Below are 246902 nucleotides of genomic sequence, written 5' to 3'. Positions count from 1 at the left end.
CTTCTGCAAGAACAGTACAGTCTTTCTCTCAGACCCTAAACTTCTAATATTACTCTTTAGATATGAAAAGCAGTGACTGAAAGATCATTTAAAGCCCCCATTCCAATGGGCCTTAGTTCTAAATGTTCCAAGACGTAGAAGAATTTTGTTTGCATGGGTCTTAATAGCTGATTTTTTTACCCTTACCTTGTACTAAAGTGCACACCTGAAGTTCCAGCTCAAACACAACAGCAAAAAATATGTGAAATATTAAAAGCATAAACATTTAAGGTCGCTTGCATCACAAGTCCCTTACACCTTCACCTAATCACTTTAGAGTACTTCTGCCCCTTCCTACTAGACTGATTTGGGGGTCACAAATTCAAACAAATAAACAAACTTACATCTGTATTGTTTTTGAAACAATGAAGGAATCAGACTCCAGTCCCAACAGCAGTAAAACATCTTCATTTTCCACTCCAACAGTTAAAAAGCAAAAGTCATTAATAGAGGAAATCTCTACATGTTTATCTCTCTTCCCAGAATTCCCTATTTCCACCCGAACTATCTGCTTGGGGGTTAAAATAAAAAAACCAAACCAAACCAAACAAAAAAAAAAAAAACAAAAAAAAAAAAAAAAAAAAAACCAACCCCACAAAAAACCCAAAACAAAACAAAAAACCCAAAAAAACCCCTATAAATTGCCATTAAATTGCCATGATGTGTGGGGCTGTTACTGTGTAGTTACTCTTTGGCTATTTTTTACAGCAACACTGAGTTTTTAGAGTTTTTAAATTTCTTCCAGTTGCTCCATCCAAAGCACTTTTCCTGCTCCTGCTACAAAACAATAGCTTTCAGCTCCCTTACTATGATATCTATTCATTTCCCTACCTGACTTTGGGAAAACATGTAGGTGAGGGCATTGTTGTGGGTTAATGAAAGCATTCTGTAATCTTCTGTCCATCAGCTGTTCAGCCTGAAACATTTCCACGTTGCTTGTGATTCAAGGCAGAAAAGTGAGGGTTAAATCTAATTTATCTCTGTTCACTTCTAATTCTTTACCACACCATTCTTCACTATGAGATCCAATGGTGGCTTTTCATCTGCTTTCTATTTGTTGCAGTTTTGAATAGTTTTGTTTTGATGTCAAAATTATATGGCTTGAAAACACTATTCATTCTGTCAAAATAGTTAGCATAAGGTTACGATGGGGGATTACAAATTCCAATAAGATGTGCTCAATATTAAGAGAAAAGCACTTGTTCTGAATCTGGAGTTTTCTTTCTCCATGGAGATTATATTGCTATGTAGATTTTCCATTTTTCTAATGTTTAGGTTATTAGGACATTGTGGCCTGCAGTGAAAACTCAGATTGCAATTGAATTTCAGGATTTAACTTTTCATTTGCAATTATTCAAACAGAGGATTTGTTCCTTAAGAAGTTCATGAATGAGTGCCTTCGTGCCCTATAGACATGACTTGGTTTTAATAGAAATGCAACAGAAAACTGAAATAATGGGATGCAGAATCATTTCTGGCTAGAACCTTTCTGCCAATTGACATTTGGTAAGTGTCAGAAGAAAAGTTTTTCTCTCTGACTTTAAGGGATACATATGTATGAAAAGCTGAGACCTACACAGCACCTCTTGAAAATGCAGCCTCTTGCATTTATATGTGATGTAACATCTCTTGTCCAGCTTTTAACCTGGTTTTTATAGGATAAGACAAGTATGTTCTTTGCACAAAAGGGTGTGTGTTCTGGATCTCCCTTCCTCCACTGCAGTCATGCAAGCCTGTGTAGCAGCCCACACACTCAACATGGACACTTTAAACACCTCAGAGCTGGTTATGAAGGGGCAGGAGCAACGACAGGAGGAGGGAAGGGATGCATGCCATGGGAAAAGAGATGGAAGGGAAGAAGCTGTGGAAGGTATAGAGGCTACATCTGAACTGGGAGCCAGAAGGGCTCTGGCTGCATTTATGCCCTTCCTACACATCAACTCCACACAATGCAAGGTGTGGGATGCACCAGTCTTCTCTGGCTGTGGCTTCCACAAATCGTCCTCCAAGTGCTCCCGAGTCACAAGGAATGGGATACACAAAACACAGCACAATGAGCCCCTAGAGCAAGAGAAGGAACTGGACACAATGTGCAATGCAGAATGCACACCACTCTTAGCAAGAGATATCTGATGTGTGTTGTGGGAATGGTGGCAGGAGCTAGAACATCCCATCTGCTACCTGAACAGCTCAGTGGAACTCTTCCAAAATTTTTATGCTGCTCTTTTTCTTTTAATTAACTATGCTTCTGGCTTGTTGCAAAGGTTAATGACTGACACATAGGAATGAGGTGTTAGTGGAGCTGTCTGCTTGACTTTATTAAATAAAGATTATTTATCCTATGTGTACAGAGTATCTGCAGGGTTGTGTGGGGTTTTGGTCCTGAGTCAGGGTGTTTTGCAGTCTCCTTAGATAACAATTTGTCATAGCCATTACTGTCACTTTCCCACAGTGCATATCCAGAACATGGAGGAGTTATCTTTTGCTGATGCTCTCACAGGACCTCTGAAGTTGAGGGCTGAACTTTTATCTGCAATCTTATATTACGTGCATAATGAATCATATAAGACCACTGGAAAACCTCTGCACATACTTTTTATCTTCTTTTCCAGGATACACCCCACAGTTTTGGGGCATATTTTATTTTACTCTCCAATAGCAACTACAGCTTTCAAAGAGTAAATTTGCTCTTTAATTTCAGATTGTATGAAAAACTAGAGAGGGGAAAAATGTTATTCACTTTGGAAAAAGAATGCTAACAAAAAAATCTCTGAAAAGCTTTTTGTCTTCCTCAGATGTGTGCTGCCTTCTGTGATTAAGAGGAGTTCAGCCAGGGCTGGTTTATGTACTACTGCACTAAGACTGGGCTCTGATCTCTGACTTACAAATAACTGGCTCTGGAAAAGTTGTGTAATTGCAGGAAGGGTAAGAAGTTTTGAGGGATTATCAGGAATGTCTGAAATGCGGAGAGATTGGTTCTGTGAAAAAAAAAAAGTCTTTATACAAGTAGGTAATATACCATTTTCTACCCATAACTGTGTCTGAAATGCTTGACTGTCAAGGAGGGTAGAGATTCTGAAATCAGTAGCAGTGAACTAATTTGCAAAAAAATTAGCCTGAAGCTAAATTTGTAATTATTACCTATCAAATTAGAATGGTTCTTCTGATGAAGAAGCTGGATAACTTAGGAAGGTTGTTTAAAGCAACACAAGAAAAACCATCAAAAAAAGGAAATTGGAATAAAAGATAGAATAAGAAACTCTCTTTGATTAGACCACATTGTCAATAACCTACCTGTTGTTTCTGATTTCCAAGAGTGGTGTTTGGCAATAACAACACATTTGTTACTCAGGAAATGCAGTTCTTCCTATGCTAATTAATATGGTGTAAAAAAATTCATTATTCTGTTAACACATGTGCCCTTTGTAATTTACAGTCAAATTTATGTTGGATGCTTATATTGGCTTTATTGGAAGTGGTATTTCTTGAGGTTCAAGTGATCCAGTCTCAAGAGCCCTAGACAGTTCCCACCATGGAGATGGGTTGTCTCTTTAACTTTGTTTCCAGGGCTGTCAGAGTAAAAATTTCACAGTTCCTCATTTTCTGGTTTAGATTTGAATTAAGGTTATTACATTCACATCAAATGGAAATTATAACTGCTAATCACATTATGTTCAGTGTTGTTTACCCAAGATTACAGCTGTCAAAATAGATATGGCAATATTAGATTTTGAAGAAGCTGTCTCTAACAGTTGTAGTATGCATTAGTAAATGATAAACAGCTCAGGTTTTTACTCCCTTGTTGGGGAAGCCTCTCCTGGCACAATTGCAAAATCTCATTAGAAGTCAGCACTGAGCTGTGATTTTCAGATTATGTGCATGGTGCTCACTGTATTTCATATCCTAATATAATATTTGCCTTCCTGTTTTAGTAATGCCACCTCACTCTTTCTGGGTTTAACCAAGCTGGAAAACTCCTGCAGTTAATTGAGGTCAATTATTGCTGAAAAGAAAAAAAAAAGGCTTAGATTCTAGTGAGCATCTGTCCAACATGTGGAGCTGCTTCTGGAACTGCACTCCTGAATCCTTTCATTCTGGACTCTTCCAGCACTATCTCTTTAGAAAGAAGCCAGTGCCTGATCTAATGGGACTAAAAGCCTAAGTATCCTACTGGTACTGGCAAGAGTAAAGTAAATCCTTTAGAGTAAAGTATTTTGCAGTGTGAGCAAACAAAATCAATCTTCACTGTATAAACTATGTCCTTTGTCTTCTGAACTGCACAGTCAGTGTTCAAATGAGAGTGTACAATTTATGTTCTTAATCAATATGTACCTCAGTTCTTGGAAACAGGTTTGAGATGAAAGAGCTCACTGCAGCTAACAGCTACAGAATGGTTGTTACCAGTGTGGCATCATTCTATCGTAGCCTTTTCAAAGGCTGCATAAGGAAGGCTAAGGAGGAGGGAGGCAAAAAAAAAAAAAAAAAAACAAAAAAACAAACCCAAAAAACAAAATAAACAGAAAAGCTGCAGACAACTCCATAAAATCCACTTGGCAAAAATGTCAAAGAAACCAGTGGAAGGTGAGCTGTGGGTCAACATTCATCTGCTGCAGAACTCAGCACAAAGCAGCACTGATTGTGCTTCCCATGCTGAGGGGCTGCCAGGAGAGATAATGATCCTGCCAGTTAGGGAGAAACTCCTGTCCTTCATCCTGGAGATTGGAGAGCTCTTTGTTTGTTTATTTTTTATATATGAGCGGAGATTTTTTTTTTTTTTGAGAATTTTATTCAAGTTTTAGGGACACGGTTTGGATTTTGAGAAAGACATTGGTTTTATTTAAAATTAGTGGGAAATTAGAAATTAAAGAAACCTTTAAATTTAGGGAATAGTATCATCAATAAATATTTTTAGAGGTTTCTTTCATTCCCAAAACTTGCAAAATATTTTCAGGATTTTTTTTTAATTTGAGTTGCAGTACCAGCTGCATTACTGATGTGCTCTCTTCAATGACAAACCCATGGCTGTGTGCATCATCAGCACTGGCATTTGGGATTCTGCAAGCTGTGCCCACACTGCTTAATCTTTCATAATCTCATACTGGGCATCTGCAGACAATTTACCACTGATAAATAATGGTCAGTAAGCAGAGGGTATTCTGCAAAGAAGCCAAAAGATAAAGCTCAGTATTTGTAACTGGTGGAAGGACGAGTGAAGATGGTAGATGATTTCAGACTCAGCTTTGGTAAAAGGTGGAAAGTTGTAACCAGAGCAGTGAGTGATACAAAGGTTTCAACACTGAGAAATGCTCGTCCCTGTGCTAGGAAGACAGTGCAAAGAGCTTTCTATGTCCCTCTAGAAACATATCTTCAAAAGACTGGCAAACTGTGTGCTGGGCTTCTTTCCTCCAAGAGGTCAGTTCCTCTAGACACTGTGATCTCATGCCAGCCCTCACCCTGCCTTGTAGCCAGACCTGGAGAGAAAAGCACTCCTGAAAACAAGAAATTTCTGATAACCTCGTGGCCACCGTGGTGCTGTCACATAGTGTGGGCCTGAGGGTCTTCCCCTAGCAGGACACAAGTGCCACAGATAAATCTTGGCAACTTGTATTTAGGGCACACCTCCTCTTCCAGCCAAGGCAAATGTTGGTTCAGTGCTCCTAGCCTCTAATCTGACTTCCAAGAAACATGTCACTGTGTCCTTTTCTTCTGTCAATGATTTGTTTGCAAACAGAACAAGCCTGGGCACTGGCCAGGTCTCAGCATACAGGACTTTTCTAATGAGGGAATTATTCTGCAACAACCCCCTATCCTGGGTTTTGAACAGAGAGGGGTGGTTTCTGGGCATTTTTTGTTTTCCCACAGAGCACCTTTTAATTACCATATATAAACCCTGTTGTTGTACCTCTTGGGTTAAATACACATGATAATCACCTGCTGTCCAGCACCTTGAAGTGTGAAGTTCGCTCTGGCTTCCAACATCCAGAGTTCAAAGCCAGAGAGGGTATCACTGCGACTTCTGAAGGACTCACAGCCAGACGTGGTGACAGTGGCACCCTCTGTGTCATTCCTCTGCTTGAAGCAAGCTGTGTTGCAGCTTACTTGGAAAAGATGTGGAGTTGTTTGTCCTCGACAGTGCGACTCAAGCCTGTCAGAAAAGTTCTTGTGTAAATTCATCTAACATTGAGTGTCCTCTGTTCATCGTGTCTTTTTGTTTAGAATGTAATTTTTAGAGGCAGTTGTCCATCAGCTGAGCATCTGCTAACGAGCAGCACAGGTCAGACCTTTATTTTTTCCTGAGGTTGAGTGCACTGAGTAAGGGATCTCTAATTGATGGCTGCTGGTTGAAATACCTCCCTCCAGACTCTCCCTATTCCTTGTGGATAAAACCTGGGTGCAGTTTTATCTGGAGCTCTCCTTTATTACCAGCTCTCACATGAGGAAATCTCTACTCAGCTGAAGGGACCTAAAGAGCTTCCTTTTCTGCATGGTCACAGAGGGGCTGATGCCCACATTTTAGACTTGGCTACCCAGTGGGCAGCAGAGCTGTAGCAGAAAGATCACAGGTCTGCAGATGATGAGCACATGCAGCTTATCTCTCAAACTGTGCATGTCAAAGCAGTTGTTATTAGGGGAGAAAAGTCATGCTTTGCTCTTATCTGTCAGTCTCCCAAGAAAGCTATCTGATAACAAGCTAAACTGAGAAGAGTCTGCACTCTGCTGTTGTTAAGATTCCTCTTTCAGAGATCACCAGTAGAAAATAAAGAAGAAATGACACTAAAAAGGCAAAAGAGATTTCACAAGCAAACGCTCTTCCTGGAGCCTGCAAATTAATCAGTAAAAGGATGATTTTGTTCCAGGCATTGATAAGTTGTCATTATAATTCTAGGAGCATTTCAACAGCCTTCCACCAGTTGTACCTCTGAAAGTCTTGTGACTTTGCTCGTTGGAAAAACTGCACCACGTGTGTGGCTGCTGTGCTTTTGCAAGATAACGAGGCATCAAAAGATGCCAGGCACGGTGCCAGATAACAGAGCCATTAGAGCAGGACGACAGCAGCACCTCTGCCTGAACAACGCCTCTGCTTGCCCTAAAAGCATCAAATGGTCACAGCAAGTGCTGAGCGATCTGCCTCGTGTGAGGGATGCCTCTGCTGAAAGCGTGATCTCGAGCGGGGATGTGTGACCCCCAGGGCTAGAGGGAGACATTAACCTACTCTTGTGGTGAATTAGAAAATGTCTAATAGGGGTGAAAAAGAGGTGTTCAGATTGTTAACAGTGTGACTGTAAACAGAAGGCTATAAGAGGGCATTTTCTACTACTTCAGTGCTATGTTAGACTTGCAGTTCCCACTTTGCTAATTTTTAGAATAAATGCAGATACCTCAGCCTGCAGGCAGATACCTCAGCCTGCTCCCACCTGAGTAGTACCTTCTGGCTTCTGCAGCCAGCTATCTTCATTCTCAAAATTGTTTCAATTCCTTATTGTCTTCTTTTTCAGTTCCAAGTGAATATTTGAGTGAATTTATATGCCATTGTTCAATATTAGAAACAATTAGTTGCATCTATTAACTCAGAGGAGGATAATGTCATTTCCCCTATTTGTGGAAGCTGCAAAGAGTATTCCAAGGTCAGCTTATCTTGGGACACTTTGAAGACCAGGTAAATCTAAACTTTGGTGACATGGAAGAACTGGGGATGCAAATAATGGTTTGCCTGCAAAAGGGACAGATGAGAGATGAAGCCTATAACCTGCTTCAGGCAGCACTGGTTAAAACTCTCAAATCAGCCCCTCAGTGAGATAATGAAGCTCACATCACAGAAATGAGATTTCCTTTTCAGAGAAAGAAACTCGAAAATATCCTAAAGATCTACTCATCTTTTCTTTCCTCCTGCTTTGCAGTACTTTGCTTCAGTCCTACTCCATGTTACACAGCTGCACAGAACTATGGTACATCTATAAAAAACGAATTTATTAAGTCTGTGGTTTCATCTTACTTATCTCAGGAAAGTGTGTGTATAGCTGTCCCTGTACACAGTGATATATTCATAGAGTACAAGAATAAAGTTACACTTGAGAGACAAAATTGATTTCAAGTTCAGTGGCTGGTGCTGGCACCTGGCCTCCTGCCTGGGAGAGTTTGCTGCTGTGCTTGCAGGGTGTTAGTGTAGGTGATATTACCGACATGGAATTGGGCTACTCGGATTATCTCGGTGTGAAAATTTTAAATTGGTATAACTGAGAAACATAATGCGGTAGATGATGGCTTTTGCATTTATTTTAAAGCTTTAATTTTAGGTTTATGAGCTCTTCACAGAGCTGAGTGGTTTTTTAAGATCAATTTTCTGGGTCTGCAGTTTTAAACTCTGCTTTAAATTCTGCTTCTGAGCAAAAGGAATTGCATGGTCCCTGCTTAGCCCAAGTAGATCAGACCTGTTGGGTCACCTAATGGGTGGATGGATGTTGCCCTGAGTGCAGATGATAGGATCTGGTGTCCCACTGAAGGCATCACCACTTCTATGTAAAGAGAGAATATGCCATGGCCACAGCCATTCCCAAACTCCATGAGATGTGCTTTATAAGACACATAAGCCTTTGTGCACCTCTTAGGGTGGTGGGGAGGAAAAATGTCCTCGTCCAGACCTGCTGGCCACCCTTGGGGAGCGTGGAGAGGGGGTTCCTCTCTGCCCCCTGGGAAGCCTTGCAGTCGTGGGCATTCTCCTCCCAGCCTCAGCATCAGGTGGGTTCATCTTGCTTCCTCAGCCAGCCAAGAGTGTGCTACTCCCACGTCCTGGAGGCATGAGGGGCTACGAAGACCTTGTTTCATGCCACGGCATTCCCTGACAGCATAAAAAAATGGTTGGATGTTGCAATTGCTCATTCACCAGGCATGTGTCTGCCTGTCTCCTGATTATGCAGGCAAACAATGCAGATCAAAGAAGTCAAAATTGCAGCTCAACCAGAGCTCTGATGTTAATGACACTGGGATGCAAACTGAAAGTAAGGTTGATTTCACTGAAAAGCCTGATCGTTACCTCGCATTAGGAGCCAGTGTGCTCCAGAGGGGAGCACAGGGATGTCAGTGGGGAGCTGGCCACCCAAACAACTGCAGTAGGACCATTTTTAAGGTGAGTATCCCAGCTTTGAAATATGAGGGAGCTGAAGACTCAAGCTGATTGCATGTGCTAATGCTGGTGTATGTGTTAAGCTTTCCTGCTCAGGTTTTGGGCCAGGCATGAGGTGGCTTCTTGGGAAGATTGTGCCCTCCTTGGGGTGCCTCAGAAGCAGGCAGGCCAGCTCACACCCCTGGGCAATGCATCTCACAAGGGTTACCCACGCTGGTTCAGAGAGCTCCAGCTGCACCAGTAACAATATCACAATAACTTACTAAATTAAACCTCTATTGAAAAGTCAAGGCAAAACCTCCTCTCCTTCACTTCCACAACATCCCATTGAATGGAGAATATCAGACTGGTGCTAAAGAGGGACTAGGAATAAAAAGGGTAAACATTAATCACTGGGTGTTCTTTCAAAGGATAACAATGCATCTCAACCAGCCCAAAAGCTGAGTTTGTGTGTATGGATGTGTTTCAAGATAAAACTACATTAAAAATAAGTGTAGAAGAATGTAAACACTACACAAATTTTAAATAAGAGCCAGATCTCAGGATGAGAAACCACAACAGTGGTTCTGGAGGTACCCAGAATCCAACCCAAGCTTGTTTTCATGCAGCTGCCTTTTATATGAAAAAGGATGAAATGGCAACTGTATGTTTTGGTGTTGAGCAAATCCTGCAAAGTACTTATAGTATTTAATTTGTCATTTTCTGCAAGCAGAGGACATCACCTAAAAAGAAAAGAACCTTGGCAGAGGCAGGGATACAGCATGGCAATAGCTTTAGCTGTTCCCAAGTTATGTCAGGATTGAATTCAGTTTCAATTCAGGTGTGGGAGGACCAAGTAGACTGTGCACAGGAGCTTGGGGCCAGCCTTTTGCGTTGGAAGATGCAGATGCTGGGCTTGAAGCACAACTGTGTAACCAGAGACAGGATGAAGGAGCAGCTCCATGAATCGCTGGTGCCGGGGAGAGGGGGAGATTAACTGTCTTGCTCATGTGTGTAAAGGAAGAGGTGATTTCTAGTTGTGAAATTCCCATGAAAATCATATTGCTGTATTTCTGAGCAGTGTTTCATAACATTGTGTGCGCATAGGGAAGCCAATGTACAAAGGCTGGATACGCATTCACCATCACAGCTTGACTGTTTTTATAATATCACTTAAATGCCAGTACTTGCTGTGCTTTCTAAATGTTGATCCAATTCATGAGAGCTTTAAAGAAAGCGTGTGGGTGGCTGATCAGCATGGTTCTTTTTCTGTTTTATATGAAACGATGCTGTCATTTACCAAATTAAAAAGTAACAATCGTGCATATTTCTGCTTCGTTGTTTGGGTTTTTTTTTTAAAGACAGATGTGTAAGTTGAGATGTCAAAGTCTATAGGAAATCTAGTATGTTCCTGCTTACTGTGATTTATTTCAAACAATCCTACACTCATGCTAAGAGAAAATTGTGAAGTCTAAATTTCTTCATTTTTTTTGCTTATGAAGAAAAATACGGGTTCAGACCCATAAAAACTCCAGTTTTTAGCAGAGAGGATTCTGTACCACAAAATGTTTTAAACACTAGAATGCTCCAGTGTCTCAGTGGCTGACAATGCAGCCTTCCATGCAGTCATGTACTTAACTATATACTTCAGGTTAAGCCAGTGAGTTATCCACAGCCTATCCTAATTACCAGTCCTTAAGCATCTGAATGGTCTCAGGAACTCAGTTAAACTTCTTTTCCATTTTTCCTAATAGTACTCTCTAATTAGTTATGGTGCTGCTCAGAATTCTTTTTCCTCACTGCACTTTGAGAGAAAATACCTACCTGTTCCTAAGAAATTCTTGATTTAGGGGCAAAAGACGGGAGTAAGACATACAGCTGCTGTTAGGGTGACAATTGTCAAAGCCACATCTCATCAGAGACACTGCCAATACTCTTCACCAGTGAAAGACAGATTCTTCTCATATCATCCTCAATTCTGCTATTTCTGGTCACTGCTCTGATGTCTTAGCTAAGGGAGGAAACTGTACAGCCAGGACCAGGAGGCAGAGCTCACCCACTCAGCCTCATACCCTCTGTGTTTTGAGTAGGAACTGTCTCTGCACCCCCCAGGAGCTCCAACAGAGCAACAGAGATAACAGAGGTATGTTTGAAAAATGAACACTGAGAAGCCAGGCTGACAGAGAAAAATGCCACAGCCTTTACTGTGTCTGTCAGAGTGCTGTACTTGTGTTACAGGAAAGTGATGACAAACCTTTCTGATGTTTGATGCCAAATTAATTTAAAAGGTATTGTGGCAGTGTCAGCTCAAATCTCTGTTCCTGGCACCGGTGCCAAATTTGGCAGTAGATCACCATCACCACAATAGTGTGGCTCTGAACTAAAGTGTCTCTTGTTGCCTGCAATTTCAATTGCACTCAGAAAAGAAACTGAGATCATCTCCAATGTATCCTCCTCAAGAAGGAGGGCTCTGAATTAAATTAAAGGTACACTGATTTACTTACCTTTTCCATGCCATTTTTAAGCAGTCTGTCCTGTGGGTACACCAGCTCCAGAAACTCCAAGACTGTAACTCCTTAGAGTCTGAGAAACCTGAACAGGCAGCTATGTATGATAACACATCATAAAGGAGCAGTATGTAATGTCGTGTCCTCTAGGAATACAGACAACAGCACAGAACAGAATATAAAACTGGGTGTAAGGAACTAGTAATTTTCTCTTCATTAGGACTTCTTTTTAATTGCTATGACAACCTGCAAACTTTGCTAAGCATGGGTTGAAAATACAGTAGAGTAATTGATCAGCATGTGAAATAAAATGGGACTTTTCAATTGCAGATAGTTTCATAGCTTAAGTAGCTCCCAATTGCATTTGGAAGTACTTAAAAAGTTAGTCTTGGGGTCTACCATCAAGGCCAACTGTGATGTCTACACAGACTAGAATTTGGATCTACTTGCAAATTACCAAAAGAGGGAAAAGTGGGTTTTAGCATCACTTGACATGTTTTAATTCCTCTGTAAGTATCTTTGCTCACAGAAGTATGCAATGAAATCTTATTCACATCGAAAACTGTAAATATCTCTTCAGTCACCTCGTTGAACCATGCTGGTTCTGCCTGGTTAATACAATCTTACTTCCTAATCATCCTGGTTGTCCAGGTCTGTGTGTAACCAGGGAGGTTTTGCACAAACAGCAACAAATTAATGAGAATTGTGAGTGTTTATTGTCAAGCATCCTCTTTTAGTTTATGACAAAGAGAGCAACAAATGAGTTCATGTAATGGAGGAGGATTGTTGTCATAAAAAAGCCTGTGCATTTCCAGTGATTTACTGGCTGGTAGACCTGCAGACAGAGATTCCCAGAGCCTGAAATTTTCATTTTGCTCTACACAGAAAGGCTGGATGCCTCTTTACATTGCCTAATCTCCCAAATGATGCCTAATCAGGCATTAGCTTTTGATGTCAATTTACCCTTAAGCAAATCTTTATGACCTTCTTAATGTGTGACAAAGAGAAGGATCTTTGTTCATAACTGGATCTGATGTCCAGCTTTAGCTTATGCTAAAAAAATCAGCTTGCTGCAATCCTTCCATTTCTGCTTATTCTTGCTTGGAGAAATAGAGAGCAAATCCCTTTTTTACAGAGAGAGGCAAATCGGAGGAGCTCTCTGGAAAGGATTCTCTGAAGCAGGCAGGTCCTTACCACAAGACTGGAGAATTACCAGGCACCTGACTTTTCCAAAGGAGTGCTTTTAACTTCCTGACCCTCTTACCTTGTTGAGCCTACACCCTGTAGGGCACTTCAGGACTGTGTGGTGTCTAAGATGCTGATTTTATGTTTGCCATTACTTGGGATCTGACAAGGCGGTAGAACAGCAGTTTTGTTACTGCTTTAAGCAGGTGCACACAGCTAAACCTCTTCTTCTGTTGCTGTGTTTTTTAACTTTCTGAGATTGCTAAGGAAACTTTCTTTTTATCTGAAACAAAGCAGTGGCTTGATTGTTCAGACATGAGCAGCAAGGCTAGATGCCACAAATTGATTTTTTTTTTAAGATCCCTATCTGTAATTTGAATTTCTTCAACCAAGAAGCATGCTATTCATTTTTTGAAACCCAAATTAATTCTGCCTTTAAAGAAGTTCTTTTTTACCTCATCACTTGTTGAATTATTTTTTGTAAGTTTTTAGAAACTGAAAAATATTTTGAGTGCAGGTGCTAGATGTAATCCTACATTAATTTTTATGGAAGACTTCCTAACAGCATTGGGTAGACTGAAAATCTAATTATGGATATGGATTGTTCCTAATAGTGTATGTGTGTATATCTATAATATAACAAAATTTATTTAGACTACAGTTTGCTTCAGAACACTGGAAATCCATATAGATAAACCTTCAGATTGCTTTTAGTGTAGACCTGGTCTCATTACATTGTTTTGATTAATACAGAATCTGAAAGGACACCATTTCCATTAGCCTGCTTCCTAGAAATAAGGTTAAACCCGCCAAATGATATGAGAATGTGATTTCTCATATTATGTAACTATTCTGCACAATTTCCAAGGAGTACCTCTTACCAAATCTTTTCCTATAATAGCACAAATACCACTGAAGCAAGTCTTACTTTTAACCCTCTGCTGAAAATGGTGTAAACAAGATCTGAATAAAGGTCTGTTGAGTTTAAACGCTCCATTATTCACACTCTAATTGCTCCCAGAACACGTTTGTCTGGGAGGAGAGAGGTACTCAGGTGGTGATGCACTCTAACACATTGTCAGTCCTAGAGCACCTGCGGATTTCACCATTATCAGGTGGATTTGTTTTGGTTCCTTCTTAGAGGAGGATAAACATGATGGAATGGGGCTCATCTCCTGCTGCCAGAGAGGGTCAAGAAGACCCCTAAACAAGAGGCTCAAGACTCAGGACAATTCCTGCTGGCTGATGTCCTGCTCTGTGTTCTTCTTGTCAAACTTTTTCCCGCAATAGGATCTGCTCTGAACCAGAGTGCATTAATCAGGATGAGTCATGCTGGCTCATGCCTGCACTCAGCTGTCACAAAGAAGTGAAATGATGTTAAACCTCTCAGATATCATCTGGTAATTGCTGATCTGCTTGAGGTTGCAGCAGTGTCCATATTGCTGCCATGCTAGACCAACGTCTCTAAAGCACTGAGAGCCTTTGCTTCATGCACTGGTTTCACCGTGCCCAACCACCTGGTTTTTGCTGTGGTTTGAGGTCAGCTATCACACATTTTGAGGCATTTTCTCAACATCCTTCTTGATTTTTCAGTGGTTTTTGTACAAGTCCGAAGTCCTTCCATTTACGTTCATTGTTCTAGGGACTATGAGCACTACTTGTGCTTTGGTGACATCTTCTGGATAAGGTTGCCACTGAAAGGACTAATTAATACATCTCAACTTCTAGCCTTCTCTGTGCTTGTTTCTGATCTCTTTTGGGAAAAAAAGCTCACAGGTACCTGGTTCCAGTGATTAGCACCCTGAATGAAATTTAGTGATGGGTTTGAGACTCCAAAGTGAAAGATGAAAATGGATCAGATTAAAAGCCAGCGGAAACTGCCTACATGGTGTTTCATACACAGGTACAATAGGAACTTCTGTCTTGCACTTGGATAAAAGATTTCTTTAACTTGACCTAGCATATTCTAATTTTTCTCTTAGGACAGGTCTGTACTTTGCTTCCTGTTTGCTAGACTAATCAGAGAGGCTTTTCTTGGCCAGAACAAAGTCACACATAGCCAGGTTTCCCAATTTTAGGAGCAGATGCCTAGAGGAGAGGATAAGGTTTTTTATTTTCCCTACAAGATTGACTCTTTAGGTGAATATCTTTATTCTAATCCTTTAAATTTAAATGTAATGAGGTAGAATGATATTGCCTTTTGTCTATGGATTTGATTTTAACTTTTCCACTGCTCTCATTGCCACCCTGGAAAGCTGCACATGACTCCAGATATGAATTTATCCCTGCTTTTACCTACCTCATAACTCTCTTTGAGGTGTGACAATACTGTGTCAGTGTACTAGACATTGCTGCTGGACTGTTTCAAAACACCACTAAGCTGTTTCAAAACGGAACTAAGCACTAACCTCAAAATTTTCTCTTATCATGCATTATGGGAAAGCATTCATTTTTATGAGGACCAAACTGGAAAAACTTTGAAGGAATTTTAAAAAACATCTAGCCCAAATATTGATCCTATAATTTGTCAAGCCCTAAATTTGTTTTGAAAACTTACCCAAACTTTGATGGAACAGTGTTTGCCCTTTTACTGCTATTCCCCCAGAATTCCCACGTGCCCACTGGGCACTCTTTCCCAGACAATCCATTTTGCCCTTGGGGCCCTCTGGGGCAGTTGTGCCTGCAGAACACTTCATTACCATCCACCCAGCACTCGGAGAAGATGCACCCACCGACCAGCACTCTGCCAGGTTAAAATAGAATTCAGGCAAGGAAAACATCACTGTTGCTGCCCACAAGTCAGCTGAGAGTAAGCTTAGCTGTGAATCCCACAGCTCATTAAGCTGCTGTGCAGCACAAACTGCTGTTTTGTGGCAAAGGGAAGGTGGATCATGGCTGGGCACTTGCATACTTTGCGCTGCAGAGGAGGCTGGGCACTGGAAACGAAACATGGAACTTAGCACAAATCCACAATGACATCACCTGGGGAAAGGTGTCCACACCAAAGCACTTCTAATCTTCGTCAGTGTGGGAAGTAAATGTAAGTCTGCTGGCACAAGAAAGGCAATTAATTTTGATTTTTGTCAAAGGAGTTGCTGAAACCAAGTTTCCAATACTGCCTGTCAGAAAAACTTAGGGTGTGTAGTGGTTCCATAGGGCTTTAAATGTAGGAGTTTTATCAAATTTTTAAAGATTTATCATTGGGGTTTTTTGCTGTTAAAGTAGAACATGTTTGCAGACAAGGTTCAGGGGTACAGGGAGACAGCCACTAGGTCTTAATATATTCCTTCCCCCCAGTGATTCATTTACAATGCAAAGAAGGATGCTTCAGTCTAGATCATGCTGAGCAACTCTCTAAATAAGTCAGAATTGCATCTCCTTCCCACTGGTGCCACTGATGAGCCCCACTGAAGTGGGGAGAGCTACCTGGCTGAGACTAGACAAAGGTTGGTGTCAGGGCTGGAGATGTTCAAGCCACAAGAACCTCTTCACGTTTTATACTACCTGGAGAGCTGCTGAACAGCTGGAATGGTGCCACAAGCTTGTCAGCCAGCTGCAGCACTGAACAGAGAAATTCCTGCCCTCCTCCAAGCCGTGGCTGTTACAGGTCTCATGCAGATGCCACAGATCTTTGGACACACAGTCCAACTTTTGTATCCTGGCCAGAATGAAATTTGGCAAATCCTGCCACTCTTAGGGAGAAAAAGTTTGTCACCCAGAAGTTTAGAAGCCCTTCTGTTAGAAGTCTTCTACCTTGATAAGTTTCTGGTCGAAGAATTTAATGATTTTCTTTCAGGAAGATGGATGGCTGCTCTCCAGGTGGCTCAGCACCACTTCCTTTCTCCTCACTTTTCTGAAGCCTGATAGTGACATTTCAAATCTAATCATAATTTAAAATCCTAGCAGGAACCAATTTCATATCTAATCTAAATCGAGTGAAATAAATAGGTTTACGCCACAGGTGAATTTGCCCTGATCTACTTCCTGCTTTTCAGAAGTCAAAAAAAGTCCCAGAAGTTTTGAAATAGAATTTAAAGAATTACACTGTGCCTCTGATGTGAGATGTCATCAGTCAGAGATTGACAGCTGCCCTATTTTTCTTGGAACAGAGGTGGCATTGGCTGGAAACTCTATGGCAACTTTTCACTGGTCTTGTTCTGAATTTCTTCAGCACTGACACAGTTCCCCCCAGAAGCTCTCTGTTGCTGTGGCAGGTTGTTTCTGGAAGGTTGGAATTACTGCTATGTGTTTGCTTCATCCCTGTCTTCACAAAAAAGGGACTGGGAGCATTAGGTCAAGCAGGCAGCCTGCCTGTAGGACACATTGGTGGTGCTTCCTAACACTTTAATGGCTTATTGGAACTCCAAGGCCCGCACTGATGAGAAGCACACTGGGTTAGAAGCAAACTTTGTTCTTAGGTTTTAGATTCTCAATTTTTAGATTCATGTGGTTCAGTCCTCTCTAAGTACAAAGAACTTGCATTGGAGAAACTCAAGAACTATAGAAGTGCTGTCCTTAAAATAAGAAAAAGTCTATTAGATATAAGCAGATAGATAAATACAGAACGATCAAAGATCAGATTGAAAGTGCTTTTTGTGTAGGTACTCCAGCATCTTTATATTTTTTGCCAGGAATCTCTAAATCATGTCCCATGTGGTTGATTTGTTGGTTTGTTTGTTTTAAAAATTAGACATTTTTGTGCCTAAATAATTACTTGTGCACATATGTAATGTGTACATATACATGCCCTTACGTTACGTATTTATACATAATATATTACAATTGTAAATGTATTATTTATGGCAGATTTTTTATTCTTGTTTGCAGTGGACTTTTTGAAATATTGGTATTTAGCAATTCAGACACTTCAGTTTTTGGTGTTATGCATTGAAAAATGAAACAGTTGGCTCTTTCTAGTTCTGTTTGGACTGGAAATTTTGTTTAAAATTATCCCATCTCATGAATTCTGTGTTGTCCCAAACATTATTTCAGCAATGTTGTGTTTTTTACTGAAGCTCCTGCAAATATTTGCTATCATAAAGGTGTTGCTACTATGGTGCCCCATGTAAAACTCTATTAAATGAGCAATTCATGATATTTAAATTGAGTGCATCAGACAAGTCCTGCAGTTAGTAGCAATTAATTTCCCATGTTTTGATGTGACAATTTTAACATTCATTAAGTGCTGGGAGATTTTGAGGTCTCCAGAGCCTGGGCACTTTGTGTCAAACAAATTGTTCTCTAAGAATGGCACCACTGTGTGATTGAAAGGGAAGATCATCAGTTTGGCCTCCATGTTTTGCTGAGAGTTGCATTTCAATGACATGAGACAAGAGAGCAGATTTTTAATTAATGGATTTCAGATGCTTTTTGATCATGGTTATGGGGGCTAGATGGGCTGGACTTAGACCTGTCAAGACAGTTCAGAGCTCCTCTCTCCTCTGCTTTAAAAATGTGGATGCTGCCCAGCTAATGTGTGTAGTACGTGGAGGAATTTAAGAGTTCCTGAAAGCTACGAGGAGTGATGGAGAGCCTCATGTTCTCTCCTCAGATCTCACCATCAGGCCTGGAATCAGCACCCTCCTCTTGCAAATTCCTTCCTTCCGTGCTCGTCTCACAGTACTGCTGGGGTGGCTTATCCTATGGTAAGTTCTTTCTGTGGCCTTGGCAGTGCTTTGGGACAGGCAGAGTGGGCTACTGCAACCCCAGGAGGGCTAGTCAAGTGGTGCCTGAAAAAGAGAAATGTCAGTCATGAATGTGTAGAGCAAACAGAATATATTTTGTCAGTAGCTTACGGGGCGAAGGCTTAGGCACTTCACGTGAACTTGTTTGTACTTGTGTTCAATACTATTTTTTTTCCTTTTATCATCTTCTGCCCTGGGAGTAAAAAAAAAAAAATATTGGCAAATAATATACAAATGTCAATGCTATCATAATACCTTCTACAGTTATGTAGGAATTGCTCTTTGTAGTGTCAGCAATCCGTAGTGTGTGAAATATTTTATGAATACCTGAAATGAAACGGGCTGAGTGTCTGCCAGGATATAGACACCTTCATTGCTCTGAATTTAAATGATCTGTCAGGGGAAAGACAAGATTAAAGCTTCATGCATATTTTAAAAGAGAAATTTGGGTCATCCTACACAAATGCTGAATTTCTTTTTTTTTTTTTTTTTTTTTTTGGAGAAAGCACTGTGCTTGCCCCATGGGAAGAACAGAACTTTCTGTCCTTCACCATCCTTCTTCATCCCCTGCCTCGTCAGAGGGGTCAAAAATTGTGTGAGGGAGAAGCAGTGTTTGCTATACAAATGTGTATGAGCTGTGCCTATTCCTCTCTTCCCTTCTTCCCACTCCTGACAAAAGCCAAAAGGCAGGCTGTGTCCAGAGCCAGGTACAGTGTCTCCCAGAGCCCAGAGGTGGTGGATGGAGTGATGGGGACTTGGGCTCTGCCCTTCAGTCCAGGGCTGGGCAGGATGGCTGGGACACTGGGGAATAGGGCAGCATGAAGAGAATCTGCACAAGCCATAGGTGGGATGTTCAGCTCCTGCCCTCTCCAAGGTCTCCCGAGGCTGGTGTGGCTTTCTTTCCAAATATTTGTCTGCACGAGTGCAACGTAGGAGAGATGGAACCCTCCCAGGAACAAGCAGTGACCACCATCATTTGTTTTGCTGCACACCTGGCTTTGAAAGCACAGGTTTATAAGTAGCCTGCTGCAATTAAATGTGGATTGTTTTACAATAGCAGTCCCTGAACATGCTTGCAGAAAAGAGGTTGTGGTGTGTGGTGGGAATGGATGGTGGTTGGTGCCAAACTTCTCGAGAAGCTGCTGCACCTCCTCATGGAGAACTGAGGTGGGACCATTCTCCTACATATGATTTAGTGAAATATATCAACTTCTTGTGTTGCCCACCTTCAACCAAGAGAAATTCCCAGCCTGAAGTGCTGACTTGCTGTCATAATGAAAAAGCTTTAGTTGTGTATCCCTTCTCTGCACCAGACACCTGCAGGGGCCTGGGAGCTGCATGGGGCACACCAGCCTGGCCAGCTGCACCCCACTCTGCTGCCAGGATAAAAAAATTTCCAGCTGTTACGGAGATTAAAAAAGACAAAAGACTGAGAGAGGCTACATATAAACACTTTTTTTCTTGTCTTTGCAAAAGAAACATAATAGTGGGTGGGGGAATCGCATTAATGAAGTAACTGATGTGCCCATTGCTAGGGTGAATGTTATTGATGATTAAACAGTGACTGGTGATAAATCCCTAACGAAGAGAAATGTTCACCCAAGACAAAAGGTGATCCAGCTGATCCTCATTGAAATGGCTAGATTTCGTTCCCTTTCCTGAAAGAAAATTCTTCCAAACTGGACAAAGTGACAACAAAGTGCAACAAGCACTCTAGCAAGGAGATGTGATCAAATAAAATTCAATTGAAAAAACCCAGACAATTTGCAAATGGACTGACTACAACTAAACGTACTGAGATGAAATGAGGGGCAGTGAAAAGGACTGAAAGTTGCCAAAATTATTCCCACTAAAATTCCAATATCGGGGAAGAAAAGTAAACAAAGAGACAGGAGAAGGAACTGAAATAATGAAATTCTAAAAATGAAAAAGAGACAATTAAAACTAAGCAAAAAACAATAAAAGCCACTGTGATGATCCAATCCCTCTTTTTCTTACTGCAAAGTCCAGGCCTCTGAACAGTTTTACTGGGTACTCAGAGAAAATTGCCAGGCAGAAAGGAAGCTACATACACACATTCAGCCTTAGTCTGGGGTTTTCCAAACACCAGACCCAGAATATCCAGGTTTTTAATTTTTAAGGTTCTTCTTGAAATTGAGTGTTTTGGGGAGATTAAACAAAGGGGTTTTCTTCCCTTTGTTTAATCTCCCTTCCTCTCCTGAAGTGTGTTCATTTGCAGGTGACAACTCCCTGAATGACAGAGGACATCTCAAGAAGGTCCCTTTTGCTTTGAAGTTGTGCATGCTATCTCGTAGTTCATTTTCCATTTACACAGACACAGCCTGAAGCACTGTCAGAGCATAGAACACCTGAGCAGGGGCCTTTCCATCAGGAGAATTAAATCCCAGAGAGCCCCAGTGGGCAGCAGCAGCAGCCATGGCTGTGCTGGAGCTCCTGGCTCTGTCCCTGACCACTGGCTCTGGGGAGGAAAAGCACCATGGTGGTGCAGCTGGGAAGGGGTGCTGGGAGCTGCTGCTCTGTAAATTCAGGAGAGAAAGGGAGGGTGGGCAAGGCAGGGTCAGCTGCCTGCAGTGGGCAGGAGGCAAATCCCTGCAACAGCCCCGAGATGCCGAGTGATGCCCTCCCTCAATGCTCCCTTCCCAGTGGGCCAGCTCCCAAAAAAGCCAGATGCCTGGGCAAACCACGATTTTTTTCCACTCCCTTGGCCATGGCTCTGCAGGCCCATGAGGCAGCAGTGCTCCACCAGCACAAGGTGAGTGTCTTCAAATCATGGTTTAGCAGACCCTAATGAGGGGAATCCTGCAGAGATTTTAATGGCTAACAGGCTCCTCTGGTAGCTGATGAAAGAAAACTTGGGTATTGTGCTATCTCTACAGCAGGAGGAAAAAGAAAAAATCCCAGGTCTTCTCGCAAAAGAACCTGTGGATTCAGGAAAATCATGAAAATATGTAACCAAAATGACAATTTTTTTTTTGGGTGCTAGTCAGGAATGCTTTTAAAGCCTGGGTTTTTTCCCCCCATTCATTGCATGAGGAATGGGTTTAGTTTTGTGCAACTCCAGTAATCTCAGCTCTGGAAGTGGGACAGTTTTCCTGGATTACCGAGATGGAGTGGCAGGGGACTCAGGAGATGTAGTATCTCAGTTTTGTGGTCAGATTGAAAACCACAGATTTTTTTTTAGCATCTAATTTTTTAGTATTTCACTTACACAGACAAGTGTGTGAATGCTCATTAGTGGAGATGCTGTCAAGTTCTCATGGAAGTTTTCATCCAGGGCTGTCAAGGTGCTTTTCCAGGGGAACCTGTGTAATTGCCACTTGACATACACTGAGGCACTGACAGGAGCATCTTGCCCAAACAGAACAGCTCAGCCCAAACAGAACAGAACTGCATTGGCACATTTTGTGCCTATCTTACAGGACATGGTGCCTCTGAAATACATTTCAGGCATGCCACAGATGCAAGATTGGTTAGTTTGTGTCAAGAAGAAACAATTTCTTCACTGTGTACACTGAAACAATTCAAAGCGTTCCAAAGTCAGATTTAGAATATGTAAGTGCAGAGCTAATAAATTTCTTTTTATTTGAAGGTCAGCTTATGTAATAGATTTTTTTTGCTTTAATTAGACAGAGACCGTGTTGTGTTCTGTATTAATGTGCACATAAATTATTGTACTGTGCTGGTGTGATATTTTTAGATATTCTTTCTGGACATCTGTGTGAAACCCTAGACCTAAGACACAGAAAATGTCACTACTGCTGCCTCAGATGACTTCTCCATGAGAACTCCTTTTATCCCCATTTTAATCATTTGAGACTGACTTGCTACATAAATGATTTGTTTCCAAATACCCAAGGCAGGGCTCGGCTTTGACTTCTTGCTGTGCTCTTCTCACAGAACCCATCTATCACGGGTGAAGACCTCTCCCTGTCCCTTTTCTCCTGGGGTAAGGACCCTCTGTGCTGCCCTGGCTCTGTGTGTCAGCATCCATCCAAGCCTCCTGCTCCCTGCCACACAGTGATAGGTACTTCTCTCAGCCTGCCACAGACCATCAGGGAGAAATGTTACTTAAGCACCACCCAAATGCAAATGATGCGAGCACTATAGGGATGCCAGCTGCAAAGCAGGCTCTGTGGGGGTGTATACATCTGTGTGTGTGACTTCCAGCCATCAAGCCATGTTCCAAAAGGACATGTGTAACAAGGTCACGACAAGCAATCAAATGTGCTTGGAGCTCTTGATTCACTGCTTCCTTAATCACTCTACCCCAGGCTGGGGGAGAGAAGCAGCAATTCATCTTTTTCCTGTATATCCAGCCTAGCAGCCTCCTGTGAGCACCCAGCAGTGGAAGGTGACACTGGGGTTTGGTTTTGTCTTTGTGTTGCCTCATAATCACAACTCCCATCCCTTAAAAGAAGGAAGAAAAGTTCCTTGGAGAATCACAGTTGTTCAAAATCATGTCAGGAGTGCCCCACAACACAGTGTGCCTCCTTCATAGGTTCAGATAGGCTTTGCTCCAGCACTGAGCAGTGAGCTGAGGGGTGAACAGGGAGCTGGCAAAATGGGGAGGGAAAAGTGAGGAGGTGCAGAAATGGCACATCCAGCCTCCACAGCTCTTCAAATTTAACAGGTTTTTTGCGTGACATATGTTCCAGTTCAGAATAACAGCAAACTTTCAGAGTGGTGTAATTCACTTTTGGGGGTCAAGTTGTTTGAAAGATGGAAAAAAATCAGGTTAGCATCATCACTTGCTAAATCCAACCTCCTTAACTGAGTGAGCAGCGCCTGCCACCCTCAGGAGCTGGGGAAAGACTCTTACATGTGAGTAAATGAAAGGTGTAGCCAGCAGAAATTAGCTCATTTCCTGGACTTGGAATTGTGGAGCTATGAAGATTTACCCACAGGTTAGGTGTTTAAACAAACCTTTGGGTCCAATGGGAAGTACCCAGGAGTGCTGAGGGAGCTGCCTGATGTCACTGCAAGGCCATTCCTGGTAATCTTTGTACACTGAGGATCCTGAAGACTGGAAGAAAGTAAATGTCATTGGCATCTTCAAGGAGGGCAAGAAAGAAGGTTGCAGGGAATTACAGGCTGGTCGGTCTCACCTTGATCCCCAGGAAGGGGACAGAACAATTTATGTTGAAAGCTGTTTCTGAACACATTAAAGACCAGTGATTTGGAGTAATCATCAGCATGGATTTATGAAAGGGAAACCATGTGTGACTGACCTGACAGATGACAAAACAACAGAAATTATTTCTTGGTGGAGAAGAGGAGAGCGGTGGATGATATCACCTTGAGCTTAGGAAGCCTTCCAGCACTGTAACGTGCTCATGGAGAAACTGATGAATTATGGATCCTATTGCAGCTGTTGGTTAATTTATCTGGAAGCCTGTAACAATGTAGTTGTTTTCTTACTGGAGAAGAGACTGTATTTCTCTACCAAACTAGATGTTCTTAGTTTATGTGATCAAGATCTTTGATTTGCTCTTTTGCTTTGTAAAGTCACCACTTGCAATGTATGTTACAAACAACCTGATTTTATTTAATTTGTGGAAATATTTTGTTGCCAACTCCACATTGCACAAACCAATCTATTGGGCCTTCAGAAAACAGTACAGTTTGCACGTGTATGAGCCCTGCTGATAGATACACCACACTGTGTGGATTTCCCAGGAGATAATACCACTAGAATTACACTGGTTTTATAGTATTTTTTTTTTATTTATTTTTAACAATTAAGAAAAGTCCTTGGTTAAAATTGTTGATTTTTCTTTGGCAGGGGAAGCGTTTCTTCTTTGAACTCCAGAGCTGCTGGAAAAAGTTTAATGCTCGAATGAGGTGTCTAAAGGCCTAAGTCTCCTTTTGTTTATAAAGGCTGGGATCAATGATGAGCATGGAAAAGGTCAAGGCAAAGTCTAGTAAATATTTTTATTGTTATTATTTTTTTTAATTATCAATTTTGTACTTATTCTTACACTCTCAATGTGTCTTGGAGCGACACTGCAAATACATAGTGTTAATCTGCCTGGTACACCCATGTTTTAAACTGCTTTCTCAGCCATTGAGGGGGTCATTTTTTGTGCTGACCTTTATAGCCACTCCATCAGAACTTTAGGGAAGATTTGGGACATTTTAAAAATGTTACCACTTTGAGAAGACAATTTTCTTTTTAAAAGTCTAAGTGTTTTCAGCTCTGCTCAGCTCCAAGATGTATATGGATGTCTGAGAGAGCCAGGTCTGAGCAGATCATCACTTTTGCTTAAGTGACTAGCAACTACCCCCCACACTGGGCCAGCACTGGGCTGGTGAACTGCCCTGGTGACTGCACACAATTTGGGCTGGCTCAGTGCACGAAGCCACCCAGGCAGTGGCAAACTGAGGCTCTGAAGCTGCCAATGGCCAGGAGCAGGATATATGCACTCGCTGGCCTTCCATGGTGATAATTAATTTTTATGAATGAGGGTGAAGGAAAAGGTGTTAGAAACAGATTGATTATAATAGGCTTTTAATTAAAATGTTCAAACCACATTTTAAACTAAAAATATCCCATTACTTATCTTCGCTACTTCCCAGGCACCAAGGCGGTGGGTGATAATGTGACTAATGATCTGATTGTCACTGGCTTGTATAATGAGGTGTGTCTGGGGGCTGAAGGGATTATGCCATCAATCAAGGCCCTTTGCAGCGTTCCCTCCTCCAGCAGAGCTCTCTGCAGGGCAGTGTATGCCCGTGCCAGCTCCCTCCCAGCTGTGACCTTTATTGTCTCTCCCCAAAGTGAGGAGTTCCCATGAGGGATGCAGAAGCTGGGATGAAAACTGCTGATGATCTGCACATGATTAGAGTGTTTCAGGGGTGATTTTGTTGGGAGGTGGCTGCTTTGTGGCTTTAACTTGCCAGTAAACCATTTATTGAAAAAGTCACAGAGCAAAGGAGGCTCCAGAAACTGGGTCCTGCCACCCCAGCTCTGATGCAGAGGATAACCAGGCACTGACCAGGCTAACAGGAGGGTGACAGCCATTAACTGGGTGTGGCACACCAGAGCTTCCTGAGCAGAAAGCTCAGTTTGAAAATCCCATGGGAGCTTTCAAGTAGCTCAGCTGAATGCAGACTTGGGTGGTTGTGCTTAAAGCACGACAACCACCACAGCACCTGAGTAGGGCTTTCAAGGACCAGTGTGGGGTGTGTCAGACTGCAGGGCCCATCTCACAGCCAGGATGTGTTTGCAGCAGGACAGAGGGTCATCACCAGCCCATCCTCTCCTGCCATGCAGGTCTGGACGTGCCCCAGGCATTACTTTCAGGCCACCTTAAAAGAGCTTTTGAACAGCTCAAGTGTCTCAGTGTCGTGGGAAGATAGATCATCTTAAAGTTTGTGTCATCACTCACTCTGATTAGAGCTCTCTCCCTCCCTGTTGCTGGATTGCCCCCAATTAACTTACCATAAATTAGGCATCATCTTGTTTAGCTATTATGAGATCAAAAATAGCAGAAGGTTAAAAAACGCATCAGTCCATTAAGTCCTATTGTCCCCATTGCCTGGCTCCTGTGACTGTAACTCAGCAGGGCTGCAAAGGGTGAGGGGGCTGCCTGAGACACCAGGACAGTCCGGCTTCTGGCCCAGCGCACACCGAAGCTCTGTGACCGGCTCTGGGGCCGGGAGTGGCTCCTGATGCTCCCCCCGGGGACAGCTCGGCCCTGGGATTTGGGCTGGCAGTGAGCTGGCCCAACACTGGGACAGGGTATGGCTGGGCCCCCAGCCCAACACAGGCTGACAGCAGCGGCGCTCAGAAATTCCCTCCTTCGGCACCTGGGGCCACCTCAAAGCTCAGCACAACCCAGGCATCTCCCTGGCAGCAGTCAGGGGCTACCCGTATTCCCATGTTTTAATGTAGGGGAGACAAGCTTTTTGATACTAAATTCTATTCAGGTCCCAAACAAGGAGGGGTTTTTAGCCAGAAAACTCTTACAATCACCTTTAGTGTTACAATTCAGTCTCTCAGCAGGAGACACCATTTTTCCCAACCAGAGCTATACAATGGTTTCCTTCTGCCTTCCTTCAGGCAAATGCTTTCGCAGGCACACAGGCCATTAAATCCATTTTCTGGTCTATTAATACCTACAGGTTGCATTCTTCAGGAGAGCTGCCAAACTGCTCATCAAAGCACCTCAAAACATGTGCTGAACCTATCAGGTTTTCCACAGTCAGGCTCCAACTCCATGACTTGAAGTGTGCCTTTATTTCCATGAAATTCCGACCTGTGACACCAAGAAAAGGAGGAGAAAAGCAGCAGCTGTCCCCAAAGGGGGAGTAACTAACACAAAGCCGGAAAAGAAATATGCACATACTAAAATGTAATTAAAAAACATCGTTCACATCTTGCCACTTGGAAATTTTCCAATGATACTGAACCCATTAATTTACAAAACAAACGACCCAGCATGCAGACTTAATTTGCATCAGGAAGGCAATGTACCACAGATTTACCTGTTGCAAATTGTCCTCCTTCAAGATGCTGCAGTGTTATTTGCAGTTAATGTTTAAGACTTCATTTTACCCACATGTGGAGTTGTATTCTGTTAGTGGAATAAAAGGCAACAGGACATTTTCTGCCTCTACTGTTGCTAGTAGTGCTTTAGTCTAGGTTTTGTACTTTGAAACAAAACCTGACTTTGAACAGCAGCTCACAAAAGGCCACCCTCAGCAATCTACAAGAAGCTGGCACCTATGCAGCCTATTTACATGTATTTACACAGGGCACAGGATGTTTTTAATTGAGTTAGAAACCCATCGTGCAACCTTCAGTCACAATGCTGGAGAAAAGCAAGTGATGTCTACCATATATAATGCATTACCTAACTGGAGTGCATTTCTCAGTGCCTTTGAAAAGAAAAGCTATGCCAGCTTTTGTGTTCTGCACGATGGAGCATGAGGAAGGGAGGAGAAGACCACTCCACATGCAAAGCTCATTCAGCACCTGATGCTCCAAACAGGCTCCAGGATTTATCACAGGGAACTGCCAGAAAAAAAAAATCCTTTTTGGGTGACCCCACTTCCCTCTACACTTGTGAAGACTCCTGTCATATTGACTAAAATCCTTACCTTTTGACTTTTGCTCAGAGTAACTTGACACGGGAGTCAACGCTGCTTGGTTGTGTTGGGCCGTACTGACCTGCAGTATTCCATGCAGCAGGGAGACTTCTGCCTACAATTTTGTGCTTAGTCTTTTAAACATACCTACCTGTGATCTCTCCAGTCAGCACCCAAGATGGCCAACAGGAACATCTGCCTAAAAAAACATCAGGGAATGCTGCTCTAAAATCCTTTCATCATACAGAAATAATATTTTTTTATATCAAGGCCTCGATTAAAAAAAAAAAACAAAACAAAAACCCCAAAACATAAGGCCAGGAAGAGAGAGCTTGGTCAGCTGGCATTTCAGCAGAACAGTCCTCCTCAAAGAAGCTGGGGTGGGTGCTGGGAAGATGTTTCATGACTCCTTTCTTCCCTCCAGTTTTGATCACTTCTGTCACATGCCAGATACTGGACAAATGAGAACCACGAAAAATTCACTTTTGTAACAAAATTTATTTCTGCTCTGTGAATACAAATCCCAAACATCAACAAACAAATTCCAGTGGAAAAATACCAGTCATTAACAATGAAAACTTTTATTATTATTTAATAAATAGAACTTTGGCATTCAAAATTCTAGCTGTAAACCCTACTTTAAAAAAAATTACAAAAAGAGGCAAGAACAACAAGCCTAAAGCTGAGCCAGCCAGTGGCTCCGTTACTTTTTTACAATGAACACATTGTGATTAAGTCATGACAACTCTATTTACATATGAGGTATTCTGAGCAGTTCAAAAATTGAACCCAATTTACAAAACTACCAGTCTTCAGGGACTGATCCAGTACGTATGTCAGCTGTGCTTTTAAAAGAGAGCTCCAGACACTCCTCCCCACTGAACTAATGATACACTGTAATTAATATACACAGAAAAAAACACATTATGATTTGTGTTTCCTGCTCACACATTGTATTCAAAGAAGCTGCATACAACAACCAGCCTAACATTCGAAGTGTACACCGAGTACCTACTTTCAGTATTTCTGTTTCTAGACATTATGTAAGAGTTCTTACTACAAAAGCTTATTAACAAAGTAATGGCAGGCGAGAAGAAAGCAAGGTGCAGTCATCAGCACACTAACAACTTATCTGAAGTTCTGGGGGACATACATTTACTTCAGGCTAAAAAGGCACAAAGGTATGCAGCTGTGGAATTAATATTGCTAATGAGCTACTGGAATAAATCATCCCTTTAGATAACAACCATTGAGCTGTTTGCAGTCCAAGAATGCAGATTAGTTCAGATCTTTTCTCCACTCATGGTAGAACTCGTCATATCAATGAGAAGAGCACAATTATACACCCAACTGCACCTGCATTACACCACTGAGAAGGGCAAGGATAACTGGAGCAAATTATGCCCTGATAGAGAGAGCGCAGCTTGCTGTCACTGCCCGTGCTACGGCAGCAGGTCATGCAGAAAAGGGCTTGCTTTCTTCCTCTCCTTGTGCTCTTACCCTTCACTAGAAAAAACAAAAAAATGTATGAAACAAAAGACAGGCAGCAAGGGCAAAGGAAGGGAGGAAACCTTTTGAAGTGAAAAGGACGGAATTTCAGCTCTTGAATGACTTCATGACCACCATCAGTTTCAAATGCTGGAGCCTGAGTGGGTGGTTACAGCAAATCTCCACAATTTCACACACCTGTCACACCACAAAGCTGCACAGCAGAGTTCAGCAACCTAAACCGCATTTACATGACTGAGCTGCATTACTTCTATATAGTAAATACTTCTATATAGCGAATACATCATCTATAGCTTGTCAGAAGACAGTCACTTTTCATGTCTTTTTCAAAATACATTCTTAAATACAGTAGTTACTGTAAGTATCTTCTATAGGATCATATAAATTCTACCTGAAACTGTACATAATGTACAGTTTGCTGACAGCCAGAACAGTGCAGTATTCAATCATCTGCAGTTGTTTTCAGCCCTTGGGATTGTCTAATAGCTACAGCAAGAAGTTGTCATGACTAAATCGAAGCAATTCCAATGTTAACATTCGTTAATCACCTCTGTATTAAATATGCTGAATGAGACCACACACACTACATTGTAACCAATTAAACAGTCATGCATATCTTAGACAAAGCTTATTCCATTTAGAGGCATCTGTAAACTGATGCATATATAGTAATTGCTACCACTACAACAGGCCAAATTTTAGGAAATCAAAGCAAAGTACTGTATCGCTGTAAATAATCAATTGGTAGTCTGCTTCTTTGGCTCACACATCCATCATTTACCTCCCTACTTTAATTTGACTGAGGCAGATAAACTCAGGGGGTTTTAAATCAAGTGCTTTCAAGTTAGCATAAATATTACAGGTTCTGTAACAAAAACATTAGAACACAAGATTACAGCACTGCAATCAAAAGTATTATGAATAAAATGGGATCCCCTCCCAGAGGGACTTTCAACTAATACTTGAAGAGCATAAAAGCTCTGAAGTGCTTGGCAAATATAAACTAGTGATCTTAACTTTGCAGTACAGTATCACCATTTAGCAGGAGGGACAGTGAAGTAATACCATCCAAGTGACAAGCTTAATAGTTCAAAGTGACTCAAAAGATCTCCTGCTCCCCTGTAATTGCTCTATTAAACTCCTTGTTATTTCTATCAAATAGATTAGATCATTAATCTATCAAGTAGATTAATGTGGGTTTTGGTGATTTTTTTTTATAGGTACAGCATTGCCATCTAAGGAAGCAATAATGTCTAACTTGTGTGTTTCCTCTCTCTCTAATATTTCTAATTTATTATCTGAAATGTTATTGTTAAATTCTGATAGGAGACAGATGCCATAAACGAAAGACTACCTCACTGCAGGGACAAACCCAACCAACCTCACCAGAGGAACGAGCTGAAGCCTTAGTCACAAAAGCCAGCACTGTCAGAGGCACAGCAGACTGTGCAAGCCCACTGGTACAAAGGTCATTGTTTCCAGTTTTGCACTGGTATAAAAGTACACCTCTGATGCAGAAGGTGTGTATTAACCTGGAATTAATATTGTTAATGAGCTACCAGAGTAAATCACTCCTGTAGATGACAACCATTGATCTGTTTGCAGTCTAAGAATGCAGATTAGTTCAGAACATCTTTTCCCCACTCACAGCAGAACTCATCATATCAATGAGAAGAGCACATTTATACTTCCAACTCCACCTGCATCACACCACTGAGAAGGACAAGGAAGACTGGAGCAAACTATGCCCTGATGGAGAGACTGAAGGGTGCCTACAGAAAGAGCACAGAAATTGAAAATAAAATGGCCTTTTTTTTTTTTTTCCTTGAAGTAGACACTAGATAACTTCACTTGTGATTTTATCTAGACACTGTTTTAGTGCTCACAGGAGCTGAACCAGTCAGATTAATCTATCTGATAACACCATGTAGCAGTAGTATAAATAGCAACACTACTTTTCACAAATTAGTCCAAGTCTACTTTCAGAATAGAGAAAACTGTCAAATAAATACATCCATACAGCTAAAAACAATTAAACCACTAAATTATAAAAACATTAACAGTAACTGTTAAACAATGAACAGAAAGCAACACATCACCAGATCAGAAAACTGAAGCTATCCATTTTTGCCATTAAAATGTTACCCTAAAATTAACTTGGTTTGAATTGCTAAGCTTTCCAAGAGATTTCTGCTGTTATCCCCACTCCAGATCACCTGACTTGCACCTTAAGGCATCAAAAACCTTGCAATACCATAAAAGTAAGTGATGCATGTATTTTTCTTAACAGTGTGATTTAAAAGCAGTTTTACTTTTTGCAAGCTTTTGTTTCCTTCAGTTAAATACTATTTTCCACCATGCACAATTGTGCAACTAACCTGCAGTGATGTTCCTGGAAACATCATCTGTCCCATGAGAGTTGAAGAGCACTGCCAAGTGACACTATGGAATAAGCTGTGGAACATGAGTTTACTATTTTATGTAATTGCTTCCTACAAAAATGGAGAAATCAAGATTTTCCAAACAATGTGGAAAATTTTTCAGTCCTCAGATAACCAAGTACTTTATACTGCTAACTGGAAACATTCTGTTTTGAGCCTTAATTTTGCCAAGAGTCAAACACCCTTTTTGTAGTTGTGGTAAAAATGCTGAGGTGGTGCACAACCTTACCAGAGGCCTTCAGGAACAAATTCAGCAACATTTTGAAATGGAAAGGGCCTAAGGGGAAAAATAAATACAAACACTAAAATACAGTTGTTGGTTGTTTTGGGAGTTTTTTCATATAGCCATGGAGTATGCTGCAGTTTTATGTCTTACAGCTTCTCTGGTTCGTCACAGACTTTGAACTATTGAAACTTCTTACAGCAACACGAGAGTGCTTCAAACAATCTGGCACAGCTATATTTTATGGACTTGTTTGCAAAAGGAGTTAAACCTGGGGTTTTTCTGCTACTGGACAAACAAGGTAGACATCCACTAGTAAAAACATCTTTCTTATATCCTAATTTTTGACAACTTGGAGAGCAATTACTTTTTGAATGTTCCAAGATTGTTCTAATTGCAATTCTTAGAGTGAAGTGCAGTGGTAGAAGCCTCTGGCTTCATCATGTACAACCAGACATACACATGCATAGGTTCTTCAACCCTCTCCCCTAAGATCTGAACTCAGATAATGCCACACAAACCCTTGATGAAGGAAAGGACTGAGAGTTGTAGCAGCACGGCTGTTCCAAAGACTAGGCAAAGTAATAAAATGAGCCCAAATGAAGGAAACAGTGTCCAACTGAATCATTCTTCACAGCTTGTTCCTACATTCAGTAGTTTGGAGAAGAGATTTCTTGCAGTTTGTACCACTGTTCACACGATGACTGCCCCCTGCACACCAGACTCCCGATATCCATTACACACAGCCCTCGGAGATGCGTGTCTGGTGCTATCTGCAGCCTTCCCATATGGCTCCTTAATGGAAATGCTCCTCCTGTGACACAGCAGGACCTAGTAGGTTTGCTACAGGATGGGGTGTTGTCACTGAGTGATGCAGTTGTCCCCCATGTCCTGAGCGTAGCGGTCTGACATGATAGTCCTTAACTCATCGATATCCTTCCGCAGCTGACAAACGTCCGAGAGCTTCTTCGAAAGGGTCTCCGTGCTGTGGTAATTTTCACTCTCTTCAGATGAGCAGCTCAATGCTACAAAATACAACACCCAAGGTTAAAGCTCCAGCAGCTGTGTCCTGTCAATACTGCAACTGGTCACCTTCTTGGAAATAAGAGGAAGGTCACTTTATCTACATCAAGACAAATCACGCTTCAGTGGGATGAAAAGTCTACAAAATAAGGTACCATGTGAACTTAAACTCAATTCAGAGCCCATCAGTGCTTCTCTGAAAGACATGCTCTTCTGTCTGCACCAGGATCTAGACTTCTTGAAGTCTGACGAATCAGAACAGCAGTGGAAAAAAATGAATAGAGCCTTTCTAGAGACCTTGGGGGTTTCTGTAGTCACTCAGAAAAGAGTAGCGGCTAGCAAGTGTGTAGCAGCTCTTGCTGCACAAACACTGTACTTTACCTTTCTACCTTGCTGATGGCTCAGTTCAGCAACCTGTCTACCTGATGAATTCTAATTAACATTCAGAAAACATCTGAATATGATACATTCAGGTCAACATAACAGCTTGTTAGAAGGAAAGACCTGATATAAACTTTGTCTGACTGGTTTTAGGGCATGCTTCTCACTTCCTGGTTAAATTTAACAGCTTAGTACATGCTAAAGACTAGATGAACAGCACAAGAGATGAAGTTACAGGCACAAGGCTTATTTAAAACACCTGGACATCCCCACTCCCAAACCAGACCTATACCTATTCAAACAGCAGATGGATATTCCTATCACTTGACCTCAAAGGCTTTGAAACAAAAGCACAAGACGTGTTTACCCTCTGTTAAACCCTCATAGTGACTGCAGTGTATCTCAGGAGGGAAAGTCACCTGGCTACACACCTTTCTTTTCTAGAGCAGTGAACATATCCATGACTGGGTCCACATGAAGAGCCAGCTACCTGTTCTCCTGACTTGGCAAGGACCTGTGCAGCCACATACATTTAGTGGCCTAGAGGCACTAAGAGCCCAACTTTTCCAGAGAGCTCCATGAATTCATGCACCACTGCTCCATCTGCATAGCAAGGGGACACAAGCTTGTCCAACTGGCAAGTTCAAGCACCACATTAGCTAAACTGTTATTCCTTTGTGTCAAAATGTTTATTAAACATTGGAAAGTCAACATCACTTACATCTGATTCCCAGCAGTAAGGAAAGGTTAGGCTCCTTGCCCTGAGCTCTCTGGGTGAGAATACTGCACAGTGCTTTCAAGTCAAACAAGCAGTGGGACATTTCCTTGAACAACTGGTCTGCTACAGGCATCTTCTCAGATACTGGCTGCCTGGACTGCTCCACCAGCCTCATCTGCTCCTTCAGGAAGGCATTCTCTTCCATCAGTCTTTGGTTCTTTGTGACAAACAAATGGAAAAAAGGGGAAAGTTAGTCTGCAGCATTCAATGTAGCAGAAAGTTTCAAGCCACAAATAGTACAACTAAAAATAATTAATTTCCAAACATATAATCAATATTTCTGTAGCCCTCCAAAGAACAGCATACAGACAGCTTTTATATGGCTATTTCATGTTATCATTACTTAGCCATCTTCACCCTTTAAGCTCTCACTTCTTTAGACAGGGGTGGTATGCATTGTATATCTGCATGGGAGTCAGGATGTTTAAATATGTAATTAAGCTCATAAAGCCTTACCAAGGGATCTTATAATCATTCTATAAGGTTCTTCCTGGCTCCTGTGTGGTGGGGGGTTGGAATACTGGTGCTATTTTACTTACTTCAGAGAGAGTTTTATTCAGTTGCTCTATATGTCTTTCTTTTTCCTCAAGCTCATTTGTCATCTTCTGAATGACCAGCTTTTCTTGTGAAAGCTTCTCTTGCATAGACTGAAATGAATGAAAACACAGGTTAACAATCTTAAACAGCAACAAATTAAAAAAACCTGCTGCAGTATGGAATCACCTGCCATCAATTCCCCAGTTTTCACCCACAGAGCTCAAACTGAGAAATCACTGCCAAAATGGAATTTTCAGGGTGAATTCAGCATGAGCACAAGTGCCTTTACTCTTGAAAGTACTCATATTTATTCCACTACTTGGCTTTTCAACCTGCAGATATGTCTTTTCAGGTCATCTGGCAAAATTCAGAAAGAGGAATATTAAAGCCATCTTATCTGAATACTAACGATGAATAGAGACTATATAAACTCCTGGTGCTTTCAAACAGAGAGATCTCTTCAGCTGTGACTTGCCACCTGTAAGATTTATCAGTACTGATGAGAAGGCAGGGAGTAATGAGAGGCAAGACAGGTCCAACACTACATGAAGTTTTTAAAGGCCTGGCTGGTCTCATGGTGAAATTATTTTGATCTTCCTTGTATCCACCTCACAGGAAGCGTTGCAGCATTGACAAAATTTTCCTGCACATTCAGCTCGACACCACACAAGCAGTGGGGACTTTGTCATACTCTTTGCAAAACTGGAAAACAATGGTGCTAACATTTACAGACTTAAGGTGGACTAAAAAAACCCCACCACTTTATTTTCACGTCAGCAGTAGGGATGAGCAGGCAGAACCCAGATATGATTGTTTTTAAAACCATTTTCGTACACTTGACCTGCTGCTCTTTTAACCCACAGCATGCCCCCCAAAAGGAAGTGCTGAAGTAACGTGTATCCTAAAGATAAGCTCTTTGAGAAAGGACAGCCACACACACCAGTGAGAGGAAGGAGGCAAAGGAAACACCCTGGGCCAGGAGAGGGCAGGAAATAACTGCTTCAGGCATTTCCTTTGCATGCTTGCAGATAAGCAGAACCTGCAGTGATACTGAATCGTTGCCTTTAGTTTTTTACAACCATTATCTACTGAGAAAAATCGCCATTACTAGGTTGGACTGAAGGACCTTCAAGCTCCATCTGTGGCGTACAGATGTCATACTTAAGAAGCATGAAGTGAACAGGGCAATGCAGTGCCAAAAACACCGTCCCAGCTTCCAAATATCTTCCAATTTTAACAGTCATTGATGAAGATCAAGTTCAGGGACACCCCAGCTATGACAGATGCATTAGGACTACCACTTACATGTTTCACGTTCATGCCAACAACAGACAAAAAAGGTTTGGCTGTGCAGCCTTCTGGAAGGGGGGAGGTGGTAGGGAAGACAGGGTGAGACCTTTCCCAGTGTATTTTCAGAACTACATCTGCCACTAAACTTACATGACTCTGCAAACTAAGCAAAAAACAACTTTTAGAATATTCCACGCAATGTGCACATGTTCAGCTCAATAACTGCTCCATGTAATGAGAACTACTAGAAGTAGAAATCAGTATTTATTTTTAAAAGATACACCTAAGATCTATCATTCTCTGTTACCCCCATCTTAAAGCTCAGAAAAAGAACATGTGTTTAACAGCTTGACTGAACCTATAGTGCTAAGATTTCCACGTTCCTCATGGTGCTATGAATTCTTTATACTTCACCCTTAATTTTTCCATATGCTTTCCAAAGTTACAATTTGGTGGCAATATTCCCAGCCTGGCACAGTTGGGGTTTGTTGTGACTGACAAGATTGACAAATGTACTTTGGGTAACATAGGCATTGTACAATCTGACTTCTACTCTCTTTTTTTGTACCAAAACTGTTCATTTTGTGATATCCAAATTAATAATGTAAATATGAATTTCTCTTTAAAACACCACTGTCATCTACAATTTTTCTCTAATATGCAGCACAGCATCTTGCCAAGACCAACAAAAATTTTAATTCCTCTCACTCAGAACAACAAATCAATGAAATAAAACCATTCAAGGAAGATCAAAATAATTTCACCACGATTATGAGCAAATAGAAACTAATACTGCTTTATACAACTGCTGTCTGAAACAGAATTTGTTTTCAGCTTGCAAGTCAAAACCAATGAACTGAAATACATTCTCAAGCATAAGTTTACAATGTGGCAGAAGACACAGAATAACATGAGATCATCTTAGCAGAAGATAAATTGCATCTCTGTGCTGATAAAAGGATTTAAATTTCCAATGAGCTAATTTTCAATGCTTCCCAGGTCACAAGTGTGGAAGGCCAGGGAGATCAAGGATACAAAGAAGCTCCTATAGTCTACAAGTAATTTGAGGGCTGACACCATTTTCAAGTCTTATTTTCTGTCCTCATATAAAATACCTCAAGAGGAAAAGAAAGAGGAAGTCCTGGAAAACAGAAAAGTACCCTGTTCACAGACAGTCACAACTATTCAGCATTTCCCAGTCCAGCTCCCTAAAGTCATGTCATGCTAAGCACACAAAACACTGAAGATCACTAGTCCCAAGATAGAGGTGATGGTGAGAAAAAGACCGGAAAGTTTAGGAAACCTGGAAAGATTTAGGTTGATGGTAACACACCTAGCAAGTTGTGTGTATCTCTGATAAGCACAACATATATATGGAGTACATACGTAAATAATCTTAACTACAAAAAGGCACAGAGAACTTCAAAAAAGTTATGAAGTTCAAGCTGAAGTTCTTTTTAATTATATAACACCTGTATTACATTTGCCTGTATTACAATTTTTGCACAACCAATCTGCTCCATGCAAACATCTCGGTTTGATAAAATCAGTCTTCTTCAAACCCTGAGAAGCTAACAAGCCAATTTCCTTTTCAGTTAACATACATACCTCATGTTGCAACTTAAATTCTCCTACTGCTTCTCTACAGATACATTTCATACACTGCAATCTAATCAAACAAATACATGGCTGTTGACAGGAATCAGGCCTCCTATTTACCATGGCAGAGAAAGGAAGCAATTTAACTGTGGGAGACAACTTTTAACAGATAAATGACATTTTAGGAGAGGAATGTGGAAACTAGAGTTTGGCTTCAATATTTGCTGAAAACAGATTTTTGAGTTTGTCTAAATGCTCAGTTTTTTCTATGTCAAGAAATACCTTACTCTCTAAAAGCTGTATAATGATTCTTTTTCTCCACAACAAACAGCAGTCACTGAGTAACTTTCAACACTCTGTTAATCAGATCTGTAGAGCTGCAGCTGACTCCTAGCTGACAACCTCTGCTGTCTAGAAAAATCTCTGGCTGTAAGCTGGCTGCCCAACATCCAGCAGGACAGTTAAGGTATCCAAGTGTCAGAAACCAGTTGAACAGGGTGAAGTGAGATAATTTAGAAAGGCACCCATCTCTTCTAACAAACTAAACAATGAAGCCCCTAAGCAACAGTGCTTTTGTACTTTGGATGATTCACTAGACCAGCAGGATAAGGATGAAACATAGCAACAAAGTTTTTCACTTTTTGATGAGTACCAGTGAAGTGCTAAACAGAGATATAACAACTACTCTATGAGCCTGCAAGAGAGCATGGGTTGACTACAGTCCATCTGTAAGATTAAGTTTTTCAGCATTTTCCCCTTTGACTCCTATTCAGAAAGATAAAATAATAAAATTCAACTCTAGCTATGTCATTCTTGAACTAAAAATGCACACAGTAAACAGCAGAATAAAAACTCTTCCTTACCTGCATGTCCAAAATCAGTCCAGTTATCTGATTTTGTTGATTGTCTATAATCTAGAATATAAAATTGAGCAATTTAGAAGGCTTGAATCTCTTCAGATCGTTGTCTAAAAATAGGCCTACAGATGTGTAGACATAGATTCTAAATAGCATCTTAAAGAAAACAAATGACAAGACAGTTCAACTCTGACAGAACACAAAATTCATGCAAAATCAATATTCTGAACAGAGACAGGCAGGTCTTGAAAAGTCATCTGAATTAGCAGCAAATATGTAATTCTTTAGTGCGATACTTATTTCTAAATTAAAAAAAAAAGAAAAAAAGAAGTGTGAGATTTAAGGTTGATGATGCCACCAGCAGATTATTTGCAGACTAACCTTACTGGCTTTCTCATTCTTCTCCTTGAGACTTTCATTCTCACTCTGAAGCTGTTTTGTGTCCAACATAGGAAGTCGAATACCATCTTCCAGGCATTTTTCTACTTTCTGTTGTAAACTGCCATTCAACATGAAAGAAAGATTAAGTGGGCTAATAGAAACCAGAGGGTTGTGTGCTCTAGGAAAAAATTAGAAACTTGCACCATCTTCCCAACCAAAACGGTAAAACTGTACCTAGCAGAATCCAGCCTTATGTAATTCATGCACCAACATGATGCATGAATGATACAAAAACTCTAAACTATTCAAGTTGCCATGGCACTGACAAGGCAGATTCATGCAGATGAATGCAGGTTTTATGTGCATACTCTGTGCTGAGTGTCCCAACAGGCACAGCTCCAGCAGCACCATGTAGGAAGAGAGGGCAGAGAGGAGCAAAGCAAAGCCCAGCAGTGCTCACAGTTGCTCTCTGCCACTGGGGGAGGCAAAGCACAGGTCAGAGGCATCTGTGAACCTTCACAGCTTTGGGAGCATTTAAATCAGATTGTCTCACAGGGGCACACACAACTTAAAGGGGAGTCCAGAATCAGACACTGAGCACAGTGCTGGTGCTCCATCCATCACACCCTCTGTGACTCCTAATGGGGAACCCAAGGCCATTCCTGCCAGGAATGCTCCCACACAAGGGCATAGCCACGTATGGGCTCAACTCAACCCATACGTGCACCTACAGCCTCCATCTGCTCACCTTCTCTCAGAAAGGAAATACACTTGATTAGTGCTAATCTTGCGGTCTAATTTAGAAACCAGAGGTCACACCAACTATTTGCAGGCTTTCAGAAAAGACAGAATGATCCCCCTGTAGATTAGGAGAGCACGAAGGCCTTCCACTGGTAAGATGGAAACAATGTGTCAACAATTTGGCTGGCAAGGTGTTCCAGCCAGCTCGCCTTTCATCATGGAAACCTTTCAAGGCTCCTGTGGCACGCACCTTTACCCAGTGGAGGGACAACAAACTGCAGGAACATCCCCAGATACTTAAAAGTGATTTTCCCCTGCTTCCCTCTTCCCTTTAATAAAAGAAAATATATTGTTCAAGTAGGTCCCCTGATCTAAAATAGAACATAGTAACAAAGTCTCCATGTCTTACGTGGATATTCTTGGATATCTGTCCCATTTGTTTATTCATATTAGGCAAGTTCAATGACCACATATTAGCTAAATCTTCTTATAAATACCTGAACCCTTATGAAAAGCTAAGAAAGAGCTGGAATTTCTTGAAATCTTTGGCCCTTCCCTGATATACCAATCAGTCAATATTCAGAAATAGCCCTACTGACAGCTTCTGTACAATGCCCCTTTGCCACACAAGTTGTTGCATCCTCTATCTGGCAACAGGGTACGATGCCATTGCTGGAGTGTCCCACATCCATAAAGACAGATAGCAAGGAATGCCCTAGGCTGGCTCTTCTCTGTGGGATTAATTACAAAGCAAGTTGTAAAACCCTTACCATAAAAAGTCATTAGCATTGTAATAGATTAAGACTGCAAACAGCATTAGGTCTTGACATCAGGTGGGAAGCCCACCCATTGCAGGGCACAGCCTGAGCAGCTGCTCATACCTCTGCACAGTTGTGACCAGCTCTTTTTCTTTTTTCTTCTGAGACGCCAGCTGTAATTCTCTCTCTCTGCACTGTGACCGGGCCTCTCCGAGCTTCTTCTCCAACTCAGCCATGGTTTCTTGAAGTTGCTTGTTCTTCTCTTCTAGAATTTGCAGCTAACAAACACAAGGTTACGTTAGTCAGACACAGTGTCACACCAGCAGAAGGCCTTGTGTCAGACCACAGCCTTGCACTGACCCGCTGCATAATTTCACACCAGCGCTGCTTATCTGACTGTGAGAAAATCCTAATACCTACAGTGCTTTCTAAAAGATTGAAATGCTTTTCTTTCTAAACGTAAGGGTGAAAAAAAGATATTTTGAAACAGTAAAAGATTTGAGAACAGATATCAGGGAGCTCACTTATATTTTTTAAATGTAAAACAAACCCCCCCTTACCTTACCTGTTTAGTCTGCCCTTCTATATCATCCAGTGTTGGAAGGTCAGCCAGGTATTTTTCTAACGTTTCAATTCGTCTTTGCTTTTCTTTGTTTTGCTCAGACTCTTTCTGGCATTTCTTTTTCAGGCTATTAATATATCGGTCTCTAGTTTTAAGCTAGAAGAAAGAAAGAGTACATGCTTTATGATAACAGTAAAAAATAAGCCTGCTTTGGAAGCAGAGGCTGTTAACTCTCCAAGAATTGTACTGTCAGCTGCATGAAAGCGATGGCTAAGAGCAGGAAACAAAACCAAAAGTTATTACTCCCAACAGCTTCAAGTTACAGGCCCACATGTGTCCTCAAACCACAGCTGCTTCACCTCTGCCCAGAACAATCCATGTGCCTTACAAACTGAAAACACAAAGTTCAACACTTAAAATACTGTTAATTCTTTCACCCACTGAGATGTTCATATGCAACAAATAATCAGGATACATTTTAGCTCCTCTGGACTACGAAAACAACTTAAAAACACGAGGACCAAGAACTTAACCTACCAAAAATGGAAGCCAAAACCCTGATTTTGATGCAGTCTGATAACCACATCAGAGGATATCAGATCAGAATAGCTGCTTTCCTAAAGACCTTTTCTGTAGGCACCTTAATTTTCCATAAGCCTGGAAAAGACTTTTTGTATTATGTTACAGTTGTTTGTATTCCTGGTACTTCTTTTACTTTATTACCTACATCAAAAAAGCAGAAAGAAAGGCGGGAAAAAGGGGTATTTTCCACTGTCCCTCCCTGTCCTCTCTCTCCTTGAGAGCTTTTTGTTCAGTGCACAGAGTGGATGGGTGTAAAGGGGCAAGTCAGGACTGTGCAGCGAACCAGGGTCCAGCCTACAGACCATGCTGCTAACGCAAGCACTGCTGCACAGGTCCTCACCACTGCTTGACAGCTCCTACACAGTGAGCAATCCAGGCAGGAAAAGCTCACAAAAGAGGAAGCAGCAGTATCCAATTTCTGCTCTTCCTGCCTCAGTGAAAAGCATACTGAGGGTTCACAGGAAATGGTAAGGCAGAATTTTGAGCTGAATTATGCATTCTTCTTTGTCTTCCCACCAGACAAGCAATGTATCACATTGCTTGTATCCCTTGAACCTGATTTAATATGAACTAAGCCCTGTAATTAAAGAAGATGAGGTTACAGTGACAATGTATCCCTACAAAATTAATTAGGAACCCCTTGGTCAATGGCACATTCCTGCTTGCAATAAAGGAAGGCTGTGAGAACATTCAAAGCACCCCTGGGAATTCCTGATGCCTGCTAAGAAACCCTTTCTCAAAACAGTTCCAAGAACACAGCTATTTTTGTCTCAGTCTAAAGTCCACTCTGAACATTCTAAGAAAGCTACAAGAGAATCACTCCTGCTAAATAAGCACATACAGGCTGGTATATACAACCCAAAGCTTGAGGTACACATTTACAAACCACACTAAAAATAAGGATTTAATTTTCACAATGTATGTTTTAAAATTATATTTTATTTCCATAATAAACACTACAAGCTACAAGAATGAGCAGCTTTTTTTTTCCCAAAGCTTAACCAATACCTGATTAAAACTGTTATCATGATCACCATTTTACCTAGTATCACTTTCTAGGATATATTCTCTGCAAGTCCAGATTTATCCATTACCAAAACCTGAAATCATTAATTTTCTTTTTCTATGATGGATAGTTTAGTGTTCTTTTGAAAATAACTCAGACACCCATATACAAAGTGGCTTTCTAGCAAACATATGCTGCTGCAACAGTGACAAAAAAGAAATGTGGATCAGGAAAGACACTTACTTTCTCCTCCATCTTCTTTTTCTCCTCACTAGATTTGTTTGAAAGTTGTTTCACGATTTCACTGAGTTGCAACTCCTTGCTCTCAGCTGCTGCAATCTTTCGCTCAAGCTCCTCGAGGTGGGATGCTGATCTTTCTGAAATGTGAGGTTGCAGTGGTGTGCTCTCATACTGTGGTTGCTTATGAAAAGAAATAAAATAATCACACAAATGAACACACACACACACACCACTGTACACTTGAATTGAAGAGTAGAAAATAGTCCTGCATTTTTTTTTAGCTGTCAGGAAGGGTGGGGTTTGATTTTTCAAACATTGAAAGACAGGGCAACAGCAGGAGTTTCAGGAATCTGAAGCAAAAAGACAAAGAAGCTGGACACCTTTACACTCATAACAAATGCACAAGAACATTGTGTGGCTACTTTCCCCCTCAGATTTATGGAAGATGAGTGATTCCATAATAAATCTCCATAAATGTAGATAAAAAGTATTTTCAAAACAAATCACTACCACTGCATTATCATACCATCTCCTGGGAAGAAAAACACTTTAAAATTGCTATGAATACACCAAAGTAAGAGACACTTCAATCTCAAGATCCTCCTAAAGCAGACCATCAATACTAGTCAAAGCTTAGAGCTATCACTCAGGAACACAAGAGCTACAGTCAAAAGGCAGGTCTCCTGTCTTTTGTTCTGTATACCAAAACTTCCATCTCCACTGCCCACAGACAGACAAGCACGAAATGGACGTTGGCTGCATGTGGGATCAAAAAGGAGATGCATCCCATTAGGCTTTCAATTTCAAAATTCTTTTAATAACATAAATTGATTATCTTTTAAAATACTGTCTGTGTATTTTCTTTAACTAGTGACATTACTTCAGCAAAGTATTAAAAGATTAAAACCTTCATTAAACTAGATTTGCTTTTATAAATTTGTCTTATAGAAGGCAGGCAGAAAATCAAATACAAATCAAGCAGAAACCCAAATACATTATAAACTTTCAATCTTCTTTAAATTATTAAAGAGGAATGCACCTGCTGCTTTATTTGAAGCATAACATACTAAGACGTGCACTAAAATTTCAGTTTCTGCAATATTGTTTCCTTTGTTAGTATCTTCTCTCCCCGCACGCCACCCCCCCCACCAAAAAAAATTCTTAACCTACAAATTAGGTTAAGATTAAATTAGGTAAAACCTTAAATTTTAAAGTATTTTGTAAAAGAAGATCTGGAAGCAGCAAAAGCCTAGACATTCCTAGATGTCTCAAAAAGTCTCTGTATACCTAAGTTCAGCTGAGGCTCTACTTGAATTTCTCTGCTGTCACAAAACCACAGTCTCACTTGATGTACAGCTGTATTACTCCAAATACACAAATAATGTCATGCTGAAGTACCCTTGCTGAGATCCTAGTGCAGTGCTTGTGACAGAAAAAGATAACATGACAGAAGAGGGACAGAAAAGTGACTTCTCTGCATATCTGCCTTTAACAATCCCTTGCTGCATTGCCTTTTAGATATGCCAAGGCCTGGAGATGGAATTTGTGTGCTGTAAGCAGCCACAGTCCTCACACTGATCTATATTTCTTGGTGAATCTTTGCTACCTGATACCTGTGCTAGGTATATGAAACTTAGGACAAGTATACTCAAAATACCACCAGACATTCCCTTTCAGACTACGTGCTCCCTAGGAGTACTAGTCCATATCCTTTTCAGGTTCTTGTCAAAAGGTATTCCACCAGTGTGTTTGCCTTCTCACATCTCCTCCATCTATTCTATCCATAAAATCTAAGCATCTAACCAGGAGAGCAGTACCTCCTCCTCTTCAGAAAACCTCTCATTAGTTATTTTCAGATACTCTCCTATCAAACTATTTTTTCTCCTACTATCTCCTTGTAGGACTACCATACATGCATGCTGTTAAACTCTTATAGTGTCACAATCCTTCATTGCTATCTTATTTTTATCAGACTTCAAGTATGGACAAGACTTTAACAAAACTTAGATTTCTGCAAATATAAAGTAAAATACAACACATAGGTCTTCTCCACACAATTTGCAGCTATGCAATTACACAGACATCAATAATCACCAAAGCTCTACACTCTGGCCTGCAGAAATTTGTGAAGATGCTTTTAGGTGCCAGTTACTGGGCAGTGGAAAGCAGTGCTGAAAGAAAAGTATTCATCCTACCTGTAAGTTAGTCAGGTATGGTTCTTCGCAGTTCACAAGATGGCTCAGTCTTGCATGTTGGGCTCGTATTTCATTCTCCCTTATCTTCTGATGTAAACTGTTAATTTGCTGATTCTGCCTGTAATACACAAATTTAAATTGGGAAAAAAAAAAAAGGAATGGAACAGAGATTAGAAAAACAGAGATCTTAAGACTTATACTAAGAATACATTAACAACGGCATTCAGCTACCCAGGATCTACACTAGCTGTGGGTTTTTTCTCGCTGCAGCCAGACTGCAACTGAAGAAATACAATTTGAAAACTCCATATCAATTTTGTGTGGGTTGAGGGAGGCTTCTGTTGCCATCTGCTGCTAGGGTTGGAAGTATAAGCAGGGAAAAGCATACAGAAAGCAGAACAAAACCAAAAAATGGCACCTTCATTTCACTTGGACTTCTCTTGCTTGGCCCCTCTCTTTAGTAAAGCTGACTCCTGACAAAAGCTGAGGAGATTTACAAATCAAGGGGAACAGAAAGAACCTAAGAAGCAAAGGCCATTATATAAGATAGTCAGCACAGCTTCTCTACAAGGTCCTGCTTTTTGCTTTGCTTAAGACTTTCTCAATCAACTGCTTTACATAAGATGTACCTTCCCCTAGGGTAAAATACTGCTCTGTGTGCTTCCACAAGCACCACACCAACACACACCAACTGCTTGGCCAGTGTACAGTGCTGATGCTGTTCCTGCTGTATCATTATTTAATTATAACACAAATTGTATCACTGCTTAAATCCTGACTGCATTTCAACTAGGCAGGACTGCAGGGCAAACACCTGCCAGGTCTCTGCCCCAGCACAAGTCTCGGCCCCATGAGGTGTGCAGTAACTCTCCATGGAGCAATGGGCACCTCAAAACCTGACCCCAGAGGGGAGCTGTCAGCACCCACCAGAAACACACGGAGACCTCTCAATAAACTTAAAACCAATTTTGTGCACTCTGTAATTTTTCTTCTTATTTTAGGATATATTTGCAAGCAAGCACGAAATTTTTTTCCTCAGAGTTTCACCTCTAGGCATGGAGCATGACTGGCTTTTCCGAAAACAATGACGCTGAACCCAGGTGACTAAACCCAATATTAAGAGGAGATAAACAGCAAATACAGGTTACCTTCAAGGGAAAATACCTGCCTGGGCAAACACTTGCAAAGCATAGGGAAAACCAAAATCTGTTGCTTTTTCAAAAATTTGGAAGGGTTGTGTTTAGGAAGAGCATCTTGGAAACATTAGTGGGTGTTCACAAAATATGCATTATATAAGCCATAAACTAATATGAAATATGTATTTGTTGAAAAGATGCCAACTGCAAATTTTAATAGGATGCTGAATCCAAGCCGAAGGGACCATTTTAGCTACTCACATTCTTCTAGCTAGTCATCAGCCAACTGTACCTCTATTATTTGGTTTACAAAAGCAAGAACACATTTAAAAAATATTGATAGTAGAAGAGATATTTCTCAGCCAGATGTGTTAAAGAAAACATATTGAGAACATTTTTTTCCTGTTTCTCTATTTTTATATCTATAAAGAACATGAAAAATGAATGGAAAACCAGTATATGTAAGTTGCCATTTATTGGTAACTTAGAACAATTTATTCAACATGAATGAATAAAGAGAATGTATTTATGTGACTCTATGAAAAATCTTAAAATATTTTGTATCAGCACAGGTGATTTTGAGGCTTCCCTGTTCCCTCTACTATCTAGATTGAACAAGCTTGTACAAATATAAAAGGAGTATGTGACATCGGAAGACTGTGCACAGTTCTGGTTGTCATCTATAAGATGGCATTACAAACAAAAAGCTTCCAACTTATTTTGGAAGATTAGGTAAAGGAATATGCTCTTAACTTGTAAGAGACCTTATAAAAGCCCAGGAGTTGGTACAATTATATGAGAAAATATGGTGTCTCAATGACTTCCGTGCATGCCTGGTCACAGACAACAAAATTATTTAGTATGAGTTATCCAAACCTAAGAACTGAAGCAAATGTTTATTTTTTATCACCTTATTACTTCCCACACAGAACTATAAAAATTCATTGTTTTAAAATTATTTATGTGTTTTAAAATTATTTATCCACTCATCACATACCCCTTAAAAGCACTATATGATTTTCTGTTTATGGCTGATTGCAATTTAGCAATGCCTTCTTTCCCAGGCAGGATTTCAAGAGTCTGAACATTACAGCCTGGAGAATGTTTTAAAATATTTTTGAACTACCAGTGCAGTTTGAACTATATTACCATATTTCTTTTCATAATCCTTTCCCTACCCTACCAAATCCCTATTGCAAAAAAACGTGAGACAAGTAAATCCAAGATGAGGCAGAACACAGAGTTTAACTAGCTAGCTTCTTTTCACTCTGCAAAGCATGAAACTCTCCATCATTATATAACCTTACCAACAAAACAAACTCTAGAAATGTTTTGAGGCTGTATAGACCCCAAAACTTCTTCACATAACTGTCTCTATGAAAACAACATTAACCTCATGGCACCCAGAAACAAACATTTTGCTGCATAACCACAGAGTCTGAGCTTTATTCAAAAGGAATTTAGAAATTTCAGTTGCTCTCAAAAACACAGGTTGCCTATTACAGTAGGAACACTGTCCCCAGAAGCCTCCCTATTAGCAATCAGCCCAGCACTTTAAAAAAGGAAAACCAAATACAATCAGCCTTTCGCATTTAGGTGCCTCCAAGTTTCTGTCAAGCTCCCCAACCTTTAGTGCTTCCAGAAGCCATCTGAGTAAAAGTGGGCACAGGCTGTGGCCTGAGCTCTGGGCATGGGGTAATCTGACAGGAATCCAGCCTTCAGACTTCAGTGCACAGAAACCAGACCCCACCTCACACATCTGGGTTCAGTGAAAATATTGTACCTAGGCACCATGGAAGCTGTTTCCTTCCCAACATCCTTTTTTTTCCCCATAAGTGAGTGTTACAACTTTATGCTGACAGCAAAGGAAGAGTTACAGATGTACTGAATGTCACTTTTCACATGGTTTCATTCAGCCCCTTTGTCCAAATGCAAAAATCACCATTTTACTTCAAGTGTCTGTCTTGACACATCTCCTCCCCTTACACTCAGACTAAAGTAGAAGAGAACAGGAGGCACACCCTGATCCAAAGTCATCAACCAACCAAAAGAACTCAGAGCTGAGAATTGTGTTTCAATAAAATAAATAAAAGTTTAAAAATGAAAATAAATCAGAAAAGCCAGGAATAAAAAACATTCTTTTGGAAGGGACATATTAGTATTCCTTATTTAAACTCATATTCCAGAAGGAAAAGACACTAAAATGTGCATAAACTGTAAATATTCTATCCAATCAATTAATGTAAACATGAAACTAGTAACAACTTCTGACACAAATCTTTCCAGCTGTCCCTCAAAGTGTAATATTATTTCCAGAAATTGGGGGTGGTAGTGCAGAACAAAACAGACAAAAAGAGAATCTAAACTTCTCTCGAGGTAGGAAAAGACCACCTGCTACACAGTTATCCACAGAAGAGTTCTACACTGAAGACATCTTGTCTTTTTCTTCAGGTATAATGATTTAAAGGGATTTTTTTCCCCCTTCAGAAGCTACCTGTTTGCTATATTTTCATCATCATTTTTTTTTAATTTCACTGATACACTGCACTATGCCTTTTCACCCCCTTTTTTGAGCGATAAATAATCTGAGATCAAATCCTCCCTGTACTGCTCCCAGGTACATTCTTTCTGAGGGAAATCAGCAGAAGTGATAGGTTATCCAACAATATGCAAGACTCAAGTGGTGGCTTTGTGCTGCTCTATGGTCTCCTGAAGCAACTTTTATGTCCCAGTTCTCATGTTAGCTATTTTAGCTAGATTGTTTACAGAAAGCCCTATCATTTGCACAAAGTAATGACTTTGGCTTATTTCCAGGTCTTATAAACATGCATTTTGCTCCCTTTTCTTCCATTACCTTCAACATTCTTTATTTTTGTAAATAAAAGTTCAAGGCTTCAGTCATGTTTCACTACTTCAGATCAATGATATTTTGTTAAAAAGAAAAAGTGAAAAACCTGTCATGGCAGATTGTACCATTCTCTCACCTTTCCCAGAATTACCAATTTCCCAGAATTGCCACCACTTCATTAAATCCTAACAATAGAGATTAGGCTATCAAAGATGCTGATTCTGCGTAACTATTTCCTTGGCATCTAAGGACAGTAGTATTCCTTATCTGTCTTTCTGCTTGCCACTTCCATTTGTAATCCCCCCATCCTGTGACCCTACTTAAAAGCTGTCTAGAATTCAGAGCTAAACTTCTAATGCTACTTGACCCTAACTGAATCTATTGAAATGAGCAAAAAGAAAGTTAGAACCATAACCATGACTTATCAATGGAAAGAGAGGGAGGTCTCTATTTTGATTCAATTGCAGTTCTGGCCTTTAGCTCAAACAATCCCCTTTGAAAATTCAAGTAAGCACATCGGATGTGGGATAGCAGAGAACAGCACTTAGTTCAATGTGCACAAGCCTGGACTGTCTTCAGAGACCAGCATGAACAAACTGCTTAATATACAAACTCCTCCTGAAGTCTCAAAAATATTTGTATGACATAATTGACATTCATGTAATTTTCTTACATTCATGCAGGACAGCTGTGGACACATGCTTATACAGACACTCACATATGCATTTGTCTGGAAATAAACCAAATTTCTCAAATCTGGGACCAGCTCACCCATTCTCCATAAGCCCATCTTATCCCCCACTTATTCTAACATAAAAGAGCCTTCAGAAACCCACATCTACCGGAGAAGTACTTCGTCCCCCCAACTTCTAAGTTATTCTTTTTAACTTTAATTTTTAAATTAGCGTAAATCTAAGTCCAAGTGACTTAGTTACCCTGATTCCAAGGCAAGGTAAGATCAGTATCTTCAAACAATTCAGGGACTTTAGATCAGAGCTTCCTCCACCACAGAAGTGACAGTAGTAACTTCTTAAGAAACCAAATGACAACTGATGCTTACCTTCAAAAGTCGAAAGTTAAGAAGAATTTTCTGCTTTAGGTAAAACTGTCTGAGCAGACTTCTTCAGAATCAGGATATAAAGTAAAATACAACATGGATCTATGTTACATAATTTATTCCACACTGCAGCTGGAGGTACGCTGCTTTGCTTTGTTGCTTAAGAAGTTGGATACAAATTTTTATATCCCTTTGTTTTAGAGGCACAATCTCTTGGGATCAGGAGTCCAAACGTGCAGAGTACTGATAGGGAAAGAGATCCTTAGTACACAAAGTCCTAAAAACAATGTGAATACATTTTCCGGAATTTGGAAGATAATGCCAAAGAACGCAAACATCAGCAAAGCTTATGAGAAAAGATCTCCAATTTCCTATGAAATAAAGTCTCCTTTCCTTGTGAAATTGTTCTAAGTGAAACCTTTCTTCCAGTCAAAGCAGAACTGATCTTGAAGGAAAGAAGGGAGCCAAGGGGAGTCAAGACATGATTTCTGATCTGTACAGATTGGTTTTTTGTGGTATTTTTGAATGACTTTCCTGAATTGCATAAAGTTTGAAATGGGGGTGGGGAATGAGAAGGACACAGACACAAATGTTACTTCAGAGAGAGGAGGGCATTTTCCCTCCCATGGTGGGAGCTCTTCAACTTCTGTAGTCTCCTGCCAGGACAAACACAGAGCAACTCTTGCACCTCCCATGCAGTTCTCTGCCAAATACTGGATCTTCCTACAAATATTTAAATCCTCAGAATATTAAATGGTTTAGCAAGAGTTCCAGAGAACAGATACAGAGAAGTATCTGGCATGGCAGCTGACAAAATTCCCCAGTGTTGTACTGCAGAAAGCAAACACCACACAACCATGGCCAGTGAGAGACAAGCCCTCAGCCTGAGGGAGGGCAGTTCAGACACCTCAGGGAAGATGTGTTCACCAGCTGGAGGGACCTCAAAAAATAACAAAAACTACCAAAAAACACTACCCAGGAGGAAAGACTAAGTTATATCAGGAAAAATTTTCTAACATTTGAGCTAATTAATCACCAAACTGCCCAACCCAGAAAGGCTACAGAACACCTGGTATTGCACATACCAATAGTGTAAGTGTCTAGTGACAGCACTACTGCTTGCCTTTCCTAGTGCCTGGCAGTCAGGCTAAATAGGTGCTTTCTAGACCTACATACTCTATTTATTGCCAAGATTTAGGTTATTAGATGAAAACTAATTTCACCAATGTAACTAGCATTCACATCTGGGAAAGGGACCTTTTAAAATAGCTAAAATAATTACTTTGTAACAAAACCTTCCTGAACATTACCCAGCTCAAGACATACAGAAGTCTCATCCACGAGTTACCTGGATGACCGGTGATAAAAAGGTATCTTTTTCACACTTTTATTAGAAGTAAAGTGTATCTTGCACAGCAAAGCACTCTGAGGAGGTTCCTTGCAGCCCCACTCCCTGCACAGGACTCCCTGTTATACACGCATGCACTCACCACATGGGTGATATACAGCTTCAGGTTCCTCAAAAATGGCATCAAATTATCAATCAGGTGGATATGCTAATGCAGATATTAACAAGCCAGTCAAAATTAAAAGAATTACAGCTTTATACTAGCATTAAAATGAGCACTATCAGAGCACATAACAGCTTCATGTCATCTACTGAAGTCAGGACAATTTGATACAAGGTGAAGAAAATCTTTTCTTGTCTCAGTGAAAACTTCTAATCCGAATTCAGATCTGGATTTAAAAGTTAATGATTTAGCAAGTGTTTTAAGAATGTGTATGTTGTTACACTCTGAGGGATAACAGTTATTCACTAAAATTGTACTTCCAAATCTACCTTTCCTGGAAAAGCTGTTCAAATGCTCTTATGCTGTCTGCAAGAGAACACTGCATGCACAAGTGTTATTCTCAGCAGCTTGTGTCATATGTCCAGATATTGGCATTTATTCATGTACCTACTACATGCAGCCCCTGTCACACAAACTCTGCCAGGGCCACACTAGAGATATCTACAGTGACAGGTCAGCCTCAAGAGACATTCAGCATTGCACCGAACACGGCAATTTCAGTGGTGTTAATGTACTGAACAAAGGAGCAACGTGAAGAATTCAAATGTGATGCTGTGATTTTCTAAACCAATGCAAACACTGCTGGCTCCCTCTGGTGCTAAATATAATGCAGTGTTACATACTGAGCTGCCAGAGAAATAAGGCAATGATATAATCCAATTATTTCGTACAGCAGGTGACAGACATTACAGTAATAAGTGTTGCAGCAGGAAATTTCCTCTTACAGACTAAATCCTTAAGTCCTCATTCATGGCCTGTGCAACAGTTCTTATGTGGAAAAAACATGAGACCCACCTCTAAAGAAATGCCACTGTGCTCTGATGCGCACACACACAGCAGGCTCGCTTTCTTGCACCATGTTTTCACTTCCTGTAAGTAGAGTCTTCCCCTCATTTTCTTAAGACTAGACTTAAAAAGCATTTCTGGTTTCTACTTATTAAATTAGCAGTGACTCCTAGAGTAGTTTTAAAAAGGAAAGCAAAACCACTTTTAAACCCATTAACTTATGCTGTGTGCTACTTAAATAAATGCTAAACAGACTACACAAAATACATCAATTTAATTTATCTATTACTAAATTTGTTCAACACAGCATAAAGATCAAAATCAAGGTACTTGTTCTATTCTCAGACTCAAGTGGCTCTTCAGGATTTTAAAAACTTAAAAATGCTTGTATTTCTAGTGACATACCAAAGTATCCAAATATTATGATTCACACTGTTAAGCATTACTCCTTGAATTGTTTGTGTAACTACTGGAAACTTACTTGCTACTATTCCTATCTGGTAGATTTCCAATGCAAAAGTAGGAAATTTAACAATCTAATCTAGAAGGGCTGATTTTTTTTTTTGCCTTTTTATCTTTGTGTGGAAAGAAGGAAAGCAGGCAGCATGTTTCACTTTCCTTCTGCTCTTTCTCCCTTTTTTAACAAGATAAAGGTACAACAGCCTAAAGATACTACCCTGTACACAGCATCCATTTCCTACTTATCAACAGATTTAAGCACTGCTATGAAGAACAAGATGTGTGATGTTAATCTCCTCCACTTCCTCAATAAGTGGGACACCAGTACAATTCCCAACAAAAGAGTGTTCAACCTTAAAAAAAAAGATTAATAACCCTGTGGATAAAAGGGAGGCTGGTGACAAGGGCAAGAGGGAGGTGTTTCTGGTGGGCCTCTTTCCATCCAGCTGTTCCTTGTACTTGCTAGCAGCAAACAGCTGGGTCTGGGGCAGCACGTCAGCTGCTGTCCCACTCCTCTGGCTACCAGGCAGCAGGAGGTTAACACAGCTCTCCTGGGCTTCTGTCCTTTCAACTACCAGTTTGGAAATTCAGCATATGGCTTAAGGAGACTACACCTTTTATAACTCCATGACAACCACATGTACAAAGAGCCCTCTCAGCAAACACCTCCTACCTAACCTCATTCAACAAACTACTTTCTTCTCCGTTTCCCCAAAGCAAAAATTTAGATACCATCATCTTGAATTAACTTCACTTAAGTAAACTTTATTGTTTTAATTTTGTGTCACTATTCCCAAAGAAATTCAAACTCTGAAAAGAAGTTTAATTAAGCTCAGGACAACCAAGAGCTGGAATACTTAGGTTTACTCCCAAACACCATTCTGAAGCTCAGTGCAAGAAGGCCCTGTGCTCCCATGTGCTAAATACAGGCAGCACCACATTTTCACTTAGTGCTGCTTTGTGCCTTGAAGAAAGGTAGTTTTCACACTTAAGCCTTATTAACACCCCATCTAATGAGAAATGTAACACTAGTGCTTCTTAATGGAGTTGTATTTCAAAGTTTTTGCACAGCAGATACATAACATTTTCTTCATGAGTGAAACCAAAAGTACTTTTATTTATCACTACCTCTTCTTAAAAAAAAAATAAAATAAACAATCTGTTTTTAAAACTTTGTAAATATGCAACATCGATTTGTATTAATCTTGAAAATACAAATCCACTGATGTTGCTATTTCATTTTAAAATACCTTTTGAGGCAAATATTTTGCTCAAATGGAAATTCAATATTCAAAGAAGAGGCTGTTCTGTGATGTGTTGTTACACTGCATTATTACAAATGACAATATTTAACACCAAGTATCTACTTGAATATGTAACATCACTATGTGGTCTGTTCCATTTTGCCTTTTCACCTGAATGAAAAGAAATTATCTAAACGGACCTCTGGTGAGAAATCCTGAAAGAACTGTATTTATTATCAGAAAGTCACACAAAAGAAATTACTTGTACAAAAAAAGAGCCAGTTCGCTGCCTGGTATCAAGAAAAAGCTTTTCTTCCTCCACAAGGACAGTATCAGGTAACATTAGCAGGCAGCCAGGTTGCAAACAGTCACTTCAGAAACTTCTCCTTTAACTGTAAACACACTTTCAGCGTGAGAAGAGCAACACTAAAGGCATTTTTATCTGCCAGTGTGTAGCAAGCCTTCATGTAGAGTGCACAGGATGGTAAGCCCAGCAGAGGCACTGAAGACCACCCCAGCCATCATGAGCAATGCACTCACAAACACTTCTGGCAGCCCGGGCCCCAGGAGGTGGGCTGCAGGTTTGCTACTGCAGCATTAATACTGACATAGCAAGCCTGAAAAAAAACCCACAGTAATTTAGATGGCCTTTGAGCAGCTGGTCAAAATGCTCTGACAAAGGAGATGTAAACAACAGCTAAAGATGTTTCCATTTTAACTTCCCACCCCCATGGGAGATCACCACCTCTGCAGGAGAGCTGGCAGAGTGGGATGGTGAACCCATACCTCAGTTCCTAACTATCTCATCTTTGCTGCAGCAGCAGGTAAACACACACTAACATCCTACATCCAACTGGGGAGCCCAGTGACAACTTCAGTGATTGCTGAAAAGCCACCACAGCTACTGGCCAGAGTGCTAAGGGACAGAAACACCTTCAGCCACTGCAATTCCTCATTCTGTTGCAATAGAGGAATGAACAGATCCTGCACAAGCATAATCCTCCTGGTACTAGAAACTGTGAGTTTGGGCAGTGAGTTGCTATTAAGGCCCATTCAGATTGACAGGAATTTTAATGCAAGCTTATATATTTATTGACACGAAGACTCTGGATTTAATGATTTCATTTTTTTTAATCGGAACAATTTGTATGAGGACTTGAATAGGTCTTTACTGCTGAATATTACTACAAATGCCAGTTTCTCAAAGCTTTATCACCTGGCTTCAAATATTTCTGTACTTGTGGTGGAAAAGAAAATCAGGACAATGCAGCTGACCAATTTTCATCTTGGAAGTCACTTCCAGGATCTTAAAAGCAGAAAGATGTCCTATACAAACCTATAGCCTGGTAAGAAACTAAGAGGGGAACCTGACAGCAGAAGTGGCTGTTGGGCTCACTGTTCCTTTTCCAGTCCAGAGGCATTAAATCTCCTGAATACATTTCCAACTTTGTCTAAGACTTTAGGCCAGCTGCCAGTCTTCTCTCCTAACAGGACTAGCTCCTACATACTTGTGCATAAATAGTGGCTGGACTGAAACCTAACAACTTTACTAAGTAGCTCTCCTGAAAGCCAGCTTTTACTTCATCAAATCTAATTAATGCAGCAGGAGCTGGGTACTTACCTATCAATCACAAACTCCTTCTGTCTTAGCAGCCCTTCTTTAATTTTCATTAGAGATTCCCAGTTGCTGGAGTCCTGATAGCTGGTAACTGGGTAACTTGAACGAGATGTTCCAGGTGAAACCTGCATAAAACAATTGTAGGATTAGGCCCCAAAACAGTGAAAGTAAATACTGTGCTTCATATTACAGCATTTCCAAAATGGTTTGCTCTTACAGAAAACTAAGGACTGTGTTTCAGTTTAATTCAGATTTGCCTTGTACAAAACTGGATTTACAAACAAATTTCTGGAAACAAACTTCAGACCAGTGTCACAGATTTGATAATTTCTCTGCTAAACAATTCATAGCTCTGAAAGCAGTTTGGAATGAAAAGCTCACTTAGAATTAACAACCTCATCAAGAGGAAGACCACAAAGTGTTCATATCATATCCTGCTGCAATCCCTGTAGCACTTGAAGGGACAGGGCTGGGTAAGTTCAGACCCACTGGTAACAGCAGGTAACAGTTGGCACTGCCCTGCTCAACTCCCACCCCAAACGTTGCTTTACAGATAAAGGGAAACTTCCCTTGATGTGTGTGCACTTAAAATACAGAACATGGGAATATAATTCTGGCTAAATTGTAAGAGAATAAAGCCTTCATAAGTAACAGGTTTCAGGTTTTCTGTTAATTTTCACAAAAGCCAGGCTCCATGTCTCGCGAAAACTGAAGGCAACAACTGAACTAAATATGAACCAACAACATCATAGTTTGGAAGAAAAGTAAAAACCTGGGACATTTAATCGAGAAAGCATTTATTACAAATTTATTACAAATATTTGCATCAGGAATTCACATAAGGGATGGTTTAAGCTAGAGCTTCTGAGATCAAACTGAGGGGTCCCAGCATCAGTATCATTCAATCTTTCACCAGTTTTTTGAATCACTGAAAAAAGATAACTGTCCTTATTTTCTGAGAGGCGTCCTGGACAATGTTGTCTATGTTTTTGAAAAAGAGCAGAAGGCAAAAAAAGTGAAAACATGGCTATTAAAAAAGAAAAGTACTTTAAGGTCTTTTTTTCTTTTATAGCTCCACAATGTTTTAAATTTAATCTGAAATTACAATAAACTGTATTAAGACCAAGACATATGATGAACAATTAAAGGAAGGTAAACAATTGCCAAGCACTCCATGCTTCTGGTCAAAGTTTTACTGTGAATTATAAAACTGAAAGGAAAGAATTCATTGCTTAAACCCCAATACCATGAGGTACTAAAGTCAGGAGCCAATTCCTCACAACTATAATCTCTTCTGTAACTTTAAAAAGTATTTCTTCCCATTTTAATTTAGTTCAGTTCAATCCCTAGCTTGCTCAATGATGCATTCCTGCACAATTATTCTCTTTTAATTTATAACCTAAAACCAGGTAAGATGACAAGACTTATAATTTCTAAAAACCTTTCAAGACTGTTATGCACCCACCTCACCCCCCATCCCCCCAGGTCCAATTTATCTGCTTCAGGAATATTTATTTTGCTTAACAAACTGGAGAGCTTCAATAGTAAGATCCGTTATGAATGATTAAAAAACAAACAAACAAAAACTGACCACAAAAACCATCAACAAGTTCTACACATTAAATACTGCACACCAATTAAAACCAAAATCTGAACTGGTGATATAATACTTTTTTTGGTTTTGGCAGTGATCTAATGAACTCAGGAAAGACTCCTAGTCATGATTCCTCCTGTAAGTAGCACATATGTAGAGTCTTTACAGCTTAAAGTTTACTTTGCCTGGGTTGCTCCATCCAGACCGCATCACTTCAAAGTCATCTTTGGTGCTTACAGAATACCTTGGGATTCTCACATACTGTTCTGTATTAGTTATACATATGACTGGCTGAATTGAGAGGCACCAGCACAAACCTATTAAACCAGTTAAAGTCTCTCAGTGACTGATGCCATGTCATGCAGTACAAAGTGACAACATCAGGAATTATCACTGGACTTCATGTTATTAATTTTTTTTCCTTTGCATTTCCCACTATAGTGCTGATGAATGCTTTCCTATATCCACCTCAACACCATTACACTACAGTCAAAAGAGAAGAAAGAAACAGTCCTTATTGCAGCTGGGATTTGATCTTTACTATTCAGAGCCAGAACTTCTTTCTCTACTCAAGAGAAAACTCATGAGAAAACTTACGTGCATTTGACATGATAAACAGGAAATATATGGCTTTATAGAGCCAAATCAATGTACTGAGAATGCTTATTTTTGTCTTTAAAATTGAACTATAAAAATGAAGAGATTAAAGACAGCAATTTAAATACACACCTATCTTAAGAATGAAGACATTCTGGAAGTCACTGGTGGTTTCTTTATGAAAATTCTTCAATGCAAACCCTTTATTTCAATCTAGCAACTCTGCAAACATTAATTTGCACTGAAGTTGAAAAAAACCCCTTCAAATTTGGTACCATAAGTAAGTATACAAGTCAAATACTGTAGCTGCTGAAAAGCAACGCAATGTGTTTTGCAAAGTTAAGAACAGAGTAATATTTTGTGAAATATATGCCAACAACAGTGTGTTAGTTTGGGGTTTGTATTAAATCTAAAACATAAAGCCTCCATAGATTACTCCCTGAGCTGCTTTAACTTTGGAATATACCCAATCCTATGGAGTTTATACATGCTGTGTACACATATATAACAGCAAATAAAATATTACTTTGTATTAAAGTTGGGTGCTTCTCTTTTTCACTCTGAACAAATGAAAACAAACAGAAATGTTTGATTCTGATATCATGTTTTATCCAATTAAAAAAAAAAAAAAAGAAAAAGAATATACTAAAAATACTTCTTAGCACTTCCCAAAATAACAAGACACTTCACTCATTTATGAGCACATGGTGTTGACTACTACAAAGAGCTTTCTAGCTGCTTTGAATTGTGTGGTAACACACAGGCAGTCCGCTTACGTTTGAGTATCTTGTCTCCTAAGGATATCAAACCAAATAGTGAGACCAGATACACTTCCAGGAGTCATATTTAGAAAGCCATCCACAACTCCAAGCCCTTAACTTGAATCGTCCACAACTACAAAACAAAATACCATCTGGAAAGAGACAGCATTCTTTTCTATCTGTCCTACAAAATACAACTATTTTTGTCACCTGGCACCTCTTCTGAGAGTATCAGCCTTGTCCTGAGAACATGTGTTCAGTTAGAACAGTATCCTTTGCACACTGACATCCAAAGGTCCTCACTAGCTTGTTTTGTGACAGAGGCTTTGCCTCAACAGTGACTTGAAGGTTTGCCAAGTCAGCTGCTGGGGAAAAAAAATAAAATAAGAAATCTTTGCTGTACTAACCTAGATGCAAATACTGCTGGAACAGACATTGCTGACTGATAGTTTAATGCTTATTATCAGTGGAAAAACAATTTTTCTGTGGACAGAGTATAACAACATTTAGATAAGTTAGATCAAATATGGCTGGGTTTTTAATTGTGCTAATTAAAATTATCTTCTCAAACATGCCCATAGTTTCTGCCTGAAACAGATCAGGGTCTCAGCACACAGAGTAGCCCAGCATTCCATGTGTAACATGCTGTATCATGTCAAATGATGTCATTTACTACATCACAAAGTAAGGGAAAAGTCTGAAAATGCCAGCACAATACTTAATCTCAAAAAACCCCAAAAACCAAACAAACCCCCCAAAAACCATAATCGATTTGAAAAGGTTTTTTTATTAAAGTCACAGCTTAAATAACTTAGTGCTGTCCATACTACAACTGTAAATTTTCACAGTCCATTATTAACAACTAGCAGAGCACCAAGAATTATGCCAGGTGAGTGACTCCTTCTGGACAACTGCTTACACTGCCCTAACTCTATCATAAGCTCCTGTCCATAGAGATTATTCCTCTCTTGCTGCATTTAACAGGCATTACTCAACAGAAAGAGAATTCCTTGCATCCACAGCTAATCCAAGGCAAAGAGTCAACACAAGCAATGTTAGCAGGAGCTAAGAATTCCTTTTTTGACAGTTGAGGAAACAAATATGGGTGACTGCTCAGGCTGTGCCTCAGGGGCATCACTGGATGGATAATGCGGGAGAAAGAAGAGGTGGAGGTGGCAGCAGCAAGCCCAAATGCACTTTTGCATGGAGATGCCTCCTGCCTATGGGTCACCTGTGATGGGAAAAGGTTTAAATCTGCACAGGCAGAGCAGAAGTCACTGAAGAGCTCTGTAACTGCTCCCTACAGTGGGTAAGGAAAAACAATTCACCCATCCCTTCCTCCCCACACAGATTTCTTCCTAAGATCAATTTCAGGTCAGACCAGCTCCCATAACTGAGACAAATCTCAAAAGATCATTCATGCTTTTGTAGGTGAAACACAACAAGGATGGTGGCTGTCACACAGGAAAAGCTACAGAAGGCTGAAAGCATGGAATAAGGCCCTCTGTTAAGGAATGATTTATACAGAAAGGCTGTGCATTGCAGAAATGCACTAGAAACACAGCTACAAAGCTGAATCCTCCACACTGTAAAAGATTCTGAGCGGGGCAGAAAAAAGACTACAGACAAGAATTTATAATTTGTGGTATCTGTACCTCACCACCTACTGCTCAACTCTGCTCCATCTTTGCCTTTTAGGGAAGATAGCGTTTCTGCTCAGCAGGATACAATCACTACAATTCTTGGCAGCAACACCTAGGCTGTATCACATTTTGCCATGCTTTCACAAATTTCCAGCAGTCACAGGGGAAAGAACATCTAATCATGCCCTTGCACTTTTATTCCAGCCATGGTTTGTGGTGTGCTTTGGGGAATTTCTTTAATATGAAAACCATTATTAAAATCAACATTGAAACACCATCAAATGGTGAGGTACTCAAAAATACAGGTGTATTGTAGAGAAGTTAGCACTGCCAACAGCAAAATAATAATCAGTAAGGTTTGGAAAAAAAATCCCAAACACATACTTTATATAGACAGGCAGCCTGCAAAGTAGTTAATACAAGACAGACCACAACTAACAGGGAAAATACACTTGACAGAGATGACAATTTAACCTGCCTGAAAATCAGCTTAATGCAAGTTCAGGATTGCCTGTATATGGGATGTCAGGTTACAGAAAAAGGGGGTAAGGGAAAGGATAAAGCAGTGACTCTAAACAGCTCTGGCATAAACCCAGTTGCTAGAGTATGTCTGGTGGTACAATGCAAGGAATCAGAAAGTCACTGGAACAGTAAAACAAGTCCAAAGAAGAGAAACTTTCATGGCTAAAAAGCTTAGAATGATTTATGATAAAGAGCTAAACATCACAAAGGCTGAAGAGACATGAAATCAGACAGCAAATACCTTGTTTCCTAGGTTGAGAGTCCACGTAAACTAAGGTTGATGGAATGAAATTTGAGATATGGCAATCTGGGATAAGAGTATCAGGAGAAAACAAACAAAAAAAAACCCCCAGCAAACAACAAAAAAAAGTCCATCAAACCAACTAAAGAGATGGAGAAAAGTAGCAAAAGCATATCACAAATGACCGAGAGAAGATCCAAATTTTATGATTTTAGAATCTGCACTGGATGAAGCTTAGGAATTAAAGGGCAAGCCAGTCCTTACTTGATGACACATCAGGACTTCCTCTGAATTAGGATTAAATAATGCATTCATGTGTCTAAAGACACACTGACTATACTATGCCACAGGCAGAATAATCACAGTTAGGCACCAGCCTCATCAAATAAAATTCAAGAACTAAAATTCATTATAAAAGGGATCACATCAAAGATACATAGCCAAAGCTGAACTGCATGGGTGTTACATCTGTTGTATTACTTTTTAAAGCTTTTGCAATAAAAAATTAAAATGCTAATGCTATTTACAGACACCACCACTATCATCATAAACTTGGAGAAAGTGGAAAGCTTTCAAAATTGAGAAGAATAAACAGTAATAGCATTCACATGCCTCCTAAAGGCACTACTCCCTCTAGTCATTACACTTTTACTAACACATTTGTTCGAACTTCCCTCACAAATGAAATCCCCATTGCACACAGGGCAACACACTTAATTCAGACCTCACAGATTTTACTCTCATAAGCCTAGGAGGAATCTGACGATCTTGCAGTTTACTGTTATTTGTATATTTACTTCTTCCCCAACATTGTTTATACTGCAGCTGAGGCTCCTGAACTTCATCAAGGTCAGGTCTGATAATCACAACAAGGGAGGAAGACATGATCCCTTTGCACAACAGCTTACAAATGAATTAAGAGCAAAGCATAGCAAGTACACGGTTGCTGGGATACGACAAGAGATGGGAGAAAACAAAAGCTAAGGTCAAGTAGCTATTCACCATGGAGGGAAAAAAATCTAAAATAAATAAAAAACAAGCAGAGATTTTTTACTGATGGCATAATTACAGGGTTTTGATAGCAACCGTGTGGTCACTTAAATGTGGCATAAATGTGCACTGCTATCAAAGGGAGGGGGCCTGTTCTCCTGCCTTTTCTCACCACTTCAAACATTCATACCTTTCAGCTCCCTCCTGACAGCCCCAGTCCCACACTCTTCCCCCCATCCCACACACATGAAGGTTATTTGCATCTCAGTCAGACTCTTATCAGATTCATTGCACTGAAGGCCATGCAAGATCTAGCATTAGCACACACTCTTAAGTGGGAAAGCAGTGTACAAGACAACACATTTTGCAGTGGCACAGCTTTGTGCTGGATTAGTATGAACATGACCACAAGCTGAATTATCTCAATTACAGGCACTGCCAAACTCTTCCAAAGTATCACTGTATAGACTGAGTATCTTCCAAGCTTCTGAAAAAACCCCTATCATCCAGTTGCAATGACATTGTTAAGTTAATGGCCAAGACCTGGTGTTTAGATAAGCAGTCAGTTCAAGAAAAGGAACTTGCACATGAAGATGGCATAACAGAATATGCACTTTATTTTCCAAATAATCCTCTCTGTGTTGGCTCTATGAATTATGATAGCCCACAGAGGACCAGGAACACAGTCCTAGCCTACAGTCAGAGACTGCATGTGTAAGATCCTTATGTGTTCAGAATCTGCATTCAGCAGGGGATCCTGAATAAAGCAGAAATACAGCAGGGGATTTGCAAGGGAAGGGAACTGGAATTCTGGTCACCAATTAAAACTGGCAAGGTTTTGTTCTTTCTAGCATCCCCAATGGTACTGTGCAAAAGCCTCCAAGGACAAAGAAGCAATAGATTAACTCTGGAAAGAGTTTGCACAATCCCTAGGGATGCATGCTGTTAGGGCAGAGACAAGGGCAGCCTCCTAGAAGAGGCTGCAGCGACTCAGCAGTCCTCCCTGACTTTCCTGGCTCCTCATCTCTGCCCCCTAAGCCCCTATGTTCCTGAAGGATGAAACTGGCACTGCTGGAGTTGCATACGGGATAATGACACACCCTCCTCTGCTTATCTTCCCCTGAACAACCACACTTTGCTTGCTTTTATGTGTTCTTATAACATTCCTTCGTACTCCATGCAACACCAATATTATTTTTGTCATAAATCCTTTCCATTTATATTCTGGCAAATGTTATGAACACAAAACACTTCTAGGTGCCACTTAATATGACGTTAAAAGCAACAGTGCCTGGAATTTTCCACTGATAACAACTGGGTCTTTCCTAAGTATAGAAGCACTTGTTTTATTAAGTGTTCATTTTATCTTCCTACTGCATTGAAATTCAAATGTTCTTTACTATAAAAAAAAATTAAACATCTGGAGATGAAAGGAAGGCACCACAAGAACAAAATTTTTTTTTTTAAACTTTTAGTTGAAGTTTCATTGGTAAATTCATGATTTCTTTTTGTTTCTTATTCTGTCCTGGAAAGCAAAGTGACTACAGTTATTCAAAAAGACTATTGTTTTATGTGCTCAATACATACAGGGCATGTTACTCATTACAACATTACAAAAACTTATGAACTGTACAAGTAAGACAGAAGAGAGTAAGTTTAGTTTCTTTGTCAGAAACCTGGAGACCTACAAGTGACAAGTACTAACTGACAGAAGTAGCTCAGAAAAAAGGAACAGTTGGCAAAAATAAATCATGAAGGACATGTAAAATCGACATCCTCAACCAAGTTCTGATAGTTTATAAAAACCTTTAAGTTAAACGTACACTGTTAATTCCTACAAATACCAGTTTACTGAATGCCAATCTTTATTGCTCATGATTACTTATTTTGCCTGCTCATGGCTAAAGTGGATGGAAAAAGGGACCTAGAAAGCAATCAAAAAAGCAGCTATTTTTTGCCAGCCTGCACAAACTTTGCAAGGATGAGCAGAGCTGTCCATCAATCTTGTACAGAAACTAACAGGAGTCCTCCTGTAACATGAAGGTAACAAAAAGAGAGTGCAACTTGGGTGAATATTAGAGGAAAAAAACGAACAACCCATACTTACGCAGTAATTGGAGAAGAAAACTTAAAAAAAACCTTATAAGCACAGAGCACCAAATTCTCTTAATGAAACATGCAAACACTGAAAGAGAGAGAAGCCACTCTGAATTTAATGTGAAGCAGGAGCATACGTTTGGAGAAGAGTGATGCTCTGCAAATTCTTTATCCAGGGTCTTGATTTTTCAAGTGGAAGTTGTTGAGATTCTGTGAAGGGAGTTGGCCCCTAAAACAGCAAACTGAGCCTCTCCTTTCCTGCGTTCCATTTGCTTTAGCTTTTCAGGACAAGAAACATGAGCCATACGTGTAATACTCAGCACAATAAACTGAAGTTTAAAATAAACAACAACAAAAAAAAAAACCCACAAAAATAAAGCAGAAACATTCAGAAAATTTATATTAGAACAAATCCAAGTATTCCCACAAAATCAGTTTTATTTAGAAACAATAATCCAGAACTGGTCTCTGTGAGCACTTGCAGAAAAAAAGGAGTGAAATTATTGAACACGTGTACTTCAAGTTCTGCACATGCAACTTCTGCGCATGTTATAGCTGATGGGGAAGGAATGAGTAGATAATACTGTTTTCCACTTCCTTTTAGGCTGATAAACCAAAATTGTTAGCAGTAACAAAGACATCCTCTCATGCACACCTCTGTTCTTCTCCGGCTCTTATTACCACAAACACAGATTTAAAAAACAAGGAAAAAAAGACAAGAATACTCTATAAACAGTGGCAAGTGGGGGATTTAGTAAAGCTGCCTTAGTGGGGATTGGAAGACCAAATTGAGTTCTCTACTAAAACAGTCTTTTGCAGAGTTAATAAGATCTGTGGCCATCAGAGCACTGCACAATGTGAGTACAGAATTCATTTACATTTATTGGTAACTACTTTGAAAAACTCCCATGGATGGGAAAATTAGAGGCATACTCATGTTTTCTGTCTCAACTCCAGGAATTCTTTCCAGACAGAACTAGCTGTTTCAGCCAGCAAACCAAGCAGAATAGCACATGGACCTAATGTGAAGATTAAATTGCTTCAAGCAGGGATTCTACCACCATCCCTGTACAGCATCACATATATGACACATCATCAAGTAGACATTTCAGTCACTTGCTCCAGAATTTTGAAAAGGAAAAAAAAAATTGTTTTTCTTTTTTTAAACTCACAAGGAGACAACATGTACTTGCATGACTCTTTGAATCTTAGATGCATTTACAGAGGCTCTGCACCTCTGGCAAATCAGATCCTGGAATCTCAAAAGTCAGACATTTGAAAATCCAAACCTGAAACATCTGCATCACTGATAAACAGAAGAAATGTTGTTAATTTAACACTGCACTGTTTGTGAAAGCAGCAACCACACAGCCATGGAAGGTAGTCACATAATTTGTGTGTGGAGTAAGTGACGGATATTTGAACTGTTTGGCTTCAATCCAGATTGAACCTTTTCCACTTGAGTTTATGAGGGGTACTTGAAACACACTTGTCTCTAGCAAAAGCAGCAGTATGATGTAAGGGTGCATCCAAACATCCGTGTCAGAGTGTGAAGGTGTTTTCCTTCCTTACAAGATAAACTCGGGGAGCCCTAGCACCTTCTTTATATAGGCAGAAAAGGCAGAAGTTCACACTAAAAACATAAATATCATTTTCATCAAATCTTAAAACCTATATTCTATTTTATAAAAACACCTGCCCGTACACCATTCCAAACCTCTGAAACTTCCATATCCTCATGCTTTGATAGCACGACCCTTGAAGGGTCAAAATCAAGCCACCAGGTGCTCTTGGCTACATTCCAGGACTTCTGAGCCCCCCAAGGGGTCTCCCTGGGACTCAGAGCATCCGAGGTGATGCGCTGAGTTCCCACAATCAGTAATTAGTACTTGTCACTTGTAGGTCTCCAAGTTTCTTACAAAGAAACTAGACTTATTCTATAGAGAGGAAACTGAGACAAGAACAAAGACAATTGGTCTCTTCAAAGAGCACCAAAACACAGCAGATTCTAGCGTGGAAAATTTTGTAAGCAAAATCCTGGTTTTTAACAAATACAAAAGAGACTATCTCTACCTAAAGAAAAATAAATATGCGTTGATTGGCGTAGGCTCATTTAGAAGGTGGGAAAATTCATGTTTCAGAATGAACTATTTTTGTTTTCATTTTCTAATTCACAGAGATGTCAATAATAATGTTCTACCAAGTACTCACATAACCAATTGATTCAGAGGACTGTATTTCAAAACCACAGAACCAATTAATTTTCAATAAAGGCCACAAAAAAGAGGGAAAAAGCAAATAGTTTCTTCTATAAGAATGGAGTCATAAAAGCAGGAAAAAAGCTCTCCATATCACCTCAGTGGTCAGGAAGCTACAGACAAAACAGTCTGTGACAATACACTTGACAAAGCTTCCATGCTCCACTGACTGACAACAGAATTTCCATGAGAAAGCAGCTGCCTGAAACAGAATACATCATCAGAAAATATCTTCAAGACCAGGAAACCTCTTCTTGCTACTCAAAGCTGGTCTGAACCAAGGAGTAGAGCCCTGTTTTTATCTGGCACATTCTGCAACAGAATAAAGGAAAATATGAAGTTTATATTATCAGGTATTGAAATTCAGGATCCTAATTTTCTGGGGTGCTTTTTTGCTGAATGCTTTTCCCCCTGTTTTAGCTATGAATTGCATGAAACAAAGGTACAAAGCAATAGATAGCTGATGCTCACCATGGGAATTTGTCTTATTTGTAGTCACTCAATAGAGGGAAGAGAAAAAAAACAAAAAAAAAACAACTTCAGAGCAATGGAAAGAAGTAGTGAAGAAAAGACAGATCATTCTGTAATACCAAGCAAGAGAAAGAAATATGTTGCTGACTCCCACTTTTCAAAGTAGGGCCACGTGAAAATTAGCCTGAAAATTCTTTAAAAGTCTGATTTATGCCATCTCCATGTTGACCTGAATGAAGACCCCCGTGAGGCAAGATGCCCGTTGAGGCCACTGGTCTACCTGCTGCCCTCCACACTACCTGAGGGTGATCACTGCAATAATCTGCACAAGAGAATCTTTTAACTTCTAAATGATACCAAAAGATTCATCATTTGGGAAATATTTATGTGTTTCTGTTAGGTCAACTTTCAGCTGAAGATAGGGAGCAGCAAAAGCTAAAGCCCAATCATTTCTCCTCAATTCTGCAGTTATGCTTTCAAGTGGAGATAATCCAGCACCACCACTTGGCAACTGAAACGTGGTCTTCCAACTTTATCTCTCCTTCATGTGCCTTTGTCCCGCTGTTCATCTATCACTCACAACATGTCAAATAACACAACTAATCTCTGTGCTTCCCAGAACAGTTTATCTGAAAGACACTCAACACAGTTTCTTAGGTATAAGGATCTCGGCACACCACCTAAAGCACATTGTTCAGCTTAACCAATTGAGGACACCAGTAAGCACTAAAATACAATGTTCCCAGGCATTTCATAGAAATAAAGAACCTTCCCTGTAATGAAGATCATTGAATTTCCTATCCTGTCTCATGTTGCTATTTTGAAGACACTATGCATCGTTGAAGATAACTGCTACTAGTAAATTATTTGACCTTCATTAACCTGGCAAAAAGGTAAACTTCATAGCTGTGAAAGCCACCAGGTATTTACAAGAACACAGCTTTTTGTGCTGTCAATATTTTGTTGCAAAGTAAACCACCTACATGGGTCAAATTTGTGCTAATTGTATTGTCTCCACATGAAATAAATGTTTCCTAATTGGGTTTGGGAAGGCGAAGGACACAGCCAATTTTCAGAGCGAGAGCCAGGCAAAACTTCTTGTTTCCCTTCTCTTCTAGCACTGGGTCAAAGCACCAAAGACAATAAACAGGCGTGACACACTTCTGCACCCTGCGTTCTACTTTAATAGTTTAAGGTTTGCGCCAGTAACAGCAACTGAAACAAAAACATTCAAGATGACCTTTCAAAAAATGTCTTTGGTCAGTAACAAATCTGCTGACTAGTACTACCAGAGCATTCACCATTCCCAAAAAGAGAAATATTTCAGATCAAGTTTTCTATTAATTTATTTTGTGCTTTTTCCTAATCACTTTGTAATGGTATGCTTTATCAGCTGCTGCCTCAAAAAGTAATTTCATTTTGCTTGTAAAGAAGAAAAAAATGTGAAGACCAAACTAATTTAATGTCTGTCCCATGGTTAGGAAAAGTAAATACATCCTGTCCCAGAGGAAAATAACATGATGCAAAGCTAGATTTCTCAGCAGAGCTGTTCCCTATAATGCTAACAAAGACCGTAAGTCTCACTACACAAAAGCAGGAACATCTGCAGCCTCAGAAAGGCAACTTCCTCCACATAAATCCAGGAGATAGATTTGAGACTATGGATGTGAGTGAGATTCACTGAGGTCAGATAATCATTAAAGGAAGCTTCAGGTAAAACATACAAGCAAATGGGTCGTAAATCTCTGAAATTCAAATAGAAAACCTTAAATGGATTAAAAAAGTTATTATCTCTCAATTGATTAAGCTGTCACCCTATCTGGGGTGATTCTGGAATGCTATCCACATCAGCATGAAAATACTGATTTTTCTGTACTTTTAAAGGAGGGAAAAACTCGCATTTTCCTTTAGGATGTATTAGGCTCACAACACAAATGTCACTGAAGGATACTTTAGCTGGGTCCTTTCTCTTTAGAGAACCTTAAAAAGGGTCTTGTAAGCCACATCTGGTAATATCTGGATGACTACAAGCAATTACCCATCACAGAATCAGGCCAGAAAACTACGGGTTACAAAAAGGAAATATCTCATTTTAGAGTTCAGTTTCAACACCAAACTCTGCTACTCTGTCCCATATACACACAAGTTAATGCACATTTGTGGGAGCACTCACATCTCCCTTCTGTGTGTTTTTTGTTACTGTTAAACCAAACGTGCCAACACCAGAACTTCCGCCGTGTGAGATCACAGAGGCACTTTTGCAGTGTGAGAGAAAACTGCAGCAGCATCATGAAAAAATTCACTGACTCCAGTACTCCACTGGAGTACTCTGAGTACTCCACTGCTGAATTTCTTTACCTTTATATTATAAACAATTGGACTTGGGTTGCAGTCCATTTCTATACAGTCCTGATTATCAGCAGACCAGACAGTGACATCTCAAACTCTTTAGAGATTATACAGGTGGCCAGTGTCTACAGCTGGAATTTTGAAAACTAGTACAAGAAAGGAAGAAATAATCCAGGAAATTATTACCAATGTGAACAGAAGTCTAACAATTATTATTTAAATAAAGGAGATTGTATGCTGAAGTACAACACATCTCTTTTTAGACATTACCCAACATCAACCGGATGTCTAAATAATTTCTGAGAAGAAACATGTTCTAGTGGTAGATTCCTAATCCCACTGGAGAAAGACCAGATCATCTCCATTTAAGGTCAAGCAGGCAACAGCTGCACATTTTTGTTCCCCAGAACAAAATGCAGCAGACCAAAACCTTCAACACATATTCCTTTTTTAAAGCTTTTCCTTTCTCATATCCACGGGTGTCTGGACCTGTTCACCCAGGAGTGAATGAAAACAGCACAATGATGTGCTCATAAATCGTGTCTGTTCTTGTCAGACTTGACACGTCTCATAAAGCAGTACTTTGGCATGTGCCTCAGAACCCCAACAAAACCTCCATGAGTTACATGAGGGAATATAACTAACCTGAACTAGAAAAATGTTCTCAAGAGAGTGTTCCTAAACAAGCCTTTTTTTAGAGAAGTAACATTAATACAACATCTACAACACTCATGTGGTCAGAACTTGTACGCGTTATTGCTATTCAGCAAATACATTTTCCATCTTAGAATTCTTATTAGAGCTGACATTTAGAGAAAATGTGTATTATGTTTCTGATGAAATCCTACTATTTTTCAGTGCCTTAATTTGTACATTTAAGTATCAGTATCACTTTAAAATGGAGACCAAGCTATGACTGTGTCAGCAGCTCACAAACAAAACCAAATTCTCTTAAGGTATCTAATTTCTAAAAAGCTCCAATTCATTAACACAAAGAGCCAACAATTTGGGGTAGTGTAACTAAATAACATGACTATTTTACATCGGTAAAAAGAAGGAACGGCACTGCAGCTGTTGCAGTGCTGGGTGTTGGACTTCATAACAAAATATAGAGGGTGAATTTCAATAGTACAAGTTTCATAAAAAAGCAAACAATCCAATGCTAGAACTTTTCTTGGATGACAGCATACAATAAAAACATGAAATTTCCCTCATAAAAAAGCCAAATACAGTTTGCTTGACTGTGAGAGATTTATAACATTAATAATGCCATTATAAGTAAATTATGAAACACTTTGCACCAGTAAAGAACCATCTGAAGAACTCCTCACTGTAAAGATATTCAATTAACTTTCAACTGAAATGTGTGACCCCAGACTTCCTGGGCTTGATACTAAAAGACAACTGAAAGCAGGCAGATTTATGATACTAAAACCAAGCTGCTAACATTGAATGTGATATAACCAATTTGCAGAAGAGCTAAATCATATTTACAAAAATAAAAACAGAGCTCAACTTGAAAAGGGTTGTACATCACCCCCAAAACCCTTCTGTCTCTGGTTTGAATGATGTACTGCAGCAGGGCTTCCAGGGAACAAAAAACCTAAACTAAACCAAAAAAACACACCCTGTCTGGGTTCTTGCTTAAAGCCAAGCACTCATCTATGCTAAACAATTATTGTCAAAACTCAATCTGTAAGTGTTCAGAGTTTGGCTGAGTTTCTGCATTTATCCTGCAATTTCCCAGTGAGGAAAAGGCCTATGCTGTCAGGTGTATCCACACAGAAAGCCTGATGCTGGATGCTCTTACTTGACAGCTTTAATCCTTTTGCATCCAGTAAATCCTTCACTTCTCCAATGCACAAAACCTACTCCATATATGCACTATGTTGTCACTTCTCAACACAGGAGAGTATATGTAAGATAACCTGTAAAGCAGCATCAAGCTGCTACTCCTATCCAAACAAAGATAAAGGGCTCTCAAAAAAATCACTTTAATAGTTTCCAGCCACAGAAAGTGGGAGGGAAGAAAAAATGTGGAATTGTGTTTTAAAGGAAAGATAAATACTTCAAAATATATAGTAATTATAAATTTCAGAGATGAACTTTGACATATGTTAAATTTGGAAAAAAAAATCCTCTAATCCACCCATTAGTGTTTGGAAGAGGCTTGAAATACAGAAAAGTTATTTCAGTTTAAGCACCGTGACAAGAAAGATTATCTTGGGAAGCATTCATCATACACTATAAACTGAATACCGGGTATGTAACAGAATTATCCAAACCACATATATTGAAAGTGTAGTTTAAAATATACCTTGGACAAAAGAAAACCATTCCAAGTCAAGAAATGCATCAGCCCTCACTTTTTTGTTTTTTCTATAAAGAAGAAACATTGCTGTAGCAAAAGTAATACATCCAAAGCAGCTCCCTGAGTAAGCTCCATTTAAGTTCCTGTTTAAAAAAAGGTAGTGTGTCAGGGAACAGCTCCCTTTGCTACCCTTCAGAAGCATGCAGCTTCCCAGATTCCCTCATCCTGTGATTGAGCAGGTGGTCTCCCTGGCACACAGGTCCTCTCACAAAAGGAAAGGCGCTGCCCATGTTTAATACATGACTGCTGGGAACAAGTTTAGAGGAGCCACTGCCTGTGTCAGAAGGCAAATGAGACCAATCAACTTGTGAGCTGCTGAGTGACACTGAGAGTCCTGCCTCTGAAAATTTTGTTATTTTTTCCCCTCAGCCTACTTCAATTGTTTCCACAACTTGGTCACAGACTGGGAAAAGTTGCCAGAGATCGACAGGCACGTCCCACAGCCCGAAGCAAGCTCCTCTGTGCTTCACTAAGTCACACCGGGGTAAGGAAACTCTCTTCTGTGTAATCTTTTATATCTTGCAGGAAGGCATGCTGTAGCTGTACTTTTCTACAAAAAACTCCTCTACTCAAATTAACAGCTGGTTTTAACTGTTTATCAAAAACATGGAAATACAGGCATTGTAGCTCTGAGTCAAAGATATACTGCTGTGCAGGGAGTCTTTCAGCAACAGTAAAGGCAACATAATTTCCTATATGTTCATAGGACACCAGCTGTCCTTGGGTAGATGATTTATACAGGTGGTATTGCACAAGAAGGTGAGAAGTTTCATCATGTTTCTCGCACCTTTGTCTTTCCTTTTACATTTAATACCTTTTGGTTGTTTTTTCTTTTGTCTGTTTGGTCTTGGTTTTTAATCCAAAATCTACAATGAGAATAATTATCCTAAAGTTTTGTAGAGGCATTCTTTTTCCCAAAGGTGCCTATTCACAGACCAGCAAGGGTAAAGAAGCTCTTTCACCATTAACTCTGTAAAACATTTTTCTGATCTAACACATTGAGAGAGCAAACCTTTTTTTGCTGTATGATGAAAAAATTATCCTTAATTAAAAAATTTAAGTGATATATAGCACTACTAGATCTGAAATTATACCATGTTACTCTAAGTGCAGTTCAAGCTACGGAATCCATGTAGTGTTTTTGCTTTGACATCTATTAAAATTTTATTTTCTCTTGTTGTTCATTGTAACTAACACAGCACTAGATTGCTTCTAATAACTGAGAAATAATTTCGCTAGGATTTGTAACATGATGAACTGAATTTCAAATGCAAAAAAGAACCCGTTTATTTCTAAGGGAAGTGCAGACATGTTGTACAATGCAATACAATCCCAGCTTTAAAATCACTGAAATAAGGTGCACCTCAGAGAAACATTTCACATAGAGAATATTCAATATTTACATATACAAATATTTTAAAAAGAAATGATTCTTGAATATGTATGTCTCTAAGGTACTTGTGCTCCGTAAAATTATGTCTCCCCTTTGATCAATTCACACCTTACTACTTATGTCTACATATGGTTATAGAAGAGACAAACCTAATATAGACCTGTAATTTTGTGAGGTGTGTTTTCCCTGTCGATGAACAGAGATACACGTAATTCCTTTTCCTAGTGACTGGCAGGCATCAGGCAAAGATAGATCCAGGTGCTTGGTTTTGTGCTCAGCAGCCTTGTGCCATTTTTGAATATTCAAGAGAGAGAAATGTCTGGACATGCTATAACTTCCAAGGCAAACAATCTGGTACAGAGTTCTCTAGAAGTTGTTTTCAGTAGGCAGAAGCAGCACTTCAGACCTCCCAGTGCCTACAAAGTGCAAGAAGATTCTGAGACAGATTTTTTCCAAGGCTGAAGTTAGACATAAAATGTATTTTTAAGTGAAGAGAGGAGTTAAGGTATATTCTACCACCCAGAGAATCTTTCTCTTCTACCACAAATATTGTATATGCAGACCTTTAAAAATACCCACATAGATTGAGCATACACACCGACACTTAACTGCTGTAGGCAGCTCTTCCCTGGAAGCTGGAATGCACCCTACAGCTACAGCAGGTCAGCTGCTCCATCATCTCAATTTTATCTGGTTAGAGTTCAGTAATTTAATGTGGGTGAGAGAGTGGCTCAGCTGTTAAATTAAATTTTAAAATTTCACACTTATAACATCCCATGTCACAGACATCCAAACCCTGAGACACAACCTACAGTCATGACAGAGACGTGCTACAGGACAGGTGAAAAGTGTTACAAATCAATGTGAAATTAGGCATTTAATTTACAGCAGAAAATTTTCTGCCTTTTTTTTTTTCTTGCTACTAATTTGTCAAGACAACAGCACAATTGTTATTTAAGAGAGATTCAAATTCATGTATTACCACATTTTTATTTTAAAAGCTGCATTTATTTCTCACCCTCTGAGGAAGTTAGTTCCTCCATACAACAGGAAACTCACTGAAATCATCAGTTTGTAACTGGTAAAGATGATTTTCACAGCTTTTGCAGACCATCAGCAAACAAAAATGTATGGGATACATATACAGAACTACAACAGCACCTTTTTGTTTGCTTTAAGAATAATTTGATTTAGGAATAGAAAAGTAGCCCAGCTGGAGAAAAAAAAAATCCCACAGGGAAGTAAAGTTCTGCTCCCTTAAACTACAAGACACTTTAGAACTGAAGATTGCTTTTACTTTCTGGAAATTGAAAAAAGGCTAAACAGGACCTTCCTGGCATCAAGTAACCTTGCAGAACTTAAATTTATCTATTATATCCTTCTCAATCAATGTCATATCATTGTTCCCTGACGTGCTAGAAGGTTAAAAACAAAACTTGCAACATCCACTTCCACTTGTACCTTTTATACATGCTAGATGTATCTCAGTTTTTACTTTAATTCAAATTGCACTTAGACTATTTCCTATTAAATGGACTATGAACCACCATAGCTAAAACTCAACATGAAACAACTTGTTAAGTAATCAGTGACTGCAGCAGAGCATGGAGTTCATTTCCTAAAAGAAATTTACTAAGTAAAAGGCAGATCACATCAACAGACTGGAACTGGTATACAGTTGTTTTATGTCTTACTTTGAACCCATGAGTATGGAAACTGAAGAACCTCCCTGCAGCAGTTGCAGGGAATTTAACCAACCTAAAAACTAGCCCAAAGCACTGGCTCCCAGGCTACTCTAATGGACCAGCACACATGTAAGTCCCAGTTATCCACAAGGTGATAAATTTCAAAACCCAAAATGACTGGTGTGTTCAACTATTCATCAGTGTAGTTTCTTGTCACCTACACCGTTCACATTCTTACAGACTTGAAATACAAGTAGAGGCTCTCACTCTTGGTTTTGGTGTTTTAGAACACCAAAAACCTCAAAGCTGCTCAGAAGGAAGATTGTAGTAACAAGGAATTTGTAAGAGAGAGAAAAAAAATAATCTGAAGTGTGAGTCTTCCCCTATGCTCTCTGAAACCCACAGGACATTTCAGTACAAAACAAACAAAAGGTAAAGAGAAAGATAAAATGAGTTTGTTTTTCCTGTTACCAGCACTTCTCAAACTACAAGCTGAACTGTCACTTCTTTCCCCATCCCAAGGAAATGTTGTCTCCATATGACTGAAAAATGATATTACATGCCACAAGTCAGTGCCTAAATCTTTAATCAACATAACTTTATAGTACTTTTTCCATCACTATGTTCATGGTTAGTAAGACTATTTTTTTCAATGGATAAAAGTGTATTACTGGGGTTTTGGGACATATCATTTTAAAAATCTATGCAACAGATTTATGCAACATAATTTCAACAGCCCCTCAGGGCTTCACTTGGTCATGTGGAACTGCAAGAATTCAAGTATTCCACTGATATCACTGCTGCATTTAGTGAACATATGACAGGAGACAGGCTGTGGCATTTCCAAGGGAGCCAAATTTATCCCGTGTGACTTCAAAGGAGTCAATACAGTTGCACCAGGAATGAGCATGGCCCACAGTTTTCACTTTGGTCACATACCCTCTCTCATTGTGAAGGGCACCCAGGAACAAAGATAAAAATAACCTAATACAAATCAGGGAAACAGTCACATGTCAGTGAAGTGGGAAGCAATAATTGTGATCAGTGACTCATTCTGAAGTACGGGGTATAGGGGATTCCCTACATAGTAACATACAGGGTCAACCACCAGATGTCTTCCTGCAGATTCCCTCTGTGCATAAGAAAAGCCTTGCACATCCATTAACAGCACCTATAAAACAAAACTGCACAGCAATGCAGCCAACTGCTCCTCTTGTGTGATTCTCAGTCTTATCACAAGTCACACTTTGTGACTCCTAAAAGAAATATTAAATATAAATTGCCCTTTTGCTGCATGTTTGTTTCAAGAAGTGGCGTGTGCATGCCCAATTCTTCTTTATATTGGCCTAAAACACCAGGGACTGAACAGCAAGAGAGCAGCTACTATTTGTGACAATGACCAGTCTTTGTTTCTGTATAATTATTTCCCAAGCTGTCCATTTTGACCTTGATAGCCTGTATGCAGCTGTGTTACTGAATCTGCTTCTCTTTTTGCACACTTTAGGTGGGTGACAGCACCATGGAGGATTAACAAGCAAGGTATGTGTTTATTAGCTGAACCTGAGCACTTGTAAAGACAAACTTGTTGAAATACAGAGAATTGGCTTCCTTTGTTTACAAGAAAACTTACCCCACAGACAGGAGGTTAAACACCACATAGATGTTTCAAAAACTTCCAAAAACATATCAATTATTAAATCAAGAAACTCAATCTATTTTGTCCTCTCCTCATCCCTTCTCTACAATGTCTTCTAGACGTATGATGTATAGAGACTTTAACCTATGCTACCTTCCACTTTTTAAGATCCTTTTGCATCCCCTTCTGGTCATGTATGTCTAAATATCTATTCTGGCCTTGCATCTGTGATGCCCAACCAGATAATATTGCTTTTTATGGAAGTACTTCAGAGCCCCAGGGCCTTGCCCCTTGAGTCATGCAAGTGAAACATATGCAGCAACACTGCATATGTTTCACTTTCACTCCACAGTTCAGGTGGCAGCACGAGTGCAGTTACACCTAATGCAGTAGAGTTGCATTAGTTCCTCATGAAATGGAATTTACATTTATTCTGCATGTGCACAAGTACACATTGATGCTGTTCGAATCATTCTGTGGGCTCCAAGAAAAAAAAAAATTAGGAAAGATAAATGTTGCTGCAGCAGGTCACACACAGCCCAAAGACCAAGACATACACACATCTCACACTGAAAAAATGACATAAAATGCTCTGATGAAGTCACCCACAGGAAATGATGTTCTCTGAGCAGTGTCTGTCACAGAAGCTAGTTACACAAACTCCTCTCTATCCATGTAAATCCATTTGTGGTTCATCTACTGGGACTTGTCTGCAAGAGGATAAATAGTCTAATGCACTCCAGCCTGTACTGGGCTGGGTGAATGAATATGAATTCAGAATTCCTGTGCATGTCTTGCTTTTACTGCACTTGGGACAGACCATGACTAGTAAAGAGCTAAGCAGAATATACTTGGCAAGCATTTTAACTGCTTAAATAGATGAAAACAGGTACAGGAAAAAGTCAAACAAAGATGAAAAACTGTAGTCACTACAAGAGTGTATTCTGGTGTATGTTTTTTCCACAATAAAGTAAAGATCAACTACAGCTCAAAAAATCATAACAAAACCTGAAGTTCAGTTTGAGAAGGAGATGTCATTACATGGAGGCCTCTGAGGGTATTAAAATAACCATGTGCAATCTGATTGCTTTTGAAAGTCTCTCTTTAAATACCAACACTGCCACTGAAAACACATGCATTCTGTTCATACAGTAACACTTCACTCTACAGCCCAACATGAAAGGATTAAAAAAGAAAGAATCTGAAAGAAACTTTTGTTTCCTTTTAAGGTTTTTCCATTTTAGCCACATATAAAGACAAATTCATGGGCAAAGTATCTCTGATTCAGGCAGGATCATCATGTAATTTGGGCAGCAGACATCTAAGCAGTTGTTTTCCTCTACGTGGCATATATAATTTCACTTATTTCCAGGAAAAACAAAATTAAGTGCTGATAAGGAGAGGCCTTCTGTGAAATATACGAACACAATATAAATTCATAAAATGTTTAGGGGTAAGTGCAGCTTTAGGAACAAAGTCTGACAGATCATCATCATTATTTTAAAAACCAAGTTTTCATATTATGACAGCACCTATATTCAGAATCTATGAGCTAAACCAGCATATATCACAGCCAGCTTCTTGTCATGGAAGGTTTTTACAGGAGGGTTTTATGTTGCAACGACTTATTTGGAGTTTTAAAACAATTGACACCCTGTCCTTCCATCTGCTGCTAAAAAGGAGGAAAAATACACTTTAAATGTAACACTCACTTAAAAGACAAAGTTGAGTAAATGCTTTGTTTTGCTCCTCACAGCAGTGCTCTGCCTTTGCACCAATGTTCGTAACACACTGTCCAACATGCATAAAAAAAAGATTTAGTCCTTACTCTGTCTTGTCTGTTGAGAAGTATATTACTGAAATTCCCAACAGTGGCGATGCATTTGGTTTTAACTGCCCACCATAAAGTACTTTTTCTTGGGATCAAAATACATCAACAAGAATTCTTTTCCTCCCTTCCAGCAAAAGGTACTGGTAAATCAGGTTATCATCTGCCCTGTCAGTAGCAGCCAGCAGGACTATCCAGATCTACTGGCTGAAAGGTCTGTGACCCTACTCTTATCATCAAGCCTTCACAAGTGCTTGAACAAATAAAGCAGAGAGGTGTGTGTAGAAAGGCAATCAGCCACAGCCTTTTCAGAAACAGTGTGAGATAGAGAGCTTAGGATCTAAAGCAATAATCTGGTCAAAACCCAGATATCCACAATTTCCATAGTACAGTTATTCATCACTGCCAAGAAGCAGGTGCTCAGTACTCTTCAGGAGGAGAAGCATAAAACAACACAAATCTAAAATTAAAACCTCAAAATTTTAAAATCCTGTTTTACCCTAAAAACACTGTTTTAAAGCTCTAAAAAGTCTGAAATAAACAGATTGCTTTTACAATCTCTATTTACACTCAAAAACACTTCTGCACTTCTAATTCTCTGCTTTCCTGCTTTCCAGCTCCACAAAGACTGTCTAAAACAAAGAGAAGATATTAGGCACTTTGAACTGTTCCTGACCACTGCTCTTCTTTCCTGCACTCCTAAAACCTCTGATTTGTGCCCTCTGCTTTCTTGTTGCCATGGAGAAGGTCCAACACATGACCCGCTCCGCTCTGAGGAGAGCCTCAACTATTGAGGTCAACCCACAAGCACGCCAAAGGCTCCAAGAGCTCTTTGTGAATTTCTGCCTGATTCTAATCTGCCTCTTGCTGATCTGTATCATTGTGATGCTTCTCTGAAGTTCCAGCACCTCTCTGCCCTATCCTCTAGGAAAGTCATCCCAGGGGGAAGAGACCTACACGTGCAACTCCCAGTGCAAGGATCCTCATGTGACAGGGGCTAGCACTTGGACTAGAGAGTGTGCCAACCAGTGCTCTGTTATCTTACTGCCTGCTCATGTATTAAAAACACATTTTCTGCGCAGAAAAGTGTTTAGACCCTGTAGTTACTAAGTTGTGCATCACTCAATTTGTCTGTCTCAACCAAGAGATGTCTTTACTACAAGGGGTAAATTATCAATAAATCAGACTATCTGCTCTGATCAGTAACAGCCAGCAGCTGGTAAATTCACAGTTTCAGTCAGATAAACACCATCATCCCTTTCTGGGGGCCTAAGTGTTTTTAGCTTTCTCTGAAAATCTTTAAGCCCTTGGAAGGGTTCCAAATTTGGACCATGCCTACCCAAAGAAGAGCTTACAGGTACACAGCCCTCAACCCATCCTGGGAAAATTTCTGCTCTGCTTAGTTCAAAGTGCTGCATCTCTGCATTACCAGCTGAAGGCATTCAAATTGCTTTAGTGTTTTTCAAAGGAATAAGAGAACAAACCAAAAATCTCTTCTAAATCAGAAAAGAAAAATTAACTCATATGTTTTACTCCCTATTTAAGGGATCTTATATATGTGACATCTGGCAAGATTTTTCATTCTGTTTTGCAGGAAAAAATTGATGCTACAATAACTGAAATAAAAAATATTGTTTTCCATTGCCATTTGACTGACATGACAACTGGCACAACTTGGGTTCTCAGAGTTCTTAACATTTGCCTTCAGACAACTTAATTAAGGCCTGTTCTTATGTATGTAGTAATTTCCTTAGTTTAAAACTACAAAAAACTTGGAACTTGCCAATGTCACATGAGGTGGCTTACACCTGATATGGCAAAGAGAAAAGTCTAGGTCATCATTACTGTTGTGACTGAAGTGTATCCATACAAATGTAAGTAGCATCCCCATCTTCAGCTGCAAATTCCTGCTAGAGAACATGCAAGTACTTTCCTAAAATAAATGACAGATTAAAAAGTTCATTGTAAACAGTTATGCACAGGAGGGAAAAGCACTGAAGAAATATCTTTTCAACATGTAAACCATAGGCTATACACATAAAAGATGACACTTCTGCTCCAGAAATTGTGAGTAACAAGACTGAGTAGAAGACTTCCAACCCTACTTACATGTTGCTGGTAAGCAAAAAGCTGATTAAGCAAAATCCCCAGAAATTTGACACTTTTCAAATTTAAAGAAAGCTTAAGAATCAACAGAAGTCAGACAGACATCCATTTTTTAAAGAGATATTCTTCTATTCCATTCTATGTAAGCATTCTTATTAATGAATACAGAAAATCAAAACAAGTTTGTCTGGTATTCTGCCTTTAAGACTTAGTATTTCATGAGTAGAAGTTTCATGAGTAGGAAGGGAAGAAATCTTTGAAAAAACTCTATATTCAATGGAATGCAAGCAAAACCAGTGGTGAATTTCCTATCTGGTGAGTAGGTATGTTGTGACCAGACTCTGGAGTAAGGTTACCCACTAGAGGAAATTAAGATGGCTACTTGTATGAGGATTAGGGTGAGCACTGGTGAGACTGGCAACACACCCCCACACCTGCAAGTTAGTATATGAGCATTACTGATTTGAGCTGTCAGTGTAAATCTCAATTTCCCTTTCATGCATTCTGACAACTCTCACAAACACAGATTTTAGCAAGCATATTTCCCCTTTTAATCCTTCTTGCTTTTCTTCTCTTTTTGAATCTGTATTTTTGTGATGGATAGAGTTTCTAGCTTTAGTTTGCTTTGGATGTGTTTCAAGAGACTTCAACCAGAAATAGACAGTTTTACAGTACTGAAAACCTGCTGAAGAAAGAAGTGTTAAGAGTAAAGCATCAGCACTGCATTCTGAGGACATGTTTGGGTTAGAGGTTTCACAAGCCAATAATTTAAAGGAGTCAGAGTAAAGCATTGCTAAAAAATGTAGCCCAATAAAAACAAACCCTCCAATTTCCTTTTATGTACCTGAAAATCTGTAACTTATTTCAAAACAATAACCAAACAAGAACAAAACCAAGTTATCAATAAACTGGAAGCCTTACTGCTATTTTACAGCAATGCAGATATATTGCATACACTGTATGCTTCATTTGTGTCTTAGGCTTCTGTTGATTAAAAAATCTGTCACTATCCTCTATTTCACCAAATGTTAGCCAAACCTAGAAATTTCAAAAAAACCCCATTTGAACATGATACAATCTTCTTTGTAGACTTACACAAGCTTTAAAAATAATTTCTATAGTATTTTTACTTAATAAAAGGACTGCTTGAAAAATATTAATGCATAAAATATTTCCAATTGTTTAGAAAGAAGCATCCATTCTATTACTTATTAAAGTTATGTGAAAAGAAGCTAGCTCATCACACAGCTTTCTAATTCTCTAAATCTCTATTTATTCTGCTTTGCAGGTCACTCACATGCACCTGATTCCCACTCAGGAGCTAGTGCTTGTAACTATTCCTAATTAATTTTCTGCAAATGTAATCAAAAAGTTTACCACTTTTATGAGTCATAATAAAAACTGCGAACATGTACAGCACGTAGCTTGGATTAAGTTTTTAATTCTCTGCTCCACTCCACCCAAGCCTAAATCTTTTTCCTAAGGTCATTTTACACACTAATAGTGAATAAAGACAGCTAAACAGGCAACCACCTGGTATTATTCTTCTTCCAAAGAAAAATTACCCACTTCCACAACAATTTTAAACTGGGAAGGAGCTGAATCAGGAACCATAATATACTGGTTTTAAAGATGTGTTTCCTCAGCCAGCTCCTCAGCAAAAAATGATACAACAACAATTGATTTAATAATTGAATAGTTGCTATTATTCTCTGTGTGAAAACATGACCCACTTACAAACTGAAACTTTGCTCTGACCAAGACTAGTCAGAAGGTGTTTTAGAAGGCAGCAGATACTTTCAGTTCTTTAATAACTGTTCTACATCAATTTAGCAACAACTTCCCTTCCTGGTACTGGAAGGGAACCACTCATTGGACAGACAAGAGTGAACAGCCTTAAATAAAATCATGCACACAACATGCACAAAATGCTTGTACAAAAAATTTGTATGTAAGTTATGCTACAACTACACCAATGGCCAATGATATAACTAGGCCAGTGGTATCCTGGCATGCATTAGGAAGAGCTTTCCCAGCAGGTCAAGGGAGATGATCCTGCCCCTCTACTCCACCCTAGTGAGGCTGGAGTGCCATGGGCTCCTCAGTACAAGAGTGACATGGAGCTCCTGTAGCAGGTCCAGCAGAAGGTGACAAAGATCATTAAGGCACTGGAGGAATACTTCTGTTAAGAGCAAAGTCTGAGGGAGCTGGGCCTGTTCAGCCTCCAGAAGAAGTGACTGAGAGAAGGGACCTTATCCATGTCTGTCTGAAAGGGGTGCCAAGAGGATGGAGCAAGGCTCTGCTGGGTGCTGCCAAGCAACAGGACAAGAGGCAATGGGCAGAAACTGATGCCTAGCAAGTTCCTTGTGAATGTGAGGAAGAATTTCCAGTGGAGGTAGCTGTGCACTGGAACAGGCTGCCCAGAGAGGCTGTGGAGTCTCCCTAATGGAAGATGTTCAGACACCACCTGAACACAATCCTGTGCCATGTGCTCTAGGATGACCCTGCTTGAGCAGGAAGATGGTAGGACCCATTGACCTTATCCATTCTGGGATACAGACAGAACAATAATCATAAAAAATGTACACACTTTTTAATGTACACTGAAACTAACTATATCCTCTCTGCCAAAATTAGAGCAGAGTAATTGAACACATTCATTTAGAGAGTGTTCCCATTTATATTTGGAAGCATATAAACACACTATAGATTACAGACCACATACCTGTATTTGTACAGCTATTAATGAATAGTGCCTAGGAGAATACAATTGGAAATTTTTTGTGTAAAATCCTGCAAGATCCAGAGATGTCTTATTTAATAACAAATGTAATCATTTTAGCTTTGATCTCCATGATAAAAAGTAGGGAAAAAAAAGAAGAAAAAAAACAAACCAAAACCCGGAACATATCTATAAGGATTCTTTTGAGAACTGATGCTATCCTCAATAAGAACCCTGGTAATTTAAATTAATTAACACAGGCCCTATATTTACTGTAGTAATATCTAATTGATTGCTTTATAAGCTTTTTCTTTTTTTTAAGGCAAAATTATGCCAGAAGTTACACCTTTGTATCAAATGCAAAACTGTAAAATACTGCCCTCTTGTGATCCTCCCTAAAAATGTAGCTGATTATTAAAAGCAAGTTTTGGCCACTGTCGGCAGTATTAGGGTTGAGTGGGTTTATATGTTCCTTTCACTTATGTATATATATTTCTATAAATAAACCCCAATTGTTAAGTTATTAATGTTATCTTAAAATAAGTAATTGCATATGTGCTATTAAAAGCACTAAGGACACATCCTCTGCCAGCTCCATCCAGATTCTTGGTAAGGCATATGCAAGACTGCAGTGGGCCTTAGAAAGCACATTGCCAGCTAAACACGACTGCAGTGCACGATGCCAAACCCTAGAAGGGTAGGAAATACTTCTATTAACAGATAGACATTTTGCCCAGATAAGAAAGCAGGGGACAGAGGGGTTTTTCAGCTATAGAGGTATTTTAGAAGTAAATTTTCAACAGTCTGTTGCTGAAAGAGACTAAGTCTTGAGAACATTCCTTCTTTTGAAAATTCGATGGGCCTGGAAAGTACCATACACATTAATAAAGTCAATGAAGTGCCAAACTGTATAAGAAAATTCAAGTCCTTCCTCCAATTATTAGTTTTTCAGAAATTCTTCAGTACTGGAATGAAAGTTATCATTAACCTTAATTTTATTTCATTTTATTTTTAAGGTATTTGAGAAAAAAGGCTTACTGGAACATCCAGAATACTTTTCCAGAAAAAAAACCCTAAACAACTGTCCATTTTAAGCATACCATTTTTTTCTTAAGTGGCAGAAACTAAAAACCAGGGGAAGAGCTATGGACACAATGAAATTCATGTTAACCTACACAGCTTACTAATGAAGGAGCAGGCCTAAGCTACAATCAAGAGTCTGCTGCAGGCACAAGAGGGCAGACTGATGCACATTATGGATCTTGCCAACAACAGGGGTCTCAACCTGCTACTTAACTTTCTGCTCATTGTCTTGGTTCTAGTGCTCGCATTTATCCTTGTGAAGCTGATGTGAACCTCTGCAAGGCTCTGCTTCCTTCTCAGATTTCACCCTGTGGATTTTGCAATGATAATGTAGACACTTTAGACTACCTGAATCTAAGTATGTGAAGACGGCAGAGGCTAAAGTATCTGACAGTTACAGAGAATGTGTGCACACCCCAAATTTATCAGAAAGCAATCCTAAGAGCTGTGCACAAGCTGTGCACCTGCCACTGAGTGAAGAAAGCATCTACAGCCTCACTGAGTGCCTGAAGAAACCCAAGAATGCATCAGCAGCTAGTGCAGTTTCTCATGACTACAGGTGATTGTTATTTAAAGACCTACAAATTATTTGCAGCACTCAAGGAACATAATTTCTGCAAAAAGGGGGCAGCAGAACTCAAATATTTAAAATGGGATTTCTGTAGAACATATATTTAATGGGAAATGACAGCAGGAAAGCAAACCAAAATGCCAGCTTTGAGTTGACAGCACACATCAAATTACCTGTGGAGAGAAAAGCACAGATGCTGTAAATGGAAACAAAGGTATCCCTGAAAAGCAGCTTGCAGTAGCAGAGATGGGGATAAGTGAAGGTCAAATATGAAAACATTATTATTATTTAGACCTTTTTTGACCACCTGTGGTTCACTACAACACCTCAAAAGCCAGAAGCCTTCTGTTAAACAGCATATCAAAAGAAGCACATGTCAAAACAACTGAATAACAAAGGGCCATTATCCAGGGTTATCATAGCTCTTGCCTTAGCAGCAGCACATACACCAGCAGTAGGCACAGCTGCACAAACCCAAGATGCACTACAGCCTCAGTAAGCGGATTTACCACTTATGCACAGGTCAAGTGAGCAGTGTAGGAGCCCTCCAGTCGTATTTGAGAGACCACTTGTTACTTGCCAGTGCCATCATCAGTCCATAGCCTGTCCTCACCTCTAGGCATGCAGCAAAAACTTCTTGCAGGACCTTCTTTTGTGGCTCTTTACAGAGTGATGTAGTTTTCCCACAGGGTCCTGGGAAGGAGAGTGACCAACAGGAGCACACTTCTGTTGGAATGATTTTCCAGCAGGCAGAGCTAAAAACTTGAGAAGTCCTGGGAAAGGATGGGACTGGAAGCAGATTTTCATCCATCACACTAAAGCCAAACAACTTTCTCTTAGCATCTCACTCTCCCAAGTGAAACACAGAAACCAACCACAAGAACCACCAAGTGTGCACCAAAAAATATATATCATACAGTAGAATTGTTGCCATAGATATGCATATTAATACACATGCATACGAGGCAGATGTTGTTTTATGGATGGGGGAAGCCCCAGCTCCAGCTTCCTACTGCCAACAGCACATCCCTGATTCAGCACATACACTGCTGAGTGCTGAGTGTATTATAGAACTGATCTGTTCGTGTTCACACCCAGAACTCCCATATCATCACTACTGTTATTCAGTTATCTGCAAGAGACTCATCTAAAGTGGATCTATGAACAGACTTTTCACAGGAAAAGGCATACTGCTGTGAAAAGCTTAAGGAAGTCCTGCCATTAGTAAGCATCCACATTCCACTCTATGCTACCTGCTCCAAAGCTTACAGAGAATTAGTGTGCTGGTTTTATCTGGAACAAAGTTAATTTTCTTCATGGTATAGTAGTTAGCATGGGACTATGGATTGGTATAAGTACAAAGTGCAGCTACTAGGAAGGAAATTGCCTCTACCCCAGCCAAACCAGCACAATGGCCTAGAGTAGCACAGATAGTTAAAACAAAAGTTTTTTTCTCACCTGCTCTGAAATATGTGCAATAACCATTTGAAATGGCTTCTGCAAACTACATACCCATAGTTTTTTTAAGTTGATAGTTATAGTAGTATGAATTCCAATCTGTTTGCATTTAAAGCAGAAAACTTTGCACAGCTATATTACAATAAGCAATCATTTATTTTTAAAATCTTGAAATAATCTGCTTTAAAAAAAAATCCATAAATTTATATACCAGAGATACATGTGGCAATGGTTACACAGTTTTGCATTACTGAGGAGAATTCCTGTTGATGCTTGACATAGATGGTTCAAAGCACACCAAAACCATCATAACAAACAGGAAACCCACTCTAGCCCAAAGCAGAATAAGAACAGTTTTCCCAACAAAATGGTTATTCACTGCTTGGGACTACCCAAAGCTTATTGTCTACATGAGCTTCTCTATATTCAGAAGTTTCCCTATCTTAGGGAAACCACTGTGACACCACTGGGTCCTGACAAAACAATAAAATCACATATTCCTTTTTAATTAATTGAGGAAGATGAGCCTGCTGCCACCAACGTGCACATATTTCCAGATCAAAAATTACATACCAAGGAAATCTGTGAAAAACTTTTCTGTCAGAGCATGGAGAAACAATCCCCAGATGCAATCCTAGAAGCCTCCTTTCAGCCAGCAATGAACATGACATAATCCTCCACAAATGCTGAAAAACACTGCTGAAACTGAAGCATTTTCCAGAGGTGACGTATAAAGCAGACAAAGTTACCAGCTAACCAATGCCAAGGCTCTTTTTGCAATCAAGCACAGTCCAAGTTTGGTTTCTGATCATTTGCTAGCACTCCAGACTGAACTGCAAGCACGTTATAATGAATGGAATCCCATTTGCTGGGCTACCAACTTCACAGCAAAAGGAACAGACCATAAAAGTTTAGTTATGGCTCACAGTAAAGGAGTTCACTCTGCTAGCTAAAAGTGATAATCCCTCATGTTAAAAAGTTTTCTATTCCTGAAAAATATGGTTTCATCAAAATGTGATATAGGAAAAATGCTGATATTAATAATTTTAATTTTCTGATCTGACAGGATTGTAAAAAAACCGTGGCTTCATTTAAGAATAAAATTCTATGTGGCAACAATGTTATCTGATGAATGTTATGACTTTTCTTTCAATTAAAGTTTTACAGTTTTGTTTACCAATTTTTAGATATGCATGCAGTTTACTTTCTTCCTTTTCTGCTTTGCAACAAAAATTGTTCTAAACTTCTCACTGCATTAAAACTTAATTTCCAGCAATTTTTATATACATGGTATGATCAATCTAGTGTTTTTCTCATTTAAAAAAACCACTAAACCTGGTACATTAAAGAGAAAAGATGCACTTAAGGAATTTCCACCTATTATCTTTGCAATATTCTGATACAATTAAGCACACCATGCAGAAATCATACAGATGCTCAGTACACTGGAACAAAGAGATTCATTCTGTGGTACTTGCAACACCAGACAAAGGTAATATGTAGATATGCAACCTTCTGAAGCTTTCCTTCTTATTTTATGATTTCCAACAATTTTAAAGACATGCTTTCATTTTAAATCTAATTTTTAGACTAGCACACAGCATGTACCTACATGCATTCAGATAATAGGATATATAGTAGGATGAGACTTTGATTGCTTTTGCTTGAAAATTTTGAAATGCCATTGCTTGAAAACATAGAGCCTTTTAATTTAGATTTTATGGCCTCCAAGTTCAGTAAATGGGAAATGTTGCTGCATATTATAAGCAATTGTTGTCTCTTAATACAGTCCTTATCACACATTTCCTTATTCAAAGATCAGCTGTATATTGAAAACAATTAAACAAGTATATGGTGAAATATAAATTCTGCATGGAAACTGTTTTCATTAAAGCAATATTTCTTTGGTTCAGTGCATAAACTGAACTCCATATTCTGAAGAACTTTTAAAATCTGTTCCTAGGAAATGCGTAGGAGAATGTTTATTTTCAAAAAGCATACATTAAATAACTTGCATTAGCTAAGGAAATGAATGTTCACATGCAACTCCACGATGTTACACAAATACCAGAGACCAGATTCTCCTTGGAGATTTATTTCTGAAATGTGCAAACATCACACTCACATCACACCCACTACTGAAGGATGCAAAAAGAGGTATTCTGTTGTTTCACAGCACATTTTCTGCAACTGCAAACCCGACCACATCCTGAACGACAATCACAATGCAGGTGTAGGTCTTCTACCCAACACTCTGAGCTTCCCTTACAATGCATAGGAACATTTATTTTACAACCCAAGGTTTACAACTGGAATGGAAAAGCCACATGATAGGGATTATAATTTGGGGAGCAAAGTATAAGAAAAAACACTGAGTTCATTCAACTTCAGACTAAGGAAGCAGAGAATCTTAAACTCGAAAGTAATTAACATTGGAACAGCTTTTGAGGGGTGTTACATTATACTTTCCATTAGTCTTCAGAGTAAACAAATAGAAAGCTTGTTTGATTTTACAAAAATCTACTCTGAATTAGCGTTTTCTATGGTTAACTGTCTGTATTAGTCTGTGAGGACATAAAAACTTATTTGCATTGTGTATTATTAAGTCCAACAGCTGTCCCTGAACCACCGGTCCTCAAAATCAACTCAGAAAATTGCTGCTGTCTATTCTTGTTTCATTAGTGATAGGCTGGAAGAAGGGGAGACTACAGAGTGCAGCTATCTTAAAGATGCACAAAGCAGCTCTAGATTAACAGTTGAAAGCAAAGTTTGTTGTATTCTCTGTTTATGGCAATAGTAGTTTTAAAGCAAAATAATGATAAACTAATTTTTTCAGTCCTAGAAAAACCACTATATTTCCATCAGAATATATAAGTATTAAAAGCAAAAAAGCAAAAGAGCAAAAGTAGTCCTCACAAAAGGAAAAGAAAAAAAAATTATATAGACCTGTGGCTTTTGCCCCTTTTATAAATCATCAGCTTCCTGTGCAATATATTGGTATTGCAGTTTTCTTGGCTTCTCAGAAACAATAAAATACCAGTTCCCAGGTACACATGATCTCTGAAAAAAGGCCACAGCAGAATGATGCTGAGGTTTCTTTAAAAGACAAGACAGGAAGACCCATTCTCATTTCTTCATTGCTTCTGGCATCTCTCCTCCTTACAGGTGTAACCTCTGTCAAAAGCACAGGAGGGCAGGGAAGGACAGCAGGGGATGCCTCTAAGAGCCCAAAGTGCTCACTGCTCTTGCACATGCTTTAACCTTCACCGGGTCCTACTTCTCAACCACATCTCACTTGAGGACACAGAACAGATCCCATTTCAAGGCCCAGCAATATGACTCCAAATCATGCCAATGGAAGCGCTTGCTAAGGGCATAAGGAATTTCTTCCACAGAGATGTAGAAGTTACAGGTGAAAAAAAAACAAAAAAAAAACAAAAAAAAACCAAAAACCCAAAAAAAAAAAAAAAAAAAAAAAAAAAAACCCACCAAAAAAAGCCCAACCAAAAAAAAAGCCCAACCAAAAAAAACACCCCACAAAACAAAACAATCCAGTTTTAGGCAAAATGTCAAATCTCAAAAACCTGGAAAGGTGCAGCACTGGTTTCGAATCTAAGCCAAAGATAAATAATGCTTGTGTTCCCCCTGCTGGCTCTGTCCTCCAAACACAGCTCAGTAGCAATGCCTGCATGGATGAAAGCTTTTGAGTAACTGTAATAACACACACAGGGCTTCATCTCTTTCAAACACTTAACTTTGCCTTCATATGTATTTAAACATGATCAGAGGGAGAAAGCACTTCTGAGACCTGAAGAACAAAAACTGGGAGCTCTTTTGATCTAAAGAAAAATAAATTTCTAAAACACCCATCCTAAACAAAGTGCCTTTAAAGGCACATATAAGATGATTAAGAGACCTGTGCCTAAACAAAGTAAATAAGTAAATAACACTTGTGAAACACCATCTGGAGTACTGCATACAGGTCTGGTATCCCCAGCATAAAGAAGAATGTGGAACTATTGGAGGAAGTCCAAAGCAGGCCACAAAATTGTTAAGAGGACTGGAGCACTTCCCCTACAAAAACAGGCTGAGGAAGGTGGGGCTGTTCAGCCTGGAGAAGAGAAGGCTGAGTGGAAACCTCACAGCAACCATCCAGTATCTGAGCCTGCTGGAGTTCCCTCACAGGAACTGTAGTGACAGGATATGGAGCAATGGGTACAAACTGAGAAAGGGGAAATTCAAGGCTGAATATTAGGAAAATTTTTTTTACTGTGAGGGTGGTGAGACATAGAAACAGGTCGCTCAGGGAAGTTGTGGATGTCCCAACCCTGGCGGTATCCAAGAGCAGGCTGGTTGCTTTGAGCCACCTGGTCTAGTGGGAGGTGTCCCTGCCCATGGCAGAGGGGGGTGGAATTAAACTATCTTTAAGGTCCCTTCCAACCCTTAACATTATGTCATTCAGTATATTTAAATCCAGGCACAGTAACCTGATCACAAATCTCACAGACAGCACCACTGGTGGCTGCAGACAGCTACACATCTCAGGTGTTTGGGAAGACTTGAATGAATGGATAGACCAAGCTCACTGATGGTACCCTGCTGTTGCTTCCCAAACCCTCTGTGTGCTCCTCAATGCCACCAGCAGGTGCCAGCTGCATGGAGTCCAGCTGGCAGTGCCCTGGACCCAGCCTCAGCACTGAGCCCGCCTCTGTCACTTCAGTTCTGAGAGGACCCCATCAGGGGCTCCTCAGCAGAGGAGCCTCTGCTCCCTACTGGGGAATTTATATCAGCATCAGAATCTTTGAAGTGCTTAGAGAAAGATGAGGGCTTCTGCAGCAATAACTGGTGGCTAGCTGTAACAGTGTCAGGTTTTTAGACAATTACTATTAGTTTGGCCATATTAATTGGCTCCAAATATCTTCATTTAAAAACCAAACCCAAAAAGAACCCAACCCCATAAAAACCCAACACAACAAAAACTCAAAACACCACCAAAACCCAAAACCAGAGCACCATTATGAGCAAAACTGGATGTTAAGAATCTCTAAACTTGTCATTCTTTCAATCAATATACAACAGGAGGAACAACAAAACTTGAGCACAGCTCTTTGTAAATTACTTCATATACCTCAGGCTGAAGAAAGCAGGAAATCTGAACAAACTGCTAGATTATCTCTGCTGACATAATATCCTAATCTAACCCTAAAACGAGAAATTTATATATTGTAATCCGGGATTTTTCTGTCAAGCCAAGCCAAACTTACTACACAGGTAAACACGAACGTGTAGATTTTAAATGCTGCCTTTCTTCACAAACTGTACTTCCCCATTAGGGGAAAACAGCTGAAAGCTCTTTTCAGCTAACAAAGCTTTGTTTTCAGCTTTGTTAGCTGAAAACAAAGACTGTGAATTGCAATGTTAGAAAGGGTTACTTATCTCTTAAAACTATGTGCTTGATAATCTCAATATCAAAGTATTTCAAGTATGACACATCAACCACACTACCTAACATACTACCTTATTTAAATAAACCAGATTTGTTGACTACTGTTAGTTGATTTTTATTAGTTAAAAAATAAGCAGTAATATTAAACTGAATTCCGTTTTTAAGTGCTAGGCATAAGGAGATTGAATATTCATTCACCCTTGCACGACCCAAGTCATTCTTAATTTGCTGAATGCATAAATGCAGCCTCCTTGTAATCCCTTTCAGATCAAAATACCTTCACATTTCCCCCACTATACAGTTACTCTAAAACTACTAAAAAGGCTATTTGATGAACCTCTTCCTGTGCCCAGGTTCACATGAATACATTAGTCCCGTGCAGACAGGCACAATGAATGAGAGTAAACTGTAAGCAGACAGCAGAAACAAAAGAAAACCCAACAAACAACTAATATTGAGAAACAAGCAACAACAGCCCCATCCAAAGCTTAAAAATACCATCAGCTAGTTAGGAGGACCTGTTCCCTTTCCTGTTTCATTAAAAGCTGCCTGTTACTCCTCAGGTCTAACACAGGATGCCACTTGATGGCAGCAAACACCAAGCTCTGGCCTTACCTGCATAGACTGGTCACCTGGGACTCTAAAGTCTTCAAGCTGCTGCATGTGCCAGGCAGGCACACTGAAGGGCTCCTCAGCAGGCCTGCAGTCCAGGGGATTTGCCCGCAGCTGCTCCTTGAGCCACATCTGAGTCCTCACTGCCGGCTGTATGGGAGCTCCGCTCACAGCCTGCTGTCCCAGTGTCGCGTATCTCTGGCCGAAAGCTTCGCAGCCGCCTGCCGCAGGTTTGCTTTCAGGTAAGGCACTGTAGGTCAGGTCTAAGGCGTGTCTCCTACTTGGGGAATCTGAAACAAAGTCGTCTTTGCTGCACGTTTCAAATTTGTATTTGCAGTCCAGTAGAGAAGATCGTTTTTTGCCCATTTCTTTGTCCTCAATCTTTAGCAACTCCATGCTGTCGTGCAAACAACTTGGCCCATTTGTCCTCAATTGAGGTGGCACAGCTTTGTCCGTACCAGCTCTGTATTCCACCGAATGACTACTTCCATCTTGGCTGAAACTATTTGGTGAGCTGAGTTTAGACAAGGAGGACCACTTTCTTACAGGTCTTGCATCTTTCATGTCAAGAGAATTGTCCAGGGCTCCCTGATTTCTGCCACCTCCTGACCGTACAAAGCTTGTACTCCATTTTGAGCCATCAGACTTGAAAGCTTCCCTGTGTTTGGAAAGTGAAGAGCTGGCACCAGACAGCATCACATGGGCAGTGGGAATAGAAACCAGTGACCGGCTGGGCTTAAATGATGATGTACCACTTGAAGTTGAATGATCTGTGAAGAGAAAATCATTGTGTAAATAAGTGCAACACAGAGCTCATTAACATTAGTTCAGATAGGACAAAATATCAAATTCAAAGTGAAATGCAAAAATAGAAGGAAAGAGGTTTCTTGACAAAACAGGGCCTTCTAGATCATTCTAAACCATGAGAATAGAAACTAATTAAAGTGGGAGATTTTCAAGTTTATTTTGCTCAGAGGTGTCCTGATAACAAAAAGAAAAGCGCACTAAGCATTGGCAACAGAAGCTTCATATAGAATTCTCAGCCTGTGAGCCAAAGAAACCATTGCCAGCTTTTCTCCCCCCCCCCCCCCCATATGCTAAGGAGCTTCTATACCACAAACAGTAGAGGTGTTCAGGAGTCCCAAGACTGGTTCTCCTTCCATCACCCCTCTTCTCATTTCTTGAAGGCAGAACAATTTAATAAATGCACTTGGTAAAATGGCAGTGCTGTAGACAAGCCAGTTTAATAATGGTCACTTGGACAGAGTTTTCTTCCATTCTGGATCTCACCAATTTCCAAGTGCTTCCTGTGCTGTGTTTGGCTGGGAAAGAGTTCATTTCCTCCACAGTACCTGGTAGGGGGCTGTGTTTTGGATTTGTTCTGGAGACTGTGTTGGTGATTTAGGGATATTTTAGCACCTGCTAAGCAGTCCTTACACATTTTCCTGCTTCTCACCCCACCAATGAAGAGGCTGGTGGTACACAAGGAGCTGGGAGGGGACACAGCTGGAAGAGCTGACCCCAACTGAACAAATGGATATTCTGTATTCTATGGCACCATGCTCAGCAATAAAACTGGGGGAAAGCTGGTTTGAGGGGCTGCTGCTCGGGCAACAGACAGCTGGTGGTAACCAATTGTTTTCATTTGCAGCATTTCTCGGTTCTTCTTTCTCGTTACTTTTCTTATAATATTTTTCTTCAGGAAAAGACTCTCAGCGAAAGCAGGGATGGAAATGCACAGAAGAAATGCATCTCCTCTTGTACAGGTAACTCCTTAGCTTAAGGCTGCTGGCTTTGTAACATTCAAGAAAACTAACCTTTGTACTGAACCTTACCCAGAAGCTGAATCTGACACAGCACAAAGTCAGTCCAGCAAAGGCAGCAGTCCCAGGCCTTTTTATATCCAAAGAAAATAAGACCGTATTAGGATTCAAAAAGAGCTGACCTATGTTTTAGGCTATGCAGATTTCTAAGAGTAGAAATGTTACATCTGCAAGAGAAAGGTGAAAGAAATCCCATACATGTGTATCTGTAAAACTTAAAATAGTAAAAAATATATAATAGTATTTAATATAGCATTTTCCATCTAAAATACTGACTTAATATTAGCCATACATGGTTTTAAAACTGAAATTAAAACCAATAATTAGAAATACATTATCTCCTTCATTTATTAGATTACAGACTTATTAATATGTGGTAGATTTTTATTTTTCCTTCTCCTAAATTTAATTAAATTAAAAAATAATTAATTTTAAGATTTAAACTTCTTCACTTCCAATTCTAAACTCGTCAAGCAGATTTGAACTTGGAATGCCACTTATATCCAAGTACAGCTAATGGATGTCTCCAATAATTTGTCTCAAAGAGAAACACAGTAATTTTGGCTTCAAGTTGTCCTAATTAGTCTTCCCATTAACGCTCACTGAAACATATGAGAAAATTCACACTTTTTCTTAGAGCATATTGCTCAAGTCTGCCTTGCCTGCAGGCTCAGCTGGAAAGAGAACCAGTCTGCCTTTGCAAACATCTCGCCACACAAAAAGCGGGAAATTCGTAGATTTCATTGAAAATAGGAGAGAATACAGAAAGCATCATGAAACTTAAGAGACATTATTTCTTCTTTAGTCAGAGGAATAAGCTCCATCTGGCCAAATCCTGTCAAAGACAACTTTATCCAAGCAGCAGGTTTTCCCTTCCATACAGGCGGGGGTACACAAATGCCAGTTCAGACCTGAAAGCGCTCTCTCCTTGGGATTACTTGGGGTTTACTTCACTGATCTGGTATTTATTTGAAGATTACAAACACTCTCAAACATGACTTGTGTGTCTCCAGAGTCTTTCAAAGCTTAAAACTGCTGTCTTTAATGAAAGCCAAAAGAGACATGGGGCTAAAAAAGTAGCTAGATGCTACTGGTTTTTCTTTCAGCAGAAATAAGATTACATGGCAATTTTTTCTTTTCAATTATCCTAGTAACTTTTTCTTGTGCCCACAACAAAACTCCCTGGAGTACTTCTCTAATAGGCATGACATTTTAATACCTGATCCAGTACTTCCAAAGCCACATAAATAAGGGAATTGAAAGCACACTATTTTAAAAACACATTACAAGATTTCTACTGTATAATAACAGCAGATGGAATAAAAAATGAAGAACATTTCATATGGCTTTCTTACCATCTTGGGTTACACTTCTGAAATATTTAATTACTGCTTATCTGGCATAGAAAATTATGTAACAGAACCAATTTTGATCTTAATAAAAACTAATCACAAAGAGCACAGCAGGCACTTTCTTCTGTAAGGGGGGTAGAAGAAAGAAACTCTTCAATATAAAGTTAATGAACACCTTCTACTCATTTGCATTTTCCTGTGCTATGCTTTTTTAATTACTGGAAGAAAAGCCTCTGCAGTAATTTCCCAGACACACCACCCTCATGCATCTACTTTAAATCCTTATCTGTTGCCCAAAACTCAGTCAAAACACAAGTCAGAAAAGGTTCACTGTAACCCTCAACAACTTCTTAAGCTGCAAAACTATACCAGTGCTATGTGAACCCCCATATAAGATACACCTCTGACAAATTCTTCACTTTTCCATATAAGATATTATCAAACAACAGCAGGGAAATCAACTAATATATTTACCCAATATTAATAAAAATCAAAATGTATTTGATATGTGTGTTTATAGGAAGCATGTGTATCTAATGCTGCTGAAAAGCAGTGAACCTTCCTTGTGTGAAGGACTTTGAAATTTGATACTTTATCCAGGGTATAATTAGAATGCCCTGATCATGGAGAAAAAACACCAGTATTAAGCAGCTGACCTTCTCTTCCTGTCCTTCCTTCCCACCCACCTCCCCAAAACACAGACATAGTTTACCCCAATCCAGGAAAATAAACTGAACTATTCTTACTAACTGAGCAGAAGATAAACAGGGGAAGTCAAGCCTCCATTATACAAATAGAAGGTCTTGAATCTGGCTGTGGTTTAGTGAACAAAAGATCTGACATTCATTATAGGACCTCAGTTCCTCTGAACTGTTCTCTAGCTCTTAACTGCATGGACCCCAGCAACAGACCACAAACAATTCCAGCATCCAGCATAGGACTGAAAGAGCCATGGGTCTTCCATCTACCAAGCAAGCATATGGGTGCTTCCCACAAATCTCCAAAACAGCTGTTTTCAACAAAAGAAGTGTCTACTCTCCTGTGAGTTGGTTGAAACACAAAGACATTGGGATGATCTGCCAGCATCAGTAGTACTGATGCTACATGTGTGTTCCTCCCCGCCTGGACAAGCCTTAATGCAACAGAGGTAATCAGATGAGCCAAATGAGACATTTCAAAGTGGCCAGGCAGGAGGCCAGTTCTTGTAAAAAGTCCTAAGCAGACTGATTCATCATCCTCTGGAAGCAAAAGGATGCCTTTCCAGGGTGCAGCAGCACTCACCGGAATGGTTTGGGCTTGGTTGATTTGTTGGGGTTTTTTTGTTTTGTTTTGTTTTTTTGTACTGTCTAGAATTTTTCATCATTCTTTTTACAGGTCTTTTTCATATTACTTCACATTTACTGTGTCAAAATATGAGGTGAATGAAGGAAGGAATCTCTGCAAATAACTCTCTTCCAAAGAATAAATAAGAACATGTATTACAGAAAGCTGTAGCAGAAAAGCAGGGAACTGTTCGGACATTTAACAAGTTTTGTATGAGAAAAAATTCCTAAACATTATTTGTTTATAGAGTTCTGTGTTTGAACAGCAAGGAACTAATATAAAAGAATAACTAACAAAAAACTTACTAGAGAAAAAATGTAACACTACCTAAAGTTAATTTTAAATAGTATTGAATGCTAAAATACTTACTGCCAGTAAAATATCTATGCCTTCAAAGCAGCAACAGTCATGTGGTGTTTAGAAGCAAGTCCAATTAATGGAAATTGGAAAAAAGAAGGAAGTTCACTGCCTTCCACCATCACCATCACTGTACTGCCAGTACCAATCAGAATTCTTTTACGTAAGATGTGGGTTGCAAACTCCGAGTCAGTTCTACTTTGTTTCACATTAATTGTATGGGATTTTCTGTCATCTACTGGGTTGCATACCAAAGGAATGCAATTTGCACCTAAAAACTGGCTAGTTTTAAAAGGTGAAGGAATTTAAAAGCTACATAATTCACAAATAATTTGAACAGTACAATGCTGAATTATATGCGAACTTTGAAGGTTGCAGTTGAGACAGGATCTTCAAAAACCGAAGCAATTTCATCGCTTTTAGGACTTTGTTTCAGAATAAATACTGGTAAAGCTACTACCCCTCAGCAATGTTATTATGGAGAGACGGAAGAAGGAATAAACAGTAGGACAGCCTAACAGGCCTCCTACAATGCACAGATATCAAAAAATACTACAAGGCAATTTAAAAGGATTTTTAGTAAGTAGAGCAGAAAGCCATGCTGGAAAGAGTAAAAGCTACACTCATAAGTACCAGGATTGCATCCACACTTATGCAAGGAAAGAATTGCAGAGGTAACACCGAGTTCCAGCAAATGGCAAACAGCTTCTTAGACATCCTTACAAACAAAGGGAATGCTATGTACAGATGAACATACTTGAACAGAAACTTGCTTAACATATCCCATCTAATTTATTAAGACCTGGCCATTTGGTGTCCATCTTCCTTATCCTCCTCCTCTACAGATAATGAATTTGCTTTTCCCCCAGTTGTGACTTCTCATTCTTTTCCACACCCTTGAGGCAAACACACCTTCTCCCTTGTTTAACAGAGAAGTGATAGGGTAACATCATTCTCAGAGTAAGTAATGAGGACAACACTCTCATTTTGCAAACAATACAAAAAAAGGGCGAGTGAGAAACAAGAAAATTTATTAAAGCTTAACAAAGAAACTGTCACTGAACAAGAGAAAATTATACCTCCTCACTGAGCAAATGAAAAGTACTTAAAGAAAATAACTTGTATTTCCCCGTTTTCACATTATTCACAGCCTGTTTTCATCTTAAGACATAAAAGCCTATGCTTCACTTAGATTTACCTGAAAACACAGTATTTTCCCTAGGACTCAGTACTGAAAAGGAACATGCCTTATAGGAGCTACTACTTTGTATTAAGCTGTCGTATTTCTGGTACTGAAATACTCTTTCACAAATCCGCTCTTTGATGAAGTCTCATTAGGGCACAGCCAACACTCATCAGCTTTGATTTATTTAAAGAGTGTCGTCCCATGCTTAAGAGGTCATCCTTGTACCTTAACATCAGGTTCCCACCACGACTTCCGAGGTAGCAGACCTGGCAAAAACCTCATTAGCAAAGTTCTAAAGATTCTAGCAGCAAGAACACACACCTAAGTAACACAGTGGGCCACACCTTCATATGATCTCACCTTAGCACTGCAAGTCAATCTCTGCATCCCACATCCCATTTTAAGCATCGAAGCTCTTAATTCCATCACTTAATTTAGATGACAAGAGGCAATCTAAGCATCTTCCCATAGAATTGCACAGGGGCAATCAAAAGACAATCAGCTCCAAAATGAAGCACACAGAGATATAACATTTTCTGATCCTACATGATCAGTTAAAAAAACTCTACACAGGAGACAAGCTCTGAAGAAAGTGTTAGTTTACTCCTATGCGCCACTGCAGTCAGATTTGAGGTCAAAGTTCTCAGAACTAACTGACATTAAAATACATTTGGTAGAACAATCTGTCATCCAAAACATTCCTCATTAAAAGTTAATACACATTTCCCTGACTTATATAGCTGGTTTGGGTTTTGATTTTTTTTGTGCAAGAAAATACTGGGTAAAACGATCCACATTCTGTTTTAAAATAAACTTCTTCAAACTAGCTGTTTGGCATACCAATTATAAGACTCTAATAATAAAATTTTACATGTGTTTCAACAAATGAAGCTTAACAAAAACTTCTAACAACAGCTTTTGTTTTGCAAAGGTTGACTTCAGGGAGACTGTACCAGGGCAGTGCAACAGTTTTTGATGGGGGAAAACAAATACAAACTCCACAAACAAACAGAAAAAGGCAAGTGCATGTGAGTGGTACAGTAAACCTGTGGTCTCAACACTCATTAGGTATATATATATATATGCAGAGAGTAAAAAGAAAACCCCTAAGCCCCCAACATACCAGATACACACCAAGTAGATCTGTCCTGCCCCAGGGATCTAGCAGAACTGGTATTTCAGGACACACACACACAAAAAAAAAAAAAAAAAAAAAAGAGTACTGCCTATTAATATTTCTGTGAACTGCCAATTTACCCAGCAATATCTAGGCTAATAATACTCAGCTGGGGAATCCACAAGTCCAAAAGAGAAGCATCTTTAAAAAAATTTAGTAACTTCTACTCTTGAGCCAGATCTGGGTCAACTTAGCTCACTTAAATGAAACCCAGATTCAGAAAATGATATAACAGGGGACTGTAAAGGAAACTAGCAGTGCATAGAGGTGAGATGCTGCCACTCCAAAATGAAGTGAGGCATTGGTCCTGTGCAACAAGGGCAGCTCTGATGAACAGGTACACACTTCAAAAAGCAGCAGACAAAATTTTTTCAGCAGAGAAAAATAAATTACAGCAAAGTCAACTACTGCAAGATTCTACTCTTGCTTTCCCTACTCCACTCAATTATTCCAGATGTCAATTTTAAGAATTAAAATGAATGTTAGATTGATTAAAAGAACAAGTGACAAATACAATACCATGGGATATTTAACCAAAGCAGAAAATATTTCACAGATTTTATCTGAGCAAATAGTCTAAAGCAAACAGCAGTTAAGCCCAAGAGCAAATTTTTAGTCCATATCAGTCACTGAAAGCAAGTTATTTATGACTGCTATTGGTCCAAGCTCACAATGGCCATCTGCTAAATTAATCTGTAAAGAGAAAGGCTAACCTAACTTACGTTAAAATCTCTTTAGATGAGAAAACTGAGCATGTTAATATAGAAGTATGTCTTAAAAGAATGAACTTGTTTTACCAGAGTACAACAAACCTTTTGATTTATGCACTTTGCCTCTTCAACCAAGGATATCGCAAATATAATAGCCAATTCTAGAAATACAACAGAATAAAGGATGCTCTGAACAACCATTTTCAAAAAGCTGAACTCTCCCAGCAGTTAGTGACACACACACAAAGAAACATCCCATCCTCAATGTGCTCTCTTGATGTGCCTCTCTGCACTAAGCTTCAGCTTTGGTGCTATTTTGCTGCCATACATGTACAGCATCTGAGAGAGAGCTGTGTTAGAGGATGTTCACAGGCCGCTGTGTGAGCACATGTGAGTTACATGCAGCTGGCCACCAAAAAACAGTAAAAAATACTATGCATGCAATGTGGATGCTCTATGCAAAAGAGCACAAACCAAGTGGAAATTTGAATCCCACAGCATCTATCTTCTCCAGCCATCTAAGAGCTATTTTTAAGAAAGTTATATAACTAAGTAGAACAATTTTTAGATTAACGGGTTCTATTTTCACCCCCCCAGATAAGAGGATAAAGCAATATTCCAGAACAGCAGTCACGTAAACATGCAACTTGATTTCGTTGAAACAGAAGCATGAGTGAAAACCTATACTGCCACAGGGAGTTTCTTTTGTAGTTAGCTGTCTCAATTTTTAGAAGTCTAGATCTTAACTTGCATTTGCCCTTTTATGAAGGCCATCTACAGCTTCCAATTCCATTTTCCAACAACAAGCACTTAACAGTGAAGACGTAAAGAAATCAAATATCCCCCTAGGACCTTCTTTAAAAGTAATGGCTAAAGGGGAAAAAACTGTGGATGCCACAATATATCTGTTCTCCTTCCTTTCTGTATCTGCAAGATACCCATGCCACAAATACCATCTACTTCAATAGCCATCAGATACCCCCTCTTGCTGGCATTATTTTTTCATCCCCAATCGGGGATGACTCAAAAAAACTAGAGTAACTTAGGAAATCAGAAACAGAAATCCACCCCTGCCCTCCGGAGGGGGATAATTCTAGGTATTTTTGTTCTCTGTAAGAGAACACCCACTATCAGGTACATACCTACCCTCTCCTATACCAAGACAGATTCAAGCTGTGTGTTCTCAGTCTCCACAGGCAACCTAATTGTATCATCCCAACTCTCAAACTTGGCTCTGACACCATCTCCCACAACAACATTCCCAGATTAGCCAGAATGATACCTTTCAGCAGCAAAACTACCTCACCTAAGACATGAAGGGCAAAGGATGCACAAGTGAAGACAAACTCACATGAGGAGAAGTTAAGAGACGCCCTCTAACACAAGGGACCAGAGCAAAACCTGAAGGCTCCCAGAGAGCACTATCATTCCAGAGAGTTAAAACTCTGTGGCTGACCCACATTTTCTTCATAACTACAGCTAGAAACAGAGCCCTCAATTCAATGTCGAGTAACTTTAGAAGGTTAAATCCCACTTTCAAGGAGACTGGAGCTTCTGGCTATGTTTTAGAGATAATTATCCACTAATGACAGTTTAACCCCTCTTTCTACTAAGACTTTGTATTGAAATAATTAAAAATTTATTAAATATTAAAATATTTAGAGTGAACTGGTATCTGTTATCCTCACCACAGAGCACTGGATCTCTTGGTTCACAGCCCACCAGGAATAGCTCTAAACAGGACCAGCAACCTTCAGTTTTATGCCAGGCCACACAAGTAAGGAAGAGAGAACACATCTTCATTTTTTTTGCCCAATCTCATGCTTCAGCTTCATTTCCTCCACTGATCTCCCTCAGCTGAGCTTTGCACAGTAGTCATCCTCCTAGCTTACCTCTGTATTCTCACTTTGGGAGCCCCAGCCCAAACCTATAATCATAGAACAGAATCATTTGGGTTGGGAAAGATCTGTCAAGATCATTAAGTCTAACTATTAACCCAGCACTACAAAGTCCCACGCTAAAACCTCAAGCGCCATATCTGCATGTTATCTTTTGAAAACCTCTAGGGATGGTGACTCAACCACTTCCCTGGGCAGCCTGTTCCAATATCTGACAGCCCTTTAATTGGAAACTCTTCCAAGTATCACACAGACTTCTGTACAATTAGAACACGTGTACATTACTCGGATGGAAAAAGAAATCCTTTAACAGGCAGAAGCAGGTGCTGTGAGCAGCCCCAGCAGCGAGGCTGCCATGGGTGCAGTGAGGCAGGAGGATACTGCTAGCTGCCTCTCACTGCTTCACAGCAGGACTGTCCCTGTCTGACTCCTTCCTCCTGCTGCAGACCAAGGTCAGCCCAGGTCGCCAAGCACAGCCAGCCTGCCTTGCTGCAGCACTGCTGCTGCTGGGCACCTCTTGGAAGCACTTCATGGGCCACAAGCAATTTACTTAATACACTTTGGGAATGCCTCTATCAAGCAGGAATCCCTTCCAAAGGCCAGAAACCATTCCCAGCAACCCTAAAAGTTCAACGGGTGCTTCAAGAGTAACTTAACTCACTGGGGAAGTCTCTCTCCTTGAAGATAATCCCCAAATGGTAAAAGAGCCGGTAATATGTTAAAAGTAGCAAATATTCAACTGGAGTAGGTCTGTTGCAGACCTAGCAGTCTACCTAATTACTTACTAAGATTTGGGGAAAACCATAATAAGAGATTTGGGAAATTTAAATAAGAAACTGGGAGGGGGAAAAAAAAGAAAAAATGTACTAAAACCCTGTAAAGTAAAACCAGAAAGAAATAAAATACGTTACAGAACTAGTTTTAGCATTCTATTTTCTAACCTTTATATTCCTAGCCTTGCTACTCTACCCTACATTTACCATACACTAATCCCACCTTCCCTTAAAGTTTCTTAGACACATCAGGGGTTTGATAACAAATTAACAGCCTATTCCACATGTAGGTCACCATCTGGAACTCAGCTCAGGTCACAGAGGATTAACTTTAAATTGGATTGTAGCACAGCTCTATATCCTACAGAAGAAGCCACATCTTATACTTCAAAAATTAAGTATCATTATCTGTATTTTCCAAATGAAGAACAGGAGACAAACTCTTCCAACAATTAGACTCATGTCACTTATAAACTTTACCTGCTTCCTCCCACTGAGTGGTACTGGCTACCCTGGTTACCTTTTTAAATTTCACAAATTCAAGCAAAACAAAGTAGTAAAAAACTTAGGAGAAAGGAGTGTAAGATCCACCCGGAACTCCCAGCATTTTCTTATAACAAGATTCTTATTACTAACAAAAGCATTTCTTAAAGCACCAGTAGCAACAAGAAGATATGGAAGAGTTTCTGCATTCCACCCCACAAAACTGATTACTATATAATAAACAGATGTGGAAAACCCTTTGCTTTCATGCACCATTTGGCTTTCACTGTTTTCACTCCAGCTTTTAACATTCTATTTTCCAGGCACACCTGTGGAGCCATGGTACCAAGACTTCTTGTAACAGAGTTGTTCCAATTCTAATACAGAATTTACCTACAGCAAACAACAGCCACAGTTCTGTACTGCTCATAAACAACTTTTCCTCCAGGATCCCTAATATTCATACTCCCTGAGAACTTAATTTTAGGTGTTTTTTGGAGGACAGTTTGAGCAAAAGTAAATGCTATGAAGGTGAAATTAGGAGTGTTAATTCTGAGGGTGTATTTAGAACCAAATCTCGCACTCTTTGGAGGATTTCTCTACTTTAAAAAACAAGCCTCCACTCCAGAAGGGAACTATTACTTCCTTATATGTCCATCCACAAAGAAGCCAAGAAGTATCATTTTAAAGGCTGGAAGAAAAACAACCCCAAACTTCATGCATGCATTAATTCTTAAGAGTGTATTTTCACTGCAAGTAGTCTGTCTGTATAAAGACAGTTCTGTACTATTAAAATGAATCTGTATGCATCATTTTTTAGAAGTATCCTGAAAATTAAATTGCACCCTTTGACAAGACTGGCTGAAAGATCTGATTTTAATTATAACCAATGCTTAAATAAACTGATAGTGAATCAGGAGAGAAACACGTAATGACCAGTAGATTCCTTCATCACAGCTTTTCCTACTGAAGAGATTTAGTCTTGTAAATAATTTCTAAAATAAATTTTTAAAAAATTAATAGCAGTTTAGAGCTTCTCTATTCTTTCACTGGCAAGCCATTTCTAAAGTGGCTTTTTCCCCCCCACTTCCTATGCCAAAAGAGTTTAGTGCCCTGACATTACAACAACTTGGAAAATTTTATGATTAGCACACTAATTAAATGAAAGCAATAAATTCAACTAAATCATAAAAGCAAGAAAAAAATAAGTAATTATGAAAAATGCTTTAACAGAATGTTTCCCATCCTGAAAGACCAGAAGTTCCTTTGCCAAATCGTATATATGTCAGGCACCATTTGGTCCACTAAATTCATCCTCCCTGGAATGAAACACACTTGCAACAAATTATATCAGCAGTCCCAGATTAAAAGACTTGATCTACTGTAGAAAACAGAACTCTAACCCAACTACAATTTTCATATTGGAGATGATTTCTGTAGTCATTTAAGATAAAACATACTAAAGCATTCAAAACAAAAAGAAGATGCGATACACACACACACACACAAAAAAAAAAGAAGTCCTTCCTTGGTGAAGTTTGGGATTTGATCATCTTAATTTTAGAAATCAATATGGCATCTCAATTCCCAACAGTGAGGTTTACCCAGCACCTGAATGGGGATGCTGGTTCACTGCCAACACACCTCCTTGAGTACCCATGGCATCTCCAGCACTACTGAACACAGCCCATCATGACATAAACACAGCATAGCACACGACATAAAAACTGCAGCTATTTTAAGTGCTGCTACCTGTACTACTACCCAGTTTTAGACTTTATTTAAACAGAAGAGTGGTTCACTGTTTACAGACAACTAACAAGTCTGAACACAAACAATCTGAATTACATTTTCCTTCAATGGTTTTAGTGATCACATCTCTCTGCTCCCCAGGAATACTTGAAGAAAGAGTTTTTATGCCCTTCTTGTCCTCTGTGATGTGCACAATTAAAAGTACAGAACAAGAGGTGGGAGAGGAGAAAATGTTTCAATTGCTGCCTTTGATAATGGAAAGAATTTAGTGTTTACAAATTTATTTCCAGTTGTTGGCTCATACATTTGGATATTTATAGTACTTATCACTATGGCATCCAAGCACATTAGCAGTGCTCTGATCCTCAGAAAGAAAAGAAAACAAACAAAACTGTTTCTTCTCCACTCTCCAGCCTTTAAGAAACACCTCAGTTAAGGTGGAGAAGCATTGCATGTTCCAGAAATTACAGAATAATTTTCAAAAGGTAGACTACATTTCAGATCTTATTTTTTGATCAGAACAAGCAGGGACCAAAGTCTATCATAAAAGCTGGTGTGGTAGACCTGAGACCTGATCTCTGGCTCTCAAATAAAGTCAGTTCCATAACCACTAGCTAAGAAAGTCTGAATTGCATACTTACAGAAAGCATTTAAATTAAAAAAAAAATCAATCTGTCTAATTATGTTAATAACTGAAGTCATCTTCCACCCCAGAGAAATGCAAGACAGTAATTTTGCGCAATGCGGTATCCACAGTGCTCATCAGTTACCCAATAGCACCAGTAAATCCCTAACATAGCAAACTCTAATGGCATTCAGCCCACATCCCAGCTACCAGGATGAAATCTGAAACTCTGCAAAGGGTAGCAATTTTAGAAGCTACACACAGATCTTCACATCCCTGCTCAAGTGGTGTAAGGGTATTGATGCACTTCAGCTTCAGAAGAGAGGTCAACACAAATGATTTTTGATAATCAAAACTAGTAGGCTTCACCTTGCACAGAGTATTTTTATAATCACACACTGCTCAATTCCCTTTTGCATCTTTATAGGCAAATTAGACACGATTACAATATTGAAATAATAAAGTAGCAGAAATAACTGAATCAATAACTATTATAAACACTGAATGCAAGAATGGCTTCTTAACAGAACCTCCAAATATCTTTATTTACCCTGTCTTTTTGTAATGCACTTTATTTTAAGATTTCCATTCATATCTTTAGTAATTATAAGCCAAAAACATTAATGATGTTGGAAAAACAAGCATGGTAACTGTTATCTATATTTATATGCAAACAGAAACTCTCATATAAAGCATATTAATAAATCTGTTTATATAAGCACATGTAATAAAATAAACTGATTTAACCAGCCTTACAAATCAGTAAGCTTCAGAAGATATAAGGAAAAAAAAAAAAAGAAAAAAAAAGAATTCATGCTTCTTCAAGTCTGGTATCAGACTTCTGAAACACAGAACTCCACCAAGCATGTCCTGCTCCAGATCCCACACTTCTCAACAGCTGGAATAACACCCAATCATGTAAGCATCAGTCTAATTAATGTTCTTTAACTTTTACAGTAAATTAAGGGTATACTACTCTTACGGGAGTACTCCATACTCCCAGAACCACATAAACATGAACTTTTGGCCATAAGTCACATGTTTTATTAATTCTACTAGACTATGCTACCTGACAGAACTAACTAAAGTAAATACTTTTACATAGTCATAATATTCCCACCTACTTTTGAATTCCCATTTCACCCCAAAACTTCAGAAATATATGATTAAGAGATTCTGAATTTTTCACATTCCTCACCTTCTTTCAAAATAATCCATTACAATTTCCATTAAGGATTAAATAAATGTTAATTTGCATTAAAAAAATCAAATTCTACTCATGGGTAAACACAAAACCTTCAATTTTTGTTGTTCACTCACCATGTCTACATATAGACCAGTTCTTCATACTCCGCAACAGTCTGGTTACATCACTTATTCATGTAGAAAAACAACACAACTATCCCAGATCTTATTTCACAAAAGAAAATAAGAAAAAAAATCAGCAGGAACAGAAGGAAGAAAGTACTACTGCACCATCTCATACAGATATTCCAAAAGCTGAAATACTACCAGCATAAATCATGAACTGTTTATTCTTTTATTTACATAACATACTGTTCTTTTTAAGTGTTTTAAGTGAAGACCCAAGTGTTACAAGAATGGAGCCATTTGGAACAACCAAAATCATGGATTTTAAAACAGGAATTTGGCCAGAACAACCTTTTAGTACTTCACTTTTTTATGCCTTTTTTTTTTTTGGGGGGGCGGGGGGGGGGGGACTGACACTGAAAAAATAGAAAACCAACAAACTGGAGCAGTTGTGGACATAAAACTAACCAATATGGCCCTCCTGTGCTGAAGTCCTCTTTTCTGAAAAGAGGTACAATCATCTGAATTCCTGATCAAGGTGAGAAAGATTTCATGTAAAGGCCTGAATGTGGAAAGCATATCTATCCTGTGGGCTGCTTGAAGTCAGGTTTTTTTTCCCCCTCTCCTTCCTGAACTCCACACTAGAGGAGAGGAGATGGGGGAATAAAGAAAAAACTGGGGGACACTGACATGAATTGAGGAGAGAGAAAGCAACCTAAGATCCCCTTGAGACATGTCCCAGGGAGAGCATGCTTCAGTTTTACAGAAGCCATGACTCACTTCACTCAGAACCTTTCAGAAGCTGTATTAGATAACAGATATCCAAGCAACCACCACAAGAAATTGCACTTGTTTTCACAGAATCGGAGAATGTCTTGAGCTGAAAGGGCATCAGAGATGATCTTGTTCCAACCTCTCTGAAGCGTGTTTTCTTTGCATGAGATTTTTTTTATCATGAGCATTTTTTCTCCTAGTCTAAATAGGGCATGATAGTAAAAAACAAGAATTCTGCACATCTTATTTGAATTCTCATTAGTCTAAAATTTTTTCAACTAAACTTCTTTTGTCTACAAAGATTTCTCTAACACATGAGAACACAACCCCATTATGGATGCCCTAGTGAATCCAATTCCCTTTCTATCACTCTGAACATATTTTTAGTTCAGTTTTCTAGCTGAGCTAATTAGAATTTAAACATTGCCATCACTCTCAACAGCAAAGTATGACTGCATGCAGATGGCTGATGCAATGAGAAAGAAAGAAAGAAAGAAGTACTTTTAACCATATCACCTCTCTAAAGAAAAGCTTACTGCAGAAACACCTCTCATCCAGTAAAAAAGTGTCTGCTTCTTTAGAATTTTTATGTAAGATAGAACTATAAACTATATTCCTGTCCTGAATCCCTAGGGTATTCCTACAGATTAAAACTTACAAATAGGAAAACTGAAAACCTCCTGCCACTTCATACAGTAAATGCCATTGTTAAAAATCAACCAAGAAAGACAGTTCTATTTTTGAAAATACAAAATATTTTTAGCCTTTGGCAGGGATAGACTAATCCCTGATGGAAAAGGATGTACCACTAAGAGTTTATGATAGTTATGCAACTTAAGAATAATGCACATAATACAGTCTTCTGATTCATAGACCAGCATCAAGACTAATCATCCAGTACACTTAAAAATAGCAGTCCAAACACAGGGACGCATTCAATGCAAGATGCATCAAAAATTTATACATGTTTTTAAACTCTGGTTTATAGTCTTCCAGCTTGCTAAAAACAACAGGAGATAACATGAACTGGTACACAGTTTTGGCCATAAAAAAAAAAAAGAAAACAATAACAACCCACTCTCACACCTTCCCCCGCTCCTCAAAATAATACATAAATGTCAGGTAGTCAAATTAGTTAAATTTATTTGACATACTACTCCTGGTAGTAGCAGACAAAAATAAGGGCCATCAACAGAAAAAACTATGGCTTGGTAGGTTCTGGTTGGACATCAGGGAAAAATTCTTCACAAGGACATCTTACAGCACTGGGACAAGGTTATTCAAAGATTTTAAGGTACCTGGGAAGATTTTCAAGAATTAGAAAGACAAAGTCAGGGCTGACATGGTCTATTTTGGTGATGATCCTGCTCTGAGCATACAGCTTGAAACAGAAGTCTCCTGCAGTCTTCTCCAAACCACATTTCTATGATCCAATAGCATGAAAATATGCTAATTCTTTCTCAAGGAGGCTAAAATTCTTATTAATTTTGCATTGAAAATATCTGAACAAAACCATTTCCTTCCTATTTTCACATGAGGTAGGCAGTGGCATTTAAATTATCAAATACCAGTTGAGTTGCAAGGAGCCAGCCTACAACCAGGTAGAATATGACAATGGCATTCAGAACGAGGTGTGTCATTTATTTAAGAGATGACTGCCATGTCATACTTGTATTATTACCTGGCAAGATGAAAGCAAATTTTTTTCCACTTCCATCCCTTTTTCAGGGCCATACTATCAAAGGCATTATGTTGTAATCTCAAAATGGGAATGCCATTTCTTCTGGGACACTTAGCTCATAGGGGAAAAAAACCAAACAGGAATCTCTGCAATCCATTTTATTTGTTAGCAACATCCTTATAAACTTTCTACTCAATACAGTAAGAGTTTAAAAAAAATCCAGTCATATTGAGGAACAAGACATAAATTATAATGTAATAACAGTTAACATGGAGGGACAAGCTAATTGATGTTTATGCCATTCATGAATGTAACAAATTCCTTCCAAACATATTTCATTGTTACTGCTTTTTCTATTTCAAGGATTAAGCACTGGGAAAAACAGCAGCACAGAGAACAGGGAACAGAAGAGGGTGCAATTCCTGAACATCACAGGAATTCTGGAAACTAACCAAGAAGAAACTGACATAAAATTAGAAAGGTTACTCCAGTATGTTTTCCAGTTTTCATTGTTATTACAAAAAACTTAGAGAAAGAGGACTGGTGTCAGAGACATTTTTTTGCTTTAGAGGGAACTGAACACTGCCTTTTTTCCTGCCAATCGTCTTTCTGCCTTTAAGGACAGACTTCATTTTATTCCTACACAAACACACATAAGTTGCCTTCTGTTTTTTTTTTTTCTGATCTTGCTACTTAACAGACATTTTAAAAACAATACACCCATACACAAAAAATACTGTTTAGATGTATACAACCAACATGTCCTGCTTGGGATGCCTCAGAAGTATTTTTCTACAGACAAAGCTTGAGTATTCACTACAAAGCTATTTGTTGCATAAGTTGTATTTGCTTATATAAGCCGAATAAGGCATAATCTTTTTAACCTATTCTACAGGATAACTGTACTAGAACATGCTCCAGGGGCAAAGAAGTGACCTCTGTGTAGCTGACAACACTTCTACAATGCTGACTTTCATGACTGCCGCTGACACAAACACAGTCATTGTCATAGCAAAATCTTATCTGTCAGCCCTCTAAGAGGAAGAAAAAAACCTCAAGAGATTTCTTTCACCATGTTTTGCATTGGGAAAAACCCACACCAGTTTTCTTTCTATATTTGATGGGGTAAGAAGCACTTAAGACGGTAAAAAGGGGAAAAAAAAAAGCACTGTTATAGTTTATAGTAATAGTAATTGCTTTTAAAACAAACCAACCACAGTTATCAAAGGAATTTAACATATCAAAAGCAACAAACTTGCTCATATTCTGCCTGAAAAAAAAAGGCAGCTGTTAACAGCTTCTAATCAAGTGAGGTTGCTGCAAACAAATGCCCCATGAGCAGACAGGCAAGCATTCTTGAGGCTTTACCCCCTGCCCCCTTCACTACCAGCCCCCACTATTCAAACTTTCATTCCACCCCAAACCTGGGCTAAAGGATCAGACTTGTCATTTGCTGTGTATTTCTCACTTCCTCTTACAGACCTCTAATTCCCCTAACGTGAAGAAAGTCAGAGATTCAGGAAGTGAGATGGAGTAACCATGCTTCATGCACAAGTGGTCTCTGCACATTGTTCTTCCTCACTGCTGCTTTTATGCTGCCAAAACTGATGTAAAACCTCCATCTGACTTATCACAGAAACACAAGCAAGGCCCAGAGAAAGGTTTTCTGTAACAGTGAGCTTTCATGTTCTACTTCAAAGGGAACTCTCACAGAAATTACTTATTATCAGCACACTGAAATCACAGCTAAAACAAAGGATGACATTAAATACATTAACTGGACTTTGCACTAAGAAAAAAGTTTAATCTGTGCATACATTATAGTAGAAACAGGTCTGCTGAATAAAAACTAAGAAAGAGCAAATTACAAGCCCTCCAGAAATGGATAGTCTTGTAAAACCAGAGATTTACAAACTTTTCTATGGGGGGATACAAATAATCTGCTTTGTCAAGCCCCAGGCTAGAACTCTAGGCAGCGGCAGTGGCTTTTTTTTGGCTACAAGGAACTTGTGGCCTATATCCCAAATGCCTCCAGTCCATCACTAAGTGCAGATTTCTGTCTATAGTGGAAAGGATTAAAAATGAGTCCTTGATTTCTTCAGATAAGGCTGCAAAGGCTACTGGAACATGTACATTAAATACTGACTAGCTACAGAATGTTTCCAGTGTTCACAGAAAAACAGTCTAAGGCTACAACTGTTCCTCTCTGTGGCTTTTCTGAAACTGATCTGACTCCTGCTCTCTTTCATGAGATCCTGAGCTACAGAACCACTGAACACAGGCCAGAGAGTCTTCTTTGACATTATAGTAGCAAGGAAAAGTGAAAAGTCCTCCCTGAAATCCCCGAGCAAAGGTGCATAATGACTGGCATGCCCAGGTCTCATATTAACCTAAGTACAAGTGAGAGAATTGTATGATGCTCCTTGTTTTTCTCATCAGAATACCAGATACCCACCAAACTCCAAAAATACAGATTACAGGACATTAAAAACATCTATTTGATATTTCACCTGAGCATGATGCAAATGACATGGTGTAAGAGGCAGAAATTATAGTGTTTAGCTGGGAGAGGTCATTTCCTTCACAGCAGCCCCTATGGTGCTTGTTTTGGGAACACAGCACTGTCTCTGCTTTTGCTGAGAAGCACTGACACGGCACCACAGCCTCTGCCACCCCAGTGAGGGGTGCACAAGAGGCTGGGAGAGGACACAGCTGGGACAGCTGACCTGAAATACCAAAGAGATTCCATACCATATAATGTCATGCTCAGCAATGAAACTGAGGGGCAGGTTTCTCCCAAAGCATTTGTTGCTCAGAGACTGGCTGGGCATCAGTCTCCTGGTGGTGCATTTACATCACAATGTCCACTCACTTTTTCTTTCATTATTAAACTGTCTTTATATCAAACCTGAAGTTTGGGAGGTTTTTTCCAAGGTTTTTTGCCCTTCTGATCCTCTCCCCCATCTCACCATTTCAGCATTCTGGTACAACTCAGTGACATAGCTCCAAAATACATCATATGACAGAAATAATTTTTTGCACAGTAACCAAGAGAATGCCACTAAATTCTAAGTAAACAGAACTTATTCTCACTGAGTCATTTCCAATTAGAACAACAGAAATAATTTTTCTGAGAAACAGCTACTGGTGTTAGCTGAAGGCAAAATGCACCAAGTTCACTGTGCAGAACACTCCCACTAGCCAGAAAAAGGTCCTGCTGGTATTTTTTATGTGAGGAAAACTGAGCATTCTGTGAGAGCTTGTTCCTATGGAGAAACTGTCACAAAAGAAGGCAAAGTATGAAGTTAAAGCAGCAGCTATTTCTCTCTGCAGAATATTCATGCATGAAACTCGTAAGTGCTTTTAGTTTAGTTCAAGCCAGTTTCAAATTCAGAGTATACAAGTTCACATAGAGTATGTCACTGTTACTTGAAGCAATTTCTCCTCCTTATTTTAGTGGAAAATTACTAGCATAATTTTTTCCTATTCATTAAATCCTGGGATTAGGCTACTAGAATCTGAAATAACCTTTAACTTTTATTTTAATCTTAAAACCCCCCAAAAAATAAACAGCCAAACTCTGAGCATTAATCTTTTTACTCCCATCAGCTATACAGACCCTTGATTCTAGCAAGCCATGGCAATACCACTTACAAGGGCTAGAGACTAATACAGGCTTAAGTGCAGTGCACATTTCTGATAGTCAGGGTAGATAATATCCAAGTAACACAATAACTCTGACTCACAGAGGGCTGGACACCGCTTCATAATGTGAGACTTGGCAAGCAGAAAGGAAGGAAAAAAGGAAAAATGCCTCAAACCTGATTATTTTCTACCCTCCAAATAATCAAGCTGCTTCACCAAATATATGTCAATACTTGTCAATACCGCCCTTGCCAGGATCCAAGGGCACAGAGATTAACCTCAACTCAATTAAAATCAGAAATTTCTCTGAAAACCCATCCTCTTAAAAAAATCACAGAACACAGTAGACAGTGAACACTGCCAGCAATCAATATCTAGGATCCTTGTGTTATTGCACTTTTGTGATACCAAACCGATAGCACAATCTACATGATCCACCTACACACTGTCAATCCCATTATCTTTAGCAGCAGAAGAAAACCCTCCTCAAGATACTTCAAAATTAAATTTTGCCTCTTGAAACTCACTTCTGCCTTTCACTATATTGAATGGTTATATTTATTACCTTTTCTTTTTCTTCTTAATTAAAAAAAAAGAAAGCACTAGAATACCATGCTTGGGACCTGCTGGATGAAAGAGTACTGAAAGAGCAAAACCAAGTAACTTTGATTCTTGTTCTCCATGTTCTTTGGCATACAAACAAATGCAACAATTCAACTGAAGTAATTAGTATGTTTTTAAATCCTTAAAAAGATCACATATTCCCTTAAAAATGACAGACAATGATACACCTCTGTGTCTCATAACATCAAAACAAGTTCCTATTCTATCAGCTAAGCATTCCAGAGAAGTTGTTGGAAGGTTATTAGAAAAGGGGGTTTATTAAAGTTAAACTGGCAGAACATCAACTCCTAAATAAGCAGTAACTCTGATTCTCTGCATCCAAACTCTTTCTCCCAGGAAAGCAACAGTCTATGAATTTTCACACTATTAGTTTGCAACCAGAAATATTAAATTAAATTAATTGCAATAAGGGAGAAAGATTTAGGGACTTTCCAGAGCACAACAAGCTTATCTGATGAAGGAAAATGTTCTGGTCTGCAAGAATCATGGGCCCTGTATCTCACCACATTAATATCTAGTTCTTATCCCTCCCATTCTAAAAGGCAAAACTCAGAACGTGCACTAGAGAAAGAGCTCTGCTGGGGTTTAGAGACCACTTAATTTCTGCCAAGTCCCTGATTCTCTAATTAGGTAACCCAAATAAAAACAGTCTCAAAAACACTTAACATATAAACTTTGTATTTCTTCTGTAAGTGCTACTGAAAGAATGGTTATACAGAGGCATCACAACAGTTGTTAAAAATGAAGTGAAAAAGCTCATGTGAATCCAGAACAGGATGCAAACTGACAGGAAACAAATAAAAAACCCCAAATACATTAACTGTAGTTTAAACAGCTATAAAATGCCTTTTAATCTTTAAATTTAGAGCACACTCAAAAGTGTCAGATCTACCCAAACCACAACATCCCCACATTTAAGGTTTGTAAATTTCTGTCCTCAGCTCCCACAGTGCACATCAACATCATGCAATTTCAACTCCATTGCCTATTTCACTTCATAATTTTCCTACCTTTGCACAACATAATATATAATCAGCTGGATACATTTTAACATTAAAGGTTTCTTTTTCCTGTCTTTGTCGAAACCCATCTCCCCTCCAAATCACAAAGGTTTGAGCCAAACACAAGAGGTACTTGTCTTTTTTTTAACCCTGCATTTTCAAAGAGAATGAATATTCCTGAAATAAGTATGAGTAAGAAGATTAATTTGAAAGAACATTTAAGATGCTATGAAAAAATCCCATTAAAAATATATTTTACATGCACCTGCAGTCCATTCTATGCATGAGCATATTTACTAGCAACTATATATCTGTACAAACTCAGGTGCAACCTTCAGAATTAAAGGAGATGTTAATGCTAATTCTCAAATTAGGTTTCTTATTTTTAGTGAGCATAACAGAAAGGAAATAGTAAGGCCACAATTCATTATCTGAACATTGTTAAAAGCTGCAATAATCTGCCAACTTGTGAAAAAAATTTGCCTCTAAAAATCCCCAGGAGCTTCTTCCCCAGCACCACATCGACAGCAGATGGCCAGCATCAAGTCTGCAATTACCAGTCTGGCCTGACAGTTCCACAGATGACAATGATACTCTTTTCTTTCTGTGGATGTGTGCAGGGGGCAGCTTGAGAGATGCAGACAACTAGGTATCATAGGCATCAACCCCTTCCACTAAAAATAGACATATACAATCAATTTCCAGGCCTGTCATATCATTCCTCCATTAATCTTCATTTCGCATTAGGTTTCCCTCCTTTTTTCTTTAACAGTTTCTTTTCTGCTACTTAAAAGATTTTCAAACAAGGTGGTGGGAAATGTGTAACATTAAGGATGCAGTAGAACTGACCATTGTAAAGCACTGCCAAAGACAAACCTCATAAACTATCTGTCTTGCAACCTTGCAACCTAACCTCTTTATTTTATTCTCCCCCCACCCAGCCCTGAACTGATTATTCTCTTGCCTGCAGAGGAGAACAAAACATCTGATGAGGAGCTGCTGTTTCATTTCCTCTCCTTCATCCCACCCCTCAAATGGGGAAGCCCTCGAAAGGGGGGAGGGGAGGGCATGGTTTTAATTAAAATGCTGCATCTTAAAATACTATTGTGTAGCATTTGGCTGGGAGTGATTAAAGCTATATATAAATACACACCATGAGAGTACTTCATCCCCCCTATGTCTCAGGTGGAAAAAATACCAAAAAACTTCTGCATTAATAACCATTCACTATTTCAGTTTTACACACAGGAACTTGAATATCCGACCAAAACCCTTATTTTGCCAAAGCCAACAACTGTTTACAGATGAAAGGAAGCAGAAAGTAAGTTATGAGCTGACAGATGCATCAGAAGGAGGGTGGAAAGGATTTTCTCATGTGCAAAAGAGGCCTGACAGACTTAACTGAGGCATTTGGACCTCTCCTCAGGAATGCTCAGCCCTTCAGAGAGCCTTCTGTCTTACACCGGTTCAGCATTCCTTACTTCATTTCTACTAATTCTTCCTGTTCTTCCTCATTCCAGCTAGCCCTTTCGCAAAATTTATCAGGCATAGAAAGCTGCTGGAGAAAAGTATATCACAATCCTGCTGTCATTCATTATCTGTCTCAAAAATCTTACTGGGAAATAAGTCAATGCAAGAAGAAAACCTCAAGTCTCACTACATCTCTCTCATTCCAGCTTAATTCCAGTGACAGATTGCACAGGGAGGGTGACAATGTTATGGAAACACTGCCACTGTAGAGGCTGTACCCCTCCCTAATAAAATCACCTTTGACTAATCATGATTTAATCCCAACTAAGTTCTGACAATCTTTAGATACTGTTGATTCTTCCCAAAGATCGTTAACTATGTGTCAAATGCCATGCAATAAAATGTGAACTCCTTCCCACCAGAAGTGGAGATGAGAAGAGACAACACGCTTCATTCACAGCAAGATGAGCAAACTTTCTTTGCTGACACACATAATGAATACCAGAAAGCATTGTCCTTTTATCAACTCCCTCGAAAGTTTCTGCTTTTTCCGTACTTGTTTATCAAGTGCTGCAGTACAGGACATTACTCCTCTGTATAAATTTGGCACTTCTTGCAATTGCAATTATCAAAATGTGTAACACAAGCACCCCCTCTGTGGCAGAGACACAAGTTAATGCATACAACTCATGCAGAACTAAATTAATCAACCCTCACCAAAACAATTACTGGGCTCCAGCAAGAAAAAAACTGCATGCGCTCAACAGCTTTGCAAAAGTATGGTTAGCTTGTGAAAAACATCTTTAAATCGTTTTGGATTGTTTCTCTCTCAGCAACATACAAAACTTAGCAGTGTCAACTCACCTTCCACACTGTCAGAACAGGAGGTACCAATCCCAGTGTCCCCGCTGTCAGAAGCTATGCTGTGTCTTCTCACAGGATTGTTTTGACTGCTTGATGAAATCGTTGAGGACTGCCACAGGGATTCAGTACCAGGTAACCATCCCACTGAGGAATAATCCGAGCCTACAAAAAAGAAAGCCAGAGGTCTGTCATTGGAGATACAATACAAAAATCAGCAACAAAATACCTGTCAAGATGAAAAGTGAATCCTATTTTTCATAGATAAAACTTGAGCCAGAGTGTGTATGTGTCTTAGAGGTTTGCAGTTTTTTGTTTAGTAAAATCCTTTTGCTAGATGAAAGCTTCCCCAACATTCCAACATATGCATTTTTACTATTTTAAACTTTTCTTGTACTCTTTAACAAGACACTTATCATGTGATTCCTATCCTAGAACTGATCCTCAGTTCACAGCAGAATTTTGCACTGCAAGCTTTCAAATACAAAGCAATTAATTAATTTTAGGACAGAAACTAGTTGAAGATTTGGCCACTGAGATACAGTCCTTTTCTGCTGTGCATAAACCACATGACCTAGGTGATAAAGCCAGCAATGAAATCGTCAACACTGATATCTAAAGTAATTCCTTATGTAGCTGCACGTAAACTGCCTTTGTGAGACACGTATCCATCTACAGTTTGTTTCATTTTGGTTACTTTTTTTTCATTTAAATAATCGTTAAAATATTACATTTTAGAACACAATTCAAAGCAGCAACCACTTCCTCTGTTCAAGGAGTTTTTAAAGTAGGCCACATATTCTCACAGCCAACCTCAAGGGAAAATTTATCACAGAGTACAATCCCAGAAGACTATTACAACTTCCAACAGCCAGTATCTAAATCTGAGCATTGTTTAAAGGCAGAATACTGATCACCACATTCATACTCTGAACCAGCACAGGCACATAACAAACCATGGAAAAAAGCATGGCTGCTCTTCATTTATATATAATCACATACATACACCCCCTGTAGCACTTAGCTTTGTATAGCACTTTCAGCAGGAAATGATTCAAGAAGAAGTATCAGCTCACATATAATGTCTCTTATGCTACATGACGTTATTTTTAGATCACTTAAACACTTTCAGCAGTGTCCATCTGAAGTCGTAACAGCAATTTGCCTCTGCAAGGATATCTGCTGTTTCCACCTGTACTTGTTTTCCAGTAAATTAAATAGTTCAGAAAATTATGCAAAAATTAAATATGTGGCTACATATACAACCCCAGCCCCCCATACATAAATACACACATGGTTCCCATACAGCAGCCAAATCACTAGACCTAGTAGCCAGAGTGGTGACAGCTGCTTGCCAAGCCAGTTGAAAACTGACAAACACAGTAAATACTTACACACTAAATTCCTTATAGCATGTGCTATTGACCTGTCACATGACATCTAAAACAGTCTTTTTTGTGGGTAGGTTCTTGAAGGCCTTAAATATACCTGTCCACCTCATTGCCTGAACTTCATTCTCTTTTGAGATTACTGTCTCTTCTTCCCTTTAGCACATTTGTCTACTATTTCTCCCTGCAATTCAAAATCACCCAGTTCTCCTTCCCCTTCATTCTACTTCAGCTATACCTTGTGCAATGTATTTCCTTCTCTTCCTTAAGTTTAGTTTTGCCTCTCCAGAAGTCTCTTCAACTATTCCAGTGAGTATCTTTCAAGTCCAAGGGTGAGGGGGAAGACCAGAGGAGCCAGACACGGATACACGTGCCCATGGCTCAACAGTCACACCCTAAAAAGGGGTCCCAGCCAAGATTCCAACTCCGCCACTCCAGGATATGTCATCCTCCATATCACACTCTCTTGTGTCATCATCTAATGTACTCAAGTGTGACTGTTTTGCATGTAGCTAGTGGGAAACTGCAACATTTCTTCTTCTCTTACCATCCAGCACATTTCTCACTAATACTCTGTCTGCTTTGGGAACAGTAATTTTACCACACCTCCCTCTGAACAGGGCTACTTTCCAGAAGAATTCCACTTCATTCCTCTCAAGCTACATCTAGCTATTCAAGCAAGAGTCAAACTGACTTATGGAATGCCAAGCTAATTAAATCAGAGACAGTTCTGATTTAGGAGACATTTAAAATACATTTATAGAACAGAAATTTAGATTGTTTCACCCTTCATTATGCCATTTTCCACCATACAACTCCTTGGTGATATTTCAGCTTTTATGGTGTTACACAAGTGTTAAAAGAAATGCACCAGATAATTTAATATGGAGTAGTGGTAGCATAAAGACAGTATTAAGTGTCAAACCCTTCAGATCTCTTGGTTAGACAAATGCATATGAACCCACAACCATCCATACACAAATGCCCAAAAGGGAGAGGCTCTGGTGGAACTTTGAGGAATAAAAGCTAAAAATACCACAGAGAGTAACTTAAGAAAGGACTTTCAGAAGTCACATACTCTAACCTTCAGCTGAAAGCAAGATAATTAGATCAGACTACTCAGGGCCTCATCCAGCTGAGTCTTGAACACCTCCAAGGACACCGATTTCACAACCTCTCTGGTTCTTCCAGCATTTTACCACCCTTCATTCCAAGAAAGTTTTTCAAACACCTCAAGAGCCATGCTTCAAACATATTGTTGCAACAACCCAGTGCAACTAGACTTGGCTCGCAAACAGGGCTAACATACTAGAGGGGGCAGACACTCATTCCCATCAGGATCTCTGCAGGTACTGTAACTAGAGAAAGCAACAGGCACCACAAATCACCCTGCTGTAATCTATTCTCAGTTTTACACCTACACACAGACAGCCTGGGGACACAGCAAGCCCCAGGCGTGTCCTTCAAGAAATGCTTTCCCTTTGCCCCCTGACATTAAGCATACTCCTTTTTTTTTTCTAAAAAGGATAGCTAATGACATAATCCAGAAGTCTGCAGTTTTTGATGTTTCATGGCACATCCACACAATTGTGTTACCTTGCAGACCTAATGGAGATTCTATTTCAGAGAAGGCGATTACAAATACGCAAGTGTCTGCCTGAGAAAGTTACAATCAGCTTTGAAAAGCTGTATCATAAACAGCCAGATACAAGCACCAACATAGTAGAAACAAACCCAAATACTAAGCCTGAACAGTAAGTAACCCATAAATAGGACCTTATAGACCTCATTAGTCCAAGACATTATTTAAAAATTTATATATTACTTTCTTTATTTGAAACTCAGCTTCTGAGCCAAGTCCTGAGGAACCCCCAGTTGCTGTGCACCCCATTCTATGCTCCCCATCTCCTTTTTAGACAGCTCTCTGCAAATGCATGATCTTTCACACAGCAAACAAACAGCCTACACTAAAGAACCAAGTGTAAAAACAGAAGATACCCAGGAGTCCCCACACTGCTCAGCCAGCACACCTGCCTCACCCTGCTGCTCTGATCTCTAACCTGCCACTCAACAGCCAGCACCATCTGCCCAAAATACAGAGTGGAGTAAGAAAAGCAAGCAAAAATTTCTAATCAATATTTGCACTGCTGAATTGTATATTAGCGTCTGCCTATGATCATTCTTTAGTGGGTTAGAAAAATCTACCTTTCATAGGATTCACTAGGAGAGAAAAAAGTACTGTTATTCTACCAGGCTGCAATTTCCATCAACAAACACTACAACATGCACATAAGATCACAAAAAAATCTCAAAAGAAGCCATGTTTGTACAAACAGTTGAATGTCTCCTTAAATTTGGTCAGTAAATATACCAACAAAGTCCTCTGTTTCCAGCCTAGGCATTTAAAACAGATCCCTTTACAACTATGCATATAAAGGGCAGGAAGTAGATTATTTATTAAAAGGGAACAGTTGTTGAAATTTCACTCCACAAAAACATGTATCATTTTCTGTGTTACAGAATGCTGTCATCTACTGCTGTGAGAAAGACTCACAATTAATTCTGGATCATTACCATGCCTAATTTCAGTGGCATGCACAGATCCCCTGTGATGTACATACACAAAATAATAACATTACCGTCTTTACATTTGGTTCCTAAAATACCTCTAACATGCCTGAATGTAAAGACTGTTATTTTAAGTGACAGCTGTGATACTGTTACTTTACCTAGACACTGGATGGAAAGCAGCAGCAAAAGACTTAACTGGGTTTCACTGCAGATACATCCTGAACTAAGAATACTGATTTTTCTATTCCACACTATGACTGACATGGATTGTAACCAGAAGTGAAACACCCATGACAGCCAGTGCAAATTTATACAGTCAAAGGATTCTGAAGAAGATTTCTCTACAGTACTATCAAAACTAACTACTCGAAGCTCATTCTGGTCATCATGGATGTGACCAGGCTGTATAATCATATTTCACGCCAGGATGGCACTGAAGTCTGCCTGAAGCCCTTGCAAGGAAAGAGAGTCAGCATTCAGCCCAAAGACACTGCCACAGTTAATTAGTTGACCCTCACCATCTGTACCTTTACCCAAAACACTGCTAATTATGCACAAAGATCACATGACGGTATTTTGAAAGAAGTCCCCCCACCTTAAACCCAGTTTTCCCACATCCACTCATATAATCCCCTGACATTGCTGAACTTATTCTGGTTGCATCTTCTATACACTCCCTTCTCAAAAAGTTCTTTAAGATGTAACAGCCTCTCTTTCACTTTCTCTCCTGTACCATAGGGCTGCATAATCACACATCTAGAAGTCTACAAATAATCCCACAAATGGTCTCTCAATGATGTATCATAGAGTTGATGTATCTTAAAATCTTGATTGAAAAATGTTTGTTTATTCATCATACCTGCAAGATCATTACTGCCACAAGATTAAAGAAAATCTCACTCTGGGGTGTGTTTCATGCACAACAAGCCTTCTTGGATAATATTCTTTTTTTATTTTAACTGATGGAAAGACCACACAGTGAGAAAAGGCGACGGAGGCAGGGGAACCCAAAATGCTAAAAAGCCTTTCCAAAAGTAGACACAAGAGCAGATGTCATATTTCAACACATTTATACAGGGCTTTAGAAAAGCTGGGAGTTAGCAATAGAATGGTGCAACAGCAGCCTTCTTCAGTCTAAGGTAAAGCAAATGATAAGGTGCAGTCATTCAATCCAATATTCTGACACAATAAAAAGATCCTGGCATGTCAGTGTTCCTTCCAGATGCAGGCAAAAAAAAAAACCAACTTACTTCGGAAAGTAACTACTTCATAAATTCTTTCAAAAATAGTGTTTAAATAGTGGCATCCCAACCCTAACCTCCCAGACACATACTTCCCAGGTGCACTTTATCTCCATGGTCCTTTTGCAAAACAGATTGCAAGTTTTATTAATATAAATATCCAAAACAAGTGCCAGGTCTACAGTGCAGGCTTTTCTCTTCCAGGGTGAGCAGAACATTTAGAATACAGGTTCCTAATGCTTCCAGGGAAGGTGGCCAGATTTCAGTTTCAGGATCCTTGTTTTTACAAATGCTCTGGAGGTGGTGGAAACTCACAGCTCTACCAGCTGGCCATGAACTAAGATACCAGAAGGTCCCGGTCCCTCCTCTCACACGAATGCAGCTGAGAGTAGGTGGATGATGCAAGTTTAATCAAAGTGCAGTAAGAAGCAGGGTGAAGTGGGATGAAATGACAGCCTGAACTATTTAATTTTTACATTTCAGTTTCTCAAAAGTACTCTACAGTGTCAGATAGCTGAAGTATGATTCATCCTAAGGACTCATATCCTTTATTAGTGTGCTTTCTTGACAGAGCCTGCAAGCTAGTTAACTAAGTTCTCATAGCTTTCCAGTTACAAACAGATTAGAACAATTCTAAGCATGAAGAAAGATAAAAATGTACAGATATAGAGGGAAACAGGAAGAAAAATAGGAATATGAGAGTTTAAACAGGAGAATATTGAAAAAGACCTTTTTATCTACATTTTTACTTATAGAAGCTGATAACACTGCCTGGTATACAAAGGCTTATGCCTGTCCTCTGTATTACTAATGTGCAAAAGAATTCACCTACTAGAGAGAGAAAAACATAAAAGAGTACAGGAAAAAAATTTAAGTAGAAGAAAGAAACCTTAAGAAGAAAATACTCAAAATACAATCCTCAGAGTACACATACACCTGACTGGCAGTATCAAAACTGCCTTTACAAAAAAAGGCTATGGTCATATTTTAAGGAACATAAACTTGTGCTTCAGTTTCCTGTGAGCTAAATTTTAAGTATTTTAAATTTTAACTTAAGTATTTTAAATTTTAAGTATTTTAAATTTTAATTTTTTTTTTCCCCACAGAAGTGCCTAAATCTCTCATCATAGATAATTACAAACTCTCATCATACGTAATTACAGCTATAAAACATTTGTCTTCTACACAAAACAGTATTTCAAATTGAACCTTCACAAGGTCTGATTTTTATGACTTTACAAATGTGCACAGGACTGTACAACAACAAGTTACAAGGTATCCCACGCAGGAAAGTATGCAATTTAAAGGAACAATGACCGCTAAAAAGAATAAGTCAATTGGACGGATGAGCTTCTGAGATCTTGCCATGGCAGTTTAAAGACACAATCAGGTAGCTCGCTCTCTATAACCAGAGTCTACAGAAAGTAAGAGGAGAACAGCTCTGTCTTTCCATCAAAGAGTCCAGCTGGCCAGTTTATGCCACTGGCTAAAATGGGTCTGAGCTGGGAACGCTGTCCGACATCAGAGCTAATTGGACCTGCTGGTCAGCTGCTAGGCAAAGGCTGCTCCCCCTGCCCAGACACACACTTGTCCTGCTTCCCCAGCATAAGCCCTGCCACTCCAGAGCCTACAGAAAGTGGGTCAGGAACAAACTGTCCTCACTCATGGAAAAGGTTATCTGCTAATTTGACTTTATAAGTTGGCTCAGCCAGGGGTCAGACAAGAAGCAATGCCAGGAAGGGAGTGGGAACATACAGGTCTGATGCCCAGCAGCAACCAGGCTTATCCTACTGCCAAACTGCACATTGAGGCAGATTCTAAACTGGACCTAGATACGCATAAATCTCTGGCTGCCTTCACTGAGGAGGACAAAATCCATTCAGCCAGCAGAAAGCTGTGTTCAACTGTTAGCTAAAAAGATGGCAAAATCTTTAAACTGACTCAGGTATGTAATATTGAGCTTTGCTTTCCCTGACTTCTACTCTAGAAAGTATGTAACCCAAACACAAATTCATAATGCACTTTATAATTCATACACAGACAGCATTTAGCCGTAGTTATTTACCATCAAACCAATGATTAAATTCCAACCTTGAGAGGAAAGAAACAGGTTTGCTCTCATTTCATCACTGACAGGAGCAAGACCAAAAACTCAATCCAATTGTTGATGGCACTCCTGTGAGTTTTCTGCTTCCAGATAGAACATTTGCATAAAACAGAACTTCAAAATACAAACTGCAGATGTTTCTTATTTCATGTTTGGCACACAGACTACAACTATTACCTCATGCCTGCTATGCTGGCTTGCCTCTTTGTTTTTGGACTCAATGCACTATTCACCCCATGGAAACACAAAATTATATTCCTAGTTTCCATCCACTTCCATATAGCAACTACAGAGGAGAAAGCTACCTTTTAAACTTGGAAAGTTTATCAACTGCAGTATGAAGAGGGGAACACCTAGGAAAATAAACACATTAAGTTATACTTGAAGTTAGTATAAACTTTAAACAGCAAGCCCTCAGGACATGTAGTCAGTTCCTAGGGTCTGTTAAAAAAGCTGTGCACTTGTAGTTGATCAGCTGAATCCTCCTATCAAAAAAAACAAGTAATGATCATAGGCTATCATCTGTTTCACCCCTTCTTACAGCTTAGCTTTATTAGTTTTCAAAACCAGGTAAGTAGCTCTCCAAGCTGTTTGTCATGCTAACATTTTTCTTACAGAATTACCTTTGTCCTTTCTCTCTCTCTCTCTCTGTTTAAAGGCTTAATTCAATCTCCTCTGTGCGTGGGGAAAAGTGAAGTAATCCTAACTGCTAAAATGAGTCAAAAAATACTAAATGGTTTTAAGTAGCTCCCACACTTTGCAAAGTGGAACAAATAAGAGTCTAACAGTCTTACTTAAAAGTGCATCATTTCTCTCCTCTTTGTAGTCAAATATCAGTTCTAAATATATCCTTGACACTAAAATAAATGGAGAAGACAGAGACTCTCCCAGAATAAAATTTCACTGAAATATTTTGCTCAAGTATGAAAAATGAAGGAAAGCATTTTAGCACTGTTAAAGAGGTCTAATGTGCATTATAAACACAACAGGACCTAATTTATTGTGCAAGTATCAGAAAACTGAGCCTCCAGGCTACAGATTTAGTGTATGCTAATGGAAGTATGCACAGAATAACAGAACTATGTAAGGGAATTCCCACATTGTTACATTTCAGAGGAAAGGATGAATTCTCTCTTCATGTAAGACATGAGGAAATTTTCCTTACAAACTTCCAGTGCCCATGTCACAGAGCACGTATTTTCCCCACACTTAGCTTTACAGCTTCCTATCACACCTATTCAAGGTAAAGAAGGACAATACCCTGGAAACTGAGACGAAGTAGTTAGAAAAAAATAATCCTTCACACAATACGCCATCAACTCTGTTCGGGATACTTTCAGTCAAAACCAGCACTTCTTGTGTTTCTGTCTTCACAACTACAATCACTTTCGATGTAAAGCTTTACATTACAATAATTCTACCAACCACACAAAAGCCTTTGCTCAACCAGTTTGGTAATTTCAGATGATGAAGAGAACAGAAAGGATTTAAGACTGCAACTATTAGCTTTGGTTTTGCTAAGTAGCAAAAATGATAAAGTTTTGAGCAATGGTATTTCCAATGTCTTTTTGTGCTTTTAGTTAGGTCAGTACACTTCGTACTTTGTTTTATTATCAGCAGAACCACCAGGTCTTTGATCAGTGATAGCCACTAAGCTTTTACACAAAGTACAAATTCCCAATTATAAGAATGCCTCCAGAGGCACTGAGAATTGCCAAAAGGTCTAAATGCTGAAGGTAGGCATTCAGGAGGGAAGATACCATCTTACAAGAAAGACAGGCTTGATAAAAAAAAAAAAAAAAAGGTTAATTTGTTTTGAAGCATTCAAAAAAAGTTGCAGCTTTCCACACCATCTGGAAACTATGCTACGAAAGGAGTAAAACAAACATTAAAAACATAAGGATACCTTATAAGGAATCTCAGATCTGACTCGAGGATCATTTAAGAATGCTTCTCGTCTGAATACCACACCACTGGTGTCTAGTGTATCAGAAAGTTGAAAGCATCTTTTTCTTTTTTAATTGCATTTGCTAGGTCTACTTCAGGTGTTTTAAGAAATGAAGAGGCAGTTAAGACCTTTACTTGACACTACTTGCACTGCCCTTCCTCAGCAAGACCGAGAGAGTCTCCTACCACCTCTTCAGTCATTATCCATTATTCTGGACTTGCTTAAACCTGTGAGTCCACTAATTGGTGGAAGTTACACTGTCCAATGGAATTAATGTCACTTTTTCCTGATCCTCACTTAACCTTCCTTGACCTTCCTGGTAAGTCTGGGGATTAACTATATACTTCCTGATGTCATCTGCAGCAGCAAACCAAGACTGTGCTGGGAGATTTTTCCACTGTCCACCAGCTGATTGAAGAGCTCATCTATTTGACTCTAAATATCCCACACCTGCCAGACAACAGTATAGATGTTTCCTGCAGTGAAATAGACAGACTCCTGTCAGGTATTTTCCTGGTCCAGCTTCCCCAGTTAGTTTCCTGTAAGGTCGAGCAAGTGCTGGAGTGGGTACATGGGAGGCATATGAGTGGACATACACAAGAAGCTGGGAGCAACTACTCACTAGATTATTTTAGCTGCAAAATGAAATCATGCCCTGCAATACACCTGCATATACCCTTTCAGGCAAAAAGAGCAGCTTACCTGCCATATTTTACCATATTTTAGAGACTATGACACCTTTAAGGAAAAAGAATAAAAAATTCTCAAAACTCAGCCTCTTTTCTTTGTGTAACTGACTCCTTTTACAGATGGGCCTTTCAAATCTCAAAAAACAGCAGAGATCCCTGGGGAATGAGGAACAGAAAGATGCAGTGTCATTTACAGCACGGCCGGCTGCAGAGAAATAGGTCACTTGAGCGTGGCTGTGCAATCAATAGGATGTTCACACTCAGGCAGCCGAGCCAAATGCTGTGGAACACAGTGCCCAGGGAAAGCCAGCATCCACAGGGGCAATTCCACAGGGCTCAGCACTTTCTGGGAATATGAGGCATGATGTGTCAGGACTAACACATTTGTGAGCATATTTACATGAGTTATTCCCTGCTGCAATTTTTCCTCCTCTTCTCCAGCCATCCACCTCTAGGCCTCTGCAGCTGATCTGCAGTGTCCCACAGGCCACATTTAGTGCCCCCTCAACCTGCCCAAGACAGCAAGAAACTTCATATAGGAGCCTAAGGCAGGAGCTGGAACTTATTATACTTCAGTACACCTTCCCTCACTGCTGGCAGGAAAAAACTTCAGGACACTATATTTAGTATTATTCCAGAAAAGAAATATATCAAAATATAATGGCTTCCTCCTGAAGAAGTTTTATGGAGCACAGCTGCCCAGCTGCTGGCGGGGGCTGCAGGGTGGCCTGGGTGAGGAGTGCCTGGGGCTGCCAGGCCATGGACACAGCCGGTTCCAGACAGCTCCAAGGCAGCCACAGCAGGGTTCAGCTGAGCCCGCTGCCATGATGGCAGTGCCTCGCCTCGGGGAAAGCATTGTACAGAAAGAGCAAAGCACTCCCCATGAGCAATGAGTGAGGGAGAACAGGAGTGTGAGAAACAGCCCTGCGAACCCAGAGGCAAGAGCAGGAGCAGAGGAGGAGCAGCAGCACTGATCAGAGGTCCCTGTAAGGCCCTAGAGAGACCAGGATGGAGCAGGGCAACAGCACAAGGAAGGAGTGTGAAGAGAAGTTGACATGGACTGACACCACAGCCAAATCTGTTCTGCCTGTGACAGCAGCTGGCAAGCAATCTCTCTGTCTTCATCTCAACACGAGCTTTTCCATCCTATTTTCTCTCCTGCCTCACTGAGGATTGGGAGCAGCAAGCAGCTGAGTAGTGAGCCAAGGCTAACCCATGGCAAAAGCCAGTAGGAAAGCCACTTTTTGAAGCACAGTGAATATGCCTGAATGTGTTTTTGGGCTAATCACAACCACAATGAGACTGTTTCATTGTCAGAGTACAATTCTAAGACACATTTGGCCACCCAAGAGATTAATGACAACTACAAGCAAGTCAGCACTTTTTCAGCCAAAGAACCACCAGCACAGGAAATGACAATGAGTTTAACTCTCTAACTATTAAACCACATGCAAGTTGTATGTTAAGAACAAGCATCCAAAGAGTACAGAGACAGAGCAGTTGATATTGAACAAGAATAGTACTATTTCTCCTCTCCTTAACTAACTTGTCTACAACAAACAAGCTTTGCTTTTAACAATAGTAGATGATCACCTCTGGCTTCAACCTCAAGTCATGCAATTTAAGAAGCTTTCAGCTATTCTTACCACCATGCATCATATTTTGAAATACATGGGTTCTTTACCAGATATTAAGTGTCTGGCGAAAATCTTAGCATAAATAATTTTGCACTGTAAGAATCAATATTTGATTGACATAAATTATTGACATAAATTGACATAATTTGGAGAATCTACAGGTGCTGTTTTCCCACTAGCACTTCCTTCACCGCTTCCCCCAGGGTGGCTCAGGGTGCTTTTTACTACATATTTACGCTGTAAAATGCCTTAAAATAAATGCATTCTTCTCAAAATTACTAAAGTAATAACTATTTCCTTTAATTAAAATTTTAAAAGCAAACAATTATTGCAACCACAAGCTGCAGTCTATATTCAGTCAGCTAAAGTGTAACATATAGAATCAGAATAGCTGCTAACCTCCAAACCCACCACTATAATTCACCCTTACATCCATCATTCTTCTCTTGCCAAGCAGTTAAGACATAAGTGTTCTGCACGCATTAAGGGAGTGGATGCTATATCCATAAAAGTAAGTTGCCTGGAGGGAGGAAAAAATAAAGGCGCTGTTTTTGAAGGGAAGCATGTAGTTCCTGTTCACCATCACTCAAACACAGAATGTCATTTGACTCCATAACAATCTGTGAAAGACAGCAGAGGCCATTCTAGCACCCAGTCTTGCAGCTGGCACATTACATTTTTAAATGTGGGTGAACAATCTTTATAATGCACCACATACAAACACATTTAAACACCTTTAACAGGTAACCAGTTTGAAATCTAGGCTTGGACTAACTCACCATTTATTGCCTTGCCTAGCCTGTAAAGATAAACCTGTCTTTTCAAGGTACTTACAAAGCTGTACCATCTATGGCTGCACATCTCCAACAGCAGAACATGAAAACTTGTTACAGAAACAAAACCACCAGACTTCTGTCTCTTCCTCAAAGGATGAAAGTGAGTGTCATCAGTCCCACCCTCCCCTCCCTGGCTGAGTTCAGAAGCTGCCTTTGAAGCCCACATGTATCCCAAGAAGGCAGCTGTAAAGCCACACGGGCTTTACAATGTGTTGGGACCTTATTGCTGCTGCCACTTTGCTTGTGACATCATTAAATAATCTTTCAGACCCACGTATGTCATGCTGCCAGTGAGGTTCAAGTACAAGGCAAATCACACTGCCAGGGCTCCAGGAGCAGAGGGGTGCAGGCTACTATTTTTAGGGAGTGTCAATAAAATCGTTTTGATGTCCAACATTACCAATAGGCAATAATGGACAGGGGAAAGAAGCTTGACTAGAGGTGGCACAGTTTACTAAAAGTAATAAATATGTATTACTTCATTTCAAAGAGTGCTTCTTTCACTTTCCACAGGCATCTGTTGGACACACATGGCCTAACCACATCTAGACCAGCACTTTCATAGTCTTAAAAGAGTTATTAACCAAATGTGCATTTCAAAGGCTGGTCTAGATAAATAAGCAAAGGGATTAAAATGCTGTATGCCCTTCACTGCAGTTAAATTCCTACAGCACGTGAGGAGCTGCTGTCTTTACAGAGGTACAAACCATGCTGCAAGGGTTTCATAAACAGTCACATGTTCAAGAAGACTGAAGGACTTAAGTCAATCATGTACATTTCAAATTTAATTTTTCAGCAATTGAATTTTTCAGGACAGGCACTGAGACTATAAGGAGCTGAAATTATTTTGCATGAGCAGCAAACTGTGTCATTAAATACCCTGATTATACAAGAAGCACCTATCTAAAAAAAAAAATCTCAGTGGGATACAAACAAATCAACCTTTTTTTTTTTTTTTTCAGAGAAGGCACTCCTATTGAACCAAAAAGCAAGTACCATGTGAAAATGAGAAGAGTAAAACTGAAGGTCACAAATTAAATATGCTCCAAAAGTGTCCTTGCCTGCTACATTTTAAAATAAACAGAATTAATTTTCATCTATTACTAAAAAACTGGTACTTCCCCTGTGTAAATAGAATAACTCAGTAAGCACGTAGCTTTGTAAGGGAATTAGATGATTTTCAACTGTATGATTTTCAGTGATTTGCGAAACTAAGGCTTTTAAATACCCATATCCATAGACAACTGAAGAACAACCAGCAAAACAGAAGACTTTCCAGAACAAAAATATGTTTACCAAGAATTATCAAGTCATTAACTGTTATACTCCAGCACCAATTGGAATCTACATCAAGTAGCTGCCATTAAAGTATTAAACATATCTTGGCAGAAGAAAGGTTCCTTCAGCTTAAGAAATGATTGCCTAAACTCCTGCTTCCTAGTAGGACACTACTGTTCTGCTACAAAATACATTTCCCATGAACAGCTTCCTTACAAAAAAAAAAAAAAAAAAAAAAAACAAACAAAAAAAAAAAACCACCTAGCATGGTAGTAACAATAGCATAGGGTCTTAGTAGCTGTCATTCCTTCAATAAAAATACCTGCACAGAGCTAATTAACTTCCACATCTTCAGACAGATTACAAACCACACAAAACAGCTTCTCAACTGTTTCCCAGTAGAAGAGATGAAGGAGGGTACTCCTCAGTTGGAAATTATAATGCAGACATCATCTCTCAAAGTTAAACCTCCACCTACTTGCCTTCTAATTAACCACCACTTTCTGGTAGTTTATCCTATCTCAAATTAGATCTTTTTTCTACCAGTTTTGCTACCTAACACCTCTACTGCTTACAGAGACACATACATTTAAACACTCAGGGTTAATACAAGTTCAAAAGAAAAGAAGGGAAGAGGGAGGAACTAGAAGCAATACAGAAAATTTGTTCTCCCATCTTACAGACAATTCTGACAAACAAGCAAAGCAAAACATAAATTCAGTAATTCACTGGAATTGCTGATAAATACAATGCAATACTAAAACACTTTATGTGACCCCAAACAAGAGGGAAAACAATGTATCAAATGTCACAATCTAAAGTTTTCTGAAACAAGTGAAAAATGAACACTAACAACCTTTCTAATGGTCTGAAGTTAGTGTCAGAGTACATGGTGATGATAAAACCTTTTAATATTCCTCTCCCAAAGACAAATAATCAAGAATTGAAACACCCTAAATTCCTGCCGTTTCCATCAAATTAACTGAAATCTCCACACCTATTGTTCAGAATACCCACTATCTTTGCAAGCTGTAGTACAAAGATAATGTAACTCTATTCTTTTGCAGGAAGCACTAAATAGTTTTTAAAAATGCTTCAACAGGGCAAACGTATTATACATAGAAATTCATAACTTAATCACAGTACAGAAAAAAAGAACAATGTCTTCTTTCACCTTATAGGGATGAACATTAGCCTACTTGTATAGATTCAGGCAGCTGCTGAGAATGTCTTAGCAGCTCTTGTATTTGCAAGAAAAACCCTGTCAGTTGCAAGCAAAACAATCTCGCCATTTAAATATGTCAGCTAACTGTATACACATTATACAATCACCTTCTGTGAACCCAAAATTAAAACATAAATCCAAATTTCTATAGGAGAGAATTTACTCCAAGAGCACCACGCTGCACTTGCAATGGCAGAGCCAAACCACAGACCTCCACTTGTGATCAATTGCTTCAATAAATCAAAACATGACAAAATATTTGCAGAAGCCCTGCCAAAGTAAGACAGGTGATACAGTCGGTAGTATTTTCAAATCCTAAAAAACGCATCCTAAAGAGCCGGTGCCTTGCCTTACCTGCCCAAAAGCAATATTCACACGGCTCTGCAGCCAATTCACCAGTTCTGCTCTGCCAGTTTGACAGCCGTGACGGGGGAATCGCTTGCACAGAGGTGTTTCCCCTAGAACAACCTAACTCCAAGCATTAACATTTCAACGCATCCCTGCCAGCCTGCAGGAGCTAGGCTCTAATTAATCCAGACAGAAAAGTGGGGGAGAAAAAAAGAGAAGAAAAAAAAAAAAGTCCAAAAAAAAAAAAAAAAAAAAAAAAAAAAAGAAAAAAGAAAAAAACAAACCAGGACTCGACCCATTTGTTCCGGTCTAAATTTACAACGAAATTTACAAGAGAAGCACGCTTCCAGACTCTGCTTAAGGGTATACTAACATAAATCGGGGATGGAAGAGAAAGCTCAAAACATGGAAACGGATTATGTAGGTTAAGCCCAGCTTTTGTCATCCGCTTTGAGGTCCAGCTAAGGAAACGCGGAGCCCCCGGCTGGGGCCGATTCGGCGCCAGCGGCACCGGGCGGGCCCCCGCGCCCCCTCGGGGCGCCACGTCCCGCTCCGGGCGCGGGGCAGGGGCCGCGCCGCCTCCCGCGCGCGGCGGGGACAGAGCCGCTTCCTCCGGCGTTCCCGCGGGGACCCCGGAGGGAGCCGGGCCGGGCCGGGGGAGGGGACGGGAAGCGGCGCGGGCCCCTGCGCCTTCCCCCCGCCCTAGCCCCTTCCCTCCTTAGCGCTCCTTACCCGCCTTGTAGCCGCGCAAGCCGGGCTGGGGGTGCAGCCCGCCCCACATGGTGCCGCGCCGGGCCGGGCCGGGGGACCGCCGCTCTCCGGCGGGCGGGCTGGCGGCCCGGATGGGCGGCGGAGGCGGCCGCTCCCGCTGCCGCTGCCCGGGGAGCTCAGCGGGGCGCTGCCGCCGCGGCGGGGGCTGCTGCCCGCCCCAGGGGCGCCGCGGCCATGCTGCCGGCGCTGCCGAGCGCGGTGGGACTTGGCCGCCCCCTCGCCGAGACAAAACTTGCTCTATTGCGCTGCCGCCGCCGCCTCCTGCTCTCCGGCGCTGGCAGCGGGGCGGGGACAGGGGCGGGAGCGCCGCAGATGCGGCGGCTGCCGCTCGGGGACGAACCGCTTACATAACCCGGCCCACCGGGCGAGCCGCAGCGAGGGGCTGCGGCGGGGGGCGAGTCCGCCCGGGCCACCCCGGCCCGGCCCATCCCGGCACTACCCGGCCCGGGCCGGCCCATCCCGCCCCGCTCAGGCCCCGCCGGGCCGCAGGGGTGGTTTTGGCTCGCGTTCGCATCTGTATTCTGGGAAGGGGCAGCGGCGTCCCGGTGCCCGTCCCCGGGGAAAGCACTAAAGTGACAGCACCTAGTGTGGTGTAAAGGTAATCGGGAAAGTGAAATGCCTGACTCCTGAGTTGCGGCATTGGAAATACCCAAGGTCAGTAAGAGCAGACCTTATTAAGTAGAGTTCATAATAAAATCAGTATTTCCCCCTACTTATGTTTGTTTTAGTAAGAAAACGATGTGGAAATAAAGAAGAATCGTGACATCCGTTTGAACGATCAGTTCCACCAAAAGATCCACAGTAACATCAAAAAGTTCCAGCCGCAGGACTGGGAACAAAATGCTCCTGTCAGCAATAACTAAAACCCAGTAAGAGGCGCATCCCCTCTCCATGCTGCTTTGAGTCTGCTCCAAGTACTTCAAAAGATAATTCTGCAATAGCAGCCTTTCTGTTTCTGTTGCTTGCAACTGCAGCCCAGTGGTCCCCTTATAAACTACTTTCTGAACACGACCCTGAGTCAATCAGCAATCCACATTATCAGACAAAAACAAAGAGAAGGAGAAAGCACTTGGACAGCTTCTAACCTCAGCATAGCCATACCAAGATTACAAAATGCACACCCACCAAAAGAAGAAAAGCAACGCTTCAGACAGCATTGTAGATTATAGTGGACATGATAGTTTAGGGAAAACAGGATCAGTTCTGTGTTTGTGTGGAGACATTCACAATCAATAAATAAAACTGTATTCAAACATTTCCTGCTGACCCAATGCATTTTTAATTAGTAGCTGATGATCACAGAACAGCTTTCATCTCTTTGGAAAGTTATATGTTTTGTTTCAGCACAAGACATGTTTTATTTATGCCTAGCTTGGTATTCATAACGTACTCAATAAAACAGGCCTCAGAAGTACTGGCATGAGCATGTAGAAATGCTGCTTGTTGTTATTTCATCCTCTTTCTTATCTGTATAAAGCCCTTGCACACTCACTGAAGACCTGACATGATGTGCATTCCTCACCAGCTTGTTTTAACTTCAGAGTGTCAGTGGGTGTTCTGTAGGTAGAGTTGTAGAAACACAGACTCTAAATGTTACCAAATACTGACTAAAAAACCCAAATAGTAAAAGTGTAGGAGATCCTGTCAAAACTTTCATACTGTTACTAGAAGTCCTTGAATGGTAAAAGGTCAGAAGCATTTTCAAGAAGCCACAAATACTGGTTTACAGCAGAACAACGAAGCAGGAACTAAATTTTCATTGCCACCACCTCAGTGAAAGTGTCCAGCCTTCAACCCTGAAGCCAACATCAATATTGAAGAATATTTGCGAGAGAGATGCATGGTAGGTAGACATGAATATTAGAAGAAATAGGAAAAGCTAAAGTATATTGCAAAACTTTGAAGATGAAGAAATACATAAACAGCTTAGTTCAATGCCTCTTTAAAGGACTTGACTGTAACATTTGTAGCATACTATTTCCTTGGATTAGCTTGAGTACTTAGCTATTTACAGGAGGATGTGGTGAGCTGTAAGGAAGCTGAATTTTAAGATGGGGAAGTTATCTAGCTGCAGGCAAGAAGAAAAATTGCCTTATGACTGCTGAGCTCTGGAGTTTGTAGTGCTGTCCTGAAATGCAGCTGCAAGAGTCCAGAGGCATATCATGACTGCAAGAAAGCTACCTGCCTGGAAAAGGTGTGGTAACTGTTCTTCTATCTTCTAATAAATGTCACTGCAGTGGTTTTATGTAATTTGTATTGCTGTTCATGGAAGCTTTACAGTTTCTTATGTATCTCCTGTCTAGCCATGAACGATACTGCAGATGAAAAAAAGGTAAAAAATGTCAAGATGAGAGTGGCAGAACACAGCCAGATAGCCTGGGTGAATCCCCTCCAACCACAGGGCTGTGTCTTCCAAGGTGTCCCTACTGGGACATCTGTGCTTTGACAGTGCTACTGCTCAGAGCAGAGAGAAAAAACCAACTGTGCTTAAGTATAAGCAGTCAGATAGCAAAACCTGAGACACTTTCATTGTTATGATTGGATTTTAATTTATTTTTATGGAAACTGAATGTAATTAGTAAAGCTTTTTCACTGCTAATGACCACAGTGTATCTGTCTGGAAACCAGGCCAACTGAAGCCAGTAGTTTTACTCTATAAATAAATTTTTAGCTTGTTAATGCTTTATTATTTATCCAGCAATGTTTTACAGCTACAGTCATGCACTCTGCTTCTGTATCCAGTTCTAGACCTGGAGCAGTATTTAGTTTAGATTAAAAAAAAGAAAAAAGCCATTTAGTGCTACTGAAACAATCCTCTGTTTTCCTGTGGATCTCAGCTTGGCAATGCAGTGGGCCCTGAGGACACCCCAAGTCCATCCTCTTAACAAGTGTCTGTTGTCCTGCCTGTGAGGCCCAACCATGCAGAGGTGTGGGATGTAGTGGCTCTGGTCCACTTCCCGTGCCTTTGTCCCTCTGTCCCAAGGGAGTGTACCTACACTGAGGTGACCTGCATGAGAGTAGAAACACAGAGTCATTAAGGTTGGGAAAGACTCTAAGATCATCCAGTTCAACTGCCAAGCTTGTCACCTCTTACATCTCTACGGTTGATAAGAATTAGGAGTGTGACAATCTGTGTTCCAGTGCTGCCTCAGCCAAGAGGAGCATCAAGCTCCTGATACTCATGGAAAGCAGCAGCACAGTGTGAGGGGAAACTCGTGTAACCTTACACGTAAATAAAACCATAAGTGGAAACAGCTGCATCCCCAGGTAATTATTGTGAAATATGATGCTCCAGACAGTGAATGGACTCAATTTCTTAGTGTCTGAAAAGCCTTCTCCCCACCTCCTTTTTTTATTGACACAAACTCCACCTTGGCAGCATGAACAGAGGAAAACAACCATGGAAAGTAACAGTTTAAGCACTGGTGCTGGGCAGATGCTGTCTCACTAAGGTCAGCTGGAGCATGTCCTATCCAGTGGTCTGTGGATCTAGGTTCAGAAATCATATCCCTTTTTTTCTCCCTCAGTAAAAACATAATGCTTGAAGTGGAATTAAGCTGAAGCATAATCTGTGAAAGCAGCATTTTCTTTTGATTAAAGCCAAAAAATTTAGTTCAGTATTTCTTCTACACACTTGCTTTCACATTTATTAAAATTAAAATATTATTAAAAAACCCAAATGCAAATACCTAAACATTGTTCTAACAGAATGCAGACCATTTCCCCTATCTAATTAAGACTTTAGGCATGTGTGCATTCTATCAAAAACACCAGTGGTATTTCTGCAAGCATATCTACATTGTAAATTACTTTGAAATTAAAATCACAAATTTTCAGTTATTGAGTTGCTTCACTAACTACAGCAATTCTTTCCCTCCACCCACAACTTTTACAGTTGAACACTGTGTCCTAGCAAAGTCTTAGCAGCCTTAAAGAAGCCTTAGAACAATTCCTCCTGTTTTCCAAAAAAATGACTATGTATGTTACAAAGCAAGATGTTAAACTGATTTAGGAGTCACTATAATTAAGAGCAGATTAATTTACCTAAGGAACTGCACACCTGCTGGTAGGGGCATGCTGGCCTATAAAAGACTGAAATGTTTTGTTCAAAGTACACAGAGTGCACTGCACTGCATTAACAATAAATGTCATCTAATATCTGCAAAGTAGGCATCGTGAAATAACACTGTGTATACAATGTTCTTATTTTTGTCTTTTCTACAAGCAAATGAGAGTGCACGTGTCTCACAGAGGAGCACAAGTTGATACCAGTTTGAATCTGCTTTGCACTGTGCCTTTACCTACAGCTTTCACCATGGGAGAGAGTCAAACCAAGCATCTCACTCTACCATACCTATAAACATAGCTATGGTTTATTTCCAACATCCTGAAATTCCAGATTCTTCTTAATGTTCCAGCTTCAGAGTCAGATTTTTACCTGAAAAATTATTTACATCATTGCTGAAAGATCCTTTGTGTCAGGGACTTTTTACCTTTTTTTTTTTGTGTGTGTGTGTGTGTTTATCATAGTAATTTAAAATAAATCACAGAGAGTTAAATTACCTTTGTGTTATCAACTCAGATAGTGCAGGAAGAACAAATGCAGGAGTGGCATCCAATGGCATCTAACAAGTAACTTATGAAGATAAACAGGATTTTCCCAGGTATATTTTTCTCAAGGGGAAATTTTTTGAGTTCTGCTGTTCTATCTTCCCTTTTCTCTATCCTTCCTTCTTCCCAAAGGCAGTAGAAAAGAAGAGGAAATATAAATGATTTGGGAGCAGATGGAGAGAATATGTAAAAAACAACAGGCTGGAAGCAGGTCTTTTCCAAGGCTTCCAATTTGGTTCCTATAAAGTTTAAGTGCCTCTACCAGAGCAGCCAGGGAGCCTCTTCCCCTGGACTCACTAACACATCCAGCTTTCTTGGAAGACATTATCCTTTCACAAAATTTTTTTAAAATTGTTTCTTTTACTCTACTGTATGACTTTTCCACAGAATCTCCAGTTCTCTTGTTCTTGAGCCCCCTTGAGTCACCCTCACTTTCTCTGAACACACTCTCTGATTTTAGGAGCACCAGTATCTTTTGTATTTGTTTCTCTGTGCTAAAACTTATGCTAAAGCCCAGGAAGCCCCAGCAGTGCTGCAGCTCAGGGTTTTGATCTCACTGCCACTGACAATGCTCAATTTTTTATAGCTGGCATTTTTCTTCAAGGCAGTCTTGTTTGACTCCATGTTACACACAGACAAATGAGTGCAGAAGGAGGATGCACCCAAAACTGGATGATACCACTACACAATAACTTGCAGGCTTTCTTAAGCTTCTTTATGTATGTTAAACTCCACCTCAAATATGAAGTAACTGCCATATTAGAAGAACAAAACCAGCATTTAGCCTGACCTGTTTAAACCTACCTGCTTTAAAGGTTAATCAAAAGCAACCCCTTGTATGCAGTCACTGAAACAAAGGATCAGACCATGTAGTTCATGTTCCTAGCCTTTTTCCACCTCAGTGTTCAAAGGAGTAAGTCCTGTTTTCCTTCTGCAACAAACACCCCCAATGAATTATATAACTTTGCAGTAAATCAGAATTTTAAATTATAAGTAACTGTTACAGGAAAGCCAAACACTCTACAGCACAACCAGCCAGCAATGCAGTGTTGTATGAATACTTGAAAATGGAAATTTCTTCCAAGTGGCCGTCATTATCTGCTTATAGCCTGAAATATGTTGTTTGTTTATTCCAAGTCAGAAATACAAGCTATGAGCATTACCAGTCAGAAAATTATCTGGTCTCTTGTGTTTGAGCCAAACCCAATATTGCTGCAAAGGGATGAAATTTCAGTAAAGTCAATGGAGTTATGCCAGTGCTTAGTTTAGTCAGCTCAGTACTGTCATATGCCCATATGTAAAAGTCGGATGGAAAAATTTATTTCATGCTGTAACTATAAATACTACAACTTAATGAGGCTCCCTAGCCCATTTTTTCCATTGACTTTTATTCTACAAAAATCACTGACATTGATTCTAGAATAATTAATTGCATACTATATGCTAGAATAATGTATCACTATTATAATACTTTTTTTTTTCCTCTCAGCAGTGAGAATTCCATAACTAAAATGATGAGGTATTCTATGCTGGTGGAATAAAATCCAGTTTAATTGGGCACTTCTATACCCACCCATACCCAACCAGATGTCTCAGATGTCTCAGAAGATGTCACAGATGTCTCAGAACCAGCCTGTTTCCTGTACAATGCTCAAGGACCAGCAGCCAGCAACCATGGCACTGCTGGGAACTGCCTGGTGTACAGGACAGGCAGCCTTAGAAAACACTCTGGTTTTGATATGCCTATCTCTGTAAAGCATAATTTGCTTATGTGTTGTGCCTTGTATCTTTCTCACAGTAAACTAATAAACATATAGAAAACACATTTTTAGATTAACCTTTTTTTTCCCAAGAAGGCAGAAAATGACTGAAACGCACAAACTGGGCTGTACTGGTTTGTACTGACCCACAGTGCCTATCAGATTTGTTTAATGGGACCTCAGGGTTAGTACATGACATGTGTATGAATCTACTACAGTATCCTTAGACTGTTTTGCTTTTGACTTAAAATTAACACAGACAAGAGTGCTTATTAAAAGTAACTTTGTGGCTCTGGCTTGGCTGTAAGATCATTCTACTTTTAACACATTACTTGAGTGACCAAATTGATCTGGAGGAGTAAACATGTAACCTGATCTTTGGTCCCTTAGAAAACAACAAGAAATCAAGCTCCTAAGTGAGCATGTAACTTTCAATATATATGAGTAAAAGAAGCATAGAAGTTTAAGTATTGATGCTTGAATTGTTGGGGACAGTCCCACTCATTTAGGTATCCCATGGTTTGAGAATTGCACATCATGAAGTGCCTTGGTGTACCATTCTAATTTTGTGAGTAAGAATATCTGGTTAAATTAATTAAAATGAAACTGAAGAATCACAGTTACAACTTTTCATTAGTGCAGGACAGTATGATACAAATATCTATACTTTGACCATTTAGTTCTTGGTCTTGCTATCTTCTGATCCAAGCATCAGAAGGTCAACCCAGAACATGAGAATGTCCAGGGCTTCTGAAGGAAAAGTAATTGCCATCTGTTCACGAGGTAAGAATATTGAAAGACCCAAACAAAAAAGCATTAATAGAAAAAGATAAATAGCTTAACTAAAAATCTGGATTTGGCTGCATCCTTCCAAAACAACTTTATGCACAAGCTTCCAATGGGAAAATTACAAAAAAAACCAAAAAATACAATGAAACAAGAGATGGCAAGCAGTCAGGAAGCCAAAATGGAGAGCAACAAAAATGCATTAAGGAAGGCAAGAGGCAGTCATACACATCTGCACACTACTGCAGCAAATGCTCCATGAAGTCAGTTCATTCATGGAAGTCCTTGCTCAATGACACCACTGACAATATGTTAACTGAGCCTTGGCTCTGCTGGAACACAGCCCCAGCACTTGCCATGACAAGATCTTTACTTAGCACAGCCACTGCAGTTAACAGATAGAACAGGAAAATTAAGACAGAATTAAGAAAACAGCTATCATGAAGTATCATGTACTTTAAATACACGAAAATACTCCTTGTCTTTCACCAAGGAGTATTTTCATTATGTAGCAAGGATAAACTCTCAAAATTTGGATTGAAACCACAAAAAATCCCATGCATGTTGCATCACATTAAGGTAGAAATCAGGAGCAAATTTTAAAAATGATAAATTGAATCAGTATTTCCAAAACATATTTGCTGCATTTTTATGTTACTGCTTTCAGAGGTTACTGGTAGGCAGGAACACCTAACCTCTGAAAGCTGACTCTAACAGAGCTCTAGAGCAAACTGAAATATCTAAAGCCCTAGAAGTACATTACAAACTCTAAAGACTCTACAACGTAACCATATGTACTCAGTGCTATATATCTTTGAGCTTATACATTCCAATTTAAGTAAACCAGCCTCCCTTGCACAGAGATAAGGAAACTGAGCTGTGTAAAACAAAAGCTACCAACCATTCCACTCGAATCTATATTTAGTATTTGCGTGTCGTGCTTTAATTGCTGAAACGGCCTCCACAAAAGCATTAAAAATCACCAGAAAATGCCATTATGAGGCACATTGAATGTTCAGAATAAAACTTCACCTTGAAAATATTTGCATCAGTTCTGAAGCACAAAGGAGTTCTAAAATACAGATGAATTATCAATATTTTGTTTTCATCAGGTGTAAGCAAAATGTAAAAAATACAAAGAACAAAAACATGAGGAAACCCTCTTGAGGTTCACCATCATGAGTGAAACAGAATCTGTTAGGAGTTCAAATTTATATGAGCAGAGAGGAAAAGAAAATGTTGCAAGATTAGTTCCCTCTTTAAAAAGAGCAGATAAGTTAGTAAATACACTAACTTCCATGGAGCTGGCAAGTGAGCCAAGTTGGATAAGCAGATCCAGATATCTAATTTGAGAGGCTGTGAATTGTGTTTCCTTATCTAACAAGTCCCTTGTTTTTCCTGGGTTTTTTTAGCATAATTTTTCATATGACTTTCAAATATATTTTTACATGAAGTATATATTGGTACTCAAAGTGGAGCATATGGTAAAAGACTCTTTGCTAAAGACTCATTTATTTAAAGTACAAGTGAACAGTCACTGAAATGGATGGTTTTTATAGAGTCCTGATCAACTGTATCTCCAGCTGCAAGGATTTCTCACAGAAATTCTTTTTGCTGTCCCAAGTAGTGACTGCAATATAGAGTTTTACAGCCCCTGAAACTCAGACACATCAAATATTTCCACAGCACAAGGCTCAGGCTGCGTACTGCAGGTCCTCCCTGCCCAGAGGTGGTTCCTTACAGAGCAGCACAACATGGACTTACAAGTTCTGTGGTTGGATTTACCAGAGAAAAAGGGGCAGATAGAAGAGTTACTAGTTCCATGTTGAAGAGGACAAGGATTCAAGGTCCTTGGGGCACTAAATTCACAGAATCACTAGGTTGGAAGAGACCTTCAAGATCATTGAGTCCATCCCATTCCCTAACACCTCAACTAAACCATGGCACTGAGTGCCACATCCAATCTCTTTTTAAACACATTCAGGAATGGTGATTCCACCACCTCCCCGAGCAGACCATTCCAGAACTTTATCACCCTTTCTGTAAAAAACTTTTTCCCAATATCCAACCTATATTTCCCCACTGGTCTGTGAGGAAGCTCTGCTTGATAAACATGCAGGGTTTGCATACCTACTTGTAAAGGCTTAAAAAAGTAATTTCGTAGAACCATAGAATGGTCTGGATTGGAAAGGACCTTAGAGATCACCTTGTTCCAGCCCTCCTGCCACCTTGTACTGGACTGGGTTGCTCAAACCCCTGTCCAGCCTGGCCTCAAACACTGCCAGGGCTGAGGCATCCACCACTTCCTAATATCTAATCTAAACCTGCCCTCTGTCTGTTTAAAGCCATCACCCTTTGTCCTATCTGTTTAACTGACCAGACCTCAGTAATGACTCCTATGTTTGTATGAAGGATGAATAAGCATATTAAGACCACAGAACAAATTATCCACTTAGCCGTGCAACTTAAATCATACAGTTTATCACCCCAGCAGAGGACAGGACTGAAGGAATTCAGGGAAAGGTTTTCCCAAGCCCTCATCCCCCATATGGTGAGCTCTTTGCAAAATCTGTCAGAAAGAGAGAGTTCTTGCGAAGAACAAAAAGCCAGATTTCTCAATGTGCTCTTCCCTCACCCACACTCTTATCAGCTCTATTTTTAAATACAATGCTAGCTCCATAGAATCTCCTGAGATTTGACAGTTGGTCACACTGTTACAGATTAAACAGAAGAGTGGCAGACTTGGCTGGACTCACTGCTCGGCACAGCAAAGAGGGAGACCTGCTCCTGCGAGCATGTCACAGTGTCAGGAAGTAGCGTTTGCTGGACAGCAAATGAGCGTGATGCAGGCCTGCCCCCATTCAGGATGCATGACACAAATCCTTTCATCATATTTCAGCTTTGATGCAGGCACTGCCAACCACTGCAAATGAGTAGGCAACTCATTTACTGGCTTGCTTGTATCTGCAGAGTAGCTGGCAAGTGCATCATCAGAGTTATTCATGACAATCCGTGTGTGGGCGTGTTTTGAGGCTTTCAAAGAGATGGTGTAAAATATCTGTTCCTTCAGACCTTCATGGTATAGAGCCTCTCCTCAAAATCTTTCACTCTTATTCTGCCTTACAGCTTCAGACATCACTTCCAAACTCGTGGGAGTGAGTCCTGCTGTAGCCATTTCAAAGATGATGAAAACTGAGCACACAGCAGCCCACTATGGAGATAGGGACGGAGTCCAGGGCTCTCCAGTTTTAATGTTTTCCTGTTAGACTGTGCTAAATGTGCTTACTACCCATAGATCTGTTTATTCATAGCTCAGTGAACTGACGTTTTGATTAAAATTGATTTTGTTTAACAGTGCTGTCACTATTATTAACCAGTTTCAATTCCTTTAAAAATAAACAGGGAGGATCCGAGCAGTTCAGACACCTCTATGCTGTGCATGGCTGTTAGAAAAAGTATCAAAGAACAGATAAAATTTAAAAATAATGCACTTTTTAGAAAATTACTGTTTTCTTAATACAATTAAATACTATTGTCTGAACCCTTTAATACTACCCAGATGGCTAATAGAGAAAGAATGGTTATATTAGACAGATTTTTATTAAAGACAGCTTTAGTTTTTCAAACAGCACAGGTTTTTTTGGCTGGCAGAGTATCATCTTGCCTAGTGAAAACTGTTTTCCCTTGGAAAGCAGAGACGGGTAGAGGATGTACCCAAGAAAAGACAATTCCTCTTGGCTGACCTAAGCAGAAGTATTGGCTTGGCTCTCTGAAAGGAGTTCTTTCTTACTGCTGGTAAGTTGTTCAGCAGCTATACAGATTAAATGGGTTTTTGTTTGGGTTGTTTTTTGGGGTTGTTCCTTTGGGGGTTTTTTTTTGGGGGGGGAGGGGTGGGCTAGGGTGGGGAATGTGGTGTTTGGTTTTGTTTTTCATTCCAAAAGAAGAAAAAGGGAGGCTAAAATTAGCTGCAAGCTCATTCATAACAGATCAAAATCATAACAGATTTTGGAACTTTAGCAGATGGTAATGAAGAGAGCCGTGGGAGATATAGTAAAAAAAGGTGATTTTCCACATCTGCAGAAGAGGAATGATGGAAATTAAGAAGAAAATTCTGAAATAGCATTAACTCCCAGACTAAAATTAAGGGATAGTTAGTTTTTCAGAAATAAGGAACAGGCTCCTGGTAGGAGGTCTGAATTTTCATTTGCCTCTTGAACAGCATGAAGTGCGCTGTCAGTTCTCACTAAATAGCAAGAGTCAAATGTAATGTTCTGGATGCTACACAGAAACATATTTATGTACCATGAAGTAGTAGGAATGTGACAGTATCAAGTTTTGGAGTTTTCATGTTCTCTTCAAAAACTCTTCAGTTCAGAAACTATTCCAATTTTCTTTGATGTAAAAGTTTTAGGCAGAAAAATAAGTAGCTTGATAAGTCTTTTCTTGCTTGCTTTCATGAAGTCTGGGCAGTCAGTAGAAAAAAAGAAAGGAGAAAAGGAGAAACAGAAAAAGGGTGAGAAGAAAGCTCTGAAAACCTGTAAATCTGCTTCATCTTGGAGAGGATAGGAGGGAAGCTTGGGGAGTAACATTATACTAATTCCTCTTTGGAATAATTTATAAAATTGGATATGCAGATAATTCACATACTGTAAGCAAAATTGGCCTGGAGACCACACAACCCAGCAGAGCTTCCAGAAGGCCCAGCTGTTCCTGTCCTTCAGGACACATCATTGCTCAGTGCTTTGCTTACAAGCTGAGGTCTTTTTTGTCACCATAAACAAAGAGAAATTCAAACCAAGCAGCCAACCCTGCTCACTGTCTATACACAGGGATTTCTGAGAAAGAGGAAGAAAAATCCCAGCTAGTCCAAAAGCAAAAGGACATTGCTTAAAGACAGCTATTTCCTTCCTTTAATTTGCATTGTCCTTACTCTTACTTGAATTGGATCATTGTTAAATGAGAGAAAGATAAAATAGAAAGCCATGGAAAAAATCTAATAGATATATTCCCTTCTGGGCACTGGTATCAACAATCAAGTTACATTGGTTACCTTGTTTGTGATCTGTCCTTGTTCCCATCAGGAAGGCTTGCAATTCCATTTAGAGTCCCCCTCCTTAGTGAAACAGTGTTCAAGCACAACTATTCATTTCCAAGTGGCAAGATAGCAACCACATGTTAACAATTTCCTTCTCAAGACCTAGATGCTGCAAGTGAAAAATCATGCCTTGGCTTTCTGCCTGCCTCTGTCTGGCTTAATTAGCTGATCACACCAACAATCTCAGCTAAAATGATTCTCAGTAAAAGGGTAGGGGGGAGCTGCTTGAGCAGAACTGGTGAAGCTTTACACTGAGCTACTACCCTAGCAAGATCCGAGAAGAAAGGATCAAGGGCTTTGGCTCAGCACCTTCCTTTCCAGACAGAATTTAAATTTTTGGAGACTGAAAGCAGGATTCTGAATAAAGCTTGATGTCTTCTAAAACTGCAATAACTGCAGTTTTAGCTACACAAGTTCAGACATTGGTCTTGGGGGATTGTTTGGGTCACTGTAGAGAAAGAGAACCACTCTAAAACCAAGAGCAAATCTTTATCACAATTTCCCAAAGTGCTTTGTGTTTAGAATCACTTTGTAGCAGTGAAAATTACATTGAAGAGAAGAATCATAAACATTTGCTCCATTGTCTTAGCTTTATTTTTTTTTCCAGTGACTGAGTGTCATCAGCTCAGTCATAAAACATTATATTTCCCTACTCTTTACTGCTTGGTGGGGGCACTACACAGCATGGTAGCCCCACTTCTGTAGTATATTCACCAGCACAGAACTCATGTTTCAGTGCTCTGCCTGGAGGACTGTACAAAATAAAGTTTTCCATGGTAATCAAGTCAAAATAACATGTCCCGATTTCCTAACGCAACCCTGAAAGTGCTGAACAGCAGTAAAACAAACACTTGATAGCATTTATGGTTTAAACACACTTAAAACAAAGATCCGAAAGCCTTCACAAACTGCACTTCTCAACCATCTTGCTGGAATTCTATAGTGTCCAACACAAAGATTTTCCAGCCACAGATTAGTTTTAGTTCCAGTTTCAACTCAGTAAATTGAGGCATACAGACTGAAAGTGCATCCAATTAGCACAGTCAGTTGAAATGGTTTGATTTTTTTCACAATTTAGGATATGATGCATAGATCTCCAGTGAAGACATGATGGTTTATTCACATCATCCCACAGATTAAGAGAGTCCCATGTGTTTATTCAATGCAGGGCTGGTTTGCTTCAGCAGATGAGTGCATATTAGCAAACTGAAAAGGAATGCAGCAGCCCATCTCCTATAAACACCATTTGGCTATTTAAGCCTACACTGCTCTAGGAATAGAATTATATCTCACAAACACCACCAAATGCCGGAGCATATAATTTATTCACTGCACGCTATATTATTTTCAAATCAGATTTTATCTGTCTCTGACTATATAAAGCTGGGGAAATAGTCTCATACACATGGAACACTTCTGCTCTGAGGAATTATACCACTTTGGAATCAATTTACAGGCTGTGCATTGAAGATCAATCTACAAGGCAGATTCAGATTTTGATTTGGGTCTTGCTTCTGGTTCAGTGACTGACCTCAGATGTGTTCCCTGGCATTTGTTTTTCACTGAGACTTTGCTGGCTCTGCTTTCCTTTGTCCTATCTCATTTTCTGTTGCCAGCCCTGGTATCTCCTCCTTGCTTAAACACAGCCTCTGGGATGCTGTCTTCTCCAAGCTAAGAACAAGGACCTTAACATGCCCACAAACACTGTTCATCCAGGTGAAGACCATGCAGTCAGGTCAGCAGTCTGCAAACTTTCCTACAAATGCTCCCTTATTTTAGCCAAGTAAGGACCATAATCCATTTTAGTGCCCCAACATGTAAAGATGATTCAAATTAAAAAAACCAAGAAGGTTACATTTGATGCAGGCAGATAATGAAGCCTTAGGACACAGTCCTGTCTAATCCATCTAATTAAAACTGGGAGCTTGAAATGTACTTTGGACTGTACAGTTTTGCACACAGAGGATACACTCTGATCTTTTCTGCCTCCTCCTTTAGTTAAGCTAGGTTTTCACACCGACAGCAGAGCTATTGTGTGCATGACATTTACTGCTGGAAATGGATGCTGTGTCTTGGCAATGAATGGAAAATCTGAGCATTAGCAATGAAAAGATATCTTCAGAGTGTTCCTTGGTCTCTTGTTAGTCATTCAACGTAGAGGAATTCAGCACAGAGGAAACACGCTGGGTGAATGTCAGTGTTCCCAGCTCTGCCTGAAGAAAGAAAAATCCTGCTATAAAATAGAGTATGGGCACTGAGCATGACAGCATCCAGATTTTCAGTGCACACCAATGAAAACCTTCCTGACAGCAGAGTTCCAGCAACCCAGCTGGGGTTTATTTGGGAAACGTGCAGTTTTCCATATAAGAAAGTAAACTGGGATGCTTGTTTTCAGATTGTATGGAAAAATCTAATTGCTCTGACTAATTTGTATTTAGATGCAGCTTTATAGCCTGCAGCAAGAAGACACAGTCAGAAGGCTGGAAAGTATAGTGTCATCTGAACCAGAAGTTCCCCATTTTTTTTTAACCTCCCTTGAGAATTGTGTCCATGGTCTCTGTCTGACTGGATTCCCAGGAGACAACACAAGCTCTTGCACAGGTATGGCTCTAAGGCTTTGCATTCACTTACCCTTTCACCAGGTTTATATCCCTTACCAACTTCACCTGAGTATGCTTTTCTGTCTGTCTGGATCAGTGTCCTCTGTCAGACAGCAAACCCTTTCCCAGCTGAAGACAATTGCCACCCTGCAACCTTTTATAAAGGAGCTCACAGCCTGGGTGACATCCCAAACACTGTGTGTGTGCCTGGTTGCTGTGTGCACAGGCTGGCACCACGAGGGGACCAGAGCCAGCTCCAGGCTCTGCCTGCCACACACTCACTCTGGATCTGACGCGTGCGCAGGGGTCCACAGCTTTATTCCTTGCAGTGGCTTTGTAGGTGACGATCGAGGATGCACAGAACAAGCCACAGAGCCTATGCAATTTAAAACTAAGCTGGGTTACTCACACAAGCATGTAATAAAATTTCTAATCTAGATTTTGTATGTCTTTCAAGCCAGGACCAAATAAAAATAAAGATATTTTTGCTTGGCACAAGATGGTTGTTGTAATTTCCCTGCCCTTAGCAATAATGCCATGAGGATGACGCTCTTCTGACTGATGTGTTGTGTAATGATCTTTTGCATATAATTAGTCATGCAATTAGACTGAAAATTGCTGTCTAAAAGTTCTGTTGAGCATTTATGCCCTGCATTTTCTCATTTGATTCATACTGAAAAATAGGGAATATATCCAGTCAGTTGAGGTGACACTCAAAGTTGCTCTTTTTGCAGTACCATCCATTATAAATGTTACTTACAGCAGCTGTATTTAATTTCATGCTGGCAACATAGATTAAAAAGGAACCCAATTTCATTTGTTTACAGATTCTAAACAAAAGATAATTATTTGGCTACGGAAAAATTATCAATAGCTTATCTAAAACCTGCTTCCTTCAGAGTTTCGAGAACTCAGAGAAGGAGAGGGAGGAATTTAGTGAAAATTTTTGCTGTTCTTAAAGAAGACTAAACTTAAGTCGAAGCAATCAAGGAACTGACTTTCAGAAGTTGTTATTTTAATTTATGTTAGGAAAAATAAAAGTTTCTGTCTTTCCTTTATGTCATTATTACAGTATACCATTATATACAGGCTTTTTGTTAGATGAAATTTTTCTGGTGAATCATGATGAGGTATAGCTTTGGCTCTTAAATGATGTATAATTGTTTCATATTTACATTTTTTCACACTTTTTTTTTTTGCTAAATAAATTCTAGAACTTACTGAACAGTGAGTTTACTGCACGATGCAGTTTTAAAACATGCACAAAACCAATTCTGCACACAAATGTTTCTGTGGAGAGTTAAAGCTGAAGTAATTTGGCACCAGAGCAACAGCGTGGGTCAAGTTTTTATATTGGGCAGGCAAGAAAATGTGGTTATTTGGAAGAAGTAATTTAGGATAAAATATATACACAAGCCAAAATCTAATCAAGGTGCTTGCTTCACTAAATGTATTTACATGGGTGCAAGTATGGTAGAAAAACCCTGAAAGGACACACAGGAACATTAAATGAGACAAATGCATTTACCAATCACATTACAGGTCAGTGAACAAAAGATGCTGTCCTTGACACATAGTCACTGGTCTATAAAGAGAGATGTGTGTTTCATCTTAGCCTCGTTTCCAGTGGACAGATGACATTATTTTGCAAAGCCTGTAGTACCACAAGGCCTTACATCAACATTGCCACATCTGTAGAGTAACAATTTCCAGGCTCGGTAGGTAACAAGTTCCAGACTTGGTGATTTTTACCCCTAGAGCTGCCCAAAAGGATACATGGGAATATTAATGAGAAAGCAGCACTGCTGCCCTTTTGGATGGTGCACTCCTGTTCACTTTGCCATCCATCAAGTGCAGCATGAATGGGCAATGCCATGCAGCTCCCCAGGACACTGCAGAGAGGGGAGAGAACCATCAGAGAAAATTACATCAGCTGAGCTGCAGAGCATGAATGATAGAGCCAGCAGGGCCCAGTGCACCTTCCTTAATACCATCGTGATGCCATTTGACAGAAACCAGCTGCTCTGGTCATGTTCTTCACACCATACCCAGCCCTGCCACCAGAACATGCAGACAAGACCCAAGTGTCTGATGCTCTTGTGCTTTGTTTTGTTTTCAGTAATTTCATTTACTTATGTAGATTGATGATCTTGTAATTAAAACAAAGAATCACCATCAACAAATGTCTCAGACCTTTAAAGAAATTCATACTGATTTCCATGTCAGCACTGAAAATACAGTATTAAGCCCAGTAAAAACAGACTTTTTAAAATATTTCTGCCTATTTCACAAGGAAATAATCTGAATACATGTCTAGTGGCACTCCATCTCTAGTTATTCAGAAACTTCCTGTCAGAAATGAATTCTCTTGGCTTGCTTTACCAGAGGAATTGCTGCATACATGCCAAATCAACAAATCACTGGGTAATTCATAATGATGGCTTATCAAGTAACTGATAGAAAGTGTTGCATGCGTAGGAGGACTAGACTAATCTTAGAAAAGAGAGGGATAAATGTTCAACCCCCCATTCCTAGATTTGCATTATTAGTGCCCTTATTGATGCTTAGCATCAGTGGGATAACACTTTTTTATGCTGTTTTTTTCCTTTGCTGAAGAAAAGAGATCAGGATCAGTTTGGATGTAGCATTGTTCTCAGTTGAGATAGGTGGATCCCTGGGTGTCCTAAGAGATAACCTGGGGTGCACAGGGTCCTGGGGAGTCTGGCTCCTGGCAAAGTCCCTGGCCCCAAAGCTTCCCCACAGCTGTCTCCTGGACTTATCTTCCAGGGGAAGAGTTGCCCCTGTGCTGCCTGGATGCCCACTGGAGCATGGGTGGCCTGGCAGCAGGCTGAGCCAGCAGGCAGAGGGCCATGTCACGAGTAAAGTCAGTTCTGAGCCAGGCTGCCTCCTCACTTGCTTCTTTGCTGAACTCAAAAGCAAAATGGACATCTTGCAGTGGAAAACCTCAATGCCAGTGCAGCAAGCGTTCTCCTGCTGGAGAGGCCTGCCAGAGAGCACCCCAGCACTGCTCCTGCTGCCTGGCAGAGCCACTGTGGCATAGAAAGGGGTCCAGCCAAAAGAGGGACAAGCTTTGCCCTTGGAGCAGTGGGCTATTTCATGGGAGTCATACTGCTCCTGGGCCAGGAAACTCCTGGGAACAGTGTTTTTTCCTCCTTAGAGTGCACAGCTGCACCTTGTCTTCCATACTTGTCTGTCTCAAAAAGTGATTGTCACACTAAATTCTCCCAGGAGAATTTTTTTTTATTTGTAGTGAGACAGCAAAACATACAAACAAAAGAGATTTCACAAAAATACTTCTATGATTATTTTTCTAGAGCGCTCACAAAAGCTGTTGTGTTTGGCAATGAGTTTAACAGTCCCTTGTGTTGTTCAACTCTTTACCTTTAAATAACACTCCTAAATACTCCTGTACTCTTTTATCTGCCTGTTCCATGATGCTTCTGCAGGAAAAATGACCTCATATATTTGCACCTCCCATATTTGCACACTGTAAAGTTCATCATTAGAAAATAAACAGGAAAAACCACCCCTTTGAAATTTGCACAGCCTAAAGCATCTCTGAAAACAAGAGCACTGAACAAAACCTTCCTGTCATTTTATTTTTTATTTCCAGAGTCAGGTTTGGAGCATTTTTTGTACATAAATCAGCGTACAGTAAAGGAAGTGCAGACAGGCAGGAGCTGCAGTTTTCTCAGCTGTGGTAGGACTCTATAGGTCAAATCTAGAGAAAGGCATGCAGGAATCCCAAGAAAGAAATGTTGTTTTACATGGCCTACATGTCTATTGCACCAGTAGCTTTCTGGCTGCTTTCCCCTCTTCTATATTTTATATCATTCCTCTTAGTACTGAAAAAAAACAGGCTTAGGATCTAAATTCTGAGACTCTTGTGAAAGCTTTGACACAGATCTGCATACAAGTGTTGTGAAGCCAAATGTGATTTCTGTGATTCTATGATTTTTATTCTTTGTTCAATTCTCACCTTATACTGCGTTCTTCATAAGCAGTTGTACAGAAGTGCAGGATTTGTTTTACTTCTCAAATTGAAAATGAAATTTAATTTTCAGCTGCTCCAGAAAAGGAACAGACCACTTGTGCTGAAAGTTGTCTCCTCCTGCTGCCTTTGCTTGCCCAGCATGATCGATGGCACATTTATGTCGTGAGCAAAGGGCCCTGCCATTTCTTCTGTAGGATCTGAGGTGGTGAAAGTGCTTTGTTATCTGATTACCAAAAACCTCCAAGCCAGCAAACCCAGAGATCTAAACTAGCTCAAAAGGAAGTTAAACCAGGCTCCTGTGGAGAGCTGCTCCTCCTCCAAAGGATTTATGTCTTTCTCTAGAGATCACAAAAATACATAATGGATCAAGAAGATAACCACAACTATAAAGAGAACAGGTGTGTGCTCTTATGTCCTCTTCTAAAATGTCCTACATGCAAAAGTATTTACTGGAATCCCTACATGGAACATTCACTAGTTTTTACACTGTTGTAGGAACACTAGAAAACATTTTTGTGTATTAAACAATGTTAAAGTTTTCACTTTTTTGTCCTATAGCTAGTATATTATGGGTTTGCAAGCTGAGTCTCTTCTTTAAAATTATTCTGTGCAAGTTGCTGACAAGTGTATAATATCTGCACAGTGGGAATAAAGCATTTAAAATCATGGAGCCATATTCTGCACACACTTACTCTACTGTAAATCCCAAGTAACTCTGCTGACTTCACTGCATTTTAACTAGATTTATAATGAAATTCTGAAATTGTCCTGTACTTCCACTGATTAAGCTTCAAAGTCACTTTAAGCTTCAAAGACATTTTAGACAGTGTTACATAAGCATCTTGCTAGATACTCTATGACTTCAGTTAAAAAACAATGATGGCAACAATTACCATTTCTCCTTCAATCTTCTTTAGTACTGCTGGAACTAGAAAAAAAAATACTACCTTTTTTTGAAAGCTGTACAACATTATTTTCACTTATGATCCTATTCTCTGGCTCAAAGAAACACAAAAGGTACACCTAGAAGCAACCTACCTGGTGACATAGTTAATCCCCTGAAAAATATAAAAATTTTTTAAAGTTTAGCATTATTGTCTTCAGCATCCTCTCAAATGTCCCAAAGAATACAGCTTCTAGCACTTCTCAAGGAACTCCAGAATCTCAATATGCTGACCTGGGGACTGTGAAATAACAGTCCAGTCCAGGGCAGTATCTTTCTCCTTGTAGTAAAAAAAGTAGGCATGAAGTAAGACAAACCCCAAACCCTAAACCAAGATCAAGCCCCTGAGATCTACCTGAGACAATACTCAATACTACCTCTGGAATTTTATTGCTTTGCACTATCCCAAATGTTTTCCCTCTGGAAAGCACTCTCCATAGCCTCTGTCATGGAGCACTGGATCCATCTCATAGCTTTACTAGCTCATGTTAGACCCACCAAACATTCCTAACAGGATCAACAGGCCCTGAAACCTGGCTTGTTTTTGGCACTACACTTGCACACCTCATTCACAGCCGGAGCAGTTCTGATGTGGAGTTCTGCAGTATCAGTGTAATTGTGCTGGGCTGGTGCGTTCAAGCAGAGGTTGCACAGCACAAGGTTTGCAACATGAATATAGGGAGTGGAGACCAGAAAGATCATTAATTCATACAGGTAAATACATACTGCATTCTCTGACTCTCCTATTTTTCTTCTGGCCAGTTATTGGTAGCAATTTTTCAATCTGCATGGAAGATATTTTGACCTTGGGAAGTCCTTTTGGCTACATGGAAAAGGAATTACTCCCTGTGTTGCACTTCCATTCATGCCACTGATTAAGTTGGACTCATCAGAATCACAGAATAAGCTGCATTGGAAGGGATCCTCAAAGATCATTGAGTCCCACTCCAGCCCTACACAGCATCATCCCAAGACTTTTCAATCATTTTCCATGGCAAAATAAATTCCTGCTAGCACAAGCCCATGTGCATTACATACTGTGTGTTTTTACCCCTTCACCTCAGCCTTTACTTTTACCATGCTATTTTATTTGGTCTCAGCATTTATGCACTGCAGGAAACTATTAACACATGAAACCTTCCTTTTCACAGATATGATATCTTAATTAAACACAGAGTTAATTATCTCAGCCTTTATAACTGTGATTAATTCCAACAAGTTAACCTTTATTTTCCTTTATGTTCAATACAGGGAACTGCTTTGGGTGCTTGCTTATTCCACTAAAACCCTCCCCCTGAGCACTGTCTCCAAGCAATGGCTCTCCAAAAGTATGAGAAAGGAGGGACTGGTTGTCTCCACAGAAGTTTTTGCTCTCTAGCTCTGCAAGTCCTCCAAATCCTGGAGCTTGGGCCAAACAGAGAACAAGCTGAAGAAAGATGCCTCCCATCTCAGCTTCACAGTTACTTCTTCAAGTCAATGTGAGCCAAAAGTTCCCTGACACACAAGAAGCAAGAAGGGCTTAGGAAATATAAATGTCAGATTGCTCCAGCCAAAACACAAAATGCTGCTTGAACATTGGTGGAAGATTTGTATCTCACGTGTGACAGGTGTTCTGAATGTGAGCTAAGAAAGACTTGGAACTTGGGCTTTGTGTGTCTCCACTATGGGCTGCCAAAGCTCACCTGACAGGACACCTACACAACCAATTCAAAACCACAGAATCATTTAGGTCACAAAAGACCTTTAAGATCATCAGCTACAACCATAAACCTAACATTGCCAAGACCATCAATGGAAATGGATTCAGTTTCAACTAGTTTTTTTTTTTTTTCTGTTTCTATTTTGAAACCACATAAGGCTACCCACTGCAGCTGATGCCTGATCATAGCAGAACCACAAGCTCAAGCAAATTAACTTAATCTATGCAAAGGAGTGCTGCTGCTTTAAGTTGGGGTCTGTCTGCAATGAGTAACTCAGTGTGCAACAGCCAGAGTGTGAATTTGCAGCCCACAAACTCATCTGCACAAGGCTTTTGCACAGTCATTGGAAAAGCAGACTAAAACAGAGTAAACAGTAACTTTACTGTAATATATATTGGATACTGAGAACACCCATAAAAATATAGTTCAAAGTAGCTAATGAACTAAACATTCACCTCCTGGCTAAGTATCCGCTTATTTGTTCCATGTATTAATATGCAACCTAAATTAGAAACCATTTGAGTTGGTGAACCTCATGTTTCCTCCTGTGCCAAGGCAAATATAAAACCAGAAGCACTAACAGGTGGGAACAGAGGAGGAGGGACTTGTACTCCAGTAATCCACACAAGCACCAGCACTCAGTTCTTCTCCCACCCAGCTTCTCCCTCTGCTCTCCCCTGCCCCAAAGCTCAGTGTCCTGCCCCACAGCCCAGCTTGTCCCTGTTCCCTGGTTTGGTCACTCACTTCCCTGCTTCCTCAGGGCTAGCTGCAGCCCAGTGATGGCCCCAGCCTGGCCCAGCAGAGCAGCCTGTTTCCTGAATGCCTCCTGACTTTCCACTGAACTGCCCTATCATCATCACAGCTAAACAAATAAAAGAATTTCCAGTTAAAAGGGCTTAATTATCTTTGATTTAATGCTTGTCAAAAGTTTTTCCCTCCTGATATAACTGATGTAAAATTCCAGGAAATGATCAGTTAAACCCAAGGAGAGTCTGAGTGGACACTTGTGCTGGCTGGACACACAGATAGAGCATCCAGCCAGTCCCAGAATACATTGCCATGCTGGAGCATGCTGCCTGAAGTTTTCAGAATTCTATTTTCTGCCATATTCTAACTCATACCATGCATTTTTTCCGTCTCCCCAAGCCACAGCCAGGGGATCTCACTGGTTCCTGGCCCTGTGGGAGAAGGGTGAGGTGGGTGTCCCACACTGAGCCACAGAGCCCCATGGAGGTGTCACACATCACTTGGCCTCCAGCCTGGCATGTGTGCCTCTCCAGATCCAGTGCCAGGCCATGAGTCCTGATGCAGGCAGTGTGGCTCTTATGGCATCTGCTCTGCTTCCCAGGCTTAAAAGCAGGGAATGAAAGAGAATAAAAGCCCCTCTCCAAAGCAGACTCTTTCTGACACCCCGTGTCTGTATAATCTCAGTCTCCTGGCTGGGGCCTGTGGAGTAGTGCCAGCAGGAATACCAACACAGGGCTTCTCTTCCTCACCATCTCCACCAATACTGCTCACCAGAGATGTGTTTCTCTCACATGTGTAAGATAATTTCCAAAACAAAGGATTTAAATACACATGACTAATCTTATTTGGATTTTGGCCAGAAGAACTAAACAAAAGCCTTTTAAATAATAAGATAATAATAGCAAAATCATACTATTGTATTTTAGAAATATTTATTCAAAACTGTAAGAAATAACTGCTCAAAATATTCAGGCACATACCAGAAGTTCTATCATTTGGGCACATATTTTATGGGGGTTTTTGAGCCTAACCCTTTCATTTTTTTCTGCTCAGTTTCTCATGAGCCTGGCTGGTTTTTCTCCCATTCCTTGCTCCTCTGTGGGTAATCACATTCTCTGTGCAGCTTCCTCATCACTCTGCTTGGATGTCACCTTCTCACCATCTGCCTTGCTTGGGTGTTTGCTCAGACAAGCTTTTCTTGCTATGGGACCTCTGAACTGATGCTCTCTCTGCTCCCCTCCAGCTCTGCCCCAGGAGCTTTGCAAAACTGAATTAATGAGTGTGGACAGCATCATTTTGAAAAGTGCCAGGCATTTTACATAAGATGGAAAGACACACTTTTACAGCAGCAAAACCTCTGCAGGAGTAAAGACACATCTTGGCCAGAAAACAGAGTTCTTTTACAAGAGTTTTTGTGCTTAACCTTTTAAACTGCTCTGTTATTTAAATTACAAAAAACCTAAATTCTGTTATTTGAAATGCTGAGTGAAGAGGCTGCTGTGTAAAAGGGGGTCAGAAAAGGTCAACATGTTTTTCTAAATGTCCAGCAGAAGGACAGGGTTGTGTTCCACAAAAATCAGGCCAGTCTTGTGTCCAGGAGGCTTTTGTTTCCTGCCTTTTTTCTTGCACATGACGTGCATTTACGTGCAGGGTAGCTGCCCAAGCACCATTTTTATTGATTTGTGCTGCTATTCCATAGGAAATGGCGACTGCTGTGCAGAGTGCTTCCAGCAGATAAAATGCTGGATGGGAGCAAATGGTGGTCCATAAGTAAGGTGAAGGATATTAACTCCAAACAGTCACTAAATCTTTAGGAAATGCCCTGACCTCTGTTGGTTATTGCTATAAAAACTGGGAAAAAAAAAACCCAGGCATTTTTTCTCTATGACATAATCACCACTGGTATGCATAGAATATATATTAGTAAATCCTTTGGCTCTCTCTCTGTTCTCTAGTCACCATAATTTGCTATTTTGGGGGAAATACATGCTAATGTGCTGGGAAGAGTTAGGGAAGGAAACCATTATTGCTTTGAAAACCACAGTCAGAAATGAAGGCTGAGTTTCTCATTTTCTAAAGTGTCTTTACTTCCCTTAGCATCACTTTTTAAATCCTTATTGTTGTTTGGAACTTTAGGCTCCAATCCTTGGAGCCGTTTTACTTCATTCCTTCCCCAGGGTAGCTCCTGTTATTTTTATCTTGGAGGATTCCCCAGAATAGAGCTGCAGGGTGTTTGTGTGTGACAGATGTGTGTGCAGAGGAGGAAATGAGAACAGAAATGCATCATCAGCATTTGAAAGGGATGCTATGGCACAGAGCACCAGCAAGCAGCTCTGGATGCAGATAGTGATGGACAAAGTGGGCAAAACTACACCTCTGCTTGAAGGGGGAGTTATAAAAGTGAGAAGCTTCAAAGGAGGGTAGCTACTTCCACTTAATTCTCAGCACTTCACTGAGGTTTTTGTTGTGCAATCTCTTCTCCCCCATGCATTTCACCCAGTGTGTGCTCCTCCTACCAATCTGCTTTATGGACATTTTATTGCTTTTAAGAAGCTCTCAGAAGACACTTCAGCTTATGTGAGACTAACAAGATTTCAGTGCCCTGTGTCCTTGTTCCTCACAAGACATCACTGCACAAACTATTCCAAGGAATTCTTTCAGAAGGGACACCATACTGTTGCCCATAAATCTAAGGGCAGCAGATGGCAGAATTAAAACTATGATGACACTAAGTGATACAAGTTAATTAAATAAGGCAGAGGAGTATTTTAACAAATGCTATCCTGCCACACAAGTCAGCAGTATTTTAAAGATACTGCTATTGGATTTCCATCAGAGTCAGCAATAGATGCCACAGTCTTTGGATAAGATCCTCTGCCTTCCTGCAGGCTGTTGAGAAGGAGATGGAGGCAAGACCAGTGTCTGAAATGACTTGGAGGATGATGAAAGCATTGTTTAGTACAGCCCCAATTTGGGTACTGATGATACACATTGGAAAATTAAAAGAGCTCTTTAAAAGCTGTGGTAGCAACATTTTTGATTGAAGGTAAACACTAGGTATGTATGATTAGAGCAACTTTTGTTACAGGGTCTAGGGAGAGTTGCAAGATCTAACAGATCTGCTCCAGTCATTTATAGGTGGAGCTAAATTGCAACACACTCCACTTCTCCTATTCTTTTTTTGTTAATCCCCTTCTCTGCTTTCTCAAGACCATTCACAAATGCTAAGTTCACTGACAGTGAAACTTGCTTTTTTACAGGTGCTGCGTGGAATCATAGAACCACAGAATAAGCTGAACTGGAAATGACCCATCAAATCATCAAATCCAGCTCCTGGCCCTGCACAAGACACCCCAAGAGTCACACCATGTCCCTGAGAGTGTTGTCCAAATGTTTCTTTAATTCTGTCAGGCTGGTGCTGTGACCACTTCCCTGTTCCAGTGCCATTAATCCATGCATTCCCAGGGGCTTGTAAACCACAGGTTGAAAGTAGGTAATCTCTCCCTCTGTGGAGGCCTTACAAAAGCCCAGAACACCTCCTCTGTACAATCCCTCATGGTTTCCTTAAACAATTTCTATCCCCAGTGATCAAGCACTTTGCACAAAAGGTGATCCACCACAGCCACAGCACTGCCTTGTTACTATCCATGTGATTCTCATTTCTCCATTGCCACTGCTTTTGCCAGGTTTCTACATACTGATCAGCACTTCAACTCACCAGTCTGCAGAAACTGTTGTCTTTACTCTTCAAATCTTTATTCTCTGTGTTCACAAAACAAATCTTCCTATTGTGACCTTTCTGCCATTTTAGCTCCATTAATGAGGTCCTCCAAGAAGGCTGGGAAGGTGCTGAGAGATAACAGACATCCTATCTAGTGCTGGGTACCACCATGAACCAATTGCTTGTGGTTTTTGTCAAGGTTACTGATTTTACTGCACCTGAGAAGTTTTTGGGAGCCAAGCTTACCTGCCTCTGCTGATTCCAGCAGTGCTTTGTGAAGCACAAAGTGCTTTACTGACAGCTAAGTGTGATCTGACAGATCACAGCTGTTTGAAAAGGATCTAATTTCCCTGATCAGCCATCTCTGGTGATTTGTGCAGCTTAGCAGTTCACTTTTCTTAGGCACTAACAGTAGAATTGACTTTTCTCATTCTTTTATGACTTTTCTCATTCTTTTTTCCCCTATCTTTCTGTGTATTATATAGCCCAGGTACCTTCCTGAACAGACCAGCTCCTCTTCCCCTGGATCATTTTGCTCAGAGGCATTCACTCTTCGGATCTTTTGTTTTCACTGATTTCTGGATGGCACTCTTAACTTTCCCTGCTACAATGCAATCCTCCTCCTCATCATTCTGCTTGCAGACTTCTATATTTTGAATATTATCTTGTCTTTAGAGTGTAGTTTCCTGAATCATCAGATGTTCAGCATTGGCGTTCTGGGGTCTGCCTTGTAATCCTTCCTTATTAGTCCCTACTACTCTGGGATGTACTTACTACATCTCTCACCTTGAAAAATCTGAAGACAATTCTGCAATTTCAAAGTTCCTCAAAAAACGGTTTATTTACACTTTATCTGCTTGCTTGCATTTTTTGCAAAGTTTTGGAGGTTTTCCCACTCAAAGTGTGCACACCCCTTCACTGTGCTCCCACCTCTGCCTTTTCACAGGCTCGGATATCTTCTACTATCAAGGGACCTTAATCTCTTTCATGGCATATTCAAGACAGAACTTTTTAAAGACCTCCAGATATTCCTCTGCATTTTCTTCTGGCCTTGTGCCAAAAGCTTTTGGTTCACTATCTTCTCCCAGTCCAGTTGTGTCATAGGTATCTCTGGCATGTTCTACTAATGCCTTGATTTCCCCTCACTGCTTGTGCTGCCATGAAGCCCCAGGAGATCAGCTGGAACCTTGCTCACTGAGATAAACAAGAGTCGAGTGAGTTTCAGGGAAGAATCGCTCATGATACTGTCAATACCAGATGGATTTCTCAGGTCAATTTTCTATTTAGTTTGAGCATAATAATGCACACGTAGATGAGGTAGTAGAAGTTTTGAAGTGAATCATTCACGTACTGGGTTTTGGTTTTGGCTGCAGTTACCCCTGCAAGCTCTCAGCACCAAGATAGATCCAACAGCAAGCAAACATTTCTTTCAGACTGCTTTCTAGACCCTTTGCAGCACAGTCTCCTGAAGCACCCAGATAATATGGATGGATTTCATACAGATGAGGCACACAACAGACACAGAACAGCTAAACTCTGAGCTCCTCTAGCACCTTCACAAGTTCTTTCAAAGCAGAATCTGTACGTGACAAAGTCAGGGGGCTTACCAACTCCAAACTTCATTATCTCATGAGAAAAGAAAAAAAAACCAAAAAAACAACCACATCACATAACTAAAACTTCAGAGAGACTTTGTAAAATAAATAAAGATTTTTTGCTCTGTATAAAATCTTAGGAGAAGCATCTAGTTCAGAGCAGACATGAGTTTTATGAAAGGTACAGCAAAGAATCTAAACTTACATGCACTGTGATACAAAACCCATTTTGTGAATTAGAGGAGCACTGGGCAAAGAGACAAACACAGAATCATGTGGCAGACCAATTGCATTATTTATTATTTAGTAGGGCTTTTGTAATACAATTCCCTACATTGACTTATTTATGAAGTAAGAAAGAAATTGAATTCTTGTGTGAAGAAAATAAGGTTTTATATTCAGCTACTATGCCAGCAAAAATTGAAACTAACAAACATGAGCTGAAAAGATGGCATAATGATCTTAGCCACTTCTTAGGAAATATTGACTGCAGCACATCAAAGCAAATGAAGGAAGTTGCATATAGTAATGATGAAAGATGACACCCAGCTTCTGGTTTCTCAGGCTGCCAAAGATCTTGTGCATTAAAGGCAGCAGGAATGAGAGCTCCCTTTTGCATGAAACTCATCCTCCTCCTGAGCATTCATGGCAAACCATTCACACCACTGCCAGGCTTGGCACGGACCGAGATTTGGGCTGGCACCACCAATGCTAAGCTGCAATAATCCTTTAAAATAAAATTTGCCACCAGGCAGCAGGAAGGTGACTCAGAGTGCAAGATCCTGCTCTCCACGCTTGTCTGACCATGAGCCCCTGCTGGCACTGTCAGTGGTGATGCCCATGAGCACCAATCCTAAGGGTAGTTTCTCTTACACAAAGCCTTTTAGAGACTCACAGGAGACAGGGGAGACAAGATCAATAGTGGCATTGAAAAACACCTTCTCTCTTCTTCACATCAGAGTGTCCATATCGTGTCTGTGACTCTCCTGAAGAGCAGCTTCCTGGCTTCCCACTGTCTGGCATTGTGTTCCTAATTCTGCAGCTGACATACCTAACTCTCACAGCTCACTGAAATAGAGTGTGATGCCCAAGGGCTCCGCATTTCTCTCTACTTGGTCTCAGAAATGGAGATTAGTGCCTAGCACTAAGTCTAGTAAGTCTCACCATTATAAGTCTCTGCATTTTGCACTTCTTCACATAAACTACAGGGATTATCTCGGGCCTTCACATGCCACTTCATGATTTAAACTAGTGTGTTTAGGGGAGTATTTTACTTTACTTAACCTTAGGCAGAATGAATCCTTAAAGTGATAATGCAACAAAACCTGAAGTATCGCTGATGAGCATACAGCTAAAGAATTTATTTTCTTTATTATTCGTTTCCCACACTAATAATAATAATTTTTATAATTTTTATTCTTTTTTTTTTTTTTTTTTTTGCCACTTTTCAAGTTAATGGCTTTCTTTCCTTTTCTAATTCTCACTTTTTCTAGAAGTAACAACAGAAGCTTTGCTTGAGCAAACTGAAACTTAAAATCTGATCAGACACATGTTAAAGAAATTAAAACTTTCTGGGTGAGTGGAAAGAAGAGTGCCACAATTGATTTATCAGTGGCATCCAGGGCTTCCAGGCACTGAGAGACTGAGGAAAACTGGGAGTGCAAAGAACCCACTGAGGCTCCTCGGCGGCCTGAGAAGAACGGCCCCTCTGTGGCTCACTCTGTGCTGGCTTCCTTCCCGCATTACCAGCAAAACAACTGCCTAGCAACTCAGCTTTCCCCACAACATTTCCTGTGTGCCCAGAAAAAAAAGGATAGCACCTAATATTCTCTCTGGATAATCCCCGTGCTCGAGAGCTGTGTCTAGCCCTCTGTACACTTGGGAGCTGTACCCAGCAAAGCAGCTGCTGTCGTGACAGAGAGGGCAGGCAAAGCCAAAGCAGCCCCCTGATCCCCGCTGCAAGTTGTGCAGGTTATCTGCTCCACAGGCAGACAGCGAAGTTGCTGCTTCCCTCCACTGCATCATCTCCCCAAACAAAGGCAGGAAGCCATGGCTGTCAGCAAAAAGGTGCAGACATCCTTCCTAGTGAGAGCCCTGTTTTGTGAGCTGCGAGGGAGCTCTCTAGCACACGCTTCTCAACTGCTGGGAGAGTCCATCCGAAGGTGTAAATAATTAAGCACTTTAAAAAAAACAGTGCTGGCTTAAACATGTGAAATTGCTTTTTCCAGTTACTGCCTTTAAGAAACATTTACAGTCATACAGCAGATTTACCAATAGTTACATTTTCTTACCTGACATCACAGCTGCAGCAGCGTCTTGCAACTCAATATTTAAGTCACTTCTCTCACAGTTTCAGCACCAGTGAGAAAAGAGCTGCCTTGAATCTTCTGCAGCTGTTTCTGAGCAACTTGCTGAGGGGACTGCAGAATACACAGTTTTGCCCATATGTTCTCTGGAAGCACAAGTTTCTCATCCCTCCAAATGTTTGAGAAGCACCATAAAAAAGCTCTAACTGGCATAAATAAGAAAGCACTCTTAACCAAACACACAGAAATTAGGGCAGCAACTTACTTGCCGTCTTCATAACTTCCTCAGGAACATTGTCTTTTCAAATGAGTGGAACAGGAAATCGTGGTGGTAACAGGAGAGCTGCAGGGCTGCAGCTCAAACCACGCACTGCAAAGTGCAGAGGCACTCAGCCCTGGGTTGGTAACAACAACAGGCAGCCGCCTCCCCTCCTTCTTGTACTTTGCATGTAAATCTTAAACTGACGCCATGCGGAGAGAAGTGACTTTAACAAAGATCTATTAGAAATATGTCTGTGAAAAGGCTTTATTGCTCAGAGCTCTGTGCTCAGAATTGCAGCGCTTACCTCTGTGAAATACTCCCAGAGCTGCAGATGAAAAGCATCTGACTGCTGCTGTTTAATGCTGATTTTATCTGGACAGGTGTTCATGGTCTTTATTAAGGGCAACACTGACCTTTAGTTCCTCTTTGTCACACACAGGGATGAACTTGGACCTCTCTTGCCCTGCCTTTTGCGGCAGTGTGGTAGAGATGTGCACGCTCAAGGGCTGAATAGGTCCACAGACATCTCCACATGCCCTTGCATTCTCTGCTGAGGCAGAACATTGTCCATAAGTTAATCAGGACCCTGCTTCTACCTTCTTAAACCGGGTTTCTTAGTAGGGCAGACAGCTCCCTGAATCCTTGCCAGTGTCCCACAGCCTTTGAGACAGGAACTACAATCTCTTTTTTGTTTCTGAATTAGCATCTGACAGATGCAGAAAGCTGCCACTAATATCCAGCTCACAGAAATATGCAAGTAAGACTGGGAACTCATGGAGAAAGCTCTGATAGCATCACATACTGCAGGCATGTGGCGTGTCTGATAACTGGATTGCCTCACCAGGGTTTGTACTTTCAGCTCTGCATTTTTGTCGCTCATTTTAGTACCTAATAAATAGTTAGATAAGGTAGAGAATAGCAGCAGAGCAACAAACTATTCATGCAAGTGGATGAAATGTTGACAACTAAGTTATAACTGCAAGAACAGTTGAAAAATCTTGCAGGGATGTTGTGGTTGTAAAAGAATTACAGAGAAGAGCAGTTGTACAGGACTGCAGGACTGCTGAAGGGCAAATCTAGCCTACAGAACCTGTGTTTCTGGGCACAGGTCAAGAAACTTGCAGAATTCCTCCAGGAACTCCATCTGACTCTGCAGGGTTGGTGAATAGGGAAAAGTGTTTGCTTGCAAGCTGAGTCAGCTCCGTGACACGGACTGCAGGAGGTCCTGCTTACACAGCTACATGTCAGACTAAAAACCACTGGAGACACACATGTAAAAGGAAACATCTGTGCCAGCAAGTCAGCAGCACTGTCTTGCACAACACAAGTCAAAAGGCATGGAAGGAGAAGTTTCACCTGGCTTCAGTGAAATCCATCTGGTTTCTTTGCATTTTTCCCATTAAATAACCGTCAGCCTTTCCTTGCTGCATCTGCAGATAGTCTGAACAGCAGTGGCTGGAAAAACATGGTTTGAGATTCCACAGACCCCCTGCCTGTGCCAAGCACACCTGCTGTGGGGGTTATTTGACACCCTTGGCAATTTTGCCACTTTTTGAAGAACCTGCAAACGAAAATAAAAAGTAGCAATTTCCCCCCCCCCCCACCTCTACTACAATCTTATTAGCAGGTAACAGTAGCAGATGATTTGACAAGAGTGGTGGATATTACTCACTGACTGGAGTGAAGGGGCTGGCCCCTGACACGTCAGACACCTCTGTAATTGATGCAGAATTGAAGGTCCTTTTGTCCTTGAGTTTCATCTTTCATTTCCTGTCTGGTTCTTCTTATTGATTTAACTCTCTCTTTCCTTTTCAAGTGACTCTTCACTTTCCAGCTTCCTCCCTTCTCTCTTATTCCTAGAATCACAATCCAGTTTCAGTTGGAATGCACCTTTAAATGTCATGTAGTCCAACCCCCCTGAAGTGAGCAGGGACATCTTCCACTGGACCAGGCTGCTCAGAGCTCTGTCCAACCCGACCCTGAATATTTCCAGGAATGGTGCATCCACCACCTTCTGAGCAATCTGTGCCAGTGTTTCACCATATAAAATTTGTCCCTTATATGTAATCTAAATCTATCCTCTGTCAGTTTAAATCCATGGCCCCTTGTCCTATTGCTACAGGCTCTACTAAAAAGTTTGACTGCATGGCCTCCTCTTACTAAGAAGACTTCTAGTAAGTAAATATGCAATAAAATAAAAAAATTAAAGGTTTTTTAATATTTTGGTCACTTCCCTTTCTTCCCATGATTTCCCCTTCAGAATGGACTGTATAATGCAATCCTTGGGATTGCTCTCTCCCCTCTCTCCTTGCCCCCAGCTTTTTCAGATATAACCATCATTTCTCTTCAGTCTAACACTGCTGACCCTCTGTGGAAGTTCACCCAGCTGTCCTGTCCCCTCTCTCAGCCCATCACTCTGGCCAAGAATTACCAGTTATTTTGAGCTGTACTGCAGGAATATAGCTGACCTGCAGCATGGCAGGGGAAAGAGGGTCCAGCTGCAACATTATAGGGACCAGCTTCCCAAAAAACCCCTAGATTTCAAATTTCTTCCTTTCTATTTGACTTCAGAGATGTAATTCTTGCAGGAAACCCCCAACAGCTGAAGGAAAAAGCACCTGAATTGTTACAAGCAGTTCAGTTCACAGGGAAGAGATGCCAACACAGCTGCAGAAGAGGGGCCAACTTTGGCCTCAGCATGGGATGGGGTTCTCTAAATTCCTTGTGTTGGAAGTGTTGCTCTTTGCATTGAGCATTTAGACATTTACACTGTGTCTCTTCTTGTTCTTGATGTTTAAGCATTCACCTGGGATTGGGTAAACCCATTTATTGTTTGGATATTTAATGATTCACAAGAGTAGATGGAAGAACCTAAGTCCTCTTTTCCTCTCCTGATCTAGGCAAGTGGTCTGGTCCTAAAGTTATTGCCTTTCGCTAATTACTACATGAAGCCATCCCATTTTCCAATGAAAAGGTTAAAACTACATCCTATAGCATTATGTAGCTAATTTAAGCACTCATAATAGATGTGAGTTCAAAAACTCATGGCCAGAAAATGAACTTGAACTTACCCAGGTGTTTGAACTATTGTTTAAAGGGCAAATTATTTTGTACATTGAACCAGATCCACTGAATACCTCATGTACCTGGTCTTACCACTGAGTTCAGTAGATATTTGCTTAAAATAGAGATCTCAGTGTAGCTTAGCTACACTCACTAGGTAGCAACAGAGTGTACACAAAACACACACTTAACTCCTGAGGGAACTTCACTGCTGGAAAATTGGCATGGAGGAACTCTCTTTTGTGCTATATAGAATTACTGCAGGGGTTTTGAAGATATAAATTTTTAACTCTGATACCCAAGTCTTTGTTTTTCTGATGCAATACTCTTGAGGCTAAATGAAACTCTGAAACACATTTCCTTGCTAGGAGATCTGTCTCCTCATGGGATTAATAGGGTTTGTGCACTGCCACTTTCTCTTGGGATCCAGGCAATTGTTCAGATAATTATTGTTGAGTTAAATATTGATCTAGCTACCACTGATTGTATTTGGGTAATGTTAAGACATTACCTACTTGTGGATCCCTCCACTGCATTTATACAACTCCTTTCACTTGGTGAAACACCTTGTTGTCCTCACACAAATAAAGATTACTGCAAATACAACTGGAACAAATGGAACAAATTTTTATTTGGAACAAATTCTAACAGTTCTCTGAATGATCAGATCAGCTAAACCAGCTCTGGAGCTCAGGTCTATAATTTACCTCTGTAAGCGGAGACTCTAGAAGTTCACTGGATGCAAAGATCTGTGGACTAAATAATTACTCTAAACAGTTTGTTTTGATAAACACTGCCTGAAACAAAAGCAAACCAGGAATTCATATAAAAATCTTGGTTCTCCAGAGCTGATAGTACTATCTATAGTAAATAGGTAAAAAAATAAACTTTATACAAGTTTACTTTTTGAATGGATAAGGAATTGTTTTGGAGTTCAGCCTTTTTGTTATGTGAAGCTTTTTCTTTACATTAGCTATTCTCATTAATGGATACATTCCTGAGCAACATTTAAAAAATACAGTTATTGCTTTGTACTTTGTTTCTTTAATTCAAACCATGTGGCTTCACTGTGGGGGGAGACAAGGGTAAGTTTAAAACCAAACATGGCATAAAGTCCTGCACTTTTTTAAAAAGGGAAAGATTTTCATTTGAAGTGCCCTTCTTAAGGAAAGACTTCTGAAGAAGATATGAATCACAGAAATGTTTCAGGGCTGCTCCTTCTCCATTCCTCATAAAGTTTATTTCCCACAGTATAATTGCTATATCTTTGCAACCAATAAGAGACACCTCCTGTAAAAATTCAAAATTGATTTTTAGGCAGTTAAAACACAACATCTAAACAATTCCTTGTTGTCTTTTCAGAAAATTTATTAACACAGCTGGAAATAATCACTCATTCAGCAGGAATCCCCATAGTTCATCTTACAGGAAAAAAAAGAAAGAAAAGCAGAAAGGCCTGTCTCAATAGAATAATTCAGAGAATTGTAAAGCAATGGTTAAAAATTACAGCGACTTTTAGAAATGTGGCCACGTTGACATTGTGATGCAAAAATATGTACAATACAAAAAAAATAAATCCCACTTCTTCTGTTGTCCTCAGTAAGAACACAAAATGTGGAATGTCAGATTGTTATATTTCTGTTATTTTAATTTTTTGGTTATGTATCTGTTTATTTTGACCTTTTTTAGTCTAAGCACAAGTTCAAATTCCATTGATTTAAAACATGTCTTTATACAACAAGTTTTCAGGAAGGGCTACACTTCTGTGGTTTTGCTCTTCACAGACTTGCTGTTAATCACATTGTTTTTACTGATGAATTAAGTTTCTCTGCTTTTCTAAATTTCTTCAGACCTGTGGAGAATACATGAGAGAGAAGGATCCACTGATCCTACCCCACTTTGTCTGAGATGAAAAAATGGATAATTTTGTCCTTTTCACTTGCAATTTACAGAAACCACTGTAAACTCACAGTATTCCCCAGGTTTCTTTTGAGTATGACTTCACTTGAAAGACATATTTGATTGTTATGGGCAGTTTGTGAAAACTCATTGAAAGTTCAGGTACCAAAGTGTTTTGGCAGCCCATACTTGTGTTTCATCCTATAATGTTTGATTCACTAGAATAAACTCAAACTTCCTTTTAGTGGGGGCAAACACAGAATCTAAAACTGTAGAGTAATGATTCAGAAGACATGTATATTAAATAACACTCTTTTATTCATATGCATGAGGGGTTTTAATGTATGGATCTCCTTAAGGACTTAAGAAATGGTATTGAATTGATGGGGTAACAGCAGGCATGGACATCAAATTTGTTTAAACATGCTTATCCACTTCATCTGATGACAAAATGTTACCTATAGAACATACTTAGGTGCTGGAATTCTTTTATGGTGTAGCAAAAATATAGGTAGGATCTATTACCATATATATAAAAGCTTCTTTCTAGAAAATGCAGAACTTAATGTGAAATGTGAATTTAATGTGAAAAGCTTATGCTCCAATTAAACTTTCTCTCAACCCACTACTTTTGTCAGAACTTAGGTCTCCAAAGAGACCTACAAAAAATATTTACAGGCATAGAGAATCTCAACATTACATCTTATTTCAAACATTAAAAATACATTTTGTATTTCTAAATCCAGGCATATTCTATATTTCTCTTCATTGTTGAGGGACTAAATGGCTTTTGCAGAGTCAGGGCTTCAGATACCTTTTTATCAGTTAAAAATATCAGATAAAATTTGCTCCCCAAAGTCATATGCTCATAAAATATTATTATGTTTCTTTTGTTATCTTTCATCCAATTTTTCAGTCACATTCTCTTTATCATTGTTCCCTGAGATTCTCAGCACTGGACAATATTGCTCCAAGTGAGATACTTTAAATATTAACAAGTGATCATACTAAGGATGTAAAGCATAGATCATTAGAATTTTGGCATCAAGTAGCTTCCCTCCCTCATCCACTAACTCCCAGTGACAGGAATTTCTGGTTTTTTAAAGATACATTTTGCATTTCAAGCTCATAGCGTATGCTTCAAATTAACTGAAAGTTATTCAAGTGACAAAAGGTTTTAGTACTAATAACCAACACAAAAGGATGGCATAAATTGCTGTGCATGGTCCTGCAGTGGCAAAGATGAAGCAATTAACTCAAAAAGCAGTCTTGCTGCAGCCTGGAGCAGCTTCTCTCTGCCAACACCCAGTCCATGGTATGCCAGCATTGTCTGCTGTGGTAGCTTTGCCTAAGTAAGAGGCTGACTTTTGAGATCATGATTTCTCTGGTGTCAGCATAAATGAATAGAGGAACACCTATCCAGGCCAATTCACTCTGGGCCTGCCAGTTGATATTTCAAGGCAGAAGTAATTCAGAGAGAGAGAGAGACAGGGTGCTGTGACAATCACTGGTAACTCCCCCTGCTCACTCTTGGCTGTAGGGTCTTTTTGCAGCTGCTGGGAAGCAATTCAGGTTGGGAGTGCAGGAACTTCCTGTCAATGAATTTTTTTACCAGCTGTAAGTTATTGATTGAGTGAATAAATAGAGAATCACAAGAACTGCTCGTTTATGTAAAGTGTTATTGCCCGCCTTTTATTTATGGAGAATTCACAGTGTGAAGTAAAATCAATTGCTAAGCAATGGGCCATGAAAAAAAACTAGGAAGTGCAGGATGTGGGAACAGCAAGAAATGTGCATGTTGGAGTCAGTCAGACTCAGTTAATGGTTGGACTTGATGCTCCTAAAGGTCCTTTCCCACCTAAATGGTTCTAAAGACAGGCACTCTGCCTGAGGGCAATAAAGTCCTCAGAGTCTAATTATGGATACAAAGAAAGACAGGAAAATCAGCTGCTTTTAACTACTGGACATTTACTTTTGTGGTTACTGGCCAGTGATCACTGCAATGTTAAGCCCTGTAATGTGGTCCGAGGGGACCAGGAATGGAGTTTGTACTGGACATAACTTCAAATTTTTGCTATAGGAATTATTAACTGCACCGAATCCACCTGAACAATGGAGGAGAAGCCTTACAAGAAGCAGTGCAAGTGCTGCAGTGACCCCAACCCAAGATGAGTTTGGTGTCCAGTGACTCCACACATCAAAGCCACAGCACTTCCCCCACCCTGAGCGATCACCATAACAAAGGGAGCCTGAAGCCTTGGACTAAATTAACTCAGGGGACATTTGTGGACATGTTATGGACATTTTACAGGGCTCACCCCTAACTAAACAATGATACCTGGATATTACACCAAAGGAGGGGAAGGGGCATGGAGGTTAATGACAATGTATTAGAAAATGTGGGATCTGACCTCAGTGTAAATGGAATGGAATAGGGGGTGGAGAATGTAATGGTTTTAGCTGGGGTAAAGTTAGTTTTCTTCATAGTATGTAGTGTGAGGCTGTGTTTTGGATTTGTGCTGGAGTCACTGCTGATGATAGGAGGAATGTTTTTGTTATTTGCTGAGCTGGGCTTGCACAGAATAAAGACCTTTCTGCCTTTCTCTCCCCCAGTGAGTAGGCTGGGGGTGGATGAGCAGTGGGGAGGGGACACAGCTGGGACAGCTGACCCCAAGTGACAGAAGGGCTCTTCCATCCAACATGGCATCATGGCCAGCACATAAATAAAAGGGAAAGAGGAAGGAAGGGGCAGGGCACACATTCAGAGTGATGGCATTTGTCTTCCCAGGTAACCATTACACATGACAGGGCTTTGCTTTCCTGGGGGTGTCTGAACACCTTCCTGCCTATGGAAAGTGGTGAATGAATTGCTTGTTTTGCTTTCCTTGTGTGTGCACAGCTTTTGTTTTATCATTAAACTTTATCTCAACACACAAGTCGTTCTCATTTTTACTCCTCTGATTCTCTTTCCTGTCCCCCTGGAGACTTGTGGGGCTTAGTTGGTGATGGAGGGAATTAAACCATATCAAATAGATTCCCTTGATGTTTCTGAACATACCCATATGGAATGAATGGCCATTATTTCTGTGTATGGCCAAGGAAGACCATCAGACTGAAATGCAAGTTGCTTCTAAGGAGAGTCCCACATTGGTGAACTCCTTTCAGCATCTGGTTTAATGGCCAGATGACAAAAAGCCTGTACCAAACAGCTGTAACAGCCACATTTATTGCTTAAAGAATCCCCTGAGTCTGAGGACCTTCTCTGTAAACAATTTTACTAGCAGTATTATAAGTAAAATGGTGCCATTTGGGAATTCTTATTCTACACTGACAAAAATCTGACCAGAAAAGGGCTGTGAAACAACTTACCAGAGATGATTTAACAGGGCAGTGATAAAAACAACTGTGACAGGAATCAGGTCTGCTGGTCCTTTTCCTTCTCTGTTATTCTAGAGCACATGGATGGAAAGATTTATTACCAAAGTGATTTGCTTGCAGAGCAATTATTAGTGCTGGCTCCTTTAGGAAATGTATCAGCTGCTTAAAATGTATTTTAGCATTTAACAACTGTGTGCTACCAAACAGAGTTACATTTTTATGGCACAAAGGGAAAAAGGTTATTCTCTCTAGAGGCTCTGGTAGCAACGGCCCAGTTCTGCTCTCAGGGTCCGTGTTGTTACTCTGTGGTGTGAAAGGGCTCTGCAGGACACTGTCTGCTGCCCCAGGGATTTCAGAGTGGGAGGCTGCTGGGATAGCCACGGGTCTCTCTCTCATACAGATGAGAATCACATTAAACTTGCTGGAATCAAAGATATGCTTCAAATCAGAATTTAGCTTTGGCAGTAAATTTGGCTGATGTGTGGGGCAGTGGCGTGGTTTAACCCAATCATTATAGGCAAAATTGTTTTGCAATTGCACAAAGCCTGAAGAGAAAAACCAAAAGGAAGAGAGAGAGAAAGAAAGAGGAAAGAAGGAAGGAGATAAACATAAAAGAAAAATGGTCATCATAACACACATATCTGTAAGCAGGAAACAATGGAGCCAGACAAGAAAGGAACCAAAAAGATAATCCAGAAGCCAAATCTTCTGCTTGTAAAAAAGGGTAAAAATAGCAGTATTGAACTAGTGTGCCCATGTCTTCCAGCTGCTGGGCTCTGCCCCACTGCAGAGCATGGGATGGCAGTGGTGATTTAATATGAAGTGAGGGATTTTACTGAAACTACTGCAACTAATTACAAACATGAAGATAGAGGGATTTTCCGTGAGCAGCCTGGAAAGACCAAAGCAACATTTGTTTTATTTAATTTAAAAAGCTGTTATTTTTCTCAGTTCCAAGAAAACTAAAGTGATGGCAAGAAATGTGATGTGCAGATTGCCTGAACTGGTGTTAATTATTTTTTAATCACTGAAAATTAAATTAGGTTTTAAATAGACATTATTAATTCTTGTCTGAGTTGTCCAAAGACAGTGTAACAAGCTAACAGATATTGAATTATAATTACAAGAATGTATAATTATATCAATTTTAGAGACTATAAGAAGGATATACTAGATGTTCAATACAGAATTTGTTCAATTTACAGCACAGGTTATTTAACAGAACAATAAAAAAATGTTAAATATTATCTTTCATCCTAAATTATTTTGTTTATTGATTTTCATTTTTTGCTACCTTGGAGAGCCTGTTTCCATGCACTGCTGTCATGGTTTAACCCAACTACTAACTAAAGGTTTATTTTTCTATGAATTTTACAAATCTGATTGTCTTTGGTCATGACCATCAGGAAAACATTGTTAGGTCTCTGGATACTGATAAGTGCAGCCTTGGAAGGTTAAAGCAGTGCAGCTTATGTGGATCCATTCTGCTCCATAGCACTTCCATGGTCGCAGAACTTTGGGGAGTGCATGGATGCATGGTTTAGAAAATTGATTCCATTTTAATTAAAATAATAGCTCTCTTTTTAATGGCATTATGTTATTGCATTTTGAGGGAGATCAACAGCAGTCTTCACCTGGTTCTACAGAAGCCAGTGTCAGTGTTAATATCAGGTATAGGAGACAGACTGGTCAGACTCAAGTAATTCTTAAATCTCTGATTATAGTACAGTTGAACAAAGATCAGAACAAATGAGATATTAAGGAGATTCAGTTCTCAGTGTTTTATCTTCTTCAGGCACTGAGAAAATGGAAAGGGAATAAGGCACTGTCACTGCTCCCTAGACCAGCACCCTCTGACAGTGCCTTTCATCAGCTGTATGCAAAAAAGATCAATCAGGGAATCTGAAAGCTCGTCTCCTTGGTGAGCCTGGTATCAGCTGGCAGCCAACAAGGACCATGCTAGAGACCCTATTTCATACCTGAATCTGAGGTTAAAGTAACAGTAAACACTTGGTGGTCTTCCATGGCATGTTTGGGATGGTTTTTTGCCCGTGGCATGCTATTGTGATATGCCTACTAATTCCCTTCTGAATGCCTCCACAAATTTTGTTCTCTGTAGAGGACTGGCTGGGATTAAACCTTCCAGATTTCTCTAGATTCCCACCTATACCCCACTATATCAGTAATGCCACACAAGCCATGATTCAAAGTGCCCTGGCAACTGCTGACCAATCCAGGTCGATATTCTGTGAAGACTTCTGTAGTATCTGGGCAATTAGCAAGAGGAAAAAAACAAGAGGGAAGGAGAAAGCACCCTTCTTCCCTCCCACCACCAATCATATATCACTGCTGATCACCCTTAAGACCTGGAGAAAAATCTGCAATGGACTGGGAAGTTTGTGGAATGACACTCGATCGACAATGGGGAAGAAATGCCCATTGTCTTCTGGAGTTCCAAGATGCCAGAGGCACTCTGTGTGACAGACTAAAGCACTAATTTTCTCTGACAAATCCCTCTGCAACTACTGCAAAGCCCAGCAGAGACCAGATTATTATCTAGGAATTCTGCAAATTTTCTGGTCATTATTGGTCTATCACATATTTAACAAAATACAAAGCCTTCTGAATTCCTCATTAAAGGGCACAAGGGAATTCTCAGAAGATGAATAGGAAATACTGCTATGTGATAGATACAATATTGAAAGTAGTCCAGCATTAAATTCCATCTGAAAAAAAAATAAACCTACAAGCAGAAAGAAAGTAGAAAAGAAACACTTCTTTTTTTTTCTTTTTAAAAAAATCTTCTAACTGCTGACCTTGAGCTTCGTTGAAGATGTGTGAAAGAAAAGAGAAGAAACTTCATTTAAACAAATATAAAGCTGATTTGCAGTCCATTTGTTGACAGCCCTGTAACACTGTCTGGCAAACAGATAGCAATCTGGATAAGAAATCTGTTCCATTAGCATGGAAAGATGGCTACAGATGGAAGTGGCTGTGTGGAGGAGCCCAGCCAGCCAGTGACAGGATTGCTTTCCTTAGGAGGTCCAAAGTTGGAAACAAAAAGATGGGGCCAAAATTTTATTTTGCATCAAAGCATGTCATGATTTTCAGCCATCTGCAGCCCACTATTCTCATGAGAGACAGCAACCTTTGACATGCCAGCTTTTGCTAAAAGAAGAGGAGTGGCTAATTGGATTCCTAATCCATTAATACTAATCTTTTCACTGAAGTGCCAGCAAGTGTGATTTGTCATCTTTGCTTCCCCTGCTGCTTTATGTGGCTCTGTGAAACTGGAGCACAGAGCTGGTTGCTGCAGATCACACTCCACTGGTGTGGTCTCCAAAGGCTCTGCTCAACCTGAACTAAAGACCTAAGAGATGCTGCAAAAGTCTCTGGCCAAATTCAGCCATACAGGGACAGGATTTACTTGTAGGTAAATCCTTGTTCTGGTACTTTGGAAGAAGTAATGCACACTGACATGGGAGCTGAATTTGGTATACAGTTTTAAAATTCCTTTCCAAGTATTATTTATTATAATCCACAGAAATGAAAAGGGCTTTGGGGTATTTTTGTTTTCCTGTGTAGGGATAAACAGGTTTTATAAATGAGATTGTATAATTAGACTTTGTTCCTCAGATGAAAAGATGCAAAGTATATTGCAAATTTAACCTTTTAATGACTCAACCACATATTGGTAATCACATTATGAAGCTGCATTTTGTTCAATTTAGTGGGACAGAGCAAGAAGGGGTACATTGGAAGCATCCACAAGCCCAGATTATTCAAGGCACGTGCACACAGATAATCTGAACCCCTCAAAATTACTCCCTTTCTGCTCTTTCATTCTCTCCCAACAACTCACTAGCCAAGCACAGTTTGCTCTTAGTTCTCATTCTAAGCATAGGGAAAAAAGTGTTGGAGGAGAGAAAAGATGCTATAATAATTCAAGATCTACAGGTAAAATACATAAAATTGAGCTAAGTGTTTTCCAACACCATACATTTAGGGAAGTCCCAGATGGTCTCACTGAAATATCCATGTTGAAGCAAAACTTTCCAGCCTTCAGTTGAATGTCTGAGGGTTTATGGATTTAAGAACAGATTTTTAGGAGGATGTATCACTAACAGCTGTCACATTTGGGGTGCTCACAGTCTGAGGATTCTTTTATGTAGAGCATTACTGTGCTGGCTTACCTGACACAAGTAAAAATTGTGAACAGTGAAGGGAAAATGAACAAATGGGAAGAAAAGGATTTGAGGGTACTCAAACCAACACAAGAAGCCAGATGCCAGGGATGCAAATAAATAAATGCTGCTGTTCACATCTCTTGGGGGAAGCTGAGGCAGAAGCACTGGCACATAGTCTTGGAACACGGTCCTGTGTGTCACAGACCAGCAGCTGTCTGCAGCGTGTCCACTGTGGTTTCCCTTGTGGCTATGACCTGAGCTGTAACTGGTGACAGAACTAGGAGGAATTCTCCAACCAGGACAAGAACTGAGGTCATTCAGACAAGCCTGCAATAAGATGAAGACAGCAGCAAGGTCAACTGGATGGAATCAGACCACAAGAAAAGCTTGGTTTGCTGTCTTGGAGCAAAAATAGTAACTTCTACAGCACCAGCCCCCACTCTCCTTTTTTGAAAGCAAACTGAAGTCCTCAAACTACAGTCTCTGCAGCAGTTTAGGGGATTTCCTGGGAGAAAGCTGAAAAGTAGGTATCCTTATCCAAAACTAGAAATGTGCTGCCTGCACATCCACAAACAAGTTTTCATGACTTTTAGAAATGACACATGGCCCAACAGCAGAATCACTGAGCTGGAAGAGCAGAAACAGTGGCACTGGAGAGACTCAGAAATGCTGCAGCCTGGGCTACCCTCAGACTGGATTCTCTGAGCATCCACACACAGGAAGTTGGGTCTCACTGTCACGAGTGACTGACACAGGACCAGCTCTCTGAAGCAGGTCTGTGGTCATGATTGAATAAAGGATGGGCATACCAGCATGGTGTCTGCCACCCTGGAGGAGGCTGTGAAGTTCTCTGACTTTGGCAAGGTACATCCTGGGGATTTTCCTTCTCCAAAACACATAGCAATGCTAAGAGGGGAAGACTTAGCCAGTCTGGTATGGCTCTCCCACTTTTGGTAGGGGCAGGAGGAGTGCCCACAAATGTGTGTATGGATTAGATTCTCCTTCTGCCCTGACATCCAAGCTAGTTTTGAAGGTTTAAAGGGTCATTTTAGTTGTCTTGGGAAACCAGAACTGTTTGTACTCTAAGTGTGAGTCCCATGGCCGTGACAGAGCTGGTTTTAAACTAGATGCTTGCAGGATGTTAGCAGGACAGCTGGGGAAGTGCAGAAACTAATGTGTGCTGCAATATCTACCTGAGAAGCTCAGAAAGTTGTCAAGCTGTTAGTTTGAAGATGGCTTTGGCATGCCTGCATCAACTGCAATAACAACATATTTTGTCACAGTCCTGCTTATTCCTGCTTATTCACCTTTTGCAGTGTCCTGCTTGTTTACACAGAACACAGTGAGTCCTGCTGCCCTTTACATCAGGAATTGGTGCAACATCAGACATTTTCATCAGCCAGCATTGGATAGCCCAGCACGTAGCTTAAACTTTGCTGCAAGCCTGGGGTGTTCAGTTACTGAAAATAACTTGATTGCTTTTTATGCTTGTCTCTCATGTCCACCAGTCTCAGTTACAATTTAGCTATTTCCCCAGCTGAACAATACTAATGACTTTGAAAGGCAGTTAAGTGAAAGAGAAATTTCAATTAGCAGGTACAAACCTTAAGGTAAGCTGTGGTAGGACTTTTTTTTTTTTAACTGCTCATACAAATTACTATTTATAACTGTGCAGTGTGCAGTGAAGATGAAAGAACACCCTTCTCCCCAGTTTCTAGTCACCTTCTACCAAAATTCAATTATCTCCTGCAGCTTCCTGGGGCATTAATATAGAGCTGAGGGAAAAAATATGAATCACAGAATCATTAAGGTTGGAATAGACTTCCAAGATCATCTAGTCCAAGCTTTGACAGAACACCACCATATCAACTAAATCATAAAGTGCCCTATCCAGTAGTTTCTTGAACAGGAAGGATGAAAATACATTATTCAATAGTGCTACCATTCCTAACTGAGCTGCCAAGTTCTAGTTGTGCTTCCAGCTCTAAAAGCTTGAGAGGGTAGCAGAATGAGTGCTAGTCATTATATGTAATGGGTACACTTTCATGTAATCATCACTGCTCGTCATTGTTCAAAATCCAGGATGAGGTTTTAGCCACAGAAATTCCATTGGACAGGCACAAGACGTTGCTACTCTCCCACAGGAGCCACCTGCTGACATTCACTGTGCAGTTCTAGGCAGACCCTGATTCACAGCAGTATCAGAATAACTTGGGATTATACCTCTGCCTCCTCATGCTTCAGAACACAGCCCAGACTCTAGTTCTGAGGATGGAGGGAACTTCTAGAGGTGCTTTCATTATAGATCAGAGTGAGTTTTGCCTTAGATGTTGGCTAATGTCCTTTTTGTTTGTCAATCTTGTTTTCCTCATGCTGGCCACAGAGCTGAACACATGCATGACACTTACTCCTGTTTTCTAGCATTAAAAAAGCCAGAAATTGGAGTAAAGTTTAATAGGATGTGAGGCAGACAAATCATTTGCAAAGAGAGGCCCAAAGTGGATGAAAGGGCATATACAAAATTCCACTGCACTGCAGGAAGTAACTCCAGGAAGGACTCCATGGAGAAAAACCTTCAGTGTGCTGAAGAGGGTGAATTGTTAGAGTTGTTACTCTCCCTTTTCCTCCTGTTGAATAAATGAGTAGCAGGGAATGTAGGAAATTGTATTTGCATGAAGGATTCTGTGTCCTGGCCCATGGAGTGATCAGATAAGTAACAGGAGCTCTAGAAAAAGCATATTCTTAGCAACTGCGTCATCTGAACAGATGCAGTGCTGTTAAAGTTCACTGGATAAAGCAGGTTTTATTTTCTGCAGCATCTCTTTAAATACAGTAACAAGAAGTCAGCAGGTTCATGTATGCACCCACTGGAATGTTTTGCTGCACATTAATAACTCCACAGCACAAGGTTCCAGCTACATCAGCCAAAACAAACATAAACCAGCTTTTGGTTTCAATCCCACACATCACCTCTGGGAATTACGTTGAAACTTCCTGTTTTCCCCACTACCTGCCATGCATTTCCCAGCCTACAAATGTGAGCTAGCGAAGAGCTTTTGGAGATCACACTTGGAAGGAAACCAAAGAGCAAGAAAACAGCTCCAGACTGACACAAATGGCTGAAAACCCTGCCTGTGAAATATGGGCAGGAAAAGGGGCTCATGAAAAGGACACCATTCATCCAAGATTCCTTTTCAGAGTGACTGTACCAAAGCAGCAAGGTCCTCTCACTGAACTCCAACACAGAACTGCAGCCCAGCAGCCTCCTGGCTCTTCACAGACATCTCCACCACACTCTGCCTGCAGGCTCTGAGAGGAACAGCAGTGATGATTTTAAAGGAAGGTGGAAACAAACATTAGTTTTACTGAGGAGTGATGCTTCTCCATATACAAATACCTTGACTGGGCTCCAGGTACTGCATGTTGTCTGCTCTTTCCTTGCCTCTGCATCTCCACAGGAGAAGGAGAGTCTGACATTCTGGTGTGGCCACTAACCACAGAATCGGAGAATCAGAGAAACACAGAATGGCCTGGGATGGAAGGGACACTGAAGATCACCTAGTTCCAACCTCCTTTTTGTGAGCAGGAACACCTTCCTCCAGACCACCTAGCTCAGAGCTCCATTCAACCTGGCCTTGAGCACTTCCACAGATGGGGCATCCACAAGTTCTCTGACCAGCTTCAAAGCCTCCCTACCTTCACAGTGAAGATTTTCATCCTAATATCTAATCTAAGCCTGCCCTCTTTCAGTCTGAAGCTCTTCTCCCCTGTCTTGTTACTGCATGCTCTGGTAAATACTCTCTTTCCCCTTGACAATTACCATTACCAATTTTCTAAAGAGTAGATTTCCACTTTATTAAACAAATACAATAATGTTCAACAAACCTTTGGTGAGCAGTGAGCTGCTGTTTCACATCAGTTCAGTCAGTAGTGAGGGGCAGGAAAGTCTCAAACAATTCAGTGTTTCTTCCTGTACTTAACTTCAATTTGACTGGGCTTCAGAGGCTGCTGCTTTGCTATGTGACATTTAGGTCTTGAGGTCTTAAACAAGCAAAACCTTGTGCACAGCTTGGTGACCACCACCATAGAACCAACCTAAAAGCTGGACCACTTTTTGAATCAATGGTGACTTGGAAAGGACCCACAAGGATCATTGAAGTCCAGCTCCTGGCCCTGCACAGGACACCCCAAGAATCACACCATGTGCCTTTCAAACACTTCTTGAACTCTGTCAGGCTTGGTGCTGTTACCATTTCCACCACCCTCTGGATGAAGAACCTTTTTCTAATATTTAATCTGAACCTCTTTATTTCCTTACTTTAAACAAGGAAAACCAGATTATTAGCCATTTATTAGTAGCAGTGAAAAATTTCACATGCTCACAAACATTTTAAGGCAGCTTTGGCCCCAAAAAGAAATCCTCACCATCTTTCCCTGTAGCATATAAACCTCATGAGTATTTTTAAATCTGCTCCACTTTTTTGATACCCAATTCAGAAAAAAATTAGGACATTTATTTATGACCTATTTTCTATTGTTAGGAACCAATCAGTTTGCAGTAGTAGCAGAGAATGGAGTCCAATGCCATGATAACAGGAAAGACAACATATTGACATTCATTGCTATAAAAACACGTCCAGAAAGAAAACTTTTTTACAGCTTCTGGGAAGCAGATGGTGGTTATACCATAACAAATAAATACCAAAAAATATCAGGTAGAATTTTTTTTCCCTGCACATCAGGTTTTTTATTTGTGATACAAAGTTTATTTTAGTCACAAGAGCAATCATATTTCTGTGGTGGGTTGACCCTGTGTGGGTCAACAATCAAGGCTGCTCTGTTTGGCCTGTGATGGTAACTGGTGAGTGATCTGCCCTTGTCCTTATCCCACCCCATGAGCCTTTCTTATGTTGGTCTTGGGCATGTTCAGCATCTGATGGAGCCCATGTCCAGTCCAGTGTTTGTGAACTTCTGAGCCTCTCATCTGCTTCTCTCCAGAGGAGTGCTTCCAGTTCCTTTGCTTCCTGCACAGCAGGACTCTCTCCTAGCCTAAGCAGATCCATTTTTTGGGGTCCTCCCACAACATGTCAGCCTCTGTCTCTGCCTGTTGGAGCAAGCACTTGCACTGAGACCTCTCACTACCACCTCAGGACATCTTGTTGACATCTTGCAACTATTTCCCTTCTCAGAGTTTTCCATTTTCCTGCAGCATCTACTCCTTCTGTAATGGCCTTGTTCAGCTCACAGACAGACAAAGCCTGGGCTAGACAGACCTTTGGTCAGGTCCTCCATCGCTGCTTTAATGCATGTCAGTCCCTGATCCTTCCAGGTCCCTTCCTTCTCTCCCTGCACACCTGCAAGCAGTTACAACAAGAAAAGAAGGAGTACAGAAATTCTGGCCTTTCTTTTCTTCAGTCTCTCCCAGCACGTCTGGGAAAAACTCTCCTTCTCCTTTGCACTGCTGTAAACCACTTTGGAAGGGGTGCCTTTGTTGGGGATCCAGTTGGCTGCCCTTCCCCAGGAGGAAGGGATGTGTGCCAAGGAGCGTGGCCAGGCAAGGCTGAAAACCTCCCTCTGAAACCTCTTTTATCATTGCTGAGGGCTCCAACAAGGGCCATGCCCATGTGACTGGCAGCCCTGAATGCAGGGCCATTGCAGGAGCTGGAGAATGCTCTGCCAGGGTGCTACACACACCTCTCTCTCCCAGGGAAGGAACCACCAGGCACTGGGGGTTAACTGATTCATGCCCTGCTGGTGTATTTCAGAAATCCGTCATCTTTGCTTCTCTTGAGGCATATAATAAAATGTTAGTCACTATAACATTTTATTTGCTATAATGGTTTCTAAAAGCCTTCCCTTTAAGGTCCTGAAGGGAAAATAATGCTGAGTGTTAACACAGACATGTTTCACAAACCTGAAATCTCCATATTGTAATCCAGGGAGCCTCTGATGTGAGGACCCTTCTCTCTGCAGCACCTTGGGTTAGGAGAGGTAATTTTTCTTCACTACTGGGTAAGTGAGTAGTTAACAATGTTTTTCCACTGTTATACTAATATAAACTCTATAACAGATTGCCCTGATTTTTGGTAAAGCTACCAAACAAGGACAAACCCACCGATTCCTGGCAGGTCTGTCTGGAACAAATGGTGGAGGCGGCTCTGTTCTCTGCAGACTTGCTGTGCTCCTACATGGGGAGTCTCTTTACCAGACTGAATGAATTACAACAGAGTGCTACCAAGGAATTTACAGTTACAAGGAGGTTTAGATTAAAGAGAATAATGCAGAGAAAAAAAAGTAAAGTGACTTTTTTGAAGGTTACCAGCAAGCTGGTAATCCACAGCACAGGCATTGCTGTGATTGTGTATTTTGCAGATGCATCTAACCTAGCATTTAAGGTTGCCAGCAGCCTAGTAACAGCATGACAGGTGTTTAGAACCCCACACTGATGCTATTCTGTAAAATGAGTGGCAGCACTACGAGTAAAACTCTAAGGCTACACCTCCAGTAGTAAATAAAACAGGCTAGACACTTTTCCATACCCTGAAGCAATGCAGCATGGTCTGGCACACGTACACAAATCTGCACCCTTCCCTTTTGCCTCCAGACATGATGGTCATATCTGAACACGCATTAGGAAAGGTCTGAGGCATCCAATCCTTTTTGTTTCTAGCAATATTGCTAGCTGGCATGGACCAAATCTGTGCCACGGAGCATTGTAACAATTAAACAAGACACATGATTGCAGACCAGTGCCCTGGTCCCGTTCTACTTTCTAGTATAGAGACATAGCCTGTGGGCATTCTATGGCCTCCTAAAGCCTTTTAAAAGGCTCTCTGGGGCTCTCTCATACTTTATCAGTTTTAGTTGCTGACACCAATGGGTCCTCAGACCTTGCCTGAGAAAACAGCAATGCTTTACGTCTCACTCATAAATAGATAAGGGCTTCTTTCACTGGAAAACATTGAACCATGAACAATTCTTGGAGTATCACGCATCAGCCATGTCAAATGACCAAAGAGGAAGCTATGTTAGAAAACAGAGCTAATAACCATGGCTGCCTAGTCTGTGAGAGATTTGGAAATGAGAAGGAACTGGAAGAAGTAAATGGATAATTTTGGTGAGCATTCCCCCTGGATCCTGGGGGTAGGAAGTTAACATACTTGCAAAGCACAGACCTGACATAATGATGAGCTCCAGCAGAGACATCCCCCCATTCACTCATTCCTTCCAGGGATACACCCCCAGCTGGTTTTGCTATACCCAGCCACATTGTTGGAAAAACACATCAAAGTTGGTGTGCATGTGGTTGGTCTGTTTTTTTTTTTAATCACCATTTTACATATTCTTATAAGCTCTAAAAAGTTATATAGAAACCAAGTAGAAACCCTGAAATATTTCTGAACTTTTCGTTTTCTGTATTTCTCTAGACCAGAAATAAGTTTGGATAAAATACAGTTGTCTCATTCTCCTGGTGTTGTTGCTAACACAAGAATTGCTGACTGGATTCAAAGCTTGCTGAATTTAAGAAGAGCTTTACCACCAAGAAAATGGCCTCAGCTTCCTGACTATTGATGTGCTCATTTTGAAAACCTCAACTTCTATGAATCCATGGGTTTCTTAGACTTAGTGCTTAAAACTAGTGAGAACAATACCAGAAAGACTATGTGCCTAATTGCATTTATTAAGGGTCAGTTCAGTTTTGAATCTACCTTTTGAATTCTGTTGGAAAAGAAAGGTACAATTCCATTAGGATTCCATGATACCAGTGCTGATGCCACAGGCAGAGACCATATTCCCTCAGGAAGGGCAGGAGCTTCTCTGCTGAAAGGCCTGATGTGCATTAGTGCAATGGTTTGTGGGCTGCTGAAAGCTTTTAAATGGCACGTTTCCAGAGTAAGAGGGTATGCATGGGGAAAGAAAAATGGAAATTAAAAAAAAAAATCATAAAATACTCCATCTGGGGGTACTGGGGGTTGGAGAGCAGGCCAGGGCTGCCTGCAGAGGCGTGGTCACATCTGGAGACACCTATGGGGATCCTACTCCAGCTGTGCCCTGTGTGGGGTGAGTGCGGAGCCCACGTTTGTCACAGGCTGAGGTCAGGCTGTGGGAATTTAAGAGAAGAGGAGCCAGATCCAAAGCAGGGTCTCTTCTATGTGTCTCTCCCTCAAACCCCTTGCTCAGAGGGCAGGCTTGTTGAAGTGTGTATTTCAGACACAGTGAGCTGGAAAATTGCAGTACTGGAGATTACACAGCTGCAAAGTAGGTAAGAACCAGGCACAAAGCTCTAAACTGATTAAAAAAGAGGAGCAAGAAGAGAAAACAGATACCAATGAAGTGAACATTTACCTTTTTAACACTGATCTTGGACTGATGGGATGGTGGAAGCAGGAGAGAGGGAAAAGTTCTAGAGAAAAATTATCTTGAGAACACCTTGATTTTTAAGAAAGAATATTCCTTTGTGCAGGCATGATGTAAGACAGAGTGAGCTTGAGCAACCAATTCCTGAAATTAGCCCTGTTGAAAAGCACTTTAAGAGGGAATTCAGCTGTGGTTTGAGACCACAAGGACTTCCAGGAATTAATCTGATCTCCCAGCTCTGTCTGGCACCATGTCAGAAAGAGAGGAGCTGGGATGTGAGCAGGCATCGAGCTGAAGGTATCAGATGGAAGTTTTGCTTCTCCATTCTCTGTTAAGAAAGGCTGCCTTTAGAAAGCACCATATTTAAAAGAAATAGTTTGTTACACAACTTTAACACATTTAAAATGCACAAAAAACCAGATCCTAACTGTTTAGTAATTATTCTTTGCAGTGTGACAAATAATGTTTCAATATTTGCATGCCCAGGCATCAGTAAACATCTTGAAAAATAAGCCTAAAGCGCTAAATTTACACCTAAATTAGTGGCTTGCTTTTGAGACAGCCAAGGTGCCCAGCCATCATCCTGACTCCAGAGGAAGCTCTTGGAAGCAAATCAAAAAGGGTAGGGGAAGAGGGAGCAAAACAGATTGCTGGAGGCAGATCCTGCTTTCTGATTATTTGGGCCCAACAATCACCATGCAATCAGGAGTTGGTGATGGGAAGCTCCAAATTGCACGAATGGCTTCTCTTTTTTTTATTATTTTTTGTAGAGCAGAGTGTGCAGAAATGGAGCAGGCAGCAGCAAATCAAACTTTTACTGCCTCCTTGCCTGCAAAAGGAGTGCTGGCACCCTCTCCTGCTCCTGGGGCTGCCTCAGCACCAGCAGGGTCACGACGGAGGGCATCGCGACGTTGACGCTTTGGCAGAACAAGGGGTACATCGAGGGCACTGCCACGCTGCTCCAGCAGGATGTTCATCACCCCCACAGCTGTCTGGAGCCCTCCTGCACAGAGAGCAGCTGATGAAGAGCTGCACAGCCAGTCCTCAGGAGCTTCTCCCGTTGTGTCTCACCCGAGAAAGGGAAGAATCCCCATCAGACTGGATATTTTAGTGGCGTGATGTGACCAGGAGCAAAATGCCGCATGTCTTCTGTCCTCATTGTGATAAAAGTTGAGGGCAGCAGACATGGCTTTCTACAAGTTCCTGATGCTCAAGAAGCCTTGGGGAATTTAAGAAAATGAAAATGAAGCCAAAAGGGTTTTCTGTCCACACTTCACTTACTCAGCATTTCTGTCACTGGGCCAGCGAGGGCTGGGATCTGCTTCTCCACAGAGAGAAGGGTTTAAGAGCTGTGCAGAAGGTCCTGTTTTGTTGGTTTTTTTTCCCCCACCTTAACTGAAACAAAACATATTCACTCGAGGACATTTGTGAGGGCTATAGCATATGAATGGCACCTTCCACACCTCAGAGGAGATGAATACCTGTTAGATTAGTAGCTAAGCAGTGTCAGAAGCAAGAAAGTGGCTCAAGATCTGCAGCCATTGTTCAATGAATTTTAATAATGAGGAAGAGAGTTTAAATTTATATAATCTGCTTATCTGGGACTAGCTGACTTGACTGACCAGAAGAGGAAACACATGAAATGGAATGCATATAATGGAATAAGCTTTGCTCATTTGCTGAGCTGGAAGAAGTTTCACATGGAAATTTAGGAAAATGCACAAATATAATTCTTGTGATTTCTTTTTTTTTTCATAGAAAAGATAAACAGAAATACTTTAAATAAATGGTATACAAAAAAAAAAAAAAAAGCCAATTTCTGCCTTAAAATTTAGGTTGAAATTAACTTAAATATATAAAAATTGCTTTAGATTAATAGGACAGCCTAAAAATATCCTTATGCAGTGATATCATTTTAGTGCTCAGGATTGTTAAGAGAGAAAACAGAGGAATTCCTAACAGAAGGGAATGAAAATCGTCAAAGGATTTATATGCTAACAAATAGGATTCTACCAAAGACCATGTATTTCAGAGAAGAGCACCATCTGTCACCCTCATCCACAAAAAGGAAAAAAAAAAAGACAATAAATAAAAACAGATTTTGGAGCTCCCTCTGCTGGAAGCAGTTTCTTTTCGTTTGCTCTCCCTCAGTGCACTTTCCATGAACACTTGAAAAAAACCACCACCTTTTCAGCTATAAACTGCACGTTTCACTCTATGTGTGATATCAAGGAAGAAGAGATTTCTTTCCTCTTTACACAAGAAGATCAAATACACATAGACCAGTACTGCTCACTCCACAACTGGAAAAAAAACACAAACAGGATTTAAAGATTGACTGTACTACCAGTGGGATTTCTTTAGCTTTTTTTCTCCTTTTTGAACATACAAATACTTACAAAGCTTCTCCCACCACAACCCTGATCCTCTGTTTTCTCTCTATCAAATCAATAGGGAATCAGTAAATCACTGTTTAAAAATACAAAAGGGCATTCTCAGTAACATTGCTGCAGGAACAAGCCTCACAAATATCATGTCAAACACTGTAATTATTGCACATGAGTAATAACTCATGAATAACAGTTGTTATTATTATTACACATGAGCAATAACCCACGGCAGTCATGCAGCAGAGCTGGCACAGCTGTGATTAAGTTCACACCTAAAATTGTATCTGTAAATGCAATTGGGCAGTGCCCCAAATGCCTGGTTTAGCTGTGGGTGCCCTGCAAGACTAACATTTTGGGATGAGAGCTTGGAGCCTGCTGGAAGTGTGTCAGCTCAGGCAGGATGCTGTTTTAAACAGCTGTCTTAGAAGGGGATGAAGCACGCGGTGGAAGGAGATTTCTTCTTTACCAACCACAAAACGCCTTCCTCCGTCGGGTCTTTTGTCAGTTTTTATCACCTTTGTCCTTTTTTCTTCCAGCCTTTTGTCTGCAGGCAGGCAAGGCCCTGGCTTCAGCTACCCAGTGTATCAGCTGCTCTGCTCAAAGCATCACCACTTAGCTCAGTGGCTGCCTAGCCAGGCTGGTGTGTGACACACTTGGCACAGCTCACTGGCAAGCCTGGGGATGCTCAGCTTCACAGGGATTCTTAAAAAAACCCAGCATGCTCATCGTATGAGATCCTGCATATGCACATTTATGTGTGTGCATTCTGTATAGAATGGGTACAAACCCATGGTGGAGGAGATGAGAAGTGAAAGAGCAGCCTTGGGGACATGCACAGGTGCATCAGGTATGTGCTTTCAGGAGACAGATCCAGGCTGAAAAGAGCTGTGTAAAAATAAGAGCCATAAAAGCTCAGAATCGTTGATTGAGGTTACGAGGGCAGCACTAAAGAGTGAAAAATGATGTGAAAAGTGAAAAAATGGGGTCACTGAGAAGGAATTGAAGGTGGGACAGCAAAGGCAGGAAGGAGGGACAAGGGAAGAGTGCCATCACATCTCACAGTCCCTTTTCTGAGAACTCCCCCCTCTCCCCCAGCATCAACCTACACAAAAGGAACATGAAAAGTCACTTTTTTCCTTTTCTAGACAAGAAAAAGAGGTGTCTTATGCTTTCTAGCTTCTTGATACTTGTCATCATTTATTCCCCACAAGTACAAGCCTTCCCTTTTAATGTTGGGTTTAAATACTTTGCTGCAAATCTGAAAACTCTGTGTGATAAATTTTGCTCATTAACATTATTCACTGCTATATTGATGTAGCAGATGTAATGATACCAACAGGTCCAACCCACTGCCAGCCAAGGCACTGCTGCTACAAATTAAAGAGAGAGTGGCTAAAATCAATATGCTACTGAACAGACCACATTCCACCTTAATAATTACATTAGACTGATAAATTTGTAATATTATTTTAGTGACACTTGTTCTTTGACCATAAGATTATGTCTGATAACTTCATTTAAATTTACTTAGCTTACTCTGTTCAAGAGGAGTAGTAATAAGGATGTAATCTCCAGGACAGCTGTTAAAGACTAATATTTATTTCTTGGGTACAGTTACTTACAGAGGATAGACTTACAGAAGGCTCATACCATTGCTTAAGGTTAGGGGTCAATGTGCATTAATTCTAGGAATTTCATCCTTTTATCCTACCTCTCTCTTTAAGTCTCAAGTGAGACAACTATTTAAAGTATCACCTTAACACTTCATCACAGGAGAGGAATGAACTCAAATAGTGAGGACAGGATACATAGAGTGAGTCAGAAGAGTGGATTTTTCCCTCCAGTCAGTCCTGATTCTCCCTAGCATGCAGACTAACAATTGTTTCATGTCTTCAGGGTACTATTTTCACGGCTGCTGAGCTGGGTCCATTCCTGGGATCCCCTTGGATACAGCTGGTGGCTGCAGCTGCCAGCAGCTGCTCAGGCAGACTGCAGCTTGGAGCACCACAGCACAGCCAGCAGAAAGCCCCAGGGAACAAAAGGCTGCTGTTCCCAAACAGGTGTTTTCCCCTAACCTCCCATCCCCATGTTCTATTCCCAACAAACAAGCATGGCTCACAGTTATATTTTGTCTCATGGCCTTTCCTTTACATCTGGCTTTGGGAGTTCTTTTGCCCTGCTCAATCAAATCTATGGGTGGGATAGCCCAGGAAACAGATCTGCCTGAGAGAGCCTGAATGCTAATTGATGGACTGACCTCTAAATCCATGGAATGATAGGATTTTTTGGATTGGAAGGGACTTGAAAGGTCATCCAGTTCCAAGCACCCTGACGTGGGCAGGGACAACTTCTACTACACCAGGCTGCTCAGGTCACATCCAACCTGATCCTGAATCCAGGTACAGGAGTATATGGGACTGTAGTCTATACTGCTGCCCCCAAAATACTGTGGGTATTCTTCAGAGAGGCCATGGCACAGGGAGGATGCCTTATTTTCAAGTTCTGCTGGGGATGGCAGCTGTGCAAACCCATAACAGATCAACCGAGGCCCACACTGGTCATTTCTGAAAAGCCAGAAGAGGCAAACAGATATTGCCAGTTCAGGGGTAGATGTTGGTGGTGTTGTTGTTGTTGCTGTTGTCGCCATGTCCAGAGGGTAAACTCCTGGTAGTCACATTACACAGCAGCAGCTAAATTTGATTTCTTATCAATAATTCGCTTTCTGTTTTGTAGACACCAAAAGAAAAAGGACCTACTTGCATCCTAGATATTGACTAACAAAAATAAGGATTATAAAGAGTGTGACAATATGGGTGACAATAAGGGACAAGAATTCTTTAAGGAAGTTGGTATCAGATGCTGATATATCAGCAGTTTCTGTCTGATTACAAGTCTTGGAAGACTACACAGTGTAGAACATACTTTGGAAGAGGAGAATGGAGAGTCCACACTGGGCAAGTTATCAGCTCACATGAAAGAGAGATGCTGACTTTTCATTTTGGCAGGTTTATTCTCACACCAGTTCCTTAAGAAACATCCAGTTCCAAGAAGCTGAAAGAATACAGAGGAAAACCATCTATTTTTACTCCAGTCATTTTTGTCATCACACCCCAGAGCTTATTGTCTGAGTGAGCATAAACTGCGTAATGCTGTCTAAAAATAAGCACATGCACAATATTTAGTATCAGAAAATAAATTTCTTTAGTGCAGGAAGAACATGTTAACTGCTATTCTTACTGATTCCATCAAGCTTTAAAAACTAAACTTAGCTGAGTTTAAGTTAGTTTTCCTTTCCAGTCTATTTCTCACAGATTCTCCTCTATTCTCTCCCCAGAAGATCACCAGCCTCATCATCAGGACATTCTGCAACCTGAGGCAACAGAGAAAGCATAAAGTTTTCACATCCCAAGATGTAATGAGCTGCAGTGAAGGAAACAGGCTTCCTGTGACTTCCCCTTGCAATATCATGAACGAGAAGGTTCCCAGTGGAGTCACTTTCCCCTCAATTCTCCCATCAGACTTCAGCCATATGGGGAAGAAAGGCTGTTTGACACTGTTAAGTGTCAAATTTACCTCCCCCAAAAGCAAAAAAAAAAAGATGATGAATATGTCAGGGACTGCATAAGAATAATCTTAAGAAGGAGTATTATTAACCAAGATCTTACTTTGTGAGGGGGTGCTCTATCCCCTATGTTTCAGGGGATTTCATAGCTGAATTCCTGACAGAATCTTGTAGTGCTGCCTTCCAGGGGTGAATCCAGATTTTTCCCAGGAAATCAAGCATATGGACTAATGAAAAGGGATGTGCATGTTAATATCTAAACAGGACTAAGATGGGATGCCTTTGGGGCACATTCCTAGATCTGGACACAGAAAGTGCTCTCATGTCCTATAATTTAGACATAGCTGAAAGTACCTAAGGAACACCTGCAAATTCATGTTGCATGCACCCCAAAAATGTTCTTTCACATCACTTTTTTTATGATTTATCTAGTCAGTTTTTCCAAATTGCAGCCAGAAAAAGCCATCCATATGCTTGCAGAATATCAGCTTGGAAAGCCACCCCTTTCTTCAGCTTCTGCTTGGTCTTATAATTGAGCTAATACAATAAATAGTGTAATTCTGACTGCCACTTTATTTTCTGCATGAATTTCAGCATACTGGTTTTGATTAATTTAAAACCCAGTGTCTGTGCTTCTGCTCTCTCCTAGCAAATAGACATTCCAGATCCAGAAACAGACAGTTAAATTTAATAAACATGTAATGCTCATCTCCTCTACAATTTAAGCTGACACCATAACCCAATTAAGGTTTTTGGCATCACAAACACTCTCAGTTTAGGAAGGGTGGTGGTTCTGTGGCAAGTAATAGGAACCAGATATTGCTTGTATTGTTTGTCTGGTTTAGACATCTCAAATAAAACAGTTTGGAGGCTCCAACAGTGGCAGTTTGGATGAAGAAGTAAAATTAAATTAGACCAAGAGCCTATCAGCAATATCAACCTGGGGACACTGTGAGTTCATGAAGCAATTGTTTTTATGTAGTTTAGATTCCCTGATATGAGTTCAGCATGTTAAGACTAGAAATAAACATTATATGTGGATTTTTTTTAAACATGTGTATGATGTTTAGATTAAATCCCTGAAATTTCCTAATAAAGTAGATAAGGTGCTTCCTATAATTAATCTTATAAAATTAGTTAGTGATCTGAAGTTAACATATCCATCACTCATGAACTTCCAATAAAGCCTGTTGGGAACATAGTTTTAACTCGGATATATGAGGAATATCTTTAAAATAAAGCACACTAACTCACTGACACTCTCCAAAGAAACCATCTTGAGTCCTGAACAGCGAGTATAAACAGAGTTCATTTACTCAGAATGGGAATTGTTCAGTGAATGAATATTGAACTGTTTAAAATCTGCATCTTGTGTCTCTGTACAAGGCACAGAGCTAGCAAACACACGGCACAATGGGATACAGCACCTAAAGGTTTATCTGTACTGGAATACCTCTGTATCTGCAGGCACCTGTGATATTTGTGTTTACTCACTCATAAGAGGAAGGGAATCTCTGGAGTGACCCCAGTGGTGCACTGTCCCCTTCCAAGACAGCCTAATGCTTGTTTAATGTGAGACCTGCACTGATGACACTGCCACTGCCACAGTCTCTCTATGGTCACTGACAGCTGAACTCTCTGCTGGAAGCACCTGCACAAGCTTTCCTCAGGGATCTGCTGGTGGGCAGATTGGCAGTGTCTTCAGGCTTGCATCTGGATGTGACACAGAATCACAGAGCCACTAAGGCTCTGGAAGGCTGGAAAGGACCTCCAAGATCATCAAGTCCAACCTTTGACTGAATACCACCATATCAACTAGACCATGGCACTGCCACGTAGTCATTTCTTGAACACTTCCAGTGGTAGTGACTGCCACTTCCTTGGGCAGCCCATTCCAGTGCTTAACCACCCTTTCAGTGAAAAAATTCTTCCTGATGTCCAACCTCAACCTCCCCTGCATGTCTGGAACCTGTGCTGAAGTGTCAGATACAGGCAAGTTGCCCAGGCCCTGGTCCTGCTTGGACCACAAAGCCAACAGCTGGTTCCCAGCACAGCTGAGAGCCAGGCTCAGCCAGCAGGGTAGAGGTGCCTGCTGGGAGGAACTGCCAGCAAAGCAGTGAAGGCCCACTGATTAAGAAACTGTTGAAAACTTTTAAACTGAAGTTAAAAGCAACCAGGATTGTATTACAGATACAATCCAGATGCTGGAGTTTCAATTTGCACCTCACATTAGTGCAAGGCAAAAAGCCTTGATAATTCTGTCCCCAGATCCCAGAGGTCCCAGCCCAGCCTTGCTGATGAGCTGGCTGTCATCACTTCTGGGGGTGTTAGATAAGTGTGGCAGGGAGCAAACTGGCTGAATTCTGTGGAGTTTTAATCACCCACCAAAGAAGCATTTGAAAGGCAGGAAGCATTAGAGTTCAGTAACAAACTCCTTAGACAAAAGGACCACCAGTAAAAAGCTGGGGAGTGGTAGCTACTTCACCAGAAACCTGGAGCAAAGAAATACAAATATTACCAGGTACAGAAAGTTTGTTACTATTGTCTTACCTTGGAAGAAGGAAGTTGGCAAAGACATAGGGTGCAGAGAAGTTGCCAATACCCCTCTAAAGATCTTGGACTATGGTACTGGTCAAAGCTGTTTGATTTTAACTCAGAAAGTTTTGTGGGCTGCTATGAGAAAAAGAGAATAACTTTTTTTTTCCCCAGAGAGAAGAAAAGTCTCCCACCATATTATCCAAGGAGAGTTTTCAAGAGCATTCAGCTTGAACCTGGATTGCTACCAATTAAGCTCATGTTAATCAGCTTAATGTCCATGCTAATGCATAAGCATGTTATTGAGGAAAGGATGAGAGGTACCAAAGCCATCCTTGCCTTGGACACTGCTGACAAGGAGCTTTAAATTGTGCATCTGCCAGTGATAATACATTGTGCTGAGTGGGTATTTATTGTCCCTCCAATTCCTTTTCCTGAAAGAAACAATTAAGGATAGAAGCAATCCCTTTGCTAACTACATTAGCAAAGAGACCTGGAGAACACCAGACCAGCTCATTCTGCAAGTACGTGGGTTTTCAGTCTGAGATTTTGACAGTGAAATAATTTCCAGTAACGTTCGTCCTTGGTCAGGACAGTTTTTTGCCCAGAGCTGAGGAAGATGTAATGCCCAAATATCCAGGTCTGTGGGAGTCCATGCCAGGGAGAACTGCTGGGGTATATTAGGTTTTTTGGCCTGATTATAGAACCATAGAATGGTTTGGATTGGGAGATACCTTAAATGTCATCTAGTTCCAACCCCCCTGCAGTGGGCAGGGATTATCTTCCACATTCTTTAAAGCTCCATCCAGCTGAGACTTGGCCACTGTGCTCACCACTTGACAATCTGTGCTCACCATCCTCACAGTGATGAAGTTCTTCCTCATATCTGATCTAAATCTATCCTCTTTCAGTTTGAAGCCATTCTCCTCTGTCCTGTCACTACTGTCCTTGTATCAAGTCCCTCTCCAGCCCTCTTGCAGCTCGTCTTTAGGTACTGGAAGGTGCTCTAAGCTCTGCCCAGAGCCCTCTCTTCTCTAGGCTGAACAGCCCAAATTCTCTCAGCCTGTCTTCATAGGACAGGTGTTTCAGTCCTCTGATCATCTTTGTGGCCTCCTCTGGACCTGCTCCAAACAGGTTCAGAACCTCCATAGGCTGGGGGCCCCAGAGCTGGATGCAGCACTGCAGGTGGGGCCTTGCCAGAGTGGAAGAGAAGAGGGAGCATCACCTCCCTCCACCTGCTGGCCACTCTTCTTTTGATGCAGCACATGAAGAAAGCACTCCATAGCTGACTCCATGCTCCATGTTCCTTCAGTGCATTCTTAAAATTGGAACCAATTCTAAAAATAAGAAATCATGGTGTGACCCAGGCCAGGGCACTCTGTTTAAATATCATATGGCTTAGTTTGGAAAAGAGTATTTAAGGTCAAAGTTTGTGTCTTCATCATGGCTTACTGTTAAGTGCAATGGTTTCAGGTAACAAGGGCAGTGCTGACATTCAATATATTAAGAAAGAGTTTAGCATATCCTTTGATAATTTGAGATTCTTACAATTATACTATGGTTATTTCTTCCAAGAAACAGTGGTACTCAGAGATATTTTAAATTACATTTTTAGCACGTCAGGAGAGTATTCCTACCCAAGGAAATGTGATATAATTTTGCTCTTGTGATTCCTGGGACCAGGGAAGAAGCAGTGCAGACAGCCATCGTGCTCAGTGACTGATGAGTATTTTTCTCAACAGTCGGCTCCAAGGACGTTTCCCTCAACAAAAAAATGATTTAAATTTTGGAGCTCCCTCTGCTGGTTCTATGGCAACTTTCAGGCAATCACTTTTTCTTTTCTTTGATTATTCATTATCATTTAAATAAATAACTTCAGGTATTATGTTTAAAAAAATAAAGTTACTACACTGTTTATTGAAGCACGTGTCTCTGGTGGCTGATGTTATATCAGAGAAAAATCTGACATTCCTCTAACAAAAAGAGGAAAGGTTTCTTTTTTATGTCTAGTTTCAGAACTTGCAAATGCACAGTCTAAAGCATGCAAGTGTTTAGTGGGAGCATATATCCCTGACACCATTTTTCCACAGATTCCTAATATGTGTGCATTCATGCTATGTGACTGCTTTTATACATGTTAGAATCTGCCTCACTAACAAACCTCACCTTTATCTGCCTCACCTTTACAAACAGGTAAATCAGGAAGGCAGAACTCGTGAAAACACTGCACAAAACAGCACAAACTCATCCTTTATGCACCTCATTTAACTGTTATATGGTAGAGAAATTCCCTTATTTTTATGCAAAAAAATTTTCTTACTGTCATGTATGTAAATGGCACTAAAGGGCTTGAGCTGAGAGTTTGCTGTTCTAAGATTGCTCACTGTATCACACAACACAATCACATGGGTATTTCATGTGCACCTGTTTAAAAACCAGCCAAACAACAGAGAGAGCTCAGACATCAGGAACAGACCTTGTCCAAGGTATTGCTCAGGTTTCACTGTCTTCATTACCTTTAAAGAGAGCTCAGGGTCCTTAACTTTAAAAGGTAAAATTAAATTCTATCCAAGCATTTTCTGAATGGCGTCTGAAAACAGATTGTACAACTTTTCTTCCTGTTTTCTTGTAGCTAAAACACACTGGTTTCACAGTTAAGCTGCCACAAATACCAACCAACCTGAGCTCTGCACATCAATTATATTCTACAAAAAAAAATGTTAACAGTGGAGGTATACAGCACTCAATAAGGCTGATAAAATACTAATGGGAGAGCAATAATGTAATTACAGGAACGGCTGATTAAATCAAGAGAACACTTAATAGAATAAGGTAATTTCAAATCTAATGATTATATTAGATTATATCATCATTTCAGTGACACCAAGAGGTGATTAGAGATGGAACTTAAACTTTCAACTTTTTAACAATTTAATTTACATTTCTTTAACTGCTAATATAGAAAAAAACCCTTTCTCTTTTCTCTATGTTCATTGAGAGAATATAGAATATTTTCAATTACAGTTTTCTTGAAGAAAAGGATTCTCTCAAAAGATTAGAAAGGTACTTAGTTCTGAATTTTGACAGCTGGATAATGGATCCATAAGTACACAGTGCTGAACTGAATTTTGTGAAGGTTATTAGAAAATTATTCCTCTGAGGTCACTGGAAATATTCCTTCTGATTCTGGCAAAAACTGGAATAACCCACTAGTGACTTTAAAGTTTTCAATCTTCCCAACATTTTATGGTGTATTTAAAATAATTTTAGCTTGGGTCTTTGTTATTTATTTAAACTAGGAAATGATCTTTCAGTGATGCTGTTAATCACTAGCTAGAGAGTATAGCAGAGACATCAGACATAAATATTCAGAAACTATAAGCCAGACACTGTAAAAAGTATTTTTTACTAAAAAAAGTCAATTTGCTGTAGGGAAATTCAGGGATAAGTTTAGGGGAAATTTATTCTAACTGAATACAAAAGTTTCTGAGGTCAATCTGTGATCCAAAAGAACCTCTTAAAAATCATGGCTGTAAAGCACACAGACATTTGCATTCAAAGACATTTTTACACCTCCACACTGCCACGAAAGTGGGAATGGAGTAAAGCTGATGTCCTGGTAGTGTTGAGTGGGAGTGAAGCTGGTGAAGCTGCATGATTCCTTCAAGTAGAGCTGTGCTTCCAGACCATGAGATGGACTAGAAGCAGAGCTGCAGGTGCAGCTCAAGTTGCTGACTGCCTCTCTCATGTTGAAGCTACAGAAGGGTTCCTTTTCTTCCTTGTGATATTTTGTTCTTTTGATATTTTGACAGATGAACGGTGGGTTGTGGCGAGTAGGTGCCTTGAATGGAGAGAAAGCTTTCCAGAGAAAGACAAGTAACATTTCTGGAAAAATGTGGTGCACTCACCTAGGATCTGGCAATGAAGATAAGCAACATAAGGATGCTGCTGAACACAGAAGATGACTACATCAGCTCCCACTGTTCTTCACCCCTGCTTTCTGTTGCCAGGGAGAACGGAGTTGGAATAATGTTGACAGCAGTAACAGGATGATTTGGAACTTGGTACCTGCTATTCAGAAGGTGCCAACACCTTGTGAGTGATCATGGTCATGCAGGTATTACTTGTATGAGCTTTTCTGTTGGGGACTGTGATGACACATACTTCTTTCCTTGCCTTTTCACATATGGTAACTCTCACATGACTACTGAGTTCAAGTTAGGAAATGTTACTGATTGAAAAGTCACTGCTCCAAAGGACATCTCTTCCTAAATGGCATTGCACAATACATCTTATTTGTACAATAACATCTACATTTTTAAACAATATGTCCTTGTTATGCATATATTGTTGTCTATGTAGTTATGCAATGATACATAGAGAAATATCATGCGCACAATTGTAATTGCACATATTGGCTCAAAATAGTCAAACTTGACAAAAACCACATTTTTACTCTTTTCTAAAAAAACTGTCCTCCTTATTAAGTAAAGGACAATGTTATTCCTTGGAACTATTAATATTCTTCTGTCTAGCAGGAAGAAAAGTATTGATAAGCAAAGGCACACCAGATACCTAAGGGAGATGACAAAATTATTATTCATTATTAATGAAGCTATTGCCTCATTCACATGAAATACAGAGCACTTAATACTCTATCTCCCTCATCTTCCCATCAATAAATACATTCTCTCCAGAATGTGATATTATATATCCTCACTTGGGACATCTTTGACATGGAATCCACAAATCAAAAGTTTCAGTTCAGTTTGACTTTGCCTTGTCTTTGGCTTTAGCTCACTTGGTTTTGTAATCCTGGTGCACATCACATTATGATATTTAACTCATTAACTCATGTCTTCAACAAGAATCACAATATTCAGACCACTTAAGAATAACATAAACAACAAGAAAACTCAGCCATGTAGGGTTTTCTTCTGCTTGCCAGCTATTTAGAATGAAAAGCAGCTTATGAAGGAGAATAAGACTGGCTGGAGGTCAGCACAAGAACATGTTAGCAGAGGAGCTCAGCCACGTGGCACACACTCCCTTTTCAGTTCAACTTCTGCCACTTTTTTTGTGGCATGGTTAAAAATTTTCATACTGCTGGAAAGAACTGAAGGCTTTGGAGGGAGCTGCACTGAGATTGCATGACCAGGCATATATATTCTCCTTCCATGAACACAGCTTAATAAAATACTAGTGTATTCAGTAATAATTGATTTGGTAGACCATAGACTCAGAGAGGCAAGTGATAAAACAGATAATGACTCAGTTCATGGCCAGGAAGACAGGCTGACAGGAAGTGACTCATCTGCCCCTCGACTGCACAAAGCACTCAAAAAGAAAATTCATCTGTAGGTTAGCCCAGCAGACTGCTACTGCCATAGTGCTTTAAATTCTCCAATCACCGGGCTATTGTAGCACTCAAAAACCATTAAAACTTGTTATTATTTGTGGGGGAAGTTGGTTTATAAAGGGAAAGGAAAGAAGTTAGCAATGTTCCCTGCCAAAGCACTGATAGATGTGTTCTGTAGCAATGGAAACAGTGAGGGAGAGAGTAAATCAGCAGCAGGTATCGTTTCCTTATTATTGTGAGCTCCTCATTTATCTTGGATGCTCTGAATTCATGCTATGAGTCAGAAGCAGTACCACAACAGTAGTATTTCAACTGGTCTGGTAAAGAACAATCTCAGCAGTATCTGCTTTTCCATATTTATTCTTCATGTTACTTACCCCCTTACACTTGGGTGAATAGGACCTGTTGGCAGACAGTTTGGAAAGGCAGCAGTACTTTTCCTCCAACAGTATAGAGAAGATGGGCCTTTCTGCAAGCTCAGTGGAATGTCCCTGTGCCTTGTTTTCTTTGCTTCTGAATGGGAAATCTCAAAAACCTCTGCTCAGTGAAGAATCACTGTTCCATTTCATAAAGTAGTATGCTGACTACTTCTAATCAAGGGAGTCTGAAAAGTTTCTTTTTTAATGATATACTATCTAGCATATTATCCCACAAAAACAAATCACCAGTAAGACACTAGCAAAACTGGAAAATTCACTCTACCTAAATTCTACAGTCTATGTTTGGATTTAGCTGCCTAAAACATATCCAAGTGGCAGATAGTGACCCAACCATGCTCTTTCCAGAAAGTCTGGAAAAGTCTCCAGGGCATTATCAAACTTGTCCTAATGTGCTCAAACATATTATTTTTAGGGTTAGGGAAGCTTGGCTAGTAAAGAAGTAGCTATGTTCTGGCTTTGCACTGGCCAGCCAGTAACATCCATCAAACCCAAAAACTAGGAAAGAGGATTTCTGACCGTAAAAGAGACCACACCATGCAAGTGGCTGATGCAAAAATTCAAGTAGGAAGACCATCACAAATGTTCATGGGTCCAGAATTCTTGACCCTTCTTTCAGGGCAGACACATCACCCCATAGGATACATCTTATTTTCATGGGCAATAGGTCATGGGTGCACATCAACCTCACCCTGGCACAGGAGTGAGAAGAAACATGATAGGGTGGCTCTGTGCTTTGGGAGGGAGGAGGATGAATTCCACTTGTCTTGGTTGATGGCATGTTTCCAGTGGAAGAACTACCACACAATCAGTCTGCACAGCAATGTTTCTGTCATTTTGCTGAACTCTGAAGTAAGCCAACACTGCCCTTAGTGTTCCGATAATTTCACTTACTCTGATGTACTTGGGCCTCACACTCCCTCAATTCTCTGAAGTTCTGCAGCATTTTAATTCATCTGGTTTCAAATGAGCTACTTCTAAGCAAATCAAGAGAGAATCAGATCTTTCTGCTAGCAAGTCTCCCAAGGGATTTACTATGCAGTAAGCAACCACTCCATTCTCTGTTTACCTTGCAGGTTATAACAAGAATATTCTGTGGATAATTCAAACACAGAAGAAACATACCAGGCAAGTCACTAGAAGAAAATTAAAGCTTACCTTTCTCTGTAAATATGGAATGCATTAGCAGATTAACTTCCCATTAGATAAATGTATGGCACAAGATGCAGCATGCTACAGAAGAGGAACTAGAGATCAGATGCAGTAAAACTCTAATAATAATTAAATATCCAAGTAAACACTATCTGACTCAGAACCCAGCTACACTAGGGAAGCTCTTTACTGTGCTGCTAGGTTTGAAGTGTAGTTTATCTGCCAGGGCTTAATGCCTGCATTAAAGTTACCCTGGTTACTGACAACTCCCATTCAATCACCTGAAATTCGTTGTCTCTGCAGTGGGGAAATGTGTGTTTATTACAGAGTTGGGTTTTGATAAAATGACCCAGAATACAGACACAGATATCTGAACCAGTGTATTTAAAACCAAAAGTAAAAAACAGAAACAAAAAGCTCTCAATCTATGTTTTCAACATCAGCTGTGTGGCAAATCAAAGATGAAGCAAAGTTGTCATGATATTCATAATACAGAAACATTTACCATAGCATGATGATAGATCACAATATTGGTAACTATGCTGAGAAAAATTGCACATACAGATGAACAAAATATAACAACATAGTTTGAGTGCCATCATTTTTCTGAAGTGGCACAGTCACTTTGAAGGACAAGCTGAATAATGTGTAGCTCTGAGTTTTACATGAAATAAAGGATAAAGTCAATTCAGACTGCTCTTATGCAAGATCACTTACTCTGGACACATGAACATAGCTATACAAGTCTTTAGGGTTCATCAGTTCAATCAAAACAGTGAGCTGAGATAAACAGTCTTGGGAAGAGTAGAGAAAACTAAAAGCCAAATCAGGGCTGCAGCACATACAGTTCTTGCTTATGTAAAGTATATGGCCCTTAAAGATAGTACTTTCACAGGTCCAGGATGGTTCTATGAAATGCTTTGAAAACCAGGGGCACAAGTGATAGAAGGGTAGAAGATTCAGAGGAACTGCATGTTAAATAATTGGGAGGATAGAAATTTTACGTGCTTGGATTTTTCCTAACCTCTTTATCCCAATCAAAATCTAATGTAGCATCATCCAGCTCTGCTATGGAGAAGAGAGACGTCTTTGTGACCCTGCTGGCTGTACTAGAATTTCCAAATGCAAAACTCTTCCTTTTGCTAGGATTGCTCATGTGCACCTGCAGCGCCAGGCTGTGGTTTTCCTTGCTGGTGTCATTCTTAACAGCAGGTGAGGTTTCTGATTTTGCCTCAGGACGTGATACAAAGGAGAAGGTGGACAGCCTAGCTAATGTGCTGGAGCACACCTTCTCTGTGCTTGGACCACCCAGTTTCTCCTCTGCTTCCCTTTTCTTCTCAGTGGGTGGAGGTGGCACAGCATCAAAACTGACATCAGAGTGTATTGCTGCACTTTCTCTGATCTCTTTCCCTAAGGTCCGACTCTGCCGCTCTTCTTCCCCTTTATCATCAACTGATCCTTTTTCCAAACTACATTTTCCTAAGCGAGTCAATGTCATCTTGCTTTTCTGTGGTGGGCAGCATTCTTCTGGAAGCTGCTCTCCCTGGAGCTGCTCTCCTGGCTTAAATATTGTCTCACTCGGAAAATGAGAAAATTCTTCATTTGTTTTCTCTGAAGAATGAGCAAGCTTTGTCCTTGGTCTGAAAGAAAATTTAGCTAGTTTAGCAGCTGGGGGACTTTCACTTTCTTGCTCATGGCAACTCACTACCTTTGTTTCCTTCACTACTTGATCTTTACTTCTTTTTCTTATGGAAACTGCTGTACTTTTTGCTGCTGCTGATATGCTGTTCTCTTCTCCTAGCACAGAATCTGCATCACTTGAGAGATCTGACAGGCCAGAGGCAGGTAATACTGAAGGAAGGACCTCTGCCGCGGGGTCCTGTGTACTTGTAAAGAATCCATATGACTTCTCCCTGTGCAGCCTCTTCCAGCTTCTAGAAGCATGTTGTTGAATAACTGAATCCTGCACACTAGCACTTGGTGCTGGGTCTGCAAGACTATCTTCTGAAGAAGAACAGTTGTGTTCTTCAGTCCTTTTCCTCCTTAACTTGGAAACTCTGTCCTTTTGTTTCAGAGGAGCATGCAGATCCACAGCTGCTGGTGACTCTCTTATTCCTTTTTGCTTCCTTGGTATTGAAGCAGAGCTTTCTTCAGAACTTGAAATTTTGGAAGTCAAATTATTTGGAGATATCTTGGGCACATGAGACTTCCTCTGAGAATTTTCTTCAGCATCAATGCTGCTCTCTTCCATGCTGTCAAACCATGCCAGGCTGCTTGTATTTTTGCTATTACCACGTGCTGGGTTGCACAAGGATTCTAGATGAATATTCCCTTCACAGCTGCCTTCAAGCAAAGGTGTCTGTGGCCCAGAGTTATCCCCTTCTTGTTTTGAAAGTTCTGACTGAGACCTTTGCTTTGACTGCCCAAATGCATCCTCATTTGAGCACCTTGTGGTAATACTGAAATTTGTTTCTTCAGGCTGCTGCTGGCATGAATTTTCCCTTTGCAATCTACACCATGGAAAAAAACACAATAGTAAATTAATTTTCTTCCCTTTTCTTTCTTCATTGCATTAGTGATCCATAATATGTATGACTGGTGGAAGGCTACAAATAATGCAGGTCACAAAAGTATATTATTCAGTTTCACATACAGCTCTAAAAGCTGGTGTTGCAGTCTGTAATCTTTCAGCACCTCTTACAGTAAGTGGCAGAATTTAGTGTCCCCAGTAGAAGGCAGGCAGATGGACAGAGAAAGCAACCTAAACCTAAACTACATTTCCTTGGGAAACCAAACAGAAAAAAATAAAAATGACACAAACAGCTTTGCACTAGTGACAATCATTGCTAGAGTCCCTTGCAGGTTTTACACATTCTGTAAGTCTATCTTCTAGAATAGGAACCTAAATAAATCTTATCCTGAGCCAGGTAAAGTCTCACATGAGTTATTGGAATGGAAAATCTGGGTATTACCTGGAACAGTGGTTGGTTTGGGGTTTCTCTCATAATCACTATATACTCAACATGTCAAAAATGTGAAAGAATGAAAGCATCTCAAATCACTTATAAAACTTAATCATCACTGTCTTTGGCTCTCAGCATTATCAGGGCCCTCCAAAACAACAGAGGTGCTTGAGTGAGGGTTCCTTCCAATCTCAGAATAGCTGATGTTCTGTTTATTGTACCTAAACATGTATTTTCCAGTCTGGTTTTTGCTAAACAGTTTCTCTGCTCTGGGAGAGATATAACACTATATAGACATGTATAGACATGTTTAGAATAATTACTATAATTGTTTACTAACATGTATATTAAATTAAATTTTTAAATGGAAGGTGGCAGAAATTATATGACTCATCAGGAAGGGATGAGATATATGATGCATGCTTGTTTTATTGAAATATAGTTTAGGGGGAATGCATGGAACAAACCTTGCAATACAGAATGGGTTGTTTTAAAGAGGCCATTAATTTAGCATTCCTGAAGCTGTTTAAGAGAGAGAAGAAATCAGCTTAATTTGCAGCAGAGGCCATTTGGTGGGATATTGGGAAAACCTTTATGGGCATTGGGTGGAGCAATCATGGAAGAGACTACAGAATGGCAACAGAAAATCCTCATCATTAGAAGGCTTCAGAGCAGATAATGTGAGCTCCTGCCAGGAAGGTCAAATGCAGCCTTGATCCTCTCTTTGTATTTGATCTCCCATCCCATCCTGCATTTCTATGACCCCTAGAATTACCTCTGTTTTAAAACCAGCTTTTGTCTGTCTGTGGAAGATATCTCACTTTCATCTGTTTATGTTGGCTCTGTGGTTATTTAACACATCATTACTATAAGTTACAAAATAAGTCTCAAAAATATTCAAAGGAAAAGTGAATTCTCCCAGATGTTTCCATTAATTTTAACAAAATTAATCTTTTATCTTCCTTTAACAGTAAGGAAAAACACGTTTCTTTAAAGCTTAATCTCATTTGAGGAAGAAAATGTGAGTTTTTTATTTGATTTTTTAAGTTTTATTTCCTTCCAATTCTAGGGTTTTTCTCTCGGGTTAAAAGTTAAAAGTATTCATTAAAAGGTTTCTATTAATAACAACAAATAAGTTTCCCAAAGGTTATTGCAATGAGATGAGAACTAGAGATGCAACAGTGAAAATTCCAGCATGTAAAAAAGAAAAATCATCTAAAAGAACAGAACTTTGATTCAGGCTTACATTTTCCATTAACAGAAAGGGAAGAATCCTGACAAGCCCAATACAAAGGTGGCTTAAAAAAATTATGAAGCAGATCTGCTGTATTTTACCGAACAAGTAGCAAAAAAGTTATATAAAATTATTTGCTCAGCTACAGAATCTAGTATTTTGACCCTAAGAAGCACTTTTGAAACTTATCTGAGTATCTAATATTGAGATATGAGTTGGGAACTCATTAAAATGTTTGTAAATTCTATAACCGAGAGGCAAAAGTGATCTTGTGATGATCTGGGAGTGCTGCTTTAAAACAGCTACTTTAAAACAATCTCCCTGATTAACCATGTCCTGTAAAGAAGGAGTCCCTTGCAGAACCTATTGTGAAACAAATTGTTTCCCTTCTGAGTTAGTTTGTTACTTTGTGTATTACAACCTGTCAAGTCTTTGTAGCTCCTTGTGCAGAAGATCTTTCAGCTCCAGCCGCTCCAATATGATTTCACACTGCGTTCGGTATTGCTCCATTGGATTTTCTGGAAATGAAGTGTGCAAGGCATTGATGCCTCCAAGAAGTGCACCCCCCTATGGCACCAAGGAGATTAAAAAAAAAATAATAAGAAACTACCTTTATTATTAAACATCAAATTAAAACAACAGAGACATATTATCTGAAATTCTCTCATAGATATTTTAAAGCTTAAGGTAGCAAATATTTGCTAACTGTATCCACACAAATAACCCTATTAGATTGCTCACATGGTCAAAATTACTCATAAACATAAAGCAATTACATGACCAAGCCTGCAGTTTACTCATACTTGCTTATTTCTATTCACACATGGAATGGGAAGTCCACCTAAAGCTTGAGAACGTCATGACTGAAAATGAAAATTAAGATTGAAGATATTTTCCACATACCTTGTAAAAATTGTGCCCATGTGAGGAATTATTTTAACTGAAGAAGTTCTGACTGCTAGAAGTTTTAATTAGCTTTGCCTGATTTCTTAAAGGAAAAGACCTGGATATTAAGACTTATCAGCACAGGGTAAATTATTGTGCAGAAATATTTCTGAATGGCATTTTAATAGTAACTTACTATTAGTGAATAATTCCAGCAAATCATAAGGGATTTTCATCTGGGAAAATTTTTGATGTACTTTGGTAAAATGAAGTTGATTCTTATTCAGAACAGAGCATCTGCACAGTGATGTGTTCCACAACAAATAATCCAGAATAGCTCTGTAGTGAATTGGAAAAAAACACTTCACACCACAAACCCTCTTTTTTGCCACAGATTAGTTAGCACTTACCATTCCTGTCTAATGTATAAAGCCCGGTAGGTAGTAAACAAAATATTGAGCAAAACACTGACAAAAGATAGTTGCTTTCAGACTGAGTACTGTCAACATGTGACCTAGGGACCCAGTGGAAAAAATAAGAGGACTACATGGTTGTACATCCTGAGATATACAGCCATGGGCTACAATAATGTCTTGCCCTCACTGACATTTCAGTCCTTCACTTGCCCATCACAAGGAGCTTCTTTTAAATATTGTGTGTGCATGTGAAATTCTAAGTGAATTTAAGACATCTGTGAAGTTTAATTCCTGTGCTGCAGCTCATGTCTCTGAGATACCTGCCCCTCTGAGATTCTGAGATATCATTTTGAGTAGAGCAAGGAAGCCACATGACAAAACCACTGCAAACTGAGGGAAGAGGATCTTAAACAGAGAAAGTATTACAGGAAAAGTTAGTGGAAAGGGAAGGTGTAAAATGCCTAGGGATGGAAAGACAAATTATAAAAAGGAGTAAAAGAAGAGGGATTGGAAAGAGAATAAACCAAAGATAGAAACATGACCAAGAGAAGGAGTGAGATAATGCTTGCAAGAGAAAATGAAGCAAAGAAACAATCAAGCCAGGGGGGTTTGAAATATGCTCACAAAAACAAAGTAGGAAACAGAAGTATAAAGGTGAATTAGAGGGTGAAACAAAACAAAAAAGTAGAGTGAAGTTGGTTGATGATGAAAACGTGAAAGTCCCCCTTCCCAAGAGAGCTCACAAGAAATACCCAGTCACAGAAGAACTGTGAACTTCAATTTTATACTGGCAAGAACATGACTTATTGTAGAAGTTGCAAAGACTGTGTCAAAGAGGGAGTTTGCTGAGCTAAAAGGTGGCAGCCAGTCCTTCCAGAATGATACTGGCACTTCCTCATTTACAACTTCATTCTAGACACTGACAATTAGGCAGCAAACACAAGATGTATCTGTATAAAATGTTGTGTTTTTTTTTTTTTTCTAGAGAAGGAATCTGTTTCTGAAAATAAACAGAATGCATGCTACTGCTTTTGCATGCTACTTATATCTTTCTTTAATAAAACAAATAAACCACTTCCTTCAAAAATAAACTACCTAAGTGATTATTCATACTTATCAGGAGGAAAGTAAAATCTGACCTTAAATAGCAAATCTCAATTTGCATTTTCCTGGCAAAAATGAACACATTTGCCTACTTGCTCATAAGAAGCTAAGAGTGGAGCAAAGATGGTAAGCATACCAAGTACCCCCAGGTAATCTTCTGCAGTCATAATTCAGGCAAATTTCTCACTGACTCTAATTAGACAAAAATGTGTTATACAATGTAGGGGGTTGACCCTGGGCAGGTCAACCTGCAGCCCTTGAGGGCAGGACAGTGAAAAAAATGAAATGATGACCCACAGTTCAGACAATTCTTTTGCATTTACTTGTGCTGATCAGGTAGAGAGACACACACAGGGGATACATTCATTATTATTATTATATACATAGGTTTCATTTTTTGATCTGTCACCAAAAAACCCAAAACAATCAGTATTTCAGAGTTCTTTTATTCAAAACCATATTAATTTGAAACCACTGTCCCATCAATTTTCCATCTAGTTAATTACAGGTTTAATTACAGCTAATGAAGACTAATGTGGTATCTTCTGCAGTTTCAACAGCGTCATATTTTAACTTGATGCAGTGCTGTCATTGAAAAGCTGAGTTCTTCAAAACAGTGCAAGATGAAGTGCAGCAGACAGTGAAATAATTTTCCTACTTAATAAGGTCAGGCCCTGTAGTATTTTTGAGATAAATTCCATTTGCAACGTTTTGCAATAGATTATCTGTGGCACAAACTGCAATTAGCCTCTCAACCCTCACTGAAAGGACATGGGAGATCACAAGTTCCTACCTGCCCTATGTGACTTTGTGCATCTATCCTGGAGAGCTCTGTCTCCAAAAAAAGGGGCATGTCTACTTCCACAAAGGTCTTTCAGGCCTATTGAACTAATAGGTGCTCTGTAAAACTGCTTTAATTTAACAATATTCAAATCAACCTATACAGGAACATAGGAAATGCCATTTTGGGTCAGACCAGTCAGCTGAGTAGAGGAGAACATCATCTCTGACAGAGCCAAACACAAACATTTCAGATGAGCTAAAAACCTCCGTACACAAAACTTTGGATAATCTGCTTATGGTAATTTTTTTCCTACTCCAAAGCCTGAAGATTCATTTATCTTAAAAATATTCTGTCTGAACTAATAGTGTCTATATTATTTTCCATATTTCTACTAAAAAAAAATCCCTTCTTCAGATTCATGTTTCTTTTACTAATTCTAAATGTGCTGCTTTTTCAACATCCTAATAACAATATTACAGTAAACTAAAAAAAAAATCCCTTCTTCAGATTCATGTTTCTTTTACTAATTCTAAATGTGCTGCTTTTTCAACATCCTAATAACAATATTACAGTAAACTAAAATCTAACCTTTCACATTTTTTCAATGCCTTTTTGCATAGAAACATTACATAAATCCATGTGATAATTGGAATGCATGATTTCCAGACCAACCAAAGTTTTGGAATTTTAAGGTTTCTAATAAAATTTGTCTTCTAAGTGTTCTGAGTTTTACTATAACTACCAAAATAGTTTAAAATTATTTAATGGCAAAATAAATTGTAGATCTAGGAAACTGTTTGAACTTGCTCCAAAGAATGATTTGGTTCTCTCATACCTAATTAATGAGTGACTCTATAACATCATAGAAAACACAGTGATATACACACAATTTCTGCCTCAAAATGTCTTTAAAATGTAGACTACCAAAAGCCAACAGTGTGCCAAAACTTCACGTAGAGTACATAGCCTAGAAAAAGGGTAGCAGGCCTTTATCCTAATCCAGATTTTTCAGTATAATTTCTGTTTAAGGATTTTAACAATCAAGATGGACTAAAAAAGACTTGTCAAGGTCTCTGATTGCCTGCTTTGCATGAATCCACAAAATCCTTTCCAAAGAGAAGAAGGCAGCTGGCACATGTCTACATGTAAAACTGAATCCCTTAAATGTGGTATTGCAGCAATGGCAACGTCTTCAAGGAACCTTACCTGCATAGAAGATTCCATCACTGACACTACAGTTACAGCATCTTCCAAAGTCACAGTGTCCCTAAACATCAACCGGGCATGAGCTAGCAAAAATAAATGGGTGCAAGTGTTACCGAAGTCAAAAACCAATTTTTGGGGTTTTTTTACTAGAAGGAACAAGATATTAAAATTTCTTCAGCCCTCAAACACTCATGCATGGGCATAACTTAAAAATAAATACAATGATTTTGATTTCAATGTCAATTTCAACAGAAACTGGAAGGATTCATTTTTCTAGTGAACAATGGGGTGTAATTTTCAAATTGCAGTTACAGTGACAGAATAAAGATGCTTAAAATTCTGCAGTTAAAAAATGCAAAGTGCTGGATATCACAACAGGTGTGATATGAAACATCCTTATCTACATAGGCATATGTCATCACCATAGAGTAAAAAATAAGGTCAAACTTTCATCACAGGTCAGAAAAAAATTTGTTCCTCTACCTGGTCTGTGTCAGAGATTTGGTATTATTTAAAATGCTTTTCTCTACAATAGCTTAATTTTTTTCTCCATTCTCTTTCTTCATTCAGCAGAATAAAAGTGATTTTTGTAAAGAGATATAATGCAAATAATTTACTACCTGAAACCTTTTTCCTAATTGGCCATGGAAGCACACTCAGTTCTTATTCAGCAATAGAAAGACAGGTTAGTTAATACCATCTAAATAATACTTTGAAAGAACAAAATTCTACTAAAAGCCCCAATCTCATGAACTGATAAGAAGGGAAGAAACTGTGAATGGGAAAATTACATGTGAATCTTGAAAAATTAGGGATGTCTTTTACTTAAATGGAGAATGTCTTTCCCTCAAAATAATGAACAAAACATAAACAACTAAAGTAGGAGGCACTACACTGCCATTTATGCTTGCTATACAAAATACAGTACATTCCTTTAAATTCATCCTGAAAATATTTGATATGCCATTTTATAAAATGAAACCATTTTATAAAATAAAATAAACAGAGGCTTACTGCTTCCTTTGAGTTCTTTCTTGTAAATATATGACTTGAACTTGGAGTTGGAAATTTTTGAGTTGTATGACAAAATATGGGCTTGACTACTAATACTTCAGGAAACAAAAAATATGTTCTATTTTATTTGATAATAATTTTAGGATTATTATTACTTTAAAATATGCTTATTTTGTTATATTAATTTCAAAGTAGAAGCAAATATTTGACCCACATGGAGACAAGTAAATCCTGAGATTGCCTCTCATAAAGACACATCATTTCTGAGATTTTTCTCTTGAATGTGACTTCTTTCAGAAGTTTTCATATTTCTTATATATATGAGAATGTCAAAATTAAAACTGGCTTTGATAGTCTAAATGTAACACATTTTCTCACACAAAATCTCTACCCCTCAGGTTCTTTAGATGAGAAGGATAAAACAAAATCACACCAGAATCACCTATCCCTACCTCCACGGAAAAGCTGCTACTACTGGCTATAATTATACTGTTCTATTCCTTTCATAAAGGTTAATTGTTAGCCTAAAAATAAAAATGCCAAGGCCTTACCTTCTGCAAGGCGGATCAGGCTCTCCAGCAGGCGGATGGTGGTGCGGGCAGCGTTCCTGCAGTCACTCTGACGCTGCATCTGATAGTAGCGAACAAGGATCAGGTTGCTTTCATCAGACAATTTTGGCTGGATGCTTTTTATAAGGCAGAAGTAGGTCTTCATCCTTTCCATGCTCCAGAGCTTTTCTGATTTGCTTGGGCAGTCTGCGTTACAACACCCTTGTCAGTAATTCTATAACAACAGATATCAAGCTTCTTCCTAAAACTCCTGCTAAATAGACACATTACTGTACTTTTGGGGCACACTGGCTGTCTGTACACTAGTCCTCAAGGACTTGGTCAAATTCCAGTGCAGAATTTTACACACCATCTGATCCCTCTCCTATCAAAATCCACAGCAAGGCCTCCAGTAATTTCTAGAGAACTGCTGTCAGCCTCACTGCCCACCAGATGGTACAGGCAGAGCCAAGCTCAGGAACTCCTCAAAATGAAAGATGCTACATGAGTGTATGCACCTCCTCTGGCTGTTTTACCTACTCTGTTGGAGCCAAGAGCTACCCGCCATATTCTGAATACTTTTTTTAGGGAAATATTTTGGAAATGAAAGGAAGCTAGCTGAAGAAGCTCCCTCTAACCACTTCTTTTGTAAAGAGGATCAAAGCCATGTTCCATGACATGGATGGGGAAAGGGCTGGTCAGAATCAAATCACACTGCCTTCCCTCATTCCAGAGCACAAAGCTCCACATGGAGAATGCTATTGCTCATTCTTTGAACCCTGCAGCACATGCATCTCTGAGCTGTTCTGCCTGAATTAAGTTTCTGATTAACAGCAAGTACAATTGCTGTTAATCAGAACAATCGCAGATCAAACACTGTAAAGGTCTGAGAGGGAAATAATCCACTTACTGAGCAGTCTGGGCTGAAATCTCTTATAAATGATGCCAGAGTAAAAGTAGAGGGTTCTCTGCTCACCTCTCTTAAATAATTAATTATCTACTTGAAGAACAACCATACAGCAGAAAACCACCGTGACAAAAATGTAAACACTGCTTAATTTGAAAGATTCAAGAATAGCAAACTAAAAAATGGAGAAAAAATTAAAAAAAAACCCAAATAAAAAAAACTCCAAACAAACAAGCAACAAAACCAGAAACCAACCAACCAAAATAAAGCCACCCAACAAAAACCCCAACCAACCTTATGATTTAAAAAGACTATTCTTACCTTTATTTTGCAAGATGAAGGATGAAATTATGTGATCCCATTCCTCATTCTTCGTATCTAACAATACTAAAACCAGGTCAAATCTGCTCAGCAGGGGACTGCCAAGAGCTATGTTGACAGAGACAGACTCATTGGGGTCATAATGGCCTTTAGGGTTTGTTGCTGCCAGGATAGTTGTCCTTGTGCTAAGCTTGCACACCAAGCTAGAGAAAGGTATAGTGAACATTACGGTTGAATAAAATTGGATAGGGAAAAGGATTCCAAAGCTTTTAAAAACTTTTGTGGTTTTATCCTATAAAGAGTCCATCTTATCTTGAAAGACCATAAGAGCAATGTACACAATTATTGTATTAATATTTATTATATGTACAGCATTTTTCAGTCAGAGAATAGCAACTAGACAGTGATCTGGATACCAAAAGGCACGAACCAATATTGCCACAAATAATCTCTGTATACAGCTAGATCCTTAAATAGTGAAAACCAACACTACTTTTCAGAAATAAATATTGCATTGCAGGATTGTACAATATACAAACACTTTTGAATGCTGGAAAGCAACAGTTCTGCTTAATTAATATTTTAAGAGAGCAAAATAAAATGTAACATGCATGTATGTTTTATTCCTGTGTACAAACAAGAATATGAACCCGAGTTAACAGTGATGGCAGCCATACCAACTGAAACAGCCATTTTCCACTCTTAACCATGATGTCCTAGCATGTGCTTGTAGATGTGGGGAGAGATTATTTTTACTCTAGTAGTCCAAATGCACTCCTTTTGGGTAAGGCAGCAGCAGACGCATTCTAACTTTGGTTTGTCACTGAGCTATTTCTAGTCAGCTCCTGAGTAAGTGCAGCCTCATGTCCAAAGTTCTTCTGTAAACGAGAGGAAGGACCACAGATATTCCACTAGCTTATACAGAACATGAAAAAAACCTTAGTCTTCCATGCACCAAAATAAGACCTAAATTAACAAGGTGCCTAACCTCTGTGTGCTAAGTTACTACTCAAAAAATCCTCATTATATGTAGTCCTTAAAAGGGAGCAACTGGGCATCTATGTGCAAGTTAGCAAACTGTGTTTGGGTCTATCAAATCCAAACAGCTGCAATAAGGAACTCAGCTGAAATATGACCCTGCCTTACTAAGGAGACAGGACCATATTGATCCCAAGTATTTGTGCTCAGCTGGCAAAGACTGGTAATTACCCAGATGAGAGCAACATGACCCTGAGATTAGCTCAGTTGGTAAGAGCATGGTGCTAAAAACACCAAAGTTGTGGGTTTAATCCCTACATAGGCCATTCACTTAAGAATTGGATTTGATGATCTTTGTGGGTTCCTTTCAACTCAGAATATTCTGTGATTATTTGTCTGCTGTCTGATGAAGAGGATGGAGATGCTCAGAATAAGGGAAGGATATGATCACTTAGAGGAGCCAAGATATGACTGGAGCAAGAGCTGAGTGGAAGGTGACATGAAGGAATGTGGAAAGGGTGATGACTTTTGGGTAGCAGAGATTTCAGAAATACCAGCTAGGAAATAATATGGGCCTGAAAAAGAGCTGCATATGACTGACAAATTGAAATATGAGCTCAAAGATCCAAGTGGTGGGTGGGGGAGATAAAAAATTTGAGCACACGCTACTTTGAAAAAACAAAGGGAGGAACTTAAAGCAACCAGGAGTTTATAGTTATGCCACATCCAACATAGAAAATTCAGTAGCCAGCAAATCTCTTGGAAAATACAGCAGCCTGGAAATCTCCTGATGTGTTTTGGTTACCAAGCAATATTACTGGATTTTACAGAACAGGAGGACATCATAGCCTCAAGCTGTGCCAGGAGAGGTTCAGGTTGGACATCAGGAGGAATTTCTTTACTGAAAAAGTGGCTGCCCAGGGAGGTGGTGGAGTCATCATCCCTGAAGGTATTCAAGAATTGACTGGACATGGCACTTAGTGCCATGGTCTAGTTGACAAGATGATAATCAGTCATAGGCTGGACTTGATGATCCTCAAGGTCTTTTCCAAACTTAATGACTCTGTGATTTTGTGGTTTTGGAAAAATGAAGCCCTACTTTCTGAGTTGCAACAGAAAAGTCACAAAGCTTCTCATTTCACATAGGATTATTAGAACCACTTGCTGCAAAAGGCAAAGAAAAAGAATGCCAAGTCTTTGTAGAAAAGTGCCCTGGCCTATAGCAGTAGATTGAAAACTCAGTAATGAAGAGGGTATGTATTTCTTCTGATTGCTGGCAGCCTCTGGTCTAGTGCACTGTTATATGAAATGTTGACTTGTCCAGTTTAGGAACATTGTTGACAACAAAACTATTGCATACAATGAAGAAAACAGCCATGTTTAATCAGCATCCCTCCAACATGTAAGTACAAGAGAAAAATCTCATGTTGTTTTCTCACATGTGCTAACATGCCACTTACCCTGCCTTTGCAACACTGATGGTTTGTTGCTCCATTGCCTCGTGGATGCTGGTTCTGTCATGTTCCTTGATACTGTTGAACTCATCAATGCAGCACAGGCCTCCATCTGCAAGCACCAGTGCTCCAGCTTCCAAATTCCACTCCCCAAATTCCTTCACAGCAGTCACTGTCAAACCTGAAGAATCAAATACTTCAGTCAGTCTCTTCCTTAAAATGCAGGAGTAAACTTGAGTGAAAGAAAGGGACCCAGCAGGAAAGCTCCATCATGTACTTCTACCATGTAATTTAACTCACTTTACAGCTACCAGCAAGCAATCCCACTAGTGCTGAGGTGGGTTAGCCTGGAGCTGTGGAGCAGATTCTGCTAAGCTTCCTGTGCTTGGATTGTGACTTGTTTTAGAACTTTGTTAAATGAACAAAATAGATTAGCATACAAAGAGTAGATCTGGCAGATCATAATGAAAACTGGGGCAAAGATTGCAAAATTATGGAACAGACCCATTCAGGTCCTCTTCCACATCAGCTACTAAAATGGACATAAATTTTGGAGCTGCAAAGCAAAGTTTGGGAAAAAACCAAAACATTTCAATTGTCATTTAACTCGTGGCTCCAGAAAGTGGAGTAAAATTCTTCCCTTAAACTAAGAAAATTAAATTTCTTTATGAGTTTTTTGTTTCCTCTAAGCATTAAGCAAAAATGAAAATCCAAAGATGACCAAGGATGAAATGGGGGAAGAAATAAAAAAAAAAGGAAAGAAATAAAAAACCACTGGGTGGATAGCCAGTCAAAACCCCTGCACAACTGTGGAAATGGCTACTCATTAGCAAGAATCTGCAGCTCCCTCCAATCCTTCTATTCCCTATTTCCCTATTTCCCTGCTTCTTCTCTATCTTTAGCCCTTCTTTTCCATTCCAGTGTTCAGCTGAAAATATCCTAGTAGTTGACAAGCTGCAACCAGCTCAAAATCTCCTGGGAATTCTATGGCAAAACCTGCACAAGGATCACAGAATCACCATTTGGCTCAGGGGTACAAAGACCTTCTCATCACTGTGCAGCCCACCACAGTACTTATTTGCTTGCAAACGACCAGCAAAAAGTTACTGGAATTAAATGCTTCCTGACAACATAATATGTACTTCAAATTCTAATAAGGAATCTGCTCCACTATGTCCAATCTTCCTTGGTTTTCCAGTGCCGAACACTGTGGGCAATCAATCACCCAGCAGAATGACAGAAACACAGAGTATCAGGCAGTACGAGAGCCTGGCTGCGCATTTATTTTTGAACATTCTGTGGTGGGGGTACACACCGGAGCCATGGGCACTTTCTGCTCTCCCCCCGGGCGGTGAGGGCCATCAGGGGCTCTGCAGTGTCTGTGTCCCTGTCGGTGTCCCTGCAGTGTCACTCTGCTCCGCGCTGTCCCCTGTGCATGGCAGCCATGAGCCGGCCTCTGCTGCAGGCTCCTGCCGCCACACAAGATGGCCTCCCTGCTGCACACGGGGCCCTCACACTGGCAATGCTGCTGCACAGCAAAATGTCCTGTCTCGTAGCGCTGCAGGGCACCTGAGCCTTCGACAAACAGAGGAAGGGGATGCATTCCTGACAGGCATGCTTGCTTTTCCCCGCACAGCCCCTCTGGGATGGCCTCTCCAGCAGCCGCCCTCGGGGCCATGCAGACAGCCCGTCCCCCCTGGGGCAGCCAGCACCCCCCAGCAAAAGCTGCTGTGCTCCCCAGCCAGCAAGGTGCTCTATCCCAGCACGGATATCCCGTGCCAGCGGCCAAGAGGTCACTGCCGTGGGCTGCAGGCTTGGGCTGATGAGCCTGGCACCACTGCCCAGCCCCACTGCCCTGAGCTGGGGGCGCTCCTGGCAGCCGGGACGTCGCCAGTGCCCAGCACAATCAGCACAGAAAGAGGAAGAGAAAACCTCCAAACAAAGCATAACAAAAACCCAAAGAGCTGAAATGGCCCCAAACTGAAAGTGCCCCTCCGCACATGGTGGAGCCCCACAGGCAAGATGGTTTAGCCTGTAAGTGAATCACTGCTTTCTTTCACATTCTTCTTAGGGGATGCTGAAAGCTTAATGCACCTTCCTACTTGATTAGACTTGTTTTGTGCATTCTGACAGCAAAAGTGCCTGTTCCGGGAGGTGTTGGGAGCAATTTCATCATGAGTGCTGGACTAAGAGTAGTTTTTCACTCTTCCCAAGCTGTCAGTGTTGCAGTTGCTGTTTATACAATACTGCACAATCCTAGCAAATAAAAAAAACCCACTTAGGATTCTTTTAAACACTTCTGAATCTTTCAATTTATAACTAAGGTTAAATAAAACTTCAAAATGAGCTCTAGTTGCAAGCAGATTTTTGTCTTGTTGAGATACAATGCTTCTTTAATGTTTTGCCTAAAGTGAATGGACAAAAGATTATGTTTTGTCCCTGCTCTACCCATGGTTCTAATTTAGTTATGATATTTTGCCCTACTGTTCTTCCAGCCTCAACTTTCAGCTTAGGGCACTTTCCAAGCTGGATGTGGTCTAACAATGCTTACAACTTGCACAGGATGAACACTCTGAAAGGAAATTACTTTCTTCTTCAGCTCCTAGGGCTCACAACTTTAAATATGATACACTGACAAAAAATGCATCGTCTATATATGAATCTAAACCTTATCAATTTTAATAAAAGTTTTTGTGGTAGGCAGGATAAACACAGTTCCATAAGCTATATGCTAGCAATTGAAATTAAGTCGCATCTTAGGATTTAATTTTTTCCTTTTAAATAAAACTATTGCAAGGCAACAGCTTTCGAACTAAGGTGGAGTCCCTCTTGTTCATGAATGGAGAGCTGACTAGTTGTGTGATCTTTCCTCCTGATTTTCCCCTTGCCTGGATTTTAATGCACACAGAAAAAAGGGAGGAAAAAAAAAAAAGAAAAAGAAAAAAAGAAGGAGAGAAGAGATAAGCTCTCGGTCCTTTTCCTGGAAATCAGAGAAGCAGACGTTCCATGCCTCCCTCAAGCTCGCCCGGATCATCTCCCGCCCTGGCTCCTCCCGTGGCCCCGCCCCCCGGCCCGGCCCCGCCCCCCGGCCCGTTGGCCGTTGCTGGCGGCCGTTGCCGGCGCGCGCCGGGCGGGGGCGCTGCGGCGGGGGCGGCGCGGGGCGGGCGCGCGCGGAGGCCGCTCTGGCCGGCGCTCGGTGCCCGCCGTGCCCGCGGAGGGAGGGCCCTCGCCCGGCGAGCGGCCAATCCGGGCGAGCGCTGGCGGCGAGCAGGGGCAGAATGGGCTGTAGTTGAGCGAAATAGGGAAAGCGGCGAACAGTGTGGAGCGTTCCCGGTGTAAATAAAAGGGGGGGCGAAAAAAAAAAAAAAAGTTTGTGGAAGTCGCCGCCCTGCAGCCTCGCTCGGGCAGCGGCGCGGGGGCTTGTGCGGTGCGGGAGCCCGGCACGGAGGACTTTAGTGCGCGGCGTTAACACGCTCTGCCTATTGTTTGTGTTTTTTTCCAAAATATGGCAAAGGTTCAGGTGAACAATGTAGTGGTGTTGGATAATCCTTCTCCTTTCTACAATCCTTTTCAGTTCGAAATCACATTCGAGTGCATAGAGGACCTGTCTGAAGGTGAGTAGAATTTTTCTCCCCGATACGGATTTTGCAACCCCGGGCTCTGAGCTCGGGGCATTTAAGGCTTAAACTTTGCACAGGCCTGCGCCTACAATTTAACAGTCTCTCCACCTCGGCCGCATCGCCGTGCCGAGCCGAGGGGATGTGCCGGCCGGGCGAGGGGATGTGCCGCTCCCGCCGAGCCCGGCGCCGGGGAAAGTTGGCGGTGTCCGCCCGCTCTGGGCGCCGAGCCGGGCCCGCCGCCTCTCCCCGCCATCGGCGAGGCAGCGAGCTGCCTCAAGTTGCGAGGAACTTGTTAGAGTGGAGGTAGCCATGTTGCCAGCTTTGTGTGTGCGTGGGGGGAGCGAGCGGGAGACAGGAGGGTTGAACCGGGCTCGGCGGCCGCGCATCCCCGCGGGCACACGGGATGCTGCGTGTTTAGCCCCGGCGGTACTCGGAGCGCGGAAAACGCTCCGCGGGGATGCGTTTAGATGGCCTCGTGCTCCATTTTAATACTAAAAAAAAAAAAAAAAAAAAAAAAAAAAAAAAAAAAAAAAAATTTAGAAATCACGGTGGGAGGCAGGGGCGGGCTGACTGGCTGGCCCCGCATGTCGGCAGCAGGCAGCCGCGGTAGGTGCGCGGGGTCGGGGGTACGGCTCGGAGGGGAGCACTGGCTGCGGGAGCCCCCGCCGGGGGGGAGGGGACCGCCCGCCTGCCACTATTTTTGGAAGTCACTCGAAAGTTACCGACAGCCGCCAGCGGGTGGGGGAAGGCCCCGGCCTTGCCGCCCCACGGGGACCCCCGTCACGAGCCGGGGCCGCGGCCGCGCTCCCGCCTTCACCCCGAGTCGGGCGGGCCGCGAGCCGCCCTCGCCCCGGCCGCGCTCCGCAGCGCCGCCCCCTGGGCGGCCGCGGGACGCGCCCCGAGAGGCCGCGCGTCGCCCCGCGGGCGGGAGTTTCGAACGGCTCCGGGCGAGGGAGGGAGTGCGGGGCGCTCGTGCCCGCCGGCGGGCCGGGGAGCGGCCGCTGCTCGAGAGCAGGAGGAGGCCGCCCGGCCGGGCTGCCTGTGAGCGGGAGAGGAAACTGCCCGGCCGGCACTCGGCGGAGCCCAGCGCCGCCTGCCCGCCCGAGAGCCCCGCGGGCGGAGGGGCGAGGGCAGGGCTGCGGAGAAGGGGAGTTGTGTGCTGTCCTGGCTAAGGTGCCCTGGCAGGCTCGCTATCGCTGCGGTTTAAGTCGCCTCACCCCGCCTGCCTCTGCAGCAGCGCGTACTCGTGCGTGCCGGCGGGATGGTGACAGCGCGGGGAGGGAGGGACGGCCGCCGTGGCGGGAACTTCAGAGGAAGTCTCGCCTGAGCCAGAGTTTCCTCTAGGCCTCCTCAGTCTGTCTCCTGCCTTCTTGCAACTGACCGACGCTGCAGCTGGAGCTGTGCTCCATGCCCCGCCACGTTGCTGGCCGGATCTCTCCGGTCAGCCTGCCCCATCCGAGATGTAAAATCGGACCCCCTCCGTGGCAACTGCTATGGCAGGTGGCATTGCCCCTGACAGGGGCTCTGTGCAGTATGTTAGGCTTCCAGTTGTGCACAGCGGTATGTGATGCGCTCCTCACACTCAAGACTTATGTTAAAGTTAATCCTGGACAGTCGTGATGAGAAGAATTACAGATGGTCCAGTGCAGAATTCTCAGCTCCTTTTCCCCACCAACATGCAAGTTAAGACTATAGGATAAATTAGGGATGAGCGCTGCTATCTTTCACATTTAAAAATAAGATTAAACACAGCCATTGTATACTTGACAAAAAGTTACTGCATTAGCTTTCCTATGCTAATACATCTGGTTATTGTGCTGTTTTCAGCCCGTGCTCTGCAACACTGATCCTAAAATTAAATCCATGAACTCCAGCCCTCTTTCTTACAGTGGTTGTTCTGTATCAACATACTTAACATTTAAAACTTATTTTTAAAAAGTCTAGGTTTAGTACTAAATACTATGAATTGTTTAGAACAAATTTTATACTGTTATAGAATAATGGCACAGGATGGTGTGGTAGTCTTAACCAGTTTACCCTAAAAGTCCTCACTTCTTGTAAGTAGTAATTCGTCCTCAGATGCAGACAAGAAAGTTCCTTAATTATCCTGGATGAGTACCCTGCAATACTGACAACAGCTAGTACTTCATGCTTAAAAGGTAAATAAAACCTGATACAGTACCTGGGAAACTGCTGTGTTGTACAGGGGAGTAAAATCCCTTCCCAAGCCCTGTTTATTATGATAGTTAAACCTGCAAAACCTGCACTAATGGTAAACAAAATAAGCAAGAAGAATTCACTAATGAGGAAAGAGAGTTGCAATCTTAAAGCAGTCAAGTTCTGTTGCAGGTGCTAATTTTTTTTTCTATGCTTAAATTCCTTTCCTGCATCCAGAAACCAGAGGCAGACCTTTGGATTTGCCGAGTGTACTAATCAAGTTAATGTAATAGCGTACAGGTTTGTGCTTTTGCAAAGGCAATCAGGGCATTGTTCACGAGGGGGGAAAAAAGAAATATACCATGGAAGTTCTTAAGGTGCAGTTCTGAAACAACAGCTTAATTAAGAAGTGTTAGTTATAGTTTTTTGTAATGGTGGTCTCTTTTCCCCTCTTGTTTTAATAACCCCAAAATCTGTCTTGCAAGATTCGTTTCACGTGTGTGAATAATACTGTTTTTTGAATCAAAAAGGGAAGGTGAGAAGCTGACCCAGGAAGAGCTAATCTTGGTTAATTTGCAGTTTCAACTTTAAAACATCTGTGGGGAAGAGGCTGAGTTAGAAAACACTGATTTGTAATAAATGTTGGGGTTTAGTGCATGCCTTTAAGAGGCAAAATGCTGCATTGATTTTTTTTTTGGTCTATAATTCAATTTCAGGGTGTAGATAAGATCCAAACATCATAGTCTTTAAGAATATGGTCTAGTCATGCTGTCACAATTTTATGTACTTCCCAGGTAACACAAGTGACATATGAAGGAATGGGGGCATACAGGTAGTGTGCCTGGAGTTTACCCAGGGGGTTTCCCACTCAATTAACTATTTTCCATTATCTGGGTAATTTAAGCTGTGAGGTGTGTATGTGCAAGGAGGGAATTTTGGTTTTGGGAGGTTAGTCAGTATTCAAGGATGTGATGATTTATCAGCATCATCCCTCTGCTGCAGCCATTCTGACAGACTGTGAGAAGATGCTCAACACAGCTCCCAGTGAGTAAAAGGGCCCTGCTCTGTATAAATTTTGAAAATTAACCTCACTGTGAAAATAGAGGGATTCCTAGAGAATCCCTCTATTCTAGATGAGAAAGTGGGATGATCTGGTTCATGAGGGTCAGGCATCAGTAAATTTTTCTGATGAAGACAGGTCCTTGTTATTTTAGGCTTGTTGCTAAAGAAGTAATTTTAGGCTATGCAAAACTGTAGATGGGCAAGAGTGGAAGATCCCCTAACTGCAATGATAAATAATGTTTGTTTTTTTCTTCTTTTTTATGTAGATTTGGAATGGAAAATAATTTATGTGGGTTCAGCTGAAAGTGAAGAGTATGATCAGGTGTTAGACTCTGTTTTAGTTGGACCTGTTCCTGCAGGCAGACACATGTTTGTATTTCAGGTAAGTTTGATTTAACCCTTTCTAAAAGTTGTGCTAATTTGATTAGGGATAACTGTATCAAACTAAGAGGCACTTGAAAAATAATATTGCAGTGAGCCCTCTAAATGCCTTCCTTTAAAGTCTGTTCTTGAGCTTGTACTTCTTGCCCCTGATATTTCTTGGTTATATTTTTTACTTGTGGTATCAATAATAACTGATAAAAGCACAGTTCCCATAGCTACTGATAATTTTAACCAGTCTGGTTTATAATCAGCAGTGCCTGGTGCCTGGTTTACGCCAGCACCATCAGGCTCACCGCTTCTGCTGCTGGTGGCAGTTTCAGAAAATCAGGAGCAGTAGCTTAATGTAGACAACACCTGCAGAGGATCAGACTAACAAACTAATTGTAAAACTCAGCCAGAATAATCAAGACTTTTGTTTCTGTTTGGCAGAACACATGGTCAGCCGTGATGTTTGGCTAAGCATGCTAAATCATAACAAAATACAGTGATTTTTAAAATAAAGATAGAAATTCAGTGGTAAAGGGGAGGTATTTAGGACACAAGTGTGTAGGTCGAGACTGCCCAAAAAAGTCTAGAACATGTGACAGTCCTATAAAACACTGCTGTTAATGCCAAAAGTTAATAAGGAATAATGAAGGAAAAGAAAACAGGGAAAGAGCAACACTAAGATGACTTACTGGCCTAGACTTGTTTCTGTTTTAACTCAGTGAGAAGCAGGGGGGGAAAATCTTAAGTGGACTTGCCTGAATTCTTACAGAAGCTTTCTTTTGTTTGGGATAATTTCTTTTATGGTGGTGGGGTGTTTTTGTTTGTTTATTTATTCAAAACTATAATTTTTATTAAAATTAACTCATTTTCTCAATGAAATACTAGAATTTTTTTTGTAAACTGACAGCAAAATCCATTAGATAAAAAATCAGATAGAAACCAAGTATGTCTTATTGTATAAGAACTCTGCTATTTTTCCAAATATAAATTCACTTAACTAATGGCAAACACATGCTGAAGTATGAGCATTAAAGAACACTGAAGTGCTGACTCCCTTATTTCTCATGGTTGCTGTAACTGGTTTAAAATAATACCAACATTTGTGAGGCAATCCTGATTAATCCTGTAAGTTCCAGGAAAGGTAGTTTATTTGGCATTTTGGGTGTGTTTGTTTATTCTGGGCCTTTTTGTTTTGGTTTTTTCCCTTAAAGAACAGGATTAAGAAATAGGATTAGTCTGGAGGTTGCAGCATTTATTAACCACATACACCCAAATCAGTGTTGAAACGTTTCTGTTTGGTTTTGGAGCCAGGCCTAATTTTTCCACACTACAAATAAAGCAGATGTGTAACAAATGCATCATTTATTAACAGGTTTTTCCATTATCAAGCCATTATAGCTTATGGCATTAATTGGTCAGAAATAGGTGATCCTGTATTGCTCTCAGAGGGGCTACCTTGTGTTTGTATGGTGGAAAATCAGCTGGCATTTACATTTCTAATTTGAAGATGCACTGTTCGCAAAGATCCGAACATCCCTTGTTGATGGTGATGGGAAAGGAGCAAGAAGCAGGTGCTAAAAAAAGGCACGTTGTAGCTGTGTGATTAGGCAGGTCTCAAACTAAATTTACTGGTCTTGCAGTTTCTGTAAAATGGACTCAGCAATTGTATTGTGGTTATAAATGACGCTACAGCCAAATTAGGAGGAGATGTGTAATGATTTTGCTTAGATTGGAGTAGGTCCTGGAAGAGATTCCATCTGCTAAAATATACTTTTTATTTCTTACGGAAGTATGGTTGGGTCAGAGTGTATTATGCTTCAAAGGCTCTGGATTTCGGGTGAGGGTAGGACTCAGCACATGTGTACACAGGAAACCACCAAAACCCAAAGTGCAGTAAGAAGCCTTTGCTGATGACTGAAGCAATTTTATTCACCAACCTGAAGCAGCCTGGGATATGGAGAAAACAAGCAAGGGAAGGCAAGATAGGGCAAAGCACAGAACTGCAGGAGGCATGTGACACAAAGAAAAGAGATTGTGTTCATGGGGAATATCGTAAGGAAAGGACCTTTGCTGAGGAGTATAACATTTTCGGATAATCTGTTATAGATTTTTCTAGATAGGAAAATGGCTGAAATAGCAACTAAAATGGAGTACCACACAGATAGATTACAAAGGATGATAAAAATACCTTAGATGAAAAAATCATGTGAAACAGGTTGGGAATTCAGCCTTACAGAAAGATGGACAATTAATGTGCTTTTCAGACTTACAAAAGCAGCTTTTTGTTTTAAAACCCCAAAACATTACCTTTTTAAAAGGGTTTCAATAGTAAAGGCCCACAGCTTGGCCTGTTTGTTTCTAAATCCCAAGATATACATTGTGGAACCTGATTCCTTCTCGAGTCTCTTGGGAATTTGTAATAAAATCACAGAAACTTGTTTTTGAGCATGTAAGCACATAAATAATTTATTATCCTTAAGTGCACATACTCTGCAGCAATAGCTATGAGAATAAATATAATGTGGAAAAGCCAGATAATTCAATGTGGGCTGATTTCATAAAATTCTTAAGTAATTTGTAGCATAATTATGGCATATTAAGACTGATTTTTATGCAAAAATTAATCTACTGCCTCTGCACACCACAATACCTGTTTGCAGGTAATTTGCTTATTTATCATTTGGTCATACCAAGCTCTACTTTTTTTTCTGCCATCTGTGTATGATCTTTGGTTCCTGAGTAATTAAGAAGTTTGACAGAACCAGGAAGTTGAAAATCTGAAAAAACTGTTTTAAACAGTCTTCACTGTCTTTTTCATGCAACAAAACAATGCTTGAGAGATAAGTAGGATTAGAACAGAGTATTTCCTTGGGTTCAGAACTGTGTCGTAGGATATTACAAGACAGAAAAGTGGCAACCTGGAAGACTAAGATCCTACAGTAGAATGTGAGTTGAGTTTAATGGGGAGCTAAACAGAATATGGTTCTTCTTTTGCCCATTACTGTGGAATTTAAAGTGATCAGATAGTTCTGGGCACTGTTAGAACAAGACTACTGAGTTAATGTAATGATGTAAACTGCATTGGCAGTTCTTGTGATTTCCTCAAACTTCTGCATTGTTTCTGTTTCTTGGCCATCTTTTCCATTCCCTTATGCTAGTTGTAAAGCCATTCAGTCATTTTCTATTTCCTTCAAGGCTGGAGGAAGAGGAGTTCTACCTGATTCCCTGGTTTCTTCTCCTCCCTTGGGTGTATTTCTATCTGAGAGGTCTGACTCATCTAATTCTTCTGCGAAATGCCTACAACTTCTCACAAAAAGCTAGACTGGTTTGAAGGCTTGGAATTGAAGTGGCAAAGAGTAGATGCCAATGCTGCATGAGCAGCAGCTCCCAAATTTCACCTGCTGAAACATATAAATACTATAGAAAAGTAGGAATAATTGGGACAACAGGAATTAATTCCATTCATCCTCTGTCATGAGGCAAGGGTTGTTACACCCAAACAATCTAACACACATTACTAATACCAGCTTGTTCTCACAACATGGGTGTTCACTGTTGACTTCAGATGTTCATGTGGAATTGTAAATATGAAGCTGTTTTACTATGACTGTGTTGCTGTTACTTTAAGTCCTGCAGCAGAATCAGGCATCACATTTTATCAATAGATGTGGTAGTTAGGAGGCATTTTAGAGGACTGATGTGAGCTACATTTTATGGGCAAATTTTATTGTTAAGTAACTGCAGAGCCATGGTAAGTAAGAACACTGAGAAAGATTGTATCAGTTGCATATTAATTAGGTTTGCATACTGGTAGAAAATGTCCAGGTGTCTTGGAGAGATGATGCAGTTAGCTGCATAAATTTTAATGAACATAGGTATTTGTATTGAAGCCAGAAAAAGTACTTAATTCCTTTACTAGTAGTCTGTGGAACAGCTCAAACTTTTCCATAGCCCATCCCTTTTCATGCTGAAGTATAATTTGCAGTCTGTAGTTTTAAGGATATAGTCTTGTTAAGAGCACACATACAGACCAATTCAACCTTGAAGGGTGTATGAGAGAATAATCTTGCTCTACTAGATTACCAAGATGGGCTGGAGAACTGTGGCACTGTAGAACTGGAGTGATGTTGGTACTCCTGTTTGAACAATGGTTCAGCTTATCATATATTTAAAAGGAGTTTTGGATGAAACCTGGCCAGCTGCCCATGAGAAATGTCAGCAAACAGTTTTACTGTATTCCATTTCTGTCCTTAGAGGATGGTGTTCTAAATCTAGGGTTGATGTTGTGAAAGCAGTATATTTTCTGGTTAACTTGGGCAATTTTAAATATAGTAGCTACTTAGCTGCTGAAACACGCTACTTGAGATTCCCCTGCTGGGTAGGCATGTGCTATCAATTTTAATTTATCTTTCCCTTTCACATTTAGGCTGATGCACCTAACCCAGGGCTTATTCCAGATGCAGATGCAGTAGGTGTAACAGTTGTGCTAATTACATGCACTTACCGAGGTCAAGAATTTATTAGAGTCGGCTACTATGTAAACAATGAATATACTGAAACAGAACTGAGAGAGAATCCACCAGTAAAGCCAGATTTTTCTAAGGTAAGGCATGATTTATTTTAGTCATGTATCAGAGGTATGCTTATAGAAAAAAGTTTAAGAAACAAACCCAAAGTGGTGTCATTAAGTGCATGGAATGAGGCACAAAATAATGGAAAATACTTGGGGGGACAGACTGCAGGTGCCATGTAGTTTTCATAAATGTAGGTAACACTGAGAGACCATCAAAAATTTCCACCATCCTGAAGACTTGGCTGTACTTTCACACTGACTGTGAAATAAACTATTGGATTTATTCCCACCTGCACCACTGTTTACAAAATGGCTGTGTTCAGAAAAACATGTTTTTCTAAGCCCATCAACCTGGAACTAAGTTGTAGATATTAATTTACTACAGTTGTTACTCAGCTGTTTTAGTGTCAGAACTAAAGTTTCTGCAAAACTTTAACAAACAAACTGAGGAACAAATTAGGTTTTAAATGAGAGAATGGTTGCATGATTATCAGATTAATGTCTAATTTGACAAAGGAAGTATACAAATAAAGTTATAAAAACGTATATTCTTCATTATAATAATTAAACCAGGACTAGAATTAAAAGATGAAATGAAATAGTATGTTTTTTTATGCTTAACTTTATTTTCAGTGATCATGTGCTAAAAAAAATTACAGTAAAGTTTGAGGATTCTTAAACTTTGGATATGTTCCTTTCTTCATTTCTTTCATTTAAAACATAGCTTATTTGTTATGTTGGTTGCCAGTGCCAAAATGGTGACTCCCTTTAAACACTTGAATTTAGAATGCCTAAAACTACTTATCTTCTCATTCTCTGTTTATATAAAAAGCTAGCTTTGCTGCTGTGGAAGAGAACAGCAAAAGCTATCATATGTTTGTATAGAGTCCTTAATGTTACTTGGGGAAAAAATGGAAATGCACAAGTAGAAGATTATTAAAGTGATTTGAATTACTGGGTAATAAGCTCTACCAGGTTCTAAAAAAGAAATAGTCTTTTTAGTTAGTATAAGGGTCAGGAAATACTTAATGAGAGTACACTTTCTTGGAGAATAAAATTGACAAAGCAAACCTCTCCTGTAATCAGTCTGAAATACCATAGTGAGTATCCACTGGCTCTAAGTTGCCATCCTCCAGGTAAAATATAATCTTTCACCCCTTTTCAAAATAAGAAAATCAGCTTTTTTTTTTTTTTTCTGGATACATAAACAAATGCAACATGTTTTCAAAAGAAAATGAAGGCCAGCCATGAGAATAAGATAGATGACTAATCATGTCCACTGCCACAGTGTTAGTATTTTCCAAATATAAATGTTTTTATTTTAAAACTTTAGTTGATAAATCCTCTTAGTGAAATCAGTCTAAAGTCTGGTAGTTCAAGGATAAGGTTGTACTTTTAAGTGAAGATGAGAAGTTGATGGAATTGATAGGTATTGCAAATACCATAAAGTTGATGCAAAATTTGATGAAGTACTGTGGTTTGCAAAATCCTTGTGGGGGTAGAACTTATTTGCTTTACTAAAAGCTGGATAAAATAATAAACACTTGCACTTGCGGATCTCTTTCACAGCCTTGACCTTGCAGAACAGTGAAACAGTCTTGAGAAAGTGGTTATTTTGCTGAGGAGAATATTAGGGAAAATAATAAGTGGTGTATTGTAAGCACATTTCTGATCCACAGGTATTAGCTATAGATTCACATTCATGTGAATTCCCTTTTTAAACAAATTGTTACGCAAACAAGGTTCTAGGGACTAAAAGGAAAAAATCTATATGCATGTGAACTCCAGTTTTAGATGTACACATTACAATCCATATATTTTCTTCTTTCCCAGCTTCAAAGGAATATTTTGGCATCTAATCCCAGAGTCACAAGATTCCACATTAATTGGGAGGACAACACTGAAAAAATGGAAGATGCAGAGAGCAGTAACCCAAATCTACAGTCCTTGCTTTCCACAGATGCATTACCTTCAGCATCAAAGGGATGGTCAACATCAGAAAATTCACTAAATGTTATGTTAGAATCTCATATGGACTGCATGTGACTAACCACCATCCTTTTGGTACTGTATATGTGTTAAACTGTAAAAACAACCAGAACTATTTCCCTCAAATTCCATAAGTACATAGTTGGAGCAATGTGAAGAACTTGTTTTAAAACATCCTGTAGAAAGTTTATAAAAAAAAAAAAAACCAAACCAGAAAAAACCCAACAAACAAACAGTATTTGAGCAGATTGTGAAATATAAATACAACTATTTTTAAGTAATTGCTTTTTTTTTCTAATGTGTTATTCTATGTGGTCTAAACCAAACCTGATTAAAGTATATGTATTCTCTCCCCTCCCCCCTTACTTTGTAAGCACTATTAAAAGCTAAAAAAAGTTAAAAAGTTAAAACATTCAGGCAAAAATGAAGGAATAATGCCATGTCCTCATCTCTGCTATCGAGATTGCCGAATATAAAGTGCCCTTTAATAGCATCTTAAGATCAAAATTGTCATTAGATGAAGTGCAAAGAAAGAAAGTATCTCTTAATAACAAAGTCAAGAAATGTCCTTTTGCTCTGAAAGCAGACAGCACAGTATAATTTTAGGTGCAAGCTTCTTTTCCTTTCAAGGCACATACTTGTTACTTAAAGCCTGCAATTTGAGATTTACCATCTGCTATCTTGGATTTTAGGATTTTTTTTTTTTAATCTCTTGCTGCTGCTGTTTAGTCAAACTGTGGATTTGTTCAGGACAGTGTTTCATGTGGATTGGGGTGGGTACCTCAGGACAGAGCCCTTTTTCAGCCACCCTAATAGCATATACAATTGGTTGGAAGGATGCAAGCAATTACAAGAAGAAGTTTCTAAGCCTCAAAAGCAATAGTGTGAATATCCCAAATATGCTCTTCTGTAAGATTATTATGGATCAGTGCTGATTAGTATGTTTATTTTCAGGCATGCTTTATTGTAGTCTTTTTCAGCAGTAGTAAGGAGTTTGGGTGTTTTCTTTTGTTTTTTTGAAACACCTGGAATTCTAAACTTCTCTGTTTCCTCTTAGCCTTTAAGGCAATCCTATTTACTGTGATAAACCCTGTTGTGGCAGGCATGAGACACTCAAGAATACATTACTTGCCCTGAAGCTTTTGCAGTGAGACATGCCTATTACCTGAGGCATCCTTGAAGATAAAAGGAACTAAGAAGTAACCTGTCAAGACTCAAGCCATTATTATGACACTTAAGAATTTAGTTATTCCTTCCAATCCTCATTAGCCTTATTTATATTCACTGTGCCTGTATGTGCATTTAAATTGTAATCTGTTATGCCAGATTACAGGAATATAGTTCTATTTACTAGTCACTGCCCAAATTATGAACTTGTCTAGGTTCCAGGCCCTTTAAAAAAAAGGCAGATTTCATTGACAGTGTAGCTCTGAATAAATACAGAATGCTTTCTGTTCTCTTTCTGCATTCTCTATTGGGATGAAGAGGTCCCAGACAGTGCTTCTGTCTTCCCACATCATTAGTGAAATTGTCTGCATTTCAAATGTGTGGTTTTGAAACTGGAAAGGAATTACCTGATCTGAATGTTCTTCTTGTATGGAAACTCAGCAGTAGTCATCTAGGGTAGATGAATGAATTAGTGAAATCCATTAATTTTTGGAGGCCTAGTTCTAATATGTGCTCGTAACAATCTTTCTCTAATTGTTTAAAGTAATAACCAGAAACCTAAAAATATTAACTCTCATCAGTAGGATTTAAAACAAAGAACTGGTTCCCTGAACTAGCAGTTACTTCACATGAGGGCTGAAATTCTGGGAACCTTATCTGTGATTTTCAATTATATTGCAACTTTTAGGTCTGCAGTGATATTTTGAGATTTTTTTCATGCACTTTATGTTCTATTTATAAGTCTATTTAGGATATCTCATAAATGTAAGCATGTAAATAACTTCGTTATCTGCTGAAGGAATGACAGGCTTATGAAGTCTGCCTCATGTTAAGGCTACTGTAGTAGTATCTCAGACTCTTGCCTTTATTGAATATTCAAATGAAAACATGATCCAAGTACAAGCTGCAACCAGAATCCATCCCACTGGTAGCGTGAAGGCTTTTTAGAAGCTTATGCCACACAGCGATGGAAGCAAACCATTATTGCTGCTACTGCAAAACCACCTGCAAAATTTAGGCAGTAAAATGATGACACCCAGCAAACCAATTAATTTAGAGGAATGGAAAAGTGAAGCTCTGTTGTCAGTCTAAAAGGTTTAAGAAGTCATCTGTGCATGAGAACTTGGGTGCAATAAACTTCAGTCTTGACTGTGGTGGGATGCTGCAGTAAAGTCTGGCACCACCTATCCTGATACACTCATGTGGCTTGGATACGCTGACTCACCAATAGCAAGAAAAATAATGCTGTGCTTGGTGAAAATTGGTGATGAACTACCCTACCTCATGAACTTGGCAAGATAAATCGCATTTCTATGATTTTTGAGAGGCTGGGTCCCTCAGGTCTTCGTAACTTTGTCCGGATCTTAGTAATCCATACACCCTGCCTTCGCATTTCCTGACAAAAATCACATTCCAGAGACAAAGAATTTGAGGAACCAACTTCCAGTCCCCCAGAGACTTCAGGCAATATCACAGCACAAACTTGGTATTAAAAGATAGAATGCATGTAGGGCATCTGTAAAGACTTGTCTCTGATTCCTAACATTTTAAAACAGCAGGTCTGTGCACAGCCAACCAGTGCTGACACCACAGCATTACAATTACAAGGTTGAAGATGTTTTCACTCTGCCACAAACCTTTACTTGAAGAGGCCACCAAGATGCACAGTGATGCTACAGATTCTGCTGACAGGATTGGTGATGTATCTCACTGTGTTTTCATCTCAAACAGGCAGGATATTAGAAGACTGTCATTCGTTATTCATGTGCAAAGAAGTAAGTGGATCAGACAAGGTAACATGGATGAAAAATGTGTGGTTTTCATGTCTAGCTTGGAAAAAAGTTGTCCCTCAGCTTATAGACACTGATTTATTCAGGCATCACCTTCAATCTGAATTACTATGACACTTCATTTTGAAGGAGGCAAAATGGTTCCAGCTCCATCAAAATGGAGACTAGTGACATTTCATCTTTCCAGTGGCTTTACAAAGCTCCACTGAAAAAGCCAACCCTACCTACCAGTCTTCTACAATGAAGTAACTTGGAGCTTTTCTACAATAACCACAGTTAATGGCTAACCAGACACTGTATACTTGAGATGGGAGTGACAAAGTCACAAAGAAATCTGGTGACCTGACAGTCCATTATTTTCTTTGGAGTGTCTCAGCTGCTGGTTTTCTGGAAGTCAGCTCAGACTGAAAGATTGCCACTTGTAGCTAGATTGATTGTCCACTGACCTCTGAAAATGCTGGTAGCAAGGAAAGGGAAAAACCCCGAACGTGCTATGCACGTATACTCCTAGCAAATCACATACCTAACTACCCTACTCCTTATCCATCTGCAAGAGTACAGATGATCTAATTTACTTTGAGAGACACACTTTGTTGCTGTGGGTGCTGGGTGGAGGGCTCTGCTAAGTGCTAACCAGGCAGATGCAGCAAAACTGACAATGATGGTGTGTAAGGGCTGACATTGTGTGTGGAACTCTTCTTCCTAGGCCCTCCCATTTCTGTTTGCAGTTACAGTTCTGCTTCTTAACAGGTACTTGGTCTTGTAGTGTGTGATATGAGAGCAGTGCTGGAGAAGATGGATGTAGGGCTTTTTCCTTGAGTTTTGGTCCAGGCAAAAATGATGTAAGGAAGAGCCAGCTGGAGGCACTAGAAAGGCTTTCTTAAAGGCAAACAAAAGGCTTCTACATGGAACTTAGGGGGTCATTGCGGGGGGGGGGAGATGGAGGGAGGATACATTTAAACATTTCCAGCTTTAGGTAATGCAGTTTTGGAGGCATGGCTGGGTACTCGCTGTCCACAGCTGCAGGGGTATGATTGCAGACAAGAGAGAGTCAGAGGAAAGAGGTGTGTGTGCTACACCAGATGCAAGAGACAACAGCTACATGTTACCAGCAGTGTTAAGAACTCGCTGAAACTTTTATGGAGTTCTTTGGTCTCCCTCCAAAAGCCCCTTGGTCCCAAGAGATAAGGATGCCAACCTTTCAAAATAAAGGTATCCTCCAGTTTGTCCTTTCTCACTGGGGGTGGGGGCAGACCTACACTTAAACAAACTAGAAAGAAGGACAGGCTTCACAGTATGGTAAAGAAAATGCTGAAGATACCTATTATTCGTCCAAAACTCAACTGCTTGAAATGCCTGCCATTTCAACAGCAGGATTAAAAAGTCTGATGAAGGCTGGCCTGGAGGTGTTAGAAGTGTGTAAGACCTGAAACCTTCAACCAACATGACAAGATACTGTTCCCACAGTATTTCCCATCCGAACTAACTATGGGCATTCAGATATACAACTGTTTGAAAAAAACCCAAAATTTTTGAAGATAGGTATCTCTTGGGCTAAATAATCTGTCATGCAGGTAGACAAGGTAAGCTCTCTCAGGACAAAGCCATTTTGGAACATCATTAGAAGAAATTAAGGGAATTAAAGAAGAGATGGGACATTGTTACAGATGGGCAAGTCTGACAATATTTGATCACAGCTTCAAATTTCATTTCTTCAACAAGTTTAGTAGACTTCCTACAGAGCTAAGGGCTTTCCAACTTGAGGCCCAGCTGTTGAAGAAACAGCCAGTGAAGCCATGCTCAAGAAAATATTTTCAGGTTACATGCTGATAGAAAATATTTCATGTACAATTATAAGTATTGAGGAAAACAATCCCATGGTAGAAGTGATGATCAGAGAAAAGCGACAGCCTATAGGCTGCATCTGTGTTAATAACTTTATCAGGGACAGGGTATGAATCCATGGTGGAAAATGGTTTCCTGGAACTACTTTGGCTTATGTCAACTAGGGAAGGCACAGGGACAGTTTGGAGATCTACACAGAGGGAAAAATATCTCCAGAGTCTTGCATACCTCAGGATACTGACACCACGTACTCTATTTATAACCACAGCTGGATGGCTCATGTCAGTGGCTTTGAAATGTTTTCTAATGGATCAGAACAGAGACAGCTGTTAGCACCTGAAGCCTGCCTAGCAGGGGAAAGCTTACCATGAAAGAAGAAAAGGAGTGGTTTCCCCCATGTCAGTTCCCTTCAATTAAAAGAAAGGAAATCAATAGCAAACTGCTGTTGGCATGATATGGACAGTGTTAGACATGGCAAAATACCAGCAAAAAGGAAGTACTTGCAAGGCTCTGCAGAGGCTCTAGAGGAGAGGCTACAGGGGTGCATGTCACACAGCTCAGAAAGGTATGTTATACAGAACTGGAGAGCTGGAGAAACGGCTGATAGTCTCCCAGATTTTTAGGCAAGTTGTTCTAAATACAGTTCACAAAATTCTCTCAGCAATCAATCTGAGGATGGATGCAACACCAAACAAAATTTTCAGAAGTGTGAACACTCGAATATGCACTAGCAAGCAGCAGATTAACTCTGAGTCCTGGATGTCCATGAGCTCCAGAGCTGCCAGCAGCTGGCATGCATTGGTTCCTGTTGCACACCATTCGATCACTGCAAATCTCAAGCTGCAGAGGTAAATGAAGTATTTTCTTACTAGAGATTATCTCATCCAAATATACATAAGGAGCATTGTGCCTCTGGGGCCTGCAAAACAGTTTATTTAACTCAGTAGTAAGGTGAGAACTCCCAGAGAGATCTTGCTAAGCCTCCCTAAGTCTCTATCTTTATGGAAAACTATGTATCAATTTCTAAAAATAAAAGGTAGCTGTATGACTCCCTGTGATTCTCAGATGAGAGACAAGTCAGGGAGAATGAACCGGACCTGTAAAATAAACCAGTGTAGACACAACGAAACAGTGGGACAGATGGTTCCCTCATCTTTCATTTACAGATCACAAAGTCCTACAGTGGTCAAATAAATTTTTACCATGGAGTTGTTGCGTGTGGGCTGGTCTGCCTGCCAGCTGTCATTAAAGAGATGTGGGAGGAACAAACCCCGGTTCCTCATATAAATCCTAATCTTGTAGAGAATTTGCAACAGAAAATTTCTGCTAAGTGTTTGCAAGAATGGCAACTTAATAAATAAGTGAGCTCAGAAACTTATTCACTGAGTGGAGGTAAAGTTCTGATTTTTTTCGAAACAGAGAACAAATTATCTGTCACTTCTAAGGGCTGTTTGCAGCAAGCAGGCAACTTGAGCCTGGGGATGAAAGATGAAGGTCTTCCAAACCTTCAGCAAGAAAGCAGGGTTTTCTCCTGGGTTATACTTTCTGAATCAGGTAAAACAGCACAGACTTTGTTTAGAAAGTGGAGCGGAAGGCAGGAACCTGATTGAAAAAGCAGAGGCCCAACAGCAAATTAGGCTTCAGGAGTTAGGGATTCTGAAATTCTGCAAGCCAATTCAAGTCACGTCCATAGGGGTTAATGGACTGCAGCAGGCACATGATACTGCAGGGGCACAAAGTATCATAGTGGATCTCAGAGCATGTGATGCCTAAGGTATACCAGGAAAGAAGGAGAATTTTGGCACAAGGAGAATGCCAATGACCTAATACGCTGTCCCGGTACAAATAAATACTTGTACAGAAAACCAAGTAAAACGGGTATGACAGTTTGGGATACAGAATTCTAATTCAATGCTTAAATAGCTTGTGTCCTAAACCAGTATCAGATGGGTAAAGGGCACAAGGTATCAGTGTACACGGAATCTTTCCAAAGGCTGGTTAGATACAGGTAGTTTTCTCTAAAAGAAGGACCCACCTTTTAGGAGTTATTTAGGGTTTGCCCACTCTCAGGTGTGTCTTTTGGCCTATGTAGACTGCAATCCCAGAACCAGCAATTAAATGCAATTCAGTCTGATTTTTATATACAGCAAGGAACTAGCTGAAAGTGAAACTTAGAGATTTAATATTCATACACTGGAGGGAAGAATGTGCATTAGGGCTGTTCTCTCATGGGAAGGCAGCAACTGGTAATTCAAAGTGTTCAATTATGACAAGGAAAGTAAAGCAGTTTAATAGTTCTCCAAACTAATTTGAAGCTTCTGCACAGAGAGCAAGTTGACAAAAGTCAATGTTAGGTACAGGTAGCTACAAGCAGATGCATAAGACAGTCCTTGCACAGGAAAAGCAAAGAAAATAGTAATTCAAACAACATCCAAATTCCTGGTCTAGAAATTAATACCTTAGTCCAGCAATTTTAGCCATGGAAAGGTTCCCTGAAATTAAATTAGGTTAATAAGATTCCTTGCTAGGCACTCAAGTTTCACTTGTGATAACGGTCCTGAAGAATTCTAAAGTAGAAATCTGGTGCTGCTGTCAGGTTTTGGAAAAAGGGACAGAGAGAAGTTTTTTTAAAATAAGGAATATTTAAGTGAAATACGGATGATCTAAAGGCCTAAGACAATCCTTTAATGAGATGAAACTTTATCTCCACACATCATTAGTGCACATATACCACAGTAAGCATATAAACTGCAATATTTGTCTTCAGGGACATGTCTTTGAACCTAGCCATCATGGCTGAGCTGAAAATCAGATCATATGGAAGGTGAAGCATGGGAGGGAGACGTGGTGAAGAAGGCAACAGCAACATCTGAGACTGAGAGCAATGTACACAGGAAATCACTTCTTAAAAAAATGGGCAAAGTCACACTGAAATACATGGCAAAATTTCACTCCAGGTCACTGCGAATCCCCTAGCAAATCTGAAATTATCCATAGTGTTCTCAGTTCTTAACACAGAACAAAAAATGGAGAAAAGTTTATGCTAAGCCTAAATTTTCTCTCTGGCTTCTCTCCAGACCTATTTGTTAACAGTTTGAATGGAAAGTCAGAGGTATATGCGTTTCATAACAAGTGCCCTGCACACAGGAGTGTGCATGTTCAACATCATGTTCCACCTCCACAGCTAAGGAAGACTGAGTATATACACAGCTAAGGAAGATTTATCCTCTGGTTCTCCCGTATACAAATAATGCTATTTCCCAGACATACAATGATAAGCAGCACCCTCTGAGAAATATTCAAATTACACATGCTACCTGAGACACTGGGATTTGACCCTAATTATTTTGTAATTTCAAACATACAAGCAGTATATTCATTTGTTCAAATAAAGTCATTGGCAGAGGTAATCTGACCCTGTACATTGTCCCAGAAGAGTTTGCAAAGATGCCTGTCATTGAGAGCCAGCTGGGACATACCTAAATTTAACAAAAGGAAGAAAGAGAAAAAAAAGAAAAAAGAAGGAAAAAACCCACTTGCTTTCTGAAGCCATTTTAAAACCATCTTCATGAGTAAGAAATAATTCCTCAACACAGGGGTGAATTTCCAGAAAGCAAACAGAAATCAAACTGGCACCCAGACAGAACACATAAAAGAACAGAAGAGAGGAGATTATCTGTTCAGGAGAAACCAAATGACGCTAGCTCATCACACAGCGTGAGCTCTGGAAAGATGTCGTATTTGTCATAGCTGGGAAATGCTAAAAATACAGGTCCAGATCACTCTCTGCTAGCAAAGCATTGAGAGGTGTCTCTGGATGAGGCTTGTCAGGCTCCCTGCTAGAAGCTCATCACAGTCCTTCCTGGAAACAGACAAAGAGGCAGGACTGCAGAGAGTCAGATCAGGCTGCACATGCCTCCACAGCAGTTCTCTGCTTCAACTGTGCTCACAACAACCTGAGCACATATGTTCACACACATAGAAGGCTTCTATACAAACATACCTGAGTGAGAGATAACCTGTTACAGCTGAAGAAGCACATACCTGCACTTGTGGATCCAATACCTGCTGTAAGCACAGAGCGTGGCATAATCTTTACTGCATACTTGAGGAACTGAGATTTTCCTGTACCTGGGTCTCCAACCAACAGAAGATGTGATTCACCTTGAGGGAAAACAGTGATGTAGGAGTAGACAGTTCATATACAGACAAACATTGACACAAAATGCTCAGATTAAATAATACTTGTCATATTCATCTAAAATTTAGCACTATATATACATTAAAATATGTAATTCTGCACTATTTATTTGGTGTGATAAATACATTTTTTAATAAAGTAATTTAGACACAAATATATACAGTTGAGTATTTGTGAAGTGTTTGCAGGTATTTGACACTTCCTGTAATGTGAGTTCTTACATTTTAGAATGCTCATTTCTCAGACTCAGCTCATTCTGATTATGAAAGAGAAGGATACCAGGTTTAGTTACCATTCCACTATTCAGTTATTTAAATTATGGCAAAATGGACTAATAAAATCAGCAGGCTGTTTTGCTTAATTAATTGTTTGCCAACAGTTACACAACTTTGTATTTTCATAACAATGAAATTACAGAAGTAAATAATTCAGGTGCTACAATCTCAGTAAAGTGCTCTAATTTTTTTTCACTGTTTTCTACAAAACCCAACTTCAATTCAAATATAAAGTCTATAATTTTATTTAGCTGTTAGAGCATTAAGAAAATCCTGTATTTGTATACAGAGACATACTTTTTAAAATTATTTTGACCTACATAGATTATGATCTGTGTACCACCTGGCACATGGCATATTTGCCATCTAACAACAACAGAAGGCAAATCAGCAGGCAGGTAACTTGGAGTTACAAGACTAAGTGAGATATAGTGACAATCACAGATGGAAAAGTCTGGCATTAGGAAGTAAAATTAATCCTTTAATTTTTCCTTTTAACATACTATAGTGATCCACATTAAGGAAACATTAAGATTCTATCCTTTGATGCCAAATACTGCTGGGAATATTCTACTAGAAATAAATTCAAAATGTCACTTATATAATAAAAAGTGAGATGTTTCAGATAAAACAGCTGCCTTTAATATTCTACCTAATGGAAACCTAAAAGTCTCCTTCTATTGGGTTTTATTTGGGAAAAATTAAAGTAAAAAGAGGAAGTCTAGACACCCACTTTAACTTGTCTGAGATTTCTGAAGAATAATCAAAATTTATTAAAATTTGTTCTCACTCAAGAAAATGGGATGATTATGCTTCCAAGTTCTTACTGGTTTGAGTTTGGAAGGGAAGGGGGGGGATGTGGGTGAGGACCGGGATGGGAATGACAGTTACAAAGGATGTGATACTTTTAGAAACAATACAAACCTCTGGTTCGAGTTCCAGCAGCATCAGTCCTCTGCACACCACCAGCAAGCACCATGGCTACAGCCAACTTCACCAGGTACAATCCAAAAACTTGAGGACATAAGCTAGCCAAAATTTCATTCCTCCCTAAAACAGGAGCAAAAATGGCACTCAGCAGAGTTAAAACTTGGCTTCCCAGGGACTCCCATGTAAACTGACAAATAATCAGTTGGGCAAGAAGAGTAGGGTAGGAAGAAGATTTTAATTTTTTTTTTCTTTAAATGGCACCTAGAGTGGTTGTTTGATCCAAACTTCCTTCATGACACAGAAGTTAAGTAAGTCACAGTCATAAGGAGCAAAGCCAATCCTATTGCAATTTAAGGAATGAAATGCCATCATGCAAATTGTTTTGTTCCACATTTAGAAGTGTAGAAGCTATGAAACCTAAAAATTTACAGATTTCAAAATGTCCCCTTGAGAACTGTTGTGTTTAACATTTAAGAAAACTTGTAACACTTATTTTGCCTTAAACCTGTGCACACATAGTGTGCTCATTTTCTCACTGTTACCTTCCTTCTCCTTTGATCCCTCTGTGTCACAGGTCCCTCTCCTCCTCCCCACTATAGTGTCTTTCCAGCAGCAGAATATTCCAATCTGCTCTGAAAATGCTGATGGTGTGGAAGATATGTAACAGGATCAATTCTGTTCTTTGAGATTCTGACCCTACCAGCACATAAGGAGTCTCAGGTTATATGCCATGTGTTACTTCCATTGCTAGGGAATAAAGTAGAGTGACCCATTTTGAGAGCTTAACTTCATGTTTTAAATTTAGATGCAAGTACCTGCTACTGGCAAAATACAGAGACCTAATGGATGACTTAAAGTATATGTGTTTCATTTGGAGGTCTTCTGAAGGAATTAACACATCTTTGTTCATCCAAAAGTGAAATTTGAACAATGCTGTTCAGCCACGTACCGAGCAGTGTGGCTGAACAGTTTGAAAAGTTAAATTTTTCAAGATTTAACTTCACAGTTAGGAATTAGCACCATTAAGTGACTGACATAAAATGCAGTAGTAGCTATAATTATATCTTGAAAAACAGAACAGGCACACACACATTCTGTGGCCTCAGACTCCTTAGTCAGATTCAATTTTTACCCTAAATTTCAACTCAAATTCAAATAGACTGAAACAGACACCTTGGGCAGTCGGGTCCTTCTAATTTCCACCTCAACTTTCTTATAGCCACTTCAAATTTATTTATTCAGATTGGGTAATATTAGATAAAATCACATTGCTCCCCGCAGGCTTCCAAAATTTGTCCTGAGAATGAAAGATTAAAGGGACCTCCAAAGAAGATCCTGGGTTACTTTCTGAATAGTTCTAATGAGAGTGATGAGAAATATTCTCGTTCCCAATAGCAGAAGAAAGAAATGTTATCATTCCAAACAGCAGGAAGCTAGAAATTTAAATTGCTTTCCAGGATATGCAGTTCTGAAGAATCTTTAACACCAACAGATCTACCCTTTCTTATTCTGAGCAGGCTCATTTGAGGGAGGTTTCTACCTGCTTTTCCTTCTGTTTGTCTTTAAAGAAGAAAGACTAAGCCTTTTGCAGGGTTTTACAAAACAGACTGTCAGCCTAATAAAGTAATGGAGACCCTACAGAGTCCACTGAGCTTCTGCAGAGTTGAGGAGAAGGCACTCGGATTATGGAGAGGGACAGAGCTCCAGACAGAACTACTGGTAATTCCAAGCTGGCTGACTGTGGACCATGGTAAGTTTAGGACCCAGCACACAGAACATTGACTGTTCTGGAAGCCATTGTGAATTGGAAGGCCTCCCTGCACCTAACTCAAGGACCTAGGCATCCCAGAGTTGTGTTAAAGATGGGATTTGCTAATCCCTATGGTAAAGATGCAGAGCTTAATTTGGGATGCAGAGACAGTGTGTCAGCTCTCTCAGCCCAGAGGAGCAGCTGTGCTGACTAAAGGCAGATCTGATCCACACTATTTCTTCTGAGAACTATGCTTCTTCTTTCTTGATTATAAAACATTTTTCTTTTTTTTTCCTCTTATACTTACATTCCTTTTAATTTCTTGTTAATAAATGTTCCAAGAAAGACTTGAATAGAAAGCTCAGAGGATGAAGATCAATCAATGCAGTAGGTTTGGTACTTCCTTCCACCCCCACCCCAGTAATATTAAAGTAAAAATTTTGTATTCTTGTAGTGAAAAAAATATATTCTTGATGAATGGGTGGTGAGATAGGATAATGGGATGAAAATGTGTTCAGTAACTGTATTTTCACTCCTGATTTCATCTCTATCCAATCAAGTGTCACAGATAACAGCTTTCAAGCACTAACCTGCTAAGGGATCATTCCTATGCCTTTCCCAGAAGTCTTCAAATTCCTTGCGAACTTCTTCATCAATTACAACCCCTGCTAGCTGCTCATTGTTCACTTTAACATAGTTGGCTTTTAAAACAAGCTCCAAGTCACAGCGAGCACCCTCGTGGAAAGGTTTCCACCTCTGCATTACCACTCCATACACTGTGATGTCATCTCCTAGAGGTAACAACAAAAATTAGTAAAATAACAAAAAAAAACTGACTTGAGACATGTAGACACTTCAGCTAGCTGTAACACACAATAATGTGATCTAGATCCTGTGTTACAGTTAACAAGGTTAAAAAAATCTAACAACAAAAAGCAAAACATCCTGCATTTACTGGAAGTCCAAAACAAAGATAAGATGGGTTGTTTAAGTTTCTGGTAGGAATTTGTTATGTCTTTCCACTTCTGTTTAAAGGAGGTGAATTCTTAAAGATATACCTCTGCTTGTTTCCTTTTTTAGAAGAGAGGAATTCTTGGTAAATTGTAGAAGCTGTTTCAATTAGATTGATTTTACAAAAAAAAAAAAAAAACTAGTCAAAACTTATTTGGCTGCCAGTAACCTTTGTGATGAACCCCAGAATCACTTGTTAACATTCTGACTAGAGCATTCTTCTGAGAAAGTACAACCACAAATTAATTTCTTGTCGAAATGTGCTCATCTGAGATTTTTTAGTCCACTCTCCATTCATCTTCCTGCCAATGAGCTGCTTCTTTGAATGCCAGGTAGCTTTTTCTACTCCTTAGAGAGGAGGTCAGGCCTTCCTGGCTGTCCAAACCTATGGAAGAGCATCTCACACTCTGTGTCCCAATCTCCAGGGAAGGTTTGGTGTTCTACACCAACAAGGTTTAACGTACTTTCTGTATGTCACAACTCATTACTTATTGAAACTGATCTGTCAAACAGTCAAGATGTGACCTGACATGGGGGGTGCATGACATTTTCTGGAATGGTCATCAGCTGCCACGCTAAGGTTCAGCCTGAAACAGCACTGGGACAGACAAACGCGCCTCATTCGAGGAGCCCCCGGCACTGACAGCCTCCTGGCAGAGATTCATCTCAAGTGGAAAACTAAAAATGCCTGTGGGTACAGACATGGGCAATTTATGCTATACCCTCACCTGACTTGCAACTGTCCACCAAGTCATCTTCCAGAACAACCACCATGCAACGAGGGATGCTTCCAACAGACAGCCTCTGAACCTAGAGGATGGGAAGGAAAAGCACTTCTTAAGAACTGCACTTTTCAAAAGCTTTTACAGCTGCTCTGGCCTGTGGTCGTTTCCTGGAACTGAGGTCAGTTCTTGATTTTTACCACAAAACTTACAGTAAGGATGCCAATGCTGCCCTGAACTTTACAATGAAAGTTTAATGCTGATATTAAAGGAAATGGGATTGAGTATTAAACTAGCAGAAGGTGCTCAATGCTGGGAGATCTTGTGTGATTTCAATATCTTGCTGAAGAAAGCTCACTAAAAGAGGTCATTTGAAAGACTAATCCTTTTTTTTTTTATTATTATAGTTTGAGTTATTACTAGGTACTACTTTGATACGTAAAGTTGACTTTGTTTACTGAAGCATGTGCATAGGTTAGCTAACACTTCTGAAGTGTCAGCTGACACACTGAAGTAGATGCTGAGTGAATATTCCTTATATTTTTCTGGTATTTAACCATGACCTGACAGTTTGAGATTGAGTTTAGGTGTCAAGGATTAAATCAAAAACAGGAAAACCCAAATATATATTGACAAATGTGCCAGTAACTCCTGTAATACTTTTTCTTTCCTCCAGGGCAAAGCCTGTGCAATCTTGTCACAGTCCATTTCCAACCAGCAATCTTTCCATTTACACTTAGAGCTTGCAATAGTTTTGAGAGTATCCATTGCACAAGAACAACAGTCAGAAGTACCTTTTCATTCTGCAGCCCAGGTCATACATGCCAGAATTCTAAATGTATTCACTCTCTGGTGCCTAGGAAGGTTAATTCACCCTGGTGTATTATGTAAATGGCCACAGGCAGTTCACATCACTGTCAGTACTGATGGCACATGCACAGTTATTTGCAGAGCTCAGTAGGAAACACAAGGAAAATTCACTGCTAGTTTAACTTTACTATTTTAACAAGTCCATGGTGCTGAAAATCCTTCCTACCAGCGAGATCTGTGTATAACTAAATCTAAGTTATGGAGATTTCCCATATGCCAGAAGTAATCATTATATGTTCATGCAATGTCGGGCTTATTTCCTAGAAAGTTTATTCCCTTACTAGTTTTGGTATTCTGAACTTTTAAGACCTTAATTTCTAACTTCACACATTTCTCCTCCACCCTGTCTGTACTTCCACCCAGGGCTACCATCAGAAACCAAATGCAAATTCTGGACGCAGGTTCTGTAAGGGTCACATATGCAATAATTGTTGAGTTCAGATTGGCTGAAGGGACGAACATTTGCAGACACCATGTATTGACCACACTGCACAGCTACAGCTGGCCTTGGCCAACACTGGGCTAGCTTTAGTCCTCAGAACCAGTATTGAACAACAGCATCATGTACAGGAAGTGCTTAGAGAAAAAATGCACACTTGGTGTTACAGGGATTCAAAGCGGAATGGAATTTCATCTATGGAAATTTCTTCTATTCACTGACTCCTGGTGTTTTGTACAATATTGAATGGAATTACCCAGTAACAGAAGTATGGTCTACATGTTGGCCTAATTTTTAACTCTTTGACAGGAAATCTCTGACCAATGGGTTACCTGGCTCCTTTCAGTCGTCTCAGGCATTTGTTTCAAACAACAGCAGACATCTATACTTTAACACCTTCCTCTTTTATCTGTTTTTTTTTTTTTTCTTTACCTGTTCCTGAATTTTGATTTCTTGATAGTCCCTGCAGCAGGTAGGAGAAGAGGTTGTTCCAGAGAGACACATGAACTTGGTTGAGTTGCAGCCCTCTTCATTGAGGCAGGTTGCTGGACGACAGAACGCGTAGTACTGCTCAAAGTCAGCCTTGACAGCAAACACGTGCTTGCACTTGTTGCAGATGTAACTCCGCTCAAACTCCAAAACCTTCACGGAACTGGTACGTATGACAGTCCCAGTAACAGACAGAAAGTGCCCCACATCCTTGGATTTAGGAATGTGCTCTCGAGTCAGCTCTGGGCAAACAGGCAAACCTGTTAGACAGAAATATGTACAGCATAAGGCTATGCTTATCAAATAAAGACTTACAATGCAGTTAAACAGAAAAGGTGCCAGACATATAAACAGTAGCCGTTGTTATTAGTGTTTCATAAACATGATTCAACTATTCATCTGTTGTACCATAAATCTGATTCACCGTCCTCAGATGGTGAAAATCATCAGACACTGAGCACTAGCTGAAAATGCTGCCAGTTTACTCTCCCACTCTTGCCAAGGGGTGAATAGTCACAAACAGTTTCCATTCATGGAAACAGATCCTGATGTTCTCATATCTGTATTAATTCAGATGTTCTTTTTGCAGATGCCATTTATTCTACAACTGGTTTATCTGAGTGACAAATTTTTAGTTATGCTACTTAATTGTGGTCCAGTGTTATTCCCACAGTTAAACAGGTGTAGCTCCTAATATTGTGTGAATTTTCAAGTCCAGACAAACTCACAGTCGGAGAGCATTTGACCTTAAATCTACATTGCATACCAGTAAACCTTGAGCACAAGGAAGACAGCATAAAAAGAATCCAAAGGGGTTATGAACACAGGCAAAGCAAAATAACTTGTATATTCAAATGCATAGTGACAGGACACTTTCCACTTGCTCTCCCTTAATTCCACCCCAGCAGCCCGTTCAGTTGTGTGCTGATCAGGCTCCAGAGTTCACCCATCACTTGGCACCAGAGTGGCTGAAATCCTCAGGAAGATTAATATCAACAACCTACAAAGTCCTTATCAAAGTATACGGTCTTGAAATGCTCACCCGAGCAAAATATTGCCTACTCAGAAATTAGTAATGAACTACAAAATACAAGTAATTATAAACTTAATTTCTTATCTTTACTTCCAAAATATTTTGGAATATTTTCTACAGAGATGTGAAACTACAAATCTGCTAGGAAATAATGTTTCTAAGGGGACCAAAACTATTTGTGCACTTGGGTCAAATATCCTCAGTGACTTTGGCTGGGGAAAAAAAAAAAGTCATATTTATTTCAGTGTTTTCAACCACAAATTCCTTATTTCAGACATGTAGAAACATTCCAGTTTAAGGTTTTTAAGCCACGCTTGACCTTCTGCTTTTGTTCAAAGAAAATATTTTTAACTATTGAACTAATTTTAACAGGTAAGAGATAAAGTAGAAAAAGTAGAATTAAATAATCAGGAGAAAGTATTTTGTAAAACTGCAAACAATTTTTTCTGTTTGACTCTAATAAAGCTATTTAAATGTTCTACCGAGCCTGTTGAAATTTTCATTCTACCACAGATTTGCATTTCTAGTCAGTTCAGGGGAAAAGAAAAATCCGTTATTTCTCCACCTGTTTTGGCTTTTTTTTTTCTTAGTTCAGTATTGCTGCCCCTGAAAAAGCTTTGAAAAATGCATCACATCTTACACTAGAGAGAGCTGCAGCACTGTTGTCAGGATATATGATGATCATCTCTGTGAATTTTGAGGAGACAAGAGTCTAAATGTGACAAAAAGAGCCTTCATTCTGATCATACTAGGCTGCTTGACAAATTCTTTAATTGAGTATGTGCCTCTTTGTATTAGTCACAAAAAAGCTATTTGAAATATCAGAAGCAGCTTGGACTTCAGTAACAAACGCAGCTCAGGCCAATGATAAATAAGGAAAAATCATTTAAAGGATTTGTAGCAAAAAGTAGAAGCTATACAATCGAATTCCTACAATGTTGAAATTCAGATAAAGAACTTTTACTTTCTTCAGTGAACTCAGGATAATCATCCATTATTAATTACTGCACAGCCACATTCCTTCCATCCTTTTTTGAACCACTAGATGCCCTGTCCATATTGGTAGAAGGTGTTGAGATTGTCTCTTATATCTGGTGTATGCAAAATCACTTTTCCTCACTTAATTCCAAGCCTGACACACAGATACCATGACCAAACTCATGGTAATTGCCTGCTGCTCCCAGCAGGAATAAGGCACCACATTCTTATTCCCTCCCTATCTGACATGGGAATGGGAGGTGGCATATCAAGATGAGAGTCCTGAAGGTAATCAGCACCCCCTTAAAAGGTAACAGTATCATGGGAAAATTTGGGTGGAAAAAAGGCTACAGAAAATTTAGGTTATTTCTTTTGTTTCTTCTGCAGTGAGCCTTTAAGTGGTACAGTACATTAACCAAATTCTGCGGACAGAGGTTATTTTGATCCAGCTGGACCTCTCGAGGATAACTCCCCCTGTTCTTCACCAACTTCTCTCCAGCTTATGGATGGAATTATCTGTGAGTCTGCTGACTGAATTATTCTACCAATGATCAGTCAGGCTTGCTTTTATCAGTTACTAAAACTATTTGATCAAAGGGGCTAATTTTGCCAGAGGTTGGTAAGGGAATATTTAGACAAAACATCACTGTTGGAGGAATGATCAGCTCCAGCAAGAGGCTGATATGAGGAAAAGGAATATCTTAAAGATACCACTACTCATGCAGATATATCTCTCCTTGCTGTATTCCTTTTAATACTCCCTGATAGCTTTCCAAATAAACATACTTGGAGTCTTTTTTATGCTGAAGCCCTGAATGATGTAAATGCATCTCACAACACTAGGCAGAAAGTTTTACCTCATTCCTGCTTTCATAGGTTCAGGAAGGTGCCTGAGGTCAAATTTCAGTCCAGCACAAGAGGCCATCCTTTTACCTCACATACTCAGCAGCTGTGTACAAGCTCCTCAGCACCTGAATACCACAGGCTAAATATATTTCTGATGTACACATTGTCATTACAACATTTTCATGGAAACTCACCGCAATGAAACACAGGCCTATTTAACAACTGTGATTTAGCCAAATTCAAGCTGCCAAAAGACTGAATGATCATAAGCCACTCCACAACAGGGCAGGGGAGGGAAACACAGGCTGCCAGCTCTTGGCTTTGCAGACTATTGCTCCAAATTGTTATGATCAGAAATGACCAGAAGGGATGGTGCCACTGCTGACCCAGTTTCCCACAACAGGCAAAAAAAGGCATTTCAATCCCAGAACCTGCGCTCCACATTTACCAAACCTGAAAGCTACTAAAAATTTCCCAATAATAAGGAATAATAATACATCATCCAGCAGTGAAAAAAATTACTGAAGCCTCCACTATTGATCACACCTTCCAACAGTTCCTTCCAATTTTATAACAAGCAATTTTATAACAGTTAAGCACAAAATTCAACAGTTTCAGACAAAATTGTTACATGACAACTCAAAATTTAGACTTTGCCTCTTCTGGATGATGGCTGGAGCCAATAAGGACTGAGTACCAACTGGCATGGTAGGGAAGTCGACCTACAGTAAAACTTTGGTACTATTTATCTTCCCCTAAAACTTTTTTCTCCAGGACTTTTTTTTCCCTTTTTTCCTTTTCTTCTCTCTACACCTTCTGTCTAAAAGAAATAATGTGAGACCAGTTGCCACTTCGGAGGAGTCTTTGCTCTGGAAAGGCTTTAGTGTAAGCCCTGACCCAGCGGGAGACACGCAGCCCAGTGGGGATGGCCACAGCTTTTCTCTGGGGACTCGGTCTACACGTGTTTGCACGTGTCCCCTGCTGCTCAATAAACACTAAGGATACCTTCTGCGTCAAACACTGGAACGGCAAGAATTAAACTTGCTCATTCCACGGCGCCCCAATAGCCGGTTACAGTGTACGGAAATTTTGGCAGTTTCCCCGAAGAGCCAAGAATGTTGGCAGTCCTGGCTGGGAGGTGAAGCTCGCTGCAGCCCCCGCCTCGCCACTCACCCGAGACCCTGGCGTGGAGGTTCTGCTTGAGACTGAGCTGTGCCGGCTCCGCGCTGTCCTGCAGCGCTGCCAGCGCGGCCCGGCGCAGCGCGCTGTCGAAAATCGGGAGCACCTCGCTGGGGAAGGCGTTGAAGTACTCCCCGATCTCCATGTTGGTCTCAAAGAGCGTCAAGGCGTCGACGACGACCGGGTAGTGCGCCTGGTCGTCCGCCTCCCTCAGGATGGCCAGGATTTCGTCCCTGTGGTGCTCCAGCACGTAGGACTCGAACACCTGCCCGATGAGGCTGACCTGCTCCGCGCTCAGCACCATGGTGTCCCTGGCTGCGCGGGCCGGCCAAGGCGCGGGGGGGCGCTCACACGGCGGCGCTTCCCGCTACGGCCGCGCGCCGGGCGGGAAACTTTGTTTTACCCTGGGAAAAGCCCAGCGAGGAGCCGGGTGAGGCGGGGCGGGGCGCGGCGGCGGGGCGCGGCTCCGGAGCTCGGCAGGGAAACCTCGTCAGGGTGGCACCTCCGCCCCGACGCTGCCCGGCACCAGGACCGCGGCAGGCACCGGGGCCGGGCCGGGCCGGGCCGAGGCTCCCGCCCCTC

General features: G+C 40.2%; 4 protein-coding genes and 1 long non-coding RNA gene across 9 annotated transcripts; 3 read left to right on the top strand and 2 right to left on the bottom strand.

The window, feature by feature from the left end:
- The first annotated feature begins 9035 nt into the window (after window positions 1-9035).
- On the top strand, window positions 9036-27141 carry LOC127059395 (uncharacterized). Its single transcript, XR_007777147.1, has 3 exons — window positions 9036-9163; window positions 24319-24457; window positions 26661-27141. It is a non-coding gene; the product is annotated as an uncharacterized LOC127059395 (long non-coding RNA).
- Window positions 27142-28104: 963 nt separating this feature from the next.
- Window positions 28105-162982, bottom strand: CEP85L (centrosomal protein 85 like). 3 transcript variants are annotated; one of them, XM_050972636.1, is made up of 13 exons: window positions 162892-162982; window positions 116712-116873; window positions 91886-92652; window positions 55452-55573; window positions 44730-44847; window positions 42538-42714; window positions 40710-40862; window positions 40268-40422; window positions 38646-38763; window positions 38271-38321; window positions 34521-34628; window positions 33925-34138; window positions 28105-32824 (listed from the first exon to the last, which is right to left on the bottom strand). In XM_050972636.1, the coding sequence occupies exons 1-13, from the start codon at window positions 162902-162904 to the stop codon at window positions 32661-32663; spliced, it is 2322 nt and encodes a 773-aa protein (XP_050828593.1). In that variant the 5' UTR covers window positions 162905-162982; the 3' UTR covers window positions 28105-32660. The 3 variants fall into 3 exon arrangements, with proteins under 3 accessions (XP_050828593.1, XP_030091796.1, XP_030091795.1); XM_030235936.2 differs by lacking the exon at window positions 162892-162982 and adding an exon at window positions 162612-162885; XM_030235935.2 differs by lacking the exon at window positions 162892-162982 and adding an exon at window positions 132709-132987.
- On the top strand, window positions 71684-87055 carry PLN (phospholamban). 2 transcript variants are annotated; one of them, XR_001991083.3, is made up of 3 exons: window positions 71684-71826; window positions 75925-75959; window positions 83729-87055. XR_001991083.3 is itself a non-coding variant. In XM_018917188.3 (3 exons), the coding sequence occupies exon 3, from the start codon at window positions 78623-78625 to the stop codon at window positions 78779-78781; it is 159 nt and encodes a 52-aa protein (XP_018772733.1). In that variant the 5' UTR covers window positions 71684-71826; window positions 75925-75959; window positions 78502-78622; the 3' UTR covers window positions 78782-79040. The 2 variants fall into 2 exon arrangements, 1 of the variants encoding a protein (XP_018772733.1); XM_018917188.3 differs by lacking the exon at window positions 83729-87055 and adding an exon at window positions 78502-79040.
- Window positions 162983-199513: 36531 nt separating the features above from the next.
- Window positions 199514-246685, bottom strand: MCM9 (minichromosome maintenance 9 homologous recombination repair factor). Of its 2 annotated transcripts, XM_030235507.2 has the most exons (12): window positions 246315-246685; window positions 242228-242544; window positions 240493-240574; window positions 239344-239544; window positions 236998-237123; window positions 235642-235761; window positions 213029-213203; window positions 210591-210793; window positions 209366-209569; window positions 207801-207883; window positions 203827-203972; window positions 199514-201718 (listed from the first exon to the last, which is right to left on the bottom strand). In XM_030235507.2, the coding sequence occupies exons 1-12, from the start codon at window positions 246622-246624 to the stop codon at window positions 200209-200211; spliced, it is 3477 nt and encodes a 1158-aa protein (XP_030091367.2). In that variant the 5' UTR covers window positions 246625-246685; the 3' UTR covers window positions 199514-200208. The 2 variants fall into 2 exon arrangements, with proteins under 2 accessions (XP_030091367.2, XP_050828243.1); XM_050972286.1 differs by lacking the exons at window positions 199514-201718; window positions 203827-203972; window positions 207801-207883; ... (1 more) ...; window positions 210591-210793; window positions 213029-213203 and adding an exon at window positions 224843-226424.
- ASF1A (anti-silencing function 1A histone chaperone) lies at window positions 216215-227145 on the top strand. The gene is made up of 4 exons (XM_009092653.4): window positions 216215-216636; window positions 220128-220243; window positions 224660-224836; window positions 226640-227145. Exons 1-4 carry the CDS (start codon window positions 216528-216530, stop codon window positions 226850-226852), a joined length of 615 nt encoding a protein of 204 aa, XP_009090901.1. The 5' UTR covers window positions 216215-216527; the 3' UTR covers window positions 226853-227145.
- Window positions 246686-246902: the final 217 nt, after the last annotated feature.

The sequence above is a fragment of the Serinus canaria genome, chromosome 3, assembly GCF_022539315.1.
Source record: "Serinus canaria isolate serCan28SL12 chromosome 3, serCan2020, whole genome shotgun sequence".
Lineage (NCBI taxonomy): Eukaryota > Metazoa > Chordata > Aves > Passeriformes > Fringillidae > Serinus > Serinus canaria.
The sequence above is the reverse complement of the archived record's forward strand: the minus strand, read 5'-3'. Positions and strand labels throughout refer to the sequence as shown.

Excerpts from the sequence above, each read along its gene's own strand:
- MCM9 (XM_030235507.2), bottom strand. The coding sequence starts at position 246,624 with ATGGTGCTGAGCGCGGAGCAGGTCAGCCTCATCGGGCAGGTGTTCGAG. Across the intron at positions 239,545-240,492 it reads GGTGGACAGTTGCAAGTCAG|GAGATGACATCACAGTGTAT; the intron begins GTGAGGGTATAG and ends TGTTACCTCTAG. Across the intron at positions 201,719-203,826 it reads GAGCTACAAAGACTTGACAG|ATTGCAAAGGGAAAATTCAT; the intron begins GTTGTAATACAC and ends TCCATGGTGTAG.
- ASF1A (XM_009092653.4), top strand. The coding sequence starts at position 216,528 with ATGGCAAAGGTTCAGGTGAACAATGTAGTGGTGTTGGATAATCCTTCT. Across the intron at positions 216,637-220,127 it reads CATAGAGGACCTGTCTGAAG|ATTTGGAATGGAAAATAATT; the intron begins GTGAGTAGAATT and ends TTTTTTATGTAG. Across the intron at positions 220,244-224,659 it reads GACACATGTTTGTATTTCAG|GCTGATGCACCTAACCCAGG; the intron begins GTAAGTTTGATT and ends TTTCACATTTAG.
- PLN (XM_018917188.3), top strand. The coding sequence starts at position 78,623 with ATGGAGAAGGTCCAACACATGACCCGCTCCGCTCTGAGGAGAGCCTCA.
- CEP85L (XM_030235935.2), bottom strand. The coding sequence starts at position 132,757 with ATGTGGGGCGGGCTGCACCCCCAGCCCGGCTTGCGCGGCTACAAGGCG. Across the intron at positions 116,874-132,708 it reads CTTGCGCGGCTACAAGGCGG|GCTCGGATTATTCCTCAGTG; the intron begins GTAAGGAGCGCT and ends TCTTTTTTGTAG. Across the intron at positions 92,653-116,711 it reads CTGTTCTGACAGTGTGGAAG|ATCATTCAACTTCAAGTGGT; the intron begins GTGAGTTGACAC and ends TTCTCTTCACAG.